We start from the raw sequence: 288358 nt of genomic DNA, 5'->3' as shown, positions 1-288358 counted from the left end.
CTGGTTCTCCAGAAGCGGCTTAGTCATGCTGACCCAGAAGCTGTACGCCGGCTCCCTCAACCAGTAAAGCGAGATGAGCGCCACAACCCCAGAGTCGGTCACAACTGGACCTAATGGTCAGGGGTCCCTTTACCTTTACTATTTTCCCGATCATTCTCACAGTTTCCATTATTATTATTATTATTATTATTATTATTATTATTATTATTATTCTATCCTGCCACAATGCAGCTTACAGTTGAAATTTTATTTCATTCTATTTATCTGCAGAAGGTGTTGTACACGATCCCTTCCCTCACACATTTCTTCTTTATGGCAATCCTGTGAGGCAGGTTAGGCTGAAAGGTTGTAATTGGCTCAAGGTGACAGAGGTATATATGTGCACAAGCCGTGTGTGTGTGTAGCAAGTTGAAACGTGGGAGAAATCTCCTGATGTAGAATAGGATGTCCCTATTTTCATCAGAGAAATGTTGGAGGGCATGGAAGGGCCATGTCTGGTGTCGGGTTGCCCACCAGGGATTGAAATCAGTAGGCCTCAGCCTACAGGCCCTTTCTCACCCAGATCTTGTCTAAAGCTCATAATACTAAAATGGAAGACCACAGTCTGAGCAGCACCTCACAAAAACCTCCTTCCCTTTGTCTTCCATGTCTATGCTACACACAAACCCACAGCAACACTCTCTGCATTTTGCATTGCAGGGTATTAGCTTTTCACCTGCCCTCACTTTAGGACCACAAGCAATCGGCCTCTTGCTGACCATTATTTAGATGTCTTAAAGCTTTTATTGCAAAAGGGCAAAGGATCGTTTTTATATTTATATATATATATATTTTTAAAGCATGTTTATATATTTGGAGCAATAAAAACTGGGAGGCGAGAGGAGGACCAGTAAGGAGAACATAGTTAGCACCCTGCTGGCCTTTATGGAAAGCTTATTTATACGCTCCCTCTCAAAAGCCTTAGTCTGGTAGAGTGGCTCTAAGGTAAACTATAAAGTAAGGATAAGAAGTGCCCGGGTGGTGAGCTGAGGGCTCCCAAACCTTTGCCGCTTGTGACCTTAGCGGGGCTTAAGTGTAGGCCTCACAAGGTGAAAGGTTAGTTGCCTTCTCTCGGCGCTCGGCAGAAGCCAGCCCTCTGCCATTTCATTTCCTGACATGACATTATACCAAGGGTTTTTGCAGAGCGTTTTCCTGAAAGTCACACTCTGCTGTGAAAGGTTATTGTGGAGCTGAAATTATTTTCAGAGGCTCAGCTGGACTGTGTCAATAAGATGCACCATCGGCTTTAGCGGTGGCAGGCAAGCATCCTTCTAAAAGCTTGTAAATTGGGATCACGTTTACGACGTGGCAATAGAAGGGCTCGGCTGGCGTGAACCGTTCCAGCAATTTATCTTGTTTTCAGAAATGAGGTGTGCCATAAGCAGCCAAGAAGTAATTTGATGTATCACCGTTTTACTCTTTAGACAGGACTAAGAGCTATGCATCCTAACAGCATGAGTGAAAGTTATACAATTCCCAATGAGTTTTAACTGGCAGGGCCAGCACCTTGTATCTTTGGACTCTTAACCTCCCCACCCCACCCCACCTTAGTGATCCAATTAGTACTGAGCAGCTGGGTGTAGCTGCCATTTGAATTCCCTCCTCTGATACCCTTAACTGAAGGGCATTGTGGGAAATTTTAATGGTGGCCCCTCCAGTCACTGCTCCTACCTACCACTACTTTCTGGTAAGTATCTCACACAAAGAGAACACTGGATGTTGAGAAACAAAAGTCACTTTTCCATTTCCAAGGAATGGTGCTAGTCTAACAATGTTCACCCAAAGTAATTTATCTTCACGTTATAGGATGCCACACAGTAAGACATGTTGGGGCGAAGGTTACCAATTTTCTCTCTGTGTGTGTGCCGTTTCGAGCTACACAATAGGCAGAAATTCAGCAGAGGAAGCTTTCCCCACCGTGATCACTTCATGTTGGGAAAAACCTTGCCTACGTAGTAGTAATAGTCATTGTCATGATGATGATGATATCATTAAGATAGACACCAAGAAATACAGGAAACTATGTATAATTCACAGTTTTAGCATGGACTATTCCTGAACTTTTCCATTTATTAGCAGGTTTTCCAATGCTACAAAAATACCAAAATGCCCTTGTCTTTGTTTTGCATTTACAGAAAAAACAGACACCCAGATTGCGTTTAAAATGCTGGTGGTGAGATTCTGCCTGTGGTTAACCTAGACAGACATAGGAGCCAACTCCTAGGGGCCAAGTTCCCTTTGGCCACCCCAATAAAATATCTGAGGGGCCGACCTCCAAAAGTTGATGAGCATTGCCATTCAAATGGTGCACATGTGATAGATTATGTGGGGCAGGGCTTACCTGCCCCACTATATTTTACTCAAGTTGGCACCCCTGTAGACAGGAGAAGCGAGAACCTGGGGCATAATAAAAGTGTGAGAATCTACAGAATATCCGTTGATTGGCTTGTCCTGGATTTAGCAATTATTGGGGGTGTCTTGATCACAAATACCGTCAGAGGAAATGCTATCCAAGGCAGGCTGCTGCTACAACATTCACTTGACACAAGAGCACAAACTGTGTGCAATGTTCCACTTAAAAGGACATGCATGAATTTGCTTTCATTTTGCTTTTTGCTTTCGAACAGCTGTGTGTATTCATGCACTGAAAAAGGTGGAATATATTTCAGAAGCGAACACTCTTTTAATCAAGAATAATTCCTATCATTAAGTGGTGGGAAGATTTGTTTACATTCAGTGACAGGTTTCGTGGGAGTTAGAAAAGAAAGAAAGAGAAGATGAGCAGCGTAACCCCTGTGCATTTCAAAGAGGGAGATTACACATTTTTCACTAGGGTTACACAGTTGCAACCCAGAGAACTGCACTATGCCAGAACACTCGCCGCAGACATCTGCTGTGGCTTCTCCTGCTAGTCTTTTCTCACACCTTCTCTCTCCACCTATTATAAACAGCTCCAAATGGGTAGAAAAGTATGAACGGGGAAGGGAGGACCTGGATAGCAGCAGCCACTGCTGTCAGGCCCTGATTTGGTTGAGGAAGTGCAGTTTGTAAGCCCCAGCCCAGTAGACTTCAACCCACTGGCAGATGAAGAGGGGTGCAGGGGCTCAATCCCAATGGGGTGCCATTGCGGCTGCCCTCCTGCCCACACTGGGCGCCATACCCCTGCAGGTGGTGTGCCACACGCCAAGGATCAAGGATCAAGGATGCGTGCCATGCCCCCAGGATGTGCACCACGCCCCTGTAGGCGGCGCACCATGCCCCTGGGACTCATGCCATGCCCCTGCGGGCAGCGTGCCATGCCCCCGGGACATGCGCCATGCCCCCAGGACATGCCTCAGCCACACCCCCACCTGCTCTCCCCCCCCAGTGCCAGAGCATGAAGCTCCGTCACTGCTTCAACCTTTTCAACCTTGGACCACCTTTAAGCCAGCCATGCATTTGACATCCCTTTTCTTCTTCTTTTTAAATTAAGTATTGATGTGGTGGTAGTGGCGTTGCTACAACCTACCATAGATCAGGCTGCAACCCGGGAGTGGGTCCCAATCCACTGGCTGATGACCAGCGAGTCTGTCTTAGTTCCTCAAGGTTATCTCTGCACCAAGGTTTTACTTTTGCAGGATTTATTTGTTTGTGCAAAGAACGTACTTACAAAAATGCATTTGGTGCCGTATCCTGAGTTGTTGCCCCTTGCTTAGAGCAGACATTGGAACATGAAGTCAAATCGTATGGTCGTGTCAATGCTTTTTTTAATGACTTTGAAGGCAATAAGAAGACAAGGGAAAGCGATGAACCTGAATATAGCAATAGGACTAGCAAGGGGTAATTTTCTTGAAATATGTTAATTCTTGTTTATGTCTATCTTCATGGTTCCCCTGGTCAGCTTGCTCCATCAGTATTCTTTTTATTTATTGGTTTTACAACTGGTGACCTTTAGCTGCCTTTGCATGTAAAGCAACAAGATCTCTGATGCAATTTGAACACCTTGTGGCTTGTTCCTTCCCTCAGTGGCCTTCATAAATGGGCCTATCCCTCAATCTCATGGCACCTTCTTTAAAAAAAAATATATTTAAATTAGATGATGTTTCTGTCAAGTCTCTCTCTGTAACTGAAGCTTCCTTGCTTCTGCTCTGCTTCTAACCTGTTGGCTTTCTGTGGGTTTTTAAAAAATATATCTGTAAAGGCACCTATTGGTATAAATATTACTAATGCTGGCAGTAATTGAAGGTGAAATTGTCAAATGCATGTACCAAGCAGTTTCACAAAGTAATCATTTATGAACATGGCTCTATTAATTTGTTTAGTCAGATGCAGGGAAGCAATAAAAGTGATTGACTAAAAACAATTAAAACAGTAAAAGTAAATTGTGTCCATTAAAACCTGCTGAGCCTGTCAGAGGGAAATTGTGGGTTTAAATGTGAAAATTAAAGCTATTGATTTTATCCAGTACATTTGTGAATATCTGAGTTCTAATTTGTTTTACTTTTCCCTACCAAAAGCCCCTGAGGTCAGAATGAAGGTGTTCCCCTAAATTAGCTTCCGCAGATGCTGCTTGTAAACCTTCTAAAAGTCACACATGATAAATAACATCTTTAAGATGGGAATGTTTTTTGACAGGGGAGAGTTATGTTTGTTATCAGTATCTGTGCTTTGCAGGACTGAATGCAAATGTTTACCAATAATGGTAATTTATTGTGGGGTTTTTTCTAGCGCGTGAGGAAGAAGAAATTGACATTCGAGAAATATGACAGCTAGAGTTTAGGGCTCTTTATAAAATAAAAATAAAAAAAGTTTATGTGCCAAATTTTATGGTTGCTTTATTTTTTTTATGCGTTGCACTAAATCTTGTATTCACCGAACTATTATTTGTTAGTATTCAATTAAAATGATAGTATAAATGGAGTTTTAGACAGTTATCTAATACTTGAAAAATGTGTGGGGAGGGGGACAATGAGAGCATCAGTGCCTTCCTGGATTAGACCAAGGTCCTTTCTGTTTCTGACTCCTGTGACCAGCCAGGCGATTTTAAAAAGGTCTGAAAACAAGGCCACAGTCACTCCAAATGCCAACTAGTTAAATCAATGCTTTCAAAATCTTTTGGGCCACTGCCCCCTTGGTTCCATAAACTCACCCCCAGTTCCTCCATCCTATTTAGAATAGTGGTTTGCACAACACACTAAGGAAGCTAACAGCACAATAAAATTCAAAGCAATAACAATTTACTGCACATTTATTCAAAATCCAATTAAAACTATTTCGTTTAATTAATTCAACAAAATAGATAAACTTGACCCAGTGATACCAGCTTTACAAAGTCTGATAGTCATTTACACCTCTGCTGTATCCTTGCTGCTTAGCGCCCCCAGAGGTGGGCATTCTTTTGTGGGAGAAGCCCCACTCCATATCAGGCTCTAATCCAAAGATCAATCTGCTTTTTGGAAAAAGAAACAATGTATTTAGACTTAGTCATGCATCTTCTCTCATGTTTTGCTTGGCCTTGAATCCAGTGCTAGACCAAAGACGCAGAGTAGCAGGTGTGATGCGTTGAAACAAGAGCTTCAGGAAACCTCCAATTGTTTGCTACCACAGTTGGCTGTAGAATACACTGGTACCTTGGGTTAAGAACTTAATTCGTTCTGGAGGTCCGTTCTTAACCTGAAACTGTTCTTAACCTGAAGCACCACTTTAGGTAATGGGTTCTCCGGCTGCCGCTGCACTGCCGCTGCACGATTTCTGTACTTATCCTGAAGCAAAGTTCTTAACCCAAGGTAATATTTCTGGGTTAGCAGAGTCTGTAACCTGAAGCGTATGTAACCTGAGGTACCACTGTACTGATTTAATGCACAGTCGGAAACTTAAGTGGGGCTGGGTGGTTGCTTAGAGAGAAATTGTCAGAGAGGGGAGTCCATACCTTGAACAGACCAAAGCAATAATCTGTGTCCAGTACAGAAACATCAGAAGACAAGCTGGGCTCAATAAATTAGGGCTGCGCTCATCATGGTGTCTGACACAATAGTTGGGTGCCGCCCTTCACTCTCTCTGCCAGATTCCAGGGGGGTTCAGGCACTCACCCAGGGTCTGTGTTCCTTTGGAGAACACAGGCACAGTGGAGATGCTAGTAGCTTTAAGCAATATGGTTTATTCACCTATTTACACCTTCAGTCTGCACGGAGGGAGTCCAGATCTTGCAGCATGGTCATTGTAGCCCACAGTAGTGCAGCACTCCAGGCTAAGGTATCTCTCCTCATTCTGCCGTCCCTAAAATCTCAGCCTCCTTTATTCAGTTGCATTCCAATGGTCAGTTCTGCTGGTGCTTTGAGGTTGTTGTTGTTGTTGTTGTTGTTTAGTCGTTTAGTCGTGTCTGACTCTTTGTGACCCCATGGACCAGAGCACACCAGGCACTCCTGTCTTCCACTGCCTCCTGCAGTTTGGTCAAACTCATGCTGGTAGCTTCGAGAACACTATCCAACCATCTCGTCCTCTGTCGTCCCCTTCTCCTTGTGCCCTCCATCTTTCCCAACATCAGGGTCTTTTCCAGGGAGTCTTCTCTTCTCATGAGGTGGCCAAAGTATTGGAGTCTCAGCTTCAGGATCTGTCCTTCCAGTGAGCACTCAGGGCTGATTTCCTTAAGAATGGATAGGTTTGATCTTCTTGCAGTCCAAGGGACTCTCAAGAGTCTCCTCCAGCACCAGCTTTGAGGTACTGCTGGTTAATCTCCTCAGGTGTCACCTAACAAAGGAGTTCAGCTTACCTCATCAGCACTTGTGTATTGACTAGGATTAAAGACTAGAACACACTAAGGATATTTGCCTAGGTTAATTAACTCTTCACAGCCTAATTGCTGATGCTCAGAAGTAGGTCCACACATTCCAATACACATGAATCTTGATTACATTCTCAAAGTCTGACACATGGTCTTTACATATAAACTCTAATTAGACAACTTGAACCCCTTGCATAATCCCCTTTCTAATACACATTGAGACTGTCTTACAACATATCCCAGCTATAACATACATGTTCTAATTAAATCCTAGTACTTACTAAAGCTAAACATTTAGCACCACAGATCTATTATAATGTCTATAAGGCAAATAAGTGGCCAGTCAGATTATGTGTTCTCCAAAGGGTGTGAGGAAAGAGATGGAGAGGGGGCAATCCAAATGTGGGTGTGTTATTGAATAACCCTTGTGTTATTGGGTGTGCTGCTGCTACTGGGTGACCTTCTGCCAGTTGCTGCTGTTGAGGTTCACCATCCCGAAATGCTGTTCCTGAAAGCTGAGGAATTGTTCAGACTCCGGAAGCAGCAAGAGGTGTTGCAGACCATGGAACATCTGGTGTATGACTGAAGTTTCTTCCTTAAAGTGCAGTGGACCCAGATCAGGTCAATCTACAAACATGGCTGATCAGGAAAGGAATAGAGATAGCAGGTGTAGTGAAAGAGTTAAGTTTCATGGGTCTTCATGCAGCAGATGTTCTGACTGTGCATTTTTATCTAAATAATCATTTATTCACACAGGTTTATTTTGCAGTCTTAAAAATCTGACATGTTTTATGCTTTGCATTATCACAGGAGGGGACTTATTCCCTTGGTGGCCAAAGCACGGTGAATTTTTACATAAGCACCGTTCCAGCATATCCTTCCTTGGGCGGACTGCAACATTCAGCATTTCCAATTCTGCTGGGAACCATAAAGCAGTGCCATTATAGCAAATAATTCGAGCAGTTATGCTCCTAAGTAGTGTTACCAGCAATTCCATGCTGAGCATTTCAGGCAAAAAAGCAGGTGTGGTTTTTATTTCTGGCTTAAGAATAAGAGGGTTTCATTTTATTTTTTCCTCCCCTCTTCTCTTCCTGAAGATGCATCAGGAGGCAAAAGAGCACACACCTGATGCTGTGCTAGAGGAGGTTTTTTTTCAGAATAATGTATAGATTGCAGGATAGAGAAAGGGGAATAGCCCAGAATTTTGAATCTTTCATAGGATACAGGCAGGTTGCTTTCCCCCTCATCTGATTGTTTTTCATTCTTTGCTTAACATCCTATCAGCTGTGATGGAAAGGTCCCTGCTACTAGGCTTCTATCTCTCCTTCCCTCTGAGACGCAGAGCTCTGGCTGATCTGTAATGCTGTTTCATTAAAACCCTTAGTTGGGTTGAATGCACGATGTAACATAATTCAATTGCACTGTGTATTATGCAACCAATGACATCAGAAGGCTGGGGTTGACACAATGAAATGTGATTTGAGGTTACACGATGGAGGACAGAGCAGGGCCAGCCGAGCCATTAGGCAGGGTGAGATAGCACCCCCGTGGCACCCCTCTGCTGCCTGAATTGGTGCCCATTTCAAGAAAGAGCTCGGCAAAATTGCATAAGATCTTGTGGAGTGCATGAGATCTCCCTGAAATCAGCGAGAGCTCACCCAAAATCATCATCAATGCCAGCATTGCTTTTCTGCTGGTGGCAGCAGGACTGGCAGTGAAGGCAGCAGCACACCAGGGGGGTGGTGTCCCAGGAAATAGATGTCTGTGTGGCTCTGCCCAAGATAAATGGACCAATGGCTGGTCTTCGTTTCTTGCAAATTCTTGTTAGAACAGGGCCTCTCTATCTGTCCCCAAAGACTTTGCCCCCATCCTCTGCCACAACCATCACCAGCCTGATTTGCATTCTCCTTGAGTGTTTTTGCCAGGCTGGAATGTTACCTTGAACTCCAATAATGCCTCCTGGTAAAATGTACATGTGTAGCTCTGCCACTTCTGCCTCTGGTCCCAGCCACCGTTGGCTTGTGTCCCTCAACAGGTTGTCTGGGAATGGATGAGGCCCAGTGTAGTCAATGGACTAGGGCAGGCTTCCTCAAACTCGGCCCTCCAGATGTTTTGAGACTACAATTCCCATCATCCCTGACCACTGGTCCTGCTAGCTAGGGATCATGGGGGTTGTAGGCCAAAAACATCTGGAGAGCCGAGGTTGAGGAAGCCTGGACTAAGGAGACTAGGCTAGTTCCCCAAATGTTCTGGTAAATTGGAGTATTGAAGTATTAAATTTCCCAAAGCCCTGGAAGCTTCTGCTCAGCTTAGGGAGAGAGGCACGAGGCTTACACACATGATGTCTCTCCCTGATGGCCCTTGCAAGCTGGCGCCTCTGGCCCTAACTGTTCCCCTACAAAAAAATTCACCGCATGCCACTGATGTGGCCCTTGAACTGAAAAGGTTCCCTGTCCCATAGTGAGACCCTCATAGGAGAGAGCAGGGGCAATCTAACCCAAGGACCACTTCACACGGTATGTTTTTCCATGGCTATCTACAAAAGGTTTTAAACAGGCCCTGTATTTCTGTGTATATCCAGTTGAGCTACATCTGACTGGTCAAAATAAATTCAGTTTTGCCATTTACAGCAAATGATCTGTCTGAAGTCAGTGAGTTTTTTTTTTTACTGGTATCACTGGAAGGCTTTCCCTTCACAGGCCTGTTCTGAGGACTCTTTAAACCTCAGCCCACGGGTGGCGCTGTGGGTTAAATCACAGAGCCTAGGACTTGCCGATCAGAAGGTCAGCGGTTCGAATCCCTGCAACGGGGTGAGCTCCTGTTGCTTGGTCCCTGCTCCTGCCAACCTAGCAGTTCGAAAGCACGTCAAAGTGCAAGTAGATAAATAGGTACCGCTCTGGCGGGAAGGTAAACGACGTTTCCGTGCACTGCTCTGGTTCACCAGAAGCAGCTTAGTCATGCTGGCCACATGACCTGGAAGCTGTACGCCGGCTCCCTTGGCCAATAAAGCGAGATGAGTGCCGCAACCCCAGAGTCGGCCATGACTGGACCTAATGGCCAGGGGCCCCTTTACCTTTTTAAGGACAAGTATGGAATGGTTCCCTTCTGCTGTGAAGTCCTGCTTGTAAAAAAATAGCTTTGAATGGTGAAAAAATATAATGTATTCCAAGGGATGGTTGAAGATGCTGCAAACTGCATCCTACAGAACAACAAAGGACATAAAAAGGGGTAAGTCTATTACTTTATTCTCTTTCCACTCAAAGGATGAGGAGGGACCCATTTGAGCAAGATGCTGTAAAAACCGATAATAGAGGCATCCCCCACCCGCTTCTCCCTTTGGACCGGCCATTATTGGGAGCTAATGTGTGCTACTTTCAGCAGTCCTGTATAAATGCATGCTGTGACTAATGTATATGCAAATAATTTGCTTTATAGAAGCAAAACTTCATATAAATTAAGGAGATAATTAGCGACGCAATTTGGGCAGTGTAATATGCACCATGAAATTCTCCATTAAACATCGGATATTGTTCCATAGCCAAGGCGAAAATAAATTGAAATGGTGGCTGTGGGGGTTGGGAGCAGATCTTGGTAAACAAGCATATGGTGCAACTTGGTCCCATTGAAACAGAGAGCAGAATGGACAAAGCTCTTTAATTTAGAATTTATATACGATCTATAAACATACCAAATTAATACAGCATTAGGGTTTACAAGCTGGCTCTGACGAGATCTATCTGTTTCTCAGGGTTTTTTATACATACATAATTGTGCCGTAAGTGTCACACTGTAAGTCAATGTGGAAATAGTTGAGTTGCTGATTTTGACAGATCTTGATTTGAATCAGGAGTGCAAAATTCAAATGACTCTGAGGTCCACTTTACTATTTTTATTAACTCAAACCGCACTGTGACATCAACTACAGGGAAGCATTTTTGTTGCAATTCAAACAAAAATTTATGCTTGACGTGTTTACTTCAGTCTTTTCTCTTGGTGTCCCTGAGTGGTCTCTCTCTCCTCTCCCTCTCTGCAACCTGAGGGTGTTTGAATCCCTCTAATTATTAACTTTCCCTCTTTTTCTTTATCCACTCTATAGCACTCTTTCTCTAAGGGAGTTCACACAAGAGTGTGTGTGTGTGTGGGGGGGAAATTCCAGATTGACCCAGGATCTTACTTCATGTGAATGAGCTGGACCCTTTCCCATGCTCACTGAACATGTCAGGTAGCATTGCACATAGGTGTGCTGGTATTGCAAATCTTCATATACATTATTTTAGTGGCATTTGTCTGAAGCTGACTTCTATTTATTCATAGGATCAGATTGCACATTTGAAGAAGAAGAAGAAGACCCTGCCCATGTTTTCATTGATAATTCCCTCACAGCAGCCCTAGCTACATTCACACCTTTAAGGTTTTACCAACTTTGGCCAACAATATTTGTTCCTCTCCTCCTACATTCTGGCCTGTGAACATCTAATGACCTCCTCCTGGTGCCGCCACAGTCTTGCCTTTCTTTCATCTTGTGGCTTCCCAGAGCAGGGCCTTATGTGTGGTGGCACTTGCTTTTTGGAAGACTCTTCCCCTGACAATATGGCATGCACCCACAGTGTCTCTGGTGCATGCTAAAAACATTTTTCCCCATCCAGGCTTAGTTTTCATTGCTGTTGTTCGTCACTGCTTGTCACTATGAATATACAAAAGTTTTTTTTTTGTTTTGTTATTTTGACATTTGATTTGATTTTTATGATATTATAGAATCACAGGATTGTAGAGTTGGAAAGGACCACAAGGATCATCTAGTCCAACCCCTTGCAATGCAGGAATCTCTTGCCCAACATGGGGCTCAAACCCATGACCATGAGATTAAGAGTCTCATGCTCTACCGACTGAGCTATCCACTGTTGTTTTCACTTTTTGCATGCCACCAGGGTATTTTTAATGCAAAGCGATTTACAGATCCATGTGGAATAAACTCACAGAAATGGGGTGGGATGGTGGCACACACGCCCCGTGCGTACAAGACTCTGGGTATCTTGATTTTTCTGGCTGAGTGCAGTGACTGAGGCCAGGAACAGCTGGTGCAATGCTGCCTCTTTCTACACACTGATTCTACATGGAACCTGAAGATCTGAAAAGGGCTTCCGCGATGCAGGTGAGAGAAAGACAAAGGTCACAAAACGGGCCTGCATAGCATCCAAACCACAGTCATCTAGTTTTAAGTTTCTCTCTTGGAGAAAGACTCACTCTTACATCTTAATTTGCATTTTCATTCTATAGTGTTTCGGCATTGTTATTTGGTAGAGAAAAAGGAATACCGTATTTTTCGCTCTATAAGACGCACCAGACAGACCACAAGACGCACCTAGTTTTTGGAGGAGGAAAACAAGAAAAAAAATATTCTGAATCTCAGAAGCCAGAACAGCAAGAGGGATCGCTGCGCAGTGAAAGCAGCAATCCCTCTTGCTGTTCTGGCTTCTGGGATAGCTGTGCAGCCTGCATTCACTCCATAAGACACACACCCATTTCCCCTTACTTTTTAGGAGGGAAAAAGTGAGTCTTATAGAGCAAAAAATATGGTAGCTATCTACAGCAGCTTTAATTGTACACCTGGTTGGCGACAAGGTTGGGGACCTCCAAATCATAGCTGTCAGCGTTTTCCTTTTTTAAAGGGAAATTCCCTTATTCCGAATAGGATTCCTCACAAGAAAAGGGAACAGTTGACAGCTATGCTCCAGATGTTGCTAGAAGTCAACTGCTCGCATCCCCATTAGATGTGCTGGCTGGGGCTGATGGGCACTGGAAGTCCAACAACATCTGGCAGATAACAAGTCCCCCCCCCCGCCCTGCACAGTACTTTGTGTAGTTTAATAACACATCAGTCAAGCTCAAAAACGTTTTGGATCCACACATTGCTATTTTAAACCACCTTTAACTCCTCCTTTGAATTTGGCGCATATATATATATATATATATATATATATATATATATATATTTCCAGCTGCAGTTTTGATAAAAAGACACTTTGGTAGCTTCAATGAAGTTGTTTTTATGGATCCATATAACATCAGCACTTTAATTACTCCAAATGGATAATAAACCCTTTCTCATATATGAGAATGGGAGACACACAGAGTGAATGTCATTAAGAACAATTGGATTTTCACTTGATAATTTAGTAAAAAATGTAAATACTACAAGCAAATGCCTGAGGGGAGGTTTGATAACTGCACCAGGAACCATAGAGCATAGCTAATATTTTTCTCTCATGGAGACTGTTCTTTTTGTTGTCTGTGTGTACCATATGAAAAAGGCAGAAGCCCACTTCTATTCACAGAAATACATGTTTCTGTGGAAATTACTGGTTCCCCCATTTGCTCTGGAGACTCCCCATGTCCTCTAGAACACAGGAGGTTACAGAGGAAAAGGGGGTCTCCATGCAAACTGTCACCTCACTTCCATTCATGGAAGCCTCCCCTGCATCAAAAGCCCTTCTGTGAATGGAAAGACAAGACTGAACGCAGCAGTTGCATAAAAGCAAATAAAGCCGCCTTTTCTCCTTTTAAGAACAGGGCTACCTGCGGTGTCTATGTTGTTCAGTCCAGTTTGCAAGGGTGGGGAACCCTTTTTCAGGCAGAGGGCCAAATTCCCTTCTGGGCAACCGTCTGAGAGCCACGTGTCAATGGTGGGCGGGGCCATGAATGTGAATTCTAGTTCTGTGCAGTAGGCTGGTGTCCACATGTGGTCACACAGCCCTCTCTGCCCTCTGTCAAGGAGCATTATCAGAGTTCAAGTGCCAGTGTGGTGTAGTGGTTAAGAGCGGTAGTCTCGTAATCTGGGGAACCGGGTTTGATTCCCTGCTCCTCCACATGCAGCTGCTGGGTGACCTTGGGCTAGTCACACTTCTCTGAAGTCTCTCAGCCCCACTCACCTCACAGAGTGTTTGTTGTGGGGGAGGAAGGGAAAGGAGAATGTTAGCCACTTTGAGACTCCTTCAGCGGGATATCAAATCCGAACTCTTCTTCTTCTTCTTCAAGGACAAATTCCAGCCAGGCAGAAACAGTCAGAGGCAAAGGGGAGAGTCACAAGGGCCAAACAGAAATGCATAGAGATCTGCACTCCTCACCTCCCTGGGGTTACCCCATGTACTGGATTGCAGACCTAATCCCCACTTCTGCTAATGGCTGATTTGTATGATTTTTGTGACAATATAAAAAGTGCATCTTACACAGGAGCAAGCTGTATAGGCTGAACGATGCATTGGACAGTTCTTTAAGAAGCAAGTGAGGCTTCTGTTCGGGAAGGCAAGCCTATATTTCCACGGGGGCTCTGTTAAGGTCGTAGTTGGAAGTTAGTGCAGAGAAGATTAGCCTTTGTGATAACTGCCTAGGTGTACCCACTCACCTCGCCTCCCTGCCTGCCTGCCTCTTTCCCAGCCCTGTCAAAGGCCGCCGCCGCATCCCTGGTAGGCGGACGAAGGCTCTGTGTGTGGTGGTGACACATATTGATTTTTCAAACGACAGTTGTGTTCTTTTTAAGTGTCCCTTTCTCTACCTCCTCTGCTTCTTTCTCAGCCTTTCAGAAACCCACTTAACTCGCTATGTAGCTTTTCTTAGCTGCTTCTGATATTTCCCTTCTAAGCAGCATTTCGTTTCATTGTGGGCCCTAGGTGTTCGCTCTTCCATATTTAGCTGACACTTGTCTGGTAGAAAGTGCAAACAGCCCTACAGGGAACGTGTGGATCAATACTTTAGAAAAACAGGCATATTGGTGGAGCAGACTCTTGTCCTCCCGTGGCGAATGAAGGCAATTAACGCTTAGGGCAAGTGTTGCTGGGTGAACTTTTTCTTCTCTCAGCCCAATGCCTTCCTTGCTCTGTTCTTTCCTTTTGATAAACGGAGCGGCATGGTTGTGTTTTTTTACTGTTTTTCCATGGACGCTTCCTAGCTTAGAAATAACCTTAATGGCCCATCAGTTTCCTTTTAGCTTTTTCTCTATTAAAAACTGAAATAGTTCAGCACAAAACACCGAATATGGTTTCTTAAAGGAAGTGGGGTGCTAAATCACATGCAGATGCAACATACATTTAAAGCACATGACTTCCCCCAAGGAATCCTGGGATCTTCACCCTTCACCAGGCTATAGTAACAAACTATAATCCTCAGGTTCCTTGGGGGGGGGAAGGGGTGTGCTTTAAATGTATAACAACAACAACAATTTATTATTTACACCCTGCCCATCTGGCTGGGCCTCCGCAGCCACTCTGGGGGGCTTCCAACTGAATATTAAAAACAAATAAGCATCAGACATTAAAAACTTCCCTAAACAGGGACGCCTTCAGTTGTCTTTTAAAAGTAAAATAGTTGTTTATTTCCTTCACATCTGAAGGGAGGGCATTCCACAGGGCGGGCACCACTATCGAGAAGGCCCTCTGTCTGGTTCCCTGTAACCTCACTTCTCGCAATGAGGGAACCGCCATCCTCAGTGCTGGATCTCAGTGTCCGGGCTGAATGATGGGGGTGGAGACGCTCCTTCAGGCATACTGGGCCAAGGCTGTTTAGGGCTTTAAAGGTCAGCACCAACACTTTGTTCTTTTTTAAAAAATATATTTTTATTAGTTTGCAAATACAAAAAAACAGAATTGTACATTCCAATTACTTAATTACATCTTATTTCCCCTTTTGACTTCCCTCAATTTGTCTGAACTTCCTTCATTCTATTACTTTTAACACATTCCTACCCATGGTTATTAATAATGTTAGCTTCAATTCATTGTTTTTACTTATTGTTACATTTCACATCACAGAGCTTTCTTAAAACTTACAAACGTAATCTGGTTATCATTTAGTTTTTTCAAATATTGAGTAAACTTCTCCCAATCTTCTGTGAATCTTTGATCGCGTCGATTCCGGATCCTTCCTGACATTCTGTCCAACTCTGCATAGTCCATCATTTTAGCTCTCCATTCTTCTATCATAGGCAGCTCCTCTTGTTTTCATTTTTGGACCATCAGTATTCTTTCTGCTGTCACTGCATATAAAAATAGCTTCTTCTCTTTCTTATTTATCTCATTCCCTGTAATACCTAGTAAGAATGCTTCTGGTTTCTTAATAAATGTATATTTCAACTTTTTTTTCAATTCATTATAAATCATTTCCCAGAAGCATTTTACCTTCTTACACTCCCACCACATATGAAAAAAGGTACCTTCCTTTTCTTTACATTTCCAACATTTGTTACTTGTCTTATACATTTTTGCTAACTTTATGGGAGTTATATACCATCGATACATCATTTTCATAACATTTTCTTTTATAACAGTACATGTAGTGAATCTTAAACCTTCTTTCCAAAGTCTTTCCCAATCCTCCATTTGTATGTTATGTCCTATATCTTTGGCCCAATCAATCATCACTGATTTTACCTCCTCATCCTTCGTATACCATTCCAGCAATAACTTATACATTTTTGCTAAAATCTTAAAGTCATTATTTAATATGTCTGTTTGAAATTTGGATTCCTTGTCGGCAAAGCCCCTTTGGTTTGAGTCTTTTTTAAACATCTCATTAATTTGAAAAAAATGCAGCCAATCGTTCACAAAATTCTTAACATCCTCGAATGGTCTCATTTTCCATTTTCCTTCGCTTTTATATATTAATTTCTCATATGTCACCCAGCCCCCTGTCATATTGACTTTCTTCACACTCATCGCTTCCAGCGGTGATAACCAATATGGAGTTTTTTGTTCCAACAAATTTTTATATCTTTCCCATACTTCCATCAAGGACCTTCTTATAATATGATTTTCAAAACCTTTATGCACCTGTTTCTTATCATACCACAGATACGCATGCCACCCAAATCTATTATCGAAACCTTCTAAGTCTAACACGTCAGTATCTTCTAATTTCATCCATTCCTTCAACCAACAGAGGCAGGATGCTTCGTAATATAATTTCAGGTCTGGCAGGGCGAAGCCTCCTCTTTCTTTTGCATCTGTTAATATCTTAAATTTTATCCTCGGCTTCTTACCCTGCCAGATGTACCTTGAAATTTCTCTTTGCCAATTTTTGAAAATTGCTGCCCCCTTGATTACTGGAACTGTTTGAAATAAGAATTACATCTTCGGTAGCACATTCATTTTTATCGTTGTAATTCTTCCCCAAAAAGACAGTTTCATTCTTCCCCACACCTCAAGGTCACTTTTAATCTTATTCCATGTTGGAACATAATGAACATAATAGTTCTGAAACAAGTCAATACTCCTAGGGGTTAACCATAAAAAAGGTAAAGGTAAAGGTACCCCTGCCCGTACGGGCCAGTCTTGACAGACTCTGGGGTTGTGCGCCCATCTCACTTAAGAGGCCAGGGGCCAGCGCTGTCCGGAGACACTTCCGGGTCACGTGGCCAGCGTGACATCGCTGCTCTGGCGAGCCAGAGCCGCACACGGAAACGCCGTTTACCTTCCCGCTGGTAAGCGGTCCCTATTTATCTACTTGCACCCGGAGGTGCTTTCGAACTGCTAGGTTGGCAGGCACTGGGACCGAGCAGCGGGAGCGCACCCCGCCACAGGGATTCGAACCGCCAACCTTTCGATCGGCAAGCCCTAGGCGCTGAGGCTTTAACCCACAGCGCCACCTGCGTCCCCAGGGGTTAACCATACTCCTAAGTATTTAACTTTCTTAACCACTTCTATCTCAGTTTGCTGCTGTAATCTATCAACTGTCTCCTGATCTATATTTTTAGTAATTGCTTTAGTTTTTTTCTTATTCAGCATAAATCCTGCCAATTGTCCAAGCTTATCAATTTCTTTCAATACTTCTAAGACTGTACTCATTGGATCTTCTAAAGTTAATACCAAATCGTCTGCAAAGGCTTTAACCTTATATTCTTTTCTACCCACCCTTACCCCTTTGATTTGCTCATTACTCCTAATTGCTCTCAAAAACACTTCTAAAACTGCGATGAACAGCAGTGGAGACAAAGGACATCCTTGTCTTGTACCCTTAGTTATCTTTATGTTTTCCGTCGTCACATTGTTAACTATCACTTTAGCTCTTTGATCCATATATATAGCCTTAATACCGTTTAGAAACATTGGACCCACTCCCATCATTTCAAATTTTTTTAACATAAATTCCCAAGAAATATTGTCAAAAGCCTTCTGGAGAGATCAGACCTGGTCACATGTAGGATCCCTCCTCCAGACAAATACATGTGTGCCCAGGGGCTTTCTCAGAGTCAGGGCTGGGTCCAGCTATCACAGCAATCTCCTTACATGTGATAAATGTAGGAAGGGTGGCCACAAAAGGTGGCTTGGGTTGATGTACTTGGGAAGTGGAGAAGGGGAGACTGCCTGCTTTTATATATCCCTTCACCTATTAATATACAGCGGTTTTCCCTAGAACAGAGGGAAGCTTAGGATGGCAATCCTAGTGCACTTGCTTTGGAAGCAAGCCTTGCTGATGTGAAAAGAGATTTAGCACCAAGTAAATGTGTTTTAAGACTGAGGAGCAAAAACTAATTTCTCATCTTGATTCGCTGAAGTCAAGCATAATCGCTTACAATATTTCTGGGGAAGGAAAAAGACAAATGTGATTCTAGTAAGCAAGGTGATCTATCATATTATTTTTATGCTAGTCACCAGGAATTACAAGCTTGGAATAAGCCCCTACTTACCATTAAAGAATAAATGAACCATAAGTTTGATAAATGAAAAATTAGACAAAAACATACTGATGTCCCCAAGGGGCTTTTCTTAATGAAAACCAATAGAGTGTGTTTTCTCATTTAAAAAATAGTAGCAATTTTTGAGTGGGATATTATATCTCTTAGCATCTATTATTGCCTTGGTGTAGGATTTAATGGATATTCCTTTCCAAGTAGAAATGGAAAGCTTTTGTCTAGAAGTATCCGGCTGGTAAAATTATTCCAGGGCAGATAAAGAAATACAAATAAGCTGCTTCTGTGCTTTATTTCTTATTTTGCATTGTATCCTTCAAATAGGTTGATGACAGGCCAGTGGTTTGTTTTGTCTTTGGCTTATTGATTGTCCCCTTTTGCTCCAAGATTAGCAAGCAGGCAATTTGAAATTTGCATTAATTTAAAATAATTTATGCAAATTATTAATGACCTTTCACCATGGATGATAAAATGGCTGGGGCAGATGCCACAATACACCAAAGTGTACATATTCTGTATGAACCCGTCTCAGCAGCACACTTCAAACCTAGGCTATATGTTTCCCAAGTCCAGTGCCCAATTCACATAGCAAAGGAACAATGTGACCCTGGTTCTCGACTGTGCATATAAAGCCTGTATGTACATGGAAGTGAGAGCTGGACCATAAAGAAGGCTGGAGGAGACTCTTGAGAGTCCCATGGACTGCAAGAAGATCAAACCTATCCATTCTTAAGGAAATCAGCCCTGAGTGGAAGGACAGATCCTGAAGCTGAGGCTCCAATACTTTGGCCACCTCATGAGAAGAGAAGACTCCCTGGAAAACCCTGATGTTGGGAAAGATTGAGGGCACAAGGAGAAGGGGACGATAGAGGACGAGATGGTTGGATAGTGTTCTCAAAGCTACCAGCATGAGTTTGACCAAACTGCGGGAGGCAGTGGAAGACAGGAGTGCCTGGTGTGCTCTGGTCCATGGGGTCACAAAGAGTCGGACATGACTAAACGACTAAAGAACAACAACAGGGTAGACCTGTATGGTCTGTGCGCAAACCACCATCGATGTGTAAAGGTCAGCGGTGGGACCTGTCACGGCAATCCGATTTACCCTCCATGTGTTCACTACCATATAGCTTGTTACCACTCATCTGAACAGGACCCAAAACATATACATATAATAAAAAACAGAAGAAAAGCCTGTTGGATCAGGCCAATGGCCCACCTAGTTCAGGATCCTGTTATCCCAGTGGCCAACCAGTTGCTTGTAGGAACCATGTGAGCAGGGCCCAAGCACAACAGCACTCTCCCTTCCAGGGGTGCCAACTTGAATAAAGTATTGCGGGGGGTGGGGGTGGGGTGGCAGGTAAGCCCCACCCTGCATAACTGATCGCAGACACAGTGCACACACACCGTTTGAATGGTCTGAAGTTCATACTTGTCTGCATACTTGGGACATAAACTTCTGCATTATTCTAAATACAGAAGGCCAAGCAAGTGACAAATGAACTAAACTTTAATAGTAAAAAGGGAGGTATCAGGTTACATTATCCATAGCCCAAGTTGTTGCCACCAGGACCTTTCCATATAAACATGTTACCTGTATATATATCTTATACATGAAGCAGGGTGAGTAATGGCTCACAAAAGCCATGAATACATAATGCAACATCACCTTTGAACTTTGCAGCTTATGCCAGGGTCAAAGCTTGTATGGACTGTAAACATGATTTATGCAGCAAGTCTTTCTGTCTATCTATATTGTGCTGTTCTAAGCCACATGGTCATTTAGCTTCATTTAAATTGTGTAATTAAATTATTAATATTATTAACCAACAAGCTTCCGAAAACTTCAATATCCTCACCACTTTGACTTTGTTCTTGTCCTCGTGTTTATTTCTATAGTTTACATGCTTTTAAGTGGGCAGGTACTTAAAAACACCCCCCCCCCCCATAATTTGCTCTTTTTGGTTAGAATTAAAAAATATTATTGCAAGTGGATTAAATTCTATGTAGTGCTTATTTTCAAGTAAAGCTACGTACTGGTTAATCTTCATAATCACCCTTTGTATTGTAAAGAAATTCATTAAATAATGCATTCGTGTTCTTATCCAGAAATCTCTGCCCAGAATGCCTTTCTCGTTCATTTCAACTGAGAAAGCCAATCCACTTGGCTTGTTCTGAAAAGCTAGTTTGACTAATGGGTGGTGAATGCATAACATGGATCACCTCCAAGAACAATATTGTTTGAATTTAAATGACATTGGTCAATGAGCATTTCTTTTGATGGCATCATTTGATACAGGCATAGGTTTATTTTAGACAATGCCTTCCAATGATTTGGCTCTGTGCCCTGGTTACAACAACCTGCCATTTAAGTAGCTCTGAGAAATTGCACCGACAGACAATGTAAATGTCTCCTTACAAAGTTAGCTTCACAGAAGTGTTGTTCCATTGCAGGTTGGATTGATTAGCAGGTCAACAAAAGCATTCTCTTCGTTCTGCAAAGGTCTGTGTGATGGGACTGTAGGATAACCAGCCTCACATAACCAACACGCTTAAGTCTAATTAATGCATGAAGGGGTTAATACCATAGAGTAAGCTGTCCTTCCAGGCTTAGCTATGTCACTTCCCCTTACCTTGGGAGGAAATAGGTAATCAAGCCTTGGTTCCCCACCTTGTCTACCTGTGATTTCAGTCTATGAGGAGGTCTCAGCTGGTGGCTCCAGCTCAGCTGCATGGCACTCTTGTGTTCCTATACCAATAATTTAGGAACTTTTACCACTTTGTAACTAAGCGATGTTTTACCGCCTGTGCAACTTCTCCTGACTGATTTATGGAAAAGCACATGACTCTGGCGTCTGGAGAGTTTGTAAGTAAGCCATTTTTCAATTTACCAACCGTGTTCATTTCTTATGCTTGGGAGAAGAGGGGAACTTTGGAAGGAACTTTTAAAGGGGACAATTTTGGAACTCACTTGGAAAGGCATATCTTGGCTGTGAGTCCAGGAAGACCAGCTTCCTGACTTGCAACCCTTTTCCAAGGGGGTAACCACAGTTTCCTAGTTTGGACAAAATGGACACTGGTGGTTAATTAGAGGCTTCCCAGGGCCAATTGGAAAAATCATGGATTTTGTTGGGTCAGAGCCCCTCCAAGCCTTGGGGCTTAACCTAAAGGACTATCCAAGAGGCCGGCAGAGAGGAACTGAGGATGACTTGAGAGCCTCGGACGTGAGATCTCCAGGTTAAACAGTATTGACTGATGAACACTTATTGGGGACCAAAACCGGGAAAGGGGGGGGGTGGAGTTTGGTAATCCAAAGGGTACATCATTATTAATTACTTTGTTTTAATTTGTTTTGTCATTTGTATGGAAGTTGGGAAAGCCGTGGAAGGGAAATATTGACCGACTTTAAGAAATATGTTAAAGAATAAGAAATGATGCATAAGATGTTTAAGATTAGATAAGTTAAAATTGGTGTTTAAAATGGTTAAAATGAAATGAAAATGAGGAATGCAAAAACAATTTAACGGAAGAATGAGGAAAGGTAAAATTACAGTATGTAAAAATTACTAAGTTAAGGTTGAGAATTAAGTAATAAGGATTTGCAGGATTAATAACTTGAATTGGAATACAAGAAGGGGAGGGGTGAGGAGGTCTAAGAAAGAAGTTATATGAAAATAAGCAACTGAAATTCCATTTGTTTTTAATTGTCTTTTCTTAAGTTTATGTATTTTTTGTTATTTTTGTATTTTTTGTTATTTTGTCTATTATTGAAAATGCTAATAAACATTTATTAAAAAAAAAATTAATTAGAGGCTTCCTTGTTTAACTGAGGCCCATGCATGTCTCAGCTTAATAAGAGCACCTGAAACAGCTTACTGAGTGAGATCCTTGCTTTTTCCAGTTCAGTACTATTCTGACTATGTTCCAGAATCCCAGGCAGGGGTCTTTCCTATCATCCACTGTCTGATTATTTTAGATTGGTGATGAGAGGGATTGAACCTGGAATTTTGCATGTGCAAAAATATGGTTATGAGCTGACCAACTCAAAACATCCAATGGAGAAGGCATGTAGTTGGTGGTGTGTTAGCCAGAGTATTTGGGTGTCCCCTAGTTTGTCTTGTATTTATTGTGTCAATATGCGTTTGTTATTTTTAGTAGAAGTCTGCTAGGCGGTATAGGCCTTTGGCTTGCCAGGTTTCCATCTGGAAATTTTGTGCTGTGTGATGGAAAAACAGGTGACGTTCCAGAGGGATTGGTGGGGATGGGGTTGGGGACAGTTTGGCTACTTTTCTGGACTGTGTGCACCTCTTCAGTATTCCTAAGTTTGTTTTGGAGGAATGGGTATGCTGTGGTGGGGATGTTTTTGAGTATGTCTCCAGGTGTACCCATTGTTTTCTCTTGTCTTCTAGAATGTATGGGATCATGTGGTACACTTGGTTGGCAATGTAGTATCATTCTATGTTGGAGATTCCCTATCCTTCTTCTGAGGAGGAGAGGCACAACTAATTTTTGGCTTTTTGTGTGAGAAAATAAACAAGTTTTCTGCCATTATACTGTATACAACACTAATGTCTCACATCAGATATAACCGATCTGTAGAGAAGACTCTAAAACCTGAAAAAGAGACAGTGTGTGTACTTTTGTAAATGATAAAATCTTAATAATCATAATAATCATAATAATAATAATAATCTTTCAATGGAGAGATGCCAAGGGTTGAACCTATGGTGTTATGTGTGTGAACTGCTGTGCTATGTATGGCTTTGCCCAAGGTGGAGTAATCAGCAAACATATTTATCTCAGATTGCATTTATAGTGTATATAAGTCACTGGTACAGTACCTTCTGGTGGAGAGCACTGTGAAATATGATGCCATGCTTGTTTAGTGGCATGCTTCCTGCATTGCTCCCGTAAATGCCAAAATGATTCATTGTATGTCTGCCAAATTGACACCGTATAATTATGACATTTTCATTTCTAAAGCACTTTTGAAAAGTAAACAGTGCTTCAAAATTCTAACCTGTCATGGAGATCACCAACACAGAGCTAACTAGATGCTTATCCTGTGGCACGTGAGTTCAACAAATGGGAGCTAAGATGGAGATCCAAGTGGTTTGCTTTTACAAACTTATGCACCAAATGTGACAGTGCACCCTTACATTTTTATAAGTGCTCTTTGAAACATTGCTGTTGTCCGCTGCTGTGTGTTGGATGCAAATAAACTGGACTGCGGGGAGAGGTAGCACCAAAAAATGGAAGAACAATGGAATAGGCAAACCTCAAGCTAATGAAAAAATAAAATTGTCTAGTAGCACTTTAGAGACCAACTAAGTTTGTTCTTGGTATAAGCTTGGTATAATCTGAAGAAGTGTTCATGCACACGAAAGCTGATACCCAGAACAAACTTACTTGGTCTCTAAGGTGCTACTGGACATCTTTTTTATTTTTTAATATATTTCGACTGTGTCACATCAACATGGCTACCTACCTGAATCTCAAGCTAATGGACAGTAAGAATTTTAATAAATACAACTTTTCTGGGTGAGTTTTAACTGGTGCTCCAGAATAAGACGCATGAAAACCCTTATCCTCTGAGGAAGACCTATGGGCAAAATGCGCTGGGGAGTCTTCAAATAATAAATCACTATGTTCAAGCACCATCTGAAGTCTTGCCTCTTCCTTTGCTCTCCCCATGGGAAGGGACAAAATATCCTTTCAACACTGGCATATTTGTTTCCCAGGCAAATCCTTAGAGAAGGGGTTGTGAGTTTCTGTGTGCTTCTGTTTCTTCTCCTTCTTCTCTCCCACCCCACAACAAAAATGAGTGGGGAGGGCTGTTTGGTTTCATGTAAGAAGGTTAACAATATCAGCTGCATGGTGGGGTAGTAGGCAGGATGGATTTGTAGAGGGAGCGAAGGCAGGGGATTGGGGTGAGGAGGTTTAGGAGCATGAAGGTATGGAGCAGCAGAGTTTATCCCTCATGTGCTACTGCCGAGAGCCAGGTCTGCCCCTGAGACATTACTTAGCACATTACTAAACCACATTGTGCAAGTGCAGAGCTAGTTAGTGGCATGGAGCAGAAATGAAAAGAATAAGTTTTGGCGTGGACACCCATATTTTGGCCCGAGGCTATTGTGGCAGATGTAGCATCGGTTCTAATAAACTACAGGTCCCTGTTGTCTGTATTGTTATATAAGAAAAGTAATAATAATGGTCTCCGAGAGTGAAAACATCCATCAAAGGCCGAGGAAAAAACCTCTGACATAATTTAGAAGGAAAATAAAGAAGCGACTTTAATTTTGAGGGAACAGCTCATAAAGAAACCCACGGCGGGTTTAATGAAACATCATTTTGGGCTCAGCAGTTCTTTCATGTGAAACTATTTTCTGAGAACCGAGCGTTGTTGGAAAGGGGTGTTTGTAATTATGGAAGCATATTGCAATAGCAGGACAGAAAGGAGCAGATACAATAGCAGTAGTGTATTCCTAGACAGAGATTTGCTCCGAAACATTGCCGAGAATGAATTTACACTGGTTTTATTTTTAACAAATGGGCCGTGCCATATTATTAACCTCCAAGAAAACTTGGTTAACAAGGGCCCCTTTACAGTGAAATGTGGGTGGGCCATGCCAAAAAACGTACACTTTTTTTGGTCCTTAATCAAATGACAACTAAACACAAAGGAGCATACGTGGGAATTGTATCGCGTTCTAAATATGGAATATGAGCACCACTCTGCCACATGCAGCATTCTGATGATCAAAACATTCAGACGTCTGTTTAAATCTTGCTGATTTCTATGAGATTTCTTTGAGATTTCTTTGGCCCGTTTACTGTAAGCTTCTTTTTTTTTTTAAAGTGAGAGCAGAGAAATATACTGGAATAACTCTCAGAAGGTCTTTGATATGCAAACATATGCCATCCCATATAGTGGGAATTGCAGACCATATATTTAAAAAATCCTTAAAATTAACCAATTAATTAAAACAATCTACAGCTTGGGGTGCTTCCACACCACAGTTTATTGTGTGTGTTTTTTGTGCTGCTCTGACTCAGAAGATTTTTGCAGTGTCCACATAACTTTGTCCTAATCAAAATGCCAGTTTCTACTTTTCTTCCTTTAATTATTTTTCATTATTTTACTACAGGTTACAGAATGCCTGTGCATTCCTCTCTCCCAAATTCCTTCCCCAACTAGAACCCAACTACAGCTTAAAGCACCTTTTAAACCACCATTTTAAACCACAATCGCTGGCTTGTACATACTGCTAAGCCATGCTTCTGTGAAACTGAGTCACTTAACTCTGTTAGTCACCTTAGCAGCACTCGTTCGGAGAGAACCATACCTTCTTTTGAAAACCAATTTATGCTAGTAAATCACAGCGTTTGGGAGCCCTGCTTTAGATATTGTGTTACACTGCATTTTGAATATTCCCATCCCCTTAAAATGCATAGCTGTCAAGTGTCCCTTATTTGAAGGGACAGTCCCTTATTCCAGCGCCATGTCCCGCTGCTGTCCCTTATTAATGGATGTCCCTTAAATGTCCCTTAAATGATGTCCCTTAAATTTCAAAGGAAGCAGCTCCTCTCCCTCCCTCCCTGCCGGTCAGGGAGGAGGGAGGCTCCAACTGTGTTGCTTGGCTGTGTTGCTCAACCAATTAGAAGTCTAAGAATGACTGGGGGGTGGAGCTTGCATGCCTTGTGTGTGGCTAGTTAATGCAAGCTGAGGGGTTTTTTGAATGCTGGATGCCATTTTGTTGCATGTGCTGCTGCAAACTTTGCAGTGCAAAGCCAGGCCGGGGAGCCATCTTAAGCTGAGGCTGCATAGGCCTTGTGGTGCATGTGACTCAGATTCTAGTCAGTTGAACCTCTGGTTACAAAGTTGGTTGGACAGTGTTCTCGAAGCTACCAGCATGAGTTTTACCAGACTGCAGGAGGACAGGAAGATGGGAGTGCCTGGAACAGGTGAGGCTGCAGGTCCCTTATTTTGGCTGCTGATCCCTTATTTTCAAGGCTGCTGGTCCCTTATTTTCAAATCTGTAAGTTGACAGCTATGCTTAAAATGGATAGAATTGCCAGGCTAGGGTTCTAATTTCAATCGGAGAATTAGGCTGTAAACATACACACTGTGTTCCATTGTGATAGTGAAATGCTCAGGGAAGAAATCACATTAGGAACATTGGTTCATTGAATTCAATGTTGTCTGCACTGACTGGCAGTGACTTTCCAGGGTTACAGAGAGGTGGCATTTCCAGCCTTACCTGATCGGACCTTCTGGATACAAAGCAGCTGCTCTACAACTGAGCTACAGCCCTTTTTCTCTTCATTTCATATGAAGAAGCAGAGGATGTGAAACGGTCAGAGGATGTGAAACGGTCATATGTCAGGAGTGCTCTGATGGTGTTTCCTGCTTGGCAGGGGGTTGGACTCGATGGCCCTTGTGGTCTCTTCCAACTCTATGATTCTATGATTCTATGGTCAGGTGTAGCCCAACTATCCACATGATATTATGCATCTAACAAAGTTTGAACTCAGAGGACCTCACTTTGCTAGTTTTGTTCACGCCAAGTGACTGATGCATCCCTCTGCGCCCTTCCATCAATTTAATAGCACCAGAATGGAACCCTCTGCTTTCTGAAACCAAAGGGAGACTCCATTTTGGCAGCCCAAAGCAAGCGACTGTTATTCATCTGTCCACATGGAATGATTTTTCTGAAAAGAAGCTTGCAGATCGTATTTATATTTGTGGTCAAATGGTCCCAACTGATTTCCAAATGGCTGGCACACCTGCAATTTCCAGTATGGAGTGTTTCCATTATGGCACACTTTTATCTGGTAAAGCTAATACATGAATTTCCCCAAAGGATAGTTGTGGTCTTTAATTAACTTCTTTCCCAATGGTCTGTGTTAACGCATTATACAATATTTGGCCAATTCCTTAGCTTGTCTTTCCCCTCCTGCAGAGGAGTTATTGGTTCTCATTCCCGGGGGAGGCGCATAAACACAAAGAAGTCGGATGAATTAAAGAAGGGCTGGATAGTGATCATTAGACTCCCTTCCTTCCTCTTCCTTCTTGTTGTGATTTTTATGTAAATATTGCCCCTGAATTAGGCTGATTTAAACAAAATCTACTTTCATTGGTAAAGCTTGAGAGCATTTGCACTTCAGAAACAGATGCCCATACATCAGAGGTGGGTAGGGAACATTTTTCAGCCTGAGAATTGCACTACTCCAGTGGAAAGCTGTCAGCTACTGCGTTCCAGTAGTTGGCCAGATCCCCACACAATCACACACCTTTTAATAAACACACACACACAGAATATTTCCCATGGAAACATTGACAGGTACTCTGCCTAACTCTAAAGCAGTGGTCACCAGTCTTTCTAGACCAGTGGCCACATTTTGAAATTTGAGAGAGTGTTGTGGCTGCCAGTCACAAAATGGCTGCCATGGGGGCGTGGTAGAACAGAAAAAGGCTTCCATGGGAGTCATGGAATAACACAATATTGTTGCGAGTGTTGGGGGCATAACACAAAATTAGAGAGAGCGTAGCCATTGCAGACCCTCCAAGTGTCCCTATTTTCCAGGGACAGTCCTGGATTTACGGAAGCCTTCCCGGTTTCTGATTTGATCCTGGAATGTCCCGCTTTTCCTTAGGATGTATGTCTCTATTTTCATTGGAGAAATGATGAAGGGTATAGAATAAGACATCCCTATTTTCATCGGAGAAATATTGGAGGAGACATCTCTATTTTTATCGGAGAAATATTGGAGGGTATGGTAGGATGTCCCTATTTTCATCAGAGAAATGTTGGAGGTATGTCATTGCTGCTTCTCCTCACACTCACACCCCAACAATACCATGTGTACCATGGGGAAGTCTTCCTAGCCCCACTTGTGGAGTTACTACTGTTAAAGGCACAAGAACCCAGTTTTTTGCAATGCCACCTTTTAAACCAAAGCCTAGGCGAGGCTTCCTCAACCTCGGCCCTCCAGATGTTTTTTGCCTACAACTCCCATGATCCCTAGCTAGCAGGACCAATGGTCAGGGATAATAGGAACTGTAGTCTCAAAACATCTGGAGGGCTGAGGTTGAGGAAGCCTGGCCTAGGCTTTCATCCTCCACCCACTTTCTTGGGAGTAAGCCCGGTTAATCCAAAGAGATGTCTGAGTCATTGTACTGTAAAGTTAATTAAAGTTAATTATACAGTGAAATTTTTGCAAAGCTTCTTTGCAAAGTTATCACATTTTGAAATTGCCATTGGTGGAGGGAAATACTTAATTATTGTGTAGTATTTGCATAAAACAACTTTTGAGGAAGGGTATCTGTCTAGGCTCCCATTCAAAGACTTGGACTCTTGGTTCAGGAAATCCTGAAAGCTTCATTGGGTGAATTCAGCACACAGTCTCAGCACCAGCTTTTCATACAGGATACTGGTTCACTGGTTCATGAGAAGAGTTATAGGAAACATGGCTAGGCATAAGCAGACATTGTCCCAACACTTATCCTGCATCTAGAAACTTAGATGTGTGGGTTGGCCCATAGTGGAAGCTGATATAGGCCTCCACCCATAATTTTGTCAACATTAAGAGAACCAAAGGATTTACCACTGAAACTGCCAAGTCAAAGCTTCACTAGCCACAGTTCCTAAGGGGGTCCAATGCTTTCAACTATCTCCAACATATAAACTACACTCCCACCCCCAGAAATATGAAAAATCAATCTCCAGGCTCTCTTAATATTTGGCTGAGATTTATGGAAATATATCCATATGCTTCGGAAAATCTGGCTTCCATTTTCCATTTTTGCAGCAAAGAGGAAACAATCTACTGTAAGTCCATGGGAGGTTTATTTCAGAGTTCTCAACCTAATATTCCAAACTTTTCCAAGCCCTGCTTCCAGCAAAAGGGGGAGGGAGGGATAATGTATTACTGCACGCTACTATCTTGTTCTTGAGCCTTGCACTATTTGATTCTTGAAGTAATGTAAGATTGGGATCATGTCAGCCCCTCAGCTTCTTTGAAATGACAGCGATTGGCAGTGAATGGATATTGCTGTTGTCGTCACCATTACTATTAAAACTATGTATGGTTTTTTTTAGCGTGGGAGGTTTCTATTTAAAAGCAGGCAGAAACCATGAATAAAATTATAGACTTTTTTTAACTTTTAAAGTTTGCATATTGTTTAACTTTGGCTGGTAAGGAAATGAAATTACTGTTAGGCAATGTATGCAAATCTGACACATTTCACAGAATGCCTTTGCTAGTCCCCCACAATTAAAGTTGCCTGGTAGAGATGGATAGGGAGCTAGTGTAGTATGAAGTTGTTGGGCTTATGCAGACTTTGAGGATTAAAGGTTTACAAGTTATGTGCACTGGGTGCATATGCAATGCTCTTTTCAATGAGAGCCAGTGTGGCATAATGGTTAGAGTGTTGGACAATGACCTGGGAGAGAAGGGTTCAAATCCCAGCTCAGCCACGAAGCTCACTGCATGACCTTGGGCCCGTCACCATCTCTTAGCCTAACCTACCTCACAGGTTTGTTTTGAGGATGAAATGGGGAGGAGGAGAACCGTGTACACTTCCTTGAGCTCCTTGGACAATAGGTAAAGGTAAAGGGACCCCTGACAGTTAAGTCCAGTCACGAACAACTCTGGGATTGCGGCGCTCATCTTGCTTTACAGGCCGAGGGAGCTGGCGTTTGTCCGCTCCACAGACAGTTTTTCCGGGTCATGTGGCCAGCATGACTAAGCCGCTTCTAGCACAGCAGAACACTGACACCAGATCAGCGCATGGAAATGCCGTTTACCTTCCCGCCGGAGCGGAACCTATTTATCTACTTGCACTTTGACATGCTTTCAAACTGCTAGGTTGGCAGGAGCGGGGACCGAGCAACGGGAGCTCACCCCATTGCGGGGATTCGAACCGCCGACCTTTTGATCGGCAAGCCCAAGGCTCAGTGGTTTAGACCACAGTGCCACCCGCACCCCGTAATAAAGGTGGAACATAAATGTAATAAATAAATAAAATTTTAAATGATGATGCAGCCTCTCCAGTGCTGCACCACTTGAACTCAGCTCTACGACAGCTGCATACATGTACTTCTCTCTTCTTTCCTTGACTCCCTTTGGTACTAGCAGAGGGAGAACTAGAGTCAATCGGTTCTCTGTGTCAAACAAAGGGCAACCCAATTTCAGTTGTTTGAGTGGCATGCTCTTTCTCTGTGCTGGCATTAAGATTCCAATCCTAAACATACTTAGTGAAGAATAAGCCACATCACACGCAGTGGGAGGGCTGCTAATGAATAAACATGTATAAACATTAAACTGCACGGCTGTAATTCTAAGCCTCTTTAATAGTACGTCCCATTGAACACAGTGGTGCTTCTGAATAAACATGCATAGGATTGCAGTGTTAAAGAGCTAATAATAATAAGAATAGTACTTAGCATTTGTTGAGTGCTTTAGAGTGGTCTTCACAAACACCAATATCACCCCAGTCTTAAAATATAGTATTGCAATATAATATTGTGACATTCCATATAGTATTCTTTCAAGGAGAGAGAACTGGAGCAGAATGTGCCACCAAACTGGTACTATTCTTTCTTCCCTTTTTGAGAACGTCACTCATAGGTTCTCCCTTGTCTTAATGGCTTCTCGCACAATGGCTGCATTTGCATATCATGGTATCAGCAATATTTAGTGGTTTACTGTGAATGTGAAGATGGTTCTTGCTTTACTGCTCCCCTAGTGTGAGCAGAAGCAGCAAGGCATGCTTTGGAATTGCATACAAACTGAGGACCATCATTTATTTTGCTCCAAACAAACCAAAGGGTAAAGACAAATTTGTGGTCCATTTGCATGAAACAAACCATAATTCCTAGTTTGGATGCAACATCAAGATTGTGGTTTGTTGCTCCTGCTCCTGCTAGGTGAGGAGCAAAGCTAGAACATTTTCTCACTGTCTGAGTGCAAAATGTGCAGATATTGTGTCAGTTCTGAAGGGCAGTGTGCTTATCGTTTAACACTTCTGTTCTAGGATACAGAGAGCATGAGGTCAGTCTTTTAAGATTCATCACTTCCCGATATTGTAAAGAAATTAATGATGTATAATACATGCACTTGCTACATGCTGTTGCATGCCATCCCAATCTCCGAGTGGTGCAAGATTCCATTGGTTCCAGGTGCTCACACAGGGTTCGGTTTCCTTGGAATGAAGGACAGTGGTGTCTTTAGGCTCTATGGTTTATTTACACATGTATACAACCTGAGCCTACAGTAGAGAGGCTCACAGCATTAACACCCCTAGAAGGTCTCGTTTCTCCCACAGTCACAGCCTTGGATTCAAGCAGAAATCAGGCATGTCTCTGTCTCTCAGTTACCCAGCCTGCAGCCTGCTTCTGGCTTCTAGCTCTCTTACACAACTCTGGCCTTGGTCTTTCTAACGACCCATAACCAGGGGCCATCACCAATAAACTTCTCTGGCTCTTCCAGCAATTGAATCCTTTTTGGATTCAGGAATTAGAAGGGACTTGGGTATACAGTCTACCCTCCCCTGCCCCCCAACAACTCATAACAATGCCATTGCTGCATCATGCATGCATTTTGTGCTGCAAAAAGTTGCATAAGGAGGAAAGCTGCACAGGAAAGCTTAGCAGTGTCCTATATTGACCATGATTCTTCCTTCTACACTTATGAGCTTTAAAGGCAGAAAGGGACAGAGAGACAGGCAAATTAGAGATGTGCTTGGCAGCCTTGCGCCAGCTCCATGTGTCCCCTCTCTCCAGAAGACAGAAGCATACCTACCTCTCCTAAAGAATGATTTGCAAGGCTGGAATACGTTAAGCAAATGCATGCAAATTTATCCAAGGCAATTCTCCCTGAATACCCCACTGTGGCACTGACGTTTTTATAATCACAATTCTAAACCATCTTTTTGAGAGCCTGTCATTGGTTGTATTTTTCCTCAAAACTCTGTGGAAATGCAGCTATTTCATGTTTCCTCTCATCTGCTAGAAAAAATCTGTGGTCTCTCTTTCTGTGTGTTTTTTTAAATGTGACAGAAGATGCAGCAGTCCTTGGGGAGGGCTCTAGTGCCAAGTGTCAGCTCTCCACAGATCCATTACAAAGACGAAGGATCATGCTGTGGTGCACATGTACTCAAAACCTACTAATTCGTATGTGTCTGTCTACTGGTGAAAAAGTCTCTGGAGACGTAAAGGTCTTCATCTAATATGCCCTGGTGTAGCATCCTCCATCTGCTACCTCAGTGGTTATTGCGATGCATTAATAATAATCTGATGAGTGTCAAAATTAGGATCTAGTCCAGAAATCTGGCCCAAAGCCTAATAACAACAGTTTTTCCCCCCCAACATGATACAATGGGCAATCTATTTATTGGGTGCAGGCTCAGGTTAATTTTCTAACGCAGCCCTAAAGGTTTCAAGCAAAGGAATATCTGTCAGTGTAGCTTACCTTACAGGGTTATTGTCAGAGAGAAAAGTGCGCTTATGTAACTGTGCAGAGCCTACGCATGGCAACAGGATCATGTCCACTTCGTGCTTACTCGGGGCTTCTGAAATGCATGGAATACGACAGTTTGCCTTTTGCCAGAGGTGGATCACATTATGCCATTACCCCACCAGCTGCACCGCTCCTTGCTCCCTGTGCATAATTCAAAGAGATGGTTTTGGCATAAATGGTTTGGGCTGTCCTTGTTGGTTTGTTAAAGGTGAGGAGTCTCTTTGTTAACTTGATTGGAAGTGGCAGCAAAGTCACGCATCAGAATTGCCTGTCGTGAAGAGACAAAAGGGTAGCACCAGAGAGAATGGAAGCAGGTTCATAGGAACTTGTCACATTGCGTAAGGATATTAATTCTGTCATTTTTTTTTAAAGCCACTGGAGAGAATGACTGACAAGTCAACATACATTGTTCTGTCATGTGAACCAAGGGAGTGGTTGTTCCTCGCCCCCGCCCCCCAACACGACCACTGCCGTTGATTCTTCTCCTGGGGATTATATAATAATTCATTTATGTGCAGGAAACAGAAATTAAGTTAATGGGTGTATTATTGGAATAGCTATTATACTGCTGTCTTTTACATTTATTGTTATTTCAGTACACAACAAAACACTATATCATTTTTTAAAAAATTTACTACTAGTAGATCACAGTCTGTCCCACTTTTAAAGGTATGAAACAGAAAGTGGAAGATTGGGTTCCTCCCCCAGCATTAGCCAATGAGTTAAAGGCAGAATGGGGTTTGGGTCCTAGGTGCAAATTTAGCATATTGTACTAAATCATGTTAGATCTCTTTCCCCTGCTGTTTGTATATGAATGTGCCGCAGATTTTACACTTGATAGGCTGGGACTGATGGAAGCTGGGAATCCATCAACATCCAAAGGGCCAAATATTCCCCAGCCTTGCCGTAGAGGGAAGAGCTCTCTAGACACAATTTTACTTCTTTTCATTCTTTTTTCTTTCTGGTGGGGGTGCTTATTTTTATTGAGTGTGGTGAAATAAATCTCAAACCCATCAAAGTATTTTTAGAGTCTTTTGTATAGAATTTGCCAAGGGTGCTCTAAGTCTTTTCATTAAAAAAAAATTGTGCTAGCCAATGCAACATGACATAAGTGTGTTTACTTAACGATCCTCCAAAAGCTAAAATTCACTAAGACAACTTTTGTTAAGGGGTAGGGCCCCTGCCTCCCATCAACATTATCTAGGTTGGCCCAGAATATCACTTCTGTAGTATAAAAGCTCAATAATGTTTTCCTCAACAGAAATTCATCTGTCAATACTTTAAAGAAAGTAGCATACTAGAGGGAGAGAGAGAGAGGTTGTTTTTTTGCTCTTCTTGTTTTCAGTAACTTAATCTGCTTGACAATTCTATCAGCCTGAGATGACAAGAGTACTTTATATGTCTAGTTAGCCTTCCCTTGTGAGATTTTAGCAAAGTTTCTCACATGGCGTTTTGCACTGAAGCTATGCTTTCTTCTTGGTGACAGGGAAGGATTTTCTTGGAGGCATCTAAAGAGGAAGCGTTCTACCCTTCTTCTATTGATAGATCAGAGCTCTGTGTTTACATCCTTCACCCTTTTCAAAATTCCTGAGAGTGTCTCCACGTTACATGCATCCAACTAAGGCATCTCAACAGGATTGCATTCCAACAGCTGGAAAGAGTAAGCCGGCACCCAGCATGCTCACTGAATCATCCCTAAAGCTGTGGCTTGAGTAGTCTCACCGCTGAATTTAGAAATTGACGGGGGGGGGGGGGGAGAGTCAATCAATTTTTTTTTGGCCATTTTTATGGGAAAAAGAAGCTCAACAACTCTTGGGACGTACTGGATTCATCTGTGTTAACTGTTTTGAAGATTACATGTTAAAAGTCCAAATAGACGTTCAGTGAATACATAAACCAGAATGGTCACCACTTAGGATAGAATTAAACATGGTTCTTTGATTCTTTTGTTCTACCACAAAGCAAAGCAGTGTGCTATGAGCCTCTGTGAGGAGCTGTTTAAAGTCATTTCCATCTGTATGGCCATTGAAAGTTTTCCCCATCTTTCTACCCACCAACACTTATTCAATGAAAATAGGGATGTCCTATTTAATAATAATAATAATAATAATAATTTTATTACTTATACCCTGCCCATCTGACTGGGTTGCTCCAGCCACTCTGGGTAGCTTCCAACATATATTAAAAAAACATAATAAATCTTTACAGGGCTGCCTTCAGATGCCTTCTAAAGGTTGTATAGCTACTTATTTCCTTGGCTCAGGGATTGAATAACTCTGTACCATCCAACATTTCTCTGATGAAAATAGGGACGCCCTAAGGAATAGCAGGATATTCCGGGATCAAATCAGAAACCAGGACGGCTTCTGTAAATCCAGGACTGTCCCTAGAAAATAGGGACACTTGGAGGGTCTGCATCTGTTTTTCATCCTGAGAGGGAATGATATGGGGCCTATTGTTTAAAAAAGCAGATCAAGGTGGTAGTTTTGAATGGATAAATGGTAGGGAAGGGTTGAATCAAGGATGGGAAACTGCATCTGATCAGTAGGGTGGATCCTTATCTCCTCCAGACCCCAGGGACCAAGTCTGACAGGTAAGCAGGGCTGCCCACTTGTCAATCCCCCAAAGTTGCAATGAGGTCAACCATTAAAGAGTCTCTTCCAGTTCTTTGCAACCTCAAGTTAGCTACAGCTGTTTTAGAGAAGCCCACAAGGAAGAAAAGATTCATGGGTCTTGTAGTTCCCCCCCTAGTTGTTCTGGAAAATAAATACTGACTTAATCTGTGCTTTTTGGTAAGGTCTAGAACTGACACGGGTGGTGCGGTGGGTTAAACCACAGAGCCTAGGACTTGCCGATCAGAAGTTTGGCTGTTCGAATCCCCACGACAGGGTGAGCTCCCATTGTTCGGTCCCTGCTCCTGCCAACTTAGCAGTTCGAAAGCACGTCAAAGTGCAAGTAGATAAATAGGTACCACTCCGGCGGGAAGGTAAATGGCGTTTCTGTGCACTGCTCTGGTTCGCCAGAAGCGGCTTAGTCATGCTGGCCACATGACCTGGAAGCTGTATGCCGGCTCCCTCGGCCAATAAAGTGAGATGAGCGGCGCAACCACAGCATCGGTCACGACTGGACCTAATGGTCAGGGGTCCCTTTACCTTTTAAAACTAAATTATTATTTTTTAAACAAAAACCTGAAGTTGCAGTCCTATAGCCATTTGCCTGCCATATTTCCTTGGGATATTTCCTGAATCCATTTCTGCTTATGGACTCTAGCAAGCCTATTTTTCTAAACGTATATTAATCTGCTGTTAAAATAATTTATGAAGTGCTATGAATCTGTAATTCCTTAAAGGAAGAGTTAAATCTTTGCTGGAAATGCCTTGTATATGCCACGGCGTTTGTGTGTGAGGTTGAAATATAATCCAATAAAGCCAAACTGTTTTAAAAATTGGGCAAAGTGGATGCAGATTTGTAGCAACGTTAAATTATATGAAAAAAAATTAATAAACCTGCTGTAAGCATCAGTGAACTGAATTGAATGCTTGATCTTCTTACTTATTTAATCACATAATCACCACCACTTGGATTGTGAATTAACAGAGCAAATAATGCGCCAGCACCCAGTGGGAGTCATAATGCTGCAGAACACAGCACCAAGTATTTGCTGAAATTATTGTAATTCTTGGGGGACTCTGAATAAATTGATGTGATTCTCTCTGCACTTTTCACACCAGTATACTGTGAGGGGAGGACATCTTATTGGGTGGGGTGGGGGGTAGGGAGGGGAGGCAGCCAGCTAAGATGGAGGCATATTGTGGACTGTGTTGCTTCCTAAATAAGGTTCCTTGTGATGAAGATTGTGAGAATGTATCAGTCAGAAGCCAGTGTCTGGTTAGGGCGTGGGTCGGCAAACTAGGGTCCGCGGGCTGGATCAGGTCCAATTGCCTTCTAAATCCGGTCCGCGGACGGTCCAGGAATCGCCGTGTGGATTGCCAGTGCGTGGATCGCCAGCACGCACATTCTTTCCCTCTCCCTCCCTCTATCTCACATAGTGGCGCCACTGGTGCCTCCTCCCTCCCTCCTCCTGGTTTCGCCCTGTCCTGCCTAGAGGAGGAAGGGGGCTGCACTTTCTTGGTGCCAGCCCCTCTCCAGAGCTCTTTCGTGCACCGCTCATTGTCCCTCTGCTACCGCCAGCCCCTGTCACTTGCAGGACACAGGAGCCGTGGTTGGCTGAGCGCCCCTCTCGAGCCGCCGCCATTTAAAGCAACCCCTCTTCAGAGCCCTTTCAAGCGCCGCTCATTGTCCCTTGTTCACCCCCCAAAAAAACACAGTCTGGTGCCCCCACAAGGACTGAAGGACAGTGGGCCGGCCCCCTGCTGAAAAAGTTCGAGGACCTCTACGTTAGGGGCTCAACAAGATAGCCTCCCTCTGCCCACCACCCAAGCTCTGTGTTTTATCATAATTTGACATAATGATACTATTGAAATCTAAATGAGATAGTGTGGCAACAAAATGTATTCTGTAATGAGCCTTTTAAAAAAATAGACAACCTGTTTAATGAGCCTCCATCCTGATTTGTTTGCCCAAAGATTGCAGGAAGTGAGGTTATAAGACTTCCACTGTTTATTGGGGATTCATTCTAATTTGTTTCGGGCAGCAGTGGGGAGGAGGTTCATATGATATCATGTCAAGTAATTGTTGCCCCTCATCCCGAGTGCATTTTTCTGTTACTTTTCTTTCAGCAAAAAATCCTATTGGGTGGGGGTGGGGTGGTGTAATTGCACAATAGCATCAAATCCACTTTAATTTTGCAACACAAATCTGCCATTAGGTGACTGAATCCCACCAGCATGAAAGCGAACTTCTGTAGGCAGGCCAAGACAAAGAAAAGTTTAGTTCTCACTGTGTGGGTCATCTGCCTCATATTGTAGGTGCAGTCTCACTTGACTGATTGTTCCACCCTACATATAAAATAGATGACAAAGAGAGGGATTATAGTTCCATAGCTTGAATGCTTGTTTCTATGTACATGGATGTACATGGATGTGGGATAACCAGCTTCATATAACCAACATGCTTAAGTCTAATTAATGCATGAAGGGATTAATGCCATAGAGTAAGCTATCCCGCCAGGCTTAGCCAGAGAGGAAGGTAATCAAACCTATTGATTCTCTGGTCTACTGGAGAAGCTCCAAGGTCAGGCTGCATGGCTTTAACAATCCATTCTTGTGTTCCTGTACCAGTAATTTAGGAACTTTCACCACTGTGACTAAGTCAACTTTTACTGTCTGTGCAATGTTTTCTGAATGAATGCTTTATTGAAAAGCACACAAATCTCACCTATGGGGAGTTTGTAAGTAAACTATTTTAAACTTATCAAACATGTGGCCTTTTCGTATGCCGGAGGAAGGAGGGACATTTTGGAACTCACCTGGAAAGGCATAGTTTAAAGTTCTTACAGCCTATATTTCCACACTTTACCTTGCAGCATATTTTGTGATTTTAAATCTCTGCTGGGGTTCTCTCACCAAAGAGGAATTGCCCCAAACCCGTACCTTGACATCCACAGAATTCTTGTTTTATGCCTATTTTTTTTCCTTGGCACCAACATATAATATATAATTTGTACAGAAGAACGTTCAACCAGCTGATTCCAGACCTGCTTTGTGAAGTGGTACAAGCCATTTTGGTGAACATGTTAAGTGATTATGGAATTGCGGGGCTTTTTGTCATATTTGCTACAGCAGACTATAAGTTGAACTGCTTTTTTTGATCATCCCATGACATGTCTTTAAATTTGCATAAGAGGAGTTGCTTTTAAAACATAGAATACAGTCGTGCCTTGGGTTACATACACTTCAGGTTGCAGACACTTCAGGTTACAGACTCCGCTAACCCAGAAATAGTACCTCGGGTTAAGAACTTTGCTTCAGGATGAGAACAGAATTCATGCTCCGGCGGCACGGCGGCAGTGGGAGGCCCCATTAGCTAAAGTGGTGCTTCAGGTTAAGAACAGTTTCAGGTTAACGGACCTCCAGAACAAATTAAGTACTTAACCTGAGGTACCACTGTAGTTTCTTGGGGGGCTGGGATGACTGCCGTAATAGCCTCAGGAAACAGGTAGGGAGCAGGTAAGATACTCTTGTTGGCAGTTTATGGGACAGGACTTATCCATCCTTTTAACTAGTTTTGGAAATAAGAGCCATTACATATGGCTTCTTTTACTGTAAGCTTGTGCTATGCAATCAAGTCCCTTACCTTTCCCGCCCTGACTTGGCCACAGTGATCCATGCGACGGTCATCTACAGGCTTGACTACTGTAATTCGCTCTACGCGGGGCTGCCCTTGAAGCTGTCCCAGAAACTCCAGCGGGTACAGAATGCTGCAGCAAGGCTCCTCACAGGGTCTCTGCCATGGGAGCATATTCACCCAGTGCTTTTCAAGCTGCACTGGCTCCCGGTGGAGTACAGGGTCAGATTTAAGGTGCTGCTTTTGACCTTTAAAGCCCTTCACGGCCTAGGACCCTCGTACCTACGGGACCACCTCTCCTAGTATGCCCCATGGAGAGCCTCAAGGTCCATAAATAACAACACCCTAGTGGTCTCTGGCCCTAAGGAAGTTAGATTGGCTTCAACCAGAGCCAGGGCCTTTTCAACTCTGGCTCCGGCCTGGTGGAACGCTCTGCCTCATGAGACCAGGGCCCTGCAGGATCTGATTTCTTTCCGCAGGGCCTGTAAGACAGAGTTGTTCCGCCTGGCCTTTGGGTTGGAGCCAGTTTGATTCCCTCCCTCCCTCTCTCTTTTTTTTCTTTTCCTTCTCCTCCTGCGATGAGGCTACATTTTAATATTTTAATGTTCCATTATTTTAATGTTGTATTTTATTTTTGTTTTTAAGTTGTAATCATTCATCTTGTTTTTATTATTGCTTGTAAGCCGCTCTGAGCCCGGCCTTGGCTGGGGAGGGCGGGGTATAAATAAAAAATTATTATTATTATTATTATTATTATTATTATTACTATTATTATTATTATTATTATCTCAGTAGGATTTAAATGCTGCAGTCAGCATGTTGACTGCTGCATAATTGCACATCCAGAACTAGATCTGGAGCTGAGCTTCTCCATTTGCACAGGATAGCAAAGCCACAGTTCACTGCTCTTATTTTAATGCCCTGGAATTCTCTACTCCCTCCAAGAGGGTTCATATTAGCACACTTTATTTCATTTTATGTTCACCAGCAACTTGCTCCATATGCAATTATGCCTCCAAATTGTTGTTAGAAATTGGCTAGGAGCATTTAGTGCCACAGATGCCTGTATCTCCAATAGTGGTGCAATTAGGAAAAGAGCAGAGCCAAGGCCTTTTTAAGGCCTGGAATGACAGGCATTTTAATTGCAGTGTACTGTCTGCTAGCTTGAACCTTTCACCCTTTTCCTTTCTGACCTACAAATCCATTATTTTTTGGAAATAACCTAGACTGACTGCAATTGCACTTATGGGCAAAATATTTCATTGCATTTGAATGCACCTCTCATTGGATGGCAAATTCCTACATTTTGTTGATGTGGCAAGGGAGAAACTACCCACTTGTCACTCCTATGCCTGAAATTCTCTAAATAATAATAATAATAATAATAATAATAATAATAATAATAATAATAATAAATAGGGCACCAAATTGGACACATTTGAGATAGATGGATGGGTGCTAAAATTAGTTCTGCTGAGTGTACATATTTTCTTTTGGTTGACTTTGCTCAAGCTGCAACTTGGAACTGTTATCACATGTTTCTGTGCTTCTCTTGTGCAGAAACATTCCTCAAAGTACGAAGTAGCTCCTTTTGTAAGACTGGAGAAAAATGAACCACCAACTGACTTTTATATGGAAGGCACGGAATGATGGAAGTGATTTAAGTGACAGGAAGTATTTATGATACTGCTCCTTAGAGAAATCAGGAGTGTTTGTAGTGACAGAAATCAATAATTATATATATTTTATGGGAAGGGTTTATAGAGTAATGCCAATTAATTATATTCAGGAAGGGCATTTGAGCAAGACTTCTTACCACTCCCTTTAAGTTACCCCAAATGTGAGATGGCCATCTGGATACTGGTGGGTAGCCAGCAATAATGATGGGTAGCATACAAGTTATATCTTACGACTTCCTGTACAGTAGTTTATAAATGTTGCAATCAACTACCTTCTCATGAGCATCATACTGAGTACTACCCAATAGCTCAAGCCTAACCAGGTCTACTTAGAAGTAAGTCCTGTTGCATTCACTTGCACTTACTCTCAGGTAAGTAGGGTTAGGATTGCAGCCTAAGTCTAATGTTTCTTGGGCAGAATGTTTGTTGATGCTGTACCATTTTGCAGTGACCTTATAATCTAGGATATGTCTTACTGGTGTGGTCTTAAATGCTAACGTAGGTTTCTTATCCTCAAAGTTAGGTTAGGCTTATTAAATGAACTCTTTTTTTTCCATTGAAGAGAAAATCTCTAATAATTTAGTGAGATTGTGGGGGGGAAATGCAGCTTTACGAAACCTCAAAATGTAGTAGCAAACAAAGAGAGACAACATAGGCATTTTAATTCTTCACTGGTATGGCTTCCCCCCTCGTTTGTGACAGACATTCACACAGAAATATGAGTACTCCTGTCCTGTATTGCGTTTAGACAGAGAGTTATGGAATACTGCAGGGGTTGGCAACATGCGGCCCATAGGCCGGATGTAGCCCACGAAGACCATTTTACCAGTCCACAAGCCACCCCTGAACTGAGCCGCCCGCTTGGTGAGTCCCCCGAACGCTGCGCTACACCAGCGTAGCGAGGTGTGGGGACTTGCTGAGCGGCACCGAAAATTGCGTCTGTGCACGCGAAGATACCAGAAATCGCTTCTGCGCATGCCCAGACACTGAAAATTGCTTCTGCGCAGGCACGATTTCGGCATTGCATTGCGCTGGCCTGGCCCATGAATGATTTCCGTGGGAGTGATCCGGCCCATGGCCGGTAAGCCTTGCCAACCCCTGGAATACTGTCTCTTCTTAAGTGTTCATGGAGATGCAGCCAGTACACTCAAGTCACTCACACACAAAACAAAACTGAGAATGTAATACGACACCTCCCATGTGATCAAAATTAACCAATCACAACTGAGTTACTGGGGAATGTTCCAGAATTAAACGAGCAGTAATGCATTAGGGACGCAGGTGGCGCTGTGGGTTAAAGCCTCAGCGCCTAGGACTTGCCGATCGAAAGGTCGGCGGTTCGAATCCCTGCGGCGGGGTGCGCTCCCGCTGCTCGGTCCCAGCGCCTGCCAACCTAGCAGTTCGAAAGCACCTCCGGGTGCAAGTAGATAAATAGGGACCACTTACCAGCGGGAAGGTAAACGGCGTTTCCGTGTGCGGCTCTGGCTCGCCAGAGCAGCGATGTCACGCTGGCCACGTGACCCGGAAGTGTCTCCGGACAGCGCTGGCCCCTGGCCTCTTAAGTGAGATGGGCGCACAACCCCAGAGTCTGTCAAGACTGGCCCGTACGGGCAGGGGTACCTTTACCTTTACCTTAATGCATTTAAGCATTCCCAATTTCAGTAAATTATACTTAACATTCTATGCAAACAAAAGCACTCAAGGAGAACACAGAGCAGGTCTGTGATGGGTGTGATCGAGTGGGTGTGGCCTATGGAGGGGCACGGCTTAGGATGGTCCCAAAGGCCATATGGAGGCCACATTCAGCTCCCAAGCCTGAGTTTTCCTACCCCTACTATACAGGGAGAGCGACAGCGTTTTTTCAGCAGCACGAACCTCTCTGATTAAGATACTTAAAAAAGTAATCACAGCAAATGCTCTTAAAATTAGCCTGCATCTTAAAAAGCACATCCTTGAAACCTGCTGTGAATTTTTTAGCTTTCAAAACACTTCTGCCTTCCTCATGGAAATATTAAGTGTTAGTCCTGATATGAGCAACTACAGACTTGAGTACATATTTGTTTTACGGATAGCAAGCCAACATAAATGCATCTGGAGATCAGAATCAATTGGATAGAATCAAGTCGAGGTCTTTAGAAGATTCTCACACAAAGCAGGTTGGATCCGAACTTTGGCTTTTGTAGATCAGCCAATGAGCTGAGATGGAAGAGGAAAATTCTACGGTGCTGAATGTTCATTCAGGTTGCACGGAAATCCAGGAATAACACCAATGACTAGAGATAATTTTAACAGTTAGAGAATGGCTGAAATTTTCCGGTCTGGCCATGAAGGATGGTAATGCAGGCAGAAGAACTTCTGTTCCCTGTCCTTGATTTGTTGTCTGATAAGCACCAGTTTGGGCTATTGAGTTTATGTAGGTCTGGACAAACTCTGCACCTAGGATTATTTGCGTAGCTTTAAATTTAGCAGCTTTCCAGTCATGCATTGAAATTGGTGTTCTCTTCCTTCCTATCCAATTCACACATTGCAAAGCTGGCTGAGCTCTAACACCATCATCTGAATTAACAATTTATTGGAAAATGTGGTATTCTTTGCTAAAAAGAAACAGGAAATTAACTATGATGAAATATATACACAAACATGCAGGATTTTTAAATTCCCTTTTCACTGCAAGAATTTATTTTTTTTACTAAAAACCTTATGAAAAGGACATATTCCAACATCTGAAATGTAATATTTCACTCTTTGGAGCAAGGTCACCAAATGCATGATAACATGGAATTCTAATTTTATTATTGTAACTAAGCCATCTTAGATGTTTGTGTATTATGGCAAGCCTTTTACCTTCACATGCAGCCCCTTCCCTCCTCCCTTAGTGGCATGAGTAATCAAAGGTTAAAACCTGACCACAGTTTCCCATTTTCTCTGATAAAGGAAACTATGATTAGCAGCTTCAGAACAAGCCAAGATAGTAAACAATGATTTGGTTTAAAACCTGGGCTTGTCCCAAGGCTGCTAAGCATACTTTCCTAGTCCAGGAAACTGTAGTTAGAAACTTCCCCATTTGATTGCTCATTCCATTGGGAAAGAGTGAAGGGCTCAATATACTCAGGCAAAAGGCACATTCATATCTCAGCTTGTTAAGCAAAGAGGTTGATCTGCACTGATTTCTGTGCATGGTGTTGGCATTCATATGACTGGATCAATGAGTTCAGACACTGCTAAAAGTCAGCATATCGTCTAATTTAAAAATGTAGCTTGTGAGAATCAGCCTAGAATGGATTGTGGATCAGAGGCAGAGCATGTCCTCAGCTAAGGGATGAGATAGTGAGTAGACATCTGCCCTTGTACCTTTTCTATCCTCCTTCATAATAATTGTTCCAGAATTTACTGGTACATTTTTATATATAACAAAAGCTATAACCTTTCTTTCTTTTATTGGAAATGTTATATTCTAAATCAGGCATAGGCAAACTCGGCCCTCCAGATATTTTGGGACTACAACTCTCATCATCCCTAGCTAACAGGACCAGTGGTCAGGGATGATGGGAACTGTAGTTCCAAAACCTCTGGAGAGCTAAGTTTGCCTGTGCCTGTTCTAAATGCTTCAACTTTCACAGTGGTTACAGTTTTGTTTTGAACAATCACACAGATTATGGGACAAAATTCAGTGGCCTGGTTGTCACAGTAAACCATAGCTAATGGTTTACTATGAACACTACAGTCTGGGGAGTTTTGCTGTACCCTGCTATTGCTCAGGACAAAAAATTATCATGTATACAAACTGGGTTCCACATGAGGAGAAACTCAAAATGTTTAATACCTTTCAATAGAAGAAAGCGGCAACTTTTTAAAAAACAATGTATGATGAGTGCTGGGACGCAGGTGGCGCTGTGGGTTAAAGCCTCAGCGCCTAGGGCTTGCCGATCGAAAGGTCTGCGGTTCGAATCCCTGCGGCGGGGTGCGCTCCCGCTGCTCGGTCCCAGCGCCTGCCAACCTAGCAGTTCGAAAGCACCTCCGGGTGCAAGTAGATAAAGAGGGACCGCTTACCAGCGGGAAGGTAAACGGCGTTTCCGTGTGCGGCTCTGGCTCTGGCTCTGGCTCTGGCCAGAGCAGCGATGTCACGCTGGCCACGTGACCCGGAAGTGTCTCCGGACAGCGCTGGCCCCTGGCCTCTTAAGTGAGATGGGCGCACAACCCCAGAGTCTGTCAAGACTGGCCCGTACGGGCAGGGGTACCTTTACCTTTACCTTTATGATGAGTGCTATCTAAAACCACATATGAAAGTGAAAAGGGAATTGTTTCTTCTGTATTAATACCCAAAACTAAAGGGATACTGTAATGAAAACAACATGCAGAGAGTTTCAAATGAACAAAAGGAATGTTTCTTCCACACAGCGGAGTCAGTTTCAATACTGCAGGATGTGGGTAAAATGATTAATAATATATCAGGATTTATTTATTTATTTAAAAAATACAGTTGAACAGTTTTTTTAAAAAGAATAGCAGTGTACAGATGTTTGACTTCAACTTGCCAGTTTCAGATTTGGCATGAACCACTCTTTTCCTTACTTTTCCTTACAAATGGGTCCTTTTGTCCTATTGGACTATTTTTCAAACGTTAGACTTGACTGTTTTAGTAGCATCCTATGTCACCTGTGGGGTGGGGAAGCACTGGTGGAGAAAAGCTGATTTCCACCTGTTATAGAACGTTTTAGTTTATTTTGAAGACTTCTGTGCAATAAGATACATATGAAACACTGCAAGAATAAAAGAGCTGAAGAAAGTCATAATATTCAGCATGCGGGCCAATAAATCCATGGCCAAGGAAACATACTTTACATGTTGAAACACCCCTGGAAATAAAAAAAGTCTTTGCCAGGCACTGACATGGCCCCAAGATTAGTGATAGGCAAGGCTTTCAGGATGGGGCATTCCATAGCTTTTGGCAACACCACTAATAAAGCCCCTTCCCTAGTTCCCCCTCTAACTTCACATGGTAGAGGGAAATAGAGAAGGGTCTCAGATTATGAGTATGGGCAGCTTATTAGGTCCCGGTCACTTCTATCTACTATAGTTTAATTCTCTCAGTAATTTCCGGTTGTGGGGAAGACCCCGTTTGTTATCAGTACACATTTTTCTGCCGGTTTAAAGTGCCTGTGAACAAAAACGCAAAAGGAAAGTTCTTTGGCATGGAATCATAGAGCCATAGAATTGTAGAGTTGGAAGAGACTGTGAGGGCTGTCTAGTCCAACGCCCTGCTTCAGGAATATCAACTGAAGCATCCATGGCAGATGACCATCCAACCTCTGCTTAAAGCCCTCCAAGGAAGGAGAGTCCACCACTGACAGAAAGTTCTTCCTGATGTTAAGTTGGAATCTCCTTTCTTGCAACTTAAATCCATTGGTACAGGTCATACCCTCTGGAGCAGGAGAAAACAAGCTTGGTCCATCTTCCATGTAACAACCCTTTAGATATTTTGTTAAGTTGTGGGTGAACATATCAGACGACACAGCGATTCTTCAAACAGCTCTTGTTTATTCAAAGGCCAGAACAGAACTGAACTGAAGGGTTCAGCCAGCCTGCTTATATAGAGCTCTACTACAACGCAACAGTAACCATTTTCTGTAACTATCCAATCACTGAACGTCACTTTCGATCCCTTATTTGCATATGTGGACCTGAACTATCTACAGTATCCCCCTGCTGGCCCAGGGTGAGAACTTCAGTACATAACATATTTGAAGATGGCTATCATTCTCCTCTTTCCCAACTTTACTAGCAAAAGAGTCACACTGATTACAGTGGGATTTACTTCCCATTAAGTATGTTCTTAATCTCTAGAAGAATATATTGATTTAAATATCACTCAAATCAGTTTCGCTTTGCTAGTAAGTGATAATGTTTTAAGGGTATGCCAAATAACAGACGAGATATTTAGGGAGACAGTGGTCCCAGTCAATTTTTGCAAGATATGTTTATTAGGCCACATTCTTAACTGCAGTGTAGCTGCACTCACAATTTTTTGGAACAATTGCATGGCTCACATTGTTGTTAGCTATCCTTCTTTCACAGTCATGAGTGGCAGTGGTTGGAAACTGATTTTGTTAAACTCCCTGATTACCCCTTTGAGGATGCTGCCGCTAGAGATATTCAAATGTGTTTATTCATGATAGTGTTTCTATGGCCACCTGTTCTATCCTGTCATTTCCCTCTTCCCATGGCCTACCCCCAAATTTTGGCAGATTGAGCAGCAATTTGGCAACATCTGTGGCCTTAGTGCCAACATACATGAAGGAGAAGCCCCCATTCTGCGTATTGACTGAAATTTAGAAAATACCGTATTGGCCTGAATATAAGCTACACCCGCAAATAAGCTGCACCTTTAAAATTCATGGGGGAAAATAAATTTGAAAAGACAATAACTGAATGTAAGGCGCTCCCTTAAAATTGGGTTACAGGCTGAAAATCGCTGCGGTTGGTAGAATTGTAACTCCGAGCCAATTTAAGCCTTTGATCTTGCAAGCCCGCAAAAGTTACCGTACAATCGCTAAAATTGCAAAAAAGGCTATTGAATTGCTACAATTCCGCAGGCACTCACACCCGTAAATGGCAAATGAACAGTCCCAAGCTCACAAATCAGCAATAAAACATTTTTGTTCCATTTTACCGTATGTCTGTTTCAGCAGCGATACCACAAAAGCCAATTTTTGTAAGACCGTGAATTTAAACAGCACTTTAACTTTTTACGGTTGGAATTTGAAAAAAAAGGTAAGGCTTATATTCAGGCCAATATGGTACATTAGACAACTGTAGCATTGCCATTCCCACTGCAGAGAGAAAAGCTGATTATTTAGTCACCAATGAAGTTCTAAACTCAATTACCTTCTTTGCAGCTAAAGTACCCATATAAGGTCTACCGTCTAGCTCTACAGTTTTTGAATCTTAATTTACCACATTATGTTTTCTGCTTGCTTTGCCGAATGCCCTCTAACGTGTGACAAACCATAAGAAGATAAGGCTTGCAATGGCTGAGCTACTTGATTAAAAACAGAGCTTCTTGTAAGAGCTCCTTGGCCAGTTAAATTCTCTCAACCAAGACAAAACAAAGACCCATACAAGTGGTAATACCGAATCACCTATTTTAGAATTAATCCAGTAAAAGGTTTCCGATGTTCCATCATCATGGGGTATAGCTGATATTTTTCATATTGATGTTGATGTCTTGTGCCTGCTTACCATTTTGCTGTTATTGAGGATATGAGGGCATTCACATCAATTTGTGTTCCTTCATCCAAAGCTCTTTTATTCAAAGGCATTTCTAGCATATTTCCCCTTGGATTCAGTGCATTTATAGAGGATCCAAAATTTGGAAGTAGTTTTGAAAATTTGAAAAACCAGAATTTTTCTTGAACAAGTACCCTCTGTTCCTCTTGGCAGAGCTCAGGTTGCCTATCTTCCTTCATCTGATTTATTTTGCAGCAATAAGTAGCCATCCTAACATATATTAAACCAGAAATAAATTTATGACAAACTCCACTCTAATTAAATAACGCGGGATAGATTTTTTTAAACCCCTAAAATTATATGCAGAAATTTGCTTTTGAACTCTTCCGATTTTAGTAGCACAAAAAATTAACATTGATATAACATTTGCTTTGAAAATACTTAAAACTTGGGCATATTGATCCTGGGTATCTAAAATTCAGCAGTCTCTTTAAAGACCACACGCAAGCAAATGCTTTCAGTTCACTGTAAAGCCCAAGATCCTGAAGCTGAGAAATTTATGCCCCGATAACAGTAAGATTTTGGCTCTTTTGAATTTATGCAGGTGTGTTTAATAATAATAATAATAATAATAATAATAATAATAATAATAATAATAAAAATAAATTTTATTTATATCCCGCCCTCCCCAGCCGAAGCCGGGCTCAGGGCGGCTAACAACATTAAAACAGTATAACATTATAAAACATTATAAAAATGAATTAAAATCAAAATTGATGGCAACCATAAACTAAAGCTTTGTAAAGATTGCCAGAGGAGGGGGTCAGGCTGCGCCCTGACCAAATGCCAGGTGGAACAGCTCTGTCTTGCAGGCCCTGCGGAAAGATGTCAAGTCCTGCAGGGCCCTTGTCTCTTGTGACAGAGCGTTCCACCAGGTTGGAGCCGCAGCCGAAAAAGCCCTGGCTCTAGTTGAGGCCAGCCTAACCTCTCTGAGGCCTGGGACCTCAAGGTGTTTTTATTTGAAGATCGTAAGTTCCTCTGTGGGGCATACCAGGAGAGGCGGTCCCGTAGGTACGAGGGTCCTAGGCCGTATAGGGCTTTAAAGTTAAAACCAGCACCTTAAACCTGATCCTGTACTCCACCGGGAGCCAGTGCAGCTGGTATAGCACCGGATGAATGTGATCTCTAAGCGAAGACCCCGTAAGGAGTCTCGCTGCGGCATTCTGCACCCACTGGAGTTTCTGGGTCAGTCTCAAGGGCAGCCCCACGTAGAGCGAGTTACAATAATCCAGTCTGGAGGTGACCGTCGCGTGGATCACAGTGGCTAGGTCAGGGCAAGAGAGGTAAGGAGCCAACTGCTTAGCTTGGCGGAGATGAAAAAATGCCGCCTTTGTTGTAGCTGCTTTGTTGTAGCTGTTTTTTTAATTACCAATTTTTCTTTTCTTTTATCCAGAGTGGTCTAACAATCAACCCGTCTTTCTTGGGAACTCTGAGAATTGTAGCTCAGGGAAATTAATAATAATAATAATAATAATAATAATAATAATAATAATAATAATTTATACCCCGTCCATCTGGCTGAGTCTCCCCAGCCACTCTGGGCAGCTCCCAATCAAGTGTTAAAAACAGTACAGCATTAAATATGAAAAACTTCCCTAAACAGGGCTGCCTTCAGATGTCTTTTAAAGATAGGATAGCTGCTTATTTCCTTCACATCTGAAGGGAGGGTGTTCCATAGGGTGGGCACCACCACCGAGAAGGCCCTATGTCTGGTTCCCTGTGACCTCACCTCTCGCAATGAGGGAACCGCCAGAAGGCCCTCGGCGCTGGATCTCACTGTCCGGGCTGAATAATGGGGGTGGAGACGCTCCTTCAGGTATACAGGACCGAGGCCGGGAAGGGAATAGGGGGTCTCCTAAAAACAATCAGCACTACATCCCCAGAATTCCTTGGGGGAAGTCATGACTACTAAAGTGGTGATTTAATATCTAGTGCTGATTCTCTATGGTCCTTGCAAACTAACTGTAGAACATCTAAGAGAGAGAGCAGGCTGGACCTGCTGAAGTGCAGGGTGGGTGGGCTTTGCTTAGGAAGAGAAAGCATCCGGCTTCTGATTCTGACTTGGGGCTGAAGGCAATAATTACAGAACAAGGGAGATGATCATAGTTATTGGACCAAAAGAAAAGGGCATGGTCTCCCTTGCATTGTGTTTCTTGGGCTTATTGATGCCATTCTCCTGCCACTCTGAGCCACCAAACATTCATTCATTGGGAGAGAGACGTCTCCCTCTCAGCCTCACACCCACCTCTTGCATCAAATTAAATGCCTGCCCACCCCCCTTTGCCTGCAGCACCATATTTACTTAATGCAGATGGTCCCTTGGGGAGCTTGCAGTGCTTGCTGCATCTCCTAATAAATATGCAAAGCATAAAAGATAAGAAATCAGCCTTGATTGCAATGTGGTGAATAGTATGGAATGGTATGTGGGAGGTGATTAGCTGTATGGAATGGAATTGGGGGGGGGGAAATGCTCCTTTTCTAACAAGAGTACAATTAGCTCTCTGTGTGTCTTTATTTTTCTCCCCCGCCCCAAAAAGTCTAAGGACTGCCTCCACTATCAGGAGTGCTAATATGTCTTTTAGCACTTGCTGCCAAAGACAACAGAGAAGATTCCTGTCTGATATATAAGGGAAGGGTGGACTATAGGCCTAATTCTGGCATAACACAGAATGGACCCACTGATGGATAGGGATGGGGGAAATCCAATTCACTTTTGAAGGACTCATTAGCATTTTCCAAAATGCAGGCAGCCTCCAATATTTGCACTTCTCTGAGATTTGCCATATTGCTTCCCAGCCATGTAATGTGTATAAAAAGGCATACACGAGTGTAAGGTGTCCGTAGAAATACATATATTGTTGAATATAAGGCACAAAAATGCCTTGTAGGGGAAATTGCTTTACAAACTGCTCCCTCGGCTAGTAAAGTGAGATGAGCGCCACAACCCCAGAGTCGTTTGCAACTGGACATAATTGATGAGGGCCTGCTCGACATAATGATCAGGGGTCGCTTTACCTTTTATACATTAGGCAAAATTGTATATGAACTTCTGTATACTGGGAGAAATTCACAGCATGCTTATGAATTTTCATGCATATGAATTTTTTGAAAAATCACAAACTGATGTGGAAATGTGGAGAGATGGACTTAAGATTGGTAGAACGAGAAAATGAGAGAAACCAAACGTGACAGATTCACCCATCCTGCCTGGTGGGATGGCATCTGCAGGATGTATTCTCCTGCAGAATACAGCGATTGGTTGGGGATGTAGGGGTGAGGAAATCTCTTAGGTAACCAGGCCCCAAATTGTATAGTGCTTTGTCCACCTAAACCAGCACCTTGAACCTAGCTCCCGGGCTGGTGAAATGCATCTCACCACAGAAGGGAAGACCGTGATCAGGTCAGCTGACATCATAAACTCATTTAGATTGACCTCCACGAAAAAATAAATTAGGGGCTTCACATATGGATGCTAGATCACTTGAGATGCCTGGAATGAAGAGTTGTGTTAGCTCAGCTTTTCTGTCACTATAGCACACCGTCCAAGTTTTTCAAGCACCAAACCAGGACATGCATCTTCCAGGGCATGCTCCCAGGTGAGTCATGTGACAGGCGACTCGTTCTCTCATGAGATAACCCCCCCCCCCCAAAGTGCTTTTACAGGGCAAAAGTGCAGCATGAGAGCGCACAAGATTGTGGCACCCCAAATAACTGCCACAATCTTGTGTGGAAAAATGGGCTGTCCCATTTTTACGTGGCACTTGTGAGTTATGCTATAGCTGTAATGCATACTTACTGGGAATAACACAGTGGGACTTACTTTTGAGTAAATATCAAAAGATGAAGAGTTACAGGATGAGAATGACTGGTTGAAATTTTATGGTCTGCTTTAACTTAGCCCAGGTCATTATGATGGGTCATTTTGTTTTCACACCCTGATGGTGATGATCATCTTAAGAGTACAGCACCTTTAAAAAAGAAATATATATCTGTTTTGCAATATACCCTGATGATGATGATACTCTTAACAGTACAGTACCTTTAAAAAAGAAATATATATCTGTTTTGCAATATAACACTTCAGCAGAAAGTAGTAAACAATGGCCTCGAATAGTAATGTTTTCATGCATGGAGTCATATATATATATATATATATATATATATATATATATATATATATAAAAGTTCTGATATGTTTTTCTCCACCCGACAATATGAGATGCACATAGGAGTGCTATATTTCAAAGCTGCAGCACATTACTTCCTGATAGAGAAATTGCACAAGATTTTTTTCTTTTCTTTTCTGGCTGTCCTTGATAATATTAAATAGAACCATTGAGCTGACGGATGGTGAACTTTAAGGGAGCAGAGTTTGTTGAGTAAGTTGGAATTCAAAAGACCAATGACCCTGCCACAATGATCCATGTACACTATGTAATTAGATTAAGAATTTGAAAATCAAATCCAATACAACTCAAGACAACTCAGATGAGATTTGTCAGGCTTGTCTGTCACACAGACAAGTGTTATAGGAGAATGGAGTGGTGGCTGTTGGGACAGAACCCTGTTCTACTTGAGGTATGTGTGACAGTTATCAAATGTACCCAAACCGTTTAGATGGTGGGGGTGGTGCACATATCACTTTTACTGTTGGTGACTTCTAGAAAGAGCCATGCTGCCAATGCTTTTAGTATAATTTACTACTGGGGTTCTTCATAACAAATGCCTGAGGGTTTTCAGGCATGCAATTGCGTTGCAGCAAAAGCATCAAAGAATCTGGTGGCAGCCTAAAAATAGAGCAACAGATTTCATTATGGGATAAGCTTTTGGGGACTACAGCCGACGTCATCAGATGCATCTAAACAGATGCGTCCATGAAACGACATGATAACATTTCGTAAACTTTAAGCTGCCACAGGACTTTTTGTTAAAATAAGTAAATAGGTATAGTGGTCTATGCTCTGCAATATATATTTTAAAACGAAACATATACAGTGGTACCTTGGGTTACATACGCTTCAGGTTACATATGCTTCAGGTTACAGACTCCGCTATCCCAGAAATAGTGTTTCAGCTTAAGAACTTTGCTTCAGGATAAGAACAGAAATTGTGCTCCGGTGGCGCGGCAGCAGGCGGCCCCATTAGCTAAAGTGGTGCTTCAGGTTAAGAACAGTTTCAGGTTAAGAATGGACCTCCGGAACGAATTAAGTACTTAACTCGAGGTACCACTGTACAGTCAAACCTTGGTTCTCGAATGTCTCCGTTGACGAACGATTCGGAACCCGAATGCCAACAACCCGGAAGTAATTGCTTCTGTTTTCGAATGTGCCTTGGAAGTTTCCCCATTTTTTCAATGGATTTTGCCAACTGCCCTTTGATCTTTGGTTTTCAAACATTTCGGAAGTTGAATGGTCTTCCGTAATGGATTACGTTCAAAAACCGAGGTTCCACTGTATATGAGATTGTAACAAAATCCATTCCTATTTGAACTCCCTATTTATTGCTGATGTTGCATCAGTGGCAGAAAGCTGGGAGATTAACAAGAGGTAGAGACATGGCCAGTGACAGGTAGAGCCAACAGAACATTTTCTTCCACATTCTCCTCCCTGCTGAGTTCTACAAGAGGTAACACTGAGACCGAGGAAACGGAGAGCCAGGGCCACCCTGTGAACTGACTGTAAATAAGAAAGCAAGCAGGTGAGCATTGATTGAAGGCAGACTGAGGCTGGTGGGGCAGAGCCCCATTTGTCAAAATTGACCAGACTCTCCTGCGTTATATGCGGACAGGTCCGCCACTGCTGTCCTAGTTCTGCCAAACAACAGCATATTGCTGGTATTCTACGGTATTCTACCATGCATGGCCTGGTAAACTCAGATGAGAACGGTCAGTGTTCCAGTGTGACCCAGAAGGGCTGCTGAAAATACACTGGTTGTCTTGTTTAGAGCAAAAGCAAAACACAAAGCCCAAACAGTCCCTGCCCTCCCAGCACATTCCCTCATTTGATTCTACTCAGAGAAGGTCCCAGAGGAAGACCCGTGGTCAATTTTGTTGGCTGCGAGTTTCCCTTTTTCATTATGTGTGATTCGGCGGAGGCTGAACCCTGTCATATCAGAGTAGCCTTTGGCAGTGAGCTGGGCCATGAAATCTCACTGGGGGGAAAGACAACAATATGTGTGGAATTGGAAATCGGGAGGCTGCTTAGGCAAACTGGGCAGCTGTGTGGCAAAACACCGTACAGTCAGCTTCAAGGCAGCCCCAACAGCCAAAGAGATGTCTTTATATTTCCTCTGTGTTAAAGAGTGAATAGCCCAGTTTAAAATGCAGAATTATTGTATATTATATTACATGTTTAGGGTTTCAGTTGCTTTGCCATCTTTATCAGAGCAGTACAGCAAGAACTGTTGCTGCCTCTGTCTAATGAAGGAGAACTGAGCCTGAGGCTGAGATTTGAGGAAGATGTACTTACGTGGGACTTCCAAGTAAACAACCCTAAGTGGGTTCCATAGCTAAGCCGAGTAGAGGCCACAATCCAACATAAAAGGCACTTCTAAGCCTGCTGATCTCAAAACAGAGAGTTATGTTGGATTGGGAAAGTGAGTCTGTGGAAGAGCTGAGATTGAGTAAACATCTGCCGAAGTGCAACTGATTATGCTGGAAACACTGACTACACTGGCCTTTTTGTACTCCAGAGTAGTGTGCCAGTTCCCTCTCTTCCATGGCTGTTAACTCCTTCTCTGACCATTGGGGTTCGTTACATCTAACCTCTCTCACATAGAGGACTCTAGACATCCTTAGCTAATCACATAATTGTACAACAGACCGTGTCATAGCTGTGGCAATTCAAGGGGAAGTGGCTAAGTCACATAATAGCCATCCCTTAATCTGAACCGGTAACCTTGCCTTCTTTTCAGTTAAAATGAGCTGGGATAATTATGCATGCAGAAGGGGAACAATGTCCCTCCTATGTCATGTATTGTGTGACCTTGTGTGCTGGACAAGCACACAACCTATTGCACGCTTTAAAACCCTTTGCATTTATAAGCCCAGTCTTATGATTATGATTACCTTTTCCAAAGAGGTGCCTGTTGTTGCAACATAAGTGCAACAATCACCATAAGTGATTGCTCAGCAAAATCTGGTGGTTTTGTTTAATGAAGGGTGAAGAAAATATTGTCTGTGGCTTTTGGACACTTGCTATTTTCACAGTTGGTAGGCTGTGATGCAGGTGCTTGTTTTTAATGAGGGTTAATTTGTCTCATATTTTAATTTGACAGAACCTGGCAATCTTTCTTTTTAGTCTTCAGAGATGATCTCGCATCTCTTTATGTGTAAACCAAAGCTGCATTTTATCATTCGGTTATAAGCAAACTTTTGGATTTGGAATGTATGAGGAAATTAATATAAATGTTGTATTTAGATATGGTGCATTTAGTTAGATACAGGATTAGAAGTTGGCTGATTATTTTTTAAAGGGAGGGGGAAGAAAATCCATATAAAATACTTTTCTTACTGGAAGAAGTCTTCTTGGATAAGTGAGAGTAGGTCGGATGGTGATTAGGTTCAACCTAGAGTATTTTATCCAAAGCAGTTGAGAATATACAAATCTCACAATATAAAACAAATAAAATTAATCATTGCAGGATATTCAGTTAAAACAATTCATCCTATCAAACATCATCAAATCCAAGCCAGGGAAAAAACACAACCTCATTGTGTGTCCTGCTAGGTGTGTTGAGCCTATTATACCCCGTCATAGCCCCATGGCTGTAAATAACTGACATGGAATTCCTTAACTGGTATTGTTTTCTAGCTTAATAGTTTAAAACATCCTCAGTCTGAACATGCCATGATAAAACTGTGGAGTGGGGAATATTCATGGGAGATAAGGAAGTCATGTGAATCTATCCAAATTATCTCAGTTACGATGCCCAAGGATATTTTCTTTCATGCAGTGTGCAAGGATGCAATTATTGACAATGCTAAGGGTTGAGAGTTTATAATCTGGAGGCCCTTACCACAGTTCACAACAGTTTGGCAGTTGGGCATCAAAGCACACTCTGCATATAGCATCTTTTATTATTATTACTGAATTGAAAAGAGATTGCAAGAGTAAGGTCATGGTTTAAATTAAACCCCAGTGAGACGAGATGAACTTGCACAGGTGTAGTTGGGCAACAGCTGACAGGACCAGAGTTCTGCCGCTTTTCATGAAAGGTCCACACTCCGTTCCACTGGGTCACTGAAAAAGTCAGTGTGGGTCTTGCATCAGTAAGATGTACTAGTGAGAGGAATCAAGGGAATAATAGAAGCATGGTATGGGAAGGAGTGCCAAAGATCATCCACTTCCACGCGATCTTCTGATGGAGGACCCTCCAGATATCAGCCAATATCTACCACATGCAGCTGCAGGTGATCAGGAAATATATATGTGTCAGAGCTGCCCCTAGGTCCCAGCTCACAGAGGACCAACGCCAGGCTGTCGTTATGTACAAAAGTCTTTATTGAGGTTCAGTTTCCATTTCAAAGCCGCAGCGCGCAGCTCTACGTCTTAACCCTAGACCGGCGAAGTACCGTCTGAGTCTCCTCCCCTATGACACCAGTTTAAGATCCTAGCCTTGCTCCACCTTTTACGCTGCTCTCTCCTCCTCTGGGTCCTCCTGCCCGCTGGGGCATTGCCCTTTCTGGACTCTTCCGACGCTGAGTCGCTCAGCTCCTCCCCCTCCCTCCGGCGGGCTTTAGGACCCGGTTCCCAATCCTCATTCTCTGCTGTCCCGCGCTCCTGTACATTTGAACTTGCCTCTCGCGCCAACCCAGTGACCTTCCTCCTGACCGTTACACTACTTCTGTCACTGCTTCCCTCTTCCGGGATACTGGCCGGATCTGACCTCCCCTCCGTTGTCTGACTCTCCGATGGAGGTGTGGTCAGCCCTGCCTTATCTTCTCTCCCTGGTGGGGAATGCACTGGCCCCGATCCTTGGGACTCTTCCCCCCCACTCTGCTCTGGTGGGGAAGGTGGTCCTGATTTCCAACTACTGCTCTGGGAGTCCCTGCTGCCCCCTTGCTCCTGGGGCGTTCCCCTTGGGACCCCCCTACCCCTGGCCACTGGCTGATTCGCTGGAGAGGCTCATGGAATCCCTCGGTCCACTGTCCTCTTCTCCTACGCTCCCCTCGGATTCTTCCCCTTCGCTCTCCATCTCCTCTCTTCCCTGTGCCTCTGCTCCTGAACCCCTGACAATATGGCAAATCAAAAGAACTGGAAAGAAATGGCTACATCCATTCAGCTTTAAGGAAATAATAACTTGAGAGGAACAAGACATACCATTAGAATAAAATGGCTGATCTCAAGAGAAGAGTGGAAAAATAGGCTTTGCACACAAATTTTCCTCAACTTCTCATTCATTGTCATGGGGGATTTATTCACTATTAGTCTTCTGTAGACTTCATAGCCTATGAAATCTGATATTGCCTTTCATGTTGGCTTTTCCCATTAAATATCTGATCTTATGAATGCAACACACGGCTACACAGGCTTGGAAATCAATTCCGTCATCCTAAAATATTACCTCCATGTGGAAGACTTCTGCTGCAGGGAATCTAGTTCAATATCTTACCTTTTGCTTGTATAGATTGCCTTTTTACTTTCCTAATATCCTGAACATGCTGTAAGGGGAATCCCCCCCCTCCACGGGTAGAAAGTAAATAACGCCAAAGGTGTTTATGAAGAAGAAGGAAAAAAACAGACTTGTTGTCTCAGTCAGTTGGTTAAGAGACTTGAAGATCTCTACCCCATTACTGGAAATTCATGATAAATAAAGTCCAATGTGCATTGTCTCTATGCAGCTTTTCTGTGGCAGTCAATAAATTAATTCATAATTTCTCTCTCTTCTTTCAGCAAGATGGGATGATTAGTAACATTAAAAAAAATCAAATCCAGATGAGGGGCTCCAGTAATTGGCTTAAGCAAATGCTTGGCACAAACCTGATATGCCAGTAAATAATCTAAATGAAGTTCCCAGAGGGAAACCCCACTCTGCAAACAGCATGCCTTATCCCACTGTTGACTTTCTCAGTGGGAGGGATCGCTCCATAGGACAGAAACCCCAGTTCAGATTCTTGCTTAGATACAGCAGATCCACAAACTAGTTGAGTCTGAAATACTTGGCGTGAAGTTGATTTGCAAACTAGTCACCGTCAGTTGCAATGTTTATGCCATAATCCTATTCATACTTTTTGGGGAGAAAGCCCCAGTGAATACAGCACTTGCTTTTAGGTAAACACGAGTTAGGCTCGAACTGTTAAAGAAACATTTGTGTTGATAAGTGGAGTGGAACTGGACATCTCTGGCCCACTCCCCCCCCCAACTCCCCATGTAAACCGACTGCCACTATTGCAAGATAGCACCATTCCTAATTGGATGGGTTTCCCAGAATGCAGTGCTAGGGGACATGGAAAGTCCTTTATCCTCAAAGTGCTGCTCTGTGGTTTTGCGGTGGTCCCTCCCCACTGTTTTTCTTTCCAGCTCAGCAGTGCCAATGGCACAGACACTGGGAGCCTTTTGTGCTTTGCAGCAATTGAGCTGTGGTGGTATACTCGCCCTCTCACTGCCTCTGATCAAACAAGTTTTGCAGGTGGAAAAAGACCTGGTTTAAAGGCTGGCGTACTGTCTGAGCAGCGCTGGCAAATTAGCTTGTTTTCAGAACACACTGCCAATAAGACTAGAAGTCTTGTATCTACAACCTTTCTTTGCTGTGTATTCACTGAAGAAAACTTTGTGCATCTTAGACACACATTTAAAAGGTAAAGGGACCCCTGAATGTTAGGTCCAGTCGTGGACGACTCTGGGGTTGCGGCACTCATCTTGCTTTACTGGCCAAGGGAGCTGGCATTTGTCAGCAGACAGCTTCCGGGTCATGTGGCCAGCATGACTAAGCCGCTTCTGGCGAACCAGAGCAGCACACGGAAACACCGTTTACCTTCCCACCAGAGCAGTACCTATTTATCTACTTGCACTTTGATGTGCTTTCAAACTGCTAGGTTGGCAGACACACATATATAAACGATATATAAAAATACACACATATATAAATGTGATGGTAGAATGGTGTCAAAAATAAGCTGCTAAGTGAATAAAGATGGATGTGGGTGTAATGTGATGTTACTTAACATGCTGTGTTGCCTTGTCACAATTGTTAAGGCAGCATCTATTTCCGTACAACTCTGTGTCTGGGTCACCTACTACAGCCTGCTATATCTTTGTTGTTGCATTTTCTTTCTTTCTTTCTTTCTTTCTTTCTTTCTTTCTTTCTTTCTTTCTTTCTTTCTTTCTTTTCTCCCTGATCCGTAGAAAGCTCAGATGTGGCTTAGTAAACACTGATGATACTGTGTGTAATCAGACACCTGTTCTTGCCATTTGCAACTGTCGATTGTCACATATGTCATTCCTTATAAGGAAGGGGAAACGTTGGCACCCACCAAGCAAGAACACACATCCATGCATGCATATGCATACGGAAGTACTTTGGTCTGTCAGCCGATGCTTCAGAGAGAATGTTGAGACCTGCAATGAGAGGCAGCCCAATAAACACTGCTGCAGTGCCAGTGGGCCTTTCATAGGAGTCACCACCAAAATGGATGATACTTGCACAGCTGCAATGGCTGGTAGATGTCCCCTTTGTCTACGCAAAGGGCCTATTCCTCATGAAATGCTAGTATGATTATATGGAGATGAACTTTATCTTCATATCTATGCATGATTGTCTGCTGCAGTCATTTACTAAGTGCCAGTGAAGGGATTTACACCAAGAATCTATCATCTCCTGACCATTCTTACAGATACTCTGCTGTAATTTTGTTGTGCCAATAGATTTTCCTGATCCTCCCAAGAGACATTCCCCTGTGTCTAATTAAAATAAATATTTTTTAAAAAAAGGATGACACATTCACACTTTGGTTACACTCACTTTTACACTTCAGCCACATCCACTGTGACCTGAAGTTGTGTTGACCATGGGTTAAGGCAACCCTTGACTGAAAAAATATTAGCCACCCTTGGTCAAGTTGTAGTTCATATTCGCAGGTTATGCCAGCCTTAATTGATCTTTCCTGGGCTAGAACAGGAAAAAGAAAACCTGTAGGGAGGAAAATATTCTGACAACAATATGCTAAAATCAACCTTAGTCTGTACTCAAGGCCTTATGGGTATGCTTGCATTATTAATTATCATAGGATAATGACCCCCTTCTTCATTTATTCCGCTTTTGTGGAAGTAATACTAAAGGTTAGAACTTATAGAAATATGAGTGAATGTGAGTTTAATATACTAATTTGACAATCCACATAGTTACTTATTTCATTGTTTAGATGGTCACATTATTAGAAAATAGTTGTATTTTAGCGATTTGGCTTAGAAGAATGAGACAGAGCTCTTTGCTGAGATCATTTAGTTGCTACTACATAATTAAAGCATAACTCTTGTATGCAATGTGGTAATTTCAAATCAAAACAGCATCTAACTCCCTAAGTGATTTTTCTCTCAGGTACCTACTTGTTAGAATAAAGCTTCAGGTGTTGATAACTGCATATAGAGCTAAGGTTATGGGCAATGAAAATAACTTTGTATAAACCCAGCATATGTGAAAGTTGTACATAGAGTAGAGCTCTGCAGAAGATAATAAAAAAAATGTGCAGGTTGTTTTGGTCCTTTGTAACAGGGACTTAGTGAAACCTTCGCTCCCTGCATAGCTGGTCTTGACTTTTATAGCATCAATAATTTTAATCTCCTTCTAAAGTTTATATCTGGACCGACTGCATAGGTGGGGCAGTGGCAGTCCCAGCAGGAGAACTAAGCTTGAAAACGGAATTCTGCTTTATTGCAAACAAATTTTAAAGGAAGAAATGGAGTGAAACCTTTTGCTCTAATCCAATCAATCCTTCCCCATGTGCACATTGACAGGTATCCTTGATGTGAGAGGATCTTCAAACATCTTTTTGAAAACTAGTTTAGAAAGCTAGAAACTAGTTTAGAAAGAGCCTTAAAAATGCCAAGGTTTTCTCCCCGCACAGATCAAATACCAACTACTTAAATCCCAAACTGTTGATCCAGTATAAGATATTGGGTCACCCCTGCCTCTTTTAGATTGCTTGTTTGCCAGGACCAAAATGGCGAACAGCTTTCTTTTTTTCCCTTTTTTAAAATGATATTTATTAGAGTTTCAAATAATCCAGAAAAAGTAAAAAAAGAAAATAAAGAAAAAGAGAAAAAAGACAGAATTAAAAGACATTCAACATTTACAGTCCTTATTTTCAATAACTTTTTTCCACGACTTCCCCTCGCCTTCTCTTCTTGTATTCCATGTCCAAATATTTGTTCAACAAGTTCTTATCCCTAATTTTTAACCTTATTTTGTTATTGTATTTAATTCAATTTATATATCAAATTTTAACTTATATACGTTGATCGTAGTACTTAAAGACTTTTTCTAAGATTGGCCCAATTTCCCTTCCACAAATTCCCCATTTTATACTAATAACAAAGCGGAAAAAAACCAATAGAAAGAATCAGAATATATTTGTACACCCTTTGGGTTCCCAGACCCCACCCTCCCTTTCCCGGTTTCGATCCCCTAACCATTGTCCATTAGTCCATCTGCTATCAGCCTGGATTCCTCACGTCTGAGGCTCTTAATTCTCTCTCAGTTCCTCTGTGCCGGTTTTTTTTGATAGTCCTTTGTATTTGCCACCAAGTCTCGGAGGGGCTCTATCCCGAAAATGTCCATGTTCCTTTCAGCCGGGCCTCCATATTTAAAACTTGTTTCTTAATCCCTTTAAGTCCAAATGTCCCAGAAGCTCCAACTTCCACCTTAATCAGGTTGATAATCCATAGATCTTCAGATCTCCACAAAAGGAGATCTTTCCATTCCTCCTTCAATTCAAACCAAATTTTCATCATCCAGTCCTTTTTTTCTTTTTTATCCATCTTGACAGGCCTCCGGCTCTCCTTTGCCTTCTGCAGCATTTCAGCCCCTCCTTCCTGTTCCTCCTGTTCAGCAAATGTCTCTTTCTCCACTTCCTCAAATTTCTCAAGTTTCTTTTCTTGTTCAGCTGCCTGGAGTGTAGACAAAACATGACTTTGCTCTAGCAATTTTCTCACGAGAAAAGCAACCTCGTCCAGATCAGCTGGTATTTTCCGACCTATATCCATTCTTGTAATGTCCCTGAACCCCCTCTAGAGGGATTTTGGTTATTGAGTATTCCTTACACTTCCAGTCCAAAAATCAAGTTAACTTGTTTCAGTTCTTCTTTATTTTCAACAATTTATCACTATATTGTAACTAATGTAACCAGCAAAAACATCAGAAACAAAGTTCTCTATTTTTTCCAACTTTGACAGCTAGTTTGACAGCTGTCAAAATCTTCTATGTCTCCTCAGCAGGCTCCTCTCGCGGATCACTCCTGGGTCCCGGGGGGGGGCACTTTAGTTCTCAAAGTTAGCTCTTACCCTCCAGCACAATTACTTATACTATCAATCTGTGCAATTAATAACTTTATCCAATAAAAAGGAGATATTCTCTCAATCTTAATTATTTAGTCCTTGCTTCAAATTGTTTACAAGACGGGGAGATGGACTTCCTCTTTGCGCCTTCGGCTCTGGATCCATTCCAGTCTGGCTTCCGCGCTGGTCATGGGACTGAGACGGCTCTGGTCGCCCTAACAGATGATCTCCGCAGGCAGCTGGATCGAGGCGGGTCGGGGCTGCTGATTCTTCTAGACCTGTCAGCAGTCTTCGACATGGTCGATCACGAACTCCTGGACCACCGCCTTGCCGACGTGAGGATCCAGGGCACAGTCCTTCAATGGCTGCGTTCGTTTCTCTCTGGTCGGGGACAGAGGGTGGAGCTTGGGGGGGAATTGTCATCCCGCCACTCCTTGGTGTGTGGTGTGCCCCAGGGTGCAATACTCTCCCGATGCTTTTTAACATCTTTATGCGCCCCCTCGCCCAGCTTGTCCGGAGTTTTGGGCTGGGCTGCCATCAGTATGCTGATGACACCCAACTCTATCTGTTGATGGACGGCCACCCGGACTCGGCCCCAGACACACTGATCAGATGCTTGGAGGCTGTGGCTGGATGGTTACGTGGGAGCCGGTTGAAGTTAAATCCTTCGAAGACAGAGGTCCTCTGGCTGGGACGGGACGACATGGGACTGAGGGGGCAACTCCCATCTCTTGCGGGGGTGCAATTAGTGCTAGCACCGTTCGTTAAGAGTTTGGGTGTAATCTTTGATACCTCCCTCTCCATGGAGGCGCAGATTGCAGCTATAACAAAGGCGGCATTTTTTCATCTCCGCCAAGCTAAGCAGTTGGCTCCTTACCTCTCTCGCCCTGACCTAGCCACTGTGATCCACGCGACGGTCACCTCCAGACTGGATTATTGTAACTCGCTCTACGTGGGGCTGCCCTTGAGACTGACCCAGAAACTCCGGCGGGTGCAGAATGCCGCAGCAAGACTCCTTACGGGGTCTTCGCTTAGAGATCACATTCATCCGGTGCTATACCAGCTGCACTGGCTCCCGGTGGAGTACAGGATCAGGTTTAAGGTGCTGGTTTTAACCTTCAAAGCCCTATACGGCCTAGGGCCCTCGTACCTACGGGACCGCCTCTCCTGGTATGCCCCACAGAGGAACTTACGGTCTTCAAATAAAAACACCTTGAAGGTCCCAGGCCACAGAGAGGTTAGGCTGGCCTCAACTAGAGCCAGGGCTTTTTCGGCTGCGGCTCCAACCTGGTGGAACGCTCTGTCACAAGAGACAAGGGCCCTGCAGGACTTGACATCTTTCCGCAGGGCCTGCAAGACAGAGCTGTTCCACCTGGCCTTTGGTCAGGGCGCAGCCTGACTCCCTCCTTTGGCAATCTTTACAAAACTTTAGTTTATGATTGCCATCAATTTTGATTTTAATTAATTTTTATAATGTTTTATAATGTTGTACTGTTTTAGTGTTGTTAGCCGCCCTGAGCCCGGCTTCGGCTGGGGAGGGCGGGATATAAATAAAATTTATTATTATTATTATTATTATTATTATTATTATTATTACTTCCCTGATCGTACCAGATTCAGACAGAAAAAATCTTTTATAGATCCAATTTCCGTATTACTCACGGGCTTTTTACTTTAGGTCCAAATGTTCAGAAGAAGTCAGCGCTCTCCGACCATGGCATGCAGCTTCCCTCAGTAGGAGTAGCAGTCGACTCTCAGCACCGTGCCTCTCCCCGTCCCCCGTTCCAAAGCCTTTAAAAAGGCTCCCTCTCGGGTCGGGGGGGCGCAAATGGTGCCTGCTGAGTCACCAGGTCCACAGGCTTCTGCGCCTGTGGTTTCTGAGGGTCCCCGCGTCGCCGCCGCGGCAGGACCCGTCTCCTACTGAGACGATTCCCTCCGGAGCTCGGAGGGAATCCGCCATTAGGTGATGGTGCTAACCCGGAAGTCCTAAAATGGCGAACAGCTTTCTACACCCACAATGTTGGGGGCAGGTGTTATAAGGCAAGCCACTATATACTCCCCCCTCTGAATTTATTGTTCTGGTTCATTCATAGCTTCATAAACAAAGGATGTGTCCCTCCAGATGTTATTGGACATGCCCACCTCCTCCCTTGTCCTATCAGGTGCCATTTTCAGATCCCTTCTAGTACTAAGCTGGAGTTCCTTGTTACATGGGAATTGGAGACTTCTGGCTTAATGTCATTTAACAAACTAGGAAAGTAAACCAGATATGATTGGTATCCCCACAGTAAGTTTCCCATTTCCTAGCCATTTTGGGATGTAGGATACACCATATGAACCCGGCCAATCATGAACCAGCTGTTGACATGGATTATAGGTGTGTGTGTGGGGAAAACACTGCATTATGGGCAAGTTTTGCTTCATGGCATTTCTAGGTTGTGGGAAACTCAGCACAGATGTGGAGAAAGGCTTTCCATGTTGCAGAAGTTGTTTCTGGGAGTTTAAGTTGGCAGTGTGTTTACTACAGAATAGTCGACATGGGAAAAGTGTAAAATATGAGCTAGTGAAAACTGTTTCAGAAGATCTGTTGTTGGATAACTTCATTGTTTCGTTAACAACGAGGGATCTGTTTTTATGACATCACAATTTCCCAATAAGACCACTAATACTTTCAGAGACTTTGCGATAATAATCCTCTCTTTCTCTCCACATTGTAAAATTTAACAAACCCGAGCTGCATTCTGATTGAAATGCTCTCCACTTCTTGTGGCTTTTAGGAGGAGTGTAATACCCTCCGAAGCTCTGCAGTTTCATGGAGTTTAAGATGACATGTTCAGCTATTACATGGCTTTACTTCATTGCATGCGCTAGGTGTAACTAAAATCATAAATCTCCCGAATGACAAAACATAAAATTTACATGCAAGATCTAATCTATCCTGTTCTGACTTATAAAAAAAGGGTCACTAGTGGGTAGTAAATTAAGACTGCATAAAAGTTTTACCTGCAGGTGCTAAATCATTTGCTCATATCAGGCTTATAGGATTGTCTTTGTTAATAACTACAGTGCTTGTTGTCTGCTATTGGGTTAGTAAAGAATAGGTGAGAAGGTCAATATTTGCCAAGCTGTTCTTGGCCTAAGTAATGGCTTTCCAGATCCTCGTGGATAACTATTGTCATCTTTCTGATTACACTGTTTTTCATTAGAATGGTATCCAAACGCCAGGCACTGAGGCAGTGTCACCCACCCTTAATATCAAGTCAATATATGCCACAGGAAAAGGAGGAAAAACAACTTCTAAACTAATGGAATTTTATTTGACTTCTTCTTGTAGAGACACTGACTTCAGTGAAATGAAATAGGTGGCGGTGATTGGGCCATGGAAGTGGCGAGCAGTAGGCATTGTAGGAAACCGAGAGAGGGAGTGGGGAGTGGTGGAAAGAGAAATGTTTTCCCTTGCGGACTGTAGAATTGCTTCTCTTGTACGTAGCATAGTGAGCTGTGGTCCAGAACATTAAAACGTTGTCTGATTGGCGAAGGCTAACATGCCACAATCAAAGTTCCTTTCCTTTCTGACACTGGAGAAACATAATATGTAGGATTTTGGAGAAGTAAACAGCCTTTAGAGCAGTGTTTCCCAACCTTGGGTCTCCACGTATTTTTGGACTCCAACTCCCATCATCCCTAGCTAGCAAGATCAGTGGTCAGGGGTGATGGGAATTGTAGTCCAAAAACAGTTGAAGACCTAAGGTTGGGAAGCACTGCTTTAGAGCATGGTTTTATTCCAGGGGTCAGCAAACTTTTTCAACAGGGGGCTGGTCCACTGTCCCTCAGACCTTGTTGGGGGACGGACTATATTTTTTGGGGGAAATGAACGAATTCCTATGCCCCACAAATAACCCAGAGATGCATTTTTAATATAAGGGCACATTCTACTCATGTAAAAACACGCTGATTCCTGGACCATCCACGGGCCAGATTGAGAAGGCGATTGGGCCGGATTCAGTCCCTGGGCCTTAGTTTGCCTACCCATGTTTTATTCCTTTCAGTATGGCAGCCATCAGTGCTATTTTTCTAGAAAAAGAGGTGCCACAATTCACCATGAACACCTCCCTCATTCTATTAGAATGGCAATGGTGCCAGAACTAAGTTCCAGCTGAAAAAATGCTCTGGCAGCCTCGCCGGGCAGAACATTCCACAAACAGGGAGCCTCTGCAGAAAAAAGCTCATTCTTGTGTTGCCACCCTCCAAACGGCTTGTGGAAGGAGCACACAAATAAGGGCCTCAAATGATGATGACAAGGTCTGGGTTGGTTCACATTGCAGTCTTAGGGCACCCCCCCCCCATTGCTGGTGAGGCTGTGTGGAATGGAGGGGCCACTGCCACATTTGTGCACAGTGGCTGAAACAGAGGTGGGGGGCAAACATATTGCACAACAGCAAGGAAAGTGATTAAGGATCCTTCCTGGCCATTTCTGGGGCTTCCAGTGACAGCCGGTGCTATGTCAGGAGAGCCGGGCAAAAGGACACCTCTGCTGATCCCAACCCCACCAGCCCAGTGCAAGGGGGGGGGGGGTTGCTTTGTTAGTGATTTTCAAGGCAGTGAGAAAATGCCTCCTGCCTTAGCATAAGGACCCTAAGCTTGAATCATTTATTTTGCTTTCTTTCTACGTCCACTCTCAAACTTTCACTCCAGGGACCAGAACAACTGCTGCATAGCATATTAATAACTTCCAGCTATATATCACCCTTTCCCTTCCCAATGGCAGTTGGAACGCTTTCCATGAAATCGGACAAGTATTGCTCGAGCCATTTCAAATAAACAGAGCACAGTCAAGACAAACTCAATGAAAGATTTAAAGGAAAAGAGAAGGAGATATAAGCGTGAATAAAGAAGCCCTCAGAAAATTTGCAGGTGCTTTAGGCGCCTTTTAGCTGCAACTTTGTCAGTTTAATTTACTGCAGAATATAATCTTGTTGGTGCAAGAGCTGTGTCCTAGCCTCTTTGAGGAATCACTGGGCTATACAAAAAGATCATAGCCATCAGAGCTTTATGGCTCTGAAAGTTGAACAGGCTGATTCAAGTTCAACTTGGCCATGCTGACTCGGGCAGAAAGAACTCTTTCAAGAAGACAGGTTGAATACTTTGCATCTGATGACTGCACAGCCTTCTTCCCTCCCCCCCCTACCCCCCACCACACATTTTTTGTTGTACTTTTTCCCACTCCGGTTTATAATTTAACCACAAGGACCCTGGCACATCACACAGTCCGTTCAAGCACACGGACGTGTGCTCAGGCAAAACCCACCGATGGCTGCAAAGCCTGCCTCACCGAAATGTTTGCTCATAATACTTCCCATTGAGGTTAGGAATTGAATTGAGCTGTCGCCTTGCTTTTTTTCTGATTGCATTGAAATCCCGACAGCAGGGGGCTGACCTCCTGCTGAGTTTGGGCTGCCTGTGAGAAAAGGAAAACAGGTGGTGAACCTACTGTGAATCAGGAGGAGACTGGCAGAGGATGGATTATCGTGTTTCATTGCAGTTAAGAGGGGCTCTCCCCCTGCCTTTCTTTCAGAAGTAGGGGAAATAATGTTACCCTCAACCCCCACCCTCTACATATCAAACCAAATTCAGTGTGTTCTTTTTAAGGCTCATACCTTTTGGCCAAATTAAGCCACAAGGGGCGATGAACACAAGCCGGCTGATGTAGAATTTTAGGCTGAAATAACAGGATGCTGTGCAGAGTAATGTAATGTGTGTATAGGTTTTTACTTATTTCCGTGTTGTTTATTCCCTGAAGAATATAAATGATGCACTGTATGCACTTGCTGATTCACACTTCACTTAAAAAACAAACAAACCCCAATCATTCATTTCATTTCCAGTACCAGGGAAAAATTAATATGGGAAGCATGAAAAGTTTCTAGATATGGCCAATTTACAGCGCAACCCTATGCATGTTTACTCAGAAGTAATGCTCACTGTGTTCAGTGGGGTTTACTTCCTAGGATTGCAGCCTTACAGACGACCCTAGGCACATCTACTCATAAGCGGATTCAGTGGGGCTTACTCCCAAGTAAGGTGGCATGGAATTGAAGCACCTTTGCCAAACGTGGCTGAGCCAGTGTGAAAGTTTGGTTTCCTATTTGGATCACTGGCTGCCACTGGACAGCAGAAGCCATAGATCCCTGCTGTCCTTCTTCCTGTTATTTATATTAGGTTAACTCAGTTTTAAGTATCCTATGGTTGCTTTAGATAATTTCCTCCACTGTGCCAACCCCCCCTTTGGATGTATGGTGTATTTCTATACCTTTACTCGGTTAAGTGAATTGTTCATCACTGATTAATTTGTATGAATTTGCCTATTCTGGGATTGGCTAATATTTATATCTTTCCTTTCATTAGCTACAAAAAGGTTTTTTTCTGATCCTGATTTGGGTACACTTTTTGGGATTCCAGTAAGGCTCTCTTAGCGAGACCAAACACCAATCTGCTTCTCTTTTGACTGGCGTGATTCCGGTTGTTCTTGTGGAAACTTCCTGATCCTTCAAACTGGAGATGCCATGGACTTTGTCAGCAGTGTTCTGCATTGGGAGTTATTATAAAATCGGAAGAGAAACCAGAGCATTCCAGTGAATTATTACACTGGGCAACAATTTTTTACTTTTTGGATGTTGTCTAGATTTCTACAACTGATTTAGGGTATTTTTGCACTGCTGAATCAGGAAATGGCATCCGTTTCTCTCCATCAGGTCAGGTTTACTATAAACTGAATGGTGGGCATTGATAAAGGTAAGTACACGTAAATTGCATGTTGCTTCACCATTTTTCAAACTTCAGGGCTTGAACTTCTGTTTCTTGGAACTCCTGGAATGCTCAGTGGCAGGGAGGTCTCTCTTCAGAGTCCAACAGTAGTCAGCCATCATGACTGCGTCCCAGCGACCCTGATACCTGGTCTCCATCTCTTTCATGTCCTGATGGAATCTCTCCCCCTGCTCGTCACTCATTGAACCCAGGTTCTCAGGAAACCGGTCCATATGTGAAAATAGGTAGTGCATCTTGACGCTCATGTTGCAGCCCAGGTTTCTGAAAGCAGTCAGCATGTTGTTGACAAGTTCTGCGTAGTTTCTGGCCTTATTGTTGCCAAGAAAGTTCTTCACTATCAGAACAAATGCCTTCCACGCTTCCAGTTCCACTTCGTTCATTGAGTTTCCGAACTCTGGATCTCTGATGAGCTGATGGATCTGAGGACCAGCAAAGATGCCAGCTTTCAACTTCTCCATGGTCAATCCTGGAAAAGCCTGGCACAAGTAAGTGAAGCAGTCACCATCCTTGTCCAGAGCCTTGGTGAACTGCTTGATTAAGCCGAGCTTGATGTGCAGCGGTGAGAAGAGTATTCTGTCTCTGTCCACCAGAGGGTCGTTGATGACGTTCCTTTTTTTTGCAAGGTACTAATTCCTCCCGCACAGGCCAGTCCTTCTTCGTGTAATGCTGAGCACGGTCCCTACTATCCCACATGCACAGAAAACATGGGTACTTGGTGGAGCCAGACTGTTGTCCCAACAAAAAGTTCACCATCTTCAGGTCAACACAAATAAACCACTTATGCTGATCATAACCAATTTTCTCCAGCACATACTTCACCGCTTCATAGTTCTCCTTCAGTGTACTCAAGTGAGCCAGGGGTATAGAGGCAAGCTGGTTGCCGTTGTGTAGCAGAACACATTTCAGTGATCGCTTGCTGCTGTCAATGAACAGTCTCCAATCTTTGGGTTCATACTGTGGCACTCCAAGCTTGAGCAGAAGCTGCGCAATATCTGCACAGTACACCAAGTCCTTCTGGAGGTACTCTTGATGCTTGTTGCGGAAGAAGCTGATGCGAGCACTGTCAGAGAGGAGGTTTTTTTCCTTCAATCTGGATGCCAACAGTTCGGCAGAGTCCTTTGACAAGCTGAGGTCGCAAACTAGATCATTCAACTCCTTGTGGGAAAATGGATGTGGAGCATCATCTTCAAGAACCACTTCTTCTTCTTCATATCCTTCAACACTGGAGGCATCTTCGTCACTAATGTCAGGAAGTTCTCCGAAGATAGGCACTGGAATTTCATCACAATGAGCTACAGGACGACGTGCTGATTGAAGATCAGGATACTTCATGGGGCGGCTGCCCCATTAACTTAGTTTTGATCCCCCAACTTTATGCTTTGCCGCACCAATTTATGGAAGATTTCGAGGTTTTATGACTTCAAACTGATCCCTTTTCGACATAATCACCCAGAACTATCAGCCTGAATACTTCTTGTCATTAAAATAATCATTTCCAATCAAAACAATTATTTGACATGGCATTTTACCCCCACCAACTTCTTCTAAAATGCTCCACACAAGCATACATGTGAACAAAAACGTAAAAAAAGACATGTGGCCATAACTCAAAAACTTGACCTGATTGAGCAAAGCCAATGTGATTTTTGGATTCAGAGCATCAGATTCGTCCTAAATCAACTGAAAAAACGCAGACAACAAATTTGTTGTTGACCAGTGTTATGAACCTTTCCCTGTAGCAGGGAGCTATAGGATTGTCCATACAACTGACCCTAATAAACCAGAAGATGGAAATATGTTCATGGAGATCCAAAAACGACAAAGACCATCTCTGTCTCATGTACATGAATTGCTAGGGAAATATTGCTTTGTGCAAACATTCCTGTAATATATGCACCTTGCATGCAATTGCATGCAATTTCTTTTGGACAGAGAACTGAATCAGAGAAGTGTGAATTAGGATAGCTGCATCAGAGTTCACATATTGGTTTGGGAAGTGAGGATTTGATAGGCTCACATTAAAATGTGAATCCTACCCCCCCCAATCCCGAGGGGATCAAAAGGTGGCAGAGTTGTGGGGTGCCGGCATGTAGTCAAAATCTTGCGGAGATGGATGCTTCCCACTTGTCATTCATTCATGGAATCGGGGAAGGAGAGACATAAATTGGGGAAGATATCTCATTGTGTCTCGTCAGACTAGGCTACGCAAGGGCTGGGGAACATCACTGTGTGGATTCAAGCAAAATGTGGTGTCTATGTGCATTGTTTGTCTTTGCTTTCATTGTTGTTGTTTTTTTAAGCCAGAGCTTTGTTTTTCATCACAAGAAACAAACAAAAAGCAAAAGTCTTTCCCAGGAAGGAAACGAGGGTGTCATGGAGACCTGCCTGCCTCACAGTCTTAGAAGGAACTTTGACGTCCTGGTCTTCTGAGTCTGATCAAACGTACACCATCAAATTGTCAAGCTAACCTCATGGTTTTACTTTACAAATACTTCTTGGTGAACCGAGTTCAAATCAAGGCAGCACTGAAGTGTTTTCAGTCCTTCTGGGGTCTGCAGTTGATTCCCAGATTTGACGCTGTACAGGCCTTTACCCTCAGAGGCCTTTGAGCAGACAGGTATGATAACATGGCAATGCCAAGACATGAGGGGAACAATCTCTCCCTGCCCCCTGCCCAATTCGAGGCAGTGGGAATGATCTTTGTTCTTCCCTTCTGGCAACTGACCAGGTCTCCCTCGAGAAGCTTGTAAAAAGATCTGTAAAACCAGCCAGGCTGCTGTAAGGCTGGCAGAAACCCCACGAGCTCTATTTTGGTTTTGCTGTTGCGTTTTAAATAGACCAGTGTTCGTGTTTTGGCTGGGCCTTTGTGCCCACCAGCACCATTAAAACAAACGATCTGTCAGCATTTCAGAGGGAGAAAAGCGCGTTAATTTCAGGCATTTACAGCTTGGCAATAAAAAGGTGCTCAAAGCTGGAATATGAAATACAAGAGATTCTTGTGGAAGTTAATATTTATGTTCATATTTCTCCTCCTCTCTCCACCCACCCCCTGTTCCCCAGTCTAAACTACTGCTTGTCACCTAGAAAGTTATTACAGCTTGCCTCCCTGCCTGAACAGAGGAGGCACAATAAGAAAGTGTGGCACTAGCAAGTTAACATCTTCTGTCTAGAGCAGATGTAATTTCTGTTTATACTTGCTGACGAAACCAGTGGAGGAAACCCACCCTGTGTATGGCTGCAAAGAGACTGTGTCAGTCAAGAATAACCAGCAAGCCGCTCTGTTCTGACTCCCCAAATCATTGCTTTCTATGTGCTTTCTGTATTCCAGCAAGGAGTTGGCAGAAAAAATGCGTCTTGATTTTATGTGCTTATGCTGCAGACATTGGTCCAAGGCTTCTGTTCCTCTACAAGCGAAGTGTCTTTATATAAACTTACCAAAGGTCCTGCTGGGTGAGCACAAAGGTCTCATCTGATCCAGCGTCCAGTTCTCACAGTGACCAACTAGATGCCTAAGGGGAATCCAAAACTTGGACCTGAGCGCAGCAGCACTCTTCGTCTCTGTGTTCCCCACCAACTAGCCATCAGAGGCAGAACCTAGGTACTGATTTGGAGCTGGGAGATATCTGCTTTCCAACATCACAAGCTAAACATTGTGATATGGTGGTATATTATGGTGCTGTAGAGGATGTGGGGAGGAAGAAGGCAGTTGCCGGCCATGGAGACAATTAGCTGCCACCACCTTGGCGTGGGGAGGGGAGGCTGGCGGGCTCCTCCTTTATCCTGAGCTGAAGGGGGGGGGGTGCTCAATCAACTGAGAAATGGGGTTTAAGGAAGCCTTCTTCTCAGTTGATCAAGCCCTGGCCTCCAGCTCACAGACTGGAGTGGGGTCTTCGTTCAACTGCTCGCTGAAGTGCAGGCAGCGGAGCAGTTTAAAGAAGCTGCCCATTCGTGTGGTCCCTCTGTGGCTTGAGGGTCAGAGTGCACTGGTGGCTTCACCCAGCGTTTGTCACAGGTGAAACAGCTTTCGCTCCTGAGTCCCTCAGCCATCTGGGTGATGTATCAATACATTGCCCAGGCCTAGTACTGACAGCCTACCTTCCACGAAGCATATAATCATAGAAGGGTCATCCAGAGATCCAGGTGTGTGGCCATCACAGCTATTTGAGGGAACAGATACCATAGTTTGACTGAGCGCTGTGTGAAGAAGTACTTTCTTTTGCTTGTCCTGAATCTTCCAACATGATGTAAGATGTAGAAAAGCACCCCCCTATTCCAGTGGTTCCTAATCTTTTTTTTGGCCATCTCTAAAATCCTGGTGCCCAACCCCCTGTGACATATAATTCTTATTATTCAAAAAGTGAACTCCTATTCACGTGAAGGAAGCCTAAAAGGCCATTAACTGTTAATAACTCATTCTCAAATTGCCCCCTTTAAAAATCTAAATGTCCCCCTGTGGGGCGTTGGGAATCACAGCCCTATTCACTTTTGCCACACCATGCAGCGTCTTGCATGTCTCTGTCATATCACCCTCCTTATTCACCTTTCTCACCCCTGAGCTAAAAATTCCCAAATGTTGCAACCTTCCTTTAGAGGGGCATTGCTTCATCTGGGTTGCTTCATTTTTTGAATCAAGTACCCTGAGTTCATAATGCTTCATAGTAATATATGGGGGGGGGGGGGGGGGAAGGAGTGTTGTTCCAGAACAGGAGAAACCAACTTATCTGATCAACAAAACTTTGAAATATTTGTCCTCTCACACACAATGTAATCTTTTCAAACAAGCAGTCCAGAAAGTGAACTAAAAGAAAAAAGATCAAAAACCTGGGCGGAAAACATCTATCCTAAAGACACAGCCAGACTGGCCATTTTTTGTGTTATTTGTTCAGGGAGATAGGGAGAAGTTGTCTCCCTGGCTAGACAACTGAATGACTCTTGCTTTTTCTCTGGTTACAAACCATTGCAGAAGAAGCAAACTAAATCAGTGTACACCCCACAACCAATACTCCATTTTTGTAGTAGCTTAGGTCAGCACTTTAAATACTAATGTTTAGAACAGACAACTTGAATGTTCCCTTATTTTCATTTTCTTTTGGTTTGGTGTCTGAAACAAACAAACAAACAAACAAAATTATACAAGTGACTATGGAAAGAATTGGTCGTTATCCAGAATGAGTGATAGACAGGCTTGTGTGTGTGTGTGTGTGCCAAACTCAAAACAGAAAAGGTGTTGTTTTTTCACCTGCCATTACACAGGTAAAACTATTTTTTGTTCTACTGCTTTGCCAACATTTTCCATCAACACCTGGCTGTTTGCCAAAGTATTTTGCTTTTTTAAATCCTGTTATGTACTGGGTTGAATAGGATCCAAACTGCAGCAGTCTGATTGGCCCTAGAACAATAGGATCCAAAAGGCAGCAGCCTGATTGGTCCTAGAACAATAGGATTCAGAATGCAGCAGTCTGATTGGTCCTAGAACAATGCAGCAGTATGATTGGTTGGCAGGAACTACCCAATCATGCTCCAGATAGAAGTGAATCCACAACCTGATTGGCTTACAGTAGAATTCCGGAATTAGCCAATCATGTGCAGCCCATTGTGTAAATAATGTATATAAAGCAGATACCTTGAGGGGACTTTCATTCATTCCTCCTCACCACTATGAGCTGAATAAAGAGCATGAAATCACTTTGCGACTCTGAGTATATTTCACTGGCGACGAAGGTGGGATCCCGCTGAGCTGACTGCCACACACAGCACCGCAGCACCGCCACCTGCCGCATCGCTGCCTCGCACCGTGTATCCAGGCTTCAGCTCCGGGACACAAGGAACTCAGAATGGCAACCAACAGCAGCTTTTCGCCGTTCAACCCAGCATCTGGAGACTGGGAAGCATACGCCTCCCGTTTCACCTTCCTCCTAGAAGCCAAAGGGGTCACCGATGAAGAAGACGCCAAGAAGAGGGCAATATTCTTCAGCGTCTGCGGAGAGGAGACGTTTGAAATCGCCCGGGCTCTCCTTGCGCCTGAAGACGTCGCTACTGTTCCATACAAAACAATAATGGAACAGCTGAAGGGGCACTTTTCGCCGCAGCCCTCAGTGGTGGCTCGTCGAAATGCCTTCTACGCAAAGCGGCAAGCCCCTGGGGAAACCATAACTGGGTTTGTGACCTCTCTCCGCCAAGCCGCCCGGTTCTGCAACTTCTCAGAGCTGGAGAACATGCTTCGTGACCGCCTCGTCGGTGGCCTGAGGGATGAGAAGCTGCAACGACGCCTCTACGCTAAGAAGGACCTAACGTTCCAGGTCGCTCTGGAGGAGGCCCTGGCAACGGAAGCTGCCGAGAGGTCGACGCAAGAGGCACGGCCGAGCCAGCCATCCCAACCGAGGGTCCACCATGAAGACCTCACCGACGACTCAGGATCCAACAGGGAGGAGGTGCACCGAGTACAGCAGCGCACTCAAGCAGCCCACATACCACAGCTGCCTCGACGAGAAGGAGGGAACTGCGCAAGCTGTGGAGAAAGTCACGAGAGGAGGACCTGCCGTTTCCGCAACGCAGAGTGCAGGCAGTGCAGAAAATCGGGACACATCGCCCGGGTGTGTCGGGCTCGGCCCACCCGACGCCAGGCATCAGATGACCAATCCAAGAGCTCCAGGTCCCGGGGCCCAACGCACCAAGGCAACTCGACTGAGCTCACGGACTTCCAGGTATACCAGTTGCCCCACCCCAACGTAGAGAAAATTTATGTTGACGTACAGATAGAGGGGGCCCCATGCCGCATGGAGCTTGACACGGGTTCAACTCTATCCATAATCTCGGCAAGGACCTTAAGGAAACTGTGTCCTACTGGGGGTCCCAAACTCAGGCCGGCCCCATTCACCCTCCGGGACTTCCAGAAACGTAAGGTCCCCACAATGGGGGTGGGGACCTTCAGGGTGCAATACCGAGGGCGGACGCGGCAACTGGAATTGCTGGTGGTCAAGGGCCCCTACATTAGCTTACTGGGATTGGCATGGTTTGGACCACTGGGGCTAGCCGTCACCGGGGTGAACCACACTAGCTTACAAGTGGACGTGGACGCCATATGCAAGGAATTTCCGGGGGTTTTTGATGGGAAATTGGGACAGTATACGGGCCCCCCAATTGCTCTACAGCTTGACCCCGCAGTACGACCGGTCAGGCTCAAGGCCCGCCGGGTCCCGTTCGCCCTGAAACCCCGTATAGACGAGGAATTGGACCGGCTTGTGGAGCAAGGAGTGCTGGAGCCGGTGCCTAATGCCCCCTGGGAAACCCCAATTGTCACACCCGTCAAGCCTAATGGTTCGGTCCGCATCTGCGCAGACTACAAATGTACCATAAACAAGGCCCTTACGGCCCATGCATACCCAGTGCCAGTGGTCAGCCATGTTCTTGCCACCCTGGCTGGGTCGAAAATTTTTGGCAAGCTGGACTTGGCCCAAGCATATCAACAGCTGCCAGTAGATGAGGCCACAGCAGAGGCACAGACGATTGTGACGCACAGAGGAGCATTCAGGGTAAAGCGGCTGCAATTCGGTATCAGCGTGGCACCAGGCATATTCCAGAATCTAATGGACTCTCTACTTAAAGGGATTCCTGGCGTCACCCCCTTCTTCGATGATGTGTTGATTGCCGGGCCCACACCAGAGGAGTTTGAGGACCGCCTCCGCACCGTTCTGCACCGTTTCCAGACGGCGGGTCTCAAGGTGAAGCGGGAAAAATGTCTACTAGGAGTGCCTCAGGTGGACTTTCTGGGATTTATGGTGGACGCAGAAGGGGTCCACCCGACTGGGGACAAGGTACGGGCCATTTGTGATGCCCCAGTGCCCAAGAACAAGACTGAACTTCAGGCCTTCTTGGGACTATTGAACTTTTACCATTCCTTCCTTCCCCACAAGGCGGCGGTAGCGGAGCCCCTACACAGACTCCTGGACAAGCGGGCCCCTTGGGTGTGGGGCCAGTGCCAGGAGGCCGCATTCCAGGCAGTCAAGGACTTGCTTGTCTCAAACTCGGTCTTGGCACACTTTGACGAGAGGCTGCCGGTGGTGCTAGCATGCGACGCCTCGCCCTATGGAATTGGCGCTGTCCTGGGACACCAACTCCCGGATGGAAGAGAGGTACCAGTGGCATACTTTTCCCAGACACTCAACGCAACCGAGCGGAACTACTCGCAAATCGACAAGGAGGGTCTGGCAATCGTGAAGGGAGTAAAAAAATTCCATGATTTCTTGTACGGGCGGCCCTTCACCGTGGTGACTGACCACAAGCCGTTGCTTGGCTTGTTTGCCCCTGAAAAGCAGACCCCCCAAGTGCTGTCTCCTCGCGTCCTCAGGTGGTCAATTTTCCTTGCCAGCTACCAGTATGCACTGATTCACCGTCCAGGGAAGGCGATGGGCCATGCGGACGCCCTCAGCAGGCTACCACTACCGGAAACAGGCCCCGACCCAGCACCTGCACAAGAGGTTATGAGCCTGGAGCTGCTTCCTGACCGCCCCATTCAGGCACAAGAAGTTGCACACCATTCCAAGAAAGATAGGGTCATCTCCCGGGTCCTGGACTGGGTGTGGAGGGGATGGCCCAGCAGCAGCCCCGGGCCAGAATTCGCCGGCTACACAACCCGCAAACATGAACTGTCGGCCCACAAGGGGTGCCTGTTATGGGGAAGCAGGGTCGTTGTTCCCCAGCCCCTCCGCAAAAGGGTCCTCACAGCCCTACACGAGACACACCCAGGGGTAGTAAGAATGAAGGCCCTTGCCAGGAGTTATGTGTGGTGGCCAGGGATCGATGGAGAGATAGAGGCCTGGGTCAAACACTGCCAGGCCTGCCAAGAATCCCGCCCAGATCCCCCAAGGGCCCCAGTCCAGTCCTGGGAGTCCGCCCGAGCACCATGGTCACGCCTGCATGTGGACTTCGCTGGCCCCTTTCAGGGGAAAACGTTCTTCATAGTGGTGGACTCCTACACCAAATGGCTGGAAGTCGCACTGGTACCGTCCACTTCTACGTCCGCAGCCATCCGGGTACTACGCAGGCTGTTTGCAACCCACGGGCTCCCTGACACTCTCGTCTCAGACAACGGGACTGCATTTACGTCAGGAGAATTCCAAACCTTCACAACGCAGAACGCCATCCGCCACATCCGTTCGGCGCCATTCCACCCTGCCACCAATGGCCAAGCAGAACGCATGGTGCGGACCACCAAGGACACCCTTCGCCGTATGACACAAGGGGATTGGGAGTACCGCCTTGCCACATTCCTTCTAGCACAGCACAGCACCCCCAGCTCAACGACTGGCCGGAGCCCCGCTGAACTACTAATGGGTCGGCGCCTTGCAATCAGATTGGACCGCCTTCACCCCGATAGAGCTCAGGATGAGGCAGTGGTGGGGGAAGGCAAGAACCCCCGGACCTTCGAGGCTCAGGACCCAGTGTACGCAAAGAATTTTGGGGCAGGCCCAGCATGGGTACCCGCCACAGTCACCAGGGTCACTGGCCCCGTGTCGTATGAGGTGCTAACGGATGGGGGGCAATGCTGGCGCCGCCACTGCGACCAGATACGGCGACGATTCCCAGGAGAAAACCAGGAGGAGGAAAGGGCAGAGGAGTCCCAAGGGAACAGAGGGGCAGTGAGGCCCATAGAGCACGAGGGGCCAGCAGGAGAGGCAGAATCAGTAAATACAGAGAGGACCCGCGAGGCCGAAAGGACACCGGAACCAGAACCACGACTGAGTGAGCCGGTTGCGCCAGACCAAACAGCCCCATCACAGCCAGCATCCTTGGAACACGAGCCAGAACCTGAACCCCGGACCAGGGAACACCCCAGGCCGCAACGCACACGTAGGCCGCCGGCGTACCTCGAGGACTATGAATGCGACCTCCCGGGCAGGACTGGAACTTAGAGGGGAGGGGTGTTATGTACTGGGTTGAATAGGATCCAAACTGCAGCAGTCTGATTGGCCCTAGAACAATAGGATCCAAAAGGCAGCAGCCTGATTGGTCCTAGAACAATAGGATTCAGAATGCAGCAGTCTGATTGGTCCTAGAACAATGCAGCAGTATGATTGGTTGGCAGGAACTACCCAATCATGCTCCAGATAGAAGTGAATCCACAACCTGATTGGCTTACAGTAGAATTCCGGAATTAGCCAATCATGTGCAGCCCATTGTGTAAATAATGTATATAAAGCAGATACCTTGAGGGGACTTTCATTCATTCCTCCTCACCACTATGAGCTGAATAAAGAGCATGAAATCACTTTGCGACTCTGAGTATATTTCAAATCCCAAAACAAAAAGGTATATTGGAATGTCCTAATATTAGCAAATCACTTTTCCCAACAGGGACAAAAGAACTTTGGAAAACATTACATGAAGAGCACAGAGATCATAATTAAAAGAAGCTCCTTAATCTGGCAGAGCTCAAGTCCATCCGGGAATTGCCAGTGGAACTGGTAATAGACTTCCTGTAGAGAGACATGTGCTGATTACTTACTCAGTAATCCCTCTTCTAACTAAAGGGTACTTTCTAACTAAAGCTTGTTGGGTACTGAACAGGTGATTACCAGGCAAATACTGATGTTGCCTTAATTAGCAGGCTATTATTTGCTGTGGATTTAACACACTGGGTCCTCGCACTATCCACTGAGACTAATTCTAGATTTTCTTTCCCTGGAAATGGCCATCATATAATTGTAATGTCAGTCAATGATGAACTCTTATAATAACTTCAGCTGTTGTAGTGGAACCATGTGAAACAGCTCAGGTTCTGTATATTGAGATGCAGCAAGCTTGCAGAACTTGCACTAGGGTGCAAATCTCCATTTGCTTTGAGTGAGTCTTGCATGGCAAAAAGTCCCCACTTTTTCTGGTTCTGGAATTTACCATTAACTTCACAGTAGTTTGACAGAGAGGTTTGGCTAGCTCTGTAGAGCTGGGGGTAGCCAATGTGGTCCTTGCACAAATGTAGGGAAATGTAGGGTATTGTCAGAACAAATGAGGACAGATAAAATCTCAAGAAAGATTGAAATAAGGAATGCTTGTGTGGATACAGTCTTACTGGTACCTCCTGGAACAGGAGTGGTCAAATCACAGCCTGAGGGTCATATGGAATTCTTGGCCTAATTAAAAGGGGGTAGGAATGGGCTGGGTGGGAGGGAAGCAGTTGAAGAAGAAGGAGAGAGAGAGAGAGAGAGAGAGAGAGAGAGAAAAGAGTGCCCTGACCAGTTCTTGTTCTGTTTCCACTCACTTTGGCTCTGGCCCCACCCACTCTTGAGTGGCCCTCAACGGAGCAAAGGTTCCCCACTCCTTTCCTAGACTTAGGACACACCTAAGGAACTTTTGGCCCTCCAGATTTTGCTGAACCACAACTCCCATCAGCCCCAGGAAGCATAGCCAATGGCTGAGGATCATGGGAGCTGTAGTTCAGCAACATTTGGAGAGTTGAAGGTTCCCCGTGCCAAATTTAGGACAACCAGTAAATACTATAAGAAGTCAAAATGAAACGACTGAGTGTAAAACCATTAATGTCTTGGCGTCGCCAGTGGACTGAGATGAATTAAGGATATTTAGACCCTGGAACCTAGAACAATGTCACATTGCTTACTTGGTCCACTGAGTGTTTAGCTTGGCCCTCCTTTTCTCTGGTCTCCTTTGCTGATTCCCTTCTCTTTACCCTTTCCCTTCAGCAGTAAATTTTGCTGCTGCTGACAGCAGTGGTAATTGCTTTATGTAGAATAAAAGTCCTTCCATTCTCTTCCTCTGTTTTTATAGTATATGCAACCTTACCAAGCTAAAGTTTAAAAGGACAGAAAAATTCATGGTGTTTGCAGTAAGAACGTGTTTTATGCTTTCCTGGTGCTAAAAGCAGGAGGATGTTACACTGATATGGAAATGTCAGAGTTACCGAGCTGTTTCTAAGGCTGTAAATGTTTCTTTTATTTCCCTTTCCCCCCTTTTTATAATGGTTGCTATTAATTTTAAATTTCCATGGCATTTGCTGCAATCAGAAGGGCAAAAGTTCCCAGGCTCCCCTTTCTCTTCTCTCGAGCCAAATCTTTCAGCTTAAGGCAATACTGCAAATGTGCCGTCTGAATTCAGCAAAAGGTGTAAGTAGGATGAAATTGTGTGTAGGGGTCAGCCTTTGACTTGCCCCTCGTTGCTAAAATAAGGGCATGACCAACCTCTAGACTGAGCATGATGCTGCCAAAACGAAGTACCTTTAAGACAGTGGCAGAAGGTTAAAACACTTGCTGGATAGAGATGGATTTTGAAGGAAGATGGAGATGCTTGCTGGGAGGAGATAATTTGGAAGAAGGCCTTTTTTGAGGAAAGCCCCACCATTTCTGAAACATCTGATCAGGTCCTTGAGCCCAAATCTCGACACTCTTATGCCATGACCCAATACTGATGGCCAACTTAGGGCTTGTCTATATTTCTGCTTTCCCTGTGTGTAGACAGTGCAGGTCTGTGCAGTTTTCCTTTTCTCCCCTGCTTTCTAAGTACAAGTCCGAGTGGTTTGGCCCTTGCCCTGCAGAGTACAGACCTGGGGACAGCCACCTAGAGGCGAGAAGTTGCTGGACGTGTGTTATTTTGTCACTAAAGACTCCACATGTGCCTTCCTTGGCTGGGGATGCCTAGGACATGCAACTGTCCCAAAGTATAAGGGGCAATGTTTGGATAGGTCACGATAGGTGTGGATGCACAAAGAGGGAGTTCTGAGATGGGGCTGCAAACTGGCAAATCAAATTTTAGGGCAAAGTGTGTTTCTGGGGGAATTTTTACATTTAATGAATAGTGGGCTTTGTGTTCTATACAAATAAGGGGTCAAGCCAAAAGAAATAAGCATCCTTTCCCCGCCTTTGTGGATGTTGCAACAGGATTTATGTGAGAAATAAATATTCTCCAATCTTTTATTAAGGTGCCTAAAATATTTATAGCTGTTTTTAGTTTGATTTCATGCCGTGCCATTTTCATTTTCTTTTTTTTAGTAACCATACCTCATCAGACTTTCTTTCCCCTATTAATCACACTGGCTGGTGCTCAGCCTCCCCCAAGCAAACAGCCAACTCTTACATCCCACCAGGTGGAACAAAATGATCTATTGGCTCCATTGGCTATTGCAGCCAATGACCCACAAACATGTATCTAATATTACATAAGCATGCATATCTTGGTGCATCATCCTGAGAGTTTTGCTCTTCCAATAGGAAACCCTTGACTACCTATGCATTTATTTAGGTATGTGAAGCAACACAGGTTATCAAGTGCTACAGGTAGCTATTCTAATTCAGAGATGGCAAATACTGCAAATTGACCAATTGTTTTTTGCAGGTTCTTGTCCCCAGGTAACTTTTCTATGCTAAGCAGTCTTGAACCTGGCAATCTGCAATTCTGTTAACAAAGACTTTTTGTTGGAAACGACCTGGAGTGACTGGGACAACCCAGTCATATGGGCAGGGTTCAATCAATCAATCAATCAATCAAAATTCTGTGTTGACTGCATTGGTTGTATCTTTATTAATGGGTGTATTAGAATCCTACCATTTGCAGTACCTGATGTTTAAAAGCAAGATTCCCACATTCATGGTTCAAAAGGAGATCTGGGAAATACGATGCTAGCCAAACACATGTAATGGTTGGCTATGGAAGGACGGATCTTTTCAATGGTGGTTCCTCGGCTGTCAAATGCCCTCCCCAGCGATGCTCCTTTGGGGCCCAACTGTTGTCATTTTGGTGCCAAGTGAAGACTTTTCCATTTTCCTAGGCTTTTAAACCTGCATTAGTTTTTAGGCTGATTTTACTTTCTGTGACATGTGCTGGTATAAAGGCATATACATGGGCTCTGCCTGAACACCTAATGGTGAGTGATTTGGGGAAGGATCTCATGCTTCTGAATTGGAACATGCCATTGACAAAGCAACTCAACAGTGGTGGATTGGGGACTCCTGCAATTTTCTTCCCCCTTAGAAACAATACCAACGTGACTGAGGACATGCCCAAAGCTTGAGATGGAGTGCAGCAGGGAGGGAAGAATCTTTCATTTTGGCAGACATGTCTAATTTTTAGTCACAGCGAAGTATTTTCCCAGACCACTCCAATCATAGTGATTTGGGGGAAGGATTGAAAGTTGTGTTGGTTATTCACATGGATCTTTGTTTCCCCCTATGCAAATAAGTGAAGAGCTCTTCATTGTGTTTCCCCAAATCTAACGGGTCATAGGAGCAGAAGGGCACCCCACCACCAACTATTGGGATAGCAGCATCATTGCTGGAGGGGCGACATTTTGCTCACCCCAGTCTTTTCTTATTTTCTGTCCCAGCCCCTGTATTGTACCCAACTCCAAATGGTAAAGTCTGCTCTTGCAGGAGAGCCGCTGAATTTTGTCAGTCTTCAGCCTCTCAGAAGAGGGGGCCATGCCTGCAAATTACACCCACTATTATGAGCCCTTTCCTTAAAGGCAATCAGTTCCCATAAGAAAAACGTTTTCACCAGCTGAAGGAAGGACAACAAGGAGGGAGCTAGCCCAGTTTAAACTCCACTGCTTCTCATTGTAAGGAGGGTCCAACCAGTGGCGTAGTGTGGGTTGTCAGCACCCGGGGCAAGGCAAGTAATTTGCGCCCCTAACCCGTGGATTTGCGCCCCCTAACCCGTGGATTTGCGCCCCCTAACCCTAACCCCCAGATGTTGCGCCCGGTGCGGCCGGCCCCCCCTGCACCCCCACGCTACGCCACTGGGTCCAACTCACTAAGGTGCAAAATCACTTCCAAAGGTAGGCTATCTAATCACCTCTTTACACTGGGAGCTATGGAATGCTTCAGTCCTATTTGCTGCAGAGATGGGGAGAAATTTCCCATGTTGAAAATGGATGCTGCTTCAAAAGGAGCCAGGGCCAGGGCAGTCAACTCATCCAGAGATGCAACGGGCAGCCTTAGTCCAAACAAGCTTTCAAATTGTTAGCTTTATTTCTCATGGCACACAGCACGTTGGTGTGTCCTGTCGCACAGTTTTGGAGCCAAATTCGCCGCGGTGGCAAGCAAATGAATCTCTTTAAAATACGCAGCTGTCGCTAGCTGTACGTCCGACACAGCTGTTTGATCCCTTGTCATTCTTTTATGCACGTGTTCCCAGCAGACGTGCCAAGAGCTTCAGCCCATTGGGGCATGTGGATGCCTAGGCAAAAAGGCTCAGCAGGGGATGGAGTGATTCCGATATAATCACAGCCCTGCAAGTGTTACAAAGCACAATCAAGTGCGCTCACGTCCCAAAGGGAAATGATTATTGCATGATAACAACACTCCCTGGAGTGGGCCTTATTAGTATTATAAAGAGTGTTTATTGTGGAGAAGCGTGTTTTGTTCTTTCTTCCTCTTTGGCAATGCTGGCGGTTAAGAATATTGAGCAGCCACTGCAGCAGAAAGGTAGCTCCAATACAGCTCTTTAGAAAGCTGTATTAGCTTCTATCTGTCTCTTTCTCAGGCAGAGTTAAAATCTAGAAAATGAGCATTTTAGTGTACACAGATAGAAGCCGTTCGTCAGCGCACAGGCAGGCCAGTCCCCACTCCTTCCAGGAGTCTGATGCACTCTAATTCCATGTTTGTGGAAACTTATTATTTTCTTTGTATGTTTGTGCTTTGAATGAACACCGGACAATGGGAGAGGATCAATTTACACTAAGAGGTGCCATCTGCAGGGAGTGTCTGCGGAGCCTCAAACGGCACACTTCTCAAGTCATTTCGCAAATTATAGTGTAACGCCAGTGGCTTTAGAAGTATTGTTTTCTGAACTGCACTTTCAAAAGTAAATCATAACAGCTGTCAATAACGAAACATTGAAAATAATTCCTGTAATACCCAACGGCAGTGGAGACTCAGTAGGCTCCAGCTGTTAGCAATAGTAAGAGGAGCTTTTGACAGCCATAAGGAGCCATTGCAAACCTCAGGCACCTCTGTCTCAGCCAGGATTGTGAGGAAGGTAGTTGTGCCTCGTTCAGAATTTATCACTGTGTAAACTGGTCCCCCCTCTCCTTATATTTCATCTGTATGGTAAAGTACACAAAATACTTGTTTGTTCTTTGTCCAGCAGCTAAGGAAATGGTTGCACATTTGTCAGATCAGACTGGATTCCCTCTTCCCTGCTAAAATTTGTATGAGATTCCCTTCAAATCATGCACAACTGCAGGTGTGGGAAAGCAACAGCTAAAAACTAAAATGTGGTTCTAGTTGGCTGTTCGTTTTTCTTTTTGTGTGTGTCCAGTCCACGAGGCCAGGTGAGGCAACTGCCTCAAGCTGCAGGATCCACAAAGACAGAAGATCCCAATGTCGATCTTTGTTACCCCCTTGTTCCTGATGTAGATCTTCACTCAGTTCTTCTTCCCTGGTGGGAAGGAGGGCACCATTTTGGGGTTTGCCTCGGGTGTTAAAATGTTTTGGGCTGGCCCTGCTCCACTCTACTGATGGAAGCCGAATGACTGACTTTGACTTTTGTGATGAATGCAGTGAGTACAACTCCCACAACCTGAGGCAATGTTCTGTAATATGGCGAGGCAGATGTTGGGGCCCATGTACACAAACACAGCCATATTCCATTGTCAGAGCAGGCTGTCAGTTGCCAGCAACCCCCAGGTGTACTTGGGAATTATATAAGTACTTAAGGAAAGGTTCTGCTGGATCACACCAAAGGTCTGTCTAGTCCTCCAGTGTCCTGTTTTCACAGTGGCCAACCAGACTGCCATACCACATAACTCAAATGCTGTGTGACAACTGCTGATGCTGCCTTGCAAAGTAAAAGAGCAAGTTGCCAGTGAAGCCCCCCTGAGTCCTATTACCAGTTTTGGCCCAACTTAGGGTATCTGTCATGGCGTTGAGTAGCTGCAGCAGGATTGGTGGTTGTTGCTTGGATGCGAGGCTGGGCAGCATCCTGTAACTCTAGCTGTAGCAACCACTGCTCATAAAGCAAAACAAAGAGTTTCGGGCCAGGAAGTGAAATTTCAGGCTCAGTTGTTCCTTTGTATGTACTGAAATCTCATTCAGCATTCATTTGTGTGCAAGAGATTCGCTTCCCTTCCCCCCCTTTTTTTAAAAAATGCTTTTATTAAATATTTTCTTGGGTTACAAAGGTACATACAGTGTCTCTGCTTTCAGTTCATAGAGTTCTTTCTACAGATCAATTCCTATTCAAGGCAAGACACTAATGTTACAGACCAGGCTTCCTCAACCTCGGCCCTCCAGATGTTTTTGGCCTACAGCTCCCATGATCCCTAGCTAGCAGGACCAGTGGTCACGGATGATGGGAATTTTATTCATTTATTGGTTTTTGTTGGCAGTGAGAGAGATTGTGGGGGTTGGTTGCCTACAGTTGACTGTAGTGAGTTTTGTTTGTGAGAGTGGGGAAGGGATGTTGGGTCAGCTTAGCCATCTCGATTCATATGCTGTCGGTGGTCCTGTTGTTGTCTTGTTGCGCCAGGGTGAAGGCGTCCTCTTTTGTTTGCCCCCCCCCCCCCGCTGCTCTTCTTTCCCCAGTAGCTTCCCTCTCATCCCACCCCCATTGAAAAAGCGGTGAGTAGGTGAGTAGTGGGTTAAAGCCTCAGCGCCTAGGGCTTGCCGATCGAAAGGTCGGCGGTTCGAATCCCTGCGGCGGGGTGCGTTCCCGCTGCTCGGTCCCAGCGCCTGCCAACCTAGCAGTTCGAAAGCACCTCCGGGTGCAAGTAGATAAATAGGGACCGCTTACCAGCGGGAAGGTAAACGGCGTTTCCGTGTGCGGCTCTGGCTCTGGCTCTGGCTCTGGCCAGAGCAGCGATGTCACGCTGGCCACGTGACCCGGAAGTGTCTCCGGACAGCGCTGGCCCCTGGCCTCTTAAGTGAGATGGGCGCACAACCCCAGAGTCTGTCAAGACTGGCCCGTACGGGCAGGGGTACCTTTACCTTTTAGGTGAGTAGTAGTGGGAGGGGAAGGGGCCATATACAATGAGGGTGAGGGCCGCATGGGTTGCTCAGCAGCATTCTGGGATATGCCTGGACTCTGTTACCTTCCTAGACACCGAGGTTTCCAGGGCTGTGTGTGAAATTGGCCAAATTGTACGTGGTGCTGGCCTTTTTTGAGAGCTCAAAATACTGTATAGCAGCTACTCTTTTTCCTGCCGAATGAACTTCTAAGACAACACTAACCTAATATTACTTTGTGGTTAACATTTCTATATAAATAACATATTATTGTCAGTTCCAATGGTTATCTTTATTCCTCAGCTTTATTCTATTCCAGTTGAAGGAAAGGATTATTCCTTAAAATACCTCCCCAATTTTTTTTTTTTTAAACCAAACCAAACCCTGCTGTGTCCTTTTAAAATTCACAAACGCTATGAGGAAATAAAACCCATTTATCTCCAGATAGCAGCAGCCTTCTACCCTTCCTCATTTTATAGGATTGCCCATTAAATGGTTGATTAGTTCTCTGTCTTTTATAAATATTTCAAGAGTTGCAATCTCTTTCCAAAGGTTTGCAGAGATTTGTGTCCAGCTTCTATTATCCATAGTACTTCACTTGATTGTTTTTATGGTCAGGCTTCCTGTTCGCTTCATTTATCGCAAGCCTAATTCAGATGCCTATAGATTTGCTAAGGGTTTTGAGCCAGCTTAAAACAGCATTCCTGTTGATATGATGCATTTGGAGGAGACTCTTCATTGTGCATAATTGCTTCGGGATTTTGATAACTGTCCGTTGTCATTTCCCTCTACAGTGGTACCTCGGGTTAAGTACTTAATTTCTTCCGGAGGTCCGTACTTAACCTGAAACTGTTCTTAACCTGAAGCACCACTTTAGCTAATGGGGCCTCCTGCTGCTGCCGCCACGCTGGAGCACGATTTCTGTTCTCATCCTGAAGCAAAGTTCTTAACCCGAGGTAATATTTCTGGGCTAGCGGAGTCTGTAACCTGAAGCGTATGTAACCTGAAGTGTATGTAACCCGAGGTACCACTGTATATCACTTGCTCTCCTCTGCATGGGATGTCTGCTCATTTGAATGTTCACATGGAAGGGAACTGTTCTGAATCTGTTTACAAATATAAATATGTGTGTGGGCATACTATCAGCAATTATAATGAATTTGAATATTCCTCATAGGGAAACAAGTTTTGTGTGGCTCTATACAGAACACCACCACCCCTTGCAGACCCTTTCCTGTGCTTCACTTAGATTTTGGATCCAGAGAGGATCGTATCTCACTAGTTCTCTCTTTCATTACAGTGGGTGACCATCCCAGGATCAAAACATATGTAGTTAGGTGCTTGGTGTGTATAATTTCTCCCTCTGCTAAAATTCTCAGGGAGATTTTGAAGTAAAGAATACAGTCAAGGAGGCATTCCAACTGCATATTGCATAAGTGGGTGACTAATACCCCCCACTTGGGGCTCTTCCACAATTCTGCTTGTCCGTGTCTAGAAAGTAAGAGTCTGAGCTTGCTCCCCTGGTCCTATGCTTTCTAGGTATGGGTTCAATCAGTTCCCCATTTGCCCACAGCATTCCCTGGGAAAACCCACTCTTTACTGCTGAATCAGAGCAAATGTCATTTTGCGGAAAACCTGGCTGACATTTGCTCCGATTCAGCAAAAGAATGAGCTTCCCCGGGGGAAAACAGCAGGGCAAATGGGAGTGTGGCTGAACTCTTTGGGCTGGGTACACATTATTGGCTTAAAATGCAGCTAGCTTGTTCCCTTTCTCAATTCAGGTCGAAGCCAATCTGTTTTGGGAGCAAAAGTGCACTTTGACTTAGGCTTGTGGAAGTCATTTTCTTTGCATTCCGGTATCCTGTTTGTAATAGCGACTGATGCAGCAAGATTGTTTTAAGGATTAATAATGAGGAAACAGCGGGAAGGTAACGGCGTTTCCGTGCGCTGCGCTGGTGCTGGCTCGCCAGAGCAGCTTCGTCACGCTGGCCACGTGACCCGGAAGTGTCTTCGGACAGCGCTGGCTCCTGGCCCCTTAAGCGAGATGAGCACGCAACCCCAGAGTTGGTCACGACTGGCCCGTACGGGCAGGGGTACCTTTACCTTTACCTTTAATGAGGAAATCTTGTTTTTCCGCCCAAGATTGCAGTGATCATTTGCTTATTTTGTGCTGCAATCCCTTCTATAGTAGCATTAAGCAGATTGGTACTTTTTTGCAATTGTCTTAGGCGCATAGAGCTGATTGAGAAGCGGCAGAATTGCTGGAAGGTGGAGACGAGAGGGAATGGGCCTTTGTTTATTTTTCATGCTGACCTCCCTATCGTTCTCCACCACAGTGTATTAATCAATGGCAATAGACACCGTTGCCCTTAGTGCAGTCAGTGTTTATAGCTTTAACGTTCACAGCAAGGACATAAATACATACAATTCATTACATGTGCACTGTTATTTGCTCATCATCCACCACGCCAAGATTATCATAAGTCTTTGAAGAAGCCATCAGGTTTTCGGCTTGTAGGCCTCATTAGTATCAAACATCCTGTGACAAGGTCATAAAAGCAAAAGCTCTCTCAGATTGAGAAACAGCTATTAGTTGCTATTGGTCATTTTCTTACCATTGGCATAATAGCAACTACCATTTTGTGATTGTGTGTGTGTATATCTATCTCCTCCCTCATGATACCATCCCCATACATGAGTTACAATAACATTTAGCTTTGCGAGTGCAGAAAACTGTTTTGCCAGTAGCATGGCTGATAGATATTTAGCATATCTGCTCACTTGTTCTTTCAAACAGAACGAGCAAACCATTTATAGGTTGGTTTTTTTTTGTTTTTAAGATTTCAAGTTGGACCTTTGTTTGATAGGCATGTGCTGGATCTTCTTCAATAAGCTACAACTCCAAGCATCCTGTGTGGATGTTTTGTATACCAGGCTGCATAGGAATATGATCTATTTGATTTTTCTATCTTGCTAGCAGAATATGGAGAGACTGGGCATCCTCCTCTGGAACAAATATGCTATTCACTAATAATAATAATAATAATAATAATAATAATAATAATAATAATAATAATAGTTTATTTATACCACGCCTATCTGCTCATTATGCCCCTTGGTAAGAAGGCAGGCAACCTGCTGAAGTTGTTGGGGCAATGGCTCAGTCACCCTCATGGACCAGCTTCCACTGGCTGAAGCTGTGCAGGCCAACTGTTGAATTGATGACTTCAGAAGCCTGGGTTCTTGCATTTTTCAACCCAGTTCTTTCCCTGTTTCACTTGCCCCATTAACTCAATAGTTATTTGTTATCTCTTGTGTGCCATTGCGATTGCGGGAACCCACGAGAGGCCATGGAGACTGAAGTGCCTTCAGCAATTGGTTCCAACCCCAATTACGTCTGCATTCCAGTGATTTGCAAATTGCACACTGGTGGTAACTGTAGGATTTTAGGCATAAAGACTTGCAAGGACTGGATGATAGATATATGGGAAGTCTTAACCAGCAGAGCACACCCCAGAGGTCTACCGGTGGAATTGTGTGGGGCAATCTGTTACAGCAGCCTACTTTCATCTCAGATATATAGACTGGAAATAGCCAGAGCTGGGCCAGCAGGATCAATCATTTAGAATGAGCTGTACACGTTCATTAGAATGGGAATGAGGCCACCAAACTTTTATTTCCTTGGCTTTCTACTGCATGGCAAAGCCCAGGAGATATCTGAGGGACTAACTGCATGCACTTCAGCCAGGAATGGTTTACAGCAATCAGCTGGTGGGATACTGTTGCAAATCTAGTTAGTTCAGTTGCATGCCTAAAGCTAACCCAGGCTGACTTCAGCCCTTGGTGGGATAAATGTACTGCTTCCTTGCAGAAGCTGATACAGCAGGAAGTTAGCACAGGCTGATGAATGGCTGATAGATCCTTATCTTTCACCCTATTCAAAGACTCTACATTCTTTACCAATGTTAAGTTGTGGGTGAACATATCAGACGACACAGCGATTCTACAAACAGCTCTTGTTTATTCACAGGCCAGAACAGAACTGAACTGAAGGGTTCAGCCAGCCTGCTTATATAGAGCTCCACTAGAACGCAACAGTAACCATTTTCTGTAACTATCCAATCACTGAACGTCACTTTCGATACCTTATTTGCATATGTGGACCTGAACTATCTACAGTATCCCCCTGCTGGCCCAGGGTGAGAACTTCAGTACATAACAACCAAACAATTTCCTAGACAGATGGAAACTTTACTAGGGAACAAGGCACCATATGCTATGACATGTGACAGACAAGGGCAACGCAGGATCCTGTGATTCTTGTAGGACTCCTGTTGCATGTCTACGCTTTACAAAACAAATGAAATCGCAACCGTGAAAAACACTGCCTAGCTCCTCAGCTATTGTGTTAACAACAGGTAGAAACTGGATATGATCAAAGATGGTTTGACCTAGGTTTAAAGAACATCTGATTATAAAAATAATTCACATTGCTCTATTATAGGTTTATATGATGCCAAATGGTTTCTTGCATGTTGAGACTATAAATCCTGGTTTATATGTGGCGTTTTCTACAGCCACAGTTCTAGTGGCAGAATTTAATATTGGGACAGAAATCTCCTTGTCTTTTCCATTCTTCTGCATATTTTCCATGCACATTAGAACCGGAGAGATGTTTGCATAAGAAGGCAGAAGCTTCTGTCTCATTCTGAAACAAGGCATGCAACCATAAGATCGACCAAACTTACGATTTATGATTAGAGTTGCTCTATGGAGTGTGAGTGAGCCCTGAGTGCTCACTGGAAGGAGAGATCGTGAAGCTGAGGCTCCAATACTTTGGCCACCTCATGAGAAGAGAAGACTCCCTGGAAAAGACCCTGATGTTGGGAAAGATTGAGGGCACAAGAAGAAGGGGACAACAGAGGACGAGATGGTTGGACAGTGTTCTCGAAGCTACCAGCATGAGTTTGACCAAACTGCGGTAGGCAGTGGAAGGCAGAAGTGCCTGGCATGCTCTGGTCCATGGGGTCACGAAGAGTCGGACACGACTAAATGACTAAACAATTACAACAACATGGAGTGTGGCAAGGAGGAAACCTAATGTTTACTCTAGGTCCATGCAGAAGGTTCCATTATTCTTGGGTCAGTATTTGAGCTTCATGGAGTCCCCACCCTCTCTTTATAGGAGTTCTGCTCCTGTAAGAGTTCGGTAGGCCAGGATTTCATAATATGGAGCTGCTGAAGATCAGATTAGATCTGGAATCTAGTATGAAACCCCACACCCACTGCCTAAAGTTGGATTGGCCCACATTTTGACAACAAACTCAACTTTTCTGTGGACACTCATTCACTGTCACCCAAAATTAAGCCATGCAGTCTGCACAGCATGATCCGGCTTGGCAATAACCCATCTGCCATGTGAACAGGTGGCATTTGGGTGTCTAGATTGCAAATGGCTGTGTGAGAAGGACTGGGGATTTCTTTTGACCTGCCATGTGAATATACGCTAAAGCAGGGGTCAGCAAACTTTTCCAGCAGGGGGCTGGTCCACTGTCCCTCAGACCTTGTTGGGGGTCGGACTATATATATATATATATTTTTTTTGGGGGGGAGGAGAACGAATTCCTATGCCCCACAAATAACCCAGAGATGCATTTTAAATAAAAGGACACATTCTGCTCATGTAAAAACCCGCTGATTCCTGGACCATCCGCGGGCCAGATTGGGAAGGCGATTTGGCCGGATCCAGCACCCGGTCCTTAGTTTGCCTACCCATGCTCTAAAGAGATGGGCTAAAGGATGTGTTATAACTTTCTTCTTATTAATCCAACTGTAGATACACAGCAGGAAGGGAGACACCATATGATAAACAGGGCTTTTCTGCTTCCAAATAAATTCGAGCATGCATAATATTTGAATTGGAATGCTGGGAGAAATGTGTTGATTTTTTGGGCACATTTATGTAAGCTATGCACATTTTGCTTAAAAGAGTAGCTTGCGTTCCTTTGACAAGAATATAGAAATACAGTCAATCAGAGATGATTATAGGTGAATGCTTCTGCCAGAACTGATTTACTATTTTATCTGTTAATGTCAGATTTGTAGAATCTGATCTGCATATCTCAATGTGCAGCTACTGCTGCTCTCTTTTTTTAAAAAGGTAGTTTGATCTTGTCTAGAACTTGCTCCCCCACTTCACATTTATTAAGCAATTTTAGTTGGGTTTGCCTTTTGTGAGGCCTTTGTTCGGGACCTCCCATAATAACAAAGGCTTACTGAGCTGAAGAATGGTTCATCAAACTCCCTGCCAAAGCCAGTTCTCCTAATGGAGACAATAGAGGCCTTCCCATGTCACACGTCTTGCTGTGGCACCTGGGGGCCCCCACTTTCCAATATGATCAAGCATTTATTCGGAGGAGAGGTCACCGAGAGTTCAATTTGACAGAGGCACTCTTTCCTTGCTCTTAATGGGGCTCCCTGTTGTAAGGTCCTGCAGTGGCTTAGTACATAAAGAGGCTGAATTGTCAAAGGGGTTATTTGGAAAGTCCTCCAGCTGATTATTCATCTAAAAGCATGGTGAGAGCTGCTGTCAAGAAGCCAAATTTGTCACCAAGTGGTGCTGACACCAGGAATTGCCTCATTCCTATTTACCATAAGAATCAGGAAGCTGTTGCTATGTCAGCTGTCAGTTCACGTTGTAGTTGGTTGGAAGGTGCTTCCTTGGCGTGCAGTAGTGCAACACTTTATGGGATGTGCTGAAGTATTTGCAAAAGGAGGGCACTGGGAAGAGGGGAAAAGGTCCCCCTCTCAGGAACTGCTTTGCAGGTGTGATATGGCTGCTTCAATCGCTTGTATCTCAATAGCTGAATGTGGCCCTTGAAAAGCTCCCCAGGGCGCACACCCTGACCCCAGACCTCCCACACTGAGCCTGATTCACAATTTCGAGTACTTGTGTCTGTCTGGATCGTGTCCTTGGGCTCTGTTGATGACTCTTGCTTGTCTCAATGGAAGATAGGAGAGGCGTTTGTGAGTGCGTGCAAGTGGTCGCCCACTGTACAAACATAAAATTGCCATTCATTGCTCCACCTACTTTTGTCCCAACCACCCCAGACACCTGACCTTTGGAAGGTTGCCCAGAAGGGAATGTGTCCCTCAGGGTGAAAAATGTCCCCAGCTCCTGAGTGTTGGATTTGAAATACCCTTGGTTTCTCAGGGGAGCTCCTTAAATATATTTGTCTATGTACGGTATATCTATCTGCAGATTTTCACTGCCTATTTGCATCCTGCAGGTGACAGATGACTAGAGAGTCTCGACTCTCCTGGCTTTCTTTTCTACCTAAGTAACTGGGCCCAGTTTCTCTTCTCATGCACAACTTCTGATCATTTGAATAAAAAGAAAAAGTGGGATTTTTATACTTTCCAATGTCTGGGAAATCCAGAAGAGAAAATGTCTCATTTTCAACCATTCAGATATCATATTTATCACAGGACTTGTGCCATATTCCATTTTCGAATTTGCTTCCAGGAATTGCTTCAGGAATTGATCCTAACAACCTCACACCCAAACTACAATGAATAGGTTGATTCAGTCAAGGCCCTTCTTTGGAGAAGGGAATATTTTTTGTTCTTGTGCATAGGCTAGGATATTATGGCACAGGAACCACAGAATGACACAATGTTGTTGTCATTTATTCAGCAGCACCAACATGTAGGGTTAAGGACAAACGTAGTTTGTATATAATATATATATATATATATATATATATATATATATATATATATATATATAAAGGTACCCCTGCCCGTACGGGCCAGTCTTGACAGACTCTGGGGTTGTGCGCCCATCTCACTTAAGAGGCCAGGGGCCAGCGCTGTCCGGAGACACTTCCGGGTCACGTGGCCAGCGTGACATCGCTGCTCTGGCCAGAGCCAGAGCCAGAGCCGCACACGGAAACGGCGTTTACCTTCCCGCTGGTAAGCGGTCCCTATTTATCTACTTGCACCCGGAGGTGCTTTCGAACTGCTAGGTTGGCAGGCGCTGGGACCGAGCAGCGGGAGCGCACCCCGCCGCAGGGATTCGAACCGCCGACCTTTCGATCGGCAAGTCCTAGGCGCTGAGGCTTTAACCCACAGCGCCACCTGCGTCCTATATATATATATATATATATATATTTAAAAAGACTAATCTCAGATGCCTCCAGCCATATCTAGAGGTGCTGGTAAAACTTGTTCTTTGGGGCTAATAAAGAAATATTTCCGGGATTTGTACTTGCAGCTATAAGGAAGGTCTTACTCACGTTCTTGTCTTTCTGAGATGTTCCCATCTACCATGATATCCTTCTGGACTAGGTGTCTGAGTGGAGACTTGAAACTATGGTGTTGCAGGAATTACTCAGCCCACTGGTGGTTATGGAGATTTGTGGGGCTCTTATTTTGTTCCCCATTCTATTTAACATCCATGTGAAACTCCTGGGAGGGCGGGTCAGTCAGGGGTGTGGACTGAGGTGCCAAGATGTGGATGACAGCCAACTTTACATTGACATACATTCTGAGCAATCTGATGTGAGCCCATTGAAATACTTCTCAAGGCTGATGAAGCGTTCCAGACTGGCATATTTATTTATGCAAGAAATTTTATGAACTGCTTGATCAAAGGCATGAAAGTGGCAACTATCAATAATAAAGAGATAAAATCAGAAAAAATAAAAATAAAAACAAGTATTCCTAATGAAATGTCTATAACAGTGTAAGAAAGGTTCCCATCAAATGTTGTTGGGCAGAGAGTTCAAAAGTCTAGGTGCTGCCACGCCTGTATTGCCCTGATGCAAGACTGTTTGCTACTGAAGGATGACTTGAGTCCACAGGCCACTAAGGTACAAATTACATTTTACTTTAGCAACGTGGGTACACAGGTGTTAAGTGTGGAGGGAAAATGTGTGTTCCCAACATTTGGAGGCCACATGGCAGACATATGTCAGAGAGATGGAATTTGCTTCTGGCTTATTGGAGAAGGCCCATGTCTGGAAACGCATCTCTGTTGGGCTATTACTGCAAAGCATGTCTGTGTGTAAACCTACCAGTCTGAAATGCAACGCTTTGAAAAGTAGAATCGTTTCATCTCATTGTTTTTCCTTTCTTGAGACTGGCTCTATGTTTTTTAATATGTTGTATATGGCTGTCTTTAATATTTTAATTGTGAGCAGCTCGGAAATAGAAAAGCAGGTTATAAACGAATAAACACAAAAAGAGTGGTCTTGTTAAACAATTCCCACATGGTCCAACTGCAAGCTACCGAAAGCTAAACAGTTGCTGATAATGTGACTTTTCAGCCTCAAAAATGATTGTGCAGACAACCCCTTTAGATAGAACAACACGTAACAAAATCATTTGCTAACAAAATCTTGATAGCCGCAGGATTCCATACATATATTTACCAATATAAATATGCACCTGGAATTCTGTGGAAGAAAAGCAATTTGTGGTTTATTTTGAATGTGAACCTGGCAGGTGGTAGAAGAGGAGGGCTAAGCCCCCTGCCCACCCTCTGTTCCCAAAGTGCCCCCTTCCACACCTGTGAGCTATGTTTTCCCTACAAGCAGCGCCATTGGGTTTCATTAAGCAAAGGTACATGCAGTGTGTAGTTCTATCCTTAGGGAAGAAAAAATCTTTTTCTTTTTTTGCCGTGCTGGGGTGGCGGCGGCGGGAATTCCTTGTTTTTAAGGATCATGCATCATGTGTGTTTCCTTTTACTTGGTTCTGTAAATGCCCTTTCAGAATAAAGTGCGGTGAGGCTATTTAAAAAAGTTTGCATCACAGGAATGTTTGTTTCAGCAGCAAAACAACCTGCTCATCAGGATTAGCTTCTTTCCTCTAAGGGATGCAAGAAAAACACAGATCCTAGGGGGAAGTGACAGCATCCAAGGTTCAGTCTTTTGTCGTTTGTGTGGCAAGGAATTTAAATGTAATCAAATCTGTAGGATTAGGATAGGGAGAGGTAAAGGGAAGAATTACACTCTTCCAATCTCTGTACATCACCTTTCGGTTAATGGTGTATTTTCTTAATTAGTTTGTGTTCCATGCAGTTCCCTACAAGAAGGACTCTGCCGAAAACAAAATAAAAGAGGGAGTTTAAACTGCTGATGGTCTGCTTTTGTGTGGCTTCCAGGCATTTGAGCAATTTTGCTAACAAGTATCCTGTACCCTATTTCCAAAGGCCACTGGCAGATAATTATATTTGGTTTAATTTACATACTTCCAGTTTATAATCCTAATTAGTTCTCCAACCACTAGTCCCTAGGCAACACATAGGCCTGCCTACCTCTTGCTTGTGATCCCTAATGTGTGAGAACTCGCATTTTTATTTGAAGCGGGTGGGCTGTGGTGGTTGAGCAAGCCAAAAACCAACTGGAAGATTGTATTTTTAGGTCTGGCTGAGGGTTTTCTCATTTCACGTCACAATTTGGCAGGGTGATGGCATGCTGGCTATAAATATTGCATCAGTAAACATGCCTAATTGCACAGCACGCTGCTTATTTCTGGATAAGATAGTTTCCTGCAATTTATAGTGTGCCAATTTACTCTCAGACATATATGTTTTTAGGATTGCACCTTTAGACAGAGATGAGAGCTAGTACCTGGAACAGTAATGTATGGGGACGAATTCCTATTTTCAAGTACTAATCACATAGATTCAAGACACAGATGCCTGACTATACACTCTTAAATAGTAAAGCTTTTTACCCTTCTACTAATTCATATTGCCTCTCAAGCCGAGGAATGTGAACGTGCATGTGTGAACACACACATATGCACACCCCTTCACACTTCTTCCTCTTTCGCTGTCCCAGCTTTCCCTGAAACGCAGGCACTCTGCATGCAGCCCTCTCATGTGGTTGGAAAATATAGCTGACTAGAGTGAAGCCACACACAAGAAGATTCTGCCAGTGCTGCTCCAACTTTCTCTACCACTTAATGATGTTTGGGGCCCAGTGCAAAATGCTGGTCTGGTGTCTGATAGGTGTTCTGGACTACAACTCTGATCAGCCCCAGCCAGTACGGCCTTGGGAGCTGTAGTACAAAAACACCGGGCTGGCTAAGGCTCCCTTACAGAATCGGAAGGGCTTGGGCCCTCCGAATGGAAAATATAGCCACTGGGGTCAGCACAAATATTCTTGCAGCAAGCATAAACGACAAGGGAATTAAAGGAAGTGTTCTCCGAGCCAAACTAGAAGTGATGTTATTCACATCTTTAGTCCTTATGTGGCTGATTATTATTTTTATATAGCAGGTGTGGGGTTGCCGAATTTGTAGCAGGACTGCTGCATGGGCAAACACTCCCCACCCAAAATCTGGCTCACTGTCCTGATTATTTATGGTAAAAAAGCAGCCGCAGAATAGCTAATTACACAAATAACATCAAATCTAGTATGGTTCTCAGCTTGGAATTGACTTCCCACAAAAGGTTGGTCAGAGACGTAACCCAGAATCCTTCATTGACTTTTGACACATGAAGAAGTGAACAGCAGCTGATGGTTGTTTTTGTTTTTTAAGCACAGCATGCAAATAGGATTGTTTAATTTGTTCAAGCTTTCGCAAGGCTCATTTGGAATTTAGTGTGCTGAAATCTGAAAAGCAGCAACTGTGAATCAACCTTTTAAAAAAATCTTTCTTTGTGTGAGGACTGAAAAAATATGAAAAGAAGACAAGCACTGAAGTTTTGTTCTCTGAAAAAGGCTGCTTCATTCTTTGCAATTATGTAGATTAGAAAACCTTTCTTCCGACTAATCCACAAGGGTGATTCCAAGCATGGGGGCCTCAGGAGCTGAATTTCTGCCATCAGCCTGCTTGCTATCCATACCTGTCCTATTTTTAAACTCAGTTTCAGTAATCCCAGCAAATAATGTACATCATTCCATTCAGCCAGATAAATCTAATTTCTAATAATGCAGCTTACACAAGGCATTGTGGTAAAAAGTTGGTCAGAGTTAAAAAAAAGCCAAAGAATATGAAATATAAAACAATAATTTATTTTTTTAACTTCATTTACTTGTTAATGTTTATAACTAGTCATGATTTCATGAAAACTGCTTTCAATTTCAATACATTCAAATCTACAAAGCAGACAGCTACTACAATGGGCATTTCAAATTACACAAAACGGCCTTGTAAAAACATTGGACACACATGCACATTCTTCCAACAGGCCCACAGCCTTGGCAAACTTGCTTCAAAGTGTTTCAGGGCTGCACCATGCAGCAGTTTGCTTCTGCTCTTTCAAGTGATACCTACATACTTCCTTCAGAAACTGCAAAGAAAGAAAATAAAAGTGTGTAGCTCTTAGCCAGGACTCTTAAGAGGTTGTGTGCATAATACGCTTAGTGTAGTGTCTAGTTGTCCTCGGTCCCCAAACTGCTGTGGTAGTCGGCTGCCTCTGCTGTTTACCACCACACTTCACCCCCCTGCAAGAGGGCTGCAGCTACCCAGACATTCACAGCAGTCACAACACAGAGACCGTTACAACTTGCGACTTGCCAAACAGCCCACACAGAGTGCATTACTGAGCACAGGACAGGTCTCAATATCTGGCTAGTGGTCTGCACCGGGCTTGGTAGGTCACAAATTGGGCATGCATGCTGTGCCATAAAGCGAAGCAGTATGAGTGCACAACCCCAAAGACACAACTGGTTTGAGAAATCGTGTACATTACTGCAAAATGATTCTATCAAGAGTTTGGTAGTTCAGCTAAAATATTGATAAAACAGAAACTTGTGCAGAAAAAGGGCACAACAGCAAAGATATATTGCAAAATACTGCTTTGTTAAAAATACATATTTGAAGTTGTCTTTTGAGTTTCTGCATGTGTAACCTTTTTAAAATATGAATATAGTTTAAAAAGATATTACCTGTGTAAGTATGATTAATATGCTTTTCCTGTTATTTAAAACATCTTATGTAAAAGTGTAACACGTTACAAAAAAAGGTACTATTGGTATTCCAAATAAGGTCTGTCTGTTCCGTATTGCCTTAAAAGAGATTTTGGGTGGATGACTCTTTCTCTCCTCTTTTGCACCCAGAGTTCAGTATTTGAAGTATAAAGCCAATGAACGTGTCTTTTATTTACAATAAAAGAGAGGGAGCGTTGCCACATTTAACGAGGCAGGAATCTCTACCCCATCGGTAGGGTTTTATGTACACAACTTTGGCACCGGGAGATTATACAGTAGTCACCGACAGGAAGGAGTTGTAAACTTTTGTGCCGTCGGGTGACTTTGTGCCATGGGTCAGCAGTTCTTGGATTGTCATCCAATTGTCAAATATCTTTTTATTCCTTTTCTTCATCATTTTTTTGTGGCTCAGTTCTATGATATTCATTTCCTTCTTCTCTTCGGCCCCCTGCTGTTCCTTTAAACACTCTAACCTGCTCTGCATCATAAACTCGCGCCTTTTCCTCTGCTCCTTGGCTTTCACAACATGCTGCTTCCGCTCCTCCTTGCTCCAGTAACGGCCCATCTTCATTTCGCTGATGGCATCGTCGTCCGTCGTCATGCCACTGCGCTCTTCCTTGATCTTTATGGCACGCTCTCTCAGCAACCTGTCCCGCACGGGTCTCTTGGTGATGTAACGGGTCCCGTCGCTCCTGACTTTGACTTTCCATTCCATCCTGGGCTCGCTCTGGTTGGAAGAGTTCAAGTCTTTGCACATGCTCACTAAGCTCATTTGGCTCTGTGCGTACTCCACTGCCGACTTCTGCTGTATCAACTGCATGTAGCTCTGGTAGTGCTGGGCATGGGCAGGGATGTGCGCATGTTTATATGGAGAGTGGTGATAGGGAGATAAGTAGGAGGTGCCTGGTTTGGGGGGCTGAGCTGGGCTTTTGCTTCCGTCGCTCTCTTTCCTCTCTTTGATTTCCAGCTGCTCAGCATCTTTGGGGTGAGCTTTAGCTGTGCCGTATTCATGACTTTCTGGGCTAGACAGCAATTTTTTCTGAGACCCTTCTGCTCCTTCGCTGACTTGCAAATTGAGATCTTCTGCTGTCCTGCACAGAGAGTTGTTGGGGGAGATCTCCAAGGTGAGAGGCGTGCTCCGGCAACTTTCCCCTGTATTGTAAGCGCTGGAGCTGTCCTTGTCCGATTTCTCTGGGAGTTCGGTGATGTCCGAGAGCTCATGCCGGCGGACGTCAATGCTTGTGTTGTAGTTGCGGAAGCCGCTGTTGTGCAGCATCCATGGCTCTCGGTACTGCTCCTTCAGCTGCTGCATCTTGTGGGCCCTCACGATGTTGAGGCACTCCAGCTCAATGTTGCGCAGCTCCTCGTTCAGCATCTCCAGCTCCCGGTCCACGCTCTCGTGGTCACTCTTGCTCATATCCAGAGTGCTGTTGTGGTAGTACAGGCCATATGGGTTGGTGGACTTCACCTGGCACTTCAGTTCCAGCAGCTCGCGGAACCTCTCGCACTCGTCCACCGGGATGCCGAGGAAGTCGGCGTCGGCGCAGTCGGCGGAAATGAATGACTCGTTGCTGAACTGCATGTCCCCGCTGCCCAGCGTGTCGTGGCTGTAGGTCAGCTTCTTCTGGCTCCCCAGGGTGTTTGAGGAAGTCGTGTGATCATCAGCATTGTTCTCCTGCTCCGAGCTTTCGTCGTTCCGAGTGCTTTCATCGGTGCGCCCTACGCCACTGTCTTTCTCGTGTTGGTTTGATAAAATGGTGGCAGTATCTGTGGTGCCTCCATCCTCTTCATTTTTCTTCTTCTAAAGTCATCAAGAAAAAGTACATTCGTTAAGAAAAAAATGCAAATAAATATAATAGGCAGACTAATTTTCTTCTCCCTATTTGCAGAATTTTCTTCTACAGATTTTCTTCTATAAATTGCACACACACACACACTCACACTCACACTCACACACACACACACACACACACACACACACACACTCCTAATCCTAATAGATGAAATAGGTATGGTCCACATGGAACATCTCACGAGGAACACTAATAATGAGTTTTTGTAGGAAAGGTGCTTCTTTTAGTTTTACTTAGGAGTGGAAATTTCATTTTATACCTAGGAAATGCATAGTTCAGATGGTGATATACTTTTTGGATTGATCTCGGGTGTATTCTCCCCCCCTCCCCAATTTTTAAGAATCTATTATTCGGACCAGATTTTCAAAAGAACCCGAAACACTATTCAACGCATAAAATAAAACAAATTTATAACATTTGGATATTTTTATTTTTTCTGCATTTGAGGAATGTTGGATCAGAAGACCTTAATTCAAATCCCTGTGAAGAAATGTGGAAAGCTGTAGCTCAGTGTCAGATCACCTGCTTGACATGCAGAAGGGCTGAGTTTCAACCCCTAGCATTTCCACTGAGGGCTGGGAATGTCCCTTGGCTGAAATGCTGCTACTGGTGAGTGCAGACAGTCATGAACTAAATTGACCAGTGGTCTGACTCAGTGGACAGCACTGTCCTATGGTGTTTAGTGGATGCCCTTATACAGTTTCCCCATCACTCAGGATAAGCGGTTGGGTTGGAAGACCAAAGGGATTAATGATACATTGTAAGATGTTTGGGACAGGTGGAAAAGCAGAATCTTAACCACATACAAAAAATGGACAGTGCTCAAAAAGAAACTGAGTGCAGGTGTGGGCAGTCCTTTAAGTAATGAGGGTGCAGTGAAGAAATTCTACAATTGTAGGATGCTCTCTTGTCATTTATCCTTATTCAGAGACAGCTGTTCTTTTCCATCCTAGGAAGGGCTCACAGCATATGTAAGAAATGTTTAATGCAATGCTTAAATAAGAGCCAGGGAACAGCATGACTTTGGTTTGACAATAAGGTATTTCACCTAACAAAGTACAATGACATTTACCTGCTGAAGCATGCTGGCAGTAAACTGCATTGCCTGATGGTGCTGTTCTTCCAGCATGTCCATGTGTAAATCATCCAGAAAATCATTTCTGTCATCATCCATCCATCCTTCATCCAGCTACAAGGAGAAGAAATACAAAACAAATGCACTGAATATTGCTATGCGGATGTGACTCAATAAATAAAGGGAACTTAAGAACTGCTTTTCTGGGAATCTGACTTATTTCATGCACAACTTGTAACAACCTCAGCATACGAGTTGTGCTTCCTTCCTTGCCTGATGTGAATCTGAAGTGCAGAAGGATATTCCAGTTCTTGACAGAAAGCACAATGCATTATGAAGTTTTATGTGATGGGAAAATAATTTCCTCCACCCTCGTTAATTCCTAGAAACAGATCTGTTGGTGAGTTAAAGAATCCAGATGCGTTGGGAACTGCATGCATGCAATAGTAATGCAGCACTACCATAAAACAGGCAATAATTTTGGCTTGCTAAAAACAGCATGATGTACAAGACATGGGTGCTAGCGCCAGTAGCAGATGGTGGGGTGGTGATGCTTACCTGACCTCCTGGCCGCTTACTGCAAGGGGAAATGGTGGGGAGGTTAGCGCTATGCAAATGCATTGGCCCTGCTGGCCAGTTGCACAGTGCCAACCTCCTCACTGCCTTGCCCCTCCCACTCTCCCTTCCAGTAAGCAGCAGCAACTTCACTGCTGGGAGGTCAATGCCAATCCCCCATCCACACTGGTCAAGTCCACAGTTGGACTATTGCAGCATATAGCTAACTAATGCTGGATGAGTGAGATTGGGACAGAGTGAGGCCACATGGGTGCAGTTTTGAACAATAATCAGCACTATGCTAGACAGTTTATTCTGAATCCTGTGTAGTAACATGTCAGACAAGGCTGGGGACACACTATCTGAAGGTGCTGTTTGCTTGCAACTCTAGCACCATGTCCTTGCCCTCAGTAGCCTCACCCTTCCTAGCTTCTCTGCTCTCATATGTTGATGCATCTCTACCGGTACCTTCACTCACTCAGCTCTACCACCCTCAACTGTTGGAAGCATTGTGCTCTATAAAGCACAATGCCCATTGATGGTGCTGTATAAACAATAACTAATAATAATCAGATGCAGCACCTGGAGAATTTCTGGCCTTGCTATGAGCAAGGAAACGTTCTTGCTTTCTTCACTGGTAAGGAGTGCCACAGCTTCTTCGCGATTCTGAATCTCTATGCCATTAATCTGGAGAAAGAAATTCAAATCCCATTATATAGAAATCCAAAAGAAAGAACTCAGAAATTATATGTGAAGTGCACTTATATTTTTAAAAACCATGCAACTCTATGCAGGGAATTTTAGTCTGGGTTTAGACACATTTGCCTCATATGGAGTATTCCTCAGAACCAGCTGCACTGAAATGAATGAAAGCCTCATGTCAGAGTCATGACTTCAATTCTAAGTTTACCCATAAAGCCACTGGCCTGCCTTGACCAAGGTCAGTGCCCTTCAGACTCACTGGAAATGATTCACACCCAACTCTCAGAGATACTTTTTATGTAAAGAGGTCACCAAGCATCTACTCTAACTAATGCTGTGGCGGTTATTTTTGCCCAGTTATTTCCAAAGAAATGACCTTAGAAAAGAGATCACTTGTTATTTTGGGGTGGGGGAAGGAAGTACAGTGGCCATTATGAAGTGGACAAATGGTGTGTGGTCTTAATTTAAAGCTTCATTCATTCATACCAGCTTCTCAACATCTCATGCTTCCTGAAATGCCTATTATGAGAATGTTTGGGGTTGTATCCAATAAGTCATCCTGTTCATGCAAGAACTTCTCCTTGTGCAATGGAAGTCCTTCTCCCTGTGTGTACCCCAAATCTGTTTTGGAGGTTCCCCCAACCCTCCAATGCAGATTTGGCTGGGATGTGGGGAGATAGAGGTGCGAACAGGACAACTTTGTTGGATACAACTCTAAATCAGTATTGCCTCCATTAGGCTTTTGAAGAAGTGTGGCTTGGCAGGATTTTTCATGAGCAGCACTGAACTGCTCTGGAGGGTTTGATTTCCTTTAAATGGATTCCCTACCCCCCCCCCCCCAAAAAAAAAAAAATGTTAGATGAAGCTGAAAAACATAAGACTGCTTTCTCTGAGGGTAAAGGTTTTCATGAAATGGGCTGGGGGCATGGTAGGGATTTGGCACAACATGTAACTTTAAATCAACAGTTTTGACCGGCAACTCGTTTTAAGTGCCTCATCGCATAGAGAGTGCTGCTTTTTTCCAAGGCAGGATAGGCTCTAGTATTTAAAACTTTGCCCTGGCAAGATAAATACCTGCTCCTGCCACATAAACTTTACAGCATCAGAAAGTAATGTGACAACTGGGATTCACAGGGCTGTTTTGAGGCTGAATAAAATAAAGATGATAAATCTCTTTGCCTGCTAAAAGCGCTATATGATGGCAAATTCAATAACATTACGCCAGTGTTCAGAGACTGTTGAACTGTCCCCATTGGTAGTTTCTCACGAACATAATGCTGTCAGGCAACACTTTGGCTTTCATGGCTGATCTATGAAAGTAAACACGACTGCATTTGCCCTAAATTGCGAGCATCTGGCCTTCAGGTATTTCGTCAAAAGACTTATTTGGGGGAATATTTATACTGGGGACTTTTGAAATACATTTTCTTATATATTTTATTCTACTTACTGCATTTCTAGCCCACCTCCCCCCCCCGCAAGGACTTCAAGGTGCCTGGCATGCTTCTCCCTGCTCCTCATTTAATCTGCACAATCCTGTGAGGTAGGTTAGGGTGAGAGGCAGTGACTGGCCCAAGGTCACCCAGAGTGGGGATTTAAACCGTGGTCTCCCAGGTTCTAGTCTGACACTCCAACTACTACGCCACACTGGCTCATCGGTCGGAAATGTCACATAACAGGATAACTGAAGAAACTGTAATAGGATTTCATATAACATAAACTCACTTGAATTATACGATCGCCCTCTCTGATGCGACCATCTTTCGCAGCAATGCTGTTGGGATCAATCTACAAAAGAGCAGAAAGTTGGCTACTTTTTGCAGCATTTCTTCCCTGCGTACTTCCAACCACTGGCATGTTATCTGAGATTGCCTATACACATAGTTCACAATCCTTCTTGTTTCTCTTAGACATGGATGGGGAACCTCAGACCTGGGGCTCAAATGCTGCCCCTAGGCCTTTCTACCTGCCCCCAAGCCTCACACCCTCCTGAACCATGCCCCTCCACCCAGCATTGGACTCTCATTGAGTGTTTTTGCCTGGGTGGAATGAGTCCTCTAATAATTCTTCTTGCTTGCCTGGGTAGACGATAGAGAGGTGTGTGTGAGTGTGAAGAAACTAGCCTACTGCACAAACATACAATTTACATTTATTGCTTTGCCCACATTATTTGCCTGTGGCCCTGCCAACATAGGCATGTCACCCCCATAAATTTGCCCTGAAGGGAAAGTTACACTTGGGCTGAAGAAGGTTCCCCAACCTGAGAAAGAAACACTGCACTATTTTATTAGGAAACATGTGATTTGCAAGAGGTCCTAGGTCCCATCTCCGGCATCTCTAGGTACAGGTGGGGAAGAAACCTTAAAGTGCAGCTGCCAGTCAATGTAGACCTGGTGCCCTCCAGATGTTTTGTACAAGTTCCCCAGCCCCAGACAGTCAGGGATTATGGCAATGACAATCCAACAACATCTGGAGGTTGCCAGTCTAAGAAAGGTCAATGTAAACAATACTGGTCTAGATGGGGCAATCAATGGTCAGATTTAATACAAGGCAGCATCTTATGTTCCCTGTGTTCACAACTGGAACCACCACCTCTCTGGTCGCCACTCATCTGAAAGTGGGTACATCTGGAATAGGTCTTCTAATGTTGATCTTAAAAGAACAGAAATAGGTGCCTGAAATGTAGGAAAATCGTTCGATATTACATCAAAACTTGCTTTTGCAAGTAACGTGAAATGTAACTGACAGGGGGGAAATGACTTTTTCACAACTACAGTCAAAAGGCAGGTATTCTATTTGGTCTCACCTCACTGATATAAATGCCAATATCATCTTCATCATCAGTTCTGTAGCACACTGTAAGCCCAAACTTGTCCTGGCTGTTCACTCGATGCAAATCTACTTCCTAGGGCAAAGGAATGAGACGCTGGTGAATGTCTGTTTCTTTTTAAATATGTGGAAATATTTTGCTTACATTATAGTTTCTGTTTTTAAAAGATTGCACTATGTTAATTTACTGTGCTAGAAGTGATTATGGACACATGATCAATACAGAGGGCAATTCTGGCTCTTCTATCAATATGCAGTCGTTTTGGAAATAAGACTCTCTTATTGATCCTATAGAAGAAAAATGGTCCATCTCTTATGAAGTGGCACCCCCCCCCCCCCATTTTTAGTGCCTCCACTATAATATTTGTCAAGTGAGTCTTTGGAACCAAAGTCTTCCTACATTTCCAACACCCTAGGAACAGTAACATCATTAGCACAAAGAGATAAAGATTGAGATATAAATACTAAATCTATGCATTTCTGTAACTGGAGATGTTGTTTGTTCTCTAATCACATTTTAGCATTCTCTAGACTAGTGCAATGCAGTACTGGAATAGTCTCTAATCCAAATACTTCAAGGCAAAGTTTAGCCATGACTACATCCCCATAACGCAGGTGGCGCTGTGGGTTAAAGCCTCAGCGCCTAGGACTTGCCGATCGAAAGGTCGGCGGTTCGAATCCCTGCGGCGGGGTGCGCTCCCGCTGCTCGGTCCCAGCGCCTGCCAACCTAGCAGTTCGAAAGCACCTCCGGGTGCAAGTAGATAAATAGGGACCGCTTACCAGCGGGAAGGTAAACGGCGTTTCCGTGTGCGGCTCTGGCTCGCCAGAGCAGCGATGTCACGCTGGCCACGTGACCCGGAAGTGTCTCCGGACAGCGCTGGCCCCTGGCCTCTTAAGTGAGATGGGCGCACAACCCCAGAGTCTGTCAAGACTGGCCCGTACGGGCAGGGGTACCTTTACCTTTACCTTACATCCCCATAAAGGCACATAAAGGCGGGGCAAGTGAAAAACATTAGTGTTAGTGTTGCACTGAGAAAACAAGGTTGGCACAGATGACAACCTTTCATTGTTCTTGAGATGGAAGTTGTTTCATGGTCTGTGAAAAAGTGGCCTGCAGCAAGGTAGTGAGGAAGTCAAAAGCTGTTTCTTTCTAATCTTAGTTGCATGAAATGGGGAGATTAATTTATAAACTACACACATTATTATTGATTTCTAGACCACCTTTCACCAAAAATGATAGCAGAGCAATTTATAAGGTGTTATCAAACAAAATTCATCGTATCAACTGAATGACTAATTTACAATTATTAATTCCAGGAGGTCTACTTTAAGTAGGATTAATAGTGGATACAATCTTAAATTTTAGTCTCATGAATTACATAAGTAACAAAGTCAGCAGTATCATAAAAAATGGCTTAATGGCTTTCTACAGCTTGAGCGTGCTTTGCCATTTAAATGTCATACCTTTGTATTGTCAAAATTCAGCACAGAGTGGTGAAATTCTGTACTCAATGCAGATAATGAGTATTGTGCTATCCAAATACTGATGAGCTGAATTCTGACATGCCTGTGGTTTTCCTAGTACCCTTCATATGGACTGTAATTCTCATTAGCCCCTGCCAGCATGACCTATGGGTCAGGGATGATGGGAATTGTAGTCTAAAACATCTGGAGAGGATCAAGTTGGGGAAGACTGGTTTAGTACTTTGGTAGACCTCAGGATGCTCTTTTATATACTTTTCTGGGAGGTGGGGTGGGGGGGTTTAAACCTACTTTGAAGAGTTTTCCAAACCTCTACAATCAAATGTAAATACAGTCGTACCTTGGTTCTCAAACGGAATCCATTCCGGAAGTCCGTTTGACTTCCGAAAACGTTCGAAAATCAAGGTGTGGCTTCCCATTAGCTGCAGAAGCTTCCTGCACTCAATCAGAAGCCCTGGAAGGCGTTCGGATTCCAAAGAACGTTTGCAAACATTCGCTTCCGGGTTTTCAGAGTTCAGGAGCCAAAACGTTAGACTCGCAAGGTGTTTGCGAACTAAGATACGACTGTATGCTTTAAAAGTATCACCCATCATATCATGTGAAATTTGCATCTCATCCCTCATCTTTGAAAAAGAAATGCTGCAATCTCCCTCTCCAAGTGGGGACCACAGTTTCAAACCTGCTAACTCCCATGCTGCTTGTATTATGCAAATAGTTAAGTGGGGTGAGCAATGCCTATCCCCTAAAAATCCCTCTAACCCTTCCCCACCTCCCCAAATCATCAACAGCCTGGGTAAACATGGCATGATCTTGGTGTGAGAGGCGTTGCTTAAAGAACTGGGGACAATGGCCACAGCACTATCAAATTCAACATATATGTAAGTGGGCAACTGCACAGTCACATTTGACTTCAAAAGCCGGAACTTCCCCCAAATGAGGGAATTCGGAATAAGGAAATTTAAAGGGAAATCATGGTTTCCAAAACAGTATTACTAATTTGCGACATTTAACAACCAACTTTTTTTTACATAGTCCTTTGGATCTCTGGATAAACTAGACTAAAATGACAGCTTAATACTTTGCAGGATACCTAGCACCCCAAGTCTTTGGTTACTCACTGCTTAGAACTGCTTTAAGTATTCAGCAAAGCTGGCAGTACACAGACAGTGCTGTAATAATGAGCTTGGAAGCCATTTAAAAATTCCCACATTTGTGAGGCAAAGGGGAAAAACACACCCTGTGTTCCAATTGAAAGAGAGATTGCTGGCTTCTTCCTCCTGGTATTAATGCATTAAAAGTCCTAATAACATAATAGTCTTGCCTCTGAGCATCTCTCAATTTCAACCCGCGGTGCCATTCACCGGGGGAAGACAATAAAACTCACCAATATGAATAATTTATTGGCATGTCTAGATGACAGCTGCCACGATAAGCAATCTCTTGTTATTTACTTGTCAACATGTGTAATTTGTTTTGAAAAAAACAGAGCAGTAAATGTCAGTGACATTTCAGATGGTATTTAAATGATTTTCAATCAATAGGCACTATTGTGAATGGCTCCACACTCTCTCGTCGTGCTTTCTTTTGTTACAGAAAGGTTGAACGCATCAGTATAATGGCAGAAGTTTTCCATATTTCTAAGGCTCTGCCATTATTATTTTTAAAAAAGAGGATTGAAGCTGATCAATAAGGAAGATTAGATAATGTCAGCCAAGTACAGTTGCTGGGGTCAGTACTTTAGGTTTCATCAAGCAAATGGAAATGAAGTCAGTAAACTCTGGCTCTAATTTATGTTTAGGAAAGTTACTGCCTTTTCCTTTAAAAAACAAAACAAAAACAAATGATCCCTGATCATGGGTGCGATATGTGCCTGGTAAATGGCACCACTCACCATCTTGTCTGCAGCATGGACAGGATAAATCTTTTACCCCTTCTTAATAAGCAGCTAACATTACTTGGAGGGAGGGAGGCAGGGGCTCTTTAGCTTTTGCTTGTAGAAGACTGGGGGGGGGGGCATGATTTGGCCACAGAGTGTCAGACTAGGAGAGCAGGGTTCAAATCCCTACTCAGCAGGTTTTTACATTTTTTTTAAAAAAGTAATATTTATTCAGATTTTCAAAAATACAAAAATACAAAATAAAAAATAAAAACATATAAAAACCAAAAAAGTACATAACAGAAAAAAAAGAAACATACAAATTCAAATTACATCCTCTCATTAACTTGTTTCTTGGACCTCCTCACACCTCCCTTTTTGTATTCTAATTTATTCATTATTTCAGCAAATTCTTCCCATACTTCTCAATTTTTATTTAAATATTTATCTTAACAACCTGTCTCTATTTAACATTAATTTCATTAACCTTATCTTACCTTCAAAACCATAGAATTTCAAAATTTAAACTATATTTATATTTAACTCCTTGAAACCTTTCTACTAAAGCCAATTAATTCCTTTCCAGCACATTCTGATATTTCATTAGTATTACACTAATTACAAAAATAAAAAGATATATAAAAAGAAGTTCTCTTCTGATTTGATCTAACGTCCCTTCTTCCTGGTTTCGGGTTATGTCAGTCCTTTCTACCCATTACATCATGTCCATCAATCTGGTGTTCTAATGTCCGAGGCTCTCAGGTCTCTTCTATGCCCCCTCTGCAGGTTTTCTTGTTCTTGTTTGTGGTTACACACCTCCTTGTCCCTTGTTGGATTCTTTCGTAGTTTCTTCCCTTTCTCCTTGGGGAGTGGGTCTCCGGGGAATTCCATGCCGTAATAATCTCCATTTTCTTTCATCAGGTTATTCCATTCCCCACAATCCCACTCCCCTATGTTAATTTTGTAATCCAAAAGGTATTCCAGAAGTAATTAACTTGTTTCACAGTCCCACCAGAGCTAAGAACTTCAGAAACTTGCAGACACTCTCCAAATTCAATCTTCCAATGTTGCAGCTTTTGGTCATAGAAGACTTTGAGTCTCTCCCTTTGTATCTTTTGAGGTACAGTGGTGCCTCGCAAGATGAAATTAATTCATTCCACAAGTTTTTTCTTCTTGCGAGTTTTTCGTCTTGCGAAGCACGGTTTCCCATAGGAATGCATTGAAAATCAATCAATGCGTTCCTATGGAGACCGTCCGGGGACAGAGGGGAAGCGCCGAGCGCCTTCCCCTCTGTCCCCGGACCTGTTTAAAGCAAGGGGCGGCAGGGAGAAGATTGCTTCTCCCCGTTGCCTGCCCCGCAATCTCCGGGGACAGAGGGGAAGGCGTGCGCCTTCCCCTCTGTCCCCGGACCTGTTTTAAAGCAAGGGAAGGGGCAGCGGGGAGAATCGCTTCTCCCTGTTGCTGCCCCTTGGTTCAAAAGGGGTCCAGGGAGAGAGGGGAAGGCGCGCGCGCCTTTCCCTCTGTCCCCTCTTTTGAAGCAAGGGGCAGAGGGGAGAAGATTGCTTCTCCCCGTTGCCGCCCCTTGGTTCAAAAGGGGTCCGGGGAGAGAGGGGAAGGCGCGCGCCGACCCCTCTCGCTCTCCAAGCTTCAGCGAAAGCCTGCATTCACCCCATAGGACGCACCCAGATTTCCCCTTCATTTTTGGAGGGGAAAAAGTGTGTCCTATAGGGCAAAAAATACGGTAATCTAATCATAATCATGTGGATCAATCAAGAAATATGTTTTAGGACTGAGATCAAGTTTTATGTTTCAAAGATGTTCTATGTTTTATGTTTCAAAGAAGCTTTAATATTTCATGCTTTTGCTTTTCATTCTCTAGTATTTCAACAGAGAGCTTTAGCTTTTCAATATGCTTCAAAGCCAGAACGCTTCATTCCACATCTCCTGTTTGGGATATATTGTATGCGGGTAAGCCACTTGAGAAATATCTGAAATACACACACACATCTGAGGAAACCGTGCTCAGGCAAATGGTCTTTGTAAAAAATTCCCTTCAGAATAGCCTCAGAGCAGGTGTTTGGTACCTGAATTTTTATGAGTAATTAGATGTAGACTTACCCTTGGGTTCTATCTCCCCAGCCCTGGTTAGAAGTAGAAATAACTGGGATTTGATGCTACCCTAGATATGGTAATTTTGTGTACACAGAAAGAAGAACAGCTGTTTCCTAGCTGCCTATGCCTCAATAAAGTTTTTATGTAATCATAAAGCTTCAAAAGATTTTATGGACATCAACTCTATAAATTTTAAAAGCATCAAAGCAAAGAACATTTTTAATTTTCAGAGTACTTTTTGGAACAGAGTACTTTGCTTAAGCAAAAAACAATAGCACACCCTACAAGTACTAGGGTGTTCATTCCCATTACACAGTATAATTCACAGACCTCTACTTGTTTCTCAAAAAGTAATAACGTATTTTGGTTAACATGGTAAGGTGTGCAGATATTCCATGTATTATGGACCAAGAAATTATACAACTACTATAATAACTTCTACTTGAACAAAACAAAAAAAAATTTCCTTCCAGTAGCACCTTAAAGACCAACTAAGTTAGTTCTTGGTATGAGCTTTCGTGTGCATGCACACTTCTTCAGATAGAAGTGCATGCACACTTCTTCTGAAGAAGTGTGCATGCACACGAAAGCTCATACCAAGAACTAACTTAGTTGGTCTTTAAGGTGCTACTGGAAGGAAATTTTTTTTTGTTTTGACTATGGCAGACCAACACGGCTACCTATCTGTAACTTCTACTTGAACAAATAGTGACCGGCACAAAGGCCACAAGTGGGCTTCTAATAGGAGCACAAATAGGACTTGAGTGAACAGTCACTGCAGATATAGTTAGATGTCTCACATCTGGATCCTGAACATCTCTTCACATCAATACATGTGACAGCAGCAACCAACAGCGCCAGAGTAATGTTGTGCATTATGCAATTATAATTTAGAATATGCACAGAGATCCGTTGTAGGCCCACTGAAGCGAAAGGAGGATGTGCAGCCACTGTGAAGGATGATTGTACCCTAATTGTCTTAGAAGTCAGGAATGATCTAAAGAGGATACATATTATAAGTGTCATGAGTAAGCATTAGCATAACTTTTTGAGATGTAGATTACCCTTTTCTTATATAGAGCTCCGATAAAACCAAAGCATGTGCAGATATGAGATCTCTGAAACTGAAATGGATGCAAGACAATTACATAAAATTATTCAGGCCCTACGCCAACTGGTGGCAGATAAAGAAAGCTAAACAACCTGAATGCTGAAATATAAGTGCCATTTACAGTGAGACAAGAATACCATAATGTGCTATGATATTATATGCCTCTGGCCATTCATAACACTAAGGTTTCAAAATAAAAGATAATAGTAAATTAGCCTCTGTATACGCAAATGGAAATTTGTGCCCAACAGATTATTATATTGTGTTGCAGACAATCTTCTGTTATAGGGGCAGGTTAAAACTTTAGAAACACGGAGCCAGTCTTTTCAAAATATGTACTTGTATTGGAAATAAAATTCTCTGGAGTAAGTAGGGCTATAAGATAAGGAGCTTGGATGCTTCCCTCAGTTTTGTCAGAAAGCAAATCCTAATGACAGATATCAAATCTGTGTCCAGTGGGCTTCCCTACAGTCAGCAGAGATTTAACTGTAAAAACCAGGATCCTAGAAAGTCAGCTATGTCCAGTTTTGTTGAGCATTTTACATAGACTCATAGACTTGGATACAGGATTCTTTTGCCCAATGTGGGACTCAAACTCTGAGATGGAAGAGGTTCATGCTCTACCAACTGAGCTATCTGAAAAAGCTTACCAGTCACCACTCTTCTTGAAATGAAGCTAAACCACAATCAGGTGCACACTTTTTGCAAATAAATCCCACTGAATTCAGCTAAATTTAGTTTTGAGAAATCATTCCCAAAATCAGGCTGGTAAGGATGGGTTGACCTGTACTTTTACTGCTCTCACATTTTTGTGTGTGTTTGGTGCTCTAGACAAGGTACATGTTCTAAGGTTCATCTGCAGTAATGCATTTAATGATATCCTACCTCTCAGAAGAATCAGTCACTTTAACTGCTTTTTGTTATCATGGTATCTGTTAGGAGATTACTAAACTGTCTGTAAGTGAACCCTTTAACAACGCTACCCTGTATGTTGAAACAACATGGAAATCTACTTGTATTTGTGGTGGCTGCTTTAGAAAGTATGTAGAGGCAATGTTATTTACCGTATTTTTCGCTCTATAACACGCACCTGACCATAACACGCACATCGTTTTTAGAGGAGGAAAACAAGGGAAAAAACATTCTGAATGAAACAGTGGATGTATCATTTTTGTGCTTCATGCTGTGGCCACAGACATGTGATCTGATGGTGAATTTGGGGTGACCCAATGCAAAAATCCTGAGAATCCCTGTGGATCCATGCTTTGTAACCACGTTTTTGCACCATTGCAGCCCCAGGCAACAGTGGGTGTGTGATTTGGGGGGGGGGGCAGGCTGTAGCCATGGACATGCTATGTGATCTGATGGTGAATTTGAGGTGACCCAATGCAAAGATCTTGAGGATCCATGTGGATCCATGCTTTGTAACCACGTTTTTGCACCATTGCAGCCCTGTTTTTGCATCAGATCATTGCTATGTGATCTGATGGTGAATTTGGGGTGACCCAATGCAAAGATCCTGAGGATCCATGTGGATCCGTGCTTTGTAACCACGTTTTAAGTGGGGAGGGAAGGAAAAATATAGAAGGGACAAGGAGCACGAGAGGGGTGTGCGGAGAAGCAGCTGGCTAAGAATGCAGGAGAGGGGTTTAAAGGGGGGGGGAGGAAGGCAAAAGTCCACCCACCCACTCAAGCCAGCCCTCTCTCTCTCTCTCATCTGCATGTTTTCCGCTGCCTGCCGAGTCCCCAGACGCAGCAGCAGCAGCAGCAGCACCACCGGAGCAGGGACGCTCTGCTTTCCTCTCTACTTGCCTGGAGGGGAGGGGTTGCCTGGAGGGGAGGGGATTTCACTGCTCTTTGTTCCGTCTGAGCAAACAGCAACTGAAACAGAACAGGGTGGGCAGTAAGACCCTGAGGCAAAATGCAGGAAAGCAGCAGCCTCCTCTCCTCCGTGACGGCGCAATATGATTTTTGCCTGATTTTTGCCATGCACTTGGGACAAACGGCTCCAGGGACCACACATTCACTCTATAACACGCACAGACATTTCCCCTTACTTTTTAGGAGAAAAAATCTGCGTGTTATAGAGGGAAAAATACGGTATTTATTTCCTTGATCATTTTTAAACGGCTTTATGGCTCATATATGTATACGTGTATACATAAGATATGGACCCAATTAAAGCTTCAGAGTAAGAGTTGCAATTTAGAAAACCGTTGAAATGCTACCATGACATTGTTCTTTTATTATTTCTTGGTTTGAGCTTTAAGAGAGGCTGTGTAATATGCTGGGGGCTGCATTCCTTGTAACACCAGATGCCAGTTTCAGATACTGAACTTAAAGGCCTTCAATGGCCTGTTCTTGGCAGATACTCAATTCTTGTGACTAATATCAGCCTGTACAGATTGCTAGGCAATTCTACTGCGTTTCACTGAATTCTAGCAAGAACTATAGTCATTTACACAGGGGACTTGTTGACTATATCTGTTAAGTCATTAATTGTGAGTTAGGATGGCCATAAAAGCCTAGATGATGGACTGGAATTCAGAGTGTATTTTATGGAGAGAGTAGTCCAGGTGGTGTGGTTTGATATTTTACATCCTTTTCAGCATTCTGACTCGAGTCAATGAAAAAGTGCGTCTGCAGTCTGTTTAAAACAAATCTGTCAATAAGCAAACAATACAGCTAGAAGCTGCCCGAGTGTTTGTTACACTTTGACCCTTTCCATTGATCTCAGTCTCCCAGGTTTGAAACGATTCTTAAAGGCTTTCAGAGAAAGGCTATTTAAGCTGCAAGCATTTCCTAAATGTTTAGCCAGTACCGTTACACAGTTTTATTATTTTAACAATCTAAGTGCTCTCTTAATGTCAAAATTATAAAATGCCGTGAAATGATTTGAGTCGCACGTGCTATAGTTACTGGCTGGCAAGAGCATATGTGGAAACACCTGCCAGCTTAACCTGTCTGACACTATGAGCAGTGATAGCAGCAACAGTTTGTTGCCCAGCTCCTACCACGCCCATACCATTTCAGCAATGGCGGCAGACTGCCTGAGTTGAGTTCCCTGTTCTGTAGCGGGGAGGGCAAAGGAAACACTTTTTTGGATTGCAGTTGTTGCTTTTCAGAAAACCACCTTCTGTGTGTAAGGGTTTGCTGGAGATAAGAATTCAGCAGGAATGGGAAGTTAATCTGGACCCCTGCTTTGGGATTTTCAAAGTGGTTTGGAGTGGCATTTACCTCAGCATTATCTTCTAGAATGATGAGCCCAAGCGACTTTGTATTCCCCCTCCCTTGTTTATCTGTATGTGTACAGGGTGGGAGCTAGAGGTCTTTTAGTGGGTGGCAGTTTGAGCAAAACCATGAAGCTGGAGACAGATTAAGCTAGTCATTCTTAAATTTCATTAAAACCCATGCAGCAAGTTAGTCAAAGCTTGAATTCCATGAGGCGAAAGTGTGACCTCTGGAGTGTGACCAGCCCATGATTTTGCTCAAACTAAATGAGACACATGATATTTCTTTATTTGTCTTTTTAAAATATATTTCATTGCTCTACTTTTGTACTTTTTACTAAACTTATGATTTGAATTTATGTTGTCTAGGATAGCAGGGGAAGCATCTTGACTGGGGACTTTGAGAGAACAATAACAAACCATGGAGGACAAAGAAGCACTTTGCTGTAAACAAATGGAGGCAAGCCATGCTTCTTTCAGATGTAAACATTTCTACAAGAATTAAAAACACACAAAACCCTACAAGCTTCTCTTTGAAATCTATACCACAAGTATAAAACTATGCTTTTGATACTGTGTTCCCACATGAAAATCCATGTATGCAAAACTGTAAAAAGTGTATAAATAAAAACCTTATCTCCCCAAATTATTATTCACCCCCTCACAAGTATAACTAGAACAGATAAGGAGAAACCTATGGCTGCTTGTATTATGAGCTGAGGACATGACCTCTAATCCTTTAATTACACAACATATAATTAACTACATATTAAAATTAGTAAGCACTAATTTCCTGCTGTCTGTACAGCCAATTGCAGAGTAAAAAGATTTTCCAATATATTTTGGTAGCATAAGTTCATAATTTGATTGCAGCACTAGTTGCTCAGTCCTTGGCACATGAAAATATAATAAAAATATTTTGTATGTTGAATGGTTGCTTCTAGTTATTACTCATACCTCTAATTCTAGCTCTTCTCTGTCCATTTCTTGATGAATGCCTCCCATATAATCATTTGGGTCATAGTATTCGTGCCCTGATGAATGCCTGGGAAAATAAAGCACAGTTTAGGTTATCACTCCCTATTCTAATTAATATATTAATCCTCCCCCAGCCTCATGGCAGATCATCACTAACATGTCACACATACATCAAGAATGATGCGCTGCAGGTGATCAATGGTGTTGAGGACGTAAGCTCATTAAACAACAGAGAAAACAAATATTTATTTTTTTAAAAAAACTGTCTCGCTGCCTTAACATATTGGCCAACCAGGCAGAGCTGCCCACTAGAGAGACAGAAGGGAACATTTGTCAAAGACAGGTGATGGTATGAAAAAATGCTGTGGAGGTAAAGCTTGGGGGTGGCATGATGGACCCATGAAGGGGAAAAAATGAGGGCCAGAAAAAGAGGGATGGCAGAATAAGTATTAGCACACACATTTTATTATTCAGGGTAGTGGTCATAGGTTCCCATGTTACACCTGAGCACAGGCTCCACACTTCTACTACTTCCACTGAGAAAACTCAGGGGGGAAACATACAGGCTGGTTTCCTAGCAACCACCTTTCCACGCGCCCTCTTATCACCTCAGGAACAGGAAAATATGCTAACATCCATCCTCCAATTCCCTCTGCCTCGGAGGTGGAGGGGAACCACAGTGAGCATGTGAGAAAAGAACGGTAACTTAATTAATAATTATTCTTTTTTCTTTTTTAAAGAAAGCTGTCCTCAGAAAAGCAATATGGATACTGCACAATAATAGCATGAGAACATGACCCCTGGTGCCTAATCTCTGACAGAAATTGCACCAATATATCACCTTCCCAATCCCGAGCTTTGTAGCACATGCTCATTTGCCTGATTTCTGATTGTGAAAATAATGTTTTGTCTTTAATAATGATGTAAGTTTTTTTTTTTTTTAAATGGATATATATTTATACGCAGAGGAAGTGGGCAACCAGGTTTTAATTCCGCTTTCAAAATATGAGAATTTGGGATGATAACTCAGTGAAATTGACTTTCAACAGGTCCACAGTTGTCAAAAAGAAGCAATATATAGTTAACATCTGGAATTCACTTCGTTGGGATATGGAGACGGCTATAGATGACGTTATGGGACGCAGGTGGCGCTGTGGGTTAAAGCCTCAGCGCCTAGGGCTTGCCGATCGAAAGGTCGGCGGTTCGAATCCCTGCGGCGGGGTGCGCTCCCGCTGCTCGGTCCCAGCGCCTGCCAACCTAGCAGTTCGAAAGCACCTCCGGGTGCAAGTAGATAAATAGGGACCGCTTACCAGCGGGAAGGTAAACGGCGTTTCCGTGTGCGGCTCTGGCTCTGGCTCTGGCCAGAGCCGCTTCATCACGCTGGCCACGTGACCCGGAAGTGTCTCCGGACAGCGCTGGCCCCATGCCTCTTAAGTGAGATGGGCGCACAACCCCAGTCTGTCAAGACTGGCCCGTACGGGCAGGGGTACCTTTACCTTTACCTTTTATAGATGACGTTAAAAAGAACTAGGTAAATTCATTAGGCACCATAACAAAAGAAAACGAGTCTCTATGTTCAAGGATTCTATCTTTCTGAATACCAGACGTTGAGGACCATCTTCTCAAGTAGATTGAGGGGATCCAACATGACATCTTGATGTGCGATTTCGTAAGAAGCCAGGACTCTTGTTTATATATTGATGGGAGAGTTGGGACTCCTCTCTCTCTCTCCTTCCATGTAGTGGGATCCCATGCTGTGGGAGGGTACTGACTAGATTTGACGGTCCCATGTGACTGTTCTATCTGCATGGGTGATTTATTCACAGAAGTCTCAAGCAGTTGGGATCTGTCTCTGCATGTGATGGGGGCCTAAGTTACCCAGTATTCTACAATTACTGACACTTCACTCTGCTATCAGCCTCCCCCAACTGGGTGCCCTACAGATATTTTGGACTACAGCTCCCATCAGCCACTTCCCAGCACTGTGGAAGGAGTCCAAGGGGGAGTGGCCACATTCTTAGGCTGAAACCATGTTGAAGCAAGAACACTATCCAAAGCTCCATTGGAAGGTCCTTCTTTTATTTCATTGCCAGTGCATGCACAAAAGTGGACGTTGCTTTTTACCACTCATGCACCATCCTATCAGCAATGTCATTGCCAGTTTCTTTGAACAAGATGGGAAGAGTTCCATCACAAACGGCACTCCACATTTGTTGTGGGAGAAAATGATTCCTGTACTATCAGTATAGGTGGACTTGCAAATACGTAAAGGGGTGTGTGTGTGTGTATAACTTGCTAGTATAGAAGTTTCAGACTCCCATTAACAGTAATTAAAAATTGATTTTAAAAATTCCTTGACAACATTTTAAAGAAAGATCAGCCCTACAGAACGGCTTATTTGTGTAACATTGCCACGGGATTATAATAAAAGGTAATTAATACACTGAAAGAGAATGTAGTGGCTCCTAGCAATCTGCAATTTATGGCCACCATTAAAAAACGGATAAGATTGAACAGCAGCACTGTAAACAGGTAGTAAAGAGCACTGCCAGACACATACGCCATAGTCCAGATTTTAGGGGGAAGACCTGCAGCCCAAAAGGTCCCAGGTCCAATCCTTGGTTTTTCTAGTTGGGAGACCCAAGGCATCAGGCCTGGGAAATTTCTCTGCTGGAGACCCTGGAAAGCCATTGCTGCGGGCCAGAGTTCTAAGAAACTCTTTATTTATCTGTGGGTTCACTCAGCCTTTTCCTCCTCATCTAAAGGCATATAGAGACTTGGCATAATTGCGTATGCAAACTTAGAAGTGAGCAGGTAGCCTCATAGCATTTTATTTTTAATTGTCTTGTTCATTTGGTTTCTCTTTCACAATGCCAATGGGCCTGCAATTTCTCAACAGTCAAAGTTACTGCACTGTTTCCACCATTTCGTGAAACTGGTTGAACATGTGGGACACAGACGAAAAAATTGCAGTGCTGAGTGTTCCCTGCCACTAGATTTGCCTAATCCCAGTTTTCCATTTTTCCTTCCAGCAGTCAGCATTCTGTGGCCATTGAGCATGCTCAGTCCTACTGGGGTCCCTCCCTTCTTCCTTAGAGTGCCCCTGCCTAGATATATATTTTTTTGTACTTGGTTCCCCCATGTCTGCTGATACCCGCTTCTTGTGTCTGGGCAATGTCACTTTGGCAATAGCACTCACAGACTGAACATCAGAATTAGAGTGGATGGTTGCATAAAATCTTGCAGATATTTCAGTCCTAATGTTTTTGCTCCTGAAAATGGCAGTTTAGATCTTCATAATGATGTATGGTCGTTGTATATTTTCATCCCAAGTGTATGAAATCTAGCCCCAGTGCTTCATTGCTTCAGTGTTTACTGCCTTTTAATGTAGCGAGGTACTTACTCCTCAGGTAAGAGATATGGATCCAGTACTGAAACTGGTGGGGTAGGTGAGCTCATCTTGGTAAGAGCCATGATGTGTTCAAAGGTGATGTCAGTCTGGGTGCCCATATCCACCAGGAGACATTCATGAGAGGGGCTGAAGATTTTGCTGCGCGGCGCTCTCCTTAGAACCTGAACCACGATGGGATCTTTAGCTGTTTTGAAGGCTTCTACTGCTTGGTCATGGGTTGCTTTAGATAAATCTTTTCCATTTACCTGTGAGGGAAGAGGAAGAAAGGTGAGTGTCGTTTATCTAGCGTTCCCTTCATGTAAAACCATTCATGATATGAGCTTCGTTTTTGTAAGTGCTACTTGAAAGTAAGGCTGGAGCTCTGGATCACCTAACTCTAACCTGTTGTGCATTACCAATGAGAAAGAACAGCAAGTAGTTCATAGTGGGTGGTTAAATTTCTGCGGAACAAGCGACCACCTTTTGGCGACTTCAGAAAGTCACAGCCCGATTCACTTCCATTTGAAATCAGTTCAGGGAGAGTGTGGGCATAAAAGAAAAAGAAAAAGTTCAGGATATTGGACTAAGCTCTTATTGCACTGTTTGGCACATCATCAAAGGCTCATAGTTTTAAACTGTATTATCACAGGGGCTTTGTTATAGCTCTGATCTACAGAAGAAGAACATGATACAGGAAGCAAAAGTGGCTACATCCATGAATCCACTAATAAACTCTTCAACTCCCTTTGCAACCTTGGGAATGCATTTCCTGACTGCTGAACACAGGCTTTTTAAATGTTTAAAGTTATTCCCATCCTCTGAGCTGCTACTTGTAATACTGACTATATAAAAAACAGTTTCCATGGAGCAGAGAACCATAAGGTGTAGTCCTACTGCTGAAAGTAAGCTGATGGTATCCAGACAAGACAGTAATCTCTGCCATAACTTTAGGCCTTCTGCAGGGCCTTCATCTTGTCATGAATGTTTCCTAAGGCTGCAGTTGTACGGAGGCTGGGGTAAAGCAAAATGCAAAGGTGATTTAGCTGCCTTATCCTATGCTCTGCTAGATTTCAGCTGGTGAGGTTCAAGTGAGGAAGAAGGAATGATCTTGCATTCTTCTGTCTGCTTGCCTGTTAAAAAATTTATAGTTTTGATGCCTTCCCTCCTCCTGGAAACAACGAGAGAAAAAAGGGAGGGAGAGGTTTAGACCTGCTCAGAATCCCCCAACCCAAGTGTGAAGGCATGTCAAGATGACTGGGAAGCCTTGGGAGCCATGACATGCTCCCACCTGGCACCTCCAGTAAAAGAGCAGCAATGTCAATTGGGCCAGAGCTTTGGAAGAGCTAGGTGTGTCAGAGAGGTTGGTTCCAGGGGTGGCACGTTTCATTTCGCCACTTGAGACAAAACAATAAGTACTGCCTTGTCCTGCCACTGCCGACATGGGAGCTGCTTCTCCACCACGAGGGTGCCACCTTGGGGGCTTCCAGCTGCCTGAGGCAGTGACCTCATCCCACCCAATGGCTGGACTGGCCCTGGTTGACTCCAGCACTGGATCTCTGCTGTGTCTCTGATGCTGGAGGGATAGATCCAATGTACTGTTTGGCCTCTGGGACACACAGGATTGAGAAGTGATGTAGAAAGAATAATAATATTATTCCTACATCATTTAATAATATTCTGTAATAATATATTGACATCTTTTGTGAGCAGCCTGTGTAAACTACTGAAATACTGTTTCCTTTATTTTAAATATAATCTTATCCTATATTCAGTTTATTTTCTAAAACGTTCTTCTGTACCTATCATGTCTCTCAAGTCCATTTTGTATAACAAAGCAGTTTGTTTTGCAGATGCTACACACACACTTAATCTTTAGTGAAAATGCACTGAAGAGATATTCACCTGGAGCAGCTAAGTATCACAATCTGCTAAGTACCCTCAGACGTGGCTCAGCCATCTGGATAAAGTGATGTCAACACAACACTCTTGGCTCTACAGCCTTTCTCAATTGATTTTGAAAGAATCTAAGGCTCCTTTCCCCAAATTATTTCCATATGCTTTTTGTCCAGCATGCATTACATGGCTTTCCCCGCTTCTTTGGTATAAACTGAAATCCACTGTGTCATTTTCACTACAACTTATAGGTAGCCTCAGGCAATCTGTCATACTTGATAAAAATTAATTTGCATCCCCCATCTCTGAAACAAGAGAACCACCTGCACCAATATTAGTGTAGAAAAGGCCCTTCCATTTGTGAAACCAAATTACCACTGGAAACTCCCCACTTCTCACCCTGCCCCCACTTGCAGGGATTGTATAGGGTAGAATATAACATTGTGCTATGGTGAATGTGCTGGGGGAAATGATTTCCCCCTGGCTGTTCTGAGGGCTCTCCTGACACCCCAAGAGGCAATTTCAGGGGTTGGGAAAGGGTAGAAATCCCCATTGCACAAGTGGGATCCCTTGCACAGTGCTTGCACCAATGGGAACCTGCCCCAAGTTGTGTTTTTTTTAAGCCATTGCTATACCTCCAGTATCTGACCACTGCAATGCTTGACCACTGCTGACCTATGTCTGAATGCAAATAAATAAACCACCCTTGGCTTCCCAAAAGCCTTATGCTTTCTCAAACGACCTTTCCCCCTTGCTGTCCCTTATGGCTTTATGTTTCTAAAAAGAAAGGAAAAAAAGAAATCCACCTTTCTCCCTTCTGTCAAATCCCTTCCCAAACTCATCTTTGGCACAATGCCGTAGTCCTTTTCCCCTATGGAAACTAAGCCTTCATGTGTGCAACTCAAGTGAAACCAGATCCTCCTCCTGTCTTCCTTCCTTCCTGTTGAACTTTGGCTTATAAGGCCCTTGGGTCTAGGACCTGCCTTTCTGCTGCAGTTCTGTAGAATGTCATGCACAGTGACTGCATATTATAAATTAACAACCTGCCGCAGCCATCCTGGGATGTTAACCACGATCGTAGTGCCAGGCGATTCACAAGCTCGCTGCATCTGGTTCAAAGCACAGGCTTCCTACATTATATCCAACTTTGTTCTGGTCATTCATGCTGTCACTGATGACCTCACGGGATCACATGGTCAGGTTGATAAGCGTGTATCTACAGACCCAAAGTTCTCTATATAAATAAACTTACAAGAACTGTTGTCCACTCTTAACTACCATTGCCATTGCCTTATTTTTCAATTTGGGGTAAGGGTGATTTATTATATTGATGGTATGGTAAGCACAAGAGCAGTGATAGGGAAACCTGTGCCCCCCACCAGATGTTGTTGGTCAACAAATGTCATTGTCCTTGGCCATTGGGGCCAGCGCTGTCTGGGAAAGGTGGGAGTTGGAGTCCCAACACTGTCTGGAGGGTCACAGGGTCCTCATTCCTGAACTTGAAGCATCCACTCATAACAGAAAGGAATTTAAAACAAAACTTCCACTATCCTAAAGCTATTATGCAAATCTAGCGTGCACCTGTATATTGTATGCATCTTCTCACTACAGAGTTGGGAAAGGTTCAGAAAAGAGAAACCCAAATGAGCAAGGGGGTGTAGCAACTTCCCTAGGAGGAAAGTTTACAACATTTGCACCTCTTTAGTTTTGAGAAAAGGTGAGTAAGAAGACACATGATAGAGGTGTATAGAACTATGCAAGGTTTGGGTAAGTGGATAGAGAATGGCCCCAACTTTTCAAATGTTTAAATGGGGCTTAAAACCCCATTAGTTTCAAGCCGCCTTTTCTTAATTAAGCCTGTGATTAAAAGGCTGGGCTGGATGAATCCCTAGCCGGAATTAAGATTGCCGGAAGAAATATCAACAACCTCAGATATGCAGATGACACAACCTTGATGGCAGAAAGTGTGGAGGAATTAAAGAACCTTTTATTGAGGGTGAAAGAGGAGAGTGCAAAATATGGTCTGAAGCTCAACATCAAAAAAACGAAGATCATGGCTACTGGTCCCATCACCTCCTGGCAAATAGAAGGGGAAGAAATGGAGGCAGTGAGAGATTTTACTTTCTTGGGCAAGACCTATTCCATTTCTATTTTGCTGTTTTATTTTTTAACTGGCCTCTTTTAAACTGTCACTTTTTAAAAGTTAGCATTTTTCTTAATGATACATAAGCTGCCTTGGATAGTCTACGCTCCCCAAAACAGCTTATGAACAGTTTTATAAGTAAATAAATGAGTTAAGCCAAAGGTTTCATGGCAGATTTTTGTTCTAAAGAAAGAAAAAAGCTGGATCTTCTCAAGTCAATATGGCCATATAAAATCAAATAATGTCTTTGTATGAAGAAACACCTGGTTCCTTCAGTTTTACAGTCAACCCAAATTGATCATAAAGCTTCCATATATGGACTGGATGCCCACAGAGAAGTGAATTTGCATCAGGCTGAAGCAGGCTATGTATCTGAAGCTGTGCGGTACATCAAAAGCCTTAATCTGTTAGCTACTCAAAGCATGGATGGTGTGCTTGGGGAGGAAATACATTCTTCTGTTCTCTTTTATAAACAAGAGTTTATTTATAGAGAACGTGTAGCACAATAGATCTGAAAGGCACCGAGTGCAAGACAGCTACAAGAGAGCAGATTTATGCAGAAAAGTAACTTGAGATCAAAGCAGACATCACAAATTTTGCTTCTGGCATTAATTTTTAAGACATCTATGTTCACACCTCTGTTTCAAGATGCACACAACTCCACATAGGAAAAACTACCTGCTTCAGAATCTTGGTAAGGCCTGGCATTAGAAGTTAACTTCACTGTGAAATTGGCACATGTGGAAAATGGTAAGCCTGCTTTCAAGTTGAATGGGTGCCATCTTAAGACAGGAATCTGCACACCTATACCTTGACAAAGGAGCATCTAAAGTGCTCAAGCTGCTACTACTAGTGAATTTTTTCCCTAGCTCAATGATATCACTCAAACCAGGCTTAACACAGTACTTTTAATTAAAATGCGTGGCAATTATCTATTTTGCAGACTAAAGATGTTTCACTGTCCAAATGCCTTATTTATTCTTGGACAGTTGGAAGCAACATGATGATCTATAGTACCTTTGTAACATCTTTGGCATTATTGCAGTGCCGACATCAATTAAGGAAGAAGGGGGCTTGTAATATTCCTGTCTAATGTCGAGTGTATGCCAGATCTCACTCCAATAAATGTTACAAGCATTATTAATCAGAGATTGATGAATCATCCTTTTTGCCACACTTCATTGGCCAGATCCTGAACGCCTATCAGTTACTTCAGTGGAGATGAATTAATTTATATCAGCTAGCATTGTAAACATTACGACTACGGCCATTTCTAGCCAGGGGAATTACTAAAAATCACACTGCAAGGAGGAGCCTTATTGAAGGTGCATATCTGAAGTAAAATGGCTGCAAACCACTAAGAATCAACACACCTTATACAACAAATTTGAGAACAGATGTTCCTGACGAAAAGGGATAACATGGGTTTCAGGCTCCTTTTCCGCTCAGAAATTAACTAGTGCTTCTGATCAGTTTCAGGATTTACATTCACATATCTAAAATAAAGGGACGCAGGTGGCGCTGTGGTCTAAACCACAGAGTCTAGGGCTTGCCGATCAGAAAGTTGGCAGTTTGAATCTCCACGACAGGGTGAGCTCCCGTTGCTCGGTCCCAGCTCCTGCCCACCTAGCAGTTTGAAAGCACGTCAAGTGCAAGTATATAAATAGGTACCGCTCCGGCGGGAAGGTAAACAGTGTTTCCATGCGCTGCTCTGGTTCGCCAGAAGCGGTTTAGTCATGCTGGCCACATGATCCGGACGCTGTCTGTGGACGAATGCTGGCTCCCTCGGCCTATAGAGCGAGATGAGTGCGCAACCCCAGAGTTGTCCGCGACTGGACCTGACGGTCAGGGGTACCTTTACCCAACATAAGTCTTTCTGTTTTCCTGCCTGCTGCAATTAAAATGCTCAAAATGACCTTAAACACAATCTGTTCTCCACTTGGCCTGGGCCTCTGCATCTATACAGGGCAAAGCATTTATTCTCTAGACTTTGCAGAGGGCTGTTTGCACCCCATCTGCAAAAGTAAGGACTCCATCCCCTCGCTAGCCTTTTCAATTTATTTATTTTTTTAAAATGAATGATGGCAAGGAGAAATAATAAGAAGTGAAAATTATATGTCCGTTCTTTATTTGGCAGTTCTTGCTCCTGTGCTTGTCTGCACAGGTGAGGGGAAGCATCTATCTGCCCTTAGCCTTCAACCGTCTGCAGCAATACAGCATTTGTGCATGAAGACAGTCATGCTCTTTGCACAAAGGCTAGTAGGGCAGGGATACTTGGCATCATCCCTCCTCCAGTGTTTATGAACATGGCAGCAACAATGCCCAAATCAGACTACAGTAAGTGAAAGTCATTAGTAGATGGTAGGACTCTGTAAGTGAGAAGAATTGCTGAACATCTTTCAATATGAGTAGAAATTCTCATTTTAAAAGGCTAGCTCTCTTATTCAACAACCCCAGAACCCAATAGAGGGAGACTGAAGTTCCTGATTTGAAATATATGACAGCTCCATTCACAAATCAGGAAGTACTTATCACTTTACTATTACCCACTTTTTGGTACTTTTATGGCTAGGCATCCGTAGTTGTCTCACTGTGAAAATGGAGTCTGGTGGCAGCAGAAGTTGAGAGAAGAGGAGTGGGAGAGGTAAAAATCAGAACAAGGAGTTGGGATTGGAAGTGGTTCTTGAACAAAGAATGGATTTTGTTGGTAGATGCCTTTTGAGTAAGAAAGGAGGATAGGAGAAGCATTAGAAGAGTTCTGCTCTTCTGTCCACATACTGGCCAGCCAGATATCTAGGAGAAGCCCACAAGCAGAATATGTGTGCAAGAGCCCTCTTCTGCTTGTGATCAGCAATTGGCATTTCACTGGAGTGTGTGTATAAAGTCATCAAATAGCTCTGTAATGCTAATTAGAATAGACTGGATTATTCCAAGCACATCTATTCAAAACACGAATTCCAGTGATACCGAGGGAATTCATTTCCATGCCAGCATAATTAATATTTCAGCTTTAAGAACCAGTACACCACAGTAGCCACAGTATTGGTTATAGATCTGGAAAGCCTTGTCCCAAATCTCTGCTCAGATCTGACACCCATGTGTGGCCTTTGTCCAGCAGTGACTCAGACAGAGACACAGAGATGTAGATGCTGAAGGCTGTAGCACATGAGATCCATGAATCTGGGCCTCCAGTTACTACAGCATTATTTAAATGCTCATTCTAAATGTGATTTAAAGTAATTTGACTGTTGTTTTTAACTAGGCTTTTATTTTTATTACTTTAGATTTTATGACTATGTTTTTTAAAAGTTGCATGCAGCCTTGAGTCCCAACTTGGGAGAAAGACAGGATATAAATATATTAAACAAACAAACAAACAAACAAACAAACAACCCCCCCCCCAATCTCAGCACTGTCAAGGGGCTGACCTACTTGCCTCCACAGAGCTGATACATCAACCCAGGCAATGTGCCTGATGCAAGCTGATGGACAGACAACAGATTTTTAGGCTCCAGGCCAGACAGTTGCCCCTTTAAGGTTCTCCACTAGGCAGCAAGGGAAGCACAAAAGGGCTCAGCTGAGGGGTCCAGGACCATAAAATGGCTCAGCTGTGCCTTATGTTCCTTGGAACAAATACAGTGGTGCCTCGCAAGACGAAAAGAATCCATTCCGCGATTCTCTTCGTCTAGCGGTTTTTTCGTCTTGCGAAGCAAGCCCATTGATGGCTTAGCGGCTTAGCGGCTTTTAGCGGCTTAGCAGATCAGCTGATAAGCGGCTTAGCGGCTTAGAAAAAGGGGGGGGGGAAGGAAAAAAACCCCGCAGGAACTCGCAAGACATTTTCGTCTTGCGAAGCAAGCCCATAGGGAAATTCGTTTTGTGAAGCGCCTCCAAAACGGAAAACCCTTTCGTCTAGCGGGTTTTCCGTCTTGCGAGGCGTTCGTCTTGCGGGGCACCACTGTAATCTGCTTTGTGTGCTCTGTCCAGGGTTCTGAAAGGTCTACTACTGACCTCCCTTCTTTCCAGGAACCCCTCATTTTAGCGGCCGCCGAGACCATATAACACCGGTCTTGAAAGACCTACATTGGCTCCCAGTACGTTTCCGAGCACAATTCAAAGTGTTGGTGCTGACCTTTAAAGCCCTAAATGGCCTCGGTCCAGTATATCTGAAGGAGCGTCTCCTCCCCCATCGGTCTGCCCGGACACTGAGGTCCAGCTCCGAGGGCCTTCTGGCGGTTCCCTCACTGCGAGAGGCCAAGTTGCAGGGAAGCAGGCAGAGGGCCTTCTCGGTGGTGGCACCCGCCCTGTGGAATGCCCTCCCATCGGATGTCAAGACGATGGACAACTACCTGACATTCAGAAAACATCTGAAGGCAGCCCTGTTCAGGGAAGTTTTTAATATGTGACATTTATTGTATTTTTCATCTCTGTTGGAAGCCGCCCAGAGTGGCTGGGGAAACCCAGCCAGATGGGCGGGGTACAAATAATAAATTATTATTATTATTATTATTATTATTATTATTATTATTATTATTATTATATAGCTGTGATCCTGCCACTCTGCTTCCCGCCAGTACTGAACAATTTGCACCCTTCTGAGATGTCCATGGAATCTGCTTTACCAAGATAGACACAGTAATAATATCCCAGCCTAAGCTTGCTCACAAGGCTGCTGTAAAGTAAAAATACAGCTCTGATCTCCTTGGAAGAAGGGCAGAATACATACAATAAATAAGCACTTAATGATTTGTCAATTCTAAATTAAAGGTGAACAACAAAGAGTCTTGTGGCACCTTAAGGACTAACAGATTTATTGTGTCATGTTTTGTGGTGTTGTGGCTTTCAAAAGGCCTCTGCCACAATAAATTTATTCTCTACAGTGCCACAAGGCTGCTGTTTTTGTCGCAACTGACTACCACAGCTGCCTCTCTGAAACGCTTCTTTTCTAGCAGACATGATCCATTGCACATCACCAGACAGTGTTCAGACTTCCCAGCCTGGTGCAACCCCCTTCGCCTCAGATGACCATAAGGCAGACCTATAGGCTGCCCCCACTACACCCTCCAGAGAAAAAGAAAAGATTAAATACAGAGAGGCGTTGAGCTGTCCTGCAAGGAGGAGACAGGCACATAGTGGTATGGGGTTGAGAGTGCAAAATAGGCTAATAGAGGTGGGACGCAGATAAGCGTGGAGGAAATAGTGAATACAGATGAGATGACGCTGAAGAGAAATCTGTGGTGGTCCAGAGACCAGATGCTTTGAAGTGTAGAGGGAAAAGGGGAGCTCTAGAATGAGAGAGAAAGAGAGAGTTAACAGGAGCTAAAAAGAAAAGGCTGGGCTAAAAATGTGTCAAAAATGCATCCCTGCAGCTGACAAAGCAGTACAGCCTTCTTAAATTAACATGAATGTAAAAGAGGCTTTCAGAGTGCTCTAAGCTGTGCATCCCTAATCTAGTGTGTGCATTCAACCTGAGAGGAAAGTATTTCTGTTTTACCCCACACATTGCGTAAGCACTTGGTGCTGACTGCAGCTGCAAAAATGTAAGACAAGGCACACTCAATTTTGGCCTGGTCAAATTAAATACCATTAACTCGCCCTCTTGAGCACATTACAATTTGTACAGCTGTAAAATTAAGCCCAATTTAATGTTTTCTGTTAGTAAGAGAAATGCTGATTGTGTCCAAAGTTTTATTATTTACAATAAACGAAATGTGCAAATTCCAATGCCCGAGGTTTAGTACTGATCTTTTCTTTACAAGACTAAGCAATTAGGGTGACAAAGCAATCAGAGTTAAAGCATATCAAAACAACCCATGTTATATTGAGTGTAACATTGCTAAAGATAGCTGTTCGCTGTTATGCAGAAAAAGCACTTAAGTAACAGCCTCTAAAGTGATTGTAAACTTTAGAAAGCATTGTCTGGCCATGCTGAAAGGTGAATCGTCACAGTAACTGGTCAGGGCTAACTTTTTTGGAATATATGGGATCCACATTAGGATATGTCTCATACTTATCCCACTTTTGGTGCTCATACGGCAGGAGTGAAGAGACTCAGGCCAGGGGGCCAAATACTTCACTGTTTGGCCGCTGGGACCTTTCCCTGACCACACCTTTCCCAGTGATCACACCCTCTCCCTGAATGCTTTTGCATAGCTGGAACGTGAGCTTGAACTGTGCTAATGCCTTTTGCTTGCCTAAAAGGAGGGTGGAGAAGATGGCTGCGCTGTGTGTAGCAACCTCGGACTTTGGCATGGCTGGAACATAACCTGCTGGAAGAGTCACATCTACTGCCCTGTCCACTTTTGCACAGAGTCTTGGCTATCACTAGTAAGTTGCTACTAGAAGACTGCCCGTGAGGGAAGGCCACCCTTGTGCTAAAAGAGTTTCCCCACCCCTGCTGCAGGATTACACCATATGCAAGATGAGAGTGCACAAGTGGCCAACCTACGGGGGAAGGGGCCATGTTTGAACTTGTGCTCTATGGAAAACACTTCTTACTCTTTTCCCATATAACCTGCTGAAGAGCTGGCTAATACGCTCTGTAGAAAGACAGGAAAAGAACACAACTGGCAGTAGTGCTCCACAGATAATTTTATTTATTTAGTTGCTTCCTTAGCCTCTCATCTGCAAAACATTTAATCTTCCTGTTTTCATTTCCTTTCTTGTAGTGGATGGCAAGGTTCACGCCTTCCCCCTCTCACACGGGCTTCCTTTGTTTATGATGAAACTAATGAACTGCCCGTCAGTATTATCATGAGCTGTATTAATTTTGTTCCACAGAAGTCAATGGTAGCCATTGACAGATATGTGGAAAAGTGAAAGGGCTTCTGTTGTTGCTTGTGGTTCGGAGGTGGTGGGGAGGGCGTGGAGAGGAAGCTGCTGTCTGTTCAGTGCATTAGCAAACCCAGTATTAGGAATGGGTAGGTGAATGTTTCACTCCCATTTTAAACAGGCTTCTTGATCGCAGCTCCTTTATTTTGACCCTTCTAACTCACTGGGAGATACTTGCTACTGGGGGATAAAGTAAAACAGTGTTGCCTCGACTTCTCTTTGTCTCACTGTGGTTAGTGTTTGTGTGTGTGTAAGAGAGAAAGAGAGGAGAGGGAGGAAGGAATACACACAGAGAGAGACTCAGTTTGTTCCTCAGAAGGGTGCAGTGTTACTGAAAAGGCTGTATTGACAATAATGGATGGGAGCCGGGGGGCTGGCTTTTATGTCTCACAACTGTCAAGAGGTCTTGTCATCATTTTACCGTGGATTAGCAACAGAGCATGTTCTCCAGTATTATGAGTTCGTTAAAATAACCCCTGACTCATAAGAGTCATGCTGGGAGGAAGGAACGGATGACAGATTGTTATTGTTTCGCTGAATGGTTGTACAAACGTTATGATCACCTAGATCATTCTAATGTCCGAACTGAAATTTCTGAAGCTTGGACTCTGCTCTTGCTCTTAATTCATAGACTGAAATCCACAAAACCCCCTGGAGTTGGGGTAAATAGTACTACAGGCAGAACATGTGTGTGTTTCCTATAGCCACAGTACCCTGAAAGCACCCAGTCCTGCCCGACCAGGTTGGGCCTGGTTAGTACTTGGATGGGAGAACTAGTGTGTGTGGAGAAAGAGGGCTGGTTTTTGGAAGGCCTTGCAAACCCACAATTCCAGCCATTTGCCTGCTAAAGCTCAAGGTGCCCAGAGATGTGTGGCCACCATTGGCCACCATTGCACAACCACTTTTGCACTCATGGCAGCCATGGTTTGCTTGAGGCCTGAACTGTAAATTCATCTAGCTGCTTTCCACTCACCCCTTAGTGAGATTTAAATGGGAACTTGGTGTTATGAAAAGTTCTTACCCATGAGAAGAGCATGCTTGATGTTTGGTATGCTGATTGCATATTAGATCTTTCACATGGGGCTATCTGGGGTGACTGGAAAAGTCACCAGGATATGGAAGAAGATCAGCCATGTGAATCCAACATAACACTACTGCTTTCTTGGGAGTTGTTTAGATTTATATTAGTGTCAGAATGGTTGACACCTCATCCCATATCCTACTAGCGAGACAACTTTGAACATTGTTAATGAAGAATGAGGTATTCCAACAAGATGTCTATCTTGCCCCGGGAATCCAATTATAACGATCTCATAGTGTGTGAAGAAGATCAATGGCAAAGCACATCCAGCCCAATAATTCTTTGGAAGAGGAATATTTTAATAAGAAACCAGTCACTTATATGATTTATAGAGTAACTTCTGTCAACTGGCACCCTGTATATGGGGTGATCTACTACGTGATTTAAAGAAGCTATTTTTGATGTTCTTGGGCTCACTCATTATGATGGGCAGTGTTTGTGTGCAAGAAGGCATATTCTACTCATGCGCATGTGTGCACATGCACAGTGTATCTCTACCCTCTGCACAGAAAAATGTTCTGCTTCTCCAGCTCTGGGATTCCTAACAATGGGGACGAATGTCAATGCCCCCTGACGGTCCGTACGACAAAATTCTCTCCAAGTGCAATACTTTACTTTTGTCAGTGAGGAACCACAGAGAGCTAAACCTGGGGACACAACCTGCTTCCTTGTACGAGTGTCAACTGACCCATAATTTTTTTAAAATAAAATTTATATACCGCTTGAGTGTAGAAAAAAGCTCAAAGCAGTTTACAAAGAAGATAAAACTGAAAATGTACCTCTAATATGTATGCAGTAATTAAGTGGTAGATCACATGTTTTGAATGCTTAGAACAGGGGTCAGCAAACCTTTTCAGCAGGGGGCCGGTCCACTGTCCCTCAGACCTTGTGGGGGGCCAGACTATATTTTGGAGGGGGAAAAAGAACGAATTCCTATGCCCCACAAATAACCCAGAGATGCATTTTAAATAAAAGCACACATTCTACTCATGTAAAAACACCAGACAGGCCCCACAAATAACACAGAGGTACATTTTAAATAAAAGGACACATTCTACTCATGTAAAACACGCTGATTCCCGGACCATCCGTGGGCCGGATTTAGAAGGTGACTGGGCTGGATCTGGCCCCCGGGCCTTAGTTTCCCTACTCATGGCTTAGAAGCTTCCAGGTTCAGACGCCACTTAAAATGATATTGTAGCTGGTGATGGAAAAGGCAAAGGCTGAAATTCTGGAGAGTCACTGTCAGTCAGGTTAGGTAATACAGACCTAGAAGGGTAAATAGTCTGACCTGTTATAAAGAGACCATGGAACAACAAATCTGAACACTCAATTTGCAAGGAACACTCAATTTGCTGGTATGCTCACATATTAATTCCATTGCGAAACCAGGCTTTCAGTGCAGCTACTTAACGGTTTCATTTATATGTATTCATTTATTACATTTATATACCACTTTTCTCTTTCAAGGAGCTCAGGGTCATATACATGGTTCTCCCCGCCCCCCATCCTCACAACAACCCTATGAGTTAGGTTAGACTAAGAGATAGTGACTGGCCCAAGGTCACTCTGTGAGCTTCATGGCTGAGTATGGATTCAAACCCTGCTCATAGTCCAACACTCTAACAATCACACCACACTGGCTCTACACGCTAGCTATGACTCCTCTTTTATATCATAGCAGCCTTCACCTTTATTTGTGGCCCATCTGGTTATTTTTAAGGGGTATGATACTGATGTCAGAATATGTTACTTTAAAGAATTCTCAACTTCTTTAAAGAATTTCACAAACAACATGCAGGTGTTGCATAGTCGATGTTGTATCAGCATGATTAAAATATACATAGCAAAATAAGTAGCAATGTACAAGGTGCTATAAATAACAGTAATTTCTGAGTTTGAGCAATGAAGAATTTTGGCATGCTATGGTCAAGTGTTTAAACTATGAGCTCAATCTGAAAAGGGTATTGCAGAGAATGAATTTTGGTGGATCTGGCTCTGAGATGAGTTGGCCAGCTTATCATGCAAACAGAGTAGCAAAGGATGTAAAAGGACAGTGTGATCCATCTGTACACAATGGACATGGACACTGGAGAGAAATAGAATGATACAACAGAGCATTAAGGCAACACATGATGTATGTTCCTAATCAAGAATAGATGGCACCATAACATGAAAAGTGGGAGGCCCAGGCACAAATCCAAATGGAAAATCTTCCAAGCAAGAGAAAGCTAAGGACATCTGAAACAGTCACATCAATCATGTGGATTTGGTGAAAGGGTGGGGGCTCTTTTGTTTTTTAAGGGCAAAAGGAAATAAAGGTTCACAACAAGAGAAATGGTCAGCAGGTTAAGTCTATGTAAGGCAGTGGGAGGAGCTGAGTTTGTAAGCTCCCCTGAGCCTTGTTCCTAGGGCTGGTGAGGAGTCCGCTTGCTTCCAAGTGGTGACTACTCCACATTCCACTTACGATGTCCAAAGGGTTCTGCCAAACGGATCCTTCCTAACAATGTGGAGAGTTTCCAGTCCAATACCGGAAAGTCAAAAGGCAGAAGGTGTTGGCACAGAAAACTCCACACACAATATGAAACACCAACTAAGTAAGCAGAACCAAAAGTTATAACTGAGATGCTGAAAACCCACCACAGGAGGCCTTTTGCATGCGAGCTAAAAAGCATATTCGGGTTCTTAAAGGTGTCTGGACCTCAGAAACAGAGAGGTTAACACAACAAACTGAGCAAATTCCACAACTCAGGGTGAATACAAGGAGGCTGCCTGCTTTAGATTGTCACCTTCCAATTTGGGGAAGAGAAACACCCCTCACATGATAGATTTCCAGATTGCCCTAACACCTGAAGAGAAATCTATGTGTGGATTAGGTTTTGTGATAAAAGCATGCAACACAAAGTAGACATGTGTTTTCTACTGGATGCTGCTGTATTTTTAATGTAAGGAGAACAAATATTTGAACTCTTATGGGGGAGGGGTTCCTATTTTGGACATGGCAACAGGAAGTGAAAATGGAAGCCACCCCTGCACTTGTGAATCTGCTTTTCAGGACATGTCTTGAGATGCCACCTTCTCAGACTTGATTAGAAAGAAACAGATACTCAAAGAAAGACCACTTACAGTAATCTTCATGTTTTGAAATAAAATCACATACTGTACTGAACTGCCTGTCAGACAAGGCAGGCTTTCTACTGACTTCATGAACAGCAAACTTTTTTTTTTTTGCATCATCTATTATGTCTGCACTGTCCATTATGCCACTGACAAATGCGTCTAAGAAAACATTTGTGCTTAATAAAGAATAAGAAGTTTTCCTTTACAGAAAAGCATGCCAATCCTTGGGATTTGTACTACAAAATTTGCCATTCTGACAGACTACAGATGTCTGTGTCTCATTTAGAGCACACTTTATGGTCTGATACACTTATTTAGCCAGCTTTTAAGAAGTCTGCATTTTAGGGAGGGGGAGCAGTACAATTTTATGGCAAATGCAACAGCAAAAAAACCTATTTTCTAAATCTCTTCTTCTCCGTCAGAGTCTAGAGAAAAGAGGTTCAAAGTACAGGTTAATTCTTTTTACAGCTTCATCTAATCCTTCTTTTATTTCACTAGAAAAGACAATTTCTTTTTTTTTTATAGATGCAGAACTGTATTATTTAGCAACAGACTGTTTTGAAGTGTGTGCACTTCCCTTTTCTCTCGTAAGCTATTGATGGTATAAAGAAAAAGACTAAAAAGAAAATTCTTGTTTGAATAAAACAAAATCCACTTGTCCTCTCTGAAATATTTAGCTCTCCAAGGAAAAAATTCTGAGTGGGAAACCTCAGCCCTAAAGAAAACGACACTGAGACAGGTTAATTAGAATGAACCTTGCATGACTGATTTATTTTGGTGTGTCTCTGGCATATAGAAAGTAACAGTTCAAAAATAAATAAATATATATATAGTGGGGCTGGCCTAAACCGAAAAGATAGATTTTAATCTATTTGCTTTGAACCAAAACTTACTGATACTGAGTTAAAACCTGATTTCCATGTAGCCTTTTCATTAGAAGCACCCAAGGGAACAGTCAAGCAGAGCCCAGGGGACAATAATGGAAATTGTGAGGTGACACACTGAGAGCCTTGTTTCAGGGTAGCCATGATGAATGAGAAGAATCCAATAGGCTTAAGAGATCTAGTCTGGGTGATGGGATAGGAATGGTAATTGTGACTCCTAGTATGCCCTCTTTATCAGGATAACTGCAGCAGTTGGAGAATTCTGCCTCTGACAAAGCAGGCAGCAGGTCTCAACCTTTGGGAGGTGTGTTGCTTGCATGGCTGCTGATGAAGACATTCATTCACAGGTGTCACAGTAGTGGAATTTTTAGATGGAACATCAAAAGCATGGGAACACTGACAGAAGCTACTGCAACAGTGCTGGTAAGACAGAACATCTAAAGAAGTCTACCATCTATGATAAAACACTAAGAGTGAAGACTCATAAAATGACAGCAGATTCTCCCTGGTCCCACAAGCAAACTGTCAGATGTTCATTATCAGAAAGCCAAGTGCTGTTTCAAGGCTTCAGGGAAGAGTCACTTTCGCTGGTTGCCCCCCTCCAGTTTCAGAACGTCAAGGCAGCACTCCACAGCCAGGTTCCTGATGAGGCTGCAAAGCTTATGATGTCTGAGAGGAGCTTTGTTAAATACAGTATATCTAGCTACAACAGGAGATCATAGGCCTTGGGGAGGAATCATGTCTCAGGAGAAGAGCACAGACTTCACAAATAGAAGGTCTTAGATTCAATCCACAACATCTCCCACTAAGAGGGTCATGTGCAGTCGATGGGAAAGACAAACATTTCTGCTTGAGATTTTGGAGAGCTGCTGCCAAATACATGGACAAATAGTCTGACCTGCTAGGAGTCATGCTCCTGTGTTTCTTGGAGGCTGATGCAAGAGAGGACAAGACTGGTGGCTTGAACCATTGTTTGACCTGCTTGTGCTATTACTGCATCCATCAGAAAACCAGGCTCAAGGTGCACCTAAACACATGCCATGACTCTACTTTTTATATTGTGCCTTTTGGACTGGACCTGGAGAGGGGGGAGCAGAATTGCAGCAGCAGTTCAAGGCTCCATTCAAGAGGCTTGTTCTCACTCTTCAGACTTTACTTATTAAAAACAACCACCACACACATTAACAGCTGGCACGTATCATTGCCGCCAGCTGTTTCATCATCATCATCACATCTATATAGTGCCATCCACACTTTGCAGAGTAGAAGAGGACAGGTCCCTGCTCCAAGGGCTTTACAATCTAAAGTTTGGCATGGAAGAAACAGAATAAAACTGGATGGAAGTGGAGGCTGGGCTAAATGGGAGAACAATATGCAATTATGCAGGTATTTGGAGCAACAGGCCTGGTTACATCAGGGCAAGGAAGGAAATAGTTTCCATCCACTTTCTATTCAGCATAGTGCATGTTCCTTGTACTCATACTTTCTGACCTCCTGTTTAGAACCTGGCTTTTGAATTACTGGGTTGGTGAACAGGTGGATACGCGTGCAATTTTGTTAAAAGCTGGGCTAAGCCAAAGTATTGCTGAACTGATACTCTGGAGTTAAATGGGGCATGTCTGGGGCAGAGGGTGTGGAATAAACTGTACCATTATACAGTGTGTTACGGACTAGGCTCTTTGACTTTTTCAATGGCCAAGAACCAAGTTTCCCTCACAGTTATGCATTATCAGATAACCCAGCCCCCCAAATTCAGCTGGTCTCTTTGCTAAAACCTTATGTCCTAGTTGTTTTTCTGTATTAGGTAAAATAGTTTTTTTTTTAAGTTCTTTGCGGAGCAGTATGTTCTGGTGGCTGCTCATACCCATATTTGCCTTTTAGCAATGAGTCTTCCCACCTGCCCCGGCAATTAGATTCAGACCACATAACCAAGTCAGAAAAATGTGAATGGATGCTTTATTAACACTTATTGCACCACTATTCAGTTGTCTCAATTCCAATATACACAATTTTAGTGCTCTTTTGGTGCCCCTGAAAATGAGTCATGACCTTCCCTTTCATTATTAATGAACATAGCACAGCCCATTTATTAAACCTGCACTTTTCCCTCTGCTCCATATGCCTGTTTTCCCTTCCAGTATTTGACATGTGACAGTAAAGCTCAGAGCAAATGTCCCTAGTGCTTCCTCCCCTGCGAATTCTTGCCACCTGCTTCATAGCGTTGAACAGATGTATATATGTAAACCATTACAAACCTGTTCACCCAATCATTTATCATTTTAAGGAGAGAAAAATACTCCAAAGGCACCCCCTACTCCAAATTTTACATGTTTGGGTGAATTACTATATTAATATTTTGAAGGCTGTAATGCAAAAAGGTACTTGAAGCTATTTTAGTGCATCACTCATAACAAGTAGGCTTTTTTTTTAAAAAAAAAAAGAAACAAAACTTTCAAACCATGACTTGTTTTTTTTTAAACAAAAAAACCCTTCTACCATGAAGAAACTGTATTTTCTATAGAGAATCCAATGGAGGTGTTGCATTATTCATCATCAAATGAAGAGGAAAATTTCAATTGCCAGTTTCTAGTAAATGGTCTAATTAAGAAAGGGAGATTCTGAGCCATGGACAGGCGCCACAATCATTAAAGGCCATTTTCCAGCAGATTACAGGTCTCCAGTCTATCAACGAGAATGCTGAACTAATTAAGCAGCAGAAAACCCAGCCCAGGACAAAAGTCTTCAGATTATGCAAATGTGTGTATGCAATGAAGGGTCTACGCTATGTTACTTTAAAATCAGAACCTCCCTCCCTTCAGACTTCCTAGCTGAAGTATTCCTATAAGGTAAGGGAGAACCATCTTTTTTTACTCTGTCAAGGGCTGCATTCCCTTGGAAAGTATTACTGTATGCTGGTGGAACAAGTGATGGTGGAGCTAGAGACAAAAGTGTTCTGGATTAATTGGTCCAGAATACAGACCTCCCTTCCTCGATTTTTTCCATGGCCACTTCAAATAAGAATCTCCAATCCTATGCTGCTCTACTCAGAAGTACTGGTAAGCCCCACTGGGTTTGATGGGGTTACTCTCAAATGGATGCTGTTCTACGGCCTAAAAAATAAAATAAAATAAATGCATGGCTAGTGCATTAGTGCAAGGGACGCGGGTGGCACTGTGGTCTAAATCACTGAGCCTCTAGGGCTTGCTGATCAGAAGGTAAGCTGTTCGAATCCCCATGACGGGGTGAGCTCCCGTTGCTCGGTTCCAGCTCCTGCCAACCTAGCAGTTCGAAAGCAGTTCGAAACGGTGTTTCTGTATGCTGCTCTGGTTTGGTGTTCCGTTGCACCAGAAGCGGCTTAGTCATGGTGGCCACATGACCTGGAAAAACTGTCTGCAGACAAACGTCGGCTCCCTCGGCCTGTAAAGTGAGACGAGCGGCGCAACCCCAGAGTCGTCTGTGACTGGACTTAACAGTCAGGGGTCCTTTACCTTTAGTGCATTAGTGCAGGGATGGGGAAATGTGGTCCTGCAGATGTTGCTGGACTATTAACTTCCATTTTCCCTGACCATGAACCATGCTGAGTGGGGTTCATGGAAGTCGGAGTCCAAACAACAGTTGGAGGGCCACAGGTTGTCCATCACTTATTTAGTGTCAATGAAGCAAATATGCCAAACTTTTGAAAAGTGTGCTCTATCCTATATTCAAATTATTCAACATTTATGCCCAATCTACATATATTTATGCCTATGCCTTCAGGCTACTGGCATCCATTGCTCTCCTCTGTTTGTTCAACTGGTAGCTCCTTCCACCCAAGCTTGATTATCAAACTTGCACAGGTGTAGAGGTTATTTGCTCCCAGTACTCAAGTTTAAGCGTGGACCAAAGAGAAGCAGAAAAGCTCTTTCTGGCAAAAACTGGTATCAGATGTTACCATTTTAACATAAGCTGAACACAGGCACTGGGGTGAGAAGAGTAAATTCATTTCCCTGTTGATCTGCATAAATCAGGCTTCTTCAACCTTGGCCCTCCAGATGTTTTGAGACTACAATTCCCAGCATCCCTGACCACTGGTCCTGCTAGCTAGGGATCATGGGAGTATAGGCCAAAAACATCTGGAGGGCCGAGGTTGAGGAAGCCTGGACTATAAACCTTTGGCAACCAGAGCATGTGTTTTCATTCAAGTACCATTTCCCCCATTTCTTCTACTGGAGTTTTTTCACTGTAAGCCAAAAGCGCATAGGAACAGCTCATGATTCATCCAATTACAATACGGACGTGGATAGACAAAAATACAGAGAGATAGTATTGCTCTAAAAATGCACAATTTGTCTTTCCTTTCCTTCTGCTATATTCTCAGGGCAGAGAGTGCATCTCTAATAAATGTATGATTGGCTCCTTCAGTTCTGGTTTTTAAGAAAGTTTCAAAAACTTGCCTAGTTTCCCCTTACTTTTCAATGTAAGTTTCTGTAGTATATGCTGCTGTCGAGTCCTTGTCAACATTTACTGAATTTTATTCTATTGGGCATATTTAAAACTGCTTTGAATATGTTTTATGTTTGTTTTTAATGGCATTGACATGAGCTTTATTGAGAGGGCTACAGTCTTGAAAATGGCTTGAACGACAGAATGAGTGACAGTCCTGACGTAGCACCATATATGATTTTTACAATTCAAAAACTGAGAATGAGAAATGAGAGTTATTATATGGAGACAGAAGGAACTTAATTCATGATCATGGAACTTAAGCACATCTTGTTTAGCTACCTGAAAAACCCTATTCAGCCAGGAAGGTCTCAGCCATGTAGCTCACAGCTGCCCTTCCCTCCTTGGAGGAATGACAATGATATTAACAAACAAACAAACAAACAAACAAACAAACAAACAAACAGAATGACATTTAAAGATTAATGCTGAGCAGGACTTTGTAGAATCTGGAATAACTTTTGGTGCTGTTAAGCACTAATTTGCAAACCTAATCAAAACCTTAAAATATAACTATTTTGTAAGCTTGAGACTCATCCTCAGCAGCTAGTATTAAGTCTCCGGCTTGCCAACAATGATGCAAAACTGCTAAACTTTTGCAAAATTCTGTAAAGAGTCTGTCTGGGGAAGAACATAAGAGAAATATTATGTTCTGGATTAGGCCAAAGGACCTTCTGAGTGCTTACATGCTAGCTTGTTCACTGAGATAATCTGGAAGGGTGCTGTTAGTTGTCCCCTGTGCTACAGAGGCCTGACTGGGCTCAACTGTAAGTCAGCCATGTGGTGTCAATTGCCCAACACTTTCCCAGCAGAGATTTGGCAGGCATGATCACTTTTGACTTCCAGGTGTTTCTTTTTGTGCTGTGATCCTATGTGATCATGGTATACATCTGAATACAGTGGTACTTCGGGTTACAAACACCTCAGGTTATAAACACTTTGGGCTACAGACTCCACTAACCTGGAATTAGTACCTCAGGTTAAGAACTTTACCTCAGAATGAGAACAGAAATCATACAGTGGTAGTGGGAGGCCCCATTAGCTAAAGTGGTTCCTCAGTTAAGAATGGTTTCAGGTTAAGAACGGACCTCAGGAACAAATTAAGTTCATAACCAGAGGTACCACTGTATTGATCTGAATATTGAAACTATGTGGATGGGGTCAAACACTTGATGCCTGACAGACACATGGCCTTGGGTCTCATATGCACTTGCATCCAGTAGCTACACAGGACTGCATCAAGTGGAATCAGCTCTCATCCTGCTGCAGGTGTGTGTGAAAGCATGTCTCATTTATTCACATTGTGAGAATTTAACAATGTGCTATGCAAGCCTTTTACATTTGTTTTGTATTTTCAGGTTCTTTAATACAAATACAATAAGAAGAAGATACAATATGACATATGATAGTTGGAAATACAATTATGTGATTATTGTCATCTCTCAGTTTTACACAACTTGTCATCCCCCCCACCATCATCATTATATCCCACAACTTACTGAACCAGCTCTTCACTGTGGCACATTAAGGTCCTTCTGTAATTGAGCAACATTACTCTATGCTGCTTCAAGCATATGTTGAATCAACATCTATGATCTTCATATTCTGCACTGTCTGGAATATGGCCCAGTAATAATACCTCCTGAACATCTGGTAACCAATACCCAGTGGTATCTATTATACGCAGGATTCACATTTAATATTTGCTCACCCCCAACACATGCAAAAATAAGTGAAGTTGGCACAACAGCCCTTCCAACATGCACCAGTCTCTAAACCACTGATAATATTCAGCTTAACAACAACAACAAAGCCCAAGCCTGCTGTGTTAGTAGAGCAGAAGCAAACCATAAAGATCAACCATGCATGCGAGGAAGTACAGTGCCAGTGTGATCCCAAGCACTGCCAAAGCAATGGCCATTAATGTTGCTGTATCAGCATTCTTCCTTTTCCAGCACAGCTGTTTCATGCATGGATTGGCTGGGCCATGGGGTGAGCCCTCTGTTACCATGCCGAAGACTGAGAAACAGCCTTGGAATCAGGAGCAGTAGAGCAGCCCTCTACTGCTGATCTCTAATAGCAAAGGGAGGCTGGGCAAATGCGGTAGTGCAGTACATCGCTTCAGCTCTCACTGCTCAAAACTGCTGTTTGTGCCGGTAAAGCTGATCAATAGGACCGAGCTGACCATTGGCTAAATCTTACTATTCCAACTTAGCTGGCTTGGAGTTCAAGCTGTAAACTGGCTGAAGTTCAAGTACTTCCATTTAACTAGGTCATGGATCAGGCTGCTCATGACCTAAAATAAGGGGTAAAATTCAATGAACAGGATAATGTGTGTGTCAAGTTATGGATGCACACACCTTATGCAAAAAATAGCTGCCCATTTCTTAGATATGATTTTGCACTTTGAAATTAATGATTTGCATAGCATCTCCTAATCAAAATATAAGCAGGATTTCTTTCTCTGAAATCGAGATTGCTGTGTTGATACTTAGTACACTGAAAATGGAAGTAATTGAGATTTAATGTACATTACCCCCCCCCCCCTTTACAACTCTTCTAATAATCCAATTGGCCCTCAGTAAACCCATGTCTAATTATTTCCAGCACTGAGGTCCATTACTGCTATCAATTTTTTTATGAAGACCCTCTCCCCACCAATACTTTACAAACATTTTGCAAAGTTCCTATCTGCAATGCAAATTAACTATAATCACAAATCCTTCCTTAAGTGGTCATAGGACTAAAGCCTAATAGTATTCAAGATCTTTATATAATAAAAAACAAGGAAGCGTTATGGGTTAACTCTTATGACAGAGTATCTAATCCTTAGGATAAAATTTACAAGAACAATGTTGTAAAGTTTGTGGTGATGATGCCCAAGAAGTCTTGTTCCCTTGCTTTCTAAAACATTTGCTCTCCTAATACACAGGAAAACTGTTTATCAAGGGAGCTGATATAAAACAGTCACGTGAGCATGCCTGTCTGTTTGTAGTTACAAAGTTTTCTACTTAGCCATTGTGTTCTCTGGGAGGTGTCAGAGACATATACATGGAAAATGGTGCTTAGAATTTAACTCTGTTCCTGCTAGTACAGAACACAAGGCCCATTTTACTTACTGTGTTGTGAGTGACCTGAGTAGTTCCACAACAAAGACTACCTCACCTTTCTCTGTGATTTGCAACACCCTCTGCTGGCAAATGTAAAAACAAAACACTTTTTGCATTTAGCAGTAATTGTTGCTATGTGCTCTGTTTTTCATTTCCTTAAAGTACTTTGTAAAGACGGAATCACCTCACATGCAGTTTGTATGTTCACAGATAGTTATATTTTAAAATTATTGTTTAGATCTCCCTTCTAGAGTCAAATAACATATATAGCATAAAGACGGCCACTTTTTCAGATTTATTTATTTATTGGTAAAGAGAAGGTAAAACAAGTTTTGTCTTGTCAAATTCTGCATTTCCTTTTGACGCTATGTCTAACTTTACTGGAGCTACTATTATAGTATTTCTTTACAAACCTGTACTTTGGGATGAGATGATCTTTCAGAATCAACTGAAGAGGCAAATGGCTGGAGCCCAAACAAATATTTAAATAATGGCATGGACTATATAGAACAGAATGATTTTTCAAGTGTTCGTTTATTCTCACTGTGCTTTGTAGCCAGAGAAGTTGGAAAAGAGAAAATATTGTATATAGATAAAGAAAGAATTTTAGATGGGATCTCCCCTGGGTAGCAAAAGGAATTTTTACAACTGACAGAAACACAGAATCTACAGGAATTAAACTTGAGTCAAAGTATTGGTAGAGGTAGTGGTTCACTGTCTGTGGTGAATAAGTTAGTGCATTTGTCCTCCAGAAAGAAGTACCAAAGAACTATTGGTAAACAGAGACCAACCCCTCCGCCACATCAATCATCACTTGTGTCTTTCCAAACTTGTTCAAAGAGAGCATGACCAAGATCTGACCCTGGCTGAGATGTTTTCCTTAACTCATGCTGGGGACAGGGTCTCAGGGTCTACTGCCTTGTAACTATAGATGCCTGTTTATTATATATATGGTGCATTTCAACGAATATTTAAACCTCTGCACTTGTGTCATAAGGCACATCACCATAAAAAATAAATAAATCCCAAAGCCCATGTCAAATAAGGTAATAGCTTACTTGCTACAATGGAATAACATTCCTTGCCTATTCCTTCTTCTTGCTCTGACAATAAAAATAACAGCAATTGTCATGCGGCTAAAGTAACATATATATGTCCTTAGAATTCAAAGCAAACAGCTTTACCTGGCAAACTTCATACAGCAATTTGTACTGTTCCTCTTGCTTCTGCAGAGAGCACAAGCTGCATCCCATGTTTAAGAAAACTGTCTTTCTTATTCACCGCAAGAGCCCGGGAAGTTGTTGTTAGCGAGCATGCATGTAGATATCCCTTTGGCACACTAAGAGAGTCAGATGAAACTGAAACGATTTACGTTGGTGATGCTCTGATCACTGGCAAGCAACTCTGCCTTCTTCCTTAATGCTCTCCCTCCTCCACTCACAGTACACAACACTCCCTCTACTGCTTTAGTCCAATGCACACACTATATACTGCTGCTCATGCATATTAATCAGCTCTCATTGACTATTCATAACAGACAGTGATACAGAAGCTATAATTGCTGCCTATGACAGCTGAAATTTCTCTAATTAACAAGCAAGCACTTCAGTAGCAGGGCATAATAAAAGACACTAACAATTCTGTAAACCATTTTGTAGCAATTACAAATAAACATGACTGCATTTTACTGTGGTCCCTAAGGATAATTCTTAGCACATTTAAGCAGTTTACAAATACATTTTAAATGTAAGTCATAACCAAAACGAATCTGCTGCTGATACAGAACTATTACAAGCAACATTAAACAGTTCAGCAAAGTTAAATAAAACACTCCTTAAAATATTTAAGAGAACGTGGTCACAACTAAATGGAAGTCTGTAGTGAACAAGCATGCATTTAGCAGAAAAGAAGAAAGGAAGAAAAATGAAGAATGGAACAGCTCAGGGAGCTGATGCAACTAGGAATGGGACAAATTCTGCAACTTATTTTCATTAAAGTACAATATTGCCAGCAAACCTCACGATAATATAGTTCTTTATAAATTCCACCTGACATCAGAATGGTTACACATTATCACAGCACCCATTAATAGTATTTATGTGATGATTCTGTGCTTATGCATATGCTAAACAGGAGCTATATAATCAGCTGAGCACACTTCAAGGTCCTCTAAAGACCATATAGCATGTGCACTCCATGGTAATGTGACTGCTATAGTTGCTTTATGATGTGTATTTAAAAAACCCTCTGTATATTTACTTCCTTCAGCTGGTAAATTCTAAGTGAAATTATTCCCCATTCACCAAATGAAATCATTACCTAGTGATGATTTGCAAGTTTTGGCTTCATCCATTGTAACACGCATATGAAGGGTCAGGTGTCTCTTTGTGTTCAGAAATCCCACAAACACTGTTTCTAGTTGGGAATACACTATAGGAAAGCAACAAGGTCCCCCCCCCCCTTTATAAAATGTAGATCCTAACTTTTTGCCAATGTAATCAAGCCCTTTATCCCTGGAACACCTCTGGTCACCTCCAAACACTCAATACTTTGCACAGAGGAATTCAGTTGCTTACTGGAAATTGAGGTTTGCGCAGCTAAAGTGCATTACAGTGCTCTGTCACTCTGGTGCAAGAAATTCACTTAAAAAAAACACACCGCCACCTGGCTTCTTGCAGTTAGGAAAGTGATGGGAAATACACAACAAAGTGTGGGATAACCATATAACCTCCCTACAAGACATATAACCTCCCTACAAGCAAATCAGAATGAATGCTCAAGAAAGAGGCTATCTGGAGGAGTCCCTTGTGAAGTAGGTTAGGCTTGGAGGCGGTGACTGGCTTTGTAGCTGAGTGGAGATCAGAACTGAGTTCTATTACAACATTCTTAGCCACTGTGCCTCAATGGGTAACAGTGGACTGAGCCTTAGGAGGCACTTGTTCACAGTAGAATCCACTGATTGTTGGCTAAACTCACCCATTGACAGTATGTGTGCAGTCTGAGAGTCAAAAAAGTGTCCTGTGAACAGATGAAGCCTGTTATTATTTTCTGGAAGTGTGGTGGACACAGTGTGGTGGACACAGTGTGGTGGATGTACAGTAACTGTATTGCCTCAAACCACAGAACATTATTTTGATTATCAAAGTGTGATGTTAGCCTCTCAAGTGAAGCACAAACATTGCCAAAGAAAGCATAAATCAGCCATCAACCCACACCACTGTGTATGTTCACTCAGCAGAGACAGGTTCCTCATCATATGGCTGTGGAGTGGACAAGAAAGATCAATAACAGTGTAAGGACTCTGCTGAAGAACGAAAGGAAATATGGTGGCAGGTTCTTTCTGTAACATGTCCACCCTTAATGATAACTTCTGTTGCCTTTGCCCTTCTTACCAAAACAGTCTGCATTGGTTTTTTGAAAGCTTTGGGAGGATTTGCAATGCCTTGTCTTGGTCAGCCCATATGTTAACATGAAAAAGTATTTCTCTAAGGGTTTGAACGTGGGAGAACCTTACACAGAGTGAAGTGAAAAGAAAATCTGAACAGACCACAGGATCTCTGGGGCAAATAATTCAGGAGACAACTTTGGGAAGACTGAATGTTCCCTGAAGTTGCTTGGAGTTTCACATTCCCAGGCTGCAATCTTATGCTTGCTTACTTGGAAGTTAACCACATTGTACTCAGTGGGAGATAGGTTTGAGTTTCATGTCTCAAATTTCCCTGTATCTGGAGGTTCTGTCTCCCAAGCTTCTCCCAGCATATCCCATTGTCCTTTATGAAGAGTGAATGGAATCTGACTCTCCACTGGCCACATTCTGCATTTGTGACATCAACAGCATGGTACGTATAATGTGTACAGTGTGTTCTTTGGTGCACCAGGAACTGGAACATCTGCTAAGCTAATATAAGAATCAGGAAGATTGGGATAACAGCTCTTCAGCTGCAAGTGAAATAAATCAGTAGTTTATTTCATCAGTATGAGTTAAATGAAACAAAATAACAGGACAGGTCCCTGATGCAATTCAGAAGCAGTCCCTGTTAATACACAGCTACACAAGAATATCACCACATACCTTTAAAATATTCTGTAATCTCAAATGGAAGAATAAACCAAGAGGGTTGGCTTCCCATGTTCTTGTTGACAAATATTCAACAACCCCTGTGGTATCCATGTTGTGTGATGGAAGTGGAGTCAGTGTGACTATCAAGCAAAGAGCCTTTTCTAAATTGAGGATGCTTTTCTTTTTGTGTGTAAGTCCAATTCTGAATTTTGACACATTTTAATGTCTCAAATTGACCTGGGTTGAGTTGTGTGTTCTTATCAGCAACTGTTTAAGCAAACTGTCTTTGTATAGGCTGGGTGCAATGAAATAATATTTTGCTTAACATACCAATAGCCTAATTAACTTTCTTTCATTTTCAATGTTTTTCTCATACGGAAGGAGGGCAAGAGGAAAGAGAGAGAGAGCAGCTGTTCCTTTGTAATAACTTTATGTAAGCTGAGTTTATGATGATGGTGATGACCATTGTAGGAAAGAGGGTGAAAGGAAGGGAGGTATTAGTTTGGAACATTAGCACTTTACAGAAGAAAAGAAATCTGGGGTGTTTGTTTCTGTATGTGTTCAGATTTTATTTTATATGAAAAAAACCAAGTACAAAAATTGGGTCAGCTTAATCAGCCCTTTTAGTGACTATGCGGAGAATGTATCCAACTATCAATAGGGCTATTTATAAGGGCTTTCCCAATATCATAAAGCTCTTATGGCCATGAAAAGTTTTTGGCTCTCAATAATTAGAGACTTACAGACTTTGTTGTTTTGTGCAGGCTGAGCTTTTACCTTATGAATACTTGGAGCCAGTGCCAAAATAAAAGAAAAATGTCTCTTAAGAACAAACTCTATTAATATATTTCTAATTCCCATTTATCCGGTTCCAGGACATGGCCTTGGTGCCCTCCACTGTTGACTGTGATTTTATATCCTAGCCACAAATCACCTACCAAGTGCCTCCCTTGTCCCAACAGCCATTGCCTCCAGGTCTTTCCTTTGCCTTGTTCTTTTGTATTTACCACATTGTTCCTTCCATTTTAATATTAGTTGTTCAAGGACCAGCCAACACTATTAGATCTTTTTACCATGAATTTGCAGGACAGATTTTCCTGTGGGTTATTTACCCTGTCACTATGATAAAGTTCGCAAAATGAACAAAACAAAGTGTGAATTACCCTAAATTCTGTTATTAAAATAAATAGCTTTGTCCCTCTTCCATATCTGCTGCCAGCAATAGCTGTCCTCTATGCTCATCCACTGCTTTCATGCCATTTGCAGCTACTGTGGCTGTAACTCCTTCCCATCATGCAACACATACAGTATGAAGATAGAAAGATCTTATCACATGGTGAATCTAAGAACACTTACCAGCATTGTACAGCTGTGATTTGCCATATCTAGAAAAGTATTAGAAAATTAGCTTTCTCCCCAGGTTTTCATGTCTTGCGACCGCTTTTATAATACCAAGTTACAAAGAGGAATTCTTTAAAGAGATTATTTTGTGGTGATCATTCTAGCTCAGAACTGCATGTTAAAATCTTGTATGGCCATGCAAGATAATGCATTACTGGTGACTTCATACAGATACAGTCTTCAGAATGGAGAAGGGCTGTAGCTAGCCAAAGGGGACATATTTTGCATGTGCAAGGTGCCATCTCCAGTTAATAAAGGTCAAATAGTAGTACAGTAAATGCAACATGTTAGTGCTGGAAAAGGCTCCTGTCTAAAACCCCACAAAGCTGCTGCTGGTCAATAGACCAAGATGGACCATCATCTCGATTCTGTATGAGGCAGCTTTTGCTGTTCCAGTACATGCTCAAATCCTTCCACATCTGTTAATTAAATGGTAAGCTCTTGAAAGCCTTTGCCTTGGTTTCCCCAATATGTGAGAAATAAATGAGCTAACCGGGCTCTTATGATGAATAATAAGACGAAATACCACTGAAGGCCTCTGCATTCTAAAAATGATATAGAAATTATTAATTATAGTTTTTTTCTTTGATATTTTGAACAGGAACACTAGAAATTATTTGTGCGATTTTGTAGCAACACAATGGGTTTGGACTAGTTTACTAACGTCAAATGTTGAGAACAAAGCAGCATTTGGTAATATGGCCACACCTAGCAAACTGCCTTTGTGCAATTTAGCTTAAATGAACCCTGCCAGTTATACTGTGATTTCCCAGGTTGAACGAAGTAAACTACCTTTAAAAAAAATCAAGCTACTCCTGTTGTGCATGGAATAAGTCTGTCAGCTCCCATTACTGGCTAAAATGACACCACTGCCCTCTATTGGAAAGAATTAGGCCATGAGTTGCTAGGCCACAGCGAACAGAAATATTTGGCAGTGCGATCATTACAACTTATTTATTATCACAGCACTCTCTACAGAGCCTCATCTATAGCATGGTCCTGAAGTACAGGAAGAAATTTATAAATAAACAAATAAAGCAGGCATACTTTGGCTCTCTTAGCTTCTGAGGCAAGAGGAATCCGTTCACTTCCAGCAGCTGCCTGGCAGTAAGTGGGCATAGATGCTCTCATCCTAAGGCTTCTCAAATGTCAGCCGGGACCACCCAATCCAAGGTCACAGAGCAACTGCTTGATCCTCCCCCTCCCAGGCTTCCCTGAAATCATCTGGGAGAGGAAGTTTGGCTGGAAGTCCTTACTCTGATTCTTGAGCCAGTGAACTGAACAGGTATATGCCCAGGTAAAATCCCACCCCACTGTAGGCCTGACTGGGAGACAGAGGAGCCACAGTGGTGATTCTCCACGTGCCCCACCTCAAAGCACTATAATGGCAGTGAATTTTAAGCAATGGCTGGGCTTGGGTGCAAAGGAGCTTATTCTCTATCAGAGACTGCAGCTTGTAGGTGCATCCTTTCAAGGCCTGAAAAGAGCCAAGTACGTAGCCTTTCCTTCAAACAAACTTGCCTTCCTGTCTGGCTCTCATGCAAAATCGACAAAAACCATAGCAGCTTTTCCTGGCTTTCCTAGGGAAGCTGCTTCAAAATTCACAGCTGTGCAGAGAGAATTCTCAAGTGTTTTCTTTCAACTTGGGAATCGCAACTGCTATATTTGGGCCGATTCCTGCCTTTGCCATCTTGGGCCCACCCCCAGCCCCCTTGCCGCCTTTGTCCTCCCACTGGTACAAAGATGCTGCCCATACTTTGGTAAACCTCTCATCCATTTTTATGGGGTGGCATCCCTCCCCCTCAGTTGCTTATTGCACAGCTGCACACCCACACAGATTTCCAGCATGTCGCTCTGGGTCATTTGAAGGCTATTGCAAGAGCTTGATTCCAGTATTGCCTGAGTGGGCAACTGGGAAATGTTATATTATCTCCCCATCAAAGGTCAAGTCTGGGAGCTTCCACATTCCACATACAGAGTCCACTTGGTCTGCCCTTTCCTGATGGAAGCAGCACAAAATAAAACTGGAAAATCCTGCATTAGATGGAGAACGTCTAGTGAGAGCCAGACCTGCATTTAATTTGTGACCCATAGTCCTTGTAAAGGGATTGTCTGATCAGTTAAAGAAACTATAGAAAAACATTTCACAGACCCCCAAAGACTCTGTGAAGGTTTAGAGCAGGGGTTGTCAACCTGGTCCCTACCACCCATTAGTGGGCGTTTCAGGATTCTAGGTGGGCGGTAGGGGGTTCTACGGCACAAGCTGAATCCTCCTTCCATTGAGCACCGGTGGCTGGTAAGGAAATTCTACCATCAAGAAAGGTTGACTACCCCTGGTTTAGAGTTCCAAGCCCAGTGAATTTTATACGATAGCTGAACAAGGATTTTTTAAAACATATTATTTTTTAAGGATTTCTTGGTTTACAAAAGTATGTGCAATGTCTCTTTTTTCCAAGTTACATTTTCTACAGATCAGTTTCCTATGTTGAGACATTAGTGTTACATTAGGAAGAAAAAGGGGAAGGAGCTGGAGGGGGCCATGGTGAGTGGGGGTGGGGTGGGATGGCAATGCTTCTATTCTACCTAGTGTATGTGTGGGGTTTTGTGTCAGCATTGCTTGTGTGGGTTCTCTTTACTATTCGCTTGTATTCCTTTGGTGGTGAGAGATGTTTGGTCTAGGGGTGTGGTTGTTTGTTTGTGATTGGCTGTAGTGAACTTTGTTTTCGTGGAGAGACCTGTCAGGAGTAATCAAATCAATGGTATCAAATAGTATGGGAAGCAGCCTTATTAGAAAAAAAAAACCTAACCTGAACAAGGTTTGAACACACACAAAAGCCAACACTCTAGCTCTGTAGCCTATTAATCTAAAATAATGCTTCATACAGTGATGTGGTGAATTAATGTTGTTGTTTTTAAAGCAAAATTTTAAGGCAGCTGTTTAATCAATATGAATGTTGTAGAGATCAACTGACATAATTTTCAGTCTTTCACACCAATAGGCATGTTATCAAAAACTAATTGTTCAATCTCATCAAAGGAACTAGATTACATTTAGTAATCTGAGATCACAGTTATAGGGCTATAGCTCAGAGGCAAGGGAAATTGGGGTGATTTACCATAATACCCACAGAAGCATCTAATATTTGCTAGTTTGCTGAAGTAAAACAGTAATACTGTGGAGATACAATGGGGTTATCAATCTGTTTAGTATATCTAAATCCTTCTGGTGTTTGACCTTAGAGTCTTTAAGGTGAACTGCCTTTAGGGATTGCAAACAAAACAAAACCCAATGTCATAGGATACTAGATTACAAATGATTCGTCTTCAGATGGTTTTTGTACTGTGCATAAATACACAGTATCTGAAGAAGTGTGCATGCACATGAAAGCTCATACCAATAACAAACTTAGTTGGTCTCTAAGGAAGGAATTTTTAAATTTTGTTTCGACTACGACAGACCAACACGGCTATCTACCTGTTAACCATAAATACAGTGTTGTTAGCAGAGTTGGGTTAGCGGAGTCTGTAACCTGAAGCGTCTGTAACTTGAAGCATCTGTAAGCCGAGGTACCACTGTATAAGATACTGAACCACAAACCAATTAGGCTGTTGTAGGGCATATGGTGATGAGCTCAAATGCTTTTCAACAAGCCCTACAAAGATGGGCTTCAGTAGCACGAACATTGTACAGTGCAGCAAATGTACCATATCACAGATGTATCTGTCAAGAGGAAGTCTTGTTTGTATACATTATAGAAGAAAATAATCAGGAAATGTATTGAAGTGCAAGAATGAAAAAAGAAGGCAGATTCTTAGTTAAGGTCACAGGCCATTAGTACAGTCTACAAAGGCTTCAATGTTTCTTTTCAATAACACACTCTTCAAAACCATCCTGATGAAGGCTAGGTAGCATTACATGCTAGGACACTCTTGAAACATGGGAGCTGGTGTTTTCCTTTTGAACCAGAGTGAAAGCCAAGTCTTATGAGAAACCATAGATAATTAACGCTTAAAATATTCTCAGTTTCTGTTGTGGTTAACAAGTGAAACCACCAGTAATGATGTAATCTAGCATGTCAAAAAAAGGAAAATGAGAAGAGGAGGCAGAAGGCAGGGAGCAGCTAAAGGATGCAGAGGCAACTAATTAACTAAGTGATCCTTTAAACTGTCAAATCAAGCAAGGAGCTCCACGGACCGGTGTCTTATTGATATTCACATTAGGGCATTGGAAGCAATGATTCTAGTCCCAGTGGTTATAGTTAAACATTTTCTTTAAAAAAACACACACATAATGCCTGGTTTACCCCTAGGTATCCTCAATCTCCCATTCATAGGGAAATGAGAGAAGGCCACCCTGAATTGCATAATTTACTGTTAGGATGAAGAAGGAGTGGGGTGTAATTCTCAAAGGGTGCATATTGATTTTTGAATTATTATGAGGGATTGCATATGGAAAAAAACCCACACAATTATTTTTCTTCTTGCCACACTGTTAATCGTGCAAAGACTTACAATGTTAAATTAGGAAAAGATGTGTGTAACTCTCTGTAACACAATCCCCCTGCTTTTAATTTCACACAAGAGATGAATATGCAATTTAATAAAACCCTGTCATGAGTAGGTTGAGATGAATTTGTTCTACCTCATCAGTTGTGATCCAAGGGCAGTCTTTGCAAAATTGTCATTCCCACAAGAACAATAATCTTTAAGGATCAATAATATAATTATCTCCTCACATTTGAGACTGTTGGGCCTTTTCAGGAATCTAGACAATTTTCTTTTATCTGATAGTCACTGAGATAAACAGATAACATTTGTAAGATGTTGGATTTGGGTTTTTGTTTTTAAGGAAAAGCCCTTTGAAGTTACTGCTGACACATTACTATTTACATAAATATGAATTTACATAAATATGAAAGAATATATACATAAATGAATTCCCTACTCTTTCATTTTTGTAGCATATGGGTCCTGTTATGTCACTACGTATCATTCACAGAATGGCGGTGATCCACGTGCTCAGTCAGTGATCATACACTGTCCAATGGGATTTTCCCATCTTCTCTTCAGTCGTAGCAAGAGCTTAACATCCACCCCCAGTGTATGAGGCAAGTCAATCTCATTTCACACTTGCACTTTAAAGCTCCACATTGCATTGTGCTCTGCAGCAGATAGTACAGTCGAGAAATTTCAAAGATTTGTAATATCAATTGTTACAAAAATTACATAGGGCAGAAAACCTGTTTTTACAAAAGAACACCCTATTTTGCTTCTCAAACCACTTAAACAGCTCTCCTCTTTCTGACACGTTCACTTCCCTGAAATTCTCCTGTATCACTCTATTCTCCACAATGCCCGCAATCCTCTGCTACCAGTTAAGGTTCCCAACCTGGCCCTTGCCATTTCTTTCAAGAGTTTACTTCTGCATTGTATAAGACTAGGAATAACCACATGGTGCCATTGAGATATAATTGGACTACAACTCCCATTAGTTTCAGTCACCTTGACTAATAGGAAGATGGGAGCTGTAGTCCAACAACACATGGAGGGTACCACATTGGCCACCCATGTGCTAGACTGTAAACCTGAAATGTTGTGACCACGAAATATTTCCATAGTCACAATGGTAGACACATATTTCACCAAAGTGAATAACTGGAATTAATGAAAAAGCAGCCTTGTGTTTCCTAATAAGCAATGTCTGAAGTCAGCCTGGAAGTGTACTGTGTACTTTGAAGTGGTTTTTTGGGGGGCAGTGGGGGATAAGCTCAGAAAAGGCCTTGTCCATTGTTCATTTGTACTTAAGGCTTGTGTGAAAATTTAACAGTATTTAGCCACAAACCTTATTCTATTATATACAGGCATACTTAATAATTTAAGTTTTATGTGTGTTTTGAAAAAAATCAAAAGGATAATGTATCTATCAACTAGGTTAACAATAGATAATGAACTGTCAGTCTACAAATGTTGAATACTTTGACTGCAAATGTCTTCTGGGAGCATACGTTATGGGTCAGAAGACACAGTGATTAAACCTACAGAGAGAAAAGTCTGTCACTTTGGGTCATGGCAGGAAGATGCTTCCCAATAGTCTCACTAAGGAATTGAATAAATGGAAAACAAATGCCAATGGAAAATCAGCTGGAAAGAAAAAGTACATTCCATGGTGCTCTTTCATTACATCAGAACTGAGGCCAGATCAGCTGGTGTGTTTGTTTGTTTTTTATTTATTCGTGAGTTATGGAAGCACCTAGATTCTAGATCAATAGGATTTCTATGATGGTTTGGGTAGCTCACATTTCCAGTTATAGTAGAATTTTCAGTGGTATTTCTTCTTCCCCACATTGCACTATGTTTGTACTTGGAAAAGGTAATGTAAAATACCTAGGCAACATATCAAAAGCTCGTGTAGCACAGTGGTGAAGAGACTGAGCTACGAATCAGCAAGGAGCTGGTTTGAATCTTGGCTCTGATATGCACTCATAAGGTGGTATTGTCTGTGTCATTCTCCTTCAGCTTCCACAACAGAAAGATAATACTGCTGACCTATCTTAAAGTGCTGCTGCTGTAGGGATAACAAGATAATATATGTGGCGTCACATTGAACAATTTAAAGCACTATATAAATTATATTTGTTACTACTTCTTCTAAGTGATGACCCTGTACTAAGCTTGTAGCAAGAGGTGGATACTGAATTTCACATTCCCTGTAACTTTCAACTCCTTGCACAAGCTAGCTTGGAGAATTGCACATTACCGCAACCAATCTATCCTTCCTCCCTACTCATCGACCCACCCTGAGTTCCATGTCAGAATTCCAAGATACAGTGAAAGGAGTTCAGATTCTTTTTTTAAAAAAAATAAACTGTTTTAGTTCAGCAAACTGCACAGGTGATGTGACAAACCCATTTTAGATCACATATGCCAGGGCTCAAACATTGCCTCACAAGGATAGTCATGTAAGCATTTACACACACCTAAGGATGTGGCTGTAATTTAGTGAAGGGAGATAAAATCCTTGGCACATAGAGATAACCTTCTGGTTGACTTTGTAATTACTCAGCTCAAGCTATACTTTGGTGTAACCGGGATTGGTCTCAAGGATTTCAGCTTATGCCGCCATGATGGTTTCTTAAAGTCTCGCAACTCAGGTGTTAAATCTTCCTCCTGGGCTTCAAGATGCAACTCCGATTTAAATAGCTGTTTTGTGTGATTAAGAGTAATTTGGAGCAATTAAAGAAAACAGTTCACTTGTGACAGGTGGCAGAAAACGAAAAGAGATAATTACTTTTTTTTAGCCATCTGTGTTAATTGTCATTAGCAGAATTAAGTTGCAGTATACCTCTTTGAAATGCGAGGCAAAGTTCTTTCCACCTTTGCCTTGTAAACTAACACTTTCTCAAGACTAGGGGAAGGGGGGAGAAAGTAATTTTACCTTGCTTGCCACAAAGTGCCCATTTGTTCATTTTTGGAAATGAAGGAAAGTTGCAAAGTGACTGTTGTTGTCATTAAGACAATGAAATTATAAGCTGCCTTTGGTAGCAGGAAGACTGCTGTGGCACACAAACGTGTGAAAACTAGGAGTTACATACATATATTTAGCCAATGCGTTAAATTTCCCTGACTCTCTTTACCTTTACTTACTAAATAATGCAACTCATAATGAATCTATGCTATCACTAAATTGTGTGTGTGTGTGTGTACGTGCGCAGACTGTACTAAAAAAAGTGCTACCAACTAATTCTGCACTTTCTAGAGGACAACTATAGTCTATGAACATCTCATTGTGTCTTAATGTCTAAATGACTGTTATGTACTGAGCTGAATCCTTGAACAATAGGATCCAGAATGCAGCAGTCTGATTGGTCTGCAGAAGCCACCCAATCCAGCTACAGGTAGAAGTGAATCAGCAACCTGATTGGCCTGCAGGGGCAGCCAATCAGCCTTCTGGAGGAGGTGAATCCGCAACCTGATTGGCCTATAGGAGCAGCCCGGAATTAGCCAATCACATCCATTGTGTAAATAATGTATATATAGCTAGACGTTTTGGGGAAAGTTTCATTCATTGCTAATCATGTCAGCATTGGAATGTTTTCACTTTCAGGGGATCCAGTTTTCCTGAAGAAATCAAGGCCGCCGGAGACACAATTGCGCAACAGTATAACTTGAATCTCACATATTTGTGGAAGAAGTGACAATCAGTGGCCTGTAATTTAAGTGCCGCAATCTCAGTCTGGTTGCTTAAATCTCACTGACTTCAAGGGAATTCAAGCAAACCAACAACAGGCAGAATTGCAGCAAATATGTACAAGCCATATCCAGGGGACCCTTAAATTGTCCTAAATTGGGGAGGGGGATCCCCATATACATTCAAGCCTCCTTAGGGGAGGAATCATAGCCTTGAATGTTCAAGATCCTGGGTTCAATCTCCAGCTAAAAATATCTGAAGGACCCTTGATATGAAAAATCTCTGCCTGGGGGTAAAATTATAAGCAAATTGGCAATGTTTTGCTTAAAAGTAACTGCATGTGTAACATTTATTGATTTATTCTGAACATTTGTATCCTACCTGTCTTCAAAGCAGAAGGCACATTTTCCTTCTGTCTTGATTCTTGAGCAAGTTAAGAATGGCAATGTTACGTGGCAAGACATACACACTTTGACATGATTTAGAATGCAGATGGCCAACCTGTGGCAAATTCTGGATTTCAAAGGTTCCGCTTTGAGTATGACTTGGTTAGATACCATCCCTTATGAATATATACAAGTTACAGAGGAAAAGTCCATACAACCCACTATGCATGTTTTTTGCTTTTAACGATTCATGAGACAATCAGACCAGTAAGAGCTAATTAAAATACCCTATTACTCAGGCATGGCGTGCTCTGCTTCCAATGGAAGCATAATATCACTAACATGACATGCATGCACGAAAAAGTACGTATCATGTCATCTGACAAGTTGGCTATTGTCTAGAGCAACTCCTCCAACCCACCCCACCCCCCGGGAGGGATTCATGCGTGTGACTGCCCAAAGGAGGGTCATGATTCAGTCTGACAGGGGCATAGCCTGGACACATTTTTCCTTAATTGCCTAGTTGTCATCTCAGATACAGCCCTGGGTGCCTCTATAGCTGAAGCAACAAAGAAAATGGATCTACTGAATATGATATATTAAAACCCCAAAACGTTCCCTATATTTGGGGCGCTCTTGGTTAAGAAGCCAAATAATTAATCTTTGTCTCTTTCATTACCAGCTGAATAGTGGCCATTATTTGATGACAGAACGCATGTATGAAATAATGAAAAGAAGCAAGATCACTTGAATGTTTAATTTCTCTTTTTGTTCTGTTTCTTTCTAACTGCGGCCATGCCACAGTTTGTAATACTGTACCTACAAAGGGAGTCATGGCTAGAGATAATTCCTAACTTACACTATAAAGCCTCACTGTGGCAAATGCAGGATCTGGTGTGTTTTTTTCCCACAGCAGGGAGTGATATAATGGACCCTTCTGATCTTTCTCCCCTCTCCATGCAAGGGCTAAAATTCTTTCATAATGGGACATAAAAATGCATTGTTAACAAGATTCAACAAATATGGCATATGGTAACCTAAGCAAAGTGTGAAGAAGCCAAGTAAAAAATTATGCAGGATGGATCTAACAAATATCATGCGGCATATGCAATTTTTTCTGGCAATCGTTGAAGAGGCTGGTAAGAATGATTTGTTCTAATGAATGTGGCTTTTCTTACAAAATGAGTAAGGAGCATTCATGGGTTGTTCCAGGACAATCTCTTAGGGCAAGAGGTTGCATTGTCCTGATTATTTATTTATTTATTTATTTATTTATTTATTTATGGCATTAATAGGCTGTCCTGAAACAGAACATTCTTAGGGCAGATTAGATCACAAACTAAATTAAGAATTCAATAACCATAACAATAAAAGTAACAAGTAAAATGATGCATCATAAAACACGAGGAACAGAGAATAAAAGTTCACTAAAACATATGTAGTAAGCTGTACGAAGAAGAGAGAGAAGTTACTCATACTAAGTTTGTTGTAACACGTTAAACAAAACAAACACGAAAATTTTGAAGTATCGGTTTAGCAAGTCAGCTAAGTGGGCTTCAAAAGGTTAAGACAATGGGTTCCATATACACTGGCACCTCGGTTTATGAACTTAATCTGTTCTGGAAGTCCATTCTTAAACCAAAACTGTTCTTAAACCAAGGTGCACTTTCCCTAATGAGGCCTCCTGCCGCCGGTGCCCTTCCACCGTTCAGATTCCGTTCTTAAACCGAGGTAAAGTTTGCAAACTGGGACACTACTTCCGGTTTTGTGGCGTTCGTAAACCGAATCGTTCATAAACAGGACTTTTCTTAAACCGAGGTACCACTGTATGCCATCAACAATTGACAATTACACCCATAGCATTGGACTGTATAAATAACTGGAAGATCAAAATAGCTTTTTATCTAAGATACCCAGGGAAGGAAGGCCTTTTACCTATTTATAGCATCTGTAGGCCACAAACATTCAACTTGCCAGACGATATCATTCTATGGGCCAAACTAGACCTCATATTTGTAAGCTGCTTAGAGGTTTGTGCGCGCGTTTATTCATTTATTTTTTCAACTGAGCGGTATACTATTTTTGTTAAATAAGATAAAGTAAAAAAAAAGAAAGATGATTTTCATGACTTTAGCCCTTTCATGGTTTGTTTGTTTTTTAATACCCAGCCTGGGAAGGGCTGATCCGACTGGGACTATGGCATGGAGAAGGAGGGGTTTTAACCCTTTGCAGCTGCTGTGGTCACATTCTAAATCAAGAGTGGGGTTTACCTCCCATTGTAAATAGTTGGCATGCAGTCCCGATTCACATGATGACTCTTAAATATGAACGCACAAATCATAGGGAGTGCAGTTATTTGAACACTGCAGATGTACAATTTCCATCTGTTGTAATATATAGGAAATCCCTCTTCAACTAACTTAAGTTACAGTTTTTGTTACGATCAGCAATGGGCCAACGTTCTGCTAGGTGATATCTTCCCACCCCATCCTTTACTCAGGATACAGACATGTTAGCTGTTAATCAGGCTTCCATGTTAAAACCGGGGACATGGTTCTTTGTTTCACTTGCTCATGACAAGCTCTACTAACCTTGCACATTGAACATACAATTGCCACTAACAATGAATGTGTCTAACATGTGGGAAAGATTTCACTGCAGAAGTACCAATATCGTCCCACAGTTATCACCCATCAGTCAGTGCAGTATCCCCGAGCTATGCATTCATCAAATGTTTATTGATTAAAGGCTGGGTTATAACTCCTCTAAAGGACTGGGAAATATTACTTGTGATTTAAATAGTATTTAGAAGACAGAAATCAAATGCAAAGCAGTATTTATGCAGTATCAGTTTTTTTTTCCAAGAGTGGCCGGAGTAAAACAGCAGGAATGGAGGAGGCTTTCCTGAAATCTTTCGGTGTATATCATACTTAAGAGGTAAAGCAGCAATCCAGAAAGAATGCCCACACTGTGATATAGCATATATTCTGCCCACTCTGCAACAGAGCACACATCCTGCCACTAAGTTTGTCACTGCCTCTGAAAAATCCTCAGCAGCATTACCCAAATACTTAAAAGGAAAGAAAAGAAACAAAACTGCAATGATGTGGCCAGGTGGAATTTCTCCCCTGCCAGCTACAGCCCTGATAGGGCCCTGCTCCAAATTCCTTCCATGGAGAATTATAGAACATCTATAGTAAAGAGGAGAGCCTTTACAAAAGGCTTCTCCAACCTAGCACCCTCTGGTTATTGTTCAACTAGAACTGCCATCATCCCTGACCTCTGGCCATACTGGCTGGGGCTAATGGAAGTTGCAGTCCAAGACTGAGGGGGCAGGGTTGGGGAAAGCGGCTCTATAACTATCCTTATGGCAGGATAGTCCAGAGGTATGCATCTATGTCTCTTACCCTACCTTCTGGTGGGGGAAATTCAAGGCCTGCTTGTTCTGAGAGGCTTTTGGTGTGTAAGGTTGCACTTTATTAGCAAATGTGGCTAATGCTGATTGAAAGCCGATTCCTTTTTTAAAATCCAGATGTTACTAGCCTGTTTAGCTGTCTTTGTGTTTTTGGAATTGTAAATGTTTACTTTAAAAATACAATTGTTATAAGCTACCGCAAGCACACTGAGAAATACACACACACACACACACACACACACACACACACACACACTGGTTCCCGAACAGCTTGGCTCCCAAACCTGGAAGTAAGTGTTCTGGTTTGCAAACTTTTTTTGGAAGCTGAACGTCTGTTTCAGCTGTCGGCATTGTTTCTGGGGCCAATCAGCCAAGCAGAGGCCATGCCTTGGTTTGTGAATGTTTTGGAAGTCGAACGGACTTCTAGAATGGATTGAGTTCGGGAACCAAGGTACCACTGCAAAGTGCGTGTCCCCCCACATCATAAGCATCATCATACAATGAATAAATACACAGACAATAGAAGGCAATTTTCCTGCACCTTTTAACAGATTGGGTAGAACAATAGTGACCAATTCAGCAAGGTTTTCACATTATCTTTTCTAAACAAGTATGGAAGGACAGAGGCAGCTTCTGTCCTCATTTGCATCTGGTCAACCCATCGCATTAGCTGAACCATATGAAATTTCTCAAGAAGCATATTTAAGGAGTTGGGCCTGTTGTGTTGAGAATCTAGTTGCAGAGTTTCAGCCCCCAACAGTCCTACAAATTAAAATCAATCCTCAATCTCACTTGGACTATTTTCAAGATACTGTTTTAACTGAATTATCCAGCCTCCTTGCATATGGAGATGTTAGAACTGGGCTTATTATCCTAAATATTTGTGATAACCTATCTGTCTCCAATTCCAGGAACTCATATCTATAGTCTTGCTATTGTTAAGGCTGAAATCCCAGGCACAAATTCTAGTGAAAACAGTCATGACTTTCTTCCAAATAACTGTGGCTAAAGCCGCCCTAAATTATCCTTAGACATAACTAAAAGCAGTAGAGCAACAAGGATATCCCTAAATTATTGTGATCAAAACAGGCCCATTCTTGAAGCATTTCTCTTTCACGAAATCCAGTAGGTCTTATTACTTAATGTTTTACCTTGGCTCTGTACACCCTATCTTTAGCTATAAAACAGAGGGATTTGTTTATAGGTGTCCTTCACATAAAATTGCCTCTCAGTTACAGCAGCAATTTATCAATGGCTAAATAGCCTGAGGCTAGAAGTAGACATTTACTTAAAGGACCTTCAGACTATTTTAAATAGACCTTTGGGATCTGGGAACTGACCAGTGTGTGACATGCCCACCCCACACTCCCCCCAACTGCCCATAGCATCTTGCTGTGCTATTTCTTTTAATTGACTAACCTCAATGCTGGCTGTTCAAAATCACTTTAACCTAAACATGCTCCCGGACTGAAGCTCCTAATGACCTTCCCTTGGCCCTAAACACATATGGCTGAGACAATGCAAACATCATTTGGAAGATGAGTAAATTCAATAACTCAATTACCACTGCACCAAAGCCACATTCATCAAACCTCGACCACAGGAGTTTGTATCTTTAGCTCCCTGCCTTTCAATGGCTAGGCATTTGGGCAAAGAGTAACTAATCAATTTAGCAATGATTAAATAGAAATTTGTAACACTTGGCATTATTAAACCTTCAATCTTCATTATGGCCCCTTAACGATTACATCATGGCTGTGTAAAATAAATTAACAGGACTTGGCAACATTTTTGACATAAATACATATGGGGGGCTGGGAGAAATCATTAAATTGTAACAAATAGATACTGTAGGCTTATCAGTGAGCTGGTAATAGAGAAATGCAAAAGCTGAAACCTAAAGTATACACAGAGCAACAAACTACCAAAACATTTATCCCAACTCAGAGATGGTCTAGTTAAGTGGAAGGTAACACACTTGCTACTAAGTCTGATGAAAAAGACAACACCCTGAGCCTGGAAGCCACAATCCAATTCAAAGATAGATGAGTTTATGCCCATTGATTTCTGTGGACTTAAATACACTTTACTGTGTTTTGGATTGCAGCTAGCATGCACACCACCAGACACTCCTCTGTTTGGGGAAAGACTTCTTTTGTGATCATGTCCTTCTTTGGACTTCCCTGTAGCTCTGTAGAAGAGTGAAAGGCCCATAGCTTGGTGGAAGAACAATTGTTTTACATATTGAATGTATCAGGTTTAATACCTGGTATATCCACCTAAAAAGGGATCTTAGGCATAGCTGTCAATTTCCCCCTTTTTAAAGGTAAATTCCCTTATTCCGAATAGGATTCCTTGCAAAAAAAGGGAAAAGTTGACAGCTATGATCTCAGGTAGCAGAGCTGGGAAAAACCTTTACCTGAGATTTGGAGAGCTGCTGAAGCTCACGGGTAGAAACAAACAAAATGGCCCATTATAACGGAGCTTCATGTGTTTATTGCCTTGATATGTGATACAGAAACATATGGATACAGGTGTGGAGAGACTAAGCCAGGCTTCCTCAACCTTGGCCCTCCTGATGTTTTGAGACTACAATTCCCAGCTTCCCTGACCACTGGTCCTGCTATCTAGGGATCATGGGAGTTGTAGATCTCCCATGACCCCTAGGTCTTTCCCCCCTACATTGCAGCCTTCTTTTTGAAAAGTTTATGTTTCAAACATTACAAATTGCTTGTCCTTATTAACGGATGCTACTGGACTCGATCAAAAGGGCCACCACATTCCAACATTTTCTTTCCAACAGTATTTGAGAAGCTATCTTTGGATACCAAATGATGATGACAGTCTAACCCAGGGGTCAGCAAACTTTTTCTACAGGGGGCCAGTCCACTGTCCCTCAGACCTTGTGGGGGGCCAGACTATATTCTGGGGAAATATCCCTCCCCACGACTCTCCCCTCCTTTCTCCACAGCACTGGATGAGCCCCGGTGGCTGCTTACCTGTGCCTTGCAAGCGGCAGGGGCTGGCGACGGCGGTAGGACGATGAGCGGTGCGAAAGGGCTGGCTCCGGAGAGTGGCTGCTTAAAATGGCACTCAGCCAACCGTGGCTCAACAAAGCCCAGCCCCCTTCCTCCTCTAGGCAGGGCGGGGAGAAGCCAGTAGGAGGGAGGGAGGAGGCCCGCCATGGTGTGTGTGAATTGGGGGGGGGGGGAATGGTGCAGCCCGAATGATCAGAATCCCCATGCCAATCCATGCGGCGATTCATGGACCGTCTGTGGGCTGGATCCAGAAGGCAATTGGGCCAGATCCAGCCCCCGGGCCTTAGTTTGCCGATCCCTGGTCTGACCTCTGCTTTATACCCAGCCTCTGGTACTCAAAGGTTATAACATCCCTGAGCATGAAAGGTCCACAGATGATTCTGAATTTCCATGAATCATCTTAATCAAGCCCTTAAAAAAAAATACAACCGAGCCCACCTCCCCACTTTACATGTACTTTTTATCAGCATGGCTGTCACATAGCTGGAGATGAATGGGAGCAACCGCAGAGGATTTCACAATCATGCAGTCCTGAATCAACAGCCCCTGCCAATGTGTCACTGAAAGGAACAGTGCATCTTTGCAGACCTTTCAATGAGCTTCGTTAGTTGTCATGAATAGTTTTAAGACTTTACAATGATGTAAACCCCACTTGTTCTGCTTCTCAATTAACTACATAATAATTGAGACCAGATGCAGGCTAATAATGCAAGAACCAAGGCTTTTATCAGTGTGCAAGATAGCAGATGCTTTACAAGAGCAGTATCATTCATGCTAAAAGTAATTTTACCGTTCTATGGGAAAAAACCAGCAGTCATTTGGCTCATCAGCTCAACTTTAAAGGACAATGGAGATATTTGAAGATCAGCTTTCCACTGTTCCCTATCGTGGCCACCTTGCAATTAATTTTATGAGGTTTTAAAAACTCGGTAGATGTGGGCTCCAGTAAAGATTCACATGAAATGTTTCTGCAAGATGTAGTTTGGCAAGCAGATAGTGAAGTGATACACCCAATGCCAGAGAGAGGCTATCAGGGAATAAATGCATTCTGTGCCCATAAATGTCTAAGTGTTTATGGAGCACGGATAAATTTATTCCTATAGTTCTCCAGATGCTACTGAGCAAGTTATCACTATTCTATTTCAAGCCCCCACCCCCACCCCTTTCTTCTGGATATTTGTTGCTGGTGGGTTGTAAGTAAGGTAGCAGTTAATCATTTGGGCACACCAGAATACAGGGATTATAATGGTGTGAGCTAGCATCAAATTGTCTATAATGACTGCCCATCAGAGTTTCTACCTTTGCAAGAGAATGTACTTGCTTACTTATGACCATCATGCAAATATAAGGGGGCAGCATACATCTCTATTCATTCACTGGGGGGGGGGGTGTAATAAAATGCTCTGTATACTGATCCTCAGCTAAGCCTGCAACCAAAATTCATGCCCACAGAACTGCACCAATCATCAAAGGCTCAAATGTTTTTAGTGCTTGGTTGATAAGCATGTGTAATATTATAGCGGAGTCCATCCAGGCTGAGATTACAATAATGCAATATTTGTAATTTACTTCGGTTGGTTTATGTGTAAACTTATTATAAAAAGTGTCATGTATTTTCAAGTACAGTGGTACCTTGGGTTAAGAACTTAATTTGTTCCGGAGGTCCATTCTTAACCTGAAACTGTTCTTAACCTGAAGCACCACTTTAGCTAATGGGGCCTCCCGCTGCCACTGCACCGCCGGAGCACGATTTCTGTTCTCATCCTGAAGCAAAGTTCTTAACCTGAGGTACTATTTCTGGGTTAGCGGAGTTTGTAACCTGAAGCGTCTGTAACCCGAAGTACAACTGTAATCAGATTTAGGATTGAAGCTCTGCAGCATCATCTAACCATGTTTGCTCAGACGTAAACTCTATTACAGTCCAATGGGTCCTACTCTCAAGTGCAGCCTTTACCAACCTGGTGTACTTCAGCTGCTGTTAGACTACAACTCCCATCAGAATGGCCAATGGACATGGATGATGGGAGTTGTAATCCAATAATATCTAGCAGGTGCCTCCATGCCAGGTTGTGGAAGGCAGTTCTAATGAGTGAGTTTAGGACTATAGCCTTACTGTCTCTGAACGTTCATTCAGAACTAAATTCCACAAGGTTCAGTGGTACAAGCCTCAAATAAATGTGCCAGGATTACAGTAGACTACATTACTACCGAGGAAAGGAAATAGTTAAAACATTTGCTTCTATTAGTTCTATTTTTCATATTATTTGAAGCTAGTTTACTCCTTTCTCAATAAAGCAAATTAACAGAACACCAATGAGAACAGAAAGCAATGAAGCAAATCCATTGTGTGCTGCTTTTAACATCCACCAAACCAATTTCCTTTTTTTTTAGAACCATTTCCTGGCAAAGCGCTACGGCATGGCACATCACTGGCAAGAATGAATATCAACAGTCATGGAAGGTGGACTTTGCAATGTAGGTTCTGACACAACTGTAATTACATTGGGTGCAAATAATGCTGCTGTAACACAATATAATCAAATATATCTAATATAGACCAGCCTATAATCCAATAAAGCAACAGCCTTGTTAAACCAACATTTATCAATCTCAATCTAGAATATTTACATACATTTCATAGTAAAAGGCCGAGACAGTCTGAAAGGCAAGCTGAGATAAGCAAGAGCAGTCCCACCAAGATGCAACAAGAACAAAGAGGGCTGGACACGGCAATGTGTAGGACCTTTATTAAATAACTGCTGACATATTTAGAAATAATTACGTATGATTCATTTCTCGCATTTTCTGAAATTAACTTCAAATCTGAAATTAACTTCAAATCTGAAGTTTCTGAAATTAACTTCAAATCTGGTAGAATGGTTACAATGAGCAGTTCTTACCCACTACTTTTTATCTTCATTAGTGGGATTCAGACAGTTCATAAGAGAAGTGGATGAGCAAAAATGAAAGCATGCTTATCAAGGAATAGTTCTAAGTGGGATATGAAACTTACCTTTTATGTGGCATTAAAATGGTTACTGCAATTATGCTTCACAGTTATTCCTAGTATTATTATTTACAAACAGAACAGAACAGAACAAAATGTCACTTTCACAGGACTACATTCATAAACCAGAATAATGTCTCCTCTTTGTATTCCATTCGTAGTTGCTAAGGAGTTAAGTTTTGCCTCCTCTTTCACCTCTGTGCATTGACATGGGCACTGGGCCTAAGCGTCAGACTGAACATGAGTGCTTCCTAAGTGGGAAAGTGCATTCAACATCCACTGCCAAAAGAAACTTAACACTGAAACAAACAAGCATGATTGAGTCTCTTGGTTCAGATGTGCCTACTGCCATCTGACTGGTACAGCCAGACTGGTACAACCCCAAGACCTGCTTCCAATCTATGTTTTAAAATAAGCTATAAGATATTCTTATCTGAGCTGGCATTTTCTGATGAAGTTAATGCTTGTGGCTGCTGGATTGTTTTCTATGTATTTACTTTTAATATGGCCAATGGTGCATGTCTGGGGCAGACGTTCAGCACCCCAACTCAGCAAAATGGACCACCATAGCTCCCAAGCACAGCAGGGCTACCGCACCACATTTTGGAGTGAGTGTAATGACTTCTATTCACACAATGGAACATTCCCACCCCCAATTCTGCCCCAGAGGGTTGAGGGGAATTCAGAGCAGATTTGGGGTGTGGGGAGCACATGTTGGGAGAAGAGGTAGGGGATGTTCTTACATCAGCAAGAGCTGTTCCATTCGCTCAATGGCTTAGCTGGATGCACATAATTTATTTACTTATTTACTAGGAGCATTTTCATGTGCCTCCCATGGCAAGTCTTGAGGTGGTGTACAACAGTAGTGCACAACAATATTAAAACACATATCAAAACACTGAAATAGAAGGTGAAAATGCAACTGAAAATCTAGGAGGGACTTTTTGCTGGGAGCACAAATGTGCTTTTAAAAGACACCTGATTTTTATTGTTTTGGGCTCTAGCCTAAGTTCTGAGGGAAGGTGGTTCCACAGTACAGGTGCCACCACAGAAAAACCTCCTCCTAGTGGCTGCTAACTAGACTTCAATAGGCTGTGGCACCACCAGGAGGGCCTCCTTAGCTGAAGATAATGGTTCTGTTAGGCAATAGTGGAAAAGGTGCTCTTTCAGGTAATTTTGCCCCAAGTTGTTTAGGGCTTTGTAAGACAATACCAAACCTTTAAACCTCATCTACTAGTTTATAAACAGCCTGTAGTGGTATAATATGTACATGATACACTGCCAGAGTAAGATGCCAAGAAGCTGCGTTTTACACTAGTTGCTGTTTGCAGAGCCCTGCATAGTCAAATTATCAGTAAATGGGTCACACTGACCGACTACCCTTGTCTAGGAATGGGCGTACCAGTCAGATGGCAGTAGGCACTCCTCAGCTGGGATAGCTCAGTTGGTAGAGCATGAGACTCTTTAATTTCAGGGCTGTAGGTTCAAGCCCCACACTGGGCAAAATATTCCTTCTTTGAATGGGGGGTTGGACTAGATGAGCCTTGTGGCCCTTTTCAACTCCGTAATTCTATGAAAGACACGGGACGTGGGTGGTGCTGTGGGTTAAACCACAGAGCCTAGGACTTGCTGATCGGAAGGTTGGCAGTTCGAATCCCCGCGACGGGGTGAGCTCCCATTGCTCGGTCCCTGCTCCTGCCAACCTAGCAGTTCGAAAGCACATCAAGTAGATAAATAGGTACCACTCCAGCGGGAAGGTAAACAGCGTTTCTGTGTGCTGCTCTGCTTCGCCAGAAGCGGCTTGGTCATGCTGGCCACATGACTCGGAAGCTGTACGCCGGCTCCCTCGGCCAATAAAGCGAGATGAGCGCCGCAACCCCAGAGTCGGTCACGACTGGACTAATGGTCAGGGGTCCCTTTACCTTTATGAAAGACACACCATGGTGGTTACTTGAGTCTGCAATGACAGCGATGGATCGGTGTACCTATTCTTCCAGTCAGTGTGCAATCCCATTAAGAACTGGTGAATTCCTAATTCCTAAACACAGGGATGAACCTGCTAACCAATGGGGCCTCTGTTTTACTCAGTTTCAGCTGATTGGTCTTCATCAAGCTCACTACTGCATTGAAGCACTAGTCAAAGTCAGGCACAGCAAGCCCTGACTCAGGTGTAGCAGAGAAGTAGAAATGAACATCAGCGTACTGGCGACATCTTGCCTCAAATCTTCTTACAACTGCTCCTGACAGCTTCAAGCAGATGTTAAATGGCATTGGGGTATTTATGAGGTGCAGTAACCCAACCAGTTCCGCAGGAAGAAGCAGAACCACTGCAATATGGTGCCCCAACTCCCATCCTACGGCGTTGGTCCAGGAGTTGTTGGTATCAAAAGCCATTGGGAGACTGAGGAAAAGTAACTCCTTCTGTTCCTCTCCTGATAAAGGTTGTCCATGACAATGATTGTGGGGCAGTGATATATCTATGTCTGTTATGTTCAGGTTTGAAGAAAAACTGTTCTGTGGCCGTGGCTTTAAAGATTTGAGGCTGTGTCTAGTTATGATGCTACAAGCCTGTGTAGCAGCGGTTCTTGGTGACAGGTTCTGACAGAGGAGGAGAGAGACAATCACTTTAAGTTTTCATTAGATGGGGCCTGGATCCAGTTATGGGTCTGTGTGACAGCAGACTCTGATTGGCTGGAGGTTCCAGTCAGCTGGGACTTAACTCTCAGGGACTGACATTTGGGAACTGAACAATCGGGCTGTTGGAGGGAGAAGGGAATTGATGAGGGAAGTGTGAGGGGAAAGACCAGAAATATAGGCTGAGCCAAAAGTTGGGCCTGAATATTTTTATCTATTGTGTTTTTAATACCTCTCTGGTGAAGCTCAAGGAACGAAAGAGTTGATGATGGAGAGGCTGCCCTATGTAAATATCTTACCAGAGGAAGTAGGATATTAGATTGACTAAACTATCCAAGCAGAAAGGGTGCAATCAGAGGAGCTTTGCACTACAGAGACAGATTGTCCCCAGTAGCTAGACTGCACCGTAAGGATAATTGGCTAGGGTGGAGGTTAAGGGAATTTGGCAACTTAGAGGCTAGTGTCAGAAACAGCGTCTCTTGCGTCTTTGGAAGCTGTCAACAAGCACTCTTAAGACCTCGGTATAATTATTAGTATTCCCATTATGCATTTAGTATCCCTAAAGCTGTCAGCTTTTCCCTTTTCTTGTGAGGGATCCTATTCGGAATAAGGGAATTTCCCTTAAAAAAAGGGAAAGGTTGACAGCTATGTATCCCTTTAATAAATCAGCAATCTTATCTTCATCTTGTCTCTAGTGCTGGTGTCCCTCTCACGTGTTTATATAAGTGAGGGTGAGGGAACCTGCTATCCTTGGCATTGTGGTAGCAAAGAGGTAGGATCAAATTTATTGGAACCTTATCTGAACAGAGAGACAGAGGGAAGGACTGCTCCTTGTATAAATATTCCTTAACCACACCCTGGATCCACCCAACCAAATACTCCTTAGCTAACTCCCATGATGGGAGAAAGTCAGGGGGACTTAAAAGTTGGCTAAATCACTGTAAGCACTTGCCCCCATACTCAGACCACAGTAGATGAAATTGATCCTGTAATACTGGATAAAATGGCATATCACAATCTAAAGAGCTATTCCCTACCCGGCTAAGACCATTAAGTCCAATATGTAAAAATCACCTCATTGCACCACTGAATTTGGTTATTTCATGTGCATTTAAAATTTTATGTTATCTGCCCAGAGATCTTGAAACTGGACATTGTGAATATCTAAATTTGTATCCCCCCTGTATGTGTGTGTGTGTGTGTGTGTGTGTGTGTGTGCGCGCGCACACACACACACACAGAGAGAGAGAGATTTAAAAATGAGACAAAACTACAAAGACCATCATAAAATGATCCAGGGTTGTTTTTTTAAAACTACTGTTGCTGATCCCAGACTCTTCTGCATAAGCATCACATAGATGCCCCATCTGGTTTTGGCACTGACTGTAACCTAATTGTGAGAGGGAAAGATATGCTTGCAACTCATTAGTACAAGCTTTCTTGCCTTTGAGTCTGGTTTATAATGGCATAGGTCAAAGAAGCATTACTTTAATGAGAACCTTGTAAGCACATATGCACAAAACATTTCTTATCTTCACACTGATTTGCAGAACAATGTGCATTCTTAGAAATATAATCTGTATGCATCAATATGATGTGCCTTGTAGCAAAAAACAAAGCATTAGATTTTAGCACAACAAAATTTGAGTGAACACCTGATTACGAAGAATGGATGAAACCCTTTGAAACAAAGAAACTAAAAAGATAAAACTGCAGGTTCCTCTTATTTTCACCCCGCCTCTTTTTAAGATGGGAAATCATGAAAACACACTTATCAATACTGTACATTTTTTTCTTATTTAATGGAATATAGAAGACCATGGGCAAGAAGTTTTGCTTACTTTTGAAATTAGTTTTACTGAAAATATGGTTAAATATTTGGGATTTTTAAAGCAGTAATGTTTCCCCTACCCTCAAACATGCCCAGTTTTAAGAAATTGAAAACTCATTATTTCATATTCCAATCTATGGTGCTGGAAGCCCTCAACTATTGAAAATAATGACTTTTTCAAATAGCAGGGAGCATGGTTCTCCAAAATTTATATTCGTGGAGATTCGAAAAACAAAACAGCATGAGAAGTTCCATGAAATGCCATTAATGAATAGAAATTTCCACATTCATTATTTTGAGTTTATTACTTTTTATATGTAAACTATACAACTTTCCAGAAAGACTTGGCTGCAATCCTAGACAGCCAAGGCATAAATATGCATGTAGCCAGAACATGTAGCTTTTATTGCAGCCAATCACCTGGTGAGAACAAGCTACATTTCGGTATAAATCAGGTTTCCCTGTTCAGTCAAGTGACTGGCTATAGAAAAAGCTTCCAATTTATCTATAGCTGCCACACCTGCACTACAGCCACCCAGAGCCACAGCCAATGAAAACAAAATAATTTTAGCACACTCAGTGGCGTAAAACACATTATTGAGTCTCTACTGTAATAATGCTAGACTGGAAACCAAAACCATTGTTTTTAGAGTGGATAGTTAATTTGTCTGTCTTAAAATGGAATAATAATACTTAGTTTTTACACAGCATTTTAGAATGCCCAAAGTACCTTATGTATTTCATTGTAATCCTGTAAGGTAGATTAGCATTTATTATCTCCATTTTGCAGGCAAAGGGGGAAATGGGGAGTGAAGCTGAGAGAATGCCTTGCCTAAGGCTACCTAATGAGTTTATGTCAAAAGTGAAATTCAAAGTCCAGATTTGTAACTCAATCTTTTCACTACTATGCTATATTTACTTGTAGATGAACAATAAATTTAAGTTTTGGCTTCCTATATTGACTTGTTGGAACAAACATGTGACCCTTCTGATATTGTTGGACACTAGGCCCCATCATCTCTGAACATTGGATTGTGTTGGTTAGGACTGAATGGAGTTGGAATCCAACAACATCTGAGGGCCACAGATTCTCTTTGCCTGTGTTAGAGCTTAGGTATTCTGTTGACGTCATAATGATTACCTTACAGAAGCACGTATTCATGTAAATCAAGAGATATTTTGCAGAACTATTAAGCAACCAGTGCTTCGCCTTGTGCTGTCAAACACCTTTCTGACACAGTAAGAAAAGGCTAAGGAATAAACCCTACACAAATCTGGAGTGAAGTCCCTAAGACGGTTGGATGGGACCTTGTATTCTTCCTTTCAGCAACTCCTGCAGCCAAGTTGATGCCAAAGCTTCTACCTTTGGACATCAGCAAGGTGAGAGCAGGGTCTACTCATCTGGGCAGCCCAGGACCGCTATACACACTGCCCAGGCTTGTGCCCTGAGGCACTTTGGTGCTGCAAATGCAGCAGTTTGACTTCACACCTAGAGGTGCACTTCATTGCCCCTCAAGACAGACAGATGCCAACAATATAAGATGCTGATTATAATTTGGTAAGGAACACAAACAAATATACCGATGCAAATGTGCAGGATTCAAATGTTCATCTATAGTACGTTAGCCAGAAGGGAAGGGTATAAATGATAAAATTGTTGTTGTTTTCAATGTCAAAAGCACAAAATAGTTACATGAAATTAACTGAATATAGATCTACTATATTTCTTACAGATGATACTTAGGATACAATTTCATTTGGTGGAATAGGATCAACTCAAATACTGTACAGGGCAACTATATGAAATGGGATCTTGTTTTTTTCTCCATTAAGTGAATAGCTCACTGCAGAGCAGTAGTCACCATATGTATTTACATAAAGCTACTCAGGGGAAGGTGCAGAAAAATTATTTATGCCTGCAGCATGCAAGGTCATTAGCTCTCCTACAGAACACCATTAAAGATGCTAAAGCACCTCATATAACATTTATTGCAGGAAATATTTATAACCTATGAAATAGTATTTTGGGATGGGTGGAGGTAAATAATATAGTTTTATGCCAAAATGAGCATGGCTTATATTTAGTGGAATTGAAAAGAAGTTTAAAAGCTGTTGTGCGACAGAACAATTCTTTAGCTGAATGTTTGATGAATAACATCTTTTGATTTTTCAATCAGATTTTTCAATCAGTTCTAAATATGACCATGGTGGTGCCTAATAATAACCAGGCTTCTAATTCACTCATGCCCAGAGGGACATGGGACAACTTTCTTCAGGCTGCAAACTTGTGCTATTGCAATTGCTGTATGTGTGTTAATTACTGGAAACACAACTCCGTCAATCTTTCCTATTTGATTACCATAAAGCCTACAAGAGCTCTTATTTGTATCACACTATCCAATACTAGACAGGGAATTGATCTTTCTGCTTGGACAGGAAAGCAGAAACTAGATACAACCCAGTTCAAATGTCAATCAGGAGGTAATACAGTCTTGAAAGTTGTATTTCTGAGTTATTTACACACAAATCAGTCCAAACAAACTAGCTTGTGTTGGTAATGACTACATTATCAGCCACTCAAGTTGGACAGAAGAAGATCATATTGTTTCAATATATTAAAACATTGGCTAGAGCAGAAATGATAGCCAAATTTCTTCAGCATGCCCTGCACAGGCCCTCACCCGCTACTCTAAGACAATTCACATAGTACAAAGGATTTTCTCCTTCACTGAAGACAACATGGTACTCTCCAGATGTTTTGGACACACCCATCACCCGAGGCCACTGCCATGCTAGCTGGGGCTTATGGGAATTTTAGTCTACAACTTCTGGTGGGTACCATGTAAGCTACCCACTGACCTGGCCTGCACCAAGTCACCCTGGCCTACTGCAGCCAATGAGGTAACAAAGCACACTCTGGATACCTTTCTGTTGCTAGTATGCAGTTTAAAAGAAAACAGGTTGATCTGAAGTCAATACAAGAAACAAAGGGAAATAAAAGAAATTGTAACTGAATATTAATATATAAACCATTCTACAAAAAAGCTTAATCTTTTCATAAGTAACACAACTTAATCACAACTGCCCCTCCTCCCAACCTCGGATTGTTCTAAATAAAGCCATGTAAAATATGCAGATGTTTGCATGTCTCAAGTCCTAATTAAAAAATCAACCGATTAAGGCTAGTGTTTGTGACAGGATATTAATGTATCATGGCAAGTGCTCATAAAGCTATTAGAGAAAGGATGGCATTATAGCAAGTAAAACAACTTTGGAGAGCAGGCTAAAATCCTGCAATTTATCTGTTATGTTTTTGTACAGCTTCTGAAGGTGACAAGTACAAGCTCACTGTCATGTGTTGAGCTGCCAATTATGTCAAACCATGTTTCAAATGTGAAATAATCTCTCATTAAAGCCTATGCTGGCATCACAAGCGAAGTCCAATTATTTCACTTTTTTATGTCATTGAACAAAATTGTCAATAAATAATACAATTGACAGGGCTTTAAGATCCACATGTGTATCTTTGCGAATAAAAAGCAAGCTAATGTAGACCCTGTGTTGTTACGACATGGCTAATAGACACACTGGGCCTAATTTCCCAAACATTATATTCCCCAAATCTCAGTGGGATGCTTGCATTTTACTTCTTCAATAAAACTTCATGATTAATTTAAACTGTATACCAGAATATTTTTTAAAAGTTGTTGTTGAACACTAGTTGAAAAGTTTCGTAAATCAGACTATAAATGGAAATGAAGTCTAAAGTAAATTAATTTGCCATTTCATATATGACAGGACTGACTTAGGCTGGCAAGATGAAAAAGAGGAGAGGGTTTCTGCACCTTCCTTCCTTATTAAGTAAGTAAGTAAATATACCACCCTATACCCACAGGTCTCATGGTGGTTCACAGGATAAAATCACAATATAAAAACACAAAATACATAATCAAAATAAAAACAAAAACAAGCTGAAGGTATACCTGAGAGTTGACTTCATCAGGTATACCTTCCTTACCACTAATAAAAGGTGCACAAGCTCCCCATACCCTATTTACCGAGCCAGCCTACCGATCCATTGCCCCACCCAACTGCTTGCACCAATCTTACTCTGCCATCCCTTTTGTGCACCCCTGATTTGCTCTCTCTCTCCATCCCCCAGTGCATATACTAATCAAATACCAACATACTAATCATACCTTCTAATCTGCTTGGTATGTTCTTTCCTATAAACCCACCATTACTGTTACTGCTCTAAATTCTGCCCTCCACATTACAGATGACTGCTGTATAGAAAGCAGCAGCACAACGTGGTTGAGAAAAGGGTTGAGAAAAGAACAAATCTTTTGGAAAGAGGCCATGTTGGCCATTTTTCAGTTCCTTGCCCACAACCATTTGCCTCTTTCCTATTTAACTTTTGTCTTCTTGCTCTCTGGGCTCAAACTCCACTGCTATTAACCTACTCTGTTGCTTCCTACTTTTCCATGCTGCCCCCGAACCCTAGTTTTATCTTGCTTCTTTCCTTCCTTCTATCTGTGAACAGGACTGAATTCTCCAAAGTGATCCAGAATAACCAACAAGTAGTCAAAAGGAAGTGAGGCAGCTTGGGAGAGATAGGTTGGTCTTTTCCTCTGCACTACTGTGAATTCATTCTGAAAATGAAGCGAAGGATTCAGGTTCGTTCTAAATGTTTCTCATAATGACTGCAACAAACTGCAACATTCTCCCCAATGTAAGTGCAGGGTATATATACAAAGTTCTATAAATGCAAGATACATAAAAAGAATTATAACACACCAGTTCACTATGTTTATGGGCAACACTGTGAGTGTGAACTGCAACTTGTGGCCACAGAAAAATGTCACCTTCATACTCAGCTGATCTAGACACTTCTAAGGACTGCAGCTATGTCTTTGGTATTAAGTCATTCTTTAAGGAGAGGAAAAAATGGAACTAATTTGCGGTCCTTGGCTACTTGATACAAAGTATTATGTATGAGACTTTCCAGTGTGAAAAAGATATTGAATAATCCCATTTAATGTTGAGTAAATTTCATTGTTTGCCATGACTAATCCGTGGTACTGAAGAGGAAATTCCACATAGGAAGCCCTAATGGGACCTTCTCCAGTTCTTCACTTTTGAATGAGTATTAAGTAACATCACTTTGAAAATAAGTACCAATTTGCTCAGATATTTTCCAGTATGTGATCTCACACACTAAAGTGGAGATAAACAGTGAATGCTTTGGATGACAAATGCAAATTCTGTTAGGCTGGAAAAGCCAGGGCAATCTCCACTTAGAGAAACCTTCAAATTAAATGAATAAAATTATTTTGAAAAGATGTTCAATGAAGGGTGCAAAATAGGATTATTCTACTCCATCAAGTTCCGTTTTGATGTTTAACGAATCTGTAACACCAGGTAAATTATGGTTTTGTGTTCACTGCATGGCTTTTAATGAGATTATTGGGTAAAATCAATATAAAAATTAGGGGGAGCAAGATGCATTTTCAAAAGGCGGGCACAACTTTTAGTAAAGGTTGACTGCATAGTGCCATCCTGTGAACATTTGCACAGTGATGCCCTTTAAGAAACTCAGCACTGAGACTATGTAGGCCACAATGCTGTTTTTAACATGGTGCAATCCTCAGGACTCAAACACATGACAGACGATTCAATCCTTTGCAAGTCTACTCAGAAGTTCATCCCATTGAGAGAATGGAATTTTGAGCAGTCGAGTGTGCATCTAGGATTGGAGTTTAAGGCCCATCTGTTTATGTAAGACTTGTTTATGTATTGAAATTATTGATACTCTGCCTCTTAGTTAAGAAGGTGGCTCACAGCAAAATTTAAATATCAAAACAAAACTAAGAAGGGTTGAGTTTCCATTTCAGTAACTCTGCTATCATGAACAAGCATGTTCTAGTCCCTCAAATTAAATGGAAGCCAAAAGGTTTGGTCCAGGAGAGAAATTACAACGATCCATACCCAATTACAGTGGTACCTCGGGTTACAAACACCTCGGGTTACAAACGCTTTGGGTTACTGACTCTGCTAACCTGGAAGTAGTACCTCAGGTTAAGAACTTTGCCCCAGGATGAGAACAGAAATCGTGTGGCAGCGGCAGTGGGAGGCCCCATTAGCTAAAGTGGTACCTCAGGTTAAGAATGGTTTCAGGTTAAGAATGGACCTCCAGAACGAATTAAGTTCATAACCAGAGGTACCACTGTAATAAAAATAAATAAAGAATACTGTGTTTTCCACTTCCTCTTTCCTGCCAGTCAGTGTCTGGTAGACAGTAACCAGCATGTACAGTGGTACCTCGGGTTACATACGCTTCAGGTTACAGACTCCGCTAACCCAGAAATAGCACCTCGGGTTAAGAACTTTGCTTCAGGATGAGAACAGAAATCGTGCTCTGGCGGCACGGCAGCAGCAGGAGGCCCCATCAGATAAAGTGGTGCTTCAAGTTAAGAACAGTTTCAGGTTAAGAATGGTACCTGAGGTACCACTGTATTTCCTAAAGGAATATTTGCTCCCCCCACCACTTGGTGGCTGATATTGAGGCTAGCTTATAACCTGCTGAATCTTCATTAGCTTAAAGGTGGTGTAAGTTACTGAGAAGCTAACAACTGCAGAATATATTTAAAGGGGGGAAACCCAAACCTAATCATAAAGCATGCTGTGAAATACTTAAAGCAGGGGCAGCTAATTCACAGCCTGGGAGCCTAATGTGGCCTACCATGCAAAATTTTGGGGGTTCCCCAAACCAGAACTATTTAGGCTGCAGGAAGAAAAAGACAGAAAGAAGACACAGCACTGGGGTGCAACCCAGAACCCTGATAATGGACACAAATAGCCCCCTTCCTCAATTAACCTGGACAGATCATCTGGGTAAGAGGGCGTATGACAATTGCTCAGTGTTGGCTAAGCATGCATGTGGCACTTGGGACAAAAAGAGAGAGGAAAAGGTTAGTCAATCCTGATTTGAATTCTTAAGATACCGTGTTCCCAGGAACATTAGAAGAATCTGCTGGATCTGGCCGATGGACCATCTAGTCCAGCATCCTGTTCTCACAGAGGCCAACCAGACGCCTGTATTCACGCCAGTGTACTATAAATCACTACCATGCTCCAGTTCACCATTTGACACAATCACTGGTCTGCTTAGTGCCATTTGCAGAAAAAGATACTTCTTGTGTCAATGAGCATCACAATGCAGATTGTGGTAAACATCTGCAACAAGCACCAAAGACTACTGAGGTCTCTCCTGATCAAATGGGTTGCATGTCTTCATGCCTACATTGTGTTATTTGAGACCAGGGTGACTTTCAATGGCTCATTTGCATTCCTGCTTCTGTGGGACTGTTATGATAAACCATCCTTTAGAGTGATTTCCCCCCACATTTCCCCTACCCCGCTGAAATTTGTTTTTATATTTACTTGGCTTGCCTGCATCTCCCTGTGTAACAAAGTTTTATTACTATATTTCATATTTCTATGATATATTGAACCCTTCAGCCATGCTTCACTTAAATTGCCATACAACTTTGCAATATTAGCAGCATGTAAGGTAATAAAAATAAGACCTTTTTTCTACATTTTAGTTGAGGGGAAGGAAAAAAACTTCACATGATTCCAGAATCCGTATTCTGTTTAGCTGTTTATAATGCTTAATTTCTGACATCTGGTACATCTTATTTTATAGATGAGAGGTTTAGATATTAAGAATTTCTTCCAAGGTTTATGGCATTCTAGTGCCATCTAGTGAAAGATTATGGTCACAATGAATGCCTGTTGTAAAGTTATATGAGTGTTATAGGTGCTATCAAAGCGAACTGAACAGTATGAATTTTCCATTTCATGAATATTCTCTTTAAAAAAAAAAAGCCAAAGAGAAGCAAAATATAAACCCTCTAGGGATCCTTAAACATTTATTTGAACCTGGGTTTCCTAGTTCCCCAGTGCACTGGCTCATATAAACACTACATGACTTGTTTATATGATAAGAAATTTAGAAGGAACTATTCATGTGATTCAACTGCTGATTTGTGTATACAATCAAAGGAATTAATCAGAGCTGAGGTGAATTAAAAAAAGGAAAGAAAAAGCACACAGGGATAATAAAAGTTTCCTTTTTAAAATTTCACTTTCAAATACTGTTCTAAAGATCCTTTTTTGCATCTTTCTCCCTCCCAAAACGGGCATAGGGGTTGAGCAAGTGTTTGATCTTTAAGTGTAGAATGATGATGCAGCTGTACATACAAAATTTTATTCCAGTATCTCAGTCATAAACCCCATGTATTGCATGCAGATGAACTCCTGATATTTCCAGGAAAGAGAGTCAGGTAAAAGGTTATGTGAAAGATCTCTAGTTGAGAGACAGCTGCTGCCAGTCAGAGTATATACAGAGTAGATACAGGCATGCTATATGAGATTCTGAATTACAGTGCCATGGGTGCAGGGCTAAAGATGGAGTTTTGAACTTGGTGCAGAAACTGACACTTTCATTTTACAAGTTATTGTGTACAAACAGATGGCTGAAAGGGCTGGTCCCTTCGTTATGTCAACCACATTTAGCAGCACACACATCATTTCAGGTTTATTAATGTGGAAGAAGTTCAGAGTTGATAGAATTGCTCAGTGCAAAATATTAAGCACAACGCAACACTTCTAGAAACATCTTTGCATAGCCACAAAAGAGACGCCACTACAGCACTCTGCACACGTGCTTTTCTAGAATCTTCCAGCTGCTACTTTTTATTTTGTTTCATTGCATGTCATTGTTCAAAGGAACACTGAATACTTAAAAAGCCAGAATTTTACACTTATGTGCACTTATGAACCTAGCTCTTAGTAAGACAATTCAAGCAGATTGAATATTTGGCCAGAGGTAAGTAGCAAGTTTCATAAGCCTGGTTAGGTACACTTTAAAGATGATTTTCAGTGACTGGGAGGTCCTTGGAGCCATAGGATCTCCCTTGCTGACATCAGAGTCAGAGCTCCACCACTGGAGAGGGAGATCCCCTATTAGATCTCTGCTTGTTGTAGAAAACCAATGCTTCAGCTTCTAATTTACATGCTGCAGATCACTTGGAATACAGTGATTTCCTCAACTAAGGAGAAAAAGCTTAGAATGAAACCATTGTGCACAAAGATTACAAGGTAGCATGCCCCTAACACTTATCCCAGTGCTAGAGTGAGAGTGGGATGGGGAGAAATGCTGTCTTTTACCCTTATCAAGCTCAGCACTGTGATGCTTAAAAGGTAAAGGGACTCCTGACCATTAGGTCCAGTCGTGACTGACTCTGGGGTTGCGGCGCTCATCCTGCTTTATTGGCCGAGGGAGCCAGCGTACAGCTTCCGGGCCATGTGGCCAGCATGACTAAGCCACTTCTGGCGAACCAGAGCAGAACATGGAAACGCCGTTTACCTTCTCGCTGGAGCGGTACCTATTTATCTACTTGAACTTTGACGTGCTTTTGAACTGCTAGGTTGGCAGGAGCAGGGACCGAGAAACGGGAGCTCACCCTGTGGCGGGGATTTGAACCGCCAACCTTCTGATCAGCAAGTCCTAGGCTCTGTGGTTTAACCCACAGCGCCCCCCCCATCCCTATTACACAGTCACCCAGCACTGTGATGCTTAGTGCTGAGATAAAAGATACAGGGTCCATGTGAATACATTCTCTATAAGGGGGAGACAGTGGGAACTTAAAGTAAGATCAAGCCAATGGCCAATCTTTTGCAGTATCCCATTCCCACATTAGCCACCCAGATGCCTGTGGGAAACCCTCAAGCAAAACCAGAGCATGAGAACCCTCTTCCCTCCTGTGGTTTCCAGCAACTGGTACTCAGAAACATCACTTCCTCCAGCTGATGAGGCAAAGCACAGCCTTCATGGCAAGCATTGTCCAACCCTCTTTTAAAGCCATCCAACTTTTATTAACCCAAACACCTTATCTTTGATTCGGGTGCTGTGGTGTTTCTCTCTGCAGCTTATGGCATGACTCCAGTCAGTGGGCCGCACACTGCTAGACAAATAACCTGTCTGTGACCTCAATCCCAAACATTTTACATGGATGTGAATCTTGCAGAAACCAATTCACGAAGTACAGAGGAGTGAGCTGGCCTGCAGTGCTACGCTCAACCTCACAGCTAATTAAAACTGTTACGAAGCTAAACATGTCCTGGCAAAGAGGCTTGGCAAGTCAATCCAGTGCAACATGTGAACCCAACTAAAATATAAACGTAATTTAATTAGTTGATAATGGTCCATTAATTACAATGGCACCGGAATGAAACACGGTGTTATGGGAATACATAACAAAAGCAGTGAGGAAGAATGCATTTGCTTTGAGTGCTCTGTTAAGAAAACCACCTGTGCAAATAGTTGAGCCAGCCTAGTTCGGCAGACAGGAAAGTTGTTTTTTATTGCCCAGAAAAGGGTTTTGTTTCCATGGCAACACACACTGGACAAAACCCAACTATTTCATCCCCCCCCCTTGCAGTGAACATTTCATTAATTCTAACACATTAACATGTGATTTAATAATGTGTTTAAAATATGTTTATTAACCATCAATTGTTTAGTATAATGGCTTCTGCCTAGTTATGACCATTTAGTGACTTAAGATTTCATCTTAACGTCTATTAGACCTTTTCTAAGTCTTCTGGCATTTTAAACAAATGCTGTAATGTTCTTTGGCTCAGAGTAACCACTGTAGACACCAGGGGGAAGCTAAGCAAATGTTTTAAAAGTGGCATAAAAGTTTATTTAATTGAGCATAACATTATATTAACTTAGGTCATATAAGTGTTGCACAGCATTTAATATTTTGGCAAGTAATTACGAATACACATCATACAATATTTAACGATGTTATTCAAAAAAACTGGTTTCTTGATCTGAGGGCAAATACACCATATTTACAAGGAGTTGTTCTCAGCCGGGGCCTGAAAAATACAATGTGTTACTCATTAAGTGTGCTGTTGTGTGATTATTTGATTACATTTCTGCTTTGTTCTATATGGAAAGAAGCAAAAAGGAAATAGAATAAACAAAAGCAGAACACATTATCTTTCAAATAATTCAAATCACAAAAGTCATGTTGGACTTTAACCTCTGAAAAGCCATTGCAATATATAATTAAGCCAAAACTTGTGTAGTCATTCAACAGAGGGGGAAACTCCACAGTAAAAAATATAGTTTCATGTCTTTGCCATACTTGATAGTTTATCAAGACTGTTTCCATTGGCTTAACTAGAACAAGCCTACTGGAACCACTTAATATTGTACTATTTGGGGGGGGGGGGGCAGCTAACAGCACAGCCATAACTCTTCGAATTGACAACCAGCTACACAATTTCATCAGGCACACAGGTATTTTAGCATTTCACTGAAATGCTTATACATTTCTTCACTAACCAAGAACACTTAGGCTTGGATCCAATGGTGCCCTGTGTGTGTGTGTGTGTGTGTGTGTGTGTGTGTGTGTGTGGACAATTTTAATTATGTAAGGGGAGGTTTCCTCATCAACCAGATGCCCTGGTGGCAAGCCTTTGGACCACATCAAGCTCATGGAAGTCCAGTAACATCTGTAGGTTCAGAGGCTTGGCATCTGTAGTATACAGGATATAAAAATCAGCAAAGAGAGGCTGTGAGTCAGAGCAGAGGAAAGAATGGTGTGCTCTTTTCCCTGGAGTTGTTTTTTTTTTTTTTTTTTGAGGGGGGAGGGAAATACCTCAAATATTACTCTTCCTAAGCTGCTTTCCTCCCCATTTTTCTTTGAAAAATCACAGAACTTGAAGTAATATACAGTTCAAGACTCAGTCCCAAAACTCAACTCCAATGCAGTATGCCTGAGATTAATGCTTAAACCAGGAAACAAATGTCCACTAGATGGCTTCCTAATTTAGAGCACTAAAAAAGATTCACGAACCAGGAGCAGTAAGGGTCTGCTTTCAGCTCTGATGCTATCCTAACAATAAAAGAGCAATTTATGTTATTGTATTGGAGGTGTATTCTTCACTCTTAGATAAGCTTCCCTCGTCTGGGAGGCCACATTAACCAGTAAGGGGGGAAATGTACACCACCAGTTCTAGGCTTAAAGCAATATATTTTTAATTTATTATATGGTACAAATGTGATTAACAAAACCCCATGTCCTTGGCCAAAGGCTTGCAATCTTATCAAATATGGCAAGCAATGTTGCTAAAACCAACAAAGAGACAGCGGTCTTCGATAAGGGCAAAGGATGTTAATTTGCAGCACTATGAAGAATCATATAAAAAAACAAGACCCTGTGTGAGAGAAAGCACAGAATTTGAACTCTATAAAATCCACTCCATCCTCTCCTACTGAGCCATCTTTCCCCATCATTTCTCCCCCACAATATTAAACATATCCTGGCACCCTCCTGCCCAATGCATACTATTGTTGCTTATTCTTTGCACTGGAAGAAATGTAAACGTAAAGGGACCCCTAAGACTCTGGGGTTGTGGCGCTCATCTCGTTTTACTGGCTGAGGGAGCTGGCATACAACTTCCAGGTCATGTGGCCAGCATGACTAAGCCACTTCTGGCGAAGCAGAGCAGCGCACGGAAACACCGTTTACCTTCCCGCTGGAGCTGTACCTATTTATCTACTTGTATTTGACGTGCTTTCAAACTGCTAGGTTGGCAGGAACCGGAAGAAAGATTTGCATGCAAACCAGGCCATGCATTAAATACCTCTTCCAATGCTGAAAATCTTCCTACAAGGATAGGAAATGGTGTGGAATCTTTGTGTAGACAGTCACGAGAAAAGATAACAAGGGAGGACACTTTCGGCTGCAGCTTAGGCAGTTGGTCACAGCTCCTCAGCACATATATACATAGCAACCCAATTCCTCACAGTCTGTGTCAAGGCACGGGTTTCATGTGTCTTCTTCCAACTATCTGAAGTGTACCAGAGGTCTGTTGTTTTCTAGGCAGGGATATATTAAAAAGTCTCTTTTTTCCTAATGCAGCAGGCATTCAGTGAATAGAAAATCCTGTACCTCCTGTAAAATGCAGGAGGTAAGCTATATGATCGGGACGCAGGTGGCGCTGTGGGTTAAAGCCTCAGCGCCTAGGGCTTGCCGATCGAAAGGTTGGCGGTTCGAATCCCTGCGGCGGGGTGCGCTCCCGCTGCTCGGTCCCAGCGCCTGCCAACCTAGCAGTTCGAAAGCACCTCCGGGTGCAAGTAGATAAATAGGGACCGCTTACCAGCGGGAAGGTAAACGGCGTTTCCGTGTGCGGCTCTGGCTCGCCAGAGCAGCGATGTCACGCTGGCCACGTGACCCGGAAGTGTCTCCGGACAGCGCTGGCCCCTGGCCTCTTAAGTGAGATGGGCGCACAACCCCGAGTCTGTCAAGACTGGCCCGTACGGGCAGGGGTACCTTTACCTTTACCTTTAAGCTATATGATAGAACCATACTTTTGAGGTGGCGCTGTGGGTTAAAGCCTCAGCGCCTAGGGCTTGCCGATCGAAAGGTCGGCAGTTCGAATCCCTGCGGCGGGGTGCGCTCCCGCTGCTCGGTCCCAGCGCCTGCCAACCTAGCAGTTCGAAAGCACCTCCGGGTGCAAGTAGATAAATAGGGACCGCTTACCAGCGGGAAGGTAAACGGCGTTTCCGTGTGCGACTCTGGCTCGCCAGAGCAGCGATGTCACGCTGGCCACGTGACCCGGAAGTGTCTCCGGACAGCGCTGGCCCCTGGCCTCTTAAGTGAGATGGGCGCACAACCCCAGAGTCTGTCAAGACTGGCCCGTATGGGCAGGGGTACCTTTACCTTTACCTTTTATATGATAGAACCATACCTGTTGATTCAAGATGAATTTATCTCAATTGCCTTCCCCTCAATCTGCATTTACAAGCACTGACTAAGAACGAAACCTCTCTACCCCCATAAATGCTGTTACCAGCCTGATGATGATTACAACATAAAGCTCTCCTTGGGCAGTCTTAAACTCCTTCCACGGAAGAACTGCTTTGGGTCTGTGCACCCTCCAACTCCAACCATCCTGAATTGTGAGTGGGGAGGTCTGAAGGGGGCTGCAAGCACATTTGGCTGAATGTGCAGGCAGTCCTCTCGTGTTCATGAATTTTGAACAGTCACGGTTCCTGTCTGCAGGTAGGGCTGTAACATAAGGAGGGCTGCTCAATGCAGGAAGGCCAGGGATGATGGTTTTGTTCACAGCCACATACAGTGGTACCTCGGGTTAAGTACTTAATTCGTTTTGAAGGTCCGTTCTTAACCTGAAACTGTTCTTAACCTGAAGCACCACTTTAGCTAATGGGGCCTCCTGCCACCGCCACGCCACTGGAGCACGATTTCTGTTCTCATCCTGAAGCAAAGTTCTTAACCTGAAGCACTATTTCTGGGTCTGTAACCTGAAGCGTATTTAACCTGAAGCGTATGTAACCCGAGGTACCACTGTACCCCCTTACAGAATAGGTTTAAGAACACCTAAAGAAGGCTTTAAGTGATAACAAGTACTAAGGAACTATTATTCCTCCCTAAGTGATCCTGAGTACCACAATCCAAAGCACATAACCTAGGAGTAGACAGTCAAAACAACCTGTTTGTAGCAGCAAATCTATGCATGTTAATATTTTTGCCTGACACCAATCTGAGGTATTAGGTGCAGAACCAATAGATTAGATTCCAATGAGCAAGTATATTCACTAAAGTAAAAAAGGTAAAGGTAAAGGACCCCTGGATGGTTAAGTCCAGTCAAAGGCGACTATGGGGTGTGGTGTTCATCTTGCTTTTCAGGTCAAGGCAGCTGGAGTTTGTCCACAGACAGCTTTCCGGGTCATGTGGCCAGCATGACTAAACCGTTTCTGGAGCAATGGGACACTGTGACGAGTGCCAGAGCGCACAGAAATGCCATTTATCTTCCTGCCGCAGCGGTACCTATTTATCTACTCACACCGGTATGCTTTTGAACAGCTATGTTGGCAGAAGCTGGGACAGAGCATTGGGAGCTCACCTCATTGTGCTGATTGGAACCACCGACCTTCTGACTGGCAAGCCCAAGAGGCTCAGTAGTTTAGACCACAGTGCCACCCGCATCCCCATAGCTGCACTGTTATATGACTTGGCTTCGTGCAGCCCTTTTAGCCATTTGTGTTTTGCTGAGGTAGACCCAAAGTAAAATGTTTCTTTGCTGCATATTCAACATATAAAAAGCATGTCTCAGTAAGCCCACTGTAAGCTGAACGGCCATTCCAAACTTCAGACAGGAAACACCTGGGCTCCTGTGGTGAAGTATCGTCACTGTGAGCACACGGTACATTTTGGAACACATTGGCTCGAGTTCTTGTCCTTTCACAGTTTTCATAAGCACAACTGCACAGGGGCTAAAATGTGTGCAATGTGAACTATCCTGAATCCGATACTAAACTTTCTCCCCCAAATACTTTGGGCATGCAAATCCCGTGAAAGGCATATGGTGTTTCCCTGAGAAAGATTAAATGTTTCATTCATTTTGAGTTATGTTTTTCCTTCATGGAACCACATTCTCCTCTCTTTGATCTTATGATTCTGTGATCTTGTATGGCTCTGTGTTCACAACCCTTCAGTTCCTGTAACTGGAGCTTGCACAGCAGTCTGGAGCAAGCTCAGCAGAAATTAATGTAGCCTGCGCAATGGCAGTGATGGGTCGACTGAGTCTATAAGCAAGGAGTGTGTTCTGAATCATAAAATGTTGCCATTAAGGGTAATGATAAACAAATCATGTTGGGGCCCCCCTGCTTCCTACTCTTCCAAGTGAGTTAATCTTTAAACATCATCCGACTCTAAGTAAAAGAGCTGCTCCTAACATTCCATGCCCCTGAACTTGTGCCTTTACGCACACAGCAAGCGTGGCAAAAGTCTCCTTTGGCGCACATTTAAATCTGTGAGAAAATGCAAGGCAGCTCCAATTTAACATTATTTCCTCCACTGACAAGCACATCTGAGGAAAGCATGCACAAATGTTGCAGAGGACTGAAAAAACTCAACATCATAGATACTTTTTATTTCACAAGTGTGCCTGGTCGGAGTGGCCCCTAAAAATACCACAGCCTTCTACTCTTTAAGTTCTCTTCATAATGCAAGCTCTCCATGGCAACTGGCAAGATCTGTTGCAGATACCTGTACTAGTTGGAAGTTTGGGGTTGGGTGTAGACTGACCAGAAGATTTGGCTTGAACCCCGGTTTGGGGCTAGGCCTGGTCGATGTATCAATACATGGGCCCAGGACCAATTTGAGGGGCAGAGCGTGATGGTGCCTTCATCTGGCAGTATATTGTGTGGGGGGCTTGCCTGTGCCTGACTCCCTCTGCCGCTAGTGCCCAGCCTGCGGAGGAGGAACAAGCAGAATCAGCCCCAGCCCCATGCGGTGCCAGGGTGAAACCACTGCCACTCCCACTCCTAGGATATCATGTTTGGCATGGAATGACTCCTGCAAAATGCCTATAGTCTTGAGGGATAAGCATTCCACAGATTTGGCCTGTGGAAAGCCTTCTCCTTGGGTTGTGCCCATAGAGACCTTCAACACATAATTGCAGAAAGCCTCCAGGTAATCATTTGTGATTGCCATGACACTACCATCCAGTTACACTGATAGGCTACCAGGGATTTAAGTGAGTTGAAAGAGAATGGACAGCCTATTCTCTAAGCGGTAAGGCCAAGTACCAATGATAAAATATATAAATACAGAACGGGGGCGTGACTCACTGTCTTATCCTCTGTATGTGATAATTCAAACAATATAGGACTTTTATCTTTGGCAGGGGAATTCTCAAGGTTATGTTTTCAAGTTCCCTAGAAAAACACAGTAACCTACAAACGATTCAAGGGTGTGTATTTAAAATTTAGGCAAGGCGTTGTTGTATATCAGGACAAAAATCTTTAGGATAATGGGAGCTTTGCACAAACAAGCTCCTAGTCTCTCCCTCCTGTAATTAGGATGCTGGTTGTTAATTACTTATCTACTGTACTTATTAAATAACATAGAGAAACCAACACATACACAACAATCTACTCCTCCCCTAAAAAAAAAAGTAAACAAAAAAAATCCCCAAACTGAGTTGCTACATTTGTTAATATGCATCTAAGCAGTCAACACCATAAATTATGGTTTTTTTGCCTCTGTTGTAGACCATAATTCATGCTTTCAGCTTATCCCAGGTTGCTGTGAACTTCCACAGAAATCGATAAATTGATGACTGAATTTGCCTTTGGGTACCTGAACATTCAGCAACTCACTTTTCACTTCTTTCCGTTATATTGAATTATCTTCACAGTCATGAAGGTAATTTCTTTGCTCCATGTAAAGCCCACATGCCAATCAATAAAACTAAAGCATCAATGACAACAAAAGGAGTGTTTTAGAAAATAAATATGTTTATTAATTTTTCATAGTGCTTACAATATGCCTAGTAATAACAAAAGATTTCTGCTAGTTCCCTCACTGCGAGAAGTGAGGTTATAGGAAACCAGGCAGAGGGCCTTTTTGGTAGTGGCACCTTCCTGTGGAAAGCCCTCCCTTCAGATGTCAAGGAAACAAACAACTATCTAACTTTTAGATGACATATGAAGGCAGCCCTGTTTAGGGAGGTTTTAAATGTTTGATGTTTTAGTATGTTCTGATATATGATGAGAGCCACCCAGAGTGGCTGAGGAAATAATGGGTGGGGTAGAAATAAATAAATAAATAAACAAATAAACAAATAAACAAATAAAACAAATAAACGGTTGGTTTCAGCAGGTATGATAAAGGCTTATGTCTGGAGTGATGAAAAAGAAAAAAAAATGGTTTGTTTTCCAGATATCCTGACCACATTTGGCCATGTGTACCAGATGACTGGGATTATTTTTTCTTTCTTTCTTTCTTTCTTTCTTTCTTTCTTTCTTTCTTTCTTTCTTTCTTTCTTTCTCAAACATATGCAATAAAGCAATACCATGTTTCATAAAAGACTTTTCCTGAAGAAGTGTGCATGCACACGAAAGCTCATACCAAGAACAAACTTAGTTGGTCTCTAAGGTGCTACTGGACAATTTTTAAATTTTTTTTTATATGTTTCATAAAAATTATCTGCCTCAGAGACTTTTCTTAGAGTACTATGTCCCAGCTAAGTTTTTCCATGTATTTATTGAAGCCAGGAATTTGTTAAGAGTCAATCAAAGGTATTTCAGGTGGTTTTTTCCCGAATGAACCCTGGTTTTAAAGTAAATTCAGTAAAATCTTACAGTCTATGAGCATGATTCAGAAGACCATATGTGTATGCAATTCTCATCATGAGCTGTAAAAACTAAAGAACTACAGTCTCATCCAAACAGAGGTGTTTCTCTTGTGTCCTCAAGTTCCTCTAGATAGGAGACTTTGAGAGTATTTGAGGACTACCACCTAGAAGGTATTTGTCAATCCCCATACAAGACTCTTGGGTTTCAACAGTAGTAGGCTTCTCCTGTTGTGCTAATTTCTACTTACTCAACGTTCTTCAGAAGAATAACCCTGTATGTCTGCTACTTGAACTGGTCCCAGAAGCGTGAACTCAAATACAGTTACTGTTTAACTGTAGTAATTCCATTAAAGGCTAATGGCCTGGAGTATGCTTCATTTCATCAAGTGGAGACTAACCTCAAAAGATAATGATTGAGAATCAGTATTTGGTCTCCAAGAAACTGAATGAGGCAAAGCTATTCTGGAGAGGAGACCAAAAATAAAAATAACCCCAGGAAGGGGGTGATGGAATGCAGTTCAGTGGTACCTCGGGTTAAGAACTTAATTCGTTCTGCAGGTCTGTTCTTAACCTGAGGTACCTGTTTAGCTAATGTGGCCTCCTACTGCCGCTGCGTGATTTTTGTTCTCATTCTGAGGTAAAGTTCTTAACCTGAGGTACTACTTCCAGGTTAGCGAAGTCTGTAACCCAAAGCGTTTGTAACCCAAGGTACCACTGTAATTGGGTATGGATCATTATAATTTCTCTCTTGGACCAAACCTTTTGGCCACTGCACGATTTCTGTTCTCATCCTGAAGCAAAGTTCTTAACCCGAGGTACTATTTCTAGGTTAGCGGAGTCTGTAACCTGAAGCATCTGTAACCTGAAGTGTCTGTAACCCGAGGTACCACTGTATTCTGAAAGAGGTATTGGTCGGAGTGTATGTTGTGGTATGAGCCTACATCAGTTCTGCTTCTGCTTGGGAACCAGTGGCACTGTTGTGGATCATTTCCAGGTGATTCAGGCCAAATCACATGTGATTATGGTAACAGATAAATCATTATTGCAGCATGTACAAAAGCAGTTTTCAGTGGCAACCATACCTTGTTTGCAACCATATCTGAACTGGAACTCAGACTTTATTCCAGCCTTGCAATTGTGCACAAAATGTACTAATCCTGACCCCAAAAATACTTTTCTCACCTGTCCACAAAAGTATATACTATTTGTAGCACACTTGTAGTCAGAGACTGGGCAGGGGAAAGAATCAATTGCTACGATTTTACAGAGGTTTCACCATATGGTCATCAAGGGGTGACGCTTACTTGCCACAGGTGAACAGGTGGCTACTGACAAGTCTGTACTATTCATGGTGGTTGAGAGTTATAAACCAAAGGATGCAATCCACCAAATGCTGTTTCAGGCAAGCCTGACTGAAATAAATATGGCTTGTGCTGGAACAGTGCTTGGTGGATTGTACCCAGAGGGGTGCAAACTAAGTTGGAAACCAGATGCTGCTAAGCAGAGGTCAAGTGTCTTTCCAAGAGGCTTTCCAAAATAGCACTTTATTTTTTCAGGAGCCTCTTAAAACATATACCTGCCATTTGAAACGAGCTTGGAACATCCTGCTTTATAGCTGATGTTTTGTCAAGCTGTTTTCTTCTAAAAGCCAAGCCTGGACAGGAGTCATAAATAGTATTCCAAAGTAACTCTCCAGCCTAAAAATAGTAATTTCCCCAAACTAAAAATGACTACCGCCCAAACATATATGCTGGCTCATTCAGACGTTATGTTCCCACACCATAGTTTGGTGTAGTGGGAATGTGCTGTGAAGTCACATGTTCCCTCCAGTCCCTCCTTTCATTTCATCCCCCCCTCCTTTCCATAGTTTGGATCGCCAATGAGAGGCTCCACACTATTTATTGTTGATCAAGCATTGATCTTTCAAGTGAAGTGAAAGCACAAATATAAATGTGGTTCCACATGGCATTTAAGAGAGGTAAATGACTCCTGGATGGTTAAGTCCAGTCAAACTTGACTATGGGGTGCGGCGCTCATCTCGCTTCAGGCTGATGGAGCCAGCGTTTGTCCAAAGACAGCTTTCTGGGTCATGTGGACAGCATGACTAAACCGCTTCTGGTGGAATGGGACACCATGACAAGTGCACAGAAACACTGTTTACCTTCCTGCCAAAGCGGTACCCATTTATCTACTTGCACTGGTATGCTTTCAAATTGCTAGGTTGGCAGGAGCTGGGACAGAACAATGGGAGCTCACCCTGTTGCACGGACTCGAACCGCTGACCTTATGATGAACATACTATATTGCCTATCCCAATGGCAGAGCCTTGGAAAGCTTATGTTAAGAGTAAGTCCCATGCAATGGTAATGGGGAAGTGAACTAGGATCTCTCTCTCTCTTAAACTGCTCTGTAGCTATGCAGGTACACTAATGTTCATCAATGAAAAGGAAGTCAGTGGGGACCAGCATGACTGGGTGTGAAAAGCAAGTGGCAGGGCTCCTCCCATATTCTGTAGTCGGTTGCCTAGGAGCTGAGAAGAGTGAGTTTGTAGCAACTCCAGGCAGAAAGGACGTATCAGATTGTCCAAAGCATTCCTGGTTACCAACCTTCCAGCCACTCAATTTCTAAAATGTGGATACACACAAACTGAGCAAGGATGACTGGTCACTTGCCTCAGCGGGAAGGAAAGAGGAAATAATAAATTAGACAGAAGCAGGAAGAGTCTCAAGAAAGACAGAGAAGTGCTGAAGACCCACTAACTGGAGCAAACTGGAAAAACAGTAGTATGTCACTGGGTTGGACCATTGGGATCTGAGCTCCCTGTAAAAAGTGATGCCTTCCATGGTTCTAGACTCAGGTATGTAGCCGTGTTCGTCTGACACAGTCAAAACATATAAAATCCTAACTAGTTGTGTGCCATCTGATAGTCTGCTAAATGTTCATGAAAACAAAATAAAAAAATTCCTTCCAGTAGCACCTTAGAGACCAACTAAGTTTGTTCTTGGTATAAGCTTTCATGTGCATGCACACTTCTTCAGATATCTTCTTCATGTTCATGCATACTTCTACAGAGAGGAAACCACGCTCCAGTGAGGGAAAAGGGGTTGTGTGAACCCACAGCCAATTTTCAGTTTTCTAGTCCATGGTTTAGAGGACTGAAGCAAACGCCAGGGTTAAACATCTCAAATACACCCCACGCACAGTACCTTTTTTCCTGCACGAAATGTTCTAGACTGATTTAATAAAAAGCATAAACCACATTAATTAAACGGTACTGTGAACTGATGTGCTGGTGCAAAATAGGTTCCCTGTGTTTGGCTTAAAAAAAATAATATTGTAAATTATTACAAAGGATAGCTTTTACAAAGGTGTGCATTCATTAAAGCAAACAGTATGTCCACACACTTTTACTTTTAGTCAGCAGTATGAAAACTTTAATACTTAATTCTCTTTTAAAATGCAAAATAGTGCTGCAACAGCATTCAGGAGGCAATCATGGTAAGATTTAAGTCCTCCTCTGATGGGCAAATTAGCCAGATCAACAGATCAAGCACCAGTCAGGAAAGTCAATGACCCTTGAAAGCTGGCTTAAGCTTCCATAGGGCCACTTATTACAGACCACTTGCTATGGATGCAAACAATGTCAGGTGTGCCCCTTTAAGATCAGAAAATCTCTTATTAAAAAATGAAAGAGCAGTTGGTCCTTGCTGGTTGCTTTGATGTAAGATCAGTATTTCCCCTAAAATAGATTTCTAAGGGTAAGACCCACCAAGCTAGCTTTTATTTCGAAAGGCGTTGCTTTGATTGGCATTCCATAATTTAATTAATTCAGCCTAAAAGTAAGAGTTCTCAGCAGTACTATGCTCAACTGGGAAAACAAATTGGAATGAATAATTTTTTGGGGGGGAGCAGCAACTGTTATTTCAACATTAAACAGATTAGAAAACCACAAGGATTCCCCAAGCAGAGTTGTGGGAAGACTACGTATTTAGTTTTAGTTTCACTTTCACTTTACTGTCAAAAAGCTCCTCTATTTTGGCTGCATATTTAAGTGCCCCCTCCTCTATTTTACACCTAGAACCATGGATAAGGGTGGTTTTTAATGTTTCTATGAACACTGTAGCCTGAAGAACACAACTTAGGGAATCACCCCAGTCCTAGGAGCAAAGGTGAATTTGAGCTCTTAATATGGGATGGCTAATATGATCTAATAGGCATTGCTGAAACCTGGTGGGATGAGACTCACAATTGGAAAGTAGAAATTGAGGGGTCTCTCTTCTCTCTCTTTGGCAATCACTCGTAGCCAAGTAAGATATGGCCTTAACAATATAAAAAAATTCCTTCCAGTAGCACCTTAGAGACCAATTAAGTTTGTTATTGGTATGAGCTTTCAGGTGCAATAGATGTTTTAAGCGAATATTTATGTCAAGGAAAGCGTTAAACTCCCAGCCCTGATCAACTACCTCCCCCCACCCCCACAACTGCTTTCATGCAAAATGATGATGTTGAGAGATAAAATCACAGATCACAAACCGTGTCCATTTGGGCTCTCTGTCTTCTTACAAGTAGGCTCCAAGGAAACATGAGATGACTTTCAAGGTTGTTTTGTAAAAATGCACCCCTAGCCATGGGGGGACTGGACTTAAGTACATACAAAAGTTAATCAGTGTGCTTTGCTGTGCTCTCCTTCCTCTCCCTTCTACCAGTGATCATCAAGGCCTTATTCTACTCATTTGCAAAGGTGAGAGACCAGGTCTGTTTTATAACCAATGCACAGAAGGGAGGGTTCAGGGATGAGTTTGCACCTCTTGGTAATACTGTACCTTTATACAGTGGTACCTCGAGTTACAAATGCCTTAGATTACAAACGCTTCAGGTTACAAACTCCGCTAACCTGAAAGAGTTACCTTGAGTTGAGAACTTTGCCCCAGGATGAGAACGGAAATCGTGTGCTGGCAGTGCAGTGGCAGCAAGAAGCCCCATTAGAGAAAGCACGCCTCTAGTTAAGAACAGTTTCAGGTTAAGAACGGACCTCCAGAACGAATTAAGTTCGTAACTAGAGGTACCACTGTCCTCCTATCCCGCATAGGAGGTCGTCTTAACATTTTGAAAACCATTCACGCATCTGCTGAAGGACCAGAAAATGCAACTACGGAATCATTGGCCAATCTATGGGAATATCATTGCAGTCAATTTGGAACTACACAGCACGTATCTGAAATTAGCAGAAGGCACAATGTAACCAGCACACACAAGAGAGGCAGGATAATTTTCATATGATTTTTTCTGCTGAAATACCCAAGAGAAAGAAAGGAATTGATGCAACAAAAGGACTAGATCGGTACAAATGACGCGGACAAAATAAATGACAGGGTCCCCTGCTACAGCGCATTAGAACTCCTTGCTGCTTGCTTTTGAAGCGGCTAATGCCCCGTAGACTGGATTCTGCACACACAATAACCCTTAGCAAATTACTCTTGCTGATTCAAGATTGCTGGGGTCAAGGTCAGAGTTCAAGCCTTTTTGAGTCAAGGGCCTTCCACTAAAAACCAAGGAAGCATGCAGCGTAGGAGTGCTTGCTTCGTGCTCGCTACCAATTTGGCTTCTTCAGTTCATGCTTGGCTGAAACTTGACTTGGGACACTACCTTGCAGGAGTGGCCAGCTTAAAGCGCCCGCCAGCTAATCCTTCAAACAGCCCAGCTACTGCTTTCATGCCATCCCGAACAAAGATTAAAATGGCTTCACGCTCTTTTTGAAGTTCAGATGAAACTAGTTATCCCCCAAAGCCTGTAATTGCTTGCGGGACTTGAAGAGAAACAAAATACAGGGACCTTATAGCTTTTATGGTTTCAGGCAAACACCAAGTGATTATTTAACAGGGATTATAGAAAGTATTAGATCAATATAGATAATATCTCTATTACAGTCTGCAACAGGGGTGAGAAAGGTAGCCTGATTATCAAGGCCTCTTTCTCTGCTTTAAGCGAAGCGTTTTTAGGGCAGCTGCATGCCTAACCAGATTAACAGGGAATATCTGGCACATATTCCCATTGCTTTTTCAAGAAGAAAATACTCAAAACTGAAACCAAAAATTCCAGGGGACTTCAAACCCACAGTCAAAGTTATATAAGAAGATAAGAGTAGAAGCATATGTATGAACAGCAGATCTGCTTCATCTAATATATAGAGGGTTGTATCCAGTTTTGCACAAGAGGAAGGCAGTCCACACTACTGTTGCTTCCCTTTGCATCCTCCCCCAAGGAAACCTCTCCCTAGAAGTTTGCAGGGTGGCGCTGTGGGTTAAAGCCTCAGCGCCTAGGGCTTGCCGATCGAAAGGTCGGCGGTTCGAATCCCTGCAGCGGGGTGCGCTCCCGCTGCTCGGTCCCAGCGCCTGCCAACCTAGCAGTTCGAAAGCACCTCCGGGTGCAAGTAGATAAATAGGGACCGCTTACCAGCGGGAAGGTAAACGGCGTTTCCGTGTGCGGCTCTGGCTCTGGCTCTGGCCAGAGCAGCGATGTCACGCTGGCCACGTGACCCGGAAGTGTCTCCGGACAGCGCTGGCCCCTGGCCTCTTAAGTGAGATGGGCGCACAACCCCAGAGTCTGTCAAGACTGGCCCGTATGGGCAGGGGTACCTTTACCTTTACCTTTAATGAACATGGCTGTCTGCAAGGACCTGAAGCACAGCGAAAGGGTGGAATCTCCAGGCATTGGGGAACTTTATACGACCTGTGCAAGATTCCTCCACTGAGTTTTAGTAGATTCCCACTTACAACACTATCAAAAAAGTTCCGCTCAATGGTCCCCTCAACTCTCGGGAGAAGCTTTTCCACTGGGAAGGAGTGGAAAGGAAAGGTTGGTTATGTGAGCTGCTGTCCAATCAGACAATGCTGGGTACAGCCTGGAAAGAGAAAGAACCCTTGCTCGTAATCCTCTTGTTGAACCATTCAAACAGAAGCAAACTAAAGCCTAGTTAAATGGACGAAAATCACAATCTATGGCTGCAAAGAGACCAGCAGGTTTTAGGGAAAGCACTGATGTCACATTTCATTTTTTTTTTTTATAAATATTTATTAAGATTTTTTTAAAATACAAAATGCAAAAATAATAAACAATATAACATGAATCATAACACATTTTCCAGAACTTCTTTGGACTCCCTCACGTCTCCCACTCCCACTTACATCGTTATAAATTTTTCCCAGCAATTTATCATCTTGATTATAATCTTAGATTTTGTTCAATTAATTTGATCTATTCTCCACAAATTTTGTATTTCCCTCAATCTCACTTATCATCAATTTCAAATCTAATTAAATGGTAGGCAATTATTTATGATCTAGCATCCTTCTTAGCCTTCAACCAAATTACAATCCTTTTGTAGATAAATCTTGAATTTCTTCCAGTCTTCTTCAACCCTCTCTTCTCCCAGGTCTCGGATTCTGCCAGTCATCTCGGCCAGTTGCATATAGTCCATCAGTTGCATCTGCCACTCTTCCAGTGTGGGTAGATCTTGAGTTTTCCAGCTCTTGGCGATGAGTATCCTTGCTGCCGTTGTTGCATACATAAAAAATGTTCGGTCCTTCTTTAACACCTTCTGGCCGACAATGCCCAGAAGGAAGGCCTCTGGTTTCTTAGTAAAGGTATACTTAAATACCTTTTTCAACTCATTATATATCATTTCCCAAAAGGCCTTCACTCTAGGGCAAGTCCACCAGAGGTGAAAGAATGTTCCTTCATGTTCTTTACATTTCCAACATTTATTATCAGACAAATGGTATATTTTGGCAAGTTTAACTGGGGTCATGTACCATCTATATATCATTTTCATTACATTTTCCTTCAGAGCATTACATGCAGTGAAGTTCAGCCCAGTGGTCCACAACCTTTCCCAGTCCTCAAACATGATATTATGCCCAATATCCTGAGCCCACTTTATCATAACCGATTTAACCATTTCGTCTTGTGTATTCCATTTCAGCAGCAAGTTATACATTCTTGATAATACCTTAGTCTTAGGCTCTAACAGTTCTGTTTCCAACTTCGATTTCTCCACCTGGAACCCTAGCTTTTTGTCATTTTTAAAAACTTCTTTAATCTGAGCGTAGTGTAACCAGTCTCGCACTTTATCCTTCATTTTCTCCAAACTCTGCAATTTCCAATTGTCTCCATCTTTTTCTAATATTTCCCAATATTTTGGCCATTTGGCCTCCATATTGGGTCTTTTTCGGGCCTTAGCTTCCAGAGGTGAAAGCCACCTCGGAGTTTTATTTTCCAGTAAGTCTTTGTATTTTGTCCAGACATTAAAAACTGCTTTCCTGACAATATGGTTCTTGAAGACCTTATTGATCTTAACCTTATCGTACCATAGATATGCATGCCAACCAAAAGCATTGTTAAACCCTTCCAAATCCAATACGTCAGTGTCTTCGAGAAGTAGCCAGTCTTTTAGCCAGCAAAAGGCTGCGGCTTCATAATACAACTTTAAGTCCGGCAGGGCAAAGCCCCCTCTTTCTTTCGCGTCAGTTAGTATCTTAAACTTAATTCTGGGCTTTTTGCCCTGCCAGACAAATCTAGATATATCTCTCTGCCACTTCCGGAAACACTCTGTCTTATCCACAATCTGCAATGTTTGAAACAAAAACAACATCTTTGGCAATACATTCATCTTAACAGCAGCAATTCGGCCTAACAGAGAAAGCTTCAATTTTGTCCAACTATCCAAATCTCTCTTAATTTCAGACCAACATTTTTCGTAATTATCCTTAAATAGACTCAGATTTTTTGCTGTTATGTTTACCCCTAGGTACTTTACTTTTTTAACCACAGTTAGTTCCGTTTCTCTCTGAAACTGTTCCGACTCTACATCTGTCAGATTTTTCCCCAACACCTTAGTTTTCTGTTTATTTAGTTTAAATCCTGCCACCCGACCAAAATCTTGGATCAGTTGTAATACTCTTTTTGTACTAGATTCTGGCTCCTGCAGGGTCAAAACTAGGTCATCTGCAAAAGCTTTAAGTTTATATTGTTTCGCTCCGACCTGAATCCCTTCCACCAACCGGTCCCCTCTAATCATATTCAAGAGCACCTCCAGAACTGATATAAATAACAAAGGGGAAATCGGGCAGCCTTGTCGTGTTCCTTTTTCAATTTTAAACTCTTCAGTAACCACATTATTTACTATCAATTTAGCCTTTTGTTCTGAATATATTGCATCAATCCCATTCTCAAAACCCCTACCCACTCCCATTTCTTTTAAATTTCCCTTCATAAATTTCCAAGAGATATTATCAAAGGCCTTCTCCGCATCTATAAAGATTAACACTGCTTTTGTATTTATATCAGTTTGCAACAGTTCCAAAATGTCAATAATGTTCCTTGTATTAGCAAACATGTGTCTACCTGGGAGAAAGCCTGCCTGGTCTTTATGAATTACTTCATTTAAAACTTTTTTAAATCTACTTGCCAAAACATCTGCAAAAATTTTGTAATCCACATTTAAAAGGGAGATGGGACGGTAGTTCTTAAGTTGCGTCTTTTCAGCTTCCGATTTTGGTATCAATGTGATGAAAGCTTCCTTCCACGATTCCGGCGCCCTCCTCCCCTCCATAATTTCATTGCTGACCTCCATCAGTGGTTGAATCAAATGGTCTTTTAATATCTTATAATACTTGGAGGTTAGCCCGTCTGGCCCTGGAGATTTGCCCGGTTTCATGTTTTGAATGGCTTGTTCAATTTCTTGACATGTTATTTTACTGTTCAGGAGAGATCTATTTTCTTGTGACAGCCTTTTAAGTCCATTTTTCTCCAAAAATTGTTTTATCTCGTCCTCATTCTGCGGCCCTTGAGTATATAATTTTTTGAAGTATTTCTGGAAGCACTTTCTAATCTCCGTGGGGTTCTGAATGTTTCTTCCTTCAATTTCCAAATTTGTAACTGTATTCAATTTTTGTCTCTTCTTCAACTGCCAAGCTAGCAGTTTCCCACATTTATTTGCCGATTCAAAAGTTTTTTGTTTCATTAATTTAATCTTCCACTCTATTTCCTGATTTATCAGTTTAGAATACTGTGCTTGATAGAGTTTGATTTCTCTCAAGATCGGCAGAGACTTCGGGTTTGATCTTAACTTCTTCTCCAATTCTTTTATTTTCTCCAAAATCTTATTTTTTCTGTCATTTTGTATCCTCTTCCTTGCCGCATTCTGTTGTATCAAGAACCCCCTCATCACAGCTTTACTTGCATCCCAAATAATTCTTTTTTCCACCGCAGTGTTCATATTTATCTCAAAGTAATCCTTCAATGCTTTCTGGGCCTTCTTAGTAATCTCCTGATCTCTAAACAGATTGTCATTCATCTTCCATCTAAAGGAACCAGTTGGTAATAGTATCATATCCATTTTCAGTGCATTATGGTCGGAGCAGGTTTTTGGGCAGATTTCCACCTTTCTGACCTTCGGTGCCAGACCTCTAGTTATCCATATTTGGTCGATTCTTGTCCAAGTCAGCTGAGCTTCAGAGAAGAATGTTCCTTCTTTTCCCAAGGGGTTCTTCGTTCTCCAAATGTCAATCCAGTCCATATTGTCAGTCAGTTCAAAAAAAGTCTTTGGTAGTCTGCCATCTTTAGTGACATTCTGGCTTTGTGACTTATCCATGTTAGTTGATACGACCCCGTTCATGTCTCCCATCATGATGATGTTGTCATAATCCAGATATTCCAGCATGGTCTCATGCAACTTCTTGAAAAATTCCGACTTCCCTTCATTTGGTGCATAAATTCCTAATATCAGAATCTTTTCTCCTTGATGTTGTATTTCAATTGCCAAAATTCTTCCATATTCATCTTTAAATAAGAATTTAGGTGACAGGCTCTCTTTTGCATATATCACCACGCCTCTCTTCTTTACTTTGTCTGAAGATATAAATTCCTGACCAAGTCTTTTATTTATTAGTACTTTCCGGTGGAGCCTAGTCACATGTGTTTCTTGTAAGCAAATAATGTCCAATTGTTCCTTTTTCAATATATGAAAAATTTTCCTTCTTTTTTCCGGAATGTTACAGCCATTTATATTCCAGCTCAAAAGTTGCAGAGACATCCTGGATAAGTCTGGTTATTTTTCTAGGGGTAGTACCTTGTTCGCTGGGTCTTCAGAATCCGAGGGTGCGGGCACCTCTGGTACTACAGGCCCCGAGGGTAGTTCCAGTCCTTTTTGAAGGTCCTCTCCGTGTGCAGTCAGAAATTTGTCTCTATCTTCCAGTGATCTGATTTTAATCTTCTTCCCTCTAAAAGTAAAGGATAATCCTTGAGGAAAATCCCACCTGAAGATAATCGTGTTGCTCCTTACTGATGTCACATTTCAAGAGCAGGACTGCTGCTGGTGGTGATCTCACTTTCTGTCTCCAGGGAAATACTCTTTACAAGTTTTGGGTTTCTTTTGCATTATTTTGAAAAAACCAAACTTCTGTTTGAATAGAGGCGTCTGTGGAACAAGGGAAATACAGTGGTACCTCGGGTTAAGAACGTAATTCGTTCTGGAAGTCTGTTCTTAACCTGAAACTGTTCTTAACCCGAGGTACCACTTTAGCTAATGGGGCTCCTGCTGCTGCCGCACAATTTCTGTTCTCATCCTGAAGCAAAGTTCTTAACCCGAGGTACTATTTCTGGGTTAGCGGAGTCTGTAACCTGAAGCGTATGTAACCTGAAGCGTATGTAACCCGAGGTACCACTGTATGGGTTTACAATATGGAAAATGACACCTCACTCTCTCATAGACACACACACACACACTTCTAGCTTAATATTGTATGTGACTGTTAAATACCATAAATTTTGGGCAAAGTATTGTTTATTCCCCACCTATTTTTGAATCTCCTTTCAGTTGAGAAATTATATGTATTTGAAGGGTCCATTGTACCAAAGAACCCATAGTATACAATTGTCACATAGAATTCTGCCCATTCCAAGAGGCTCTGGATGTGCGAGAGATGGAAGTATACAGTGCACTGAAATAATCAGCAATATAAGCAAACTGCACACTTTTAATATTTGCACCACAACAAAGCTGTTTAGTTCTTGAGTTGGAAAGAAAGCAAACAGCTAGGATAAATAAAAGCAGCAGAAACACCCACAGCTGGTGTGAATCCCCACAACCGCTCTTGAGTCAGCTGAGCACTTGCCACATCATCATTAATTGAAGATTTTAATGTGCGTGTGTTTTGTAACTTTCTGGCAAAATAGCAACTGCTGCAAGAAAGAGGGGGGGGGAAAGCTTCAGTTACTCCCTTTTAATAGTAAACTCAGGTGTCTTGAGTGCTTATGAATTTGGGAGCAAAGATGACCATCTGAAAATAAAGTGGTGGTGTCTACATACTTAGAGGAGATGCCCTACGTGCCCATAAAATACATTATGTTTCAGAATTAAAAGGAAATATAATTCTCAAAAACAAACAAACAAACAAACAAACAAACAAACCCAAAGCCACCTGACAAGAGCCTGTGATCTCACAGACTGCTGATGAAGGTTTAGTCTACAGAGAGATAAAGGGAAATGGGCTAAAGAAACCAGAGGTCAAGCTAACTGTGCGAGTCTTTCTATCCCGTCTATTGTTAAGAGCAGTTTGAGACACAGAATGCTCATGTGTCAGTCTGGAAGAAGAAAAGGGGGAAATGGAAGGCATAGCAAGAGCAAAAATCGACCTGCACCTAACAGTTTTTGTTAGGGGAAAGGTGGGGGATCAAGGTTAAGGATGGCTTTTTTTTAATTCCCTTTACTCCATACCCCCTTGATGTACAACTATAAAATATTCAGGTTTGGAGTTTCCACCTCTCTAGCGCTATACAGTGGTGCCCCGCAAGACGAACGCCTCGCAAGACGGAAAACCCGCTAGACGAAAGGGTTTTCTGTTTTGGAGGCGCTTCGCAAAACGAATTTCCCTATGGGCTTGCTTCGCAAGACGAAAATGTCTTGCGAGTTCCTGCGGGGTTTTTTCCCTTCCCCCCCTTTTCCTAAGCCCTAAGCCGCTTATCAGCTGATCCTCTAAAAGCCGCTAAACCGCTAATAGCACTAATCCGCTAAGCTGTCAATGGGCTTGCTTCGCAAGACGAAAAAACCGCTATACGAAGAGCCTCACGGAACGGATTAATTTCGTCTTGCGAGGCACCACTGTATAGTATAGCTAAGGAAATGTGGGGTGCAAGAAGGGCTGGGAACAGGGTAGAAAAGGTGCTATTTATATCTTCCTCACTCCTGAAACACATCCCCTCCCTAGAGAGGCCTAAACAGTATTATAATGTTGTCTGAACAGGAACACTCCCCTTGGGAATTATGCTGCAATATTTTGTTGCAGGACCCACTTGCATTTTCTTTCTCTTTTTTCCAGCAGTTTCGATAACTGGCAGTGCAAGATGATGCAAGTAGCAGCTTCAGAGAGGCTGCTGCTGGTGCAGCAGTAAAACTGCTAGCACATTTGGAAAGTTAAGCAGAGTCTGGTCTGGTTTCAAATTGGACAGGGGACTGTGTGTTAAGATTCCTGCATTGTGGGGGAGGGGGTGTCGACTAGATAACCCTCAGGGTCCATTTGAACTCTACAATTCTATGATTTTATTATTTTTGTTGGGACAGTGGAAGGAGGAGATGGAGAGTTAAATTCTCCCTCTGCACAGGACACTGTCCACAGTACTAAGGTGCTCAAACTTCCCCTTCCGTAACAAAACTGTGCATGCTGACTTCTGCACATGATTAGTTCAGCTCTCAGTTACACAGCATCCCACAAAAGCTTACTAAGGAATGGATCCGATTTGAAATCCCTCTCTTTGTGAGCCAAAGCTCATGTTACAATCTCTACATGAGCACTGAGGAGTCCCCAAAACTTTGATCTACATCCCATGGTGCCAATCCACATGGTAAAGACTTGTGGCCTGGAATTTAGAGAAGAATAACTACTCAAAAGGAGGTCAGGTCCTGGACTATCCATGACAGGGGTCAGCAAACTTTTTCAGCAGGGGGCCGGTCCACTGTCCCTCAGACCTTTTGGGGGGGAGAACGAATTCCTATGCCCCACAAATAACCCAGAGATGCATGTTAAATAAAAGCACACATTCTACTCATGTAAAAACACCAGGCAGGCCCCACAAATAACCCAGAGATGCATTTAAAATAAAAGGACACATTCTACTCATGTAAAAACACGCTGATTCCCGGCGACTGGGCTGGATCCGGCCCCCGGGCCTTAGTTTGCCCACCCATGATCTATGACAGCTGTTGCATGCTCTCCAGCTCTAAGTTTTAGCCCTTTTCTTACTCAGTATATTGGCTTCATGTTTACATTTAAGCCTCTCATGCCTATGATCAGGGTCCGATGCACCTCACGGACAAGTTTCAGAGTAATAAGATGCTTAAAATGTGGCACTAGGAAGGCAGTTCCACATGGGAAGCAACCATTTGTGCACAACAGCTTGGTCACGCAGACCCGGTTATTTTGTGTCTGTAATGACAACTGTTATTTTGGCCATGTTGTGAGAGCATACAACAAACATACACAATGATTCTTAACAATGATGTAAGAATTGTTGCACAAATATCTTTTTTGGCTTGATGAAAAATAGTGGAGGCAGAAATAAAGTTTTAAGATACGTTTTGCAGGCTTAGCAAGGCTATTGTTGCACACCAAAACAGACACATCACCATTTAGGAGTGCTGATCTCACGAGCACGAAATTGTAAGGTGAGAAGCAGTGCTTGGAGAATATTTTTATTAAGATGCAGAAATGTGTTTAGAATTCACTACACCACAGCATTATACATATTATCGATAATGCTACATGCTTCTTATACCCCATTGCTTCTTATACTTCACAGCAAGAACAGGTTTTACAGTTTAGCACCTGTGCCTATAAATACATAAATGGTCACTTAAGACCATTCCCAAATAATAAGACCATTATAGATTAAGTCTTATAAAGCAGTACGTATCACATTAGGTTATTAAATAGACAAACCTCAAGGCAAGCAGCCAACAGTTTGAATATAAAATTTCATTGCAAGTTAGATGCCCCAAGACGTAATAAATTTGCAGCTTGGTATGGATTACAAGATGAAGCTTCTGGATGAATAAATTCTGAGCAATCAGAAGCAAGCTCCATTGGGTTCAGTGAGGCTTATTACTGCCAACTATGTGTTTGTAGGATTGCAACTGGTTTACAGTGAGTGTTTTCAGATTCTACGTCAAAAGTCTTCTGATCATTTTATTACATGGGAACCTTTCCAATGCACCAATACAAAACATGATATCCTCTGATCAGCATTAGCTCACCCTGCACACCAATGTGCAATTCGTTTTCTCTCCTCTCATCCCCCATTACATTGTTTGCTGTCCTTTTCCAGCAGAACAAGGTTAGAGAACAAAGCTTGACTATGAACGCTGAGTATGAGCATCTTAGCCATAATCAGGTAAAATACAAATGTTTTTGTATAAGAATATGTTTCAGCACTAATGCTACAGATCAGGAAGTGGGGTGGGGGGAGCAGAGGAAGAACTGATTGATCCCACAACATTTTTTTGTTTGCAAAAGATCAGTGCAAAGAGTTGGGAAAAGCATAGACAACTTGCTTTAGCCATGGAGGGAAAGGGGATGGAGACATAGAGATGAGAGCCGTAAGTGAGCATGTCCTAGAGCAGTGTTTCCCAACCTTGTGCCTCCAGCTGTTTCTGAACTACAACTCCCATCATCCCTGACTAGCAAGACCAGTGGCAAGGGATGATGGGAATTGTAGTCCAAAAACAGCTGGAGGCACAAGGTTGGGAAACACTGTCCTAGAGAAACAAAAACAAAATGTTTACATGTTTATCTAAAATTTGTGTTATGTTGCCAATAGGCAAGTCAAAACGCTTTCATATTTGTGCTACATGAAATGCAGTAGAGAACTGCATATCCTATCCCTAAACATATGAAAAACATAGAATATAAAAATGCTGGTATCTAGATTTCATTCTTGGGGGGCGGGCGGGCGATAGAGAGTAGTAGTATTCCAACCATGCACATTTATTTTGGTGTGTTGGGCTATGTTATTGGCATAATATAATATTTGAAGGGATAATGAACCAGCAAAGCTGTGCTTTTGGGACAACTTGTTTTTAAAGGTGGGGGGACGTAAATCATTAAAACGAATGAACAAATGAATTGCACGTCCCATCCCAATTGTACCTTTGTCTCAGGTCAAATCAAATGAATGGACTGTCATATCCACAGTCTTCTGGCTTCGCAAATACTGTTCAGTACAGCTGAGTAAAAGCTGGTGAAGCATGAAAGAAGAAGTGAAGGCTTATTGCACTAATAAGCTCTGCAATAGTGCTACTTTTCCAGGAAAGCAGACATGTTAACCAAACCCTGGTCTTAATGAATCTTTCTGTGACCTCACTCTTCATCGTAACAAGTTGATTTTAATCCTGTTACGTTAACATCAAAGGGATGAGATTCATTGGCAAAGTTAAATGAAGCAACAATGAAGGATTTATAAAAGGCAGGCCAATACCCCCCAATCAGCCCATCTGTCTTAATTAAGCTTATATTTTGCTGAACACTTCTGGCAAGATTTAAGGTTTAGTGACCTAAGGCAGAACTAGCACATTGTAAGTCAAGGTTCTTTTTATCTTCTTATTTCTTCCTTTGATTGGCAGGCCAGGATTGCGGGAGGGACGGGGGGGGGGGACAGGGTCCCAGTCAGCAAGTTGGGGGGTGGCGGCAAAAGAGCATGGGAGGGAGGAGGGAGGCACACTGTGTCCCCAGCACACACTTGGTGACTCCTTATGTATCGGCCAGTTTTCAATTATAAAAAGAGGGTGGGTGGGTGGTTCCATCAGGACTGTAAAGGAAGAGACAGGGCCTAATGATGGATGCAGAGTGCCTGGCTAGGGTTAGATCATAGAGAGACCTGCCTCCTTGCCAGCCCAGTAGTGGCAGGATGAAGATGATGAAGGTGAGAAAGGTGGGCCTTTCTACAGAAGGCCACATGGAACATAAAGGGAGAAAGATGTCATTTCCTTTGTTGTCCCATAGTCTGGTCCCCCAACAGTGAGGCTGTTGCAACTGCAAGGGTGGCAGTGCAGACCTTTGCCCCCTGGAGAAAAATCTGTAAATCCAGCACTGTTGACTAGAATGTCAAGAGCTTTCTGGTCACTGGAAAAATGAGGGAAAGAAATCACAACAGAGGTTTGCTGGTCGTATTCTGCCTGTTTGACATGATATGTCTTCATCATTGACATAAGATTTGTTTCTCGATTTACAAGTAAAATGCAGGTAAAGCTTTTTCTGAGACAGTGACATAAATGGGGGAGAAAGCTTTCTCTGTTTCAGCTTCTGCTTTTCATGCAGTCATGAATGTCACATGACTTTTACCTCTTGATGCTTTTTGATGACAAACAGATCAGCTCCTGAAAGAAGCAAAGGGCTGCAAAGTTCCATCAAGGAATAGCCCACCAGCTCATTTGTCCATCTAGTCCACTACTGTCTGCTCTGACTGGCAGTGACTCTCTGTATGCAGAGCACATGTTATGGTCCTTCTGCTTCTGTGAATAATACCATGGCCTTGTAAACATGCCATAAAATTCTCCTGGTGGCTTTTGCAGCTCAGTAGAATTTCCAAACATTAGTGAGTCTACATGACAGCTTTTGTTTGTTTAATTCCCAAACAGGCCTAATTTGGGAAACTCTGCTTTGCACAGATGGATGAATTCCTGAAGTGACTGCCTATTTTTACTGTTCTTTGTAATACTGATTCTCCCCCTGTTCCTAGTTTTCAAGTGTTTTCTTTGCTGGCAAATGCCACATGAACTCATATTTAAGACTTCCCCCGCCATGTGCCATGATGTACTCGTAGGGAAAGCACACAACTTTACTTAAAAGGTTTATTTAAAAGCTGTAATAACAGAAGTTTCTTTCTTTCTTTCTTTCTTTCTTTCTTTCTTTCTTTCTTTCTTTCTTTCTTTCTTGTTTTAAGAAGTTTCAGCTGATGCCTGTCCTCATCTCAGTTCAACCTCACAACAACCAAGTAAGGAAGATGCTGCTGAAATAAGAGTTCAAGGCCAGCCGGTGAAATTGGAAAACCAGGGAACCTGGATATCCCCCATCCAAATCCAACATGCTACTCACTATACCACGTTTTCCTACAGCACACTGCATTTTCCATGTTCTTCAGGGTTTCACACATACACACTTTGCTTTCTATAGGATCTGTCTCTTTAATCATCATCTCACCCTTTCATCATCTCCCAGTCCAGGCTTCCTCAACCTCGGCCCTCCAAATGGTTTGAGACTACAATTCCCATCAACCCTGACCACTGGTCCTGCTAGCTATTGATCATGGGAGTTGTAGGCCAAAAATATCTGGAGGGCTGAGGTTGAGGAATCCTGTCCCGATCCCTTGTGCCATGTTGTCATTCAAAGCCACTTATTGGGTTTCACCCAGCTAACCTGTAGGCTCCACAAATCTACAGCAATGTTATTTGGAAAGGTGTGGCTTAACAGCGATGTCTTCCCTCCCTTAAGTAACCAGAGCTATAAACGGTAGCTGCAGCATGAAATCTGACATCTCTCCACTAGCTGTTCCATTCCTTTGGGGCAGGTCCCTTTGGAGGATATTTCTGTTTCTGCAGCAGCAGCAGCATCTGGCTTGTCCCTGACATCTGCCAGGAGAAGGGCTGTTGATCATTTTGAATCCCCAGGCCAAAGCAGAGACATGGTCACAGTTGAATATTTGGAATGTGAAGCCCAGTTTGGTTTTTCTTTCTTGGGAATTCAGTTTAGCTTGCTGTCTTCCGTGCAAATTAACAGCTTCCAGAGCAAGCATATGTCAACATTCCACAAGCGTGGTTGCATGTTTATATAAACACTTAAGCTGCAGTTCTCCCCCCAACCCCCAGCAACCACATACAGATAATGTTGGCTGCCCCTGTTCACAAATGGAGCATCGCAAATTGAACTGTACAGTGGGGGTGCATGATAAACTCAGAAATATCTCAGCAACTTCAAGCAAAACAAGACTACTCCAATCCATCTCATTTTTGGGGTGTGGGGGAGGTGAAAGGAATCCTGAAAAAGAAATAAAGAATACTTCCTTCCTACAATAATTCTACCCTGTTGCACTGTGAAAAAAGTATACAGCACCTTTGTTCACCTTTCACATGCCAAAGGCCCAACCTAGCAGAAGCTGCTGTAACCCTGAATAGCTGTTTTTAACCTTTTAAATCAACTTCTCATTCCAAGTCATACTGAGAAAGCTATTGCAACATCTTTAACACTTGTCTGTGCTAAACTGTTCAGGACCTAATTAACTGTGATCACCTATCCACACACACATTTGCTCATCAACAAAATTCTCGGACTCACTTTCTGAGGCTGATGCTATTTCTGAAGTTGATGGACAAATGCAGTCACATGCAATGTTGGGCAAAGTATTAGGAACGTTCTTTTTGGCAGGATGGGATATATAAATAAGGCAGCCAAATGACGGCTGCGTTTTTGGAGAGAGGATGAATTCTGTAAAATTTCAGAAGGGAGGAAGGGGCAAAGTTTTTATTTCTTTTCACACATGAGTGGTGGTAGAGCTGTAAAGTGAAGCCCCCTTCTATGGTAGGTCCCCTGGAATGCCCAAAATAGGAATTATGCCATGTCACAACATTTGCTATGGTCCTGCCAATACGATCCCATCAACATGATTTTTTTAAAGCTGTGCTAGAATACACAGTTAGTTGAAGCCCCTTTTGCAGTTGGGGGCAGCAATACTTCTGAATACCAATTGTTGGAAACAACAGGAGAAAGGGTGCTCTTGTACTCAAATTCTGCTTGCTGGCTTCAGCCACTGTGAGAGCAGGATGCTTGACTAGATGAGCCACTGGCCTCATCCAGCAGGCTCTTCTTATATTTTACGTATTATGTATTGTTGTGGCTTCAGTTTCATTCTGTTTGCTACAGACAGGTAAGTGTTACCAACACTACACTCTGAACCTTAGGCCTTAACCCACAGAAAGGCATTCTAGTTTATCTTTGCACATACAGTGGTACCTCAAGTTAAGTACTTAATTCGTTCTGGAGGTCCGCACTTAACCTGAAACTGTTCTTAACCTGAAGCACCACTTTAGCTAATGGGGCCTCCTGCTGCTGCCGTGCCACTGGAGCACGATTTCTGTTCTCATCCTGAAGCAAAGTTCTTAACCTGAAGCACTATTTCTGGGTTAGCGGAGTCTGTAACCTGAAGCGTATGTAACCTGAAACGTATGTAACCTGAGGTACCACTGTACAGATATTTCACAATGACAATCATCCATACAAAAGCATTCTGTTTTCTATTAAACAGGGATGCAAAATATTAATATTATTGTCTAATAATATTTCAAGACAAATCTGTGCATTTATTGCTTCCTCTGGCTCCAAATTCACACGAACAGTACAGTACAGTAAAGCTGAAACTCACCCTGGCATACAGCAGCTTAGAATTTGCAAACGTTCTGATCTGACTCTTATTATCACTCATCAATGTGGAGTCCTCCTTTAGGCGGATGCTGCCCCATGTTTACACCTTAAGAATTCTGTTATGAGAAAATATTTCATTTTGATGGCACCAGTTAATGAGGCTCTTTATCAACAGGGCTGGAGCAATGAAAGCTGCATTTCCTTGCTGCCACTGCTGAACTGTGCCTAAGGAGGGAGGAACCCATTTGGCTCCTAGCAGACACTATGATATGGTACTTGCTTAGAGCCTTACGGGGGCTATACATGCATGGCCACCATCAATTTGCACCTTAGAAAGCCACCAAAGAAATAAAGAGGACGAAAAGGATACCTACTAAGGGCAACTGACGTATTCTTCGCTCTGTAAGACGCACCAGACCATAAGACGCATCTAGTTTTTGGAGGAGGAAAACAAGAAAAACAATATTCTGAATCCCAGAAGCCAGAACAGCAAGAGGGATCACTGTGCAGCCTGCATTCACTCCATAAGACGCACACACATTTCCCCTTACTTTTTACAAGGGAAAAAATGCATCTTATAGAGCAAAAAATACGGTATATTGATCAAGGACTACAGAATCTACTGACTGAATAAATATGATCAAAACCTGTTTGAATCAGCTTACGAAACAGAAAAGAAGAAAAATAAAAGAACAAATGTTGAGGGGGGGGGGACATTAAAAAGTATTAGCAGACTTTTAGTTTAAACAACTGTTTACCAGGAAAAATAGGTTAAGAACTTATTCCATCAAAGCCTCCATCTATTTGTTTTCACTGTCAAGCAGGCTGAGCTTAAACCAGGTGAACAAAGCTAGGAGTCAAGTAAGGAGCCAGAGGTTACTGCTTCCAAACACATCGTGCCCATTTCACAGTGAATTCTGCAGCATGTGTGTGTGCCAAGATAGACACTTGTGTGATCTTCATTTTGGAAATGTACAATTTCCCCACGTGGACAAGACAACCATGCAGCCAATTGACCTGTGTAAAGTGGCTTAGTGGCTTTGAGAACGCCAACAGCTTCCTCAACCTTTGATTCGTTTACAGTGGTGCTTCGCAAGACGAAATTAATTCGTTCCGCAAGTTTTTTCTTCTTGCGAGTTTTTCGTCTTGCGAAGCACGGTTTCCCATAGGAATGCATTGAAAATCAATCAATGCGTTCCTATGGAGACCGTCCTGGGACAGAGGGCAAGCGCCGCACGCCTTCCCCTCTGTCCCCGGACCTGTTTAAAGCAAGGGGCGGCGGGGAGAAGATTGCTTCTCCCCGTTGCCTGCCCCGCAATCTCCGGGGACAGAGGGGAAGGCGCGCGCGCCTTCCCCTCTGTCCCCGGACCTGTTTTAAAGCAAGGGAAGGGGTGCACACACTTTCCCCTCTGTCCCCTCTTTTGAAGCAAGGGGCGGAGGGGAGAAGATCGCTTCTCCCCGTTGCCGCCCCTTGGTTCAAAAGAGAGGACAGAGGGGAAGGCGCACGCGCCTTCCCCTCTGTCCCCGGAGATTGCGGGGCTGGCAACGGGGAGAAGCGATCTTCTCCCCGCCGCCCCTTGCTTCAAAAGAGGTCTGGGGACAGCGGGGAAGACACGCTGTGCTTCCCCGCTATCCCCGGAGCTTGTGGGGCAAGCTTCGTTTTGCGAAGCAAGCCCATTGGGAGATGCGTCTTGCGAAGCGGCTAAGAAAACGAAAAACTCCTTCGTCTAGCGAGTTTTTCATCTTCCGAGGCGTTCGTCTTGCGGGGCACCACTGTATTTCTTTCTGTTGCTATACCATTAGATGCTATGTTTGTATGGGCTGGTGATATGCAGCTCCTTATCATCACCCAAAATCAAATTTTAAGATGGCTCAGACTGAAAATTCAACTAATCAAATTAAATATTTGGAATAGCTATTAGAAATAAATAAATAAATAAATAATTTATACAGTGGTGCTTCACAACACCACATACATAGTGTAGTAGGTCTCCTATCCTAACCAGACCCATAGAAAGAACAGAGGAAGGGGGGAAATGGAGACATGGATGGGCATGTACTGAGGGTGGGTGGTGACCAGAAAAGGTGAAGACTTAAAGGAAACAAAAGAGCATGCAAGTGTTCTGGGAGGCAGCCCCAACCATAGGGGACAGCAAAGGGGAAATGGGCAGAGTTCTTAGACTTCTAAAGGGAAAATAGACTTTTATTCCAGGCGTGAAAGCTGGCCCTTTCCCTATCAACATGCTTAACGCAACAAGCTCTACTAAAAATCCGCAATTCGTTGTTGTAAATGGAAGCACCTCAAAGATAACATCAACATTTTTTTATTTGCAAACCCCACACCCTACTCCAACCCTGTTTCGTGCAGGGAGAAGAGGCGAAGGAATAACCCAAAGCGTTCTCTGACTGGCTCTCTGTTTTAAACTGCCTCAGCGAGTGGAGTGCCAAGACAAACATGGACCACAGCAGCAAGCAGCAAGGGGGGGATCTTATTACAGCAGCTGAGCACGTCCAGAGATGCTGGTTGCTGCCCCCGGGAGGGGTGAGGGAAGGAGAGATACAGAGCAGAACCACAGCCCAGTGTACTCTTAACACAGTTTCATTCTTAGATGCACTTCAACAGCAACAAAAGCCCTGTTTTGGGCAGGCTCTTGTTCTGAACAAGGAAGCAGCGGGGGTCACGAGCGAGGACTGGAAGGCAGAACCTGCTCTTTCCTCCCCAATGAAACCCTGAACAAGTCACTCTGTAAAAGTGGGGAAGTTTTAAAACGGCATCAAGGGCATCGGGAAAGTTGCAAGGAAAGACTCCAGAAATGCAGGATATGGTTAAAAATCCAAAAGGGACTCTACTGGCAATAATACCCTTGTCAGCTGCTCGAGAAGGAAGATGTAGGTTTAATGAATGCACTGGGAGACCACGAGGTTTATATTTATGAAATCTTTCCTTCGCTCACCACTGTTTGGGCTGGCTCATGCCGTCAATTGCTCTTACACAAGAACAGCTGCAGTCCATCTTGAGAAGGCAGCTTGGGTGAGGAAACATTAGCACGAACCGGGCCGTACGCAGATACAGCTGCAGCACTTTCCTGTGATGGCGGCTGCTAGAGGAGACATTTCCTGCCAACCTAGCAGTTCAAAAGCATGTCAAAGTGCAAGTAGATAAACAGGTACCGCTCTGGTGGGAAGGTAAACGGCGTTTCCGTGCGCTGCTCTGGTTCCGTCAGAAGCGACTTAGCCATGCTGGCAACATGACCCGGAAAAAATGTCTGCGGACAAACATCGGCTTCCTCGGCCAATAAAGCGAGATGAGCACTGCAACCCCAGAGTCATTTGTGACTGGACTTAACTGTCAGGGGTCCTTTACCTTTACCTTTACCTTTAGAGGAGACATTACAGAGCAAGGGCAGAGATGGTAGTTGATTATCTTTGGTTAAAAGGTGGCTTCACACAAATCGCAGGCAGACCCAAGGCCAAAGTCAGGCCACAACTGTTCTCGGGTAGGGGAAATCGTGTGAGCTTGTGTTTTCTGCTGCAGAATAATGCCTTTCTAAAGGTAGGTAGGTTTGGAACTACACGGCCGATTATCTAACTATTAAAAGACCCCTGCATCCTTACAGTGTTCAGTCCCACTAAAATCCATGGGTTTAACAAACACTCACATTCTGTGGAGGACGGCATAATAATAATCCCCGATGGCAAGCATGGTGTTTTGCCATAGGCAGCTTTGTGCCTTGATATATACCTTGAAAGGCCTCTGCATCAGCTGTCAGGAAGAACAGCAGGGATATAGCAGGCTTCTGTATCTGGCTGGCCTTAAACATCTCATTTGCATTGCTGTTAACTGGGGTTTTCTGTGTTTGCTGTAATGAGCTTCCTGCATGCAATTATGGCTAAACAATGCTGAAGTAACTGGCACACTCCAGGTAGACGGAGAGCAAATGCATGAAGCAGGGCAGCCTTTGTTCAAGGCCAGCTCTATGGGTCCCAAAATAACATTCAACTGCAGCACAAGAGCAATCAACAATCACCATTATTTATGTGAAGGAGGGGGCAGGTTCATTTTCTGCTTCCCGGACCAAGGTTGAAAGCTAGGGTGTGAAGGTATGATGGCTTGGGTGACACAATGCATGATCAACATAAATAATTCACAAAATGTAGCTGCTGCCAGGAGCCCAGATGGTCTTAAAGAAAGATTCGATAAATTCATAGCAGATATTTATGGAAACTAGCAGTGATAACGAAATGGAACATCCATGATCAGAGGCTCCATGATGCTAGGCTCAGCAACTAGGAAGGGCCACTGAAGGGCTGGCCCAAGTTATTTCACCACCCGAGTCTCATCACTACATCCCAAGCACCGCTATCTGCTCAGCACAAACCCCAAAGCCTTGTACAGCCCTGCTCCTGGCAGCTCCGTGACCAAGTATTCCACAGTCAGGCTCATGCTCTGCTGGAGTACCACTAGTAGAACTAGGTGAGAAGCACTCTTGACAGATTGTGGTGGCTCACAGCACATGAATGCTATTTTTGGCTTTGCATGGCAAATGCTTTCTGCTGATTCCAAGGAGTAAAATGACCCCTGGATGGTTAAGTCCAGTCAAAGGCGACTATGGCGTATGGCACTCATCTCGCTTTCAGGCCAAGGGAGCCAGCATTTGTCCACAGACAGCTTTCCGGGTCATGTAGCCAAAATGACTAAACTGCTTCTGGCGCAACGGGACACTGTGACGAGTACCAGAGAGCACAGAAACGCCATTTACCTTCCTGCCAAAGCAGTACATATTTATCTACTTGTACTGCTATGCTTTCAAACTACTAGGTAGGCAGAAGCTGGGGCAGAGCAGTGGGAGCTCACCCCATCATGGGGATTCAAACTGCCGACCTTCTGATCAGCAAGCCCAAGAGGCTCAATGGTTTAGACCACAGCACCACCCACGTCCCTTCCACAATGCCAAGGAGTACACTCACTGCAGTACAACAGCACTCAGGCGGTGCTGCACAAACTCAGGCAGACCGTGGGGTTGCCCATTCAACTTCCCTTCCCAATCCACCACCTAAGTATTGCAGGGCGAGCTCTGGACTGTAGCTTTCATGAGCTCCACAGGACAAGGTGTGGCCACTGTTGGAAACCGAACACCAGACTTCATGAACCTTTGGTCAAATCTGCATAGTTTTTCCCATTTCTTAGGAGTGTGGCTTACAGAATGCTTATTGGTTTGGACTGCTTGTATGATTTTTATGGAAGGTAGCACAGGAAACTCGTTTAGGCTGAAGAGCAGGCTGGAAAGTGTTTTCATAAATCATTAAATACATGTCAAAACAATCAGTCTCGTGTAGCCCTCAGGTGCCATCAGTCTCAAAATTCTGGGATCTGGTTTGACAGAGACAATTTGCCCCATGAAACCTAGGGCAGCCAGATGCAAAGGACAGAGCTCCTGCACTTGCCATAGTTATGTAGAAGAGGGAACTTAAGAAGGGAATTATCAAGCCAGGTGCACCTGCTGAAATTTAAAAAGGGCCCTGAAGGATCAGGCCAATGGCTACAATTCTCTCTTCTTCACAACTATTAATTGTCCCCTGTTCTCATTTGTACCTGCCCACTGTAATGGCCCCACTAGCTTACACTATTAAAATTCACGTTCTCTTAGCATGTACATTGCCAGCAATATCTCTGCACTGCTCCATCCATGACTTCCTAGTGACGCTTGGACCTTTCTAGCTTCTCCATTACCTCCAGCCTGCTGAGATTGAGCCAACTGCAGAAGGTGTGGATTGCTTGGACAAACAGGAATATAGGCACTGAGATTAACAATACAAATTGATCGTCTAATCATGCATAATGCTTTTTCGCATCATGTGCTTTTACTGTTTGGGAGGAACCTTCGACTGACGAGATATGGTGAATGTACCTGTAGGGAACTGATGTGGATATACGGAGAATTCTGCGAGTGAGTACTCAACAGAGCTGCTTTCTGCATATTCCACTCTTAAGAGGAATACAGGTATTGCTATGTAAAGGCCCCCAGGTTACTGCTGCCTGGTGCTTCCCTTTTTCTCATCAAAGTCATCTTTTAATTGCACTGGGTCAAGTACTGCTTTCCTTTGCTAACTATCTTTGTGTGCTATGGCACAGTGCCCATAACTTAATTGTGGCCTTGTGGGCCGGCTCATTAGAGAAGGACTGGTAATGGACAGGAACTTGAATGGGAAGTTTCACATTTCAATCTGATGAAAGAGGTTGGATTTTGGTCCTGAGCCAGAGATGCACAGTTGTATTAACCAGATAAAAAACTGAGAGATCTCGTCCCACTGTAGTTGGTGGGAAAACAACAGCAGTGTTGTTTTCAGTAAGATCACCCAGATCACACTTGCAGTGGCGGAGCCAATGATGTGCAGGCACATGGCACTCTGTCCAATCCATGGCATCTTCAGTTACAGAAATTCGGATTTCAGGGCTGGGAAGCCTCCTGCCTAAGGCCCTGGAGAATTGTCTGAAACATGCTTGCCTTGCTGCTGCTTGCCCAAGCTGAACATTTATATTAACGTTTAGAGGCTGCATTTCAGACTCTAAGTGCCATTCCATATACTAAAGAACAAAAAAAAGCCTATTAAAAAATCAACAAAATAAAAACATTAACACATTAACACAAAAAGGGTAGGCATACCATTTTGCTTGCTCTATATACATATTTGTAAATACTGGGTTGGTTCTAGACTTAGCTGTGCTTACTCTTGAGTGGCTAATTAAAGTCTCACTGATTTCAATTAGCCTATTCTAAGCATAACTAACTCTGGATCCAAACCCTTACCTAAATCCAACTTATTTCAATGGGTCTATTACAGTGACCCCACCAGACCACTTTAAAATTGCTGAGGATCTTGGCAGACCATATTATTATTATTATTATTATTATTATTATTATTATTATTATTATTATTATTCCCTTTGTAGCAAATGTAATGAGCTGTGCTAGATGCTATATGATTTCTAATTGTATTTTCATTTCTTCTTTTATTTATTATCTTATCTTGTATTTTATTTTATTTTATTTTATTACAATGGGTTCTTCACAGACACATTGTGGACCACCTGAATGAAGTTCACAAACTACTGGTGATCCACTGACCACAGTTTGGGAACCCTTGGTCTGTACTAAGTTTGGACCCAACCTCACTGCCTTTTTTATTCTGTACTAGTAGCATACATTTATACTATAACAGGGTGGTACACTGTATAGAACTCCCAAGGTTTGCCAGGACTCAGCCCCAGAATCTACTTTGAATTCCACGAATATGCAAAATAACAGAATGGTTGTTTGTGCCTCTGAACATGTGCAGAGCACATTTCCAACACCACTGAGCAACAACAAACCATACAACTGTGATCAGAGCAGAATTGAGTCAAGTGCTGTGACTCCCTAGGCAGACTTGGGCTCTGAGTTTAGAGATGTAGCACTGAAATACACAGGCAACACAAATGTTTAGCCAATATGCAAGCATCTAACAGTTACTGTAAAATGCAAAGTCTGCGGACTATCCTGTTCAATTTCGAGGACGCAGATGTACACGGAAGCCATAATGTTATGCAAAATGCACAGGATGTTATTAGTGCCTGACACATGTACACACAGCTGTTTGCAGAGTCAATAAAAGGAGATGAGATCGAGTTTCTTTTGGAAAAATCCAGACCTCCCAACCAACATTCAGAATTCTTGATGTACCACCTGTCCACAAGTAGCATCATCACAACAACTGGCAAAGTTCACTAAAGGATGGTGAGTTACAGAAAGGCCAACAACAAAGGTTACTCACACCTCTCACCCCTTATCTGGCCACACCCATCCTCAGTTTCCCTGCTTCTTGCTTTTCCATACTAAATAAATTTATATACCCTCACCCCAACTTCACAGTCACAATTTTCACTCTAGGAACCCCCACGCTTACTTGGTTCATACCAACGCTTGGCTTAGTGCAGGCTTTCTCAAACTAGGCCAGATGTTTTTGGTCTACAACTCCCATGATCCCTAGCTAGCAGGACCAGTGGTCAGGGATGATGGGAACTGTAGTCTCAAAACATCTGGAGGGCTGAGTCTGAGGAAACCTGGCTTACTGTTATGTCAGAACTGGGCCTATACATGGCTAGGGCCATCCGCACGGTAAGCAGTTTTCAGATATGTGAAAGCTCTGCCATGCAGACACATTTCCAGCAGGTTTCCAGATAGGGAGCTAAATGTGAGATGTGGAATAGCTTGATGACTGGTAATATGCCTGGTCTGGAGGAAGCAAAGGTCACCTGAGCATTATCAGCCAGCATCTATTTCCAAATCCATCAAATCACCTTGGATTCCCCCACTTAGAGAATGTCATACTGCTCCATTTCCCAGACTGCAAGATAAGCTGCTACTATGGCCTGGAGTTATGGGGCACCCGGTGCTTTTTTCTGGAGGGATGCATACCCCTAAACATTTTGTGAATCTAAGTTTGGCCTCATTGAGCAGCAGTATTTCAATATGAGTAGGAAAATGAGAGTACCCCTAAACATTTTTTAGGAAAAAAAGCACTGGGGGCACCTGAGCATGCATTTACTATAAGTAATAATTTTATTATATTTATGGTAGATAGCTGAACGAAGTGAGAGAGTTGGCATCACACAATGTTCTGGGCAGCAGTTCCAAGCATAACATATCACCGGTTTGTGGGGGGTGGACATTTTGATACTAGAGGGAAGAGGAGGAATCTCCTTCTCTCCTCTCCCTCATAATGTCTTGTAGGCCTTGAATATTCATGGTTAAAGAAGAGCATTGCATAGCACAATAGCAATTTCGGGGAAAACTTTACAGTGTAAAGTCAGTTGATTGAAGGCTTTACCCCAGTGATTTCTCAAACTAAGAAATGGGAAGATAAAGAACAGCTGTTCAAAAAACAATATGCAAGAACTTATTCTTCACCACGTTAAGACTGCCCTGTTTCTGAAGGAAAATATTATGCTGTTTTAAAGAAATGCGGCTGGCCTGAGTTTATGAAACTTGAATTATCTTTCCTTGGAACCCGATCATCAGAAAGTTGGAAGAATTTCACTGCACAGCTCTGATCCAATTTCCTCCAGCATGTTTCCCGATTCTGACTTCAGTAATAAAAATTGAGCATGTGGTCACAATTTGGCCTTAATTCCCATTAGCAGAGGTGAATACTGAAACCAGGACTTTAGCTGACAAACTTCAAGGTACAACTTGCAAATACCTGAAATGGTAGAAGGGTTTTTGAGCACAGACAACTCCAAGTCACCTTCTCCACCATGCCCCTCCCCCACCTCAGAGAGAACAGTTAATGTAACCACATAAAAGTAGTTGTGTGCTGAAAATTTTTAATCTGTTTGCATGATTCCCCAGAGTTTTCAGTCTGAAACTGGTTCATGAGAGACCTTGACCCATCACAGTTTTACCTGCCTAAATATTCTTGCTGTGAATATTTCACAGCAAGAATATTCACAGCAAAAATATTCTTGCTGTGAATATTTCACAGCAAGAAGGGGCAGCCCTTCTCCCTCCTTGGGAAAAGCCCCCCCACACGCTCCACGCGGCTCTTTAAAGGGAGCACTGACAGAGCCTCCTGCCTGCATTCGCTGCATAAGACGCACACACATTTCCCCTTACTTTTTAGGAGGGGAAAAGTGCATCTTATAGAGCAAAAAATACGGTATTTAGCTACTCTGGAACTGTTGAGCTTTAGCTATGTGAACCATTAGACAGTATCAATGAAAATACGTATCAGACACTCCTGAGATCAGCACTTACACAGCTTGCATTAAATCACCCACATTTTATTTTTGTTAAGAGAAAAGACAACAGAATGAATGATACGCTAAACTAGAACTCCAAAGCTTCCGAGCTCTTTTGAAAGTAGAATAACAGAGAAAAACACATTGATGTAGGCTTATCACAGCCCATGCACGATGGAGGCAGGATCCTCAAACAATGGGTGGCACCTCACTGCAGATAGTCCCCATGCTCTCAGGTCCTAAAAGCTGGCTGGAATTGTAGTCTTTATAAAAATCCAGCAACCTAATCATGGTTGGGAAGACAGAGAGATGTCTTGGAAGGGGTTTGAAAACCCCTACACACACAGGAATTCTTTATTTCAACCAATCTTATACTTAAAAGGGGAATGCAGCTAATGCTTGTCTAACCACTTTTCATTACGTTTTATAATGTCCTCCTGCCTTCAACCTTAGGCTCCAGCCAGTTCTCCACAGACAGACAATGTAAAGAACAGTAACCATAATATATTACACAACTGGACAATATCACATGGATTTTACAAGCCAACGTGAGAGAGGCTATTTGGAAATGCCTTTCCACATTCTTATTTAAAACTCAGAAGTAGGAAGGCCATCCAGCAGTTTTAGGACTGAACTGCTCCTTCCAGTTTCTGGGGCAGGGAAATCTTAAAGTTTGGGTTTTACATGTACTTTAGAGTTTTGTTTCACTTCTGTATCCAAAGGGAAACTCTCCCTTTGCTATACTGTGATTGTTTGTGCACACCTTGACAGTCACATTTAAAACCTACTCACAATAGATTCACTAAAAATAAATAAAAAATTCAGGCATTATGCTGAGAATGCAAGCCTGCCATCATTTTCCAAAACAATTTTTTAAGTGTTGAGGGGGTAGCAGTTCAGGGGAGGATGACTTGCAAAATCTAGTAAGGAACCAGATGTAAACTCTTAAGCAGGAATGGGAAGCAAAAGTAATTCGCAAGAAGCATATTAGGGCTTATTAGCTCCCAAATGAAAAATTAAATTAAGACAAAATTAAGGTATTTGGGGCAAACCAACCCCAATCTCCCCATTATGCCTTTGATCAAGGTTTGCTTCAGGATTTTCAAACTATAAATCTAGCTACCTTTAAGTATTTAAGAAACAATCAGAAAAGACTGGTCAATGGAACTAATTCCTCATACTGTACCATAAGGATGTGGAACCTGTAGCACTCCAGATGTTGGACTCTCACCTCCCACCACCCCTTTACTGTTCCGGAGCCCTGTTCGCATCCTGAAGCGAACGCAACCCATGTCTGCGCTTGCACGGGTTGTGATTTGCTGCTTCCGCGCATGTGCGTGATGTCATTTTGGGCGTCTGCGCATGCACAAGTGGCGAAACCCGGAAGTAACACGCTCCGTGGAGCGCAACCCGAAAATACTCATCCCGAAGCTACTTCAACCCGAGGTATGACTGTACTGTACCACACAAAAGGAAGAAGTAGAATGACCTCTGTACAGAGGACTTACTATAATAAATGAATGAAACATAAGGAAGGTAATCAATTATCTTTGGTTACTAGAGTTAGAAGACTCAATGTGTGAAGAGAAACAAGATGTGTTGAATATGAGATAGAAAAGTTTAAGCAGAAGCACGGGTAGGAAATAGTACAACTTTGGAAGTAATAGTACCCCTCTATTCTGCCTTGGTCAGACCACACCTGAAGTACCATGTCCAGTTCCGGGCACCACAATTTAAGAAGGATACTGACAATCTGGAATGTGTGCAGAGGAGGGTGATCAAATAATAATAATAATAAAAAAGAGTCTGGAAACCAAGCCTTATGAGGAACAGTTGAGGGAATTGGGTATGTTTAGCCTGGATAAGAGCTGAATGAGAGGAGATAGAATAGCCACCTTCAAATATCTAAAGCACTGTCACATGGAAGATGGAGCAAGCTTGTTTTCTCCTGCTCCAGAGGCTAGGACCTGAACGAACGGATTCAAGTTACAAGAAAGGAGATTCCCACTAAACATCAGGATGGTAAGAGCTGTTCTTCAGTGGAACAGACTCCTTCAGAGGTTTTTAAGCAGACACTGGATGGCCACCTGTCATGGATGCTTTAGTTGAGTTTCCTGCATTGCAGGGGGCTGGGCTAGATAACCCTTGGGGTCCCTTCCAACTCTACAATTCTATGACTCTATGACTCATCCTGAAGGCTTAGTATAATCAGTCTAGCATGAGGGTAAGGTGTTTCTGTCTTGCTGTATTTTAAAAGGCAAAACATACGATTAAATTCAAGTGCTGCTTATACAGATAGGTTGCTGTGTGCAGAGTTACATTTTCGAGTTCCTGGCATTCCATCAAAATGCCCCACCGAAGAGCAGCCCTTGCGTTATGGTTTTACTCAAGACACCTACCGGGTGCAGTAAGTAAATCTGAACTAAGCACGCTAAAACCACTGCCTGTAACCAGAGCAATGAGTTTTACAACAAACCCAGTATGAACAACTTTAGGTAAGTATGGGAATAAATTTCGTAGGACCACCTCATTAAATGTGATGCTAAGTATATGTATTCACTGAGAATACCACATGCACTGATACGACTTGCTGTATAAGCGTGTCCTAGAATGTGTATTTCTTATATCTAAATTTCAGAATGCATTGTTCTGCTACCACAGGAATGCTGAAACTGAGCCTGTTTTTCTTAAACGTTTCACGCAACAGAGCCAGACCATCGGTCCCAAGATTATTCTTTATTGGCAAAAGTGACTATATAGACTAATAAAAAGCATCTGAGCTTGAAGGCAAGGAGGAGGAGGAGGCTTAATGCTTCAGCTCGCAGTAGATGTTGTGAACCAAGCAGACTTTTGTTGCTAATCTACAACAATCCAAGAAACTTTGCTAGTAGGCAGGCATACTTCATACAAGCAGAGAACACGTAAATCAGGCATCCCCAAACTCGGCCCTCCAGCTGGTTTTGGGATTACAATTCCCATCATCCCTGACCACTGGTCCTGTTAGCTAGGGATCATGGGAGTTGTAGTCCCAAAACAGCTGGAGGCTGAGTTTGGGGATGCTTGACGTAACTTGTGAAGCAAAGACTGCTAGTTAACTTAACTCTTAACATCAGGCTCTTAACAACGTTTGACAAACTCGTGGTATGAGCGTCGTGATCTATAGAAAAGGAACTTTTCCAAAACTTCCAATCAAAGCTTTTATACACAAAGGAATACTCACAAGTATTCACATAACAGTGGTACCTCTGGTTGCGAACGGGATCCATTCTGGAGGCCCATTCGCAACATGAAAAGAACGCAACTCGCAGTGGCACATCTCCACATGCACGGGTTGCGATTCACCGCTTCTGCGCATGCCGTCATTTTGCGTGTCTGCGCATGCGGTGAAACCTGGAAGTAACCCTTTCCGGTACTTCCGGGTCGCTGCGGGACATATCCTGAAAGAACGTAACATGAAGCGGACGTAACATGAGGTATGACTGTATAGACTTCCCTCTGCTCCCACCTACTGAAGCAAGCAGAATTCTTTTGTCGGCTCACAGGATGCAAACTAATGGATTCAAGTTACAAGAAAGGAGATTCCAACCAAACATCAGGAAGAACTTTGTGAGGCTAAGAGCTGTTCTGGCAGTGGAACGGACTCCCTCGGAAGGTGGTGGACTTGCCCTCATTGGTAATATTTAAGCAGAGGTTGGATGCCCATCTGTCATGGATGACCTATGTCGTTGAGATTCCTGCATTACAGAGGGCTGGACTAGCTGGCCCCTCAGGGTCCCTTCCAACTCTACGATTCTGTGATTCTATGAATCAGGCAGGTGGGGGACTTCAGGACTGGAAAAAGAGGTGCAAGAGAAATTTCCAGGTTGTGACACTGTGACCCAGTCCATAATAAATCATGTTCTGATCGCTTACAGTCAATGGCCATTTCACACAGGGGTTCCATTCCCAGCCCCCAGGCATGTTGGCAGTGCGCATATTAGTTCACCCTGTCCCGTTGTACCCTTGTGATGACACATTTTGTAACATTTTCAGTCACTTCTGGGTTTGTGTAATAATGAAGCTATTTGTTCAGCAATAAAGATTTTCAGAATAATAAGAATTCAACTTCTGAACAGAGGAAGCAAAGCACGTCACAAGACACATTTAAATGTATTACGTGATTCAGTGGCAACCTTAATACTCACTGTTTTGCATGAGGGTGGAGCCATTCAAATGTCGTTAATGTGAAATGGAAACAATTATTGATCTCTGTAAACATCACAGAATACTTTTATTGCAGCAAAATGAGATTCAACTAGATCTCTCAATCATATATATATATATATGTGCATGCAGTATTTAAGGATCAGAAACAATGCAATAAAATGTATTTTTTAAACAAACAAACAAACAAACAAACAAACAACTATTGCAATATATGTTAAGCTCCCTCTATCCTGTACTGTATATTAACTGAAAGGGTTTTAAATGCCGAAGAAGGAAGCCTTAGGGCTCCCTTGTTCGAAGTGAGACACCAACAATGCAACCTGCAGAGCCCATGCTGGTCTTGCAGTCATCCATGTCAACTGTGGAAGCTGGTGGGAATCAGCTCAGGCAGAAACGCTTGGCCTGAGTGGGCTGGCCCTCTAATTAGAGCCATGTGAGCATACTCAAAGACATCAGCCTGAGATTAGCTAAAATACAAGGCTCAATGGCTGATAATTAGATTTCTAGTTCTGGAGATATGGTTACGAGTTTGCATAATAAAATGACATATCCATCTTTCTTAGGTCAGAACTTGAACATAACTAACTATTGCAGTGATAAATGACTCCCTTTGTTTAACATCTGACGAGCAATTGTTTTATCAGATGTAAAATAGTCAAACAGGACCAAATTAAACTTAATTCCACCTAATGGAAATGGGAGCTGGACAAGAGCCATTGACATTTCTAGCCTTTCCTTAAGAGTCCAACAAACCGCTTTTGCAGAATCAAACTTCCTAAAATATTTCAGCATAACTGGATTACAATAAATTCAATATTCTTGGAGACTTGAATGTCTCCATAACAAACACTCAGGGGCAGTAGGATTGCACAGCAGGAAAGCAATCTCTGTAGAATTCAAGACTGCCATCTCCCTACACTGCTAAATTGTGAAGAACGCGAAATCACACACCCCTCCAATACGTTTCAGGATAATTTATTTATGCATGTTTACATAGGGTTCAATCCAGACTGAATTTGCTGCAGCTCATTTAAATCCGACTGATTTCAAGAGGAACTGCAATTAACTTTGTCGGCATCCAGCCCAAAATAGTTTAAGCAAAATCACATGATAAATCTGAAGACAACTTTAGTTTTATTACTTATTTGAAGCATTTTTGTTCCAATCGTTACTCTGTTTTATTTCAGCCAAAAAGCCTTCCTGAGCCATTTGCAAATATCAATGATAAGGCAGTCTCTGTCCCCAGCTTTCCAGACTTAATGGACATGGCACAAAAGGGAAATAGATTGGGTATCGGGAGGCGGACAAGAAAGCTCAGACCCTCTTTCTTGTTTCCCAAGTTCTTGTAATGGCTGGCTGGGGTGAAAATATATGGAAAGAACGAACACAAAGTTGTTTGTCTTTCAGAGACAAACCCCACAATTTCATTTCTCCCCGTCCTGTACATAGGTATCTTGCTGACAAGTATTTCTACTGAAGAATCAGGGAATACAGTAGGTCAGAATGCATCAAATTCTACAGTTTAGTTATAAGTAATGCAAGGTGAATGATACCATATTGCTCTACAAAGGAGCATATAGACAGGAAACGTCAGTTTTCTCCTCTCTCCCCAGATATTAACATCAACAAAAGGATAGTGTCCAGATCATGGGAAGTAATTGTACTGCTCTATTCTGCCTTGGTCAGACCACACCACAACTGTTTTGGGCACCACAATTTAAGGAGGATATTGACAAGCTGGAATGTGTGGAGAGGTGGGTGATCAAGTATCTGGAAACCAAGCCTTATGAGGAACAGTTGAGGGAGTTGGGTATGTTCAGCCTGGATAAGACAAGACAGAGAGGTGATATGATAGCCATTTTCAAATCTCTAAAGGGCTGTCACATGGAAGATGGAGCAAGCTTGTTTTCTCCTGCTCTGGAGGATCGGACCCAAATAAACTTATAAGAAAGGAGACTTCAGGAAGAACTTTCTGACAGTAAGAGCTGCTTGAATGAACTATTTTGGAAGATGGTGGATCCTCTTTCACTGGAGGGTTTATAAGCAGAGGTTGGATGATCATCTCTTTTAGTTGAGAGTGCAGCATTGCAGAAGGTTAGATGATCTCCGGGGTCCCTTCCAACTCTACAATTCTATGATTATTGCCGGATATTATCAACTTGATCAAGAAATCAGACCAAAGCTCTAGCATATTTTGCTGATTCCCTATCCAATTACAAGCAGCAGATGAAGTAGGCACTTGCCTATGAAATTTCATAGCACAATAAGCATGCTAATCTCCAAATGTTTAGCAGCACACTTCAGTGTTTCTGCTATATCCTACAGCAGACACATCTAGTTATTCTTCTGGAACACAGCATTCAAAAGAGCCAGATTCTCTGTGAGCCTAATGGAAATTCAATGTATGAAGCAGCTGAGGGATCACATATCAAACGTGTTCATGTTTTTCCCATACAGCAGTGAAGTGCAAGAGCCCCTTCATAAATTCTTTCTTTTCAATGTTGGATGAAAATAACTGCAGGGTGACTAGATTAATCCTCTATTACTGTGCCGGAGAAATAGCATTCCTTACCAATTATAATTAGTGACATCACTACAAACATCAAGTCAAGCACCCAATGAGCATTTTGAGAAGTCTTAAAAAAACCAAACCCACCTCTCTCTCTTCTTTCGTTACTGTTAGATACTAGACCTGTCTGTCACATTTTTAAAAGTTACTACCTATGAAGTTTTCATTCCCTGCAGACCTAACAGAAGCTCCAAAGGCCTTCTAAAACCCGACCTTGCTAACGATATCTCTGTGTTTCAAGGTTATCCAAACAAGCAAGGCACCTCCATCCCCTCAATCCAATATCGCTGATTTAGGGTCCTCGCTATCAGCAGAGTTATTACCAGTTACTGCATTATCTTCGTCTATAAGCACACACAGATGGACTTTATGGTTTCCATCAAGTGAAAACAGAAAGAAACTTACCGGTTCTACTTCCTTAGTAAGAAAAGAAAATGGGTGGGGCTATTTGAAGGGGTGCAGGAAAAATAACAACCAGGGAATTAGTTTTGATAATGTAAACACCTCTAAGATTCTTTTGAACTTAAAAGGCCCATAACTGAATACTGATCTCTTTACTATTTGTTATTGTAGCTGATTGTTAACTTCTGTCCTGCCAATCTTTCCTTTGAAGATATTATGTGGGACGCAGCCTGATGTAAATGGACATACATACAGAATGAGGGGCCAAGCTAGATCGTACACAGTACAAACATGTAAGTTCAATGGGCGGGAGGGAAACTGTTTTCAATGAAAAGATGTGGCTTTTCCCCCATCAGTGGACAAACAGCTGGGGGTGTGTATGTTGATTTTTAGCTGAAGATGGTGAGAGCCACACGGGTTAAGCAGCCCTTTCCTTCCCCCACCCCTCTGGATGCCCTTCCTCCACTTCCCATTTTGCTATCTTCCACAGCTGTTTTTCATTATTTTTATTTTTCAAAAACATCAGGAGAATGGTACATATGTCCTCAGTGTAATGTCTAATCCGGCCCTTACCACCCTGAATCTCTTTTTCAGCACCATCATTCTGGGTTTGATCCACACTGCGGGAAACTCTGTGATTTGGCTAGTCTTGCCAAGAGAACATTCAAAACCGTTTCCAACTGGTGATGTCCTTTGCCCTTTGCCTCTCTGTTCTGAACAGGGCTGGCCCAGCCATGAGACAAGGTGACGCAGCCGCCTTGGGCAGTGGAAGCTGAAGAGGCAATGCAACATTGCCTCCATCACCAGCAACACTGGTTTCCAGCGAGACCTCGCGAGAGTTCACTGAAATCTCACAAGATCTCACTGGAACCCGGCACTGCTTCTTCACAGGTAAAGGGGAAGGTGGGGCACCACCTCTGCAGCAAACCTGGGAAGTGCTGCAGTTTGATACAGGGGGCAGTACATTCCCATTTCACCTCAGGTGGCCAACTGGGACACAGCGCCCCCAGTTCCGTACAACACGCGAGTACAAAAATGGTATTGCCGTCTATGTGAAAAATAAAACTCTTTCAACAACTTGGTTAATTTGACAGAGATTTGAGACTCTCTATCCATCTGCTTCAATCTTGCCAATGTTTTCAGGAATAAAAAATTATGTGCTTTGGTTTAAAGTGTGGAGGGGATATACTCACAATCACCTCCTGCATATCCCCAGAGACACCAGCTCCCCTTTCCTGCCCCCCCTTTTAACCCTGTTCAGTTAGGCACCCCATACAAGCAGGGTTCCCCAGCAAAGGGAAGATTCCAAGCTGTGTTCCACTGAATGCAGTTGGAATATCCCTGCAGATCAGGCATAGGCTAACTCCGGCCCTCCAGATGTTTGGGACTACAATTCCCATCATCCCTGACCACTGGTCCTGTTAGCTAGGGATGATGGGAATTGTAGTCCCAAACATCTGGAGGGCCGGAGTTTGCCTATGCCCGCTGCAGACTGTCACATGTCAGAAGATAAACCATGCATCAACATTAAACACCTCTGGAGAGCAACAGGAAAAGGGACCATTGCAGAAATCTTTGTGCAACTCTTCTGTTGCTGAGGAACTGAAGGCTAGATTTTCTGAGGTCTGATCACAGGACTCTAAAGAGTTTACAGCAGGATCTGCCATTTAAAAAGTGACATTTTTCACCAAGCACGTTTTTAAAAATCCCATTTTCTTCTTATTCTCCTTTTGTTGTTGTTTTTATAAATTTAAAGTTTACTGTCATAAACACTGGCAGCCCGAAACCAAAATCTGTTTTTGTTTCCAAAGGCATGCACATTTGTTAGTTATTTAGAAGAATCTCATGCGGGCTAGGGTAATGAACACAGCTATGTTTGTTTTAAATATAAAGAAGTATATAGATCTGGTGGATTTGTACAGGAAAGGCAAGGGTGGGGGTTTTAAATATCAGGCCGTTCCAGATCTGAAGGAAACCTTTCTTCTTTCACTATGTACGCTTCCTTCCCAACCATATAACCAAACTCCTCTGCCTAGGCTTTACAAATGCTACAGGAAAGGAAGCTTAGAAAGAGGTAAACAAAAATTAAGGTAGGGTGATTGTTACCGTTTGCAATACATTACTGCCATGGAGAAAAGCGTATAGAAATAAAACAAATTGTCCCATTTTACATATTGTGAAATTTCTTGAGCTTCTGCATTCACTGAAGGTTTGTTCCACAGTAGCTCGGACTTAAGTCTTTCAGGACAGTGGCACCTTCCCTGTAGAACGTGCTGGCCACAGATGTTGTACAGGCTCGAATCCTGAACACATTCCCCTAGATGCTAAGGACTTTTTCATTTTTATAGGCTTTCTCAGAAGGATGAGTTTACTCAGGGGAATTTTTAATGCTTCTTTGAAAATAGTTTTTATCTGTTTTCATTTTTTTAATTGCTGTATGCAGCTTTTGTATTAATGTGTGGTCTAAACCACTGAGCCTCTTGGGCTTGCCAGTCAGAAGGTCGGTGGTTCAAATCAGCGTGATGGGGTGAGCTCCTCTTGCTCTGTCCCAGCTCGTGCCAACCTAGCAGTTCAAAAGCATGCCAAAAAGTGCAAGTAGATTAATAGGTATCACTCTGGCGGGAAGGTAAACGGCGTTTCCGTGTGCTGCTCTGGTTTCGGTGTTCCACTGTGCCAGAAGAGGCTTAGTCATGCTGGCCACATGACCCGGAAGCTGTACGCTGGCTCCCTTGGCCTGTAAAGCAAGATGAGCGCCGCAACCCCAGAGTCATTCGCGACTGGTCTTAACTGTCAGGGGTCCCTTTACCTTTACCTTTAATGCTTTAACAGAATAAATAATTTTGAAGCTGCAACTGAAGCTTCCTGTCACTGAAGAATAATTTCTAACACCAGTCTCCAAGAAAGTGAGCACCTCTGCATCACAAAAAGAAGGAAATGTAGCACACTCAAAAAAGAGGGAAAAGGCACAGATTTGCATAAAATGTATTACTGCTGCAGGCTAAACTTGAAATGCAACACCCGAGGGTTGAGGGAAACCTATGGTTGTCCAGATGTTGCCCACTGCCCTACTCTCATGAGCTCTAGCCAGCATGGCCAACAATCAGGGTGATGCAAGGTATAGTCCAAAACTTCTGGAAGACTGCAGGTTCCTCACCCCTCTGCTACACCATTATAATACAATCTCTGGAATATGCAGTGAAGCTTATTAAATAATTCCTAGTGTGGTCATGACTGAAATGAAGAGGCCCTTGGTAGAGCTAGCAGAGTTCCAGGATCTATTCCAAACACATCTCTGTAGCACCTTCTTCCGTTGCTTCTCCACTAATCATTTGTTTTGTACTTGTGCCAGAGTACTGGTTGAGTGTTTATGAAGCAAGAGGTCTCTTGTGGTGAAATCCCTCTGCGCAAAACAATAATGCGATTTTAAGTCTTTAACAGCATCTAGCTTGTTTCAATACCGAAGAGCGTATGTTTTCAATGCTAGCCTAATAAACAACAAATGCAGCAGTGCACAACTCTACTCATTTAATGTCAGGACATGAAGCGCCTTATTTGTGGCTTCTTATTAATGATGAACAGTGGCTTCTTCCACAAGCATCCACCATAAACCCAAAGGACTACTTGCAGTAATGCATAAAATTAGGGTAAACGTACCACCAAAATGCTCCAGCACACTAAAGTGGAATGCCAGTTCATTGAAGGCCTACCTGAAGACCTGTGAATGTACTATAAACTAACTGACCGGGATTCATTCTTTGGCCCAAAGAGCTGCTGGTACAAAAGCAATGGAAAACCTGAATCAAGGTGTTTGCAAGTGTTTAAAACACTGGAGTTTAGCCCTTAAAAGCTGTACACTGAATTTCACAGCTGGCTTCAAGAGACATGTAGTTAGTCACTGCTGGAAACAGCATGGGGACAGACCATAATCTAGCAGTGTTCTTCACAATGTTCTTATGCTAAGAATTACGGTGCAAACAAATAAGTACCTGGAGCAGTCGGCAACAACCAATGTGCTTCAACAGTGCTGCAGTCATGAAGTTCTAATGCTCCTGCCCGGTGGGATTATTCTAGCACAGTCATTCTGCAGCATAAGGAAGGATGAATCCGTCCATTTCAGTGTCACTCACTTTCTAATTGTGATTTTTACTGTTTATTTATTTTTTAAAAAACTGTCACACAGGTGAGAATTTGAATATGCATTCCCCCCTATACAAATTTTTGCATGCAAATCTGCCTAATATCCAAACAATTCCCCCGTCCAAACAATTCCCCCTAATATAGCACACATTTGCATGTTATTATCAAGAAAATATGTATCTTTATACGATTTCCATAATATGCATAAATGTGGAACATATCATTTTTGTCAGTAGAACTGCACTGCAAAATTCAGAGAAGCATTATAGGCAGAGATTACATGATCACCATTTATTGCCACAAGATATTCAGAAAAAGAGCAAGTCACACATGTGCTTTTGGCCAGTACTGTCAACATGCTGCATTTCTAAAACCAGCTTAATTCATTTTGCTATAAATGGGAACCATGCTTTCAGTATATGTGGCGAGAGTTAGTTAAATATATGCTAAAACTTGCCAAACTGCACTTTCTATAAAAGAGGGGAAAGAGCTTCATGAATTGAAAGCAGTGTGCTGGTTGAAAAAGGTAGGTTCCCAGAAAGAAAAACCTTCTTGTAATCACATATCAAAAGTCTAATACCATTTATAAAAACCAGAAACTACTTTATGAATCTGATTGTGTTTACAATTTGGAGCCCGAAGTCTGCCCTCCTATAGCTACTGTTTTATACAACTGTATTTATGGCCTGCAACAGATCTGACTTCCTATTCATGGTTGGTTTCTGGATTATGCATTCACTGAGTGAATGCTGAGCAGAATATTTCTTTCCCTGATTAGCCTTTTAAACAACAGTACATCTACACAGAAGAGATATAAACGCAAACAGTCCAAAACAATAATCCATTTCTTGCTCTGAGAAGTTTTTGTAAAGAGTGACAAAAGAACTGTTCCTAAAAGATCATACACTTGAAAAAAGGGAATCAGACAGAAAGTGTGTAGAATGAGAATACCAAGAAAGAAAAATGTGTGTGCAATTAATCTGCACATTATTTTTACGCTTTTGCAAAGAGTGCAAGCCTGTTGCTGAGCAGTTGGATATGATAAAAAAAATTAAGTATCCAAGCTAGCTGCAAGAGAGTTTCTTATTTGGTTTATTCATTCATTCAATTTATACCTTGCCCTTCCTCCCAAAGAAGCCCGCGGCAGCTTATCTTACCACCAGACAAGCTTTAGGTTCATCATCAATGTTGCATAGAATGACAGAATGCTGGACAAACGTAGAACCAAGTTGGTGAAGTATCCTCAGTTAAGTAGCCTCCTAGTTGTTCTCCTTCACTTAAGTAGCCAGGTTCTACCTGCTATCAAGCAAAGGAATTCAGATTCACAACAAATGCTTCTAAACATGACAAGATTCATATGGCAGACATCTAGTAAGCTGTGCTAATAATGTTGGACAACAGAGATAAAGAAGTTATACAAGAAAGAAAATGGCATAGGTTTGATATGTATGCATAAAATGCTATGTTTGGATGCACTGTATTTAAAACGTTTCTATTAGGCAAGAGAGGTTTGTCTCTAGCTGTAAGTAGCAAAGAAAAGGGTGGACCTTTCTGTTCAGGTTAAATGATGACTCACCCAGAAAACAAGAGATGCCGTGTCAGCTCAGCGATGTTGCTACAAGCAACTTGCTTGTATAGGATCTCTCTCTGGGACCAGAGACAGAAAAGTTTATTGAACTGCATTAAGGACTTAAAGGAGATGGGGCAGCATTGCTTGCTGTTAAAGAGCAATGTGTTGTTTTGTACAGTCGTACCTTGGATACTGAATGCCCTGGAACGTGGACGTTTTGGCTCCTCAATGTCGCAAACCTGGAAGTGAGTGTTCCAGTTTGCGAACATTCTTTTGGAACCCGAATGTCTAATGGGCCTTCCTGCAGCCAATCAGAAGCCATGATTTGGTTTTTGAACATTTTGGAAGTTGAACGGACTTCTGGAATGGATTCTGTTCGGCTTCCAAGGTATGACTGTGTTGTTTTGTGGTGGAGAGCCAAGTCATTTCTACTCTCCAAAGGTCTGGATCAGGGTTTCCTTTTGCAGCAACTCTAGCAATCAATGCACGGTATATGAAGTCTAAGCTGCTTAAAAGGCATTCTTTAAGTTATATTTATTCTACCTTATTTGTGAAATGGTTGCATTTCTTTTTCAGTAAGTAGTTCTTTAGAAGGAAGAGAGACCAGGAGCTGTCATCTTGGTAGAAATGTTAGATTGATAGAAATGATAGATTCTTTGCATTCTCATCTACTTATTTTTATAGTAAACATCCCTGTGGACTGTGAAAAAGTCTGCATATAAATCATCTAAATAAATAATAGAAGAGGAAGAGACTTTTTTAAAAAAAATAATGAATGCTCAGAGTTTGGGCCCCATGCTGGCTGTGACTCTGGTACATCAGCACCCTCTGTACCCATTTCTCGGCAGCTGTGCAGCACTCCTTCTACCACCTCAAACTCCTGGGTTCTGCCTTCTTTGGTTTACTTTTAAATCTTTTATAGACTCTGCAACTAGACCTCCCCCAGGTACAATTCCCATGAATTGGCCACTCTAGTACTGAAGAATCATTACAGAATCATTATATCCAAGGAGAAAGCAAATCAGACGATTTGTGCATCTAGCCTGTGTTGTCCACCCTGACTTCAAGCAGCTCTCTGGGGTCTCAGGCAGATGGATTTTCCTCACCACATTCTTTCTGTTTCCTTTCAAAAAAAGAAAACCTCATCCCTAAAAAAAGAACAACCCAAGAGATGCCAGGGATTGAACCTTCTGCAGGCAACACATTTGCTTTTCCATTTGCCTCTGACCCATCTAATAGTAGACTTTTGACAGTTCTAGTCTCAACTTTCAAAGTAGAGTCAACAAAACTAGAGAAGGATACAAAGAAAAGACAATAAAAATGGGGATAAGTCCTGAAAAACTTCCATTTATGGAAAGGCTACAATTGCAGAAGGTAGAGCTGGTTTACATCTTGTGCTAAATCCAAATATGCTCCTCCACTTCCTTAAGGCTGAGAACTGCTTTAGGCTATTGCCCTTATATAACACTACTTGAACTCTCCTGCAAGCATTGATGGAGTTACACTGGTGGCTACTTTCCTTTCGTTCCCTGTTTCTTGGTTTCAACTCTATAATCCCAAGTTTAAAAGAATGGCTGATGGGTGACCATATATCTTACTATCCAGGGCCGGCCCTACCATGAGGCAGTGTTAGGCAGGTGCCTCGGGTGGCAAATATTGAAGGGCAACAAGTGGAGGGATCTCTGTGTGTGTGGTATGCAACCTGTCCATCACCCACTAAACTAAGCCACTGTCACTGCCCCTGGGGTGCAGTGGAGGATGTTGAAATAAGATTGAACGCTCTGCTGAGCTATTGTACCTGGAATGCAACTGGGAAGAGACAATTTATCTCCCTTTGCTTCAGGCAGCGACATGCCTTGGACCAGCCCTGTTACTATCCACTACCAGCAGCAATTCTTTGAAACTCAGAATCATACTATGGTTTCCAAAGAATCGTGAACGGAAACTAATTTGTCATAAACATGTACATGCTTTGCAAAAAGTCAACTAGTACTGCATGCAACAGCTAGAATAATCACTGCTGAACTCTGAAACTCACTACCACATGCTGGGAGAATGGACAGCAATATGAGAAAGGACTGAGATGGGAAAGGGAATAATAAAGAACTACTTTTTCCTGCAAAGGAAATCAGCTGTCGAAGCAGAGAATGTCCAACTGGGACTTCAGCATCCTATCTGTATGGTTTGAAACACGTCAGAGTGCCAGATGGTTGCATTAATAGTTGTATTTTCATTATGGAAACAGTTTTGAATGGAAATATTTGTTTTATCTGAATTTATCCAATGCTCAGAAAATCTGGAAGTATGCCTTAAAGAAAGTAAGTTTCTCTGTGCTGTTTGGCAAGATTTTAGAAGAGAAAGAAAGGAGAATACTAGAAAGAAAACTATTCTCTAAAATCAGTCACTGAAGACTTATAAAACCATGGATCTTTAGTTTACTTATCCAGATTGATTGCTTATAACTTCTGATTCTCTAAAAGAAAAAAAGCTTGCAGTGTTGCTCTGTGCAAGATACTTCCAAAGGTTAAGATGTTAGCTGTCACCATTCCGTTATACATCCCATTACTGATGGGGGAGGGGAACCCCAGCTCCTCCAATTTTCCATCTCTGCAGCCAGACTCCCTCTAAACAATTTCCTGTGCCCGTTTTACGTTAGAGACTAAATTGTTGCTAATGCAGGAATTCAGTTAACCGCAACCGATAGACAAATACCTTTACTTATCACTAATGGATTACAACACTTGACTGCAAAAGCCATTTAAACCTTAAACAAAAGCACATTCTGCAACGTACGCTTACATCCACAAAACCAGACAGCTGCTGCTACAGCAGATTTTTTTTTATTGTGCATGTGACAAAAAGTGCACTAACAATTTAGAGGGCAACTTGGTTTTGTTGTATGCTAGGAAGTTTAAACTGGTGGTGTAGGGTGATTTTTTTGTCCTAAAATGAAACACAACAGAAATAATTGCTTGCACTGCAAATGCACGTGAGGCGGGGGGGGGGCATGTTAACTACTCTGGTATTTAAAAGCAAATGCGCATGTACATTAGTCATGCATATCGTGTTTATATTAGAGTCACATGGAGACTCTCCAGTTGTGGGACCACAATTTCACTCGACAAAGTTCTGGAAAACAACAGTTGTGACACCTTCTGCTAAATATTTGCGCTGGCATAGTGCTACTGCAGCACTGGCACAAAACCAAAGCTTGTGGTGCTATATTGCATACATGTTGATAAATATACTCTGCTCTGAGCAATTATGTGCTGTTGTAACAGTCTTAAGATTGTACTATAGACAATAGATATGCAGCCACAAATGCAAAACGGGGGAGGGAGTATTTTCAGTTTAGTCAGGCCAGCACCCTGGTCCAGTAAACCTAGACATCACTGTGACTATAACACATTTTATAAGGTGCCCCCAGAATCCTTTGAAGCAAGTGAAAGCACAGCAGGTCCTCAGCCAGTCAGCAAACAATTCCATTGTTGGTAAAGTAAAATTACAGTTTGAGAGAGTCTTCTGAGTCATCTTGTCCAACTATCTGTTTAATGAAAATCATTGCTGAATATGAATTTCGTAAGACAGAAATTAAACTATTACAGGATGGTTCCACAAATTTCCTGCATCATGCACGATTTTATTTACTATTTAAATCAATGGTACAGAGAGGTAGAGCTTGGTGTCATCAGCATATTAAAGACATCCTCCCCCAAACCATCTGTTAACAGCCTGCAACAGCTTCATACAGATGTTAAGCAGTATGGATGAGGAGACTGAACCTTAACAGTGAAATCCCTATAAATTAAAGTTGTTATTGATACAAAAAAATCTTTTACTAATGGTCAACAATCTAAGCATACATTTCATATCTATAACATTTATGATATACATACTTTAATCCAGGGGTAGTCAATCTTTTTATACCTGCCGCCCACTAATGCATCTTTCTTGATGGTGAAATTTCCTTACTGCCCACCAGTGCTTGATGGAAGGAGGATTCAGCTTGTGCCGTAGAACCCCCTACCACCAACCTAGAATCCTGAAACGCCCACTAGGGACCAGGTTGACAACCCCTGCTTTAACATAACAACAATGAATTGTAGAGTTGGAAGGGACTGCAACGTGGTGCCGTCAATCACAGGTCCTTGAGATGGTCCAGAAGGATACCATGATTAATGGTACCCAAAGCAGTCAAGAGGTCAAGGAGGGTTGCACTCCCACGGTCCCTCTCCCAACCCAGGTCATGGGCCAGGGTTTCAGTCCCAAAACTATGTCCAAAGTTGGATTTAAATTGGTCTAGAAATTCAGTTTCATCCAAGCATGCCTGAACTTTGCCTAAAAAAAAGGAACAAAAGCAACTGAGTGATAGTTGTCTAGCACAGGCAAAACACAGGTGGCAAACTTGGCCCTCCAGATGTTTTGGGACTACAACTCCCACCATCCCTAGCTAACAGGACCAGTGGTCAGGGATGATGGGAATTGTAGTCTCAAAAGATCTGGAGGGCCGGGTTTGCCTCTGCCTGGTCTAGTACTTCAGGGTCGACAGAGGCTCTCTTAAGGAGTGGGTGCACCATCACCTCCATCAAAGCTGGTGGCACAGCAATACATTAATTGCTCCCTGTGACTTATTAATAGCACCACCAGAGTAGAGAGCTTACTGGCATGGACATCCAAATTCTATCAGCTGGGTAACGGTCTTAGTGGCTAATGTCTGTTACCACCAGAATGAAAGCCCCTTATTTGATCCTCTCCCCATAATTATCCTCTAGACCAGGCATGGTCAAACTTGGCCCTCCAGCTGTTTTGGGATTACAACTCCCATCATCCCTAGCTAACAGGACCAGTGGTCAGGGATGATGGGAGTTGTAGTCCCAAAACAGCTGGAGGGCCAAGTTTGGCCATGCCTGCTCTAGACACACAACCCGCGACACCTACATGGGCATGTTGATTGTGTCAATGGTCTAATAATCCTCCCAAGGCTGGTTGGAAGAATGATCCCAAAATATCTCACAATTAATTGGCACAAACTTGTGCAAAAGCAGCAAACTGCTCTTCTGAGCAACGAGGTGACTAAGTGCATCAAGCCAAATGGATCAACAGATCGCAAGACAGACTCTTAGTGCAACACAGTACCCCAAAACCATTAAATATCTTCAGAAACCACATAGTGCTAGCCTAATACAAAGGAAATAAAGGGCATGATAACAAGAGAGCAAAGCAATAAAGCACGTAGACCCTTCAAAGTGCAAGATTATCCTGAGAGACTGAAAGCTGAATGCAAAGATGTGGTTCTATTTATCCACATGCTGATGACAAGCAGATCGGAGGGCATAATGTCCAGCCTCCCACCCTGGACTCACCTGTATAAATTAGGAAGTCTGATGGAAATAAGCAACTCTATGATATCTAAATGGCCTGTGCCTCCAAAAGTCAGTCTTGGAATATTAACTTACGTATGTAGTTCTGTGAGTGGTCTCCTAACTCTTAGCACCTTTAACAAACTACAGCCATGATTGTCTAAAGTGGTACCATAGCTCTTTAAATGTATGGTGTGGATGTGACTGCAGTAATACAGGCTGCCCTTATTGTAATTGTTTGTATGGTTTAATAAATTTTATTTATGTACATAGTTTTATTTCTAACAATGTTTAAATGTTTTTTAATGATTGCTTTTTCTATGTTTTTAGCAGTTCTTATTTTTATACGTAAGCCACCTTGAGTCATAAAAAGGAGGGTTGTAAATCGTTGCTGTTGTTGTTATTCTAAATCCAATAGTGAACTTTTTCTTATCTATTCTGCCAACCACTTTTTTTGGTTCCTTGTTCATATCCTGCTAACATAACCTCTTTCCCCCCTGAGTAAACTTAAAGAGCTTGTGGTTTTCACTTTTTTGACCAATGATGCCTGCCTCTTTTTCACTGCATATGCAAGGACATAACCAAATACATCAGGAATAAACTGTGCCTTAGTGGTACCTACCTGATCCAATACACTTGTAAAATGCTTTTTGTTAACATAGAACAGGACTCTCTCTTTCTCCCTCTCTCTTTTTAAAAGAAAACAGAATAGATGCCCTATATTGAGAATAATAGTGGAATAATGCAGGATCCCCTCTTGTGCATCAACCAGTGAATGCCTCAATCCAAAACCTGCAGGAGTTGATCCTGTATTGTGCTTCCAAATTTCCCACTCGCTTTATTTGGAACTCAGTGTGTGCGCGCACACAAATGTTTGTAAAGAACGCCTGAGTGAGCCAATAACAACCAAACAATATGGTCTATGCTTTTGAACTGTCCATTTTTTCTCACACCATCCACATACTTCAGGCACTGAAAAATTCAGACTGAATCATTTGATATGGCAACATGTGGTGTATGCTTGGAATCTGCTGGCAACCCATCAAGTCCTGTTTTCAGCAACCTCCTGCAGTGATCTTTCTCCAAGTCATAATTACCAAAAGGTGACAAATGCTATGAAAAAGGATGCTGGTCCACAAGATTCAAAAATAAAACATACAAGCTGCAAAAAAACAAAACAAAACAAAACAAAACAAAACTGTAAAATAATCCTACTTTATTTTTAAAAAACATATGGGAGTTTAAACATGGGTTTAATTACACAGTAAGTGAATTAAGATAGAAAAGTGATTTGTAGGCTAAAATTTCTACATAATATGAACTTGGTTCTTTTATAGGTAAACTCCAGATTAGATTACAGTAATAAGTTATAGCTGAAGTTACCCTTGAAGAAAGCCCAGAAGCTGCAACTAGTGGAGAATGCGGCCACCAGAGGTACAGCTTATAAAAATCATATAACATCAGTTCTATGAGACCTGCACTGGTTGCCTATAAACTGCTGCGCCCAATTCACACGCTAATGCTAACTTACAAAGCATTTGCACACATCAGGATATCAATCACAGTAATGAGGGTTGTGGGAATCAACAAGGTAAGTTTTCCAGTCCTGGGATCGCCAACACTGGGCTGCCATTACAGCAGCTGGAGCAGGAACAAGAGCAACAGTATGAGGAAACCATTAGGAAAACTTTACTTTCCTCCTTTCTCCAGGAGAGCACCAGTGCCAAAAGCGCAGCAGGAGGAGGTCTTGGACTGGGGCCAGAGCCTCATCTGTAATTTGAACACTGTTAATGCCTTGCTTGCCAAACTATGCTACCCATGCCTATCTGCCTTTATTGATACATCCTTCCCTTCTCCATGAAGGTGTAAAGGTTAACAAATGGTTAGGTATATTTAGCATGCTTATATGCCATTCACTGAATGAACCAAATCCTGAGAAATGAGTGCCTTTCTCAATTATTGTCCTCAGCTGTTCTGACTGTCATCAAGCAAAATAGTTAGGAGTTCCCATAACTCAAAGCCCTGCTATTTATACTGCATAGTCCAGATGGGACATCTAGTTCTAACAGGTGCTTAGTACGAAGGCAAAGGCTATAGGTCAGCTCCTGGCTGGAAAATCAAATAACCTATTTGCTCTCTGACCCCTTTATGGACTATGAAAACAGAAGAGTGAAAATCCAAAACTCGGGTTACAACGTGAAATTTGGAACCATCAGGGTCACGCAGATCCATCGTTCCAGTTTCTGTCATTTCCCTGGCATATTTTCAAACAGCCACCAGTGGCCAGAGCAGCCAACGATGAAATCAAAGCACCATCTCTTGCTTGAGAGGGGACAGTGTGAATAGGAGTGGGGAGGAAATACGACCATCCTCATGATTTGACACATCCCAAGATCTCAACAAGCTATAGGGACTGAAATCATGGCTTGTTTCAATCTATGACACAACCTAGTTGCTGTAAGAAAAACACTGGGAGCTAATTTGATCAGAAGAATGTTGGACATCTGGTGGGCGGGGCTTGTATGTCATGCTCCGGAATCAGCCCCTCCCTTCGGTGTGTTCCATATCTCCCCTCAAAGGTCCTGGGCAAAGGCCTGCTGGATCCACATGGTCTCTCCTCATCATGAACATCTTGATTCCTCTTTCTTCATTTGCAACAAATCATGGAGGGAATCATACTGTGTAAGGGAGGCAACACATAAGCCTTCAACAAGACACCTTCAAGGCTAAGTCTAAACCAGCACACTGAAACAAGACCCATTGTGACTTTTCTTTGCTCTTTGTAGCACAAAAGCTTCCCAAAGTTATTAAAGTTATATTATAGCTATTTTAATAGCTATTATGACTAACACAGACTGAGAATAAGATGTAGATACTCATGCAAAGTTAGCTGGGCTTTGGGGGCTACCTCCACCAGACTATGTTGAAATGGCTGGAGAGATGTTTCAACATCTTGAAAGGAAAAAAAAGAAAAGATTGGAGGCAGGGAACCTGAATGAATCAATGGAATGTATGACCTTTTCCAACTCTTCCTTGTGTTATTTAGACCACTGACAACCTGATATGTGCCATACATTCACCAGCGTGCAGAAAAACCTTGGATCTAACTTTACCTCTACAGATTTCTAAACATCCAGTCTGGACTGAAACTATCCAGCAGCCCTCTTTGTAAATGCAGTCCTAGACTTAAGCACTCCAAAGTTAGGATTTAATAAAATGGGTTGATTGTTTACAGATTAAGACTGAAGCGAACCTCTGATGTGCAAATGACTAAAAGCCACAATATCTCTCTGTACCATCTTCGTATAATCCAAACTGCAATGTAAGGTGGTACCAGTAGATGAGATATATCTTTAAGGCCTTAAAATCTTAGCATCAGCTTTGGAAAGTTAAAATGAAAGCTATTTCCCTTCCTACTGAGAAATTTCCTGTTTCCAGGCACTTGTTAGCTGGGGCAAATCCTTAAAAGTGTAACAAGCATTGGGGCTCATTCTATTGAAAATATATTTTTCCCCTTCAGAAGCTGCGGCCATTTGTTATGAAACTTGTCCTGAGCTGTCAGGCATACCTTTTCAATCAAAGCAACAGCTGCCAGACTGATATAGCCAGAACAAGAATGCTTGAATGGTTACATGCCCTGGTTTATCTCAAAAGAGGACAGGTCTTAGTCTCAAAACACTACAGAAAGCATCAGAAATGAAGTGACTCAACATTAATCAAACTTAATGCAATGAAGGGGAGCTATAAAACAATACTTTTTAGGAAGCTTATTGTGAGTACTCCTGGGGATAAACAGGAGCAGAAATAAATGAAGGCCAGCAGTTAAAAGACATTCCTTATTATTTCTGAAATATATCCTTACCTTACTATCATTGGGACAGAATAGAAATATGCTGGTTGCCATTTAATCAAAAGCAGGAGCTATAGGATCGCACGGTTCCTCTAGGGAACAATTTCCCCCTCTTACCACAAAGTCAATAACCTCAGTAATGGCTAACCATGATTCTCATTTAAACAGGATTTGAAACCAACATTAAACCACTATTTAATTAAATCACCACCAGCACATTAGTATTTCTGTTTAGAACACCCACACAAACCACAACAGCTAACTGATAGAGTACAAATTGGACAATTCATCTGATACTGGGCAAGGATCCTTAGCTATAAAGCGTCCATTGCAGGGTATGCAATCTATCCCCTTGAACCCATCTACTGTTTCATTGTGCTACTTAGGGAAAGGGAACATTCCAAGTACACAATGTGTTTTTGTTAACAGCGGCCAAATTTCAACTGGCTTCGTGATGGAAATGATATATTTATATTGTCTTACTGACACTGAAAACTTTTTCACACACACAATATAAAGAGGAAGAGAGTTTTAAATTATGTTGGAGAATATGTAATATATTGTGCGCTAAGGTTCTATTTATTATTTTCCCCTTTTTGCTCAGAAAAAAAGAAAACGTAAGTGAATATTGGTTGCTATGTTTGAAATGAATTAATTTTACTTGTGAGTGCAGAATGGCAGTATTGTCAATTGCAACACCCAATGGATCTTCTCGAAAAGCTGCTGCAACTGTTTATAAATGCTTATTGGATCTTTGTAAGGCAGATGTTCCGAAACTTATGAGAGTTGTGAAATAGAATTTTCCATTTAACCTAAACAATAAAAATTGAGAATGTATATAGAATATTTCTCTAGATTTGAACTGAGACTGATCCAGCAAAACTTGTTACTTATTGGACTCTGCAGTGTTTGTACAGAAAGGCACTGTCTAGTACAGAAAGATGCTGGAGGTGTAATTTGTCCTTAGAAAAAAGGATAAATACCCACTATGCATTATGCTAGTGAATCCCAACCTTTTTGGAATGGCCCACGAATCCAAATTTACTTGGTATGGTCACCTATTCATTTATTGTCACATAAATTTTGGGTCTCAGGTCTTCGCTGCCACCCGCTGCCAGAGAACAATTCTTAAGTGTTATAGAAGAAGAAGAAGAGTTTGGATTTGATATCCCGCTTTATCACTACCCTAAGGAGTCTCAAAGCGGCTAACAATCTCCTTTCCCTTCCTTCCCCACAACAAACACTCTGTGAGGTGAGTGAGACTGAGAGACTTCAGAGAAGTGTGACTGGCCCAAGGTCACCCAGCAGCTGCATGTGGAGGAGCGGAGACGCGAACCCAGTTCACCAGATCATGAGTCCACTGCTCTTAACCACTACACCACACTGGCTCTCACAGTGTAAGCCTCGAGCCTCTCTGATGTTCAATTACAAATATCAACACAGTCTTATGCCAACAAAACAAAAAGTTGTTAAAAGGCATTCATTGTACCAATGAAGGACTACAAGCAATAATTATTTGGGGCTTCCTTATAAAGCCCACAACTTGCCTACATAGACTTCATTAACTACAGTAGAACCTCTACTTACAACCGCCTCCACTTGCAGATGTTCCAAGTTTCGACCGCGGCAAACCTGGAAGTAAGTGGCGGGTTTGCCGCCATTCGCGCACGAGCAGGAGCGGCGATCGCTGTTCGCACCTGCGCAGAAGTGGCAATCACCATTGGCGCATGCGCAGAAGAGGGCAATCGCCGCCCACACCTGTGCACAACAGCACCTCTCCCAGTGACCCGTTTTGCCATAAGGATGGCCCTCCGGAACAGATTGTGGTCGTGAGTAGAGGTTCCACTGTACTTGCAGGAACTTGAGACCCAGAGGTTAGGAAATGCTGCATTATGCAATAGTGTGAGAACCTCAGCACCTTTGCTATATTTGAACGTATTTCTTTTTATAAACAAGAAATTCATGTGGACAACTGGAGGGCTTATATCCACTTATATGTTTAATTTTGGATGGAATTACTGGTGGCTATTATATTCTCAATGTGAGTTTACAGTGCGCATTGTTAGTTTTTCTGCAAAACAATAACAATGCTTTTCTGTAAAAATATTTGTTTTTTTCTTCTTTGTTAAATCTGACACTTAAAAAACATACATATATATAAAAGAAATGAGTAACTAATGAAATGTTGCTTAAGGTATTGTTCTTTTGTAACTGCCAAATTCTGTAAATGAAGTAATTAAAAAAAAAAAAAAGAGGATTGTGCAAAGCCCATGTAAACAAGCAGGAGTATTGGCCGCACTCATAGGTCCTTTTGCAAGCTTGATAACAATATTCATGGAAAACATCAATTAAGTGTGCATTCATTAGCAGCTTTAAACTACAAAGGCTCCAATTTACATTATGGTATGAATGAACAGTTAGCACTCCCATTAGAGGTTTAAAGAAACAAAGTCCTTGCTAGAAAGAGGCTTGTGCCCCAAGAACATATCTATACTTTCTTCTTCTTCATAATTAAAAATTTACATTTTTACATTCATGAAATCCTCTAGTCTCCTTTCCAATATTACATCTAAGTATGACTTGGCTAACCAGAGTTCATAACCCAAAAAAACATTCAAGCTTTGAAATGTAAGAGGCCAATCAAAATTTGGAGTCAACTTTCATTTTCCGTCCTCTTAGCATTCAGCTTCACAAGTTCACTTCTCTCTCCATGTTAAAGAGCTCTCTAAGAGGTAGAATGGTACCAGTTCAGACATTCTTCACCAGGATTTGGCTTGATGTCTGAATTTACCTAGATCTTATATTTTGAATTGTGCCAGAGAGAGTACATCTGTACTTCTCGAATAAGGAAATACACTACTTTGTTAGCACATACTCTAGCCGTGAGTGGTGTGGAGGATGTGTGAAACAGCCCAACATGGAATGAGCAAATGCTATTTATCCTAATGCCACAGTTGCTGGAAATAACAAGCCAGTTGCAGAGCTGTCAGACATTTGACACTTCCCACATAAGCAAGAGAAAGTTTGCGTTGGTTACTGTGTGATGCTGCAGTCTTTGCTATGCACACATTGTTCCGACTCACTTCTCTTCATGCCTAACAGTTAAGATCTTGTTGGACTAACATGGAATACTAATTTTTAAAGTAAACATTGGCAAGCTCTTGGACACTACTATAGGGTTGCCAAATTTCGAAAAAAAATTCTGGACACAACTTGTTTTTGGCAATGTTTTTTTTTTTTTCAAAATCTAAAAAAAAAAGAAAGTTTTTTTTTTTGTAGGGGGAATTGAAGTTTCTGAGATTTTAAAAAGAAAATTGGCAAAATCCACACTTCTGACATGAGTTGCCATATGTCCAGATCACCCCTGACATTTCAGCAGTTTCTGCCTGGATGCTGTTTTGACGGCCGAATCCTGGCTATGTCCGTGAAATTCCGGACATATGGCCACCCTAACTACTACCATTTCTTTCTCTCTAATACTGCACTTGCAACTATACCTATTTATGCTAAATCATGACTAGGACATACATGGACCACAGGTTGCAAGCTTGTAAAGCACACCACTTTCACCTGCCCCCTCCATGAGTTACAGTCCCCTGTGTCATATTCATATAGTCAACAGAGGGTCTTCCAAACTTTTAGAGAAACTCTGAGTGGGCATGGGCGGGGAGATACAGCTGCAGTGGGTAGGAGTAATTGGCAAAAGTTAGGTGTCCTGCCTCACACAAGCAAAGGTGCTTCTGCTAGTGGCAAAACCATAAGAGGATACAACATAAGCACGTGAACAAAATAGCAAGAAATACTGTGTTGCAAAAAAACACAATCTGTGAGTCAAGAGCTGGCACTTTCTTGACTTTGCATTGTATTACTGCTTCTTGAAGACGGTATTAAATAAAACTTTTGTGTTATTGCTCTGACAGTTGAGTTTTGAGGATAAATTGACTGACCGACTTGGTTATCTAACCATTTGCTCTGGTTCACCAATTCTCTTTGCAATTGTTTCTTTATTTTTCTTCTTCCTCCCAACTGTCTGGATACATGTTCACGAGCAGTTGAGCTCCACTCTTCTGTTCAAAGTCAGGACTATTTCTTGCGCTCATTCTGAACTAGCTTTAAGACAATGTCATATAGCCAGTCAGATTTATCTATGAGGGACAGCATTAATTCAAAGCTGGTGCACTGTAAATGCAGAAAGCGTTTCTCTCACTCTGAATTGATACTGGGGAAGGAAGGAGTTTGCTCATCAAAGCCGGAGGTAAGATGGACTTTGCTGCCATTTGCATCCTACCCAAGAATTGCCAAAGGGAGCACTTTTCACTGACCACAAACAGGACTACTCTGTCAGGGAATTCATTTCAGCTCAGCCCTGCAATTGTAGCACAGGACAGAGCCTTAAGACGACAAAGACCAAATTTGGTTACATGGCTAAAATGGCAACAGACACTGTCGAGGGAATTCAGGTAAGTGGAAAGATTATCTGCAACTGGTTAATGCATAAGCAACTAGGCATCTACCTTTCTAGAATTCCCGCCTAACTAAATTAAACAAATTTTGCACAGCTGAAAGGGAAACGCTGAAAAGTCTGCAAGTTTTATGAACTGTAGATTGATTCCTACCACCTGCTTCAAGGAATCACAAATAAGTGCAATGGTCTTTCCATAGATGCCAATAAAGGGGTTCCTGGAAAGGCATTCCATAGAATAACAATCTCAGCCACACCTGGAAATAGCAGAGCTTCCTAACTAGGCCTGCACTTTTAAATATGCAGACAGTCCAGTTCTGTGACAAATCTTCCTCTATTGTATGTGAAACAAACACACACATTCCTGGCACTGATAGACTCTGAAAATCAGACAGATGGAGATGTTAATTGTCAAATGAAGAGGCCAGGATTTTAAAAAGCTTCTTAACACACCTGTCACTATCACTTCTGTTCCGCTGAATCCAGCAGCCCTTAAAACTTATTATCAGATCCGTTCAGAAGGCACAGCAACGAGGCAAGAAAGATGAAACCACGTAAGGTGTTGTGTCTTGTAGAACCAGAACAGTTCTGACATGTTGTGGATACTGTTCTTTGTCGTTTTTCAGTAGATTAGGTTCACATAAGAATGCAAGAGCCTCAGTGGATCAGACCAAAGGTTAATCTAGTCTAGCATCCCGTGTCACACAATGACCAACCAGATCGCATGAACACAATAGCCCTCTCCTGTTGTTACTGCCACTGAGACACATACTTCCCCCTAAACCCTGGACTCTGCAGTCAACACAGATAGTCACCACAACAAGCAGCTACTGATAACCAGTTCATATATGTGTCTAACAACCTTTTAAAGCCATCTAAGCCAGTGGTCATCCCCATATCTTCCGGTGAGCATTATGTAAATTAATTATACACCTGTGTGAAGAAGGTCATCCTCTTGTCTCTCATGATTCTCCTGCCAATCAGTTTCACTGAATGACCCCAGCATCGGAGGTGGATATGCACTGTGTGCACACACCACAAAAAATCAAAGACTACAAAGATGCAAACTTGGACAGGGGGGCATAATCTATTGAAATAAGTCCGCAAAAAACTTTGCAAAGGCAGCTGAAGGTAAGAGAAAAAGGTGGGTAAAAGGTTTGAGATAGTCTTTTCACTACTGTCATTATCTCACTGCTTCTCTTAATTACTTCCAGGGTTATTTGGGTCCTCAGGTAGAGTTCCTAAAGCATATAAATTGTCTGTTTGATGGCTTGCCTGATAGAAAGGGATTTGTTGGAATTACAGTTCATTTTTTCGTCTACCCAGACATGTAGTCAAAATAAAATAAAAACCTCTTTGTGTAGCATACAAAATATGTTAACAATACAGTACATTTATCACAGATGCCAAATTTCTGTGCACAGAATGAATGCAAGATATATCTACAAATAAACACACCACATCAATTCTGTACACTAATGTTTGTTCTGTGTTGTTGAAAGAATTAAGTTTTCCACACATCAGAGCCAGCTCTACAAAGACTGCTGATAAAGTGCGTGAAAGATTCAGATGCATCACTCACATGCCTTGCCTTAATATCAGCTAGTCCAATGGTGAGGAAACAGAGCTCTCTCTTCTATTTTTAAAAATGCCAACAGTATTTTTTTTTAGAAACTTTGTATATTGCTCTTTTCCCTTTTTGAGTTTCTCTTTGACAAATTTCTTCTCCAAAAAGCTTCAAAGTCATCTGGCATTTCAAACAAACAATAAAAAAATCCTGGTATTCTCAGAGTAGGTGGTCTGAAACATTAAGCCATCAACAATTAGCTTCATGCCTTCTTTTCTAGTGACAGGATTTGTTCTCCTTTCACTGACAAGGGTAAGGCATCCTCTCTGTCTAGCACTGTAAATTATAAAAGAAAGCAAAAAAGCAACCCCATTTGCCATTTTTAATGGATGCACTTCAATGCTTTTAATGGTTAAACACGCATATGGCAATATATTGTCGAGCAAGGACTATGAATTGACAGGTACAAACACTTGCCAAGCAACATAAAATTTAAAACCAAGGCTGTATTCCAAACTCTTGCATTACTACTGACCTTGGCTCTAGACACTGTCTACTTTGTTCACCTAACCAAAAGAAAATGTTTAACTATGGGTCTTAGCCATTAACTCCCATGGAATTAAAAAGCCAAACTTGGGAACCCATTTACACTATTCAGAGGGGAAACTGATTAGGGGGAAATAAGGAACACAGGCACAATGCCAAGCTATAGACCTCCTTGAGGAACTCTACAAGGCATGAACAGGAAAGATCAAAACCTCCCAGTTTCCAATAACTGGAACTCTGTCTGAGCAGATATATGGTACTGAATCAACAGCATCCATCAATAAAAGCAGTGTCACCTCATTGATCAACAGAGAACATTTTTAAAGAAAGACCTTTCTAATTAAGAGTAGCAGAATTATAATATGATCATACGGTTGTAAATAAACTATTTCAACTTCTATTAAGAAATATTCGTAGAAGAAATAAAAATTGAAATCTTATAGCAGTGAAATAGAGGCAAACTGCACATGTAAAAATCATGTACGATAAACAAACAAGCAGTTCAAATTACACAGCAACTAGTTTTCTTTCGTGAATCACAACTCACAAAACACTCCTCCTTTGCAAACCACTGAAATGAATCCCTAAAAACTCAACACCATTTTAAAGTGCTTTAAGCAGGGAACATTGGGTGATGTCCAGCTAAGCCATGCTCAGAGTACACCTACTGAAATCAAAGGACTTGAGTGAATTGATCTCAACGGGGTATACTCTTAGAACAGCAAACACAGGACATCGCACCGTCAAAGTAGATTATATGGCCAGCTTCTACTTTGGTCAAGAGAGGTCCAACCAACTACAAACACCACCACCAGCTGCCAATATTCAATCAATCTAAAAGCCAACAAAAGTCCATCTGGCTCATTTTTGTAAAACAATGTATTTTAGAGTGCAGGTCTATACATCCAGTGTAAGGATCATATATGTAATAAGTCACAGGTATCTACTGGAGGGGATGGTGTTCATAATATCATTCCTTGGTTTCTTACTCATCCCTTCCTACCTATATGTACTAGGGATTGACAATCAGTCCCCTGTTTGACCCAACAGGCATTAAGAGTGTTCCAATCAAACACTTCAAAAAGCCCTTGCTGGCCAGATGGGTGGGGTATAATATAATAATAATAATAATAATAATAATAATAATAATAATAATAATAATAATATTGCCTTTCCTTTCTTTGCCCCAAGTGCCCCAAAACATACCTTGGGGGAAGTGGTGTGAGGCACTCCCCGTCCCCCGGATGTCTCAGGAAACTGGAACTACAAGTTCTAGCTTCCCCAGCAGGGAACTGGTGCTCTGTGCAACATTCCCTCCAGGGATTTAGGGACTTGCTGGTATAAGAAGACATACCACCGGGTATGTGGATAGACAGCTGCTGCCTCTGCCACTTCACCTGCCCCCAAGGTTAACTTCTTGGGCGACTGGCAAGGGAAGGAGACACAGGAAGGGTTCCATCAGAATCCTAGAGGGTACAGCTCTCAATTCTGCCAACAAGAATTTGAACAAGGGTGGCAGCACTCCTATTTGAATTATCATGACACCCTTAATGATTTTGAATAGCATGTTCAATTCACAATTATTTAGGCCATGAATAGTCTGCCTTCAAATAAAATAAGTTTCTCAAAGTGGGAATTATTACATATTCATTAAAGGTAAAGGTACCCCTGACCGTAAGGTCCAGTCGCAGACGACTCTGCGGTTGCGCGCTCATCTCGCTCTACTGGCCAAGAACATAAGCATTAAATGTATCATATATGCACCCATGTATCACCTTTCTGCACGCTCATGTGAACATCTTTTACAGTTTTACACACAACTGGAATCCTCTGAATCAAAGCTAGGCATGTTCATTGCCATTATGTAGAGAGGATTATGACATTTCTTGAGGTGTGAGCCAAAAAAATGTGCTAGGAAAGACATTGGTTCCTCCACTGGCAAGCGATTGAAAGGCCTGATACTCCTGATACTTTTCGAATGAGCCACAGAGATACCTGGCTTGCCCGAGGCCACAGTGAACACCAAGCTCCATGGATATGTGACAGAGCTCTTGACGGTGAGCCACTCATATAAACATATTTCACACAGTGAACTTTCCAGTGAATGTTGAACTTCCATTAAAATGCTGCATCTCATCTTCTCCTCACATTCTGTTTTGGTTAACTTTTCCAGGACTTTGCACACGATGGTGACGTAAATGTGAACACATACTGCAAAATACATAGGACATGCCAAAACCACGGAAAACAGCATGTTGACTGCATCATATTTTTTTTAAAAAAGGCTTGTGTGAACAAGTGTGTCTAATTTTTAGCCCTGAGAAACTAAGGAATATTCTGCCAAATCAAATTTTTCCGTGACATTTTCACACATAATGCTGAGCAGGGTCTGCTCAACAAACAATGACTCCTTTCACAGAGACGTAAGCAAGCCACATCTTGGATCTGCAAAGCTGCTATTGCCTCATGACTCTGTAACTTGTGAGCATTTAGGATGAGATGGCCACAGCAACCATCACTTAACAAGGCTGCACGGTTTGGACATAACACCAAACCATAGTTAAAACAAAACTTGGTTCATAAGCCAACAACAAAGCATGGGTTCACAACACAGCTAGTTTGCTGCTCTGGATGTTCAAACAAGCCACACTTTAGTGAAACAACCCGTGACTGTGCGAACCAGGCCACAGTATGTGTGTGAAGTTTTTAAAAGTCCTGGAATTTCACACACCGATGATGTGGCCCAAGATAATTCAGGAGCCTACTCTGTATTTTCTCATTGTTTGAACCACAATTTAAAAAACAGCACCACCACTAGGATATTTTCAATGTGCATTAACTTAGCAGCCTGCAAGTTTAAATTGCGCTGGTTAATACTGATGGGGGGGGGGTACATTTTTAAGCAGTAGGGCTGAAAAATATAACACAACAGCCTTTGTTTCCTGTTAGCATTTGTTTCACAGTTTACTTTCACACTTGGAAGATGATCTCCCTCACCTAATTTGCTGAGAATATGAATGACCTTGGGTGATAATTGGACTGGCAAAAGCAGTCAAGACCTTTCCCAAGACCTCTGTTTATAGCTCCAAATTTGCATTTTGCTCCCAAGTGAATTCTGCTATGTTTTATCGCCTCATTGACAGCTCTGTTTAATTAAGCATATGTGATAAAGGCAAGACTTCCTGAAGACAGTAGGGAAATTTTTATAAGGGGAATGGTGGTTTAACAGCAATAGCAATGAAGCCTAGCGTTTTCATTTTAATCAAACGAAGGAAATAGTTCTAGAAAGTGGGCCACAACCAGCAAACATAAAGATGCTATTATACTTCCAAGTGGTAAATAATGTATTTATTTTTAAATGGCACCGCTTGCAAAAACATCTCAATATTAAATTGTCGAAGTAAGCTACAATCAAATAAATGCTACTTACAGTATTTCCACCCGCTGGCCTTGCTCCATTGAAGTGATTCCTAACATGGAACTTGTTAGAAATAAGGGAAAATAGTGATGCTTGTGGGGATCCACTTGTCATAGTGAAAAACCTGCCCATACACAGGATTCTAGATTCCATCTGTTCCATTGGACATTAGGGTTTAAGGCACTTCACCAGAAAGGAATAAAGAACAACATCATATGACTTCTGGAAAATGGCTTAACTCACAACCAACATTCAAAATCAAAGGGACCTAAGTGTCCTTGGCTGGAGCTTCAGGCTCCGCTCTAAATACATTAAACAAAAAGCTTCTACAGTGCCTTTGCTTATCCACAGATTTTTAACAATGTGCTATCAGAGTGTTAAGTTACCAAGATATTGTTAGCTGCCCTAATGTAGCCAAAGGCAGAAAGAACTAAGCAAAGAAGAGGCGGCGTGCTGGGACTACTGTAATCTGAATGTACAATACCACAATGCCCAAGCTAAGATAAAGCAACTTTAATAGTCTATAAAGACAGAGATTTATTTGACTCTCTAGGAGGCTAATATTTTATCTATCTGATTTTGACATCTTTGTATGCATTTCTCCCCCCCCCCCCCAGCAATTTTTGGAGTCTGCTGCTTCGGAGTGTTATAAAGAATGTCCTTTACCAATTAACTGCACCATCCTCATAGCAGCAAAGAAACACACTTCAAAGAGTGGACAAAATGGGAAACGAATGTAATAGTCCACAAGACCATTAAAACTAGTAAAGAGTTAAGGAAGGCGGCTCCAGTTATTGAAAAGGTTTGCAACAGAAGGAGCCAGTAACTCCCCTGCTGCAAAGCAGACTGTACCTTCAAAGCTTTCAGCGGCAGAAGGAAAGCCAATGTGCAGGGAAACAATAGGGGATGCAGAGAAATGGGCAACCTCCCATCCATGTGTGGAAATACTTTAAAATGAAACAAGATGGTTTTGAAGAAGACCGTTATTAATTTACCACTCTGCTGTGCTTCCTCCCCTTCTTTGTTTGTAAGTGTTTTGCTAAGGTTGTCATAACCAAACGCAAATGGAAAAGGGATAACCAGAAATAGAAAACCTGTAGAACTTGGCCCATCTCTGTTCTACAGCACACAGTTCCCATGAAAAAAACACACACACACACCCTTGAAGCTGGGGGTCAGTTTCAACACAGCACATAAAACTGCAGTTGAGATAAAGGTAAAGGGATCCCTGACCATTAGGTCCAGTCGTGACCGACTCTGGGGTTGTGGCGCTCATCTCGCTTTACTGGCCGAGGGAGCCGGCATTTGTCCGCAGACATCTTCCGGGTCATGTGGCCAGCACAGTGGCGTAGCGTGGGGGGTGCAGGGGGGGCCGGCCACACCGGGCGCAACATCTGGGGGTTAGGGAAATCCACGGGTTAGGGGGCGCAAATCCATGGGTTAGGGGGCGCAAATTACTTGCCTTGCCCCGGGTGCTGATAACCCACGCTACGCCACTGGGCCAGCATGACTAAGCCACTTCTGGCGAAACCAGAGCAGCGCATGGAAACACCATTTATCTTCCCACCGGAGCAGTACCTATTTATCTACTTGCACTTTGACATGCTTTCAAACTGCTAGGTTGGCAGGAGCAGGGACCGAGCAACGGGAGCTCACCCCGTCGCAGGGATTCGAACCACTGACCTTCCGATCAGCAAGCCCTAGGCTCTGTGGTTTAGACCACAGCGCCACCCGCGTCCCTGCAGTTGAGGGTAAAGATGGTAAATTCCCTGTGCAAACATGGAAGCCCTTTGCCATTTCCAAATTTTCAAAGCGCTAATTCAGAGACGCATAGGTGTTACGTAGACGAACCCAAGTGCTGTTCAGACCTTGTAGTTACTGAGGTGAGTACTGTTGTTCTTCTGCAGATGGAACACTCTTTGGTCTGGGGGAGGCTCTGATCAGCAGAGCAGAGAAGGAGGGCAATTTGTGCTGATTCCCCAGCCCCTGCAGCCCACATTCCCCTACACTGTTCCAAAGGGTCCCTCAAAGTTCTGGAGCAGATTTCTGGGATGTGCATGGAGCAACACGGGAAACGAGGGATCAGCAAAAATAGATTCCCTCCACATTTGGTTGGATCAAAGAGCCTTCATTTGGCACAGGCATTAGTGGATATAAACCTCAGCTATGGAAGGCTTATACTAAATAGTCTCTGAAGAAGGAAACTGGTGAGCAGCCACCTTGTATTGGCGGCACTAAGTTCACACTGAGCCTGTACTGGCAGAGGAATCATAGTTCCTTTTGGTGACCAATGGCTTAGGGGTCCTCAAGTGTCAAAGTATGGGTTAACCTATCTTGACTCAGGAAGCTAAATGCTCTTAGACCTGAGAATCTGACTTCTAAAAATCTTGAGAGGCACACCAGATAAGAAGCTACACAGGAACTCTCTTACACAAGAGAAGAACAGCAGCTGAATACTCCTCAACTCCACCCAGATACAACTATGTCCAGTGCCTCCTAGTGAATATCCACACAGCACATGTGAACATGTGTCTTGGGCTGTTGGTATGGCATCAGTTAAGTGTGGGCATGGAAACTTTAGCTGAAAAAACTTGAAGCTTTTAATCTTACTGAATATATAATATGCAATCTACCTATTTCTGACCCTCCTAATTACATACCTCTCAGACATCATTAACCAAGTATTGGACTTAGGAGTAGCATTTGGTTTTGTTGTTGTAAAAGCTATGAATCAACTACTGAAATTTTAAGGTTCGTATAGACCCAGTTCTGCCGAAACCTAAGTAAGTTTGTACAAAACTCAGGAGTATCTTTACTATTTATATTGATCTTACTGCAATTCCTGAAGACCAAGTGTTTAAACAAAATGAAACCACACTGGATATATTTAAATAATTTTGAAGAGCAGCGCTCTGAATATTTAATAGCTTTTTAGCTTATTTGTGCCAATTTTATTCATATCACTTCATACAATTGACATGGTAATTTACTGCACATGTAGTAAATTAAGGATGATTGTGCCTGATTGCCCAATTATTGTGATATGCATGAAATAATACTACAGATAGGGAAAGACCTCTGCAGTGTTTGCTCTGTGGAGTCTCAAAAAGAATGCTCAAGCCCACCAATTAAAATCCAACAGTTAAATCATGATGGCTTTGGCTTCAAATGTGGAAAATTATACAGGGGATTACATAAAACTGAAGGAACTAATCCAGATGTGAAAAAACCTCCAAATTCTTACATTTTTATACCATCAGTATCTCAGTTATATGTTTATCAACTTCACTTAGCACAATTTAGATGGTGATTTGTTAGCACTGTTCACAAAAATTTTATCATGTGCTGACCAGCAGAATGGGAAACATCCATTGTAAGTCACTGGATTCCTTTTATTATGAATTTCAGTTCCCACTATAAAAAAATCAGTTGGCTGGTGTGAAATTAACTCACTACGACTGTTCATTGTTCAGTTCAATCTATGCCTTGGATACTGTCGTACATGCATTTTCCTATGCAGTCACATTCCGCCATAGTCTAGACTCAAAGTTGGATTTCTGTATGCATATATTTAGAATCCATGATATTCAGTATCAATTCAACAGAACGTATGTGAACTGGAGAGTCAATATTCACATTTTAAACTGTGATTGGTATGAAAAGGTTATTGTGGACTCTGTAGCATCATAAGAGATTGTTTCGCACAAAAGGGCTAAACACATTAGGGGTCGCCAACCTTTTTGAACCAGTCAGTACATTTCAAATTTTGGGAGAGCCGTGAGGACACCAGCCATCAAATGTCTGTCAAGGGTGTGTATGTGGCACAGCACAAAACAGCTTCCTTGCAGAGCAGGGCATAACACAAATTTAGAGAGACAACTACCCATGACAGCCTTATGCTTATCATAAGTCAGCTATTTCCTGATTATGAAGATCACACAATACTGATTACATACACACACACCCCCCCACACACTGATGTTGTTGGTGTCCAACAAGTACCAAGAAAAATACAAAGGTAGCCACATCACACTCACTCTTTTCACAGAAATTGCACATCTGCAAATGTCCTGTGTATTTTCATTACAAAAGCTGACTGTAACAAGTGGGACCTGCAATAAAATGCTGCAATGTGGACTCGTCCTGTTCAGTTTTCCAGCCTGGAACTCGTGCCTTCTCCCAGAATATTCCCTTTTAATCTCCCACCACAAGAAGCCTGGACCATTCTATGTTCACTGAGCATGCTCAGTCCTCATTGAGCTTTGGAGAGGGTTGCCCTCTTGGGGTTGGGTCTTCTTTAGAAGGGGTCTCTCTACAACTTTCAGTATTCCCCCAAACATGCTGGTACCTCCTTTCTCATTCTTTGGTGGTGCTATCTTGGCTTCAAAATCATAGACAATCAGAGATGGTTTTCACTCTAAGTATATAATAAATAAATGGAACCTTTAAAACTGAAACTAGCCAATGCCAACTTTGCTTTCAGTTTTGAAAGCCAACTTGATTCTTACATAACAGATCTTCCACCATTCTTGTTCAAATGGCATTATTTCCAATTGATAATGCTCTGCAGGTTTTTGGGGAGGAGGGGACATTCCCACAAAGTTACAAAAAGTTATACATTCTGGTCATTAAAGTGCCTTTTATTTATCTCTTGTCCCCCCCCCCCCCTTTTAGTTATGTAGATGCCTAATTACATCTTTTCTTATTTAAATAAGATCCATTAAAGAGATATTTCCAGGCCCCTGTGGAAATGAAATGCCCCTGGCACACAGTGTGTCTACACGCTGTGAATTTTCTATTAAATTGGGCATGCAATGGAATGCTGCTAATCTGTGAAAGGTCCTTGTCTAAGGCTTGGCTTACAAGTCAGACACTCTCTTTTAGTTGTACGTTTAAAAAATAGATGTTTAATATGACCAGCTCTGCTGGAAGACATTATTCTCTCTATTTCCAATTCCCTCCCCCGCTCAAGTTGATTTGCCCCCCTTTTTGCATCAGAAAGGAACGGAAATATAATAACAGTGATTAATTATATCCCCATTGTTCTATTCTTTTCTTAAGTCTAGCTCAGTTTGGTTTTTCTTTCTGCCTTCTTCAAGTCAGGCTGAGGCAATATCGAAGAGTGCTTTATCCCAGAGAATGTTTTTAGGGTTAAAAAATGGACCTCCTGTTTTCACTCTGGTCTACAGATTTTTCTCTTTATAAATATATTACTTCTCTGTTTCATCTTCTGCCAGTTTGCAACATCCAGCCTTTAATTCAGATATGAATTCGCTATTCTTTTTTCAGACACTATTAATAGTTGAAATGCAATGATCCTCCCTGGAAACTGTACCGGTAGCATAACAAAAAATAGTTATCTTGTACACTGGGGGGTGGGGGGAGGGGAAAGAAGAGACAAAATATTTGTTCACTCAAGCAGTGCTATAGCACTTCACTAACCTGCAATAATGAAAATTGCCTTCCCCCAGTTCTCCCATAAAAAGAAATCTATGTCTTCAAGCATTTAAAAATAATAACTCTGAAAAACTTGTGAGCTTATGAATAAAGGATAGAGGGGGAGAAATGATGTTGTGCATCATATTTTCAAACTTCGTACTTTCTGGGCTTGTAAAGGTAAAGGTACCCCTGCCCGTACGGGCCAGTCGTGTCCGACTCTGGGGTTGCGTGCTCATCTCGCTCTAGAGGCCGGGAGCCGGCGCTGTCCGAAGACACTTCCGGGTCACGTGGCCAGCGCTGCTCTGGCCAGCACCAGCGCCGCACACGGAAACGCCGTTTACCTTCCCGCTAAGTAAGCGGTCCCTATTTATCTACTTGCACTTAGGGGTGCTTTCGAACTGCTAGGTGGGCAGGAGCTGGGACCGAACGGTGGGAGCTCACCCTGCCGCGGGGATTCGAACCGCCGACCTTATGATCAGCAAGTCCTAGGCACTGAGGTTTTACCCACAGCGCCACCCGCGTCCGTTTCTGGGCTTGTATATTTAAGTTATTTTTAAGCATGTCCCTTATGAGTTGCTCGTGTGGTCTAGACATCAGTAGACTTGGGTTTTCTTTGTGCAAGGAGGGAATCTCTGGGTGTTTTCACTTACAACATTGTTAATTATCATTCTGACATATCCGTTAACAAGACACACGTGTAATTATGAATCGGCTATCAAGACAGATTCATTCCACAATAGACGCTAATCACTTAACTTGAAAGCAGGAGACAACTGTGAGGTTCTGAATTATTTAAGGTGCAATCCAAGCAAAGGTAAGCACTTTTAACTCTCCTTTAATTTTAATGCAAAAGATGGAAGCACGTGTCTTATTCTGCCACAGAAATCAGCAGGCTTCAGAGTTATTTATTATGGCTTGATTGCGTCATTAGAGCCTGCTTTTATATCTTTCAACTTGGTTCACTTCAGTTGCCCTTTGACCATGTAAACAATAGTTAAGAGGTTGCTAGCTACTCTGGGTTTAAAAATATGTTTTGATTTATGAGGTAGTGTCCATCTCTGCAAATACATGAACATTGTTTGAAAGTGCCCATAAGGTGTAGTTTCCTAGCTGATGTTACGGATCACTAAAAACCCCTCAAATCATATCAGTGTTGACGTGGAAGGTTTTCCACGGGCTCAGCAATGTGTGAAAGCACTTGATCTTGATAGAAAAGGTCATTCATTTAATAAAACTGTATTAATGAGAGTTTTGATATAGGGAGTCCACCCGCACATAGTTAAACTAAGGAATTCAATCCAACAAGATGTAGTGGTGGCCACCAACTTGAATGGCTTTAGAAGAGGGCGAGCTCCAAATTACAGCCATCATTTTGCAGATTTTGCACTTGCAACTTAGAAGTGCCTGGAAGTGGGCTAGGTGGAATGCCATTTCCACACTATGCATAGGCTCTGAAATCTTCCCAAATACCACAACTTGTTCTTAGTTGTTCTAACCCCCCCCCCTAACTGGAGCATACCAATTAAACAGATTAAAGCTTGCAAATTCTGCTATTAAGTTTTATTCTTCTTCTTCTTTCACATTTTGAAGATTGCTCCAGGATCATCCTGGCATTGGCCTTGTTTGCACATCATGGTTAATCATAATGGCACCACTTTACTCCTCCCTGGCTTAGCATTATATCCAAACTGTCTTGTAGACTGTTTCATTCCAAATGAACCAGGTCCTATAGTCAAGACTTGCCCTTGGTTACCAGACGGTAGATTTTTTATTTATTTTTAGTGACGCCAACTACAGGGTGTGTCTTTTAAAAGAGGCCCTGTGGAACACGTGTACTCTGTATCCACGGGGCCTCTTTTAAAGGGGTCACCCTGAACAATCCACACTTCAGATAACAGGTACACTAGTGGAAAAGGAACAGTGTCCCAGATTAGCATGTTCATGGGAAACCCGTATAGGGCAATAAACTGAGCCTGTATAGAGTATTAAACCAGCCAAAGACATTGCCAAACATTTTTAAACTGTCTTATTTCATATGCACAGGCACCTTCAGAGGTTATCATTGCCACATGCAAAGAACTGCTCCATTCATTCAGTGGAACCTGGATGAATGGATATTGCTGAAGAGCAGCATGGGGTAAATTGCACTGTAACTTGCTATTTAAAAGACAGCACTCCGTCTTACTGTTCTACAGAGTGGATTGCTGTCTCCACTCTGCTAGTTAGCCTGGATGATAAAACTAGGACCCAGATCAATAAATCTAATATAATATGTTTCAATTGCTCAGCAGAAGACACCTTCGTCGACTGATTAATAACTACAGTGACATCACTATTCCTTAGCTCCACATTCTTTTATTCAGCTGGACAAGGTCACCTTTGAAATGTATCTTTGCCCTCAGACATTAGATTGGATTCTGTGAGGGAGTCCAGATAGCGTTAATGTGTTTGGACATTAAAGAGATAAAACATGGTTCAAACGTTCAACCATCACAAGCTCCCTCTTCCTGCTAAGGCTATCGCAATGCACTGAAGATAACTTATGCAGGCATCATGAGCCTTTGAAGCCTGAAGATTTCTGTTCAGTGGACACACACAGGAAATTGATGATGATGCTAATAAAATGCCATGCTTATTTCCCCCCCCCCTCTAGTACCACTATTCTTTTAACATTTTTCTGTACATGTACAGAACTCAAATTCTACTCTTTGGTCACTACAAACCCACTTTGGGGAGTGAGAATCATCAACTGTTAATATTAACTGCAGAGATATTCCGTTTTTGTTTCAGGAGAATAACTTATTAAGGTGAGATGCATCACTGTGCATGTGGATACGCATAGCCAAAAGCTAATCAGTACATGTAAAATTATGTAGTGGTTTACAAGCAGCTCCTTTGTAGAAGGAAACACACACCTATACTGTTATTTTCGCAGCCAGTTTATTTTTCACAAGCACCTACATTCAAAGACAATGAATGGTTGTCTGTATGGTTTACTTCTTCAAAATGAAGAGTAACATCTCTCTGCTCCTACATGAACATGATGGGACTTACTTTCAAGTAAATTTGCACAGATTATACTGCATGCAGTAATGCCTTTATCATACCACCTTCAACTATTGTTTGCATTCAGCTTTATTTTGAAGAGTCTCAAGAAGGCAAATGTCAGGAGCCTTCCTATTCTGGGCAAGATGGGGTATTTAGTGCTCACTTTACCTTGCTTCATATATAGCCTTTCTACCCTCTTTCTTCTCTTGCCACACACCTGAGCCTCCATCCTGCTTCTACATATTGCACAATATTAACAAGATAATCAGAGATGGCATGTCCCCAAGTATTACAAAGTTGACAAAGATCCACCGCTAATGGAGTGGTTGAAGGGAACAAAAATATTTTCAGGTCCTACAGTTCAAAACATTTTACACTGAAAGGATTGCATGAATGCCCACCAACTAGGTGTTTTTTGCAGATAGCCTGCTCCAAAATTTATTATAACTTGAAATCAGTTGAATTAAAAAAATAATATGTGTGTTGGCTTGCTCCATTTGCACCTTTAAACATGCTTTGTAGCACAAAATGTTCTCCATAATATTTTCTCCTCTTACAAAAAAACACTGTTGAATGCAGTTTTCTTTATCCACGCAGAATATAGCAAATATATATATCACACTTTGCCAACAGAAAATCTTTAACAGCTGTTTATTGCTCATTTGCAGAACATAAGAGCAAAGGAATTCCATGTCTTGGGGAAACTGGCTGTTCCATGCTATCTTTGGCTACAAAAGCAGCACTTTTCCTTAAATAAAAATAAAAGTAGTTCCCCAACTTCCCCGCTTTTGCAACAATGAAAGAAAATGAACAAATTCTAATATAGACAACAATGGAATCTGATTTGCAGTTAGCCGATTTCCGTTCCATAAATCAAACACATTCCCCTTAAGCTCAAACTATCATCTTAAGTAATGATCTTGACAACAGGAACAACTTTTTCAAACAGTCAAAATGTTAGGAAAATGGGAAGAACTCCAGACTACGAACTTAAAAAAAAAAGAGTGCTCAGTAACCCTTCAAGGAATTTCTCAGGAAAGCTCATCACAATGTGCTTTAAAAGCTCACTTAACAGGGGCTTCTGTCCTTTATCATCTGTTCAAAACATTTTGGCCCTCTTGGAAAAAAAAATGCCTTAGAAACCAAGCTAAATAAAGTCACAGTTCTCACAACAGATACTTGCCTTCACATATGGTTTTAACTAAATAACTTCACGTCTCCAACAGCTTCAGAAAGAAATAACTGCAGCATACCAAGTACATGCTAGCTCCTCAAAATGCCAGGACATGCACATACCTTCCATAATCTGGCCTCTATATTTAGATAAGAACTGTACCTAAAGCCAGGAAGGTCAACATTGAAGCAAGTTGAGCACATTTGAGCTGCCCGGTCTTTTAGCCTCTGCTACCCACATCACAACTCTCCCAGGCCAGAGATCCTTAGGTATCCCATACACAAAAGAATAGAGAGGGTATTCTGCCCATCAGGAATGATCCAACATAGCATTCTTACTTCAATAATCCTGTCGTGAATCTGCAGCCCTCCTTCTTTGGCAGCAGGCCCGCTGTCTGCTATTTTAGAGACAAAAATTCCTTCACTAGATGAGCCGTCTTGATTGTCCTTTGAGGAGAAAGAAAATTGGGGTGGGGAGGGGAAGGAAAGAAGAATGTAAACACCGGTTAAGACTGAAGCATGTTGAATTCATGGCACTGGTCACCATTTAAGCACTGCATGGCATATGGACGTTTCAGTACACTGCTGCCCAGTGCCCCAGCAGTATAGCACACTCATACTTTCTGTGGGTAAATGCCAAACGCAACCACAGACAGGTAGGTGTTTACCTTGCCACCATTCAAAGGTGCCACCGTTTTGGATTTTCCAGATAAAACAGAAAGTGAGGGAATGTGAGGTTCTTCCATTCCTCTGCCCACCAGTGGTCTCACCTAAAGGCAGAGGTGGAAGAGAAGAGAGAGCCATTCTTCCCCACATGAAACTCACTGGAGGCCGATCACCAGGTGCCTCTGCCTTTGGATCCAAGATCCCTGTCTTCCGGAAGAAAGTCCCATTTCTTTGGCAGCACCTAACCTGTGGAACTCACTCTCCAGACTTGTTTACCAGTTCCCTTTCCTGTTGGGTGCCAGGGGATGTCCTCTTCTCCCAAGCCTTCATAGCATTTAACTGTAGTTTTCTACCAGAACCCTGCCCACCACTGTTGTAATTGACAGATTTGCAGTTTTTGTTTCCAATAGTCAGCTACTGGGTCGTTGTTGTTGTTTAATCTGTTGCTGTAATCTGTTCCCTTGATGTTTTTTTTTTAAATATCTGATAGTTCTTTTTATCAGCCATGTGAATCTACCCCAGCCCTACCTACAGATGCCAGAGGCTGAACTTGAGATGTTCTGCTCCCACAGCATGGTCTCTGCCACTGAGCTATAGGCCATTCCCCTTTTGCAGTTCTATCGTGACCTGCAGGGCAACCCAACCCAACCCAAACCTACTGCGTGAGAATAGTGGTGAAAGGAGGGGAAGGCACACAGCCCAGGTAAGGCTTGGAAGAATGCTTATTAAGGAAAAGCATTTAGATTTCAGCATTGGTAACACAGCTCTTGTCTGTTAGGGAAACTATAAAGTTTAGAATAAGTTTGTGTTGCTCCAAGACCTCACAGATCTATGCACAGAGCATCTGCCTTGCATGTCTCAGGTAGGTATGGAAAAAAGCTCCTGTCTGAAACCCTGGACAGGTGCTGCCAGTTAGTATAAACAAAGCTGAGCCAGATGGACGAGTGGTGTGGTTCATTGGAAGGCAGCTTCTCATGTAAGCTGAACTCTCCAAGGTAGTTTCAGAACATTGCCGCGTAGAACTGAGCTGAAATACTGATTGGTGAAAAAAGGGGTTTGCTCTTCTATAATAGGACTGAAAAAGTGTTTCATTGTTGCCCCAAAAAATTATTGGCAAAAACTGCTCTAACGTATACATGAATATTGCCTTCACTCTAAATGGGTTTCATTTATCAACTAAGGTCAGATATAGTAAAAACTGACTGGCTGCGCAGGAGCTTGTCATCATTGTATCCAGAACAGGAGCCCTAACTTGCTGGGATTACTTGTGGAGAAATGACAGTGAAGAAGTAGAGAGAAAGGGCAAATAATGTCTGCAAACAGTTATGGAAAAAACTTACTACACATGACAAAATGCAAAATAGGAGAGCATTTGGCTCAACCCTGCGACTTTACAAAAAAAAGTTGTTTTATAAGTACAATATTTGCATATTTTAAGCTTTTTCAATGCAGGGTGGAGAGATGGTCTCATAATGTCACTCCCCCCTGCAAAAAAAGAGAGAAGTATGAATCTGGCAGCAGAGTGTTACATAATTGTTGTTCGTTACGGCTGATCCAATTCCCTAAAGATTCTGAACAGTCCGTACTTTCATTGGGCTGTAAAATGGAAAGACTAATCTGTAACAGTTCAGCGGCTAAGTATATAATAGAATAATATGTGGTTTATGCTGCAATTCTAGTCATATGTACCTGGGAATAAACTCTATTGACCGAAACATAACTTACTTCTGATTAAACACACACAGGATTCCGCTGTATGTGACAATTCCCAGCCCAATCCCATCTATAACTATATACCAGTGAACGATAAATCTATCAAGCGACTTTTGTTAATTGGGTAAACATCTTTAGGGATCTTTAGCAGCATCAATGAGATTGCACAGAAGTGTCATTAAAATGCTGCTAAATACAAGGAAACGGTTTAATTAAAGTGCATTAGCCAACAAGCTTGCCAAATTATTTCAAAGAAACCTTTATACAAGAAAATAAGCCTCCCTCCTTTCATACATTACAAGGCAGACTTGGGAGGTCTGTTGATTTTGTTCATACAGTACGACAACAACCAATAAATATGAAGAGTTTGTTTTAAGTTACAAGAAGCCCAAGCCCAGGGCAAGCAAAAGCTGAGGTGAAATCATGAAGTCCCAAACTAAATATCATCATACAGATTGCACACAGTGTTTAAGAAGCCATAGGTTAGGATGAAAGCATGGTATTCCAGAGACAAGTGTTAGAAACTGGGATAGAAAAGCTAGGAGCCAAATGGCTTCTGGGACCTGGGCTGTGGGTGCCAAAACAGAACATCTAGCTGCCACAGGGGAGGGGGGGTCAGCAACACTTTTTATTTATTATTTTGATAAGTATGAACTAATACGCAATTCACATAAGTGACAGATTGTTAATATCAGAAATTGTTAATACGTGTTTAATTTGGTGTTTACAATAAAAAAATCCTGGTACCGTACTTCAGTTTTCAAAACACTCTACTCCTTATTGTTAAACTCCTTAATATATTCTCTATCCTTAACATATACTTCGAGGCTTCAAAGAAAATACATTTCAGTAATCCTTGAATATCAGCCAGGCACAAAAAAATGGCACCCGGACTTTTTGAGGTGCTCACAAATGGGAGAATCATTCGTCGCAAAATGTGCCTGGCACCCTGCGAATTTTGAACCGTGGACAAGATTGAGGCCGTTCTGCTCATCCTCTGGTCCTCCTGGGAGCTGGGAGCTAAGTCAGTTTGGCTTAGCATGTGGTCAAACTCGGGTTCAGACAGGAAGTGAAGACAAACCATATCTAAGCTCACAGCAGCAGCAGGACTGGAAGAGGAGCAAAGCGGCTGCAGTCTCCCCTCTGGGAGCCTGTGTGTTCACACTAAGCTATTGCTTGGCTTAGCATTATGTGCAGACATTATCTTGTTCAGCAGAGACAGAACATGCCTCATAGTGTGTATGATGGAACACCCCTATGCTGTTACCTAAGATGAAAGTAAAAGCTCTGATGGAACAGACCAAAGGCTCACCTAGTCCAGCATCCTTGCTCTCAACAGCAGCCAACCACATGCCTATGGCAACACATCATGAGAGGCGCGAATGTACCACAATCCATAGGGGTAGCATTTGTTCAAGTGAAGATAGTCCATGTAAATAATACTTTCTAGAGCAGAATATGTGCCTAACAGCATCCCCTCCACTGCAAAAAAAGGTCTCAATACTAATAAGAAACACATATATACATCAATGATTAACATACCATGCATGGCCGACCACCAATTATATTAAATCCAAGAGACCCAGAATCACGATGAAGAACAAGCGTCAGCGCTTTAGTCTCTTCACCCTATAAAGAACAGGGAAAGTCAATTTAACTCTTTGAACACTGGCAAGCTTAGGGCAGGCTTTTCTTCATAAAAATGACATTAAAAGCTAGTGTTTGATGAGGGCTTCTACCCATAAAAACACTTGAGGACATAGAGCTGTATTTTCTTCACAGATTCCAGTGAAAATCGTTTGAGGATCAAGTTTTCCTGAAGGTTCAGTACTGGATCAAGGAAATCAGCTCATGTTAAGGTGAAGCTGTTGCTAGTTTTTATCATCCTGAAACTCTTACTGAATAGATTGGGATGCTGGTGATACAAAAGCTAAAGTTAGTGGTTGTGATTCTTAGCAAAGCTCACCTCCCTGAGATAAACATGGATGGAGGTTTACATTCAGCAGTAACTGGGTGAATACAGCTGGGTTCTCCATCACAGATACTCTCAATGCAAGGACTTCTTATGGTTCTCTCTTGCCGTCCTTCCACATCTGGTTCCTGACGGCATGCATTTTATTTATTGAGATGACATTTGCACTAAATCAGCCATCCCCAACCTGCAGCCCTCCAGATGTTTTGGCCTACAACTACCATGATCCCTAGCTAACAGGAACAGTGGTCAGGGATGATGGGAATTGTAGTCCAAAACATCTGGAGGGCCAAAGGTTGGGGATGCCTGCACTAAATCTCTATGGATGTGGGAAGGGATTAAAAAAATAAATAGATAAATTAGGAAGCAATTGATAAAGAAGGCACCAAGTATGATAGCAAACAAAAACTGTGTAGACATTCTCCATACCAAAGACTGATGCACACAACCATTTTTACACAATTCTGGCAATTAGCCTCACCAAATCCTGGAGGCCATTTGAAATACAAGATTAGCCATCACACCAAAAAACTCACAGTGGTTTGATTGCATTCAGTTGTTACAACTGAATAATGTGTGCCTATGAAAGAAAGTTCCAGGAAGTGGAATGGCATTACTAACAAAGAATCTGTAGGAATGTTGGTCATATAAATGACAACTTCCCCTCCCATTAGACCAAGAAAGTTAAGTTTAATAATCATTTGTATACAGATGCCTTCTCAGTACTGCATCCATCAGTAAATATTTTGAATCCTACAGGAAAACTTTGTGGGAAAACTCTCCATTAATGTTTAATACATTTAATTACAGAAATAACAATAAAGCAGTTTCCTGACCAAGTCGCCTTGGTCTGCTGCAGAGTTTGTTCCCAGATATAGGAATGCCATGTGCTAGCATAACATCCCCCTTTCTCAATTCTGAAAGGGAGAGGCCATAGCTCAGAAGGAGAATGCATGCTTCGCATGTATGAGGATTCAAGTCTGAGCTCTTTCAGCTCCACTTAATAGAGTATCAGGTAGCAGGGCTGGGAACAACTTCTACTTGAGATCCTGGAGAGCAGAGTTCAAGACGCACTCCACTCAGGGTTGGTGTTACCGTGCTCGATGGGGAATTGATCCGATTCATTAAGTGGCAGCATTTTATTTCCTGGGAGAGTTGGAGGATTCTTCTAGTACTTTTTAATCTCTGACCAATAATACCAAAGAATACAACAACTGATGTATCCCTCCACCCATTTCTGTGCCAAAGAAAGTTCACTGACTTGAATGAAATGACACTAAGAAAGTAGAGAAATGAAAAGAAACAAATGAAAAAGGACCAAGCCCTGTATATCTGGAGAAGGTAATGTAAACTGGTGCAGCTCAGTAACTTTGACCTCTGTTTTTACATAAATATAAAAAGTTGATACAATGAAATATAAATTTCTTTTAGAATGAGCCGAACTATATCGTCAGGCTCTATGGCTTCCCCAAAGTCTGCTTCCCATCGTATTTTCCCCACTGTAAATTCTCGCTGCATTCATTATCCCCCCCACTCAAATTTTAGTTCTGGTCCACCTGTGCTTTGAATAGGGGGGGAAGACGGACCTGTTACCCTTCAAATGATGTTGGACTCCAATGCCCAAAGGCTCCAGCCAGGGATACATTTTTTAAAAATAAAACACCAACTATTATTCATATCAGCCTGATCATAAAGCTTTTTGGAACCATGGAGAACACTGATGTCCCCCTCAAGTGGCTTTGAATCAAGCCATGTGTAGTTTGTATGTTCCAACTATCTGGGTTCTTGAAGAAGTCATGCATCCTTCAAGCCACTGGAAAAGCAAGCTCTCTGGTTATTATTTAACCACAACGGTAAACGCCATGATTGCCTGGGTGCTTTTGCCCCTATAGTGGGATTTAATAGTGAGAGTCAGTGTGGTGTAGTGGTTAAGAGCGGTGGACTCATAATCTGGTGAAACAGGTTTGATTCCCCGCTCCTCCACATGCAGCTGCTGGGTGACCTTGGGATAGCCACACTTCTCTGAAGTCTCTCAGCCTCACTCACCTCACAGAGTGTTTGTTGTGAGGGAGGAAGGGAAAAGGAGACTGTTAGCCGCCTTGAGACTCCTTCGGGTAGTGATAAAGCGGGATATCAAATCCAAACTCTTCTTAATGAAAATAATAAAGAAGTAAAGCACAATTCATTGCTGCATACCGAAGAGAGAATGCATGTTATGTTTTAAACTATAAGAAAGCTAATTCATTCTGCTCAACCCAGTTTTCCTTTATTATTTTGCAACTGATACTCAATTATCATTATGAACGCTCAGTTCTCAATGGGCTGTCTCCCCACCAACACTATTATTATGTACAGATGATGGCAAGTGGGTATCTTTAGCATTTGCTACGGACAATCACACACCCATGTGGCAACCATGAATCTTTACAACTTAGACATTTCCAATCCCACCAAGAGTTAAACATTGTTTTGGACTAAAGCAGTGTGCATTTTTAACATAAATATTACAACTTGTAAAGGTCTTAATTTTTTAAAATGCTGTCTCACAGGAGCCAACCATATCTGTTCTTTGTAAAGTATTATGTATATAGTGGTGTAAAGCACCCACTATATTATTATTATTATTATTGAAGAATTATGATCGAAAGCCATTCAAAATATTTAATTTGATTATTTAAATTTTCATTCTGAGCCATCTTAAAATTTAATCTGGGGTGATGATAATCAGGTGCACATCAGCAGCCTCTGCAACCTCCCTGCTAGGAAAACAAGAAACAGAAAAAAGGCAGCCACATGAACCTTGCATCATCCCAGACACCATAGCTCATGTTGGCGGTGCATGAGGCTCTTAATCTCAGGGTTGTGGGTTTGAGCCCCACATTAGGCCAAATGTTTTGGCATTGCAGGGGATTGAACTAGATGACCCTCATGGTCCCTTCAGAATCCACAATTCTATGATTCTATAAAGATGAAAATGTTATAAACAAACACACGAATTTGAGGAAGTTATTTTACATGTCTGGTTTCCATATCCAATTAATGGCATAAATTACAATTTTTGCCTAATAACGCAATGCAGATGTTTTAAGCTTGGCTCCCCACCCCCTCCACCGTTTTGGCATTTCAGTGTGAAGCTGTCAGTCAAACTATATTAACATTGAGAAACATTCTGCTGAGTTGCTTGAGCCATCATATATTTTCCTGTCACTCCTATGAAAGAAAAAAGCCCAGAGCTAGTATCAGCTGGTATAAATTACAGAAATCTAGAGATCCAAATTAACTTGTAAAACTGCACAGCAGTTTATACTTGGGACTATAATGTTGTTTAGTGGTAGAGCAAGGCACAGCGTATTCTTACCCCCAAATCCTATTTACTTAGAAGCAAGTCTCACTTATTTCAATCATATTCCTTCCCCCATAACGGATTGATTTGTGTCTCGTTTGTAACACTGAAGCTGAAATCCTGTAGCCATTGACAGTAGACACACAACTTATGCACATTTAACTTGTGCACATTCAGCTTTACAAACTTGGCATTTTTTTAAATTAATTTTTTACAAAATAGAAAGGGGTCAGGCATCCAGGAAATAAGATTTTGGCAATCCCAACCACCATTGCATCCACTGAGTTTGGACTATAAAATATTTGGGCTTTATGCTCTATCCCTGGAACATAACCCCACATAAGTTTCGAGTTTACTGTACGTTGTAGTAAGCCCAGTTGAACTAAATGAGACTTAAGACTTCTGAGTGGGCATATACAGGATTGTGCATCAAAAATCAGCCTCAAGAAATACCCAGTTCTTTCCTTTTCTCTTGTTGCCTTTAACTGGCTTTCTAGCATGCTGAACTCTTCTAAAAGGAGAGCAGTGGAATAAGAGGTGAAACTGTTTTCCCGGAAACCCCCTGGCCCAGACGTCAGATAATATTTCAAGGCAAAAACTTCCAGTCCTGTGAGGCCACTTTTAAGGTCTAATAAGTTCAGAAATGGAAACATAAGAATGTTATTGTCACAAAACCCTGTGACTGCACTCAGAATGGTAGCTGTAATTAAAGTTTGAAGAAAAAGGTTTCCATTACTATTCTTGATTTGGATTGTTTCTCAGCAAAAGAAGAATCGTGGGGACGAGTGAAAAATAGAAAGATCTGCAATGCATCAACCAGCTAGTTTAAAAAATAAAAATAAAAATCATCACAATATTTGGCAGTTAAAAACAAACAAACATTCTAAGCATTTAAAAAGATTCCTGCTAGCTTGCCATGCATATCCATAATTGATCCGCTGTTTGCATTTTAGCACAGTAATACGAGGGAGGAAACTGGGTGATAATTCTAGCAGATGTGCTTCTAAAGCACCACGACACAAGGGACTAACAACTTGTTGCTCCAACAGCCCTTTTGAAATTCACATCTTGATATTAATGCCATTTTAAATAACAGCTCTTAAAAGAGTTGCCTCCTTTACAACTTACCACTATCACTCTAAATTATTATTATTATTTTAAAGCATTTTATTGCAAATGGTCATGCTTAACCCCACCCAGCTCAGATCATCTGATTCTACAACAAATCTGATCGTTCTGGCATGCTGCTTACCCACAGCTGAGTCAAGCTCTTAAACATAATTCTGGAAATTGCTTCAGATCCCAGCTGAGTATTTTGGAGCTAGGAAGCTACCTTCTACATTTGATTCTGAACACTGGGAGTGTTCTTACTTCTTGAGTAAAAACGTAACTTTGCTCATTTCTCAGCCAATCCCATTAGAATAGGTTAGCACACTGATTCTCAAACAATAGGGGTTCAGTTTCACCACCGAGTCACAGAAGGTTTCTGGGTAATTTACCAGTTGCCAGTAATAGCTGCTTAGGAAGTGGGAGGGGCAGGGGAAGCACCATTTAAGTACAGTTGTACCTCTACTTACGTATCCTTCCAGATATGTAAACTTCAGCTTGCTAGTGCGGCAAACCTGGAAGTTTATACTTCCGGGTTTCACCACACACACATGCGCAGAAGTGCTCTATCACACCGCATGTGTGCGCAGAAGTGGCACCTCTGGATACAGACTTTTCAGGTTGCGGACGGACCCTCGGAATGAATTAAGTTTGTATCCAGAGGGCCCACTGTACACAGAAAGTGGGAAAGTTCTGCTTCCAATTAAATGGTTGGGATCATCAGGTAAACTATGAAGAGAAGAAGAGAATTATATAAGTATACTGCCCTTAGAATGCAATCCTGAAGTAACCTCCACTGAGTTAAATGGAGACTGCTTCCATATCATTGAATTGCAGACTTAGAATAGTTTGGAACACCTCAGCTATCAGACTTTTCCCCTGGCTAGATGTTGTGCCTGAAAGATATATGAATCAAAGAACCCTCTAGATTCTGTTGTTCCTTGAAATTCACTCGTCACGTCACGTGCCAAGTCCACTTAGCACTCCCTCCTCCAAGTACCTCATATCATTGATTCTACCATCTCCCTAAAATTCAATTTGCGAGGGTTTCTTATTGCACTGACGGCACAGGCAGAAATACTTCTAGATAATAAAAAAGGGACACGTGAACATGGTACCAGAAACCGTTAACACAGACTAAAAGCTGAAATAACAAAGTGGCTCAACCCTATAAGTCATGCTGTGCCCAAGACGGAGCAACATGACTGCAGTACTAGCACAACGGCTTAGCATATAGCATGGCACTGGAACTGCCAATCATGCCAGGACAGCCATGTATTGTATGACTAATATTTCTCACTGCTAGATATTAAATGGCAGAATGTACAAGTTGTTGGTCTTAGACAAAGTGAGAAAGCACGATTGCATGGCACTATAGATGTGCCTCTTTTCAGTAAGCCTTGAACTAACTATTTGGTATAAAGGTTTTCAAAGCAGCAGTAAAATGGTCTTGTCCTGCTTGTCTTGGGCAGGAAACCACAGTTGCTGGAAGTGGAAGCTCCAAATCATCTGTAGGATTTAGGCATCTGATTAGAGATAAGAACCTAAGGACACTAAGATGTTCGCAAAATTCTCCCAATACAAATTGCAGCATTCCCAAGTTGGGTTTTGATGTCACAAGACCATAGCGGTTGAATCTATTGAATGACACTGTTTTATATTAGGTGCTACAGCTAGCTTGAATATTTTGGAATCTACAAAATCCCTGAGCCCAGTGTGCATGCCTGGCCACTTGCTTATATCCTTTGCCCTTTGCAGCACACAACTATGTTGACATCGCTGTCTGATTAAATAATCCAGGGATCAAAATACTGGAAGCAAGCCATTCCCTCCCCATACACACGCCAGCGAAGCGAGCCATGTGGCAGGACAATCCCTGTGCTGGTCTTCCTTCACAATTCTCCAGCGCACAAGATGTATATTTTCTAATTGCACTTCTTCTGGCTGAAACTGTTAATCTTGGAAAGTTGCCCGAATGGCTGTGAAAGACATGTAATTGATTGAGCACTACACCACAGTTTTGTGGTGACATGACACCTTTTGGCTTTCTGCAGATTACACGCTGCCTTTTTCTGAAAAGTGCATAACAGCCTTTTTGTGGACAGCCTGAAAACAAACAGTCATGTTAACCAGCTGTGTCCATAAATCTGATGAAAACATTGCATTGCATACTGTAGACACTATCTGGGGGGCTATGTGCTTTTTTTTATTTTTAATAGCAACTAAAACACCCAGTTGAGTAATCTAATAATGCCACAGAACAGTTACAAAGACCAAAAGTTGATTCAGACATTACATATTCCAGTGATGAGATCACTCCATGTCTGGACACTCACAAAAACATACTATGAGATGCACACAGCTTGCTTCCTTAGCAACTGTGAATTGCAGAATCAGGCTTGAAAAATTTCAAGTGCTTAGGGCATAGGGAAATTAAGGAAGCTGTGTGCATTTCACACTCTCTCATGGGTATCCAGACACTGGTTTCACCTCAGGAAGGGGCATCCTAGCAGGAACCCAGTGGAAATCAGCACCCCAATGTGAGTCAACTTTATCTGCAGTGATGGTGTGCACCAATGTAAATAAAACACAGTCTTATTCCAAGTAAACAAGGAAGACATTTGAACCGGTTGCTGTAACACAGGGGGTAAGGGCAGGGACATACCACCTCTGCAAGACAGCCATTAGCAGATGGATAAACAATGAATATTCATGCACCAGTGGTAGGGGCTGAGCGCAGACCTCAGCACTAGCAGAAGGAACTAGCAACACTTTGGTGGAGAACCGTTTCAGGATCTGCTTTGAATGACTGTGAAGTCAGCAACAATATGTAGAAAAGGCCAGCTCAGGTTGTAGAAGTGTAGAAGTGATGTTACCTATCAGCATCACAGGCATAATAGGATAAGGGCCAGCAATGTGAACAAAGGGCAGAAGGAACATACTGATAGACAAGAAGACTTCTACAGATATACGTATACAACTTGTAGGCTTGTACTCAAGGGGTAATCAATACATTTGGGTTGGGGGGGCAATCCTACTCCCTTCCCCATACAATGATTGCAGCTGGTTTTAGAACATCTGCATAGGGCTTAGAAGCTAATAATAATCATGGAATCATAGAGTTGGAAAGGGCCATGAGGGTCATCTGGTCCAATCCCCCTGAATGCAGGAATCTTTTGCCCAACATCAAGCTCAAACCCATGACCATGAACTTAAAGAGTCTCACGCTCTACCAACTGAGCTATCCCAGGTTGTTTCCATGGATGTGGATAGCCAATTCCACCCTCTCTGAAGGTGAGATAGAAGAGATTTAAGTTGGACACCAGAAAACACTTTCTAACTGAAAGAACTGCTGTCCATTGGCATAAGATGCCCATGAAAGGTGAAAAACCCATTCTCTAAAATCTGTAGAGTTTTGTTTTTTTTTTTAAAGAGAAGGTGGGAAAACTATCAGTCTGTAGAGTGTTGCATCTATCCTGCAAGTACACTGTCATTGAGCTCTATTATTCTGGGAAATCAGAGCAAGTTTTAAAGATTTTAAATTCTGTGCATATTCTGTAATGGCTGATCCTAGCGACCTTGTGCTCAAGCTAGGCCTCTTCTAGAAATAATATGTTATTTAGCAAGTCACATTTAGAAAGCTTTTAGGTTAGGGAGCATCCTTATTCTATGATCCTGGTTACTAACAGAGATTCAAAATCAACGTTGAATTCAGGAAAAAAACCACCCATTTGGGGTTCATAAAAGTCCCCTTTTAAGGGGCGAGGGAGAGTGGAAAAGAAACTGTGACCTGGATTTCCTCAACAGACTTATTTTCTGTGCCTCCCACTTTACAACTTCTAACGTTTTTCTTTCTCTCTGACCAAAACATGCAAACAAGACTCAAACACTAAATCTATCAAATGTAGCCATGAGTGGGAAGAGTGTGTTGGAAAAGTATGAAAACACTTTCCAGGGGAAAAAACAGCACTCATCCATGTTTGAGAGGAAATACTAAAGTGTTTAAACACACACGGATGTTGCAGTAAACAAACTCCGCAATGTAGCACCTGAAAGACTGCCCAAGAGGCCAGTTGTCACGGTTATGAGAAGAATTCTGTTTCATTTTTAAAATGTAGCGCAGTGAACATGGGAACTTGGTATAAGTTCTCTTATGTTTTGATAGTACTCTCCTCCCCCCTCCTCTCCCTGTAGCCCTCCTTTCCTAGGCAGGTCCTGTTTCTCCCAAGTTAGTGGTGAGCAGCTTAGCTGTAAATATTTGCCCTTCATGTTGAGCCTTCCAGCTGGCTGAAGCTGCAGCTGACAGACATGTCTGTAAGCAAAGGGAGAGAGAGGGAGGTGGAGATGGGGGGAGGGCAGGCAGGCAAAAAAAATATATTTCAAAGGGGAAAGCGGGGGACAGATTTGACCACTTAGCAGACTCCCAAGCCTTACTAATGAGGAAAAGAGAAGAAAATAAACAACAAAAATCCTGTCTCCTCCCCGTACACACACACACACACAAACACAACTTTCACCACAGGATGCCAAAAGTCTGGCACTTGGGACCAGAAGCTGCTTCTCCTTTTGTTGTGCTTGTTCCAAAGGGGTATTTACTCTCACTAAAACGTCAGTGCCAAACCTCTAGCTTTCGCCTGAATGTGATGAATGACACATTCTCAGAGGTCCGTAGGGGTCCTGGAACTGCCTTGCCAGGGGTCCTAATATGGGAGGTGTAAAAAAGGGAGGATGCAAACGCACCCTGCAGCATTCTGTTTATGGAATTATTTAAAAGGGACAAAACTAGAAGGATGATCCCATGCCTTACTGCTCAAACGCTGGGTCCTGTGACCCAAAAACTGTGTCATTTGGGGGGGGGGCAGAAGGATGACTACCAACAACAGCAGCAATCAGGGGGCTTGTGGCAACTTAAAACATAAAATCAAGATGTCACAAGACCCCTAATTGTTGTTGCAGGTAATTTACCCTTCTGAGTTTTGCCCCTCTGTGGGATGCCAAAGTTTTGGCTGGGTTGGAAGGGATTAAAGGGGGTCATCTAGCCCAATCCCCCCCCCTCCCGCGACGCAATAATCTTTTTTTTTTGCCCAACGCGGAGCTCGAAGCCACGACTATCCCAGCTCATTTCCAGACTAACGCATTTGCATCACGTAAGGGACCCTGAGAACCATCCAGTCCAACTCCCTGCGATGCAGGAACATGCAGCTGTCCCATCCGGGCTGCCTGCCTGGGCCACTTGCTTGCTCAGGTTTGCCCCAAAGAAACCGGCGCAGCCTGTTCAGGATGCCGCGGGATTCTTTGCTGCGCCTGAGCGAGGATGGCGGGCGGGCGGGCGGGAAGGGCGATGCTGGGGCCGAGGCGGGCCTCCGTGCGGATTCACCTTGCTGGGCGTCGAGGCGGCGAGGCTGCGGCTGAGGGAGTCGAGGCGGGCGCTGTACTCGGTGAACTTCTTCTGGTAGCGCAGCGCCGTCACCTGGAGCTCGAGCTGGGCGGCCGAGAGCTGCGCCAGGAGCGCCTTTTCCCGCTTGCCGGCGCGCAGCGCCTCCTTCTTGAGCTCCTTCTCCAGGCCGGCCAGCTGCGCCTGCAGGGCGGCGCCGTGCGCCTTGAGCGCCTGCAGGCAGCAGTGCGAGCCGGCCTGGCGCTCGCCGTGCGTGAGCGCCAAGCCGCAGCCGCGCTCGCAGGAGCCGGCCGGGCGGGCCGCGCAGGCCTCGCGCATGTGCGCCTCCAGGTCGCGCGCGTTGAGCACCTCGGCGCAGCCCCGGTGGCGGCAGCGGGCCGCCGAGTAGCCGCACGCCTCGGCGTGCTCGGCCAGCTGCTGCAGCTTGACCACGGCGCCGCAGCCGCGCGCCCGGTTGGCGCACTTGATGTCCAGCTTGAGGATGAGGCTCTTCAGGGGCAGGACGTGGTTGAGCTCCTTGGCCGACATGCGGCGGCACTTCACCGGGCAGCTGCCTTGCTGCACCACCCACGGCAGCACGCAGCCGGCGCAGAACACGTGGCCGCAAGGGGTGGTCAGAGGGTCCTCCAGCACTTTGTTGCACAGGTTGCACTTCAGGTCCGGGTCCACCTCGCCGCTGAAGCGGTCCAGCTCGAAGCCCATCGCTCCACCGACGGCGGGAAGAATATGGAACGAGCAAACAAGCGGAAACCCCCAAGGAAAACGCGCGCGCACAAGCAAGCGCTCGCTCCAAAACTCCTCTTGGGGAAAGAGGTGGCGCGGGGGGGGGGGAGAGTTGCAATACTATCTTCCCCCTCCCTCCAAAATTTCAAATCGCCCACCCGCAAACCACACAGCCTCCCCCAAACTGTCTCTCTCTCTTTCGAAGTCCCCAAACTGCAGAGATCCTAGGGAATTACTGCAGCCGCTCTCCTTTCTTGGTTCCTCCGCTAGTCCTTGGGAGCAGCCTAGACTGGCTGGCTGCAGGCTGTCTACTGACTGAACTAATTGCCTCAGACTTCCTCGAAAATGCTGGGGAGGAATCCTCTACCGCATTGATTCTAGTGAAAGCGCAGGACTGCCTTCTCCCGCTTTCCCCCCATCCCATCCCACCCCTTCTCCTTCCGCCCCTCCTTCACGCAGCCTTTCCCAACCCCTCCTGCACTCGCCCTCTCTCTCCCCCCTCCCCCCTATTTTGGCTCAATTTCGTGTGTGTGCGCGCGCGCTTTTTTGTCCAGCGCAGCTAAGAATGCTGTTTATTCGTGAGCACAATCATCTCTGCGAAGGCATGCTGGCGATATGAAAAAGGAGGGGGTTGTGCGGTCTTAGTTATGGGAATCTGTTTGCACAGTTGTGCGCGTTCATCTGTTTGCTCGAGTTGTTGTGGGGCTGTGTTCTGAGATGCTCTTGGGGCGGCATCTGGTCTTATGACGTTCAGGGGAGCTGTGGGGTGTTTATGCAATGGATTTGTGGCCTACCATACTCTTGTCTCTCCCTCTCTCTGCAAGCTGCCTTTCCTTCTTATTGCAGAGTTATCTGGCTTCTGGCATGTCTTTTTTCAGTTTTGTTTGGTTCTCGTGTTCTCCGTTCTACAGAGTTGTGGGTTTTTCTTTGTGTACCGGGAGGTGGTGACAGTGGAGCCCTGAGTGCATATTTTCAGTGGAATTGGAGGGGATCATTCTGTGACACTGTCACAGAATGGCAGGATATTAGATTCAGCAATACATGAAACTGGGAAATGTCGTTTCTGGGAAGCTGTGGAGTTCTGGAGCACCGGGATTGGTTCTGTTTTGTGGAGCTATTCAGGGCTGTTGAGCTTAATTAAATTCTGTTGAAGTTCCTTCCTAAGGTTGGTACTCATCAACATTTTTATCATACCAAGCTTAGAGATGTCAAATCTGCAGGTGAACCGGGAGAGATAGCTAACACTTCAGAAGATGGAGGTAACATTCAAAATGACCTTGACAGAATGGAAAACTGAAATTAACAAAATGAAACTCATCAGACAAATGCATTTAGGAAAATAAAATGAACTGTGCTGCTATAGGATGGCTTGGTAGTAGTATATGTCAAAAGGACCTCAGGACTTAAGTCCATCTCAAGCCGGTCATGAGTCACCTATGGGATGTGACTGCAGAAATGACTAATGCCATTTCAGGCTGCACAAATGGAACTGTGATTTCCAGTTCACAAGAAGCAATAGCTCTACCTTATCTTGCACTAGTCCAGCCAATGGAGTACAAGATCCAGTTTTAGGCACCATGCTTGAAAAGGACATTGGGAAACTGTAACAGAGTAGGAAAATGAAGATGGTCTGCTGTATGGTGAACAAGCTCTGTGGGGAAAGATTGGAAGAACTGGGTATGTTTAGCCTGGATAAAAGAAGACCGGGGAGGTACATGACAGTGTTCTTCAAATATCTTTCCCATAGAACTTGTTCTCTGCTATCCCAGAGGGCAGGGCTAGATCTAACAGACTGGGGTGGATTCAGGTGGAACACTAGGAGACACTTCTTGATGGTATGAGCAGTTTGTCAATGGAACCAATAGCTTAAGGAGATGGTAGACTCTCCATCGCTGGAGGTCTTCAAGCAGAGGCTAGGCAGAGAGGCTGGATTTCCTACACTGCACGGGGGGGGGGGTAGATTAGATTGCTTAATTAAATATAGGAAACTGCTGTGGGTCTACCTTTAGTTGGTGGTCCTTGGCATTTGTGGTTGAAGACAAGACAAGCTGTCCATTGTGTCGAATATATTGGATCTTTATTGCTTCTTTAATTTCATGCATTGACTTTGGTTGTATTACAATTTGAATTCCGTGGAATTACAATTTCTGCCAGTCAGAAACATCATTAAGGGATCCACCAAGATCCTTGCTTGGCAAATTTCAAGTGGTCTGTGGGGGGAAATGTTGGGAACCACTATTCGGCACTGACTGACAATCCCTTTCCAGAGTTTCAGGCAGGAGACTTTTTCAGCCTTACTTGCCAGGGATCGAACCTGGGACCTTCTGAATGCAACATATGTACTCTGCCACTGAGCCACAGCCCTTCCCCCTAACACAGTTCTTGGAAAATATAGGACATCTGGCTACCTATCCTATACCCTCGTGTTTTATATAGGGTGACAAAAGTGTCTTTGTTCGCCCTCTCCAACTCTTAGCAGACTGTGGAGGTGGGGGAAAGGCAGCAGACAGGGTCAAAGGACAATGTCTGCAGCATTTTTTTTAACAGTTCTTAGCAGACTTGTGAGACAGGTAATGAAGGCTGGGGTAGGAGGTTTTGTAAAAGGGGCTCTGGGCGAGATATAAATGTTGTATCTCATCCTGTACCCTCTTGAATAACATGTGAATAACTGTTGTCCATAGGGTATTGAAATGAGGTCTTAGAAAGAGTTGGCCAAACGGGATTTCGCAAAAGGGTGGAATAGACCCAGGTAAACATTTGGAGGCAAGCTGAACTTTAAGCCTGTATTCAAACTCAGGTTCACATGAGCATGGAGTCTCTAAATTTCCTATGACTTAGCTGAGACTCCTACCACTTGGACTGCAGATCTTGTGCCCTACCTGTATCACTCCAAATGTAAAACTTTGAGTTGACAGGGCTATTGTCTCTTAAGACGCACAGACCAGAGTCACACAAGACACTGAAAGGCACTTTTTTTTTTAGCGTTTTCTGTGTGCCATGCATCAGTTCAGTAAGAGAGGAAGCAGAAGAAAACAGGTTTAAAAGCGAATGGGCATTCTAACTAATGTATATTTTATATTTGCAATGCAGGCTGATATATTGGGGAGGGCAATTCCTGTGCAGTGTGATTCTATACATGTCTACTTGGAACAAAGCAGCATTGAGTTCAGTGGGACTAACTCCAATAAAGACTATATAGGACTGCAGCCTGAATTTTAAAGAGGCGGGGACTGAACAAGAGTAAATGGACAAAATTAATATATATATTTGTACACAACTTGCACTGCTCTTTGGGCTCAGGGCTTATGCCAATTTTCTTAAATTCAAAGTCTTTTAAAAAAATGTCAAAATGCTTCACTCCAATAAGCTATTCAATGTCCTTACCTGCCTATATGGAAACTGGCTGGCTTTGACCTATAAAGTGCCTACCAAGCTTGAACCCTACACACTATATATTCTGCCTCTTCCCCTACATACCCTCACAATTGTTTTGGTTGTGTCCTGTGGCCACCTCAGACAGTTGATTTTGGGTGTCAAGAAAGGGCAGCAAATTGTCAGTTGATTCAAAGTATTAATATTTTAAGTGTCAGGGAGATGAGGAGGTTACTGTGGGATTTCCATGCCATTTCCAGTTCTGCTTCAGAAGGCGAAGGGGAGGATTCATCTAATAAATCCTGTCAGCCAAAGCACTGCTCGAGGACTTCTAGTTGAACAACAGGTCGTTCCCCCTCTCCTCCCCGGATGTGCCCCTGCAAATTGGTTTGCAGAGGTCAGAAGAACCCTTGGAACAGCACACACAGGGAGGAGAGGGTAGATTGTTCTGTCTAGTGAGCTGAAATGCTTGTCCTGTCAAAATGCGTTCCTTAGCATGATCTTGAATTCCTCCCATTAAGTTTTAGGTGCTTTGCACTGAAGGGGGGAGGTGGAGAGTACAGATAGAGTGGTCAACCATACATCCGCCATGCAGGAGGCACCAGGTTGTGTTGCTGGTGTCCTCTAAGGAAAGTAATATTCGATATCAGCTCAGAGAAAGGACTAACATCATTGACAGCCACTGCTAGTTAAATGGCACCCCTAGACTGTCAGTATCTTGCAGGAGGGATTCAAGCACATAACTAGCTCAGGGCCGCAATACCTCTAGGACAGGGGTTGGCAAAGATTTTGTAGCTTGGGCCGGTTCACGGTCCTACAGACACTGCGGTGGGCCGGACTGTGTGTTTGTGCACATGCACGCACACACACACACACAAATACTATTTCCTGCACTCCTTCTGGCACAGAGGAGGCGTGCACAGCTTCCCATTGGCTGCAGGAGCTTCCTGCAGCCAGCCAGCCAGCGTCGCAGAAGGCGGTCCCCACTCTGCTCTGTCCCAGTTTAGCGCTGCGCATGGGAGCTGAGCGAGTGGGTGACAGGAGTTCTTAAGCGAGTGGTGGGGGTCCATGGGCTGGTTAAACGACCCCCCCCCATGGGCTGCTTGTGGCCCATGGGCTTTAGGTTGCCGACCCCTACTCTAGGACCACTTAATTTTATTCATGCTGTCTAATTTTAAATTGCTGTTATGGCCTAATCTGTATTGAAATTGTCCTTTGTTTTTTCCGATGTGATGCTTCGCTGACTAGCTGTACGAGTTAATCTGGTCTGTGACCGTTTAATAAAATGAATGAATAAATCTATGGACTTTTAAACTGTGTGCGGGTTGGGAGGATAATTGCTTTTTTGTTTGTTATTATGTTATGTGGTTTTGTGTTTTTATATTGGATGAAGGGTGATATAGAAATTTAATTAATTAATTAACAATAACAACAATTTCAAAACTTTAGATTTGCACAATTAAAAGTGGGTTACAAAAAAATATGTGCTGCATTGCTCTAGCACAGCAAATGCACTTTAATCCAGAAATAGACTTTTTGTGCTTAGGAAAGTGATGGGGACATAGGAATGACTAGCAGGAAGACATATAAATACCCAGCAAGCAAATCAGAATAAATGCTCTTTGTAGTATAACCACTCCACAAACAAATGAGAACAAATGCTGAATAAATATCAAACACAGTCTAACCCCAGCCAAAGCTTTGTGCAAGCAAATCAGGTTGAATGCTCAATAATAATACATAGGTCATTTGGAGGAGTTCATTAACAACAAAGAGCCTTGTGGTAAGTCACTTTGGGTTGCCTTGGGCAGGATAAAGCGACTAACAAATTCAATAAAGAATAATAATAATTATAGCACTATAAAGTTTTGTGAACATATAAGCACTTAAGTTGCCGCACTGTTGTTTCTGCTGCAACCAACTAGCAAGGCTTTCCATCTGGAAACTGCTAGTTAAGTGAATACCAAATGAAGTGATGGTCCGAGAGCATTTGATATTTGATACAGAAGAATGAGACACCGGGGGAACACTAGGAGAGAGGCATTTGGGATACTGTTTTCTGGGTCCAGAGCATTTATCCTCTTGAGAGCCAACTTGCTAACTAAAGCACTTTTTATATATATAAAAAAGTGTACATCCTTAATAATTGACCCAGGAGAAGAGGTATATTTTGTATGCAGTGTATCTGCAACAAAATATAAAACATAACAAAATTGCCCTTTTACAATGTAAAGCAGAGTCTATCCGGTTTCGAGTATCTTGTACAGCACTTAGTTGACCAGTACAACACATAAATATTATCTCTTGAAATCAGCGGGTCATCCAGGCAAATATATTTCTGGATGGCGGGAGATGGGGCAGCCACTTCCATTACTCACAAGGCTTCAGCTTTCCCTGCTGGATTCTGAGCTGTCGCAAGGAGGTAATGGAGCCTTCTCATGCAAGCTTGCGTCTCTTTATAGTAAAATATGTTTTCTGCGTTGTGTGGTCTATTACGGTCCCATTAATGTCATTGAGAATTATGTGCGTGTGTTAAGGCCAGGAAAGCTTGGTTCTTGGAAAATCTGTTTCCATACATATATAATCTCCATGCATTCGGAAGGTATAATCAAGAGCCGCTATGTAAGACCACACCAGAAGGATATCTAAGATCTGGAAAATAGACATACTTTCCTCTACCAAAGTGAGGAGGGTGAAGTGCAGCATGCAATTCACATATCCATTCCAATATGTTTTTGCTATTAAAGAAAACCCAACAGCTTTGTTTCAAAGGAGGGCAAGTGCTCAGCTCCGGTCTTAGACCCTAATGAAGCCCCATGCTACATTTTCCAAACCTCTCCAGTGGGTGGCAGCAGCCAAAGTGGAGGGAAGACCAGTGTGGGGAGGCAAAAGAAACCAGATCCAAACTCCATTCAGCAGTAGAGATGCTGCTCTGCCTAAGCCTGGCAGCGGGTGAACAAGCCTTTAAAGCAGTGGTCTTTGCCAAGTAACCAGGTCATATTATTGAACTGATTTGGTTTAGGATGCAGATTATTATTATTATTATTATTATTAATACCCCGCCCATATGGCTGGGCTTCCCCAGCCACTCTGGGCGGCTTCCAACAGAATATTAAAAACACAATCAAACATCAAACATTAAAAACTTCCCAAAACAGGCCTGCCTTCAGATGTCTTCTAAAAGTCAGATAGTTGTTTATTTCCTTGACATCTGATGGGTGGGCATTCCACAGGGCGGGCGCCACAACCGAGAAGGCGCTCTGGTAACCTCACTTCTCACAGGGAGGAAACCGCCAGAATGTGGTGGAGACGCTCCTTCAGGTATACTGGGCCAAGGCTGTTTAGAGCTTTAAAGGACAGCACCAACACTTTGAATTTTGCTCGGAAATGTACTGGGAGCCAATGTCAGTCTTTCAGGACTGGTGTTATATGGTCTTGGCGGCTGCTCCCAGTCACCAGTCTAGCTGCTGCATTCTGGATGAATTGTAGTTTCCAGGTCACCTTCAAAGGTAGCCCTATGTAGAGCGCATTGCAGTTGTCCAAGCGGGAGATAACTACTGTAGAGCATGCACCACACTGGCGAGACAGTCTATGTTCCTTCCCCTCTCTGACATCCACATCCTCACAATGCCCCATTTTGGCTCAGCCAGCTGAGCTCTGGTTGAACCAGGATGCGCAAGTTATGCCAAATATCTTCATCTGAACTGGAGTTGAGGACTTAACATGAGGCCAAGCCAGAGATCTGCTGTGTTCTAAGCTGTTCTTCCAGGTGGAACTTGCTATAGGAGTGCAGCACCCTAATGCTTTCTTGGATAACTCAGAGATCTAGTACAGTGGTACCTCGGATTAAGTACTTAATTCATTCCAGAGGTCCGTTCTTAACCTGAAACTGTTCTTAATCTGAAGCACCACTTTAGCTAATGGGGCCTCCTGCTGCCGCTGAAGCACGATTTCTGTTCTCATCCTGAAGCAAAGTTCTTAACCTGAAGCACTATTTATGGGTTAGCGGAGTCTAACCTGAAGTGTATGTAACCTGAAGCTTATGTAACCTGAGGTACCACTGTATAGTAAGAAACTGAGGAAAACCTTTTCTCTAGCTATTTTTCTCCACATGTGTATTTTTCTCTACCTCGAGTCTGAGAGAGGGACACTTCTCTCTACCACCTTCGAAATTTCCTCTGTACACAGAATATTAACCTTCTGCTGCTCTACTGTTCTGCCACACCGACAAATGTTCATTATCTGGATGCATAGCATAGCATATTGGCCTCCTTTTTTTGCCCTGTGACAGGGGAAAGAAACATCCCTTTCTGAGCTCCTGAAGAATTATACAGTGAATAATATGGGCACACACATTCCATGCTAGAAAAGTCACCCAGATAATCCCCACTGTTGGAGTTTCTAGACTTCAGCGCAGTTGTCGTAAGCATAGCGATGAATCCAACCCTGATAGGCAAAGTCTCTTATTTGAGAGCCTGCATAAATACCAGGCTGGAAAAATATGGGCAACCGTTGTGAATAGTATTTTCATTAGGATTTTTCTCTCCCAGCAGCTGACGCTGCTAAATGTGTGTGAGATACACTTTTGGATATGAGCTCAGCATGGGCTTTGGCTTTTGTTGATGAATGAGAGAGAAAAATCTGATTTCCAAGCCACCCACTCATTATGTGCCTTGTATTTAGCTTATGCGTTATTTTGAAAAGCTGCTACTGGCTCATAGCTCACGTCTCATGTTGAAAAGCCGTTACATAGAGGCTGGGCTGGGGGCGGCAGCGGCTAGGGGGAGGGGCTGCAGGATACCCCATGAAAGAAACTTTTCTCAGAACATTTGGTCTTGGGTGTCCAGGAGGGAGGAGGCACCTAACACTGCCTTTCCAGGGTTGTTTTTCTTCAGACTGAGGTTTGAAATGGATAGAAGCCCTGCTTTCTCCGTTAATTGCCATCAGCAGTGGGCAACTGCAGCCAAGAAGAGGGAGGAGTCCTATTAAATCAAGTCTGAATGACCCTCCTGACTGGAGGTAGCGTACTGGGGTGGAGTCGCTCTTCTAACCGTTAGAGCTGTTTTATTCCAGGCTGATCTCCTGTCACAACCTCAAGCAGTGTGTCTGTGAGGGGGCCTTGTCGTACTACCAAGACTCAGAGCTGGCACAAATCCAACACAGGGATTTTTTGTTGTTGCTGCTGCTGCTCTTTGCAGCAGGAAACTTTTTTTTTAACACTGAGTCTCTTTCAGGTCTCTCTCTCTGTTTTAGTCTGCTGCTACCGCTGCTGCTACGAAGCCAAAAAAACCTCTCCTATTGCAGCAAAATCTGTAGAGCAAATCCTATTCAGCCATCCTGTTCAGTCCTTCCACTCCTGGACAACAGCCCAGTTTTCATATCCACCTACACAATTCTGAGACAAAAGTATTGTTGCATCTTTGGTGAAAGCGATCTAAGCAAGATTTTCACTTCCCTTTCTTTACCCCCTTGTACTGTTGTTAAAGGACACCTAAGGAAAAACTAGTCACACAGCCATGGAAACAATTTCTCTTCTACAGTATTTGGATCTCCTCTCTCTCTCTCTCTCTCTCTCTCTCTCTCTCTCTCTCTCACACACACACACACACACACACACACACCACTGCATTCTTTGATCCAGCAATCATGAGCCTTAACCCTTTTCTAGTAGATATGTACTGTGGGCTCCTTCCCAAGGAGCAAAACACATAGGGACCTTGGCACTTCAAGAAAGTGGGCTGGTGTTGGAGGACATTTGTGGAGTCATCAGCCATTAAGGAAGTGGGAGATACATTGCTCAGTGCCCAGCCTAAACATGGAGATAGCATTACCCTCTTTGCAGAATAAGCATTTAAAATCTGAATATAGTGGTCCAGAACAGAGGAGAAAAGGTTAAGGCAGATTTCCACTCTGCTCCGCACTTGGCTGTGCATGAATATTTATGCTAAGAACCACTGTTCGCTTATTATTTTAACCTCTGTGACTGAAAGCCAGTGTTCTCTTCCTCCATTCAGCTCCTTACAATGTTCCTCAAAGAAACTTAAGCCAAGGCATGGGCTGAATCTCTAGACAAAGGGAGCCCTGTAATTGTGTAGCTACCTCCAAGAAGGGCTCTCTCTGCATGCCTCCTTTGCATGGTCTTGACACAAGTATCAGGAAGGCCTTGGATATCGGGAGAGACCGTGTAACTTTTTGGATGCAGCAGGAAGCAAGCGTAGGAGATAACACTGGCTAGTGCTTCCTGTTTCTGCCTTTGTCCACTGTGGCTGAAGGTGAATCCATGTGTATCTCCCTATTCCTAAAGTTATCCTTTGGTTGTGCCTTTGGATCTTCAACTTTTCTGAATTTTGCAAGGCAGTTCTTAGCTTTTAAAAAATGTATCAAAATGCATTTTAAAATTTGTACTTTAAGGTCCCAAAGCATGGTTTGATGGCACATGAGGCCACCAGCTTCCTGAAGCTCAGCAGGCCTCAGTTTGTTCAGTGCCTGGATGGATGACCATTTGTCCATCACCCTGACTTCCTTGATAGAAGAAAAGCAGGATACAAATGCAATAATGAATGAGTGAATAAGATACAGTGGTACTTCGGGTTACATACGCTTCAGGTTACAAATGCTTCAGGTTACAGACTCCGCTAACCCAGAAATAGTGCTTCATGTTAAGAACTTTGCTTCAGGATGAGAACAGAAATCGTGCTCCAGCGGCGCGGCAGCAG

General features: G+C 42.7%; 1 protein-coding gene across 3 annotated transcripts; it reads right to left on the bottom strand.

Annotated features, from left to right (window-relative positions):
* Nucleotides 1–99479: 99479 nt before the first annotated feature.
* Nucleotides 99480–278660, bottom strand: PDZRN3 (PDZ domain containing ring finger 3). Of its 3 annotated transcripts, XM_079958733.1 has the most exons (10): nucleotides 277530–278660; nucleotides 267273–267359; nucleotides 263691–263798; nucleotides 121627–121880; nucleotides 118203–118290; nucleotides 107412–107510; nucleotides 106331–106393; nucleotides 104486–104590; nucleotides 103346–103462; nucleotides 99480–102221 (listed from the first exon to the last, which is right to left on the bottom strand). In XM_079958733.1, exons 1-10 carry the CDS (start codon nucleotides 278247–278249, stop codon nucleotides 100689–100691), a joined length of 3174 nt encoding a protein of 1057 aa, XP_079814859.1. In that variant the 5' UTR covers nucleotides 278250–278660; the 3' UTR covers nucleotides 99480–100688. The 3 variants fall into 3 exon arrangements, with proteins under 3 accessions (XP_079814859.1, XP_079814860.1, XP_079814861.1); XM_079958734.1 differs by lacking the exon at nucleotides 267273–267359; XM_079958735.1 differs by lacking the exons at nucleotides 263691–263798; nucleotides 267273–267359; nucleotides 277530–278660 and adding an exon at nucleotides 146340–146595.
* Between the last annotated feature and the right edge of the window lie 9698 nt (nucleotides 278661–288358).

The sequence above is a fragment of the Podarcis cretensis genome, assembly GCF_951804945.1.
Source record: "Podarcis cretensis genome assembly, chromosome: 2".
NCBI lineage: Eukaryota > Metazoa > Chordata > Lepidosauria > Squamata > Lacertidae > Podarcis > Podarcis cretensis.
Note: the sequence above shows the minus strand (reverse complement) of the source record. Positions and strands in the feature narration are given on the sequence as shown.

Coding starts and splice junctions, on each gene's coding strand:
- PDZRN3 (XM_079958733.1), bottom strand. CDS start 278,249: ATGGGCTTCGAGCTGGACCGCTTCAGCGGCGAGGTGGACCCGGACCTG. Junction 263,799..267,272: donor TTGGTGGTCGGCCATGCATG/GTATGTTAATCA, acceptor TTCTCCTCAAAG/GACAATCAAGACGGCTCATC. Junction 102,222..103,345: donor CTGCCAGCATGCTTCAGCAG/GTAAATGTCATT, acceptor TGATGACTTTAG/AAGAAGAAAAATGAAGAGGA.